The 281,283-nt window shown below is 53.4% G+C and overlaps 4 protein-coding genes across 7 annotated transcripts; 3 read left to right on the top strand and 1 right to left on the bottom strand.

The window, feature by feature from the left end:
* The first annotated feature begins 58,552 nt into the window (after positions 1-58,552).
* Positions 58,553-204,746, top strand: SSBP3 (single stranded DNA binding protein 3). Of its 2 annotated transcripts, XM_079776659.1 has the most exons (18): positions 58,553-58,772; positions 59,761-59,833; positions 60,055-60,116; positions 62,768-62,852; positions 170,601-170,690; positions 187,109-187,189; positions 188,063-188,122; positions 191,633-191,699; positions 191,799-191,875; positions 196,137-196,201; positions 196,871-196,919; positions 197,469-197,504; positions 198,054-198,108; positions 199,372-199,442; positions 203,120-203,198; positions 203,404-203,432; positions 203,553-203,654; positions 204,519-204,746. In XM_079776659.1, the coding sequence occupies exons 1-18, from the start codon at positions 58,717-58,719 to the stop codon at positions 204,546-204,548; spliced, it is 1,167 nt and encodes a 388-aa protein (XP_079632785.1). In that variant the 5' UTR covers positions 58,553-58,716; the 3' UTR covers positions 204,549-204,746. The 2 variants fall into 2 exon arrangements, with proteins under 2 accessions (XP_079632785.1, XP_079632786.1); XM_079776660.1 differs by lacking the exon at positions 187,109-187,189 and having other exon boundaries at positions 58,579-58,772.
* A 9,640-nt stretch (positions 204,747-214,386) lies between these two features.
* MRPL37 (mitochondrial ribosomal protein L37) lies at positions 214,387-228,782 on the bottom strand. The gene is made up of 7 exons (XM_079776658.1): positions 228,375-228,782; positions 227,341-227,524; positions 227,131-227,246; positions 222,334-222,519; positions 220,008-220,165; positions 216,329-216,532; positions 214,387-214,571 (listed from the first exon to the last, which is right to left on the bottom strand). Exons 1-7 carry the CDS (start codon positions 228,718-228,720, stop codon positions 214,494-214,496), a joined length of 1,272 nt encoding a protein of 423 aa, XP_079632784.1. The 5' UTR covers positions 228,721-228,782; the 3' UTR covers positions 214,387-214,493.
* Positions 228,783-228,879: 97 nt separating this feature from the next.
* Positions 228,880-252,046, top strand: CYB5RL (cytochrome b5 reductase like). Of its 3 annotated transcripts, none has more exons than XM_079776646.1 (7): positions 228,880-228,938; positions 232,337-232,752; positions 232,903-233,051; positions 236,286-236,373; positions 241,152-241,256; positions 244,290-244,493; positions 248,075-252,046. In XM_079776646.1, exons 2-7 carry the CDS (start codon positions 232,558-232,560, stop codon positions 248,276-248,278), a joined length of 945 nt encoding a protein of 314 aa, XP_079632772.1. In that variant the 5' UTR covers positions 228,880-228,938; positions 232,337-232,557; the 3' UTR covers positions 248,279-252,046. The 3 variants fall into 3 exon arrangements, with proteins under 3 accessions (XP_079632772.1, XP_079632774.1, XP_079632773.1); XM_079776647.1 differs by having other exon boundaries at positions 228,905-228,938; positions 232,469-232,752; XM_079776648.1 differs by lacking the exon at positions 236,286-236,373 and having other exon boundaries at positions 232,903-233,061.
* Positions 252,047-260,185: 8,139 nt separating this feature from the next.
* Positions 260,186-279,585, top strand: CDCP2 (CUB domain containing protein 2; the record flags this gene model as incomplete). Its single annotated transcript, XM_079776644.1, has 7 exons — positions 260,186-260,264; positions 267,956-268,303; positions 270,934-271,269; positions 272,274-272,627; positions 275,765-275,943; positions 278,803-279,138; positions 279,551-279,585. 6 exons carry the CDS (start codon positions 260,186-260,188, stop codon positions 279,127-279,129), a joined length of 1,623 nt encoding a protein of 540 aa, XP_079632770.1. The 3' UTR covers positions 279,130-279,138; positions 279,551-279,585.
* Between the last annotated feature and the right edge of the window lie 1,698 nt (positions 279,586-281,283).

Genomic DNA, 281,283 nt, shown 5'->3' with positions numbered 1-281,283 from the left:
CCTGCCTTATCATCACTCATCTCTATGGTGGCATCAGCTTCCTAGCTGGTCTCCCTGCCTCCTCACTAGTCCCACACAAATTATCCTCCATGATGCCTACCAGAGGGCTCTTTCTTTCTTTACATATACGTTTTGGGTTTTTTCAGAGAAGGAGAGAGAGAAGCATCTACACTAATAAAAAAGCAACATGCTAATTGACCATACCTTCATGACGCCCACCAGCCAATCAGGAGTGAGTATGCAAATTAACCCAACAAAGATGGCGGGTTAATTTGCATACATAGGCTCCAAGCGGCCGGGGGCGGGGCGGAATGCAGGTGTTCTGCACCACCCCAGCCGCTCCGGGCCTCTGGGCAGCGTGGGAAGGCAGAAAGGCAGCTCCGGTCAGAGCGAAGGTGGTGCCGGCAGCCAGGGGGAGGAAGGCCCATTCTTGCACGAATCTTTGTGCATTGGGCCTCTAGTCAATGATAAGAGAGAGAATCATTGATCGGCTGCCTTCTGCATGCCTCCTACTGAGGATCGAGCCCACAACCCAGGCATGTGCCCTGACCGGGAATCAAACCATAACCTCCTGGTTCATGGGTCGATGCTCAACCACTGAGCCACACCAGCTGAGCTACCAGAGGGCTCTTTCTAAAGCTTAACCTGAATGTGGCATTCCTCTGCTTATAAATAAATGATGACCTGAGTTGCTCACATAATCAAAATCCAAATTCCTTAGCATGTTCTTCGAGTCCTTTTGCTCTGGCTGCATTCCCACTGCCCACCTCCCAGCTGATGGGTCTTACACTACAGCCATGTCACCTGGCTGGCTCTTCCCTGAACACACGTTTGTTCTCCATGCCTGTGACTTTGTGCATGCTGAGCCCTCTACTTAGGACACCCCTCTTGGCCCTGAAGTAAGGGGTGAACAGGACAGGGTCTCTGCCCTAGAGGAATCTAGACCTACACTAGCCACTATGCTAACTGCCCATCACACAGACTGACTATGCCTTCGAAATGTACTAATCCAAATCAAGGTGTTCTGTGAGTGCCAAATACAGGCCAGCCTTTAAAGATGTAGTAAAAAAGAAAAAAGTAATAGCTTGTTAATAATTTGTTTATACCATTTACATGTGTATAATATTTGGGCTATGTTGGGTTTAATGAAATGTCCTGTTAAAAGTAGTTCCCTCTGTGTCTTTTTACTTGATGTGCCTCACCTTTGTGATTTACATGATATGTCTACAAATGATAATGTGGAGGGAGCGAGCAATGATGGAGGGAAACACAGGGTGCTTGGGGCACAAGTTAGGGGGAGATCCCCATCTGACAGTGGTCAAGTTAGGCTTCCCAGCATCACCACACACCTCAGTTAGCACCTGGGTGCAGCTGGCATGCAGTGGCCAGTGCTGGTTAAATAAGTGCAATAAGGAAGGCGAGGCATCCAATGAGACCCCAGCTCAGCCCTCACCCAGTCCCCTTCCCTGGGAAGCCATCTCTGCCCAGCCTCCCCCCCCCCCCCATCCCCCTCGCCTGGGTTAGGTCCTCCTGAGGGCTCCTCAGCCCCCTAGGCTTCCTGTCACAGCACTGAGCGCTCTGCCTTGTCATCGCCTCTAATGGCTGTGACCATCTGCCCACCCCTCCCCTGACTCCGAGCCTGAGGGCAGTGCCTGCTTCCTCAGAGTGGGGTGTCCCAGGGCACACACATTGTGTCCCAGGAGAGAAGCTCTGTGAATGTTGAAAGTTGAGTGAATTCCTTCGTTCAACAAACATTCACTGACCCTGAGCAACCTTTCCAAGTACATCCTTCCAGCAAGCCTAAGCACCCACAGAACTGCTGTCACAGTAACCGAGGCGGGGTTTCACTGAGCCCCAACCATCGGCCAGGTACTTATGTAGGTTAACTCATTCCATTTTCTCCGTGAGCCCGTGAGATAGGTGTTACAATCCGCATATTTGTACAGATGAGGAGCGGAAGAGGTGAAGTGACTTGCCAAGGCCCAAGTCACAAGGTATGTCTGAAAGGAGCTGACTTTCACAAACCTAGCCTCCAATTCACAGGCCTGTGGCTCATCCAGGGTGTTCCTGGGACTCTCGCAGCTGACCCCTCGCCGCCTTTCTCTCCCCTTCACTTACTTCCTTGTCTTCTCCTATCATCTCCAGCCTGTGAGACAGCTGAGTGAAACTAGGGCCCCAGCAGCAGGAAGGACCTCCTACCCCACACCCTGTGCAGGGGAGGTGCCTCCCCCATAGCTGCCTAGGGCAGAGCACCCCGCCCCCAGCTGGGGAAGGGAGGAGGGAGGGAAAGAGAAACCCACCGGGGGCCTCTGGGGCACAGCCCTCGAGGAGCCCCGGTGTTTGGTTTCAATTAGGAGGACAAATTCCAGGAAGCCAGGCCAGTGCTGGGGGATGGGGGTGCGCAGAGCAGGGCTCAGAACCAGGAGGCTCCTGAAATCTGGCCTCGCGAAGAGGCTCCCGAAGGGCGCGCAGGGCTGAGGGGCCTGCCGGGAAAGAAGCCGGGCCTGGAGGTTTGAGTCCCAGTTCACAGTTACCAATTTCCAGTGTGCCGTCCGGGTGGTGGGCAACGGGCATCAGGTGCCTGGCACGCAGTAAGCTCTCGTGGGCTCAGGAAATGGTGACCCACGTGGCTTCTGTTCAAGCCCACATTGTTCTATAAATTCCAGCTCTGGGGGTGGGGAGGGGTGCCTGGTGGTTGACAATGCAACCTACTGTGTTTCAGGCTGAGGGCTGGGCCCCGGGAGCCCACAGCGATGGATGCTGAGAGCTCCTGCGCAGCCCAGGAGCTCAGGTACAGACGGAGGACTGCTATGCCTGTGGCCAATGTGTGAGCAGCACCACGAGCTGGGCTCCGGGAGGCTCAGAGGAGAATGGAAGGTCCAAGAGGGGAAGGAACCTCATCTGTCCTGTTCATTCTGTTCTTCTTAGCCCCTCGCATCATGCCTGACACACAGGAAGCACTCGATAGGTCTCTGTTCATGGAATGAGGGATGAACTCTTCTGGGAAATTTCAGGGAGAGCTTCTTAGAAGAGAGGTGCCTCTACGCAGGACTCTAAGGTAGGAAGCCAAGCCTGGAGACCAAGAAAGGAAGGAAGGGCATTCGCAGCAAACGGCTGACGCGGGGATGCGGCAGCGCGGAGCACGTGGTGAAGTGTTCATTGATTCACTCATTCAACAAACACGATGGCGTGCCCGTGACGGTGCAGGCACTGTGCTTAGCAGATGGCTGTGGCTGGATGGGAAGGGGATGAGCTGGAGGAGGCAGGGGCCAGACCATGGGGGTGGAGTGTGTGTCTTGTCAGGGAGCCAGGACTCTGCTCTGCAAGCTAGGGGGTGGCCCTACGGGTTTATATCTTCTGGGACACAATCCTGGTGACAGGACTGGAGCGTGGGAGTGGAGGGGTCCGGCCACACAGTGAGGAACCCGAGGCTCTGGGCGATGTTGGCACGTGCTCAGGGACAGCTAGGTAGGTAACGATAGAGCTGGGCCTCTTGTGTTCTACCCACAGCCCAGGGACCCCCACCCTCAGCCCAAATCCTGGGTCCCTGCCTCCCGCTGGCTACTACCTTGCTGAATGGCCTTAGCTACATCTCCTCCTCTCTCTGGGCCAAAGGGCTTGAACTGAGAGAGAGTCTTCCCCATCGTGGGTCAGGTAGACCCGGCGGAAGGGATGACGCCAGGGAGCGCATAGACCACACAGAACATCCAACCCCAAGCTCACCTCAGGGAAATTATTCCTTTTCAGTTCTTGCTTCTGATTAAGTCAAGGAGAAGGAGAATGGCCCAGTCTGTGGCTGATCGTTGTGAGAGAGAAACATTGATTGGTTGCTTCCCGCACGCGCCTTGACCGGGGATCAAACCCGCAACCTAGGTATGTGCCCTGACCGGGAATCGAACCTGCAACCTTCTGGTGCAGTACAGGACAGCGCTGCCACCCACTGAGCCACCTGGCCAGGGCAAGGCTGGTATGTCGTTTACGCCTCTCTGCCACATGCTCATCGCCCTTTATAGCAAAGAGAGAGGCCTCCTAGCAAGCAAGACTACCTGAGCTAGAATTGTTTTGTTTTCATGGAATTTATTTTTATATTTACCTTCTGCTTTTAGAAAGCCAAAATATTGAGAGTACAGATACAGTTTCCTTGTTACTTTTTTGTAAAAGTGAGCTCGTTTAAAGAAAACACTGAGCAGAAGAGGTACGACGATCCGATCCGGCCAACATTGTGAAGGAGGTAAGGACAGGACTGGAGGGAGCTCCCCGGTGGGCATCTCTGCCTTCAGTTCTAACACCCGCCCCTTTCCCAGGGAACTGGTGAGTCTAGGTGCTGCTGTTCTTTTTTTTTAAAAGAGGGAGAAGGTTGGCATTTCATCAGGTATTTTATGAATCTACTCTCTTTACCAAGGAATTTCCCTCAGCAAACTTCAATGTCAGCTGCATCACCTTGGCCGTGACCTCTGTGAAGGTGGGGTGGCTGGTCCTGAGTCACAGTCAAGCTCTTTCTCCTGATTCTGGAGGTGACCTTGGGAGGGACCTTGGGACTCCCACACCCCCAGGGTCAAGAGCAGCTGTCTGGGGGGCCCTCAGAGGGATGTCTGACCTTGCAGCCATTTGGGGAGTAGGGCCAGTGACGGCAAACACTTGTGACAGGACCCCCTCCGCCCTGGGATAAAGGTGAAGCTCCTTCACCTTTCTTTCAGGATCCTTCAGTGTCATCCCCAGGGGCTTTGCATATGCCTCATCCACATAGTTGATTCTTCCCCTTCAAGCTCCCCCGTCACCATTTCTGGGAGCTCTTTCTCCATCGCTCCCGTCCCCCGGCCTCAGTCTGAGCCAGGGCCTCCTGTGGGGCCACAGCTTCCTTCACATCCCAGGTCCAGGCACTGTAGGTCATTGCTGTCTATTGGTGTGCCTACTGTCCCCACCCATGGGAAGACAGTGCCTGTGTTGTCTCCATATCCCAGCACCCAGCACAGGGTCTGCAGCAAGGAGGTACACAAGAAAGCTTTGCTGAACTGAAGATGGTACTTTTACTATATTTTCTTTTTTTAATTTTTGTTTATTGATATCGGAGTGGAAGGGAGAGGGAGAGAGAGAAACGATGAGCGAGAATCATTGATTGGCTGCCTCCTGCACGCCCCCTACTGGGGATCAAGCCCGCAACTGGGCATGTGCCCTTGACTGGAATCAAACCTGGGACCCTTCAGTCCTCAGGCCAACGCTCTACCCACTGAGCCAACCGGCTAGGGCTGAAGATGGTACCTGTTATGCACAGAGTGGTGACATCAGTTCCAACCCCTTCTAGGAGCTTTCACGGGCTGCCTCTTCCTCTGCTGAGTCTCCTGTAGGGAAAGGTGCCTGTGAAGAGTAGCGAGAGGCAAGGGAAAGGCCAAGATATACCACCAGGGAGGCGTGGGTTCAAATCCTGTGTAGCTGTTCAACTGATTTCGCTTAGTCAGAGTATTCTCATGAGTTAAGGGGGATCCCCACCGGAGGCAGCTAGGGTGTGGCGAATAAATGAGAGAATTCGAGAAAAGCAGCATCCACAGGTCAGGTACACATTTGCTTATTAAATCATGGACGTGTTAGAACTGTAGAAAGTGCAGAAAGCCCAGATGCCTAGGGAAACAGGAACTCATTCCGCCCAAGGGACTGAGGCAGGGGAAGTCTCTACCTGAGGGGACTTTTGCATGGGGCTTTGAAGGATAAATAAAAGTTCCCTGTAAGTCATCAGGAAATTGAGATAAGAAGGCTGAGGGTCCATAGGGAGTACACGCTGAGCCTCTACAAGGACCTACAGGAAGGAGAATTTTGGGTTAAGAAAGAAGGACTTCTCATCCCAGAGCTTTGGGCATAATGCTAGTCCAAGATTTGACTAAAGGTATAAAATGGCCCAAGAAATAGCAAGGGCCCCTTCGCCATAAATCAAAGGTCAACTGGTCCATCTCTCCATAGCTAAGCCACACAATTCCTTTTGTCCCTAAACCTCGAGTCCCACCTTGAGTGAGTAGGAGAAGGGGGGATCGTCCCCCTGCCCCCCATGCCTGGGTTAGTAGCCAACAGGCTGGGCCCATGGCCAATCAACCCCCTTCCCTCCCTCTCCAAGAGCCTGACCCCCACCCTGCCTGAGTCCTTCATTTGTCCCTGGAGCCTTGACCCAGGGCGGTGACGCCAAATTGTGAAGTAAGCCAGCCTGGGGAGGGTCAGAGGAGGCAGGGTCCACTCCTTAGGTCAGAACTCTGCCTTGCCTTCCCTAGTGGGTTTTTCCAAAACTAGACCTTGGGGAAAAGGAGGAGACAGTGTGGGTGCTTCTGCGTGTGTGTGTGTGTGTGTGTGTGTGTGTGTGTGACAGAGTGTGCGTCTCTGTGTGGGGAGAGGGAGGGAGAGGGTGGGAGGGAGAACAGAGCCTGGGAGCGTGTGTGTATGCAGTGTGTGTGTGTGGCTGTGTGACTGCATGACTATGTGCAAGAGAGACTGTGTGTGTGTGTGTGACTGCATGACTATGTGCAAGAGAGACTGGGGTGTGTGTGTGTGTGTGTGACTGCATGACTATGTGCAAGAGAGATTGGTGTGTGTGTGTGTGTGTGTGACTGCATGACTATGTGCAAGAGAGACTGGTGTGTGTGTGTGTGTGTGTGTGTGTGTGTGTGTGACTGCATGACTATGTGCAAGAGAGACTGGTGTGTGTGTGTGTGTGTGTGTGGCACTTCAGCCAGCAGCAAGCTGTACCTTAAAGGCACAGACCCTGCCTCTGCCCTGCTCCCCTCCACTTCCACCCCTGGCCAGCATCACCTCCCACCACCATCAGCTGGGAACCAGAGCTGGCCTGTCCCTGGTGACTCCTGCCTGAGGGAAGAGAGGCCAGCCCAGCCCTCTCAGATGCACCCCCTCCCCGCCAAGGCAGAGGCTTGAGGGCTCAGAAATGGGTCCTAGCAGAGGAAGGAGAAAGGGGCTTTCTTCCTGAGGAAAGCTGGGCCTCCCTGAGGACTGGGGGCTGGGGAGGGGAGGGGAGGAGGCCCAGCTCTGGGGCAAGGCTGCCTGGTTGGGGTCCCAGCTCTTCACCTACCAGGGGTGGGGCGGGGGAAGGGAGGCCACAACCTCCGCACATTCTGCAGGCAGGCCAGGGGCACCCGCACAGAGCTGTGCAGCAGGCAGGGGTGGAGACCGCGAGGGCGTGGGTGGTGGCAGGACAACCGCGAGGGTCTCTGCGGCAGACAGGAAGCCCCCGTCCCAGGCCTGCGCCCAGGCAGCCTTCCTGCCATCTTGGCAGCTGGGGCTTGCTCAGCAGCACGCGGGGGTGTTTGTTTTCTTCCCACAGCAACCGCCCCTCCCCCTCGCTCACACCCGGTTTTGGCTCCGAGGCGGGAGGTGCTGGGTGGAGCACCGGGAGGCTGAGACCTGGTTTCTCATCGGCCTCTACCTCCTCCTCCCTGTGTGACCCTAGACTGTCCCTCGCCCTCTCTGGGCTGCCGTTACCTGCTCTGCATAGTGAGGCGGGTGGGAAACGCCACCAGCTCTCCTAAGTCTAACCTCCCCAGGTCCCGAGTCCTAGGACGGGCGTCATTGGATGGGAAAACGCCTCCACTTAGGAAAAGAGTGAGGCATCGCCCAGCTCCGCGTCCTCCGACCCTATCCCGGAGCCACAAAAAGTAGTGGCCCTGGAGCGTCCATGAACCCCCCTGCCCGCCCCTCCACTTCACCCTGGAGGAGACGGAGGCAGTGATCTGCCCGAGACGCACAGGGGGTGGCAGCCGGAGCCTGGACGGGAGCGCCGGTCCCCCGGCCTCCGCCTGCAGCTGGGGGCAGGGTCCGGGTCGCCGAGGGCAGAGGCAGCCGAGGGAGCCCGGAGGCTGGGAAGAGGAGGAGGAACCGGGGGCGCGCCCACCGCCCCGGCCCCGCGGGCCCCTTCCGGCCCCTCCCCCCGCCCGCGCACCGTCCCGCCACCTGCTCCCCCGCCCGCTGGGGCGGGGCCGCCGCCCCGTCTCCTTGGCAACGCGCGGCCGGGCGGCTGCCCTGGCCTCCCTGCAGCCGCGCAGCCCATCTGGCCCCAAGCCCGTCCCAGCTGGGCTGCCCGAGGCCCCGGCCACTGGGCCCAACCCCCCCCTCTCCCCCCCGCACAGCCCCGCAGCAAGATCTCCAGGCGTTCGGCTCCTACCGGTGCCAGCTGAGTTCATCCCGATGGGTCAGAAGCCACCCTACCCTTTGGACCTCACATTCTAGAGAGACACTCGCCCCCCCCCCCCCCCCCCCCCAATATCCACCCAGTGGGGCAGGAGGCATCTCGGGAGTAGAGGCCAGCTTTCTGGAGCTAGCCACCTGGGCTCAGATCTCCAAAGAGTGTGACCCTGGGCAATTTTCTTAACCTTTTACCCATCGGAAAAATGGAGGTGATCATAGAACCTGCCTCGTAGGATGGTTGTGAGGATTAAATGAGTCAATAAAGAAAAAGTACATGGAGTTAGCACTCAGCGGATAGCTATTGTTATTACTGCAGATGGCAAGTGCTGTAAGAGAGGTCCTTGGGGGCCCAGAGTAGGGGTTCTAACCCAGCCTGGGGGCAGCAAGGGAAAGCTTCTTAAGAGGAGGCTATGCTGGTTGGCATCTTGGGACGTAGCCGTCAGCCAGGAAGCCAAAGGGAAGAGGAAATAGCAGCAGCAAAGACACAGAGGGAAAAACAGGGGTGCAGGATGGGACAGGGAGGAGAAGAACAGCAGGGCTGCTGGACAGGATGGGGAGACTTGCAAAGCCCTTCAGTGTTGCTGGAGAGAATAGAAGAGTGTGGCTTTCAGATGAGGACCCTGGGACAGGAGCCACGGGAGGGCTTTGAACAGAGGCATGGCGTGTCCCTTGTTTTCCTGGAGATTACGCCAGCTGCCATACCTGCAATGGCTTGGGGGGCCAGCGGTCCTTTTGAGAACTGATGGGGCCTGAACTGGGGGACATGCAAGGTCAGTGGAAGGCGGGAAGGATGGATTCGTAGCTAATACGGAAGCAGACCTGGCAGGATGGTGACCTATGGATTGGATGCGACTGGAGAGGACGGAGTGAAGAATGGATATGGACACTTAGGTGGTTAGCTTGGGTACTGGGAGGGGGGCAGGGCCAGAAAGAGAGGTAGGTCTGGGGGTGGGAGGAAGAGGATGAGCTGTGAGGGTGTAGCAAGGGGGTGGGAGCTGATGCCCAGCTTGACAACATTTGCGTTTGGAGTGGACCAGCGTGGGAGACCTCAGTGCCTGCATGGTCACAAACCCTGCCTGGCCTGAGAGTCAGCAGCGGTGGGGGCCCTCGCCTGGCCGCTTCCTCCCGCGCTGAGAAGAGGACTTCGGCTTCAGGCCTTTAAGAAGGATTCTAAAAATTAATTCTAAGTTTCGTTTCCCTGGGTCCAAATATAATTTGTTCAAAAGAAACTCAGGAATTCTGACCCAAGTTCTATGTGTGTCATTATCTCTTTCTGAGTTTTGGGTGGTTTGGAGGGTGGTTTGGGGTGAGGGAGAGACAGAAGAGTACAGAGAGAGAGCATGTTGTGCCAGTCTGTCCCAGCTCTGTTTGCCAGCGGTGAGGTCCTGGGCCGCTCTTCCCACCCAGCCTCAGCGTCCTCCTAGCTATCGGCCCACCATGCAGGGTTATTGTATGAAGTAAGTGGGATGCTGGACACAGAGCTCCAGCATGGCCTCTGGCCATCTTGTTAAACATGCAAATTCCAGGGTCTTCTCCAAGACACGAAAATATGAATTTCCGTGGGTAGGCCTGGGAATCTATAGGTAAAACTGGCCCATCTTTGGGTCAGAGTCTCCAAGGACCATCCTGGGACTCCTCTGGTACCGGCTCACCCCTAACATTTGCAGCCTGAGTTCAAATGGCAGCCCCCCAGCCAGGTCCTTCCTTCTCGTCCCACCTGCTTCATTCCTACGGCAGGAGTCCTTGTGTGCAGGACTCAGGCTTCATGTCTAAACTCCCAGGCACACCTGTCCCCACCCTACACAGCTTCCTTGGTCACCCCTCAGGCCTAGGATTGCACATACCGACTGCACAGTCCACTGGGAGGACAGACTCAGGGATTCCAAATCCCAGATCCTAGAGCATGATCAAGAATGAGAAGCGTGGGCTCCAGATGGGCGTGTCCCCTTGGCCCCATGTACACCTCACCGGGCAGGGAGAAGAGGGGCTGGAGGGAGGCATGGGGAAATCCTGTATAACAGAAGTCAGAGCAGAGGCCCAGCTTCTCTGCCTCTGCTCCTGTCAGCCTTTCCCACCAAGGCCCTCTGGCCGGCCCGCTGGTTCCCAGCAGCCATCTCATGGAGGCTGCAGCCTTGGTCCATTTGCGGGGTCCCTGCCCAGCTGAGATCACCTCAGACGTCGCCTCCAGCCTCTGCTGGCCCTGAGAAAGGCAGGGGTCCAAGGCCTCCCACGCAGCCGCCTCGTGGCCATCACGGCCCATATGCGCCCAGGCCCTGGCTGGTCACCGAAGGTTAGATTATTATTCTCCTTTAAAAAAGAGGAAACCGAGGCTCAGCGAAGGCCAAGGAGGCGTTATATGATAGAGCACCTACTGAATGCCAAGGGCTGAGGCTGATATTTTTTGAAGACATGTCCACACAATACCCCTATTAGTATTATCCCCAGCGTACAGGTGAGAACACCGTGGCTCAGGAAGGAAAGGCGACTGGCCCAAGGATCACCTGGTTGGTAGAAGGCAGAGCCAGAAGTCAGACCGGTCAGACTGCCCAGCTCAGACCCCCCGGGAAACATAGTAGGCCTTCAGTCAAGTCTGGCAAGAGGAGCTGAAGTTGGTTGGAAACCTGGGCCTGCCGTTTCCTGTGAGGGCCATGGAATGTGAGGAATGTTCACCCCCAGGGCAGCTCTGTGGGCAAGGTGACCTTTGGGGAGATAAAGTCAAATTCCAGTTCTCGGAAGGAGACTAGCTGAGGTGGGCCCGGGGTGGTACCGCCAGGGACCGGGACCAGCTGCAGCCAGGCCCTGCCCCCCACGCCCCTCCGGAGCCAGGAGTTACAACTGCTACACACCTCCGCCCCTGCTGTTCCCTCAGCTGGAATTTCCTTTCCCCCACTCTGCCAAGAACACCTCCGTGGCTAAGCCTCTAACCCTGTCCCCAACTGTCGCCTGAACATTTCCACAGGGAGAGCCCTGGGACCCTCAGCCGTGGCTGTCCATAGCCAAACTCACCTCACCGTGCTCCCTGACACCCTCCCAGCCCTCCCTGGAGTGCCACCTTGAGTGCTCAGACGTTGGGGTGGCAGCCTTACCCCTTCCTTCTCCCTCTCATGCCCTTCAGACTCTACCTCTCCTTGCTGCCTCCGGTCTGAGACCCTCCAACCTTGCCTCCCGATGGCGGCCAAGGCAGAGTTGCCAGATAGAGCAAATGAAAATACAGGTGAGGATTGAAAAAGATTAAAAAAAAACATAGGACTCCCGGTTAAACTTGAATTTCAGGTAAACAATGAGTTATTGTTTAGGATACTGCATTGGACATGCTTACCCTAAAAAACAGTATTGGTTGTTTTCCTGAAACCTTACTGGGCTTCTTGTATTTTACCGGGCAATCCTAACACGGAGTGTACTTCACCGCTCTCCAGTGTGCCCTGGGACAGAGGATGGGGAAGACGCCCATGCTTGGAGCACACTCGCCCCCCTCATCCTCCTCTGCCTGCCTCCAGCTGCCTTTCTAGTCTCAGAAATCACCTCCTCTAGGAAACCTTGGGGACAGCCATGAACTGGGTGAGGGGCTCTCTGTGCAATTAGAGGCCACCATACTGCCCTTATGAGAACCTTACGTGCCCTGCGGGTCCCCCATCACTAAGAACTCATGCAACCAGCATCTTTTGTGTCCACTATGTTCACTCCCCAGCCGCTAGCACCTCACATGGCATTTACAATAACTTGCTATGGAACCCATTGCCTTCTCTGGGTCTCAGTCTCTCCATGTGAGAAAGGGTCATCTAAGATGGTCTGTGAGCCCTAGCCGGTTTGGCTCAGTGGATAGAGCGTCGGCCTGTGGACTGAAGGGTCCCAGGTTCGATTCTGGTCAAAGGCATATGCCCGGGTTGGCCGCCGATCAATGATTCTCGAAATTGATGGTTCTATCTCTCTCCCTTCCTCTCTGAAATCAATTAAAAATATATTTTAAAAATAAATAAATAAATAATAAAATGGTCTGCGAGGCCCCTTCCAGCTCTGGTGCCTGCCCATTTCTGCCTGACCATGCGCTTTGACCCTGGAGGTCCTGGGTGGGGGCGGCATAGGAGAGAACTCTGAACTCAGCTTGGAGGACCCCAGGCCAAGCCCCAGCTCTGCCTGTATGTGGCCTCGGCACGTTCCCACCCTCTCTCAGCTTGACTTTCCTCCTCTGCCAGGTGCTGTGCTTGTGGGGATCACACCACCCCCCCGGAAGAACCTGGTCAGGTTGTTGGGAGGCTGATATTAGAGGTAAGGTGTGCAGCACAGCGCAGGGCGCCTTGGAGGCGTTCCAAGAACAGAGGTGGCTGCCTGCTCTTCCCCTCGGCTGGGAGGCCTGAGTACCCAGGAGGGGCCCTGAGAAGCTGCAAGAGCTCCAGGGGGAGGAGGGAGGGTGGGGAGGGAGGGAGAAAGGAGCTGGGCTGGGAGCATTCAGGCAAGACTTTAAATCTGGTCTTAGATATATTTATTTATTTATTTTTAAAGGGCCTAAGCATTTTCTGTGAGACACCCAGGAATCAATCCAGCCGACAGACACAACCTGAAGTCCACTCCCCACTCATTTGTGGGGGGTAATTTTCTGCCTACATGGGGGGGCAGGGAAGATGTGGGTCGAGGGGGAGCAGCCTGAGACACCTGGATCCAAGGAGACACCCAGAGGGGGCTTTGTCCAGACTTATTGCACCCATAATCTCTGGACTCCCCAGGCCACCCCAAGTAAACATGCTTGAGTGAGAACAGGGTGCTCACTGGCTTCAAGACAAGCTTTTCCAGCACCCCTATTCCAGCCCCTTCCAACCAGTGGGCCCATGAGGGGGGAAGTCCTGGCAGGCCCCTGGGGGCGGCCCTACTCTGTGACCCTGCTCCCCCAGTGCTTGGACGGGGCCTTCCCACAGTCCAGGTTTGTCTTTTTTTAATTGATTGATTGATTTGTTTTTTAGAGAGAGGGGAAGGGAGAGGGCTAGAGAGATAGAAACATTGATGAGAGAAGCATTGATCAGCTGCCTCCTGCATGGCCCCTACTGGGGATCGAGCCCAGAAGCAACCCGGGCATGTGCCCTAACTGGGAGTTGAACCAGTAACCTCTTGGTTCATGGGTTGACAATCAACCACTGAGCCACACCTGCTGGGCTACTTTTATCTTCCCATCTGGACAATTTGGGGCAAGAATGGGAGATGCTGGCTTCCAGGTCACATAGTCCAGGGTTCTGGAGGGTGAGACTACAGTGAATCACTCAAGTGCTATGAGCCCCCCGGAAATGAATTCTTGAACCTGAACAGGAATCTTCACACAAGGCTCTCTTCCTGCCCTTCCCTGCCTCCTTTCTCTTCCTGCTCCCCGGCCTGTCTCTCCCGACCAGCCCCTGCAGACCTAGCTTCCTGTAGCCCATTAATCAGGCCTGGTCTAACCTCTAGGCCAAAGAGGGGGAGGGAGGAGGCAGGAAAGGAGACCTGGTCAGCTCTGCTCACCTTGGCCTCCATTGTCCCCTGGAGCCCCCAACCACCCGACAAGGCAGAACCTATTGACAGGGGAGCAAACTCAGCCTTCAAGACCTAGGTGTTAGCCTGACAGGCATCACACAGCGGGGAGGGAGCCAGCTTCCATGCTTCCCCTCCTCATCCAGGGCTCTCAGGTGAGATCCAGGAACTTAAACTGACCCCGAGGAAGAGGACAGTCTCTCACATCCTGAGGCTGTGAGTCCTGGAAAAGGTCATTTCGTGGAGCCAGCCAGAGCAGGTGGGAGGACTGGGCTGGCCAGTTCCAGAGGCTGCGTGACCTGAGGCAAGTCACTTCACCTTTTTTTTCCCCCCCTTTGGGCCTCGGGCTCCCCTTCGCCTTTCTGAGGATCCCTTTGTCCAGTTAAAATCTGCACTGGAGTAACCTTTGCCTTCAAGGGAAAAGTGATAAAGGCCTGGGCTTTGGAGCAGATGATTCAAATCCTGGTTCTGCGCTTCCTTAGTGGAGGGGCTAGACGAGTCACTGGTCTCTCACCATCACTTTCTATCGCTGGGAAACGGGGGTGATAGGCCACCCGCATGGGGTTTTCTGAGGATTGGGAAAGATAAGGTACACAGAAAGGACAGCGCCCCTCGGCCCCATGGACGGCTCCACAGTTGGTGGGAGAGAAACCCGACGAGAAAGCCTGTGACTGTGACTGTGACTGTGGGACACAGGCCTACAAGGTTCCCACCGGCTCGCTATGGGACCAGGCAAGTGGCTTCCCCCACTGAGAGGCCAAAGCACGTAGACTCCTAAGCGTGACCTTTCAGCCTCTTGGACCCTCAGAGAGTGGACCCTCACCCATTCGACCTTGTCCTGGCCCCACACATCCATCCTGCTCGTTCTTCTGCCTCCACCCCACCCCCAGGACAAAAGGGCCATGTGACATTCTTGGTTGGTGCAAACTCATTCTGTGAGTGTAGGCCCACCAGGCCTTGCAGATGGGACCTGCCACCTACCCCCAGCGTTCCCCCCCCTCTCCAGAGAGCGCTGCCCTCAGTCTAAGAGAACAGAGGGAGGGATGGGCTTTCACGGACAGAGCCCTCTCTCAGAAAGTGTTCCCCACCCCCATCATTCGAATCGGCAGGAAGGAAACCAGGTGGGGGAGGGGCACTGGAGGACTGTCCAAGGCGATTGCCCTTTGTGACAAGTTAGAGATTGGGGCAGGGCCTAAACCTCGCCTTCTTCTGGCTCCCAGGGAAGGGTTCTTTTCATTAATGGTTTCTTCGTATATTTTAAAGAAACTGGTCCCAGCCTTGCCCTGGTTTGCTGTGTGACCTTGGGTGAGTTCCTTTCACTCTCTGGGCTTTGGTCGCCCTTGAACAAAATGAAGAGAAAGAACGGAAAGATCTGGCAGGAGAGATGTCCTGAGCCAGACCCTGGCCAGAGCCTGGGATACCAAAGACGAGCAATACTCCCAGAATCTCGTTCTAGAATCCCATCAGAAAAGAGCACAAATGACTCTTGAGGTGAGAGTAATGCTTCCATGACAGTGGGACCCCCTCCCCCCAAATGGTGGAGAGCTAGCCTCCTTCCCTCAGTCCTGTACAACCTCCGACGCCCTCTGCCCTCTTCATCTATTCACAGGCGTGTGAGACAAACGAAACGGAATCGTGCTCGCTTTTCACAGAACACATGGCTGCAGGCGCACAGAGGACAGGCCCTGACCTGCCCTGAGAGTGGGGGGTCTGGAAAGTGCGCAAGGCATCTGTGTGAGCAAGGGAGCGGGCAGTGACGCACATCCCGTGGCTGGTTTGGCTGGAGCTCAGGGTGTGCCAGGGGAGTGGGGAGAGGAGCTAAGGATCGGGGCTGCCCTGGCTAAGGAGTCTGTCCTATGGGTGCTGAGGAGCCGCCGGGGGCGGGGGGGGGGGGGGGGGGCGGGGAAGGGGTTATGCCAGCCAGTGGTCATTCTCTCCCATTGTAATAAAGCGAATGAATGCAGGGGCCCTGACAGAGACCAAGGGAGTCCCGGCGGCAGCTGTACACACAGGTACCTCCTGACAAAGGGGCCATGGAGCCTTCGTGGGGGAGGGGAGCAGAGCAAGTCCTCCCGGGAAAGAGGGGAAGTGAGAGGGGAGATGAAGCAGGGGAGAGGAAATGAAAGATTAAGTGCATAAAGGCCATAAAGCCCAGGAACGTCCAGGCCGGATGGATTCCAGTTTATAGATACATTTACGTCCAAGAATGCCCAGCCCGGCCTGACATCCCAGCACGAGGAGCCACCCAGGGAGGCAGAGAGGACACTAGGCTGGAAGGGATCCCTCTTGCCCCTGTGCTCCTCTCTTGCACTGCCCCACCCCCTTACCTACCCCCAACTCCTCGGGCTGGCTGACAGCCCAGCTGGAAGCAATTGTGGGAGCCTCCAGCCTGGAGAGCTGCATCCCACAAAGGGCCCTGGTAAATAGCAGCCCACACCCCAGACAGCCTGCAGCTCCCCCTCCTGCAGCCCCCTGCCCGGAAATTTAAAACAACTGCTCGACACAGTCTTAAATCCTCCAGGAAGGAGCTGGGGTTGGCAGGCAGGAAGCATGAGGCTGGCCAGGGCCCTGCCTGGAATCCCTCTCTCCCCAGCTCCCACCCTGAACTCCCCTGGAATACCACCTGCCCCCCCCCCCCTCTCCCAAGTCTTGCCATGGGCTTCCCAGCCCCCAGGCTCCCCATGCTGGCGTTCCCTGCAGGGCACTCAGCTGCAGCTTGTAGGAATTGCCAGGTAGACTGTGAACATCCACAGGGCGGTCTTGTCCTGGTCTTGTCCCCTGTGTGTACCCAGCACTGGGTCTGCCATGGAGTAAATACATAGTGTATCTATGAAGAACGAATAAATGAAGCCACCGTGGGACCCTGAGCCATCACTCTGCTTTTGGGGTTTCAGATTTCTCGTCTATCAAATGGGCATGATAACTTTTACCCAGTCTCAGTCTACTGCCCAGCGTTGTGAGGGTTAAGGAAGAACCTTTGGGCAAGCATTTTGTTAACTGCATGGCTGATGAGTCACAATGATTTCATTCTTGCCTTCCTGGCCTCAGTTTGCTTGTTTGTAAATCGAGGGCCAGCATTGTGCTAGCTAGGGTCCCTCACCGCTTTGATAGTGGTCTGGGGGTGCCTAGACTCTCCTAGGCTCTGTGAATGCCAGCTGGCGCTTGGGGGAGGGCAGAGGGTATGGTGTCAGGGAACGAGCCCAGCCTCGGGTTCAGGACGCCACTCTGTTAGCTCCAGCATGAGCCCTGACTCACTGTAGGATCTTCTCTGGGCCTCGGTTTCCTTTCCTGTGAAATGGGAGTGGGTGGACACAGGATGCCTGAGGTGACCCCTGGTCTTCCAGTTCTGTGACGACAGGACGTGACCCAGAGGGCAGCGAGGAGCCAAGCTGGGCTCGGAGCAGGTCAGTCCTGTCTCAGAGCTCACTCCCGCAGCAGCGTGGGTGAGAGACAGCAGGCTGGGGAGTCTGGAGTCTGCAGACCTGGGAGGGGGCTGTTGCCTTTGCCCAGGGGGCAGAAGGTAGCCGCCCCCAGATCTTTCCTCATTCTGTGCCCCTGCCCGGCTGCCCTGCCTCTTCCCAGTATCTCCAGCCGTTTTTACCCCCTCCCTCGCCCTTCCCTACCTCCAGCTGTTTAAAACTCACCCATCTTGAACACACAGTTCAGGGACCACCTCCTCCTCCTCCTCCTCCTCTGTAAGGTCTTCCCAGATTACCTCTGATGCAGTTAATCTTCTCTGCCACTCACTTTCCCAGCTCTGGGTACCTTCATCACGGGGCCAGTGGGAACGACTGTTGTGTGTATGTAATACATATGTGTGCGTGAGTGCTCTCTCCGGGGCTGGGAGCTCCTGAGGTCAGGGTGGGTGTGCGGCCCATCCCCATAGCACCTCCAGCCCCCGTCACCTGGCCTGGCCCAGAGGGGTACTCAGTGCCTGCAGGCAGAGTTCACCGCAGCGTGGGAGGCTGGGCTCCAGCCCCAGCGTAACTGCTAAGAGCCGTGTGACCTGGACCAAGGTCCCTCTCGGCCACGTAGCACTTACCTCTATTATTCATTCTCAAGTCAGGACTCTGAAGGGAGGGCCCATCCCGGGCCTCTTCCGTGGCGCCTCCCCTCAGCATTCCCTTTCCTGTGCCCTGGATCACAGGATCTGCGCCCGTGTGGTTCCCAGCAGAACCTGAGCTCACTGAGAACCTCGCCTCCGGGACCTCACGGTGCCCCCTCCGCACCCGGGCCCTCACAGGCCTGCATAAAGAGGCGCTTGTCCACTCCTCAGCCCCCAGAGAGGGAGCAGTGGGATCTCCGTAAGCGGGGATGGGCCGTCAAGTGTGTGGCCTTGCAAGAGTCCAACTGCAGCCTTGCCTCTGTGTCCCCACCCTCCTGCCCAGCCATCCTCCAGGGGCTAGGCCGGCCTCCCCTGAGAGGTGTGGGAAAGGGGTGCTGTCAACCCCTAAAAGCAGATGGATCCGGAGCCAGCACGGCTCTGCCCCAGGCAAGCCCCGCACGAATCTCAGCCAGAATCCCCCTCCCGCTCCCTCACCCCCACCCCCACAGGCTGGGACAGACCTCAGCCAGCAGGCCTCCCAGCTTTGATCAATACAGGGCAAGCAGCCAAGGCGGCTGCAGGCTCCATCCTCCCAGGAGGCCCCAGCTCAGCCAGGGTCACAGGGGGGAGGGGCTGCAGCCTGGCTCAGGGGCTCTGGTGGGGGGGTGGGGGGGCAGGGCAGAGGAGAGCAGGAAAGGCAGGCATCACTCACAGAGTCATTTATTCCTTCACCCACTCATCTTCCGCTCACACTGGTTCCGTGCACAGATATTTAGTGAGCACCAACTATGCATGCACCAGGCCTGTCATCGGCTCTGGGCACAGTAAGAACAGCTCCTGTGGAATTGATGTTGGGGGGGGGGGGGGGGAGAGAGATAACACAAATAAACAAATAAAAATAGGAGGCAGTTTCAGAAAGTGATAAAGATAAAATAGGGTAGGGTGACAGAGAGTTGGGGCCACATTCCACATGGTGGCAGGGATCCCAAGGATACCCACCATGCTGACTTGGATCAAACTCCGGGAAGCAGATGTGAAGATGGAGGCTTGCCTGCCGGAAGCTGGTTGGGGCACACTCCTGGGCTGGGTGCCCTATGGGGAGGGAGAGAGGCATAGGGTGGAGTAAAGGGAGAAGTTAGTCAGCGGACCCCCAGGGAGCTCGGGAGCAAATAGCCTTTCACAGTTGTCCCAGCTGGAGGCAGCAGGGCCAGGCCTTGGTACTGGTGACACCAGGAACCAGCCATTGGGTAGCTGCCTCCGGGAAGCAGCCAGACTTTGGGCAAGCCGGCTATCCTCAGCGGAGTCATTCCCACAGGTCTCCACTGACAGCTGCTGCCACCAGCACCCTCTGCAGCTGAGAGATGAGGACCTCAGAGGAGGTCCCCTGGGTGGCACCCCTCAGCATCTCCTAGATGTGCTAAGATCAGGAGGGAGAACATTCCAGACAGAGGAAACAGCAAGCACAGAATCCTGGAGGCGGACATGATCTTAGCCTGCCTGAGGCACAGAAAGAAGGCCCGTATGACCAGAGTGCGCAGAGAAGGGAGAGGCACCGGACGGCAGGCAGAGAGACAGGCCAGGGCCCACCCAGGGGGCCTTGGGAACCAGGGACGTTAAGTGTGAAGGGCACCCCGGGAGGGCAGCAAGAAGAGGGGGATCTGGTAATCGCTTATTACTCTGGCTTCTGGGTGGGGAAGGGGATGAGAGGGGAGGGGGTACTGGGAAAGAGTTGCGAAGTGGTGGGAGGGGTCTAGGTGACAGTCGCTGGCGTTTAACTAGGGCAAGGACCATCCTGTCTTGGATGAGGAAGAATTGAGGGAGGCGCGGATGCTGCAGGGCCTCGCGGAGAGGGCTCCAGGTAACTCTTGGCTGTCATGGGAGGTTGTAGAGATGCTTCTAGCATCCCGAGGGGTGTTAAGCCACATGACTTTGATTTTCCCAACCTCAAGGTCCTGAAATTTGTGGACTGGGGAAGGAAGCTCAGAGACTCCTGGGCAGGAATCCCCTTTCCACAATGGTTGGCTAGTGCTGATGCCGGCCCCGCTGTGCCTGCTGGGGACGAGACGCTCACCCTCCCCATGGAACTCTGACCTCTGCTCCTTCTGTCCCCAAAACCCCCCAAAGGTGAGGACATGGCTCCTGTCTCCACTTCTACCCCATGTCTCCTTACCTTATGAGTTATCCATGGGCAAGCCTGGTTCCTTGCCTGCCCATGAATTCATTGCTGTGAAATGCATCTGATTCCAGACAGGCATGGAGAGAGGTCATTTTGTAGAATTTGTAGCAGTACATTTTCATCCGAGGCCTGATGCTTGTGCAGGCATAACCAGGCTGGGAGTTAGGAAAGCTGGGCTCTAACCTGCCTATGTGACCTGGGACCAGTCACTTCTACCTTCTGGACTTCATTTGCTCTTTCGTAAATGAGGCTGGCCAACTGGCCTCCTGAGCTGAACCAACATATCGTGAGTCCATGTATAGATTTGCCCTGTTCGTTCTTCAAAGCCTGAGCCAAGGAATTTTCTGTTGCTTGTTCCTCTGACTCCTGGAGTCAGAGAATCCCAAAATGTTGGGGCTAGAAAGGCCTTGAAAAGTCTAACCCACTTCTCCTGCTCCATGCCACATGCTCTGCTGAACTTTGCTTCAGTTGATTCTCTACCTTCAGAGCTTGTACACCTCTAGACACGGGGAGCTCACTACCTTAGTTAGGACAGTTCTATTGGAACGTTCTTCAGCTAAACACAAAGCTTTTATGACTCTATCATTCAACAATATGTATTGAGCCTCCATCAAATGGAACAAGGCACTCACAGCCGAGTGATGGAGCAAAATCGTCATTATAAAGGTAGATTATGTGCCCCGAGCACTTACCCTGCCAGCACTATACTGAGCATTGCACATACACCATCTCATTTAATCATCACAGTTGCCTCCCGGTTTACAAATGAGCAAATGAGGATTAAAGAGTATGTGAGACTAGGTCCCAGTAGGAAAAAGATGGCAACTAAATGTTGTTTTCTTAAAAAATATATTTTATTGATTTTTTACAGGGAGGAAGGAAGAGGGATAGAGAGTTAGAAACATCGATGAGAGAAACATCAATCAGCTGCCTCCTGCACACCCCCCACTGGGGATGTGCCCGCAACCAAGGCACATCCCTCCCCCCACTACAGGAACCGAACCTGGGACCCTTCAGTCCGCAGGCTGACGCTCTATCTACTGAGCCAAACCGGTTAGGGCCTGAATGGATTTTTGAAGAGAGTTTAATACGGGACTACTTACAGAGGTGAGGGAAGAGTTAAAGAAACCTACAAGGGAGCGTGGAGACCCCCAAGGTTAGCGACAGTGGGGAGCTGGTACCAGCTTTCAGTCTGAAGGGGAAGGGTGGTCGCTAGCACCCAGAGAAGCTGGGGCTGTAGCCAGGGGGTGGGAGGTGAGGAATCCAGACCCTCTTCTCCAGTTCCTGCTGGCAGTTCCCATGGTTGATCCACAGGAAACCAGAGGCAAGGTTTCCTAGGTGATGTAGCCCACAGAGGTCAGCCTTCTGGGGCACACAAACGGAAGAGAAAGATAAAGACTAGATCTTGGGGAGGGGGTGCGGGCAAACGGAGAATAACCAGCCCGGAGAGTGAGGCAATTTGTCTGAGATCTCCAAGTCAGGAAGGGGCGGAGCCATAGAAATAAAGACATAATGATCAGCATGCTGTTTTCAAGTTTTAAAAACACGAAGAAGCAGTTGTGGGAGGGGTTGGGAGGGCCTGGAGGATAGGCCGAAGCGGGACAGCAAAAGGGAAAGTCATTCCAGAGCCTCTTAGGCAGAGGCTAGACGCGTGCAAGAGCATGGCCTCCCCTGCTGGGCGGCGTAAGGCACCCTGCAGGGCTAGAGAGTGCTAGGAAGGTTCCAGAAACCTCTGAGCGGCTGGAGAGGGAGCTCAGAAGTGTTGCTATTGGAACAAGATAAAGCCATTATTCATTAATTTATTTAAAAGATATATTGATTGCACATCTTCTCTTTGCCAGGACTGTGCTAGGAGTTGGGATCACCGTGGTGAAAAGTGCAGTCGTGGTCCTGACCTCACGCAGCTTACAGTCTAGTGGGGGAATGGGTAGAAGCCAAACCATGAGTTAATGACGACGGGGATCAGCGCTCTGAAGAAAAAGCTGATTTTCTCCTGTAAGCAATGTAGAGACATTGAGGAATACTGGTGGTTTAAACTCTTTAATGGTTGTTGTTTTTAATTGAGGCACAGCTTACAAACAGTAGACTGTCCAATCTTAAGTGCACCTTCTAATGAATTATAACCACGCTCAGATCAAGATTCAGAAGGCTCTTTCAGGTGCCGTCCCGGCCATCCCCTCTATGGAGTAACCACCATTTTGATCTCTATTATCGTGTATTCATTTTGTCTGTTTCTGAACTCCATATAAATGGCAATGTATAGTATGTATTTGTTTGTGCCTGGCCTTTTTTTTTTTTTTTTTTAATATTTTTTTACTGATCTCAGAGAGGAAGGGGAAGGGAGAGAGAGATAGAAACATCAACGATGAGAGAGAATCATTAATCAGCTGCCTCCTACATGCCCCACACTGGGGATCGAGCCTGCAACCTGGGCATGTGCCCTGACTGGGAATTGAACCATGACCTCCAGGTCCATAGGTCGACGCTTAACCATTGAGCCATGCCAGCTGGGCATGTGCCTAGCTTTTTTTGTCCAACATTATGCCCAAGAGATTAAATTGTATTGCCTCATATAGCAATTGTCTACTCTTGCTACGGGCTATACAATATTCCACTGCATACATATGTACTGTATTTTATTTATCCATTTTACTATTAATGAACATTTGGGTTGTCTCCAATTTTTTACTATTATAAATAATGCTGCTGTGAACATTCTTGTACATTTCTTCTGTTGAACATATGCACACTAATTTTGGTGGGTATATATTTAGGAGTGGAATTCCTGAGACATAGAATATACACTTATGTTTTGCTTTGATAAATACTGCCAGTTTTCCAAAGCATTGTATCAATTTACATTCCTACCAGCAATGTATGAGAGTTCCAGTTGCTCCACATCTTTGTAAACACTTGAAAATGTCAGTCCTTTTCATTTTAGCCATTCTGATAGGTGTATAACAGTATCTCATTGTGGTTTAGATGTACAGTTCACTAATGACTAGTAACGTGGAAAACCTTTTTGTATGCTTATTAGCGATTTGTGAGGTGTCTGTTCAAGTCTCTTGCCTATTTTTAAATATTTATTGAGAGAGAGAGATTTGTTGCTTCACTTATTTATGCATTCACTGGCTGCTTCTTATATGTTCCCTGATGGGAGATCAAACTTGAAAACTTGGCATAAGAGGGATGATAATCTAATCCAGTGGTCGGCAAACTGCGGCTCGCGAGTCTCGGTTTGCTGCTCTGTTGACTAATGAGTTTGCTGACCACTGCCTTAGGGAAAAACACTTAAAAAACATTTTAATAATGTACTAATGTCTTTAACCTGAAGTCAAAACTTCTGGGTAAGGGTAATGCCTTACGCAGTGGTCGGCAAACTCATTAGTCAACAGAGCGGCAAACCGCGGCTTGCGAGCCGCATGTGGCTTGAGAGCCGCAGTTTGCCGACCACTGCCCTAACCATCTGAGCTATCTGGCTGGGCTCTTTGTTTTTTTAAAAGAGAGGTTGTCTGCTTTTGCATTCTTGATGTATAAAAGTTCTTCAGATATTCTAGGTATGAATTTTTTGTTGGATATATGTATTGCAAGTATATTTTCCCGATCTGTGGCTTACCTTTTCATTCTCTTAGTGGTATCTTTTGATGAACAGAAATTCTTAATTTTAACAACATTCATTTTCTTTATCTTTTCAACCCTTTCCTTCATGGTTGATTTTGTTGCTTGTATGTGATGTGTTTAAACAACCTCTTCCCACCCCAAGGCCAAAAGAAATCTTCTTATGTTTTTGTCTAGAAACTTTGTTTTATCTTTCACCCTTGAGATTCTAATCCATGTTGAGTTAACATTCGTATATAGTCTGAGGTAGGAGTCAAGGTTCATCCCCCCACCTTCTCCCATCCAAATTTCCAGCACCAGATTTTTGAAAATACCCTTTTCCTTCCACTGTATTGTAGTGTCCCTTTCCTCATAAATCAAGCGACCATATATGTCCGAGTCTATTTCTGGGTTCTCTGTTCTGTATCATTGGTCTACTTGTCTAATCTGTGCCAATACTATGTTGTCTTACTTATTAAAATTTTATGATTGGTTTTTATACATGGTAGGGTAAGTTCTCAAGTTTTGTCCTCCAACATTCCACTATCTGCTTAGATTCCTGGCATTTTTCTTTCTTTTTTTTTTTTTAAATATATTTTATTGATTTTTCACAGAGAGGAAGGGAGAGGGATAGAGAGCTAGAAACATCGATGAGAGACATCGACCAGCTGCCTCCTGCACACCCCCCACCGGGGGATGTGCCCGCAACCAATGTACATGCCCTTGACCGGAATCGAACCTGGGACCCTCCAGTCCGCAGACCGACGCTCCATCCACTGAGCCAAACTGGTTTCAGCAGCATTTTTCATATAAGTTTTAGAATCAGAGTGTTAACTTTAAGAAAGCTGTTGTGTAAGGAGCTGGGCAGAGGGCTTAGCAGCACTCAGGCCTCCGAGGGACGTTCACACCATCCACGTGCGAAGCTCCTGGCAGGCGTGCAGGTGCTCCCCTTTCCCAGGGACCTCTGAAGGGAAGAGTAACTCATTCAGTAAATGGATATTCTACTGAAGCAGGAGGGCAGGGTGGTGGCCACCTATCTCACTCTGCCTGTTCAACACTCATTCCCCTTCCTTGGTGACTAAGCCCACCTTTCTGCCGGAAACAAATCAGTTTCACTAAAAGAGAGATGTTGACAGGAAGCCAGGAAGGCTGGTCAACAACCTTAATTGCTCTAACCACTCACCCTTTAGTTGAGACATTGTTAGCTGAAGCAGCCTCCACCTTTGTTTTTCCCATGTAAATTTCTGTTTATCCTGGCTAAGACGTTTTCCCCAAAGCCTCAATGAAAGGGATGGCAGGGCCAGAGCAGGGAGTAGTTCTCCCACTAGAGTTGGACTACCGCCTGGCCCCCCCCATTTCGCCAAATTGAATTTCTTCAAGTCTCCTTTCATTTGTGTGCGGCCCTTCTCCAGAACTCGAACCCTGAACCGGAACCCTGGACCACGCGGGACGTGGAAAGGGATTCCTACACCTTTCCTTTCAGAAACTCATTCTGTCTTACTCTTGGTTTCATTGAGGCTGACTGCAGGCTGCCTGGCTGATCAGAGCATTCGGTGGCACAGTGATTGGCCCTCAGGTGGTCATGTGATCCATAGCAGGCCAATCAGAGGAAAACCTGGGCCTCCTGGGAGAGGTCCCAGGAGAGAACTGCGGCTTCTTTATGGTGATCACCCAGCTAGCAGGACATAAGGCTGGACCTGTCAGTGGCTCTCTTTAAGGCCTTCCAGGGAGAGAGCCTGTCTGAGAATGAAGTCAACACCAAAGAAGGCAGGGCCAATACTTAGAAACACATGTCTAAGGTGCTGTGTGAGGGCCTGGACCTAGTCAAGCCTGAAGCCAGCACTACCCTGGGCTTTTCAGGACATAAGCCAAAAAGTTCCCTGATTTCCGTAAGCCACTTTGATTTAAGTTTCTGTCCGTTCCAGATTAAGTCACCAGGTGTGGAAATCTTTTTCTATCTCAAAAATCACCGCAGGAAAAAGCAGCTTCACAAGCTGGTGATAGTGAGGGTCACCACAGAGAGTCCTTGGGTGCTTTTGGGAACAGGGCTGGGCAGGAGACTCACTTTGTCCATACGTCTTAAATTTTCTGACTATTAGAATGTATTTCCTGCTTAAAAATACAATCATTTACATACAAACCATGTAACTTATTTAAAGAACAACAGAAACAGTTTGCTTACATACCTAAACAGATTTATTTATTTTCTAATTATATTATGTCATTTTAAAGAACTTGAAAAATACCAAAATATTGTAAAGAAGAAAAGCTAAAGCGTTTGTGACTCCACCGTGGTTGGCGTTTTAAGATATTCCTTTTTTGGCCCTGGCCGGTGTGGCTCGATTGGTTGAGCAATGTTCCATGCAATGAGAGGTGGCAGGTTTGGTTTCTGGTCGGGGCACATGCCTGGGTTGCAGGCTCGATCCCCAGTGGTGGGGTGTGCAGGAGGCAGCAGATCAATGTTTCTCTTTCATCATTGATGTTTCTATGTCCCTCTCCCTCTCCCTCTCTCTTTCTCTCTGAAATCAATAAAAATATTTTTCAAAAGAATATTTCTTTTGTCTTTAATTACTTTTCATGTTTTTTTGTTGTTCAGTCTGATTTAATCCCTATAGCAACCCTCTGATGTGAGTATCAGCAGTCTCCCATTTTACAGAGGATAAAAACTGACTCTTATAAAGGAACAGTGACTTGCTCAAATTTAGAGCTACTAACAAATGTATACATAACACACACACACACACACACGTTATACACACAGACTTTGAAAAAATTGTCTCGTAGTCTATAAGTAGTTTGCATTCTTATCTTTTTCACTTAAAATTACACCTTAAACATTCCCCATGACATTAACTATTTCTTTAAATCATAACTGTTGATTGCTGTAAAATAGTCTCTGATATGACTGAAGCTTTATTAAGTTATCTAATCATAACCTATGTGAAAGATGAGACAGAGGGCCGAAAACCAGGACTACAGGCTTTATTAGAGGAGAAGGACCCTGCCGGGCTGTCTCGAAAGGGGGAGTAGCAACACATGCAGAAGGGAACATGCCTTTTGAGGGGAGGAAAGGGAAGGGATGGGGCTTAGGGTACTCGGCACACGCTGATTGGTGGTTTCATATAAGGCACATGATTAGGCACTTAGGTACTTAGGAACAAGGGCTTAGGATATTTGGCAGGTGCTGATTGGTGGTTCAATGTACAGTCCATATAAAGTGCCTGGTTAGGTGCTTGGGAATGTCTAGGCCGTAAGTGCAGGTTACATCATACTCCATCCATCAGTTGGGGGAAGGGAGAATCTATCATTCCAGGCTTTTGGTAATATTAAAAAAAAAAATTGAGAGTCCAGGCAAGGTCATGGGATGAAGTCCGTCTTCCTTAGCTACTTCCTGCTGAGAGGGGGCATCGTCAGGGGCATCTACCCGGGGTCTCAAGGATTCTGGTGCTAGGTTCTGAATTCAAGGCCAGATAGATCTCTCCCACCTTCTGGTTGGCAAACGCCTGCATTCTGTTCTGCAAGAAACTAGTGAAACAGCGCATGAGACAGGGGCCAAAGAGCAAAATTAAAAGAATATCAGTGGGCCTAATAATGGAAGGAGACATGGGGTAAGTGAGCGAAAAACAGGGAGTGTTTTCCGTGCTGAACAAGGGGTGCAGCAGCATGATTTCCCCAAGAGACTGGTTGGTGAAGTCTTGAGAGCGAGGGAGGTAAAAGCTGGTCCTGAGGCTGCCACAGCGTCACTTGTCTGGTTTTGCTGCTTTTCTGGGCCTGGAGCTGAAATACAACTGAGACCTAGATGTTATTTTTAGGGGGAAAAGAGTAGGGGTCTCAGTTGCCTCACTAGAGATATGAAAGGGGAGAATAGGTTACCCTGGGGGTAAGGTTCTTGTTTTCCCAGTTTTTCCCCTTGCTTGGCATCCACGTGTTTCTTGTAGGTCCTGAGACAGGGTTTCAAAATAGGATAAGCAGTGGTTAAGCTCCCTATGGCAGTTCCAACCCCTGCTGTGATGCCGAGGGTTAGGAGGAGAGGGATGATCTGGACTGCCCTTTTGTGTCAGATATGGTGGATTACGGGGACAGGTAAAGACTGATTATTGGGGCTGCATCTACACTGGGTGAGAGATAGGTGAGAGTACATGTTCCTGTCCAGCTGATGGGGAGACAGATGTATGTGTTTTCCCTAAGAGGAAGAAAAATCCCTGATCATGAAGACAAGCTGATAGGTGTAGGGAGAAGAGGTGGACTAAAGGGTATGAGATTCCTTTTTCTAGTTCCGCACTCCAAGCTGAGAGGGTAGTCGCCATGGCGCTACCAATAAGGGGTGACAGATGAGTGATTGAGATTGTGTTGCAGTGAAAGTGGGAAGGAATATTAGAATGGGCTGCTATCCAAGGGAAAAGAGAAAGGGAAGGAAAGGAGCAGTGGAAGATGAGGCTGGAGAAAAGGCAGGGGGAGGAGGCCTATTCCCAGGCCTTAGCCGCTTGAATCCCAAACCGCCGCATTTTCCCTGGAGATAATGATCATAAAGGAGATAAGGAGATAAGGCCTTTACAGTCCCAGGAATGGTTCGGTCTTGCGGGTGGAGAGAGTGAAACTGAGGTAGGTGACTGTGGTTTGGGACAACTGGGTTTTATGAGGGATGCATGGTAGCCCTGGCCGGGCACCGAGGTAGAATGAGAAAAGAGTGAATGGGGGAATTTAGTAAGATGCAGTGTAGACGTGAGGTGGCTAATGGCTGTGAGACTGATCCGTCAACCCCCATAATAGAGACTGAGGAGTGGACAAGAGTCCCATCGAATTCGGAGGGCAGAATAAGTGGCCCTCGTATCAATTAAAAAGGAGATCGGCTTACCTGCCACCACAGTCGTTACCCGAGGCTCTGTCCTGGTGATGTAAGTCTGTGGGGCCCTGTCGGGGCCTGGGCAGCTTCTTCTCCCAGGAGGTCTGGGAGCTCCAAACCGGATCCAGAGGGCGGCCATGCTGGACTGGCTGAGGCCAGACCCGGAGGAGCCAGACTACAGTCTGATTTCCAGTGGCCTTCCTTCCGCACCTTGGGCAGGGCCCAGGCGGGGGTCTCGGGTTTGGGCAGGACTTGGCTCAATGTCATTTGAAGCATGGGCCCGGAGGAGGCTTAGCCCCTGACTTACCCACGGTTGGAGGAGCGGCACTTCGTTTGGGGTTCGTGAGAGCGGTGGCTAGGAGCTGGAAGGCCTCCTACTGGGCCTCAGCCTTGGCCTGATCTCGCTTTGATGTTGGATTTGGGTCTCCTCGTCTCTATTATTAAAGACCTTACAGGTCAGGTTAACGAGGTGTTTTTGAGGGTTTGTGGACCTGTATTTGTTTTTTGAAGTTTGCGGCGTATGTCGGGGAGTAAAGGTGGTCAGGTCAGTGGAAAAAGAAACCTGAGATGCCTCTCAGTCTGTGAGGCTGGACATAGAGAATGGGACGTGGACTCAGACTACGCCCTCAGTTCCTGCTGCCTCCCTCAGGGGTAGAGTGGACTCAGGAATAGAAGAGGCTGTTGTGGAAGGCAGTCTTTGGGTGGCCTGAGAATGAGTGTTAGAGGGAAAGGCTGTTTTGGAGCTCACGTTCTCAGGATTTGGGCTCTCAGGAAGATCAGAAAGTGAGAAGGGAATGGCCAGCCACCTGTGAATTCGGTTGCTGGCGGTCACGGGGGCAGAGATTCGGCGGAGAGCACAGGGGAAGGCGGGCAGTTAGAATTCTCAGAGGTAGAGTGTGGGGTGCAGTTTTCGTGGCAGGATTGTAAGGAGGTGGCGGGAGTGAGACACGTGGAAAGGAATGATCCGCTGGGTCGAAAGAGTCAGAAGACAGAGAAAGGGGCTGAGGACCGATCTGAGAGAGCAAAGAGGACTTTGCGAGGAGTATCTGATGGGTGGAACATGAAGAGTAAAGCAAGGGGCGAGAGCGGGAGGGGGAAGGTGATGGGAGGAAAGCCTGTTCATAGGGATCTCTGAGGCCTCCCTGTCCGGTGGCAAAATTATCTAGGTCTTGGAGGATATTGGAATCAAAAGTGCCGTTTTCGGGCCAAAGAGAGACATTGTCGAGTTTATTGTGGCCAGGTAGAGCTTTGGTTTGATGTAGCCAGAAAGACCAAGGGTAGAGATTGGCGAGGAGACATCATCCTAAGGGTGTGTAGAGGGGGTTTGGACTGAGAGGTCCCCATGACCGGAGGGAAGGGCCACCGGGAAGTTGGGGAGGAAAGAAGAAGCATCCTCCTTTTTCCTCAGCCAACCTGTAGAGAGAGAGACACACACATGAGAGAAGGTTCCAAGGTCGTCACCCCGAGACCTTTCCTGTGGACTAGAGCAGAGTTTTCCCGGCCAGGCACCTGGGTTTTCGTAGAACGTAGAACGTACAGCCGAGTAGACGGGAAAACTCTGAGGCCCTTCCAGGTCAAGGGAACAATGGGGGGCGGGAGGGGGGTTGGGAAAGTCCCTGAAGCCTACGGTGAGAAAGCGACGAGATCCCCACATGTCCTAGTACGGCAGGGTTCGAGAGGTGTCCAGAGCGGGCCAATCAACTCAGAAGCATGCCACCGAGCAGAGCCAGATCAGGAGTCAGAAGCTCGGGGCTAGGTTACCACCAAGCAGAGCCAGATCAGGAGTCAGAAGCTCGGGGCTAGGTTTGAGGATCGTCCATGCTCCCGTGAACCTCTCCCGGGTTTTGGCACCAAATGAAAGATGAGACAGAGGGCCGAAAACCAGGACTACAGGCTTTATTAGAGGAGCTGCCCCCGCAATGGGGAGTAGCAACACATGCAGAGGGGAACACGCCTTTTGAGGGGAGGAATGGGAAGGGATGGGGCTTAGGGTACTTGGCACGCACTGATTGGTGGTTTCATATAAGGCACATGATTAGGCACTTAGGTACTTAGGAACAAGGGTTTAGGGTGTTTGGCAGGTGCTGATTGGTGGTTCAATGTATAGTCCATATAAGGTGCCTGGTTAGGTGCTCGGGAATGTCTAGGCCATAGGTACAGGTTACATTATACTCTGTCCATCCGTTGGGGGAAGGGAGGATTTATCACTATGGCTCTTACATCTATTTCTTATTAATTTTGTTGTGATAAACTCGCTTGTATGTGAATGGTCGCTTCTCTGGTTATTTGTTCAGGTTAAGCCACAGAAGCAGATTTACTGGGTCAAAAAGCTGGAACCCTCCCGGCACAGGTTGCCACCCTGTCCTCCAGGAGAGCTGTTCCCAGGTACAGTCCCCGCAGCATCCGGGAGTGTGCCCTGGCCACACATCCTCACCAGCTCTGCTCACTATTTTTTCCACTCTCCTGCCCACATAGCCCCCCTTTCCATAACATAATGAGTGTCCACATTTGACCTTACCCTTCTTGAATAGAATATGAAAGGTCTCAGATACAGACAGGCCAACAGGCTTCAGAATTCTTTGTTATTTTTGTCTTTATCACTTGCAATTTGGTCATGAGGCTTTATTATAAGTTGGAAATGGAAGACTCTTTCTTGGTAAAGAAAATCCAAACATGATTAAACAAGTGGAAGAAGTAATTGGGAATATAGGGGGCAATGAAGAGAGTGAGGTACTAGCAAAGTGTGTGCACAAGGACGTACAAAACTAAGTTAAATTCCAAGATTTTAACATAAATGATGAAATCATAAAATTGCTGGAGGAGAGCATTAATGAATTATTTTATAACCTAGAAATGGGCAAAGATTTTCAGGCATAACATTAACCTAGAAGCTGTTAAAAAAAAAAAAAAGATATATTCAGGAACATAAAAAACTTTAGGGGGCAAGGGGTTGAGGGGAGGATGAACAGGGTAAAGGGGGTCAAACCTGGTGATGGAATGAGAGAGGCTTTGAGTAGTAAGCACACAATGCAACACACAGATGATATATTATTGAATTATACACCTGAAATTTATATAATATTATTAACCAACATTACCCCCAATAAATTTAATTTAAAAAAATGAATTAAGACCAAAAAGGAAAGAAAAATGAAATATGTTTAGGATATGGGAAGATATAAAACAAAGGAATTAGCATAGGTTTCCTAGATTATATAAAAATAGTTAAATTTTCATATGTCAAAAACACTGTAAACAAAGTCAAAAGATAATATCATTAAGATATACAGTAAGCCCTCACTTAACATTGTTGATAGGTTCTTGGAAAAGGTGCCTTCAAGAGAAATGACGCGTGGCTCAGTGGTTAAGTGTTGACCTATGAAGCAGGAGGTAATGGTTTGATTCCTGGTCAAGGCAATGCCCGGGTTGCAGGCTCAATCCCCAGTGTGGGGTGTGCAGGAGGCAGCTGATCAATGATTCTCTTTCATCATTGATGTTTCTAACTCTCTCCCTTTCCCTTCCTCTCTGATATCAATAAAAAATTTTGTTTTAAAAAAAGAGAAGCGACACATAAGAAAACCAATTTTACCATAAGCTAATTGAAATAAATAAGAGTTAAGTTCCTACGGCATATTTCTAGTCACAAAACATCCACAAACATCTAAACAATGACCCAAAGCGTTTCTAATGTTAAGCATTGAAATAAATGTGAGCCATGCAAGCATTTACTAGTAAGAAAGAAGAATGAAAAGAAGTAGGATGATTTTCCAACCAGCTTATTGCAGTTCAGGGTCACAGGTGGCCAGTGCCTGTAGGGGCAGCCCAGGGTGCAAGGCAGGAACTCACCCTGGACAGGATGCCCTTCCATCACAGGTCACTCACACCTGCCCACACTCACTCAGGCTGGGATAACTGAGACACACTAATTCATCCAACATGCTCGTCTTCGGGATGTGGGAGAAAACTGCAGTACCTGGAGAAAACCATGCAGAAGTGAGAATGTGCCAACTTCACCCAGATAGTGGCCCTGGCTGGGAATCCATATTTTTTTCTTCTCATCAATGTTATAACAAAACAAGTGAAACAATGTTATTTGAGGACCAGCTGTATATACATTTATATACATACTAGAGGCCCGGTGCACGAATTCGTGCATGGATGGGGTCCCTTGGCCTGGCCAGCAATCGGGCCCATCGGGGCTGTCTCGCCCAGTCCCAATTGGGGCTGATTGGGGCTGGTGGGCCAGAGGGTTGGGGAGAAAGGACTGTGGGAGGTTAGCTGTGCAAGCACACTGACCACCAGGGGGCAGCTCCTGCATTGAGTGTCTGCCCCTGGTGGTCAGTGTGAACCATAGCAACTGGTCAACCAGTTGTTCAGTCATTTGGTTGTTTGGTTGATAAGGCTTTTATATATAGATAGATATACTATCTATCTATATATAAAAGCCTAAGCGACCTTTAGGACCAGTCGACCAAACGACTGGTTGACTGGTGGCTATGACCCGCACTGACCACCAGGGGGCAGATGCTCAACACAGGAGCTGTCCCCTGGTGGTCAGTCTGCTTCCACAGCCAACCTCCTGAGGTCCCTCTCCCCAGCCAGCCAGGTGTTCAGTGAGCTCCCACAGCCAACCTCCTGCAGCTGGCCAACCTCCCCCAGTTCCTCCCCTAGCCGGCCAGCTCCGATGGGCCCCGATTGCTGGCCAGGCCGAGGGACCCCACCCATGCACGAATTTGTGCACTGGGCCTCTAGTTATATTATAATTATGTATACTATTATAACATATAATAGTATATAAATTATATATACTATATATAGTATATATTATAATTTATTAAAAAGTCTAATTTCATTAAAATATAAATAATTTTTATAAATTAACTAGAGGCTCAATGCATGAAATTCATGCAAGAGTAGGCCCTTGCAGGCCCAGCTTTATCCGGAAGGTCGTCCAGAAGGTCTTCTGGACCATCGTTCCACAGTTTGGCTGTTTGGTCAATTTGAATATTACACTTTTATTATTATAGATAAGACTAACAGACATAAAAGTGGATAAAGGATATGAACAAGCTGTTTGCATAAAAACAAATACAAATGGTCAATAAACACAATAAAGATAAGCAACCTTTCCCAGCCACCGTGTCTCAGTGGTTGAGCATCGACCTATGAACCAGGAGGTCATAGTTCAGTCACGGTTTGATACTGGTCATGGCACATGCCCAGGTTGTGGGCTCGATCTGCAGTGTGGGGTGTGTAGGAGGCAGCCTATCAATGATTCTCATCACTGATGTTTCTATCTCTCCCTCTCCTTTCCTCTCTGAAATCAATAAAAATATATTTTAAAAAAAGATAAGCAACCTTACTTATAATTAAACTAATTAATGCAAATTAAAATAATGAAATACCTGATTGTCAAGATTGCCAGTGAGATATCATACTATCAAGATTAAAAGGATTGCGAGAAGGTTGACAAGGAGGAAAGCTAACTGGAACATTTACACACGCATAGTGACTATATAAATGGGCACAACAATTTTGGAGGCTACCCTGTTCACCCATGCTCTGCAATAGTACGAAGCTATTAAAAGAATGGGGTGTGCCTTCATGTAATATGAACGATGTCCAGGATACATTGTTAAGAGAACAAAAAGTGAGCTCCAGGATAGTATATAGAACACGAATTCATTTGTAAGAAAAGGAAATACACATACATGTGTTGAGAGGTATATAGAAAGCATTTGGAGGAATACACAAGAAACTGATACCTGTAAGCTATTAAGGTTTAGGTGGGAGGAAAGGATAGTGGGGGGCGATTACTTCTCACTTTTTCTGTACTATTTGAGCTTTTTAAAAAAACATCACATGTGTTTTATTTAAAATATATAAAACATGCATACATGAGTGCTATTTCCCAAATGAAATCTCCTTTTCCTGTAGGATCAAGTACAAACGCCCTAGCTACCTCCCACCACTACCTTTCACTGTGTCCCCTCATGCACCCCGCTGTTTCCCACCTCTGATTTCCCTGCGCTCACTCCTTGCTTCTTGTTCTCTATTTCCCCATCGTCTGCCTGGAAACTCCTCCTGGTCCTTCAAGACCCTCTGGAGCCCTTCCTCCTCTGGGCAGTCTTTCCCGATTTCCCACGACAAAATGCTCACTCCCTTGCGATACATTGCATATCCCTCTAGCTTAGCTCCTATGCGTGGCTATTAAACTTTACATCTGTGTCTGTCAGCTTTGTTAGACTTGGGGGGCACAGGTACCCAATATCTAAGCGTAGTTAATGCTGATAGGTCACCAGTGTATTTTTAGTTGCCATTCTCTCCCTGCCTTTCCTTCATGGTTCCCTAAAAGTGATAGTTGGTCCATGACCATCAGTACTCTGTCTACTGAGGAAAGCTGGCCCAATAGGCATGCATGTAAGCATGCGTGTGCCGCCCCACCCCCACACGCACACATTCATACGTTTCACTTATCGTGTGATTCCATCCTGTGCCCATAAATTCATGAAGCCTACCCAGGGTCAAGACCTTGGTCTAAGCCAGTATTTTCAACCTTTTTCATCTCACAGCACACATAAACTAACTAATTACTAAAACATCTTTTTTTTTTTTTGCTGATCTGAAAAAAAAAAAGTATAATTTCAATTCATTCACACCAGATTGCTATTGTTGTGTTGGCTGTTGTCTTTTTTTTTTTACAATCTAAGGCAAAAGAGGTCAGTGCCCCTGACTAAATAGCCAGGTATTGCATGTCTTAAAACTTCTTGTGGCGCACTGGTTGAAAATTGCTGATCTAAGCTGACCCACTTTCAGATGCTCTACCTTGACGACCCCGCTCTTTTAGCCCAAGAGCCCGACCATCCAGGGATGTGGATGAGATACAGGTATGTCCTGCTGTTCCTGGTCACGGATGAATGATAAAGTAGTGGACCCTCTTCCCTTAAGTGTGCAGTGGTTCTCTAAGATTCAGGGAGGACCATGTGTAGGGAGGCCACACCCTCAGAAGCCGTGCCTCAGCTATTCATCTTACCAAAGGACCTTTAGGACAAACTGCAGGAAAATATCCCATTGGCTCCACAACTGGGAGGGAGCCCCATCCCCTCTCTTCTCCACCACAGCCAGCTGACACACAGCCTGACAACTCTGCCTCCTTAATATTTCTTGACTTTCTCCTGCTCTACACCTCAATACGATTGCCCAGGCATCTCTGCCCTTATGCATCAACCTTCCAACTGATCTCCCTGAGCATGCTCTCTCTCTTTCTCCCATATTGTTCTTAGCAACTGGACGGCTTTTCGTAAGATGCAGATTTGAATAAATCCCTTTGCTGCTTAAAACTCTTGACCAGCTCCCCACTGCCCTCAGGATGAAACGTTTGATGACATAATCTCGTCATGACCTGGCCCTACTGGCCTGTCCACGGTCAGCCCTTGCACACCGCTTCCCTGGCCGCCAGGCTGAACGAAGGCCGCTCTCTCTCCCCTGGTTTGGGGGCCTGGAATGCTCTCCTGCAATCGTTAGCATGCTTTCAGCGGCAAGGAACACAACACCCTGACTCAAACCTGCTTGCACAGTCAGGAAATACATGATCTCACCTGAGGTGGAGGCAAGATGGACCCCAGGCATTACATAATCAACACTCAAAAATGCCGGGGAACCAGCTTTTTCCCTCTTTCCTCTGCCATCCTTGGGATCAGCTTCACTGTAAAGCTGAATCCTCTCCAGGTGGAAGAAGATGGCAGTAGACTCAAACTTCATTCCTAGACACAAACACATCCAGAGCAATAAGGAGAGACCGTGTCTAGTGTCTTTATGAGGCACTCAAAGACTTCTCTCTGAAGCCCCCAACAGGCTTCCCCTCCCCTCGCATTGGCCAGAACTGGCCACATGCCCATCCCTGACCCAGTCACCAGCAACAAAAATGGGATTATGATTGGTCTTGTCATGACTACAACACCTGCTCTCTTCATTTTTCTGGCTAATTGATTTCAAAACTCAACTCAAGTGTTATCTCCTCTGGAAAGTTACCAGAGAAACAACCCTCCTCGCCCTAGCTGCTTTGGATCAGTGGATAGAGCATTGGCCTGTGGACTGAAGGGTCCCAAGTTCGATTCCGGTCAAGGGCACATGCCCAGGTTGCAGGCTCGATCCCCAGTGGGGGGCATGCAGGAGGCAGCTGATCAATGATTCTCTCTCATCATTGATGAAGTTTCATCTCTCTCTCTACCTCTCCCTTCCTCTCTGAAATCAATAAAAAAAATTTTTTTAAAAAGAAACAACCCTCCTCTTATGTGTCTGTCTGCCCCCACCACCTCCACCACCACCACCCCTGCCCCTGGAATGTAAGTTCTCTACATCAAGACGCTTGTTCTTATTTACTCTGTGTCCTCAGTGCTTAGCTCAGAGCTGGCACAGGAGAAACTCAATTAACTTATCAAATATTTCTGATTTATTTTTTTAAAAAAAACACCCTCTATTCTTTTTTTAAAAGGAAATACTCTTTTTTTAATCTTTATTGTTGATAGTATTACATATGTCCCTCTTTCTTCCCCCCATTACCCTCCTCCAACCTGATCCTTCCCCACCCCAGGCCTTCACTACCCTATGGTATGTGTCTATAGGTAATGCATATATGCATATAAGATCTTTGGTTAATCTCTTCCCATCCTCCCCCCCACCCCCTTCCCTCTGAGATTCATCAATCTGTTCCATGTTTCCATGCCTCTGATTCTATTTTATTCATCAGTTTATTTTATTCATTAGATTTTTTGTTTGTTTATTTTGATTTTTAGATTCCATTTTTGATAGATGTGTATTTGTTGCCATTTTATTGTCTCTACTAGTAGCCCGTTTGCACGAAGATTCGTGCAATAGACCTTCATTCACCTGGCTGCCTGCACCAGTTTTCTGCCAGCACCAGGGACCCAGGCCTTGGCTGTGGCCACCGCCTTCTGCCTTTTTCAGGGTCGGGGCTTGGCCCCGGGCGGTGGCCTTGGGCTAGGCGGCACCCAACATCCTTGCTAAGGATCGCAGGAGCCGACCCCCAGTGGTTTCCTGCTATCCGTGCAGGCTGCCCACTGGTGCCCAAGGCCGGGAAAGCCTCCGCCCCAGGCTTTCCTGGCCTTGGGCTCGCCGCACCCAGCGTCCCTGCTACCGATCACAGGAGCCGACCCCCAGTGGTTTCCTGCCATCTGTGCAGGCTCCCCGCTGGTGCCCAAGGCCCGGAAAGCCTCGGCCCCTGGGACCCCCGGGAGCGGCGGGAGGGGCGGGATGGGCACGGCCAAGCCCCCCCAGGTAGCCGATTGACCCCCGGGACCCCCGTGAGCGGCGGGAGCGGCGGCATGGGCCTGGCCACACCCCCCCGGGGTGCCGATCGCCCCAGGCACCCCGGGGAGCGGCGGCATGGGCCCGGCCACGCCCCCCCGGGGTGCCGATCGCCCCAGGCACCCCCGGGAGCTGCGGCATGGGCCCGGCCACTGGGCACCGCCATCTTGATCTTCTCAACGGCGGATATGCCACCCGGAGTCCTGCCCCCAGCCTCCTGCCGGCCCAATCTTGGGCATAGCAGAGGTGCGGTCAATTTGCATGTTTCTCTATTATAAGGTAAGATTATCTTTTCTCCTCCTCCCCCTCCTCCTTCTCCTCCTCTTCCTCCTCCTCCTCCTGCTTCTTCTTCTTCTTTTTTATTTATTTATTTATTTTAATTTCTTTATTGATTAAGGTATCACGTATTTGTCCTCATCCCTCCATTCCCATCCCACACCCCTCCCCACACATGCCCCCACCCCCCTGTTGTCCTTAACCGCTGGTTAGGCTCATATGCTTGCACACAAGTCCTTTGGTTGATCTCTCCCCTTTACCCCCACCCTCCCCTACCCTCCCTCTGAGGCCCGACAGTCTGATTCATGCCTTCTTGTTTCTGGGTCTGTTCTTGTTCATCCATCTATGTTGTTCATTATTTCCCCTAGATGAGTGAGATCATGTGCTATTAGAAATACACTTATAAGAACCGAAAATGAGACAAGCAATAATGGTTATGGTGACAGGCAAATGAATCAGTCTGTAGTGAGTTTCTTTCTGGGCCAACAGTCCTTTTGAGACCCAATTTCAATGTCCAACAGTTCCTTATGTGTACATGTCAGCACTGACATTACAGTTCTGGATGGTGGACAAATGGTGGTAATGCAGGTCCGACTCTCTCTGGTTTGGTCCTGGGCAACCTGCAGTGATGCACAGCTGCTAACTGCTAGTATGGCAAGGCGACGTCGGCGTCTTCCATCTCTGGACTGCTTCTCTTCTGTCTTCATGGCTGGAGTAGTCCTGTCGATTCCTCTCTGTTGCAGGAATCCACATGGTCTCGGAGTTGTTTTCTGAAAATATACAAACATATTCTCGACCAAAAGTTAGTAAAGGAATATTTTCTATAAATTTGACTTGGGATCCTATTTCATTTTTTGCCCAAATGATTTTCCTCTGGCTTGTTTTGACACCTTGTGTGTTTTTCATGGGTGTCTTGCTTTTAGCCTTACAATTAATTTTTTAAAGTATTAATTTTCTAAATGTAATTTACTTACAGGATATTTTTCCTTACATGATATTCTTCTACTATCCCCTCCTTTTTTGATTTAAATGTTAGGAGGCTTTTTAAAAAAATATATATTTTATTGATTTTTTACAGAGAGGAAGAGAGAGGGATAGAGAGTCAGAAACATCCATGAGAGAGAAACATCGATCAGCTGCCTCTTGCACACCCTCTACTGGGGATGTGCCCACAACCAAGGCACATGCCCTTGACCAGAATCGAACCTGGGACCCTTGAGTCCGCAGGCTGACGCTCTATCCACTGAGCCAAACCGGTTTCGGCTGTTAGGAGGCTTTTGAAAATTTTATAATGTAGTCTTGATGGCTTTTAAATTTTAATTTTTTGCACTCTAATATTACTGTTTTAGGTTCATTACATGGTGCACAATTTTATCATGAGATGAAGTACCAATAAAAATTTTAGTTAACACTTTAGGAACACCTTTTTGTCCAGTACAATTAAATTTTCTAGAATATTCACTTGTTTCAACTAGCCAATTTAAATTTGCCTGAAAACTTGACTACTATTTTACTGTCAAATTTATTACTTTAACAACAATCTTATTTTACCCTGTAAATATTAGTGGAAGGGATTATTTGCCTTCTTGAGTAGGTCCTGAGCATTCCTGGTGGTAGGCTGGATTTAGATATCGTAAACCCACTTCCCCACACCATGGGTACAAGACAACTCAAACAATTCTTGTTGGAGTGAGAGGGCAGCTGCTGTCGGCCAAGTCTCTGTCGGTCACCTGGGCGGCGGCGGCGGCGGCTTCTTCTTCTTCTTCTTCTTCTTCTTCTTCTTCCTTTCTTAAAGAATATCTTTCAGCATTTCATATAATACTAGTTTGGTGGTGATGAATTCCTTTAGCTTTTTCTTATCTGTGAAGCTCTTTATCTGACCTTCAATTCTAAATGATAGCTTTGCTAGGTAGAGTAATCTTGGTTGTAGGTCCTTGCTATTCATCACTTTGAATATTTCTTGTCACTCCCGTCTGGCCTGCAAAGTTTCTGTTGAGAAATCAGTGACAATCGTATGGGCACTCCCTTGTAGGTAACTAACTGTTTTTCTCTTGCTGCTTTTAATATTCTCTCTTTGTCTTTTGCCCTTGGCATTTTAATTATGATGTGTCTTGGTGTGGGCCTCTTTGGGTTCCTCTTGTTTGGGGCTCTCTGTGCTTCCTGTACTTGTAAGTCTATTTCTTTCACCAGGTAGAGAAAGTTTTCTTTCATTATTTCTTCAAATAAGTTTTCAATATCTTGCTCTCTCTCATATCCTTCTGGCACCCCCATAATGCAAATGTTGGTTTGCTTAAAGTTGTCCCAGAAGCTTCTTATACTGTCTTCAAATTTTTGGATTATTTTTTATTTTTGCTCTTCTGATTGGGTATTTTTTGCTTCCTCATATAACGAATTGTTGATTTGATTTTCAGAATTCTCTACTCTACTGTTGAATCCCTATAAGTTATTCTTTATTTCAGTTAGTGCAGGATTAATTTCTGACTGGTCCTTTTTTATGTCTTTGACATTCTCACTAAGATTCTTGAAAGTCTCACTAAGTCCCTTGAAGTTCTCATTAAGATACTTGAGTAACCTTAAAATCATAGTTTTGAACACTGTATCCATTAGCTTGCTTGCTTCCATTTGTAACATGTTTCTTTGTCTCCGCATTTTGGCTGCTTCCCTGTGTTTCTATGTATTAGGTAGAGCTGTTATGTTTCCTAGGATTGGTAGAGTGGCCTTGTGTAATAGGTGTCCTGTGGGGCCTCCCCACTCACCTGAGCTGGGCACTCTAGGTTCACCCCTGTGTGGGCTGTGTGCACAGTCTTGTTGTAGTTGAACCTTAATTGGCATCACTGGGAGGAATTAGCTTCCAGGCAAATGGGCTGTGAGGACCAGCTGCATCTACACTGGAAGAGCTGCTGTGCAGGAGACACCCCTATGGAGCAGGATTTGCTTCAGTGGGGCTTTGGTGCTCACTGAGTCTGCCCCTTGAGTGTCGCGTGTGGATGTGTAGGGTTGTAATCTGGCATGGGTTGAAGCTGTACACTGGGTGCACTGGCTCTGGGGCCTCCCAGGAGGTGCAAAGTCAGCCACTGTCTGGGGCCACCCAGCAGGAACTACAGAGAGATCTGCAGATGGCTGCTATTTGTATTGGGTTAGAAAGTGCCCAAGTGATGCCCAAAGTGAGGCAAGGCAGGCTGGTGCTAGTGGGCCTTTTATTGATAGGTTTGGAGCACACTGACTCCAGCCGTTGCTTGTCTAAGAGATTTTAGCAAAGCCTGAAGCCCGAGCCAGGACAGGCCATTCCTATGGAAAAGCAGCTGCAAACTGCTTGGGTGGGGCTGCAACTTGAATGGGGCAGGGTCTCAGGGAATCACCAGGGTAAAGCGAGCAGTGTTGGCCACACTGATAGAAACTCAGCTATGGCTGCCAGTCAGCTCTGCAATGGAGGAGGTCCCAGCATAGGAACAATGAGCCCTATGAGCACCCTTGTCTGAGAGGAAGCCGCTCCCGAGTTCCTGCCCTGATGCCAGACAGTCCAGTTCCTCCCCACATGTCCCTGGATTCCCCCAAAGCTGCTTCCCAGTGCTGACACTCAGAGGAATCAGGACAGTGTAAGTTTTTGTGTGGGCCCTTTAAGAGGAACACCTGGGACTCTAGCAGCCTCCATCTTACTCAGCCACAATCCCTGCTGGTTTTTACAGCCCAAATTTATGGGGACTTCTCCTCCCAGCTTTAGAATCCTAGGCTGGGGGTCTGGTGTGGGGCTGGACCCCCCTGATTCTCACTGGAGCCTTGGACATATCCCTCCCGATTAAAGAAATGCCACATGTGGATGTCGGACTAGCCTATTCCGCACCTCCACCCCTCCTACCAGTCTTAATGCGCTTTCTTCTTTAATCCTCTAGTTGTTGGACTTCCATTCAGCCAGATTTCAGGTGGTTCTGAATTATGGTTGTTCAGTATTTTAGTTGTAATTTTGATGTGGCTGTGGGAGGCGCTGAGTACTGGCGTTTACCTATACCGCCATTTTGGTTCTCTCAAAACCCTCTATTCTTTACATAAAAATGTATCTTATTATATGATCTGTCTGCAACCAACTTTTCCCACTTAACTATAGAGTATAAAAATGTTTCCATCATATTATACCATCTTTTTAAATAGCTACATAGTATTTCATAGTATTGACACACTGTACCGCAAATTAGTTAGCCAACCCCTACGGGTGGTTGGTCATTTCGATGGTTTCCAGGTTTTCAGCATTACGAACAATGTTGAGAGGTCAATTTCCTTTTGCATAGATCTTAGACACTTGTATTACTTCCTTATGATAAATCCCTACAAGTGGTATGTGGTTTAAAAAAACACAAATGGTTGCAAATTCTTTGATACTCTTCCCATAGAGAGGCGTGGTCTACATTCCCTCCCCGGAAAGCGGGGTGGACTTGTGCAGCGGGGACCCTGAGAGTACAGCAGAGGTGGCGGTGCCCGGCTTCCGAGGCACAGTCAGGAAGATTCACGCGGCTTCCACCTTGGATTTTTGGAATGCTTCCCACAGGACTCTCCCTTTGGGAACCCAGGCGACAGGCAAGGAAATGCCCAAGCCACGGGGAGAGGCCATCATAGTCCCAGCTGAACCCAACGTTTGCGTCATCCTAGCCGAGGCACCAGATGTGTAAGAGAAGAAGCCTCTAGAAGATTCCAGCCCCCCACAGCTGGAGTCTTGCTAGCTGAGTCCCCAGACACCACAGAATTGCCATCCCTTCTGAGCCCTGTCCAAGGTCCACAGAAACCCCCACGCATGACAAAACAGCTGCTGTTCGCACGGGCAAGTTTGGGGGAGGTGGGTATATACCCATAGTATCTCAGAAACTTTATGAAGAATATACACTTTTTAAACCTTTTAATTCTCTATTAGATACTTAACTCAAATTTTATTGCTCAGTGCAAGAACATTGTCGTCACCTTGAGAAACTGTCTCCGAGACATGGTGGGGCAGGTGGACATCTGGGCTGTTGCCGTGAGCAGTTTTACCAACATGCCTGCTTAGGTGGGGCTCTCTAGAAACCAACCCCGACTTGAGAGTTTTGGCCGGAGGTTTATTGGGAAGTGCTCTTGGCAGATGTGCCTGTAAGGAAGGTAGGAAGGCGAGATTGGTCAGAGGCAAAAACTGACCTGCACTATGGCTGTGATGGAGGCCTCCGCTGATCCTCCTGGGCGCCCGGGCGCTGGGATGGCCCTTCAGACGTGTTCCAAAGCACAGCTGGGTAGATGGGCCTGCGGCTCCACCTCAGCCACTCCTGGACGGGAGCCCAACGTCGGCGAGGAGCCCTACAGCAGTACTCCGTGCAGCTCAGCGTGGGTGGGCCGCCTAGAAGATGAGGCCTAGGTGGAGGACCAGAGTGTCCCGGCAGTCTACCCATTGCACTGTCCCAATCCACTTGCTTCTGTGAAGTTGGACCCCTTCGGGAATCACTTCTCCAGGATTCTGGTTAGGTTTGCTTCCTGGGAAACTCGAAAGAGGTTAGTGGGGTGGGCGCCAGCACCAGCTGTAGAAGCTGATCTCAAGGCCATACTTGATCCTGGGGATCACCCTTTGCCACCTGATCTAGATTTCCCTCCCTTCTGCTCGCATTTCTTCTGGTCTAGATAGCGTTCCTGGTGGAGACGCAGAACTCAACCGTGAAAGGTCTGAGCTGGGTTACCATGCTCTGCTTGACGTGTCCATGTACCATTAAAGCTGGGCATGGGAGACACAAAGGATGCCCCAGTGGGTCATGGGAGCATGACACGCGTTTTCCTCTGCTCCTGTTCCTTAGCTACGCAGCCGTACCTTCTTCTGATGACCAGGGTCAATGACCTCTGCCAGTGTGGGGATTCCTCTCTGTGCTGATGGTCTCTTAGCTCCAGGAGTTCAAAATAATCAGGCAGCAGCCACAGGGTCAAGTTCACTGGAAGCCTGTAGCCCCTCATGGAAACATTACCCCTTTGGGACCTCTAGACCTTCAGAGCAGGCATAGAAAGCCCCCCTTGAATGGGGTGTATCGTTGCGAGAGGTAGTTCCCTGCAGCCAAAGGCAATTCCTAGGGAGGAAGGCCACTTGGAGCTGTCGGCAGCCCAAATTCGCAGAAGCTGAGGGATGAGCGTGTTGGTTCTGGAGAGAGAATCGCTGGGAAGCCGCCACAGTATCCACTGCCCCCGAGATGCACGTTCCTTCCCGGAAAATGAGAATAACAATAGCTTATTGGCAGGGGTGTTGGGGAGGAAATGAGATCATTTATGTTAAAACACCCCAGGCTGCACTCAACCAACGTTCACTTCTACCCCCTTTACGTCAAGCGCTCCGTGAATGACCATGTTTCCCCTTTTGCTTTACATACTGAACCCCCTTACATACTGCCCCCCTTACACACTGAACCCCCTTACATACTGAACCCCCTTACACACTGAACCCCCTTACATACTGAACCCCCTTACATACTGCCCCCCCTTACACACTGAACCCCCTTACACACTGAACCCCCTTACATACTGAACCCCCTTACACACTGAACCCCCTTACATACTGAACCCCCTTACATACTGAACCCCCTTACATACTGCCCCCCCTTACACACTGAACCCCCTTACACACTGAACCCCCTTACATACTGAACCCCCTTACACACTGAACCCCCTTATATACTGAACCCCCTTATGTACTGCCCCCCTTACACAATGAACCCCCTTACATACTGAACCCCCTTACACACTGAACCCCCTTACACACTGAACCCCCTTACATACTGAACCCCCTTATGTACTGCCCCTCATGCTCCCATAGCTTCATCTGGGGTTCAGTCACAGCAGATGTATTGCTCATTTTCGTTCTCTTCTTGCATCCTTGGTCCTGCGTGTTTTTGTTTTCCTCTCTAACTACCCTTGAATGCATTTCCTCTGAACTGGAATCACGCTTGCGGAGCGGCAGAGGGTAAATAACTGCCTCGTCGAGAAACGTGCTTCTCTGAAGACGCTCGTTTTCCAAGAGTGACAGTGCCTCACCTACAACACCGCCCCGGGCACCCTGCTCACACCTAGCCGAGCAGTTTGCCACTGGGTCTCTGTTTGGTTTTGGCATCTGCCAACCAACCGGCACCTCGGCGTGGGAATCCCTTCACGTAGAGGGGGACTCACAGCGCTGACAAGTTGGGAAAATACAAAAATGGGGGGATTCGTATTTGGCTCTCAGGCGCTCCATCAGCCAAGGACACTGGTCCCACCTTCTTTCCAGAAGGGCCCCTCTACTCCCCCCCACACGGCCCAGCTAGTAGTCCCATCCTGCTATCGGAACTGAGCCATGTCGGGGGCAGAATGGGGCCTCTGTGGCCCAGGTGCTGTGCCTGAGCTGGGTCCTCCCACTCCCGCGACCCATCAGATGGGCACCTCCCCTCAAGGCATTCGGGGGATCCAGTCATGGAGTCAGGAGGCTCCCGCTGTGCCCGGCTGGGTTTCCCGCCTTGGGATCCCTTCATCACCTCCAGGGTGACTCTTGTGAGCAGACGCCGCCTTCTCTCCCTCCCTCCCTCCAGAGAAGACCTCTGAGTGCCATGGGGTGCCACCCCCGCTGTTCTCGGGTCTGTGTCCGTGTCTGAGACCAACCACTCCCCTGGAATTCTTATCAGCAGACGCTTTTGCTGAGGACTGCCACCGTCCCGTTGCTCCTGGCTCCTGGTGCCCCCACCCCTGGTCCCACCATTTGTGGTTCCATGGCAAGTTCAAGAGCCTCGGGTGCCCTGGATGCGCCTGGGCACTTAGCCTCCCCGGGCAAATGTCTTGCTCCCCCAGCTTGCTTCCTCTTGCAATCCCATCATTGCCAGGCAAGAGTGAGAACCTGAAGGAAGACTTGTGGGCTAGGACTCAGCTTCTGAGTTTTGGGGGGATCTGGGAGGGAGAGAAAAGGCTAAAATAGTGAGAGAGAGAGAGGCTGGAGTCAGGATGCCCAGTTTTTGCCCTGCCTGCCACCTGCTAGCGAGGTGACCTAGGAAATCACCTCCAAGCCTCAACTTCCACCGTTGGAAAATGGGACAAATAGCATCTGTTTTTTTTAGGATTGTGTGACAGTCAATGAGTGATCATTTGGAAAACTAGTACCACCTAATATTTCCTGATCACACACCAGGCCAGGCATTTGGCCCAGCACTTTGTAGCAATGTTCTCATTGAACCCTCTGACGAACCTAAAGGTGGTGTAATGGCTCCCATTTTACAGATGTGCAAACTGAGGCTTACAGAAGGCCAATGACACAGCTGTAGTGGCAGAACCAGGCCTCACACTGAGGCCGCCCTGACCCCAGTTAGACCTCTTCACCACCGCCCAAGACCAGCCTCCGGGCCCAGCACAGGGATTGGCACGGTACAGACATTTAATACATCTTTACTGAATTTTTTTCTTAGCCAATCTATGCCCTGAGAGAAATTGAAGTGATCCTTCACGGAGCATGTCCTGTGTGTGAAGTGCTTCACACAGTTTGCTCTCGATCTCACTCCAAAAGGATGGCAACATGCCTCCCCTTTTCCAAATGAGGAAACAGAGGTTCAGAGAGGTCAAACCGCTGTCCTCAGGCCACACAGCAAACAAGGGGTAGAGCAGAGGCTGAACCAGGTCTTCCTTGGCCTCCCTTCCCATGTTCCCACTGTCTCTCTATTAGAGGTGGCCAACGAGGCTGGTGTCTGGGGTATACAACCTCTTTTTCTGAACCCCCTTACCTACTGCCCCTCATGCTCCTCGGCGCCTAGAACTTCACTTTTGAGGCAAAACCTCCCTCACCCCCCTGGCGCCCCAGAGAAGAAGCGTTGGGACAGGCCCCTGAAGAAGTCTGACGGTGACGAGGGTCACACCAGGACAGTGAGTAGCTGGCTGGTCTCAGGACCTTTCCCCAGGGCAGATCGTTGGAAGGGGCAGTCTTTTGGTCCTGCTGTTGTGGGGGGGGGGGGGGGGGGCCTGGGCAGAGGAAAACAGTGACTCAGGAGCCAGCTGAAGGCATTAGCAACAAATTGCTGACTTCCCAGTTTTGCTGTGGCTGCCCAGTGCCTGGCCCTGTTTATCATGGTAATTTGGGAGGGGAGGGAATGTGTGTAGGCGGCTCGCTGAGGGTTGGAGCCGAAGGCTTGAAGTTAGGTTTCCTAAACCCACATCGACCTAGGAAACAGTTACAGGAAAGGACGCCGCGGATGGTTTTCTGTGTGTGTGAGTATGCATGTAAGAGAGAGGCCGGCAGCAACTGAGGGGCATTCCAGCAAGAGAGACAAAGAGAGAAGAGAGAGAAGCAGAAGTCAAAAGATACACAACAGCAGAGGCGGCCAAGAGGGGACAGAGAGGAGACAAAGATATGCAGGAAGGGAGACAGAAAGATAGGGAAACAAACAGCTATAGGAAAAGATAGCCCAGCTGGCGTGGCTCAGTGGTTGAGCGTCGACCTATGAACCAGGAGGTCAAGGTTCGACGTCGACCTATGAACCAGGAGGTCAAGGTTCAACGTCGACCTATGAACCAGGAGGTCAAGGTTCGATTCCCGGTCAGGGCACATAGCGGGGTTTCCGGCTTGATCCCCAGTGGGAGGTGGTGTACAGGAGGCAGCCGATCAATGATCCTCTCTCATCATTGACGTTTCTATCTCTCTCCCTCTCCCTTCCTCTCTGAAATCAATAAAAATACATTAAAAAAAATAAAAAGATAACACATTCAACAAATGCTCGTGGAGCACCTACTATGTGCCAGGTGCTGGACAAAGCAGACAGAATCTCTGCCCTATGGGTCTCTCTAGTGGGAGACGAGAGAATCCCAGAAAGACAGGTAAAAATCCAGAGAAGCCCAAAGAAAGAGGGAGCTGTGTGAGGAGACCCAGAGACGGGTCAGGCCAAGGAGACAGAAGAGCCAGAGCCAGACAGGGAGGCAGAGACAAAGAGAGCAATGGACCGCAAGACAGAGAAGGAGCAGAGTGGCAAGAAGCACAAGCAGACGAGCAGCATTGCAGAGGCAGAGAGGGGCCGAGCCCAGTGGCCCTTTTCCTGCGAGCCTGTGGGGTGCCCTCTCATTCAACCCCCTCCTCCCCCCCAGTGTCCTCTGAGGCAAGGTCCCAGCCCTCGGTGACCAGTGACCAGGGAGCGGGTCTTGTGTTCCAGTGCCATTGGCCTTAGAGACTCTGGGCTGTGCTGGGGTCAAGCTCCCAGGCGCACCATCCCTGCACCCAGTGCTCTGGGCTCCCCTGCACTGAGCTGGCAGGATCTGAGATGCTCAGCAGGCATGTGCTGACTTCAGGTGCTTTCTCCTCATGATGTGGATGGACGGGCCAGGGAGGCCCAGGCTCAGGGGCAGGATGGCTGCTGGGCCTGCTGGGTGCGGGGCGGCAGGGGGTGAGCGCTGACCTGGGAGCCAGGATGACAGGATGGAGGCGGGCTCCCTCCTCACCGCGGGAGGGCGGGACACTCTCTAAGACTCCTGGAGTCTGTGTATCAGGGAGAGCAAGTTTTGGAAGAGAACTGTGTTTGAAAGCTGGGACTTTGACGGTTGCCGATGCCTGTTTCCGTGGAAACGGGCCTCAGAATCAGAGGCTGAGCCTGTGAGCTCTGCTCTGGGTGGCCCAGATAGCGGGGGAGATGGTCGCTCTGTACCTCCCTCATTGCCGGTCCCTGGAGGCCCCTCAGCCTCGCCATGGGCTGATCCCCGGGGGAGAGAGAGGTGGCTGTGAGCTCAGGACTCCCAGGGACATAACTCACAGGTACTGAGCGCTCCCTGGGTACCCCGCCCCCCCCCCACCCCGCCCCCTCCCAGCACGGTGTCCTGCTCAAGGAAGGAAGAGAATGGATGGCTCCGATGAAGAAGCCTGTGGTCTCCATGACACTCGTCCTCAACATGGACTTATTCTATCCCAACATGGATCCTTCTTTCACTCAACATGCATGTAAGCCCGAGACGAACAGGAAACAGTCCTTGGCCTCCCTCCATGAGCGCTGAAGCTGGGCCCCGAGCGCACAGGCGCTCAGCCAGTCTGCGTGGAAGGGTCCTCCTCGGCCCTGAACCCGCCGTGGTGCTCTCCCCTGTTGGCTGTTCCATGCGTCACGCTGCAACCTTGCTCGGGTCCCTTTACGACCGCTGGTGGGAGGACACACTCCTACTCAACCTTCACCGCGTACCGCCTCTGCCAAGCCCCCTCCCGAGGCGGGAGCGCCTCCAGCGCACGGGCTGAGCCTCCTCTCTGCGCTCCCAGACGGAGGGACGGGCATCTCTCCACCTGTGTGGAGTCCCTTCCCGTCCCACCTTCTAGTCCAGTGGTCGGCAAACGGCGGCTCGCGAGCCACGTGCGGCTCTTTGGCCCCTTGAGGGTGGCTCATCCACAAAATACCACGGCCTGGGCGAGTCTGTTTTGAAGAAGTGGCGTTAGAAGAAGTTTAAGTTTAAAAAATTTGTCTCTCAAAAGAAATTTCCATCGTTGTGCTGTTGATACTTGGCTCTGTTGACTAATGAGTTTGCCGACCGCTGGTCTAGGTGTTGGCGTGGTGTACACAGGTGGAGGGGATGGGGACTCGATGGGGAGACATAGTGAGTCCAGTTCTGGACACGTGGACTTCGAGGCGCCCGAAGGACGTCCAGGTGGGAAGGCCTTGTAACCTCACCGAGCGGGGACTGACGCTGAGAAAAAGGCCTGAGCCAGTGGCACGGAGTCAGGAGCCATGGTGGCGGTTCGGGTGTGGTCCATGCCACGTGCGCGGTCGCTCTGCCCAAAGGGAGAGCGAAGGTCAAAGACAGAGCCGACCTGAGCAAAGCCACCCAGCGGGCCACAGACCCGTGAGGGAGAAATAAACTACTTGGATGATGAGCCACTGCGATGTGGGGCTGCTTGTTAGCGACCTGGCATCAACAGTAGCTTGACTAATAAAATTGCAACAGGAGGCGGGAGAAACAAGGTTCCTTTAGAGGGTGACAGAGGGGAGGGAAGGACGGGGCAGAGTCCCTGAGACAGCGACGGAGAGGGTGTTAGGAGCATCCGGCCCTCTGCAGCACCCACATGTCTTCTTTCTCACAGGTGATGCTGGGGCCACCTTGCTCCCACCAGGGCTGGGATCCAATTCTAGATGCTGATGCCCCCCAGGCTGTACCGTCAGGCCAGACCTCTCTGGAGCTCCTGCCTGTCTCCTGGACATGGAATGGGCTTTCCAAACTCAACGCGCCCAAGACCGGCCCCCGCACTCTCTGCATCCACAGGCTTGCTTCCTTCCTGGGCTCCCTGACGGGCAGCCCCCCCACCCGGCCCGGGAGCCTGGGAGTCCTCTGTGCCCTCACACACTGTCAGCGACCAGGCCCAGGACGTCCTCAGCCACCGGCTTCTTCCCATCCGCCCTCGCAGTACCTCCCCTCCCTGCTGCGGGCCCTGCCTGCCTCCAGGCCTGCTCCTTCCGCGGCGGCTCCCAGAGCGCTTTCTGAAGCACAAACAGGCCGCCCCTGGTGAAAGCCCCTGCCCATAGGACAAAGACCGCGCTTCCTGGGATGACACTCAAGGCCCTGAACGGTCCAGTCTCAGCTGAATAAAGTAATTAATGCCGCCCCTTCTGTCTGAAACATATTGCACCCCTAACCCCCTCTCCCCTGGCTCCCACTCAGATCTGTTTAGATGTGGCCTCCTCCAGACAGCTTTCCCTGCCCCCCTCCCACTTCATCCCACTCCACCCACCTGGGCTAGTTTAGATCTCTCTCCTTTTAGATGCCCCCCACCCCGCCCCCCACACTTTTTTTTTTTTAATTGATTTCAGAGAGGAAGGAAGAGGGAGAGAGAGATAGAAACATCAATGATGAGAGAGAATTACTGATCGGCTGCCTCCTGCACGCCGCCGGCTGAGGGTGGAGCCCGCTACCCAGGCATGTGCCCTGACCAGGAATCCAATAGTGACCCCTGGTTCATAGGTCAAGGCTAACCACTGAGCAACCAGCCGAGCTAAGCACCCCTTTTGAAGCCCCATTACAACCCTCTTGCGCCTTGTCTCATAGCTCTCAGCCCCGGATTTTTTCCTTTCTTTTTTTTTTAAATTGTGGTAAAATATATGTAACATAAATTTTATCATTTTAAATACAGTTTAGTGGCATTAAGTATATTCACATTGCTGTGCAACCATCATCAACATCCATCTCCAGGACTTTTTCATCTTCCCCAACTGCAACTTTGTATCCATTAACCAATAACTCCCCACCCCCACCCCCGCCCTGCCCCAGCCCAGCCCAAGGCAACCACCATCCAAGTTTGTAGCTCTATGAATTTGATGACTTTAGATGCCTCATAGGAGTGGACTCATACAATAGTTGTATTTTTTTGTCTGTTTATTTCATTTAGCATAATATCTTCAGGGTTCACCCATGTTGTAGTATGCATCAGAACTGCATACTTTTTTTTTTTTTTAAAGACTTTTGGTAGTTTTGCTATTTTTTTAATTGGTTGATTGATCAGCTGCGGGGATCAAACCTGAAACCTCGGTGTGTGCCCTGACCAGGAATGGAAGCTGCCACCTTTTGATGTATGGGATGATGCGCCAACCAATTGAGCCACCGGTCAGGGCTGCATGCCTTTTTCAAGGCCAAATAATATTCCACTGTCCAGATTGTACTGCATTTTGTTTTCCATTCATCTGTCAATGAACATGTGGGTTGTTTCTATCTTTTGGCTCCTGTGAATAATGCTGCTGCAGTCAGTGGTGTACAAATATGTTTGAGTGCCTGCTTTCCGTGATTTGTTTATATATTCCACCTCGAGGTGGAGCTGGTGAATCATATCATAATCCTACGTTTAATTTTTTGAGATATTGTCATATGTTTTCCATATTGGCTGCCCATTTTACATTCCCACCAACAGTGCACAAGGGTTCCAGTTTCTCCATATGCTCACCAACACTTCTTTCTCTCTTTCCCCACCCCCACACTCTCTTTTTTTTTTTTAATATATATTTTATTGATTTTTGACAGAGAGGAAGGGAGAGGGATAGAGAGTTAGAAACATCAATGAGAGAGAAACATCAATCAGCTGCCTCCTGCACACCTCCTACTGGGGATGTGCCCGCAACCATGGTACATGCCCTTGACCGGAATCGAACCTGGGACCTTTCAGTCCCCAGGCTGATGCTCTATCCACTGAGCCAAACCGGTTAGGGCCCCCACACTCTCCCTTTCTTTTTTGTAACAGCCATCACAATGGGTGTGAAGATGGCCAGCCCGTTTGACTCCAGTCACCTGATTCCCATCGTGGTGCCCAATGGCACCTCCCCTCGGCTATGCCAAGGAGCTCTTGTGGTCTGCTCTGGCGTTTCTCTGAGACCAGGGCAAGGGTCAGCTGCAGGCCACGGGGCACTGCGCTCCGGCCACAGGGACTGCCTGTCCACACCTCCAGTGGGCAGGGCTCCTCCCTGCTGCAGCGCTTCCTTCCCGGGCCGGGCAGCTCGTTGGTTCGAGCGCTGTCCTGCTACCCCAAGGTCACTAGTTCGATGTTGAACTCTGTCACATCCTTTAGAACACAAACGTCACCTCCACAGAGACGTCATCCCTGACCATCAACCCTTCCCCCGCGGGATCCTCTCCTCATCGTGTGCCTATGGAAGTAAGGAACCCCGTTGTCTTCCCCACTGGGGTGGAGGCTCCACGTGGGAGGAGCCTGCCACCATCTTGTGCATCCTGGCATTCTCAGTACCGACCACGATGCCCAGGCCGTCCCAGGAAGCCTTTGTGAAATGAATTCTTTGTTCGACATTTAACACACTTTCCTTGAATACCTGTTCTAGACGTGGGGAGAAAGCTCCCACCGAGCTTACATCCTAATGAGGGAAGGAGGGAAGGAAAAAACACGCAAACATAACATGTCAGGTGGTGGTGATTGTTGCTATGGAGAAAAACAGAGCAGGCTGAGGGGCAGATGCCATTCCTCGGAGGGTCGTTAGGGGAGGGCCTCCGCTCATGTTGGATCGGGGACCTGGAGGAAGTGAGGCAATGAGTGGGGCTGGGAGCAAGTGTTCCAGGCAGAGAGAACAGCGTGAGCAAACGTGTGGCAGGTGAGTGAAACGCTAGGAGGAACTGTACCCCTGCACCGAGGCCGGGAGGGGGTAACGGCAAGGCCAGTACACGCTGGAGAGGCGGTGGGGGAGGGGCAACAGGAACCTGGGAAGGAGGACAGCGTCAGCGTCCTTCCGCTGGGTACCTCTGGCAGGACCTGGCCACGTCTTTCCTTCTCCTTCCCAGCATCCCCGGCCCCGGGCTCGGGATGTAGTAGGTGCTTTCTAGCTAGAGCTAAACCTGGTTCAAGAAAATGCCTGAAGCCATTTTGCTATGACAGGTTGGCTCAGGACAGGCAGGAGATGTTAAAAAACACACTTGATTTTATTTTTCATTTTAATTTTTAATGTAATTTTTATTGATTTCAGAGAGGAAGGGAGAGGGAGAGAGGGAGAGAGAGAGAAACATCAATGATGAGAAAGGCTCCTGGATCGGCTGCCTCCAACACGCACCCCCACTGGGGATCGAGCCCACAACCTGGGCATGTGCCCGGACGGGGAATCGAACCGTGACCTTCTGGTTAATAGGTCGACACTCAACCCCTGAGCCACACCAGCCGGGCAACACATTTGATTTTAAACGTAAACCCACTACCTTCTTCCTTAGCACCTCTTTGTTTGCTGGCTCTGCTATGCTAATAACATCAGGAATAAGAACTTTTTTCAATTTACCAAATGTTTCCCCAATTGCTATCTCCGCGGAGCCTCTGAACAGCCTTCAAAGCAGCGACGCTCCATTGTCCAGAGGCTGTGGGCCTGGGGCGGGCCAGCACTACCCACAGCCCAGCAGGCTCCCTATCAGTTCCTGCTCTTCATCTTCCCACCTGCCTCTGACCTAACCCTCTCCTTTCACTAACACGGAGAGGGACGTCCCCTGCCCCAAGCCCACCAGCCAGCCTCTCAGCCGGGTTGAAGCCAGGTTTCCGGGTGCTGGATTTCGCATTCTCCCCCACGGAGGCCCCATCCCCTTGGGGGAACGTCTGCTAAAACCAGGCTGACCAGCGGGGCCCAGGCCGCCCTGGGCAGAGCAGCCCAAGGTTTGACCAGAGTTGTCTCCGTGGAAATTCCAGGGTCCAGGGTGCTGCGGACTGGAGGGGGATGGGCTGCGTGCTCAGTGTCCATTTCAATAGCCCCCAGGGGCCCCCACCCTCCCAGCAGCCATGAGGAATACTGACCTGCAGCTGCTACCCCCAGAGGAGACAGACGGGATCCTCTGGCCTCCTTGGCAGGCACCACTTCCGGGGTGAGCCTATGGGCTTGACGCCCCTTTAACGGAGACCTTCTGCAGGCCTGGCCCCTGCCAACCTGACCCCAGAGCCCAGGATTTGTGCCCCCCCCCCCCACGCCCTCCGTTTCAGGCAGCTGAGAGAAGGCGTGGCCTAAGCTTAGGATTCACCTCTCCTCCTTCTCTCCCACCTCACCCGCCTGCCTCTTCACATTCTGGTCACTGTTATTCATTCACTTCTGTTGCTGGGGACGGGAGGGCCACCGGTGAGTGACCGTCATCCCCGGGCCAGGAGGAGCTCGGTGTTGTGTTGTGGGGGAAACGCACACATAACCACACCCATGCCGTGTGGCCCACAGCAGCCCGCTGCGGCCAGGGCGGCACAGGGGCACCGGTGGGTGGACGCCTGGCCCAGGCTGGTAGCTCAGAGAGGACCGCCTGCCCAGGAGGATTTTAGAAGAATCAGGAGGAGTCTGTTACAGGAAGAGGCTTTTGTGCAGAGGGTTTCACAACAGTGTGAGCGCCACGGGGTAAGGAATTTTGTTTTATTACCCCAGTGCCTAGAATAGTGTTCGATACATAGTAGATGCTCAATAAACATAGCTTAAAAGAAAGAGAGACAGCAAAGGAAGGAGGAGGGAGAGAAGGAGGGAGGGAGGGAGTGGGGGGCGGGGAGGAGAGAGGGTGGGGAAGAGAGAGATATCTCAAGAGAGAATGAATGGGTCTGGGTTGGATGTGTGAAGTCCCTGGTGCATTCTGGGAAAGGGAAAGTTCAGTAGTTCTAGGTGCCAGCAGCTTAGGGGGGTGGGGCTGGGGGCAGTGGCCTTATCCTATCCTGTTACTGGTGGGGTCCGTTTCTTATACCCCCGGGGCCCAGGGCTACTGTGAGGATCGGGACCCTGTTTCCTCTTACGGTCCCTATAGCTCCCCACGCCTCGCCGCCGCTGGATGTTAACATGCACACAGGTATTAAACTGGTGCTGGAGACGCACAGATGACTCAGAATTAGTTCCTCCCCCCTCCCCCCAGTCTGGCGGGTTGAGACAGACAGTAAACAAGTGGCTACAACAATAGGCAGAATGAACTCGGAGCTACCATGTAGCTTCCAACAAAATGAGACCAAGCAGAGGGACAGTGGGATGGCTATTGGTCTAGAAGTGAAAAGCAGGGAGGGAAAGGGGTGTTCCTGGGGCTGCGGAGGAGATGCCCTGGGGGGGATGTCAGCCTACAGGAATGGAATGGTAAAGAAGGGGGTTGAGCCTGGCTGGTGTGGCTCAGTGGTTGAGCACCGACCTATGAACCAGGAGGTCACGGTTCAATTCCTGGTCAGGACGCATGCCCAGGCGGCAGGAGGCAGCCGATCAGTGATTTTCTTTCATCATTGATGCTTCCATCTCGCTCTCCCTCCCCCTTCCTCTCTGAAATCACTAAAAATATTTAAAAAAAAATAAAGGAAAAATAGAAAAGAAAGGGGTTGAGGTGGGAGGCATTCCAAGGGGAGAAACCAGGCCCAAGGCTGTGGTCCAGGGAGGTGGGGGCCGGGGGCAGAGTGGGGGAAGGTAGGGTGGAGGTTTGAATACGGTGCCTGGCGTTTGGGCTTGCTTCTTATGTGACTGCACTTTGGGTCCCAGTGCCAGCGGCTGCACCCATCAGCTCCCTTCTCTCCAGCAGCTGAGGCTCCCTGGTCTCCCTCTCGGCCAGGGCCCTCCCACTGTCTGTTAGCTCCACCGGGAACCTACTGACCTGGGGCCTCAGCAAAGGGACAGAGTGCCTGGCACAGGTTCCCCAAAAGTCATCCCTCTCTTCCTGCCACACAAGCTCTGGAAGGAGGTGTTGGTCCCTTTTTCCCCAGGTGGGGTGGGGAAAGAAAACTATAGAAGGGAAATCAGCATCAGAGAACATTAGAGTCTCAAGAGATAGTCAAGATCTCTTACCCTGACTCCCTCCCTTCCCCATTTGACAGATGAGGAAAATGATGCACAGATATGCCTGACATGGACAGGGCATGGCCAATTGGGTGGTGTCCACGATTAGAAAGGCCAGAGAAGGGCCCTGTTTTCCTTTAGCCAGGACCTAGCCAATACTACTTTGTGGGCCTTGCAGACCCAAGATGAGTCAGGCTTCTTGTGAGTCAAGTCTGTTGACAAGCATCCCTGGCCATTCCTAGCCCATCAAAAATAGAAGTCCAGGGGAAAGGTTTGAGCAGGCCAATTTAATTAGCGTGGGCTCTAAGGCACCTTAAGTTAGTCCTATTAAATTAAACTGCCTCGGGGAAAAAATAACTGTAATTATTTCCTTCTCTCCCCTATCCTTGTATTTCACTTCCCTCCCGAACTCCAGGCCTCGCCCATTCACAAAACCACCTTTAAACTAGGGGCTAAGCACAGTCAACCATAGGCTAAGGTTCAGCGTTTCCCTTTTTCTGTCCTCTCCTCCTGAGAGCTCCAGGTTCGGCAGAGAACAGAGTGCCTCCAGAGGCGTCCCTAGGGCTTGGCTGTATTCTAATTTAGGGAGGCTGTTCCATTGAGTAGAACATTATTCCAAAAATGCACCCAGCGTCTCCTTCTTGAACCAATGCAGATCAGTTTGCTGCGGGGCATTTCTTTTAAAAGCCCCTTTTCTCCCTTCTACAGATCAAAATAAGCAAACTTTAATGGTAGGGAATTATTCTTTATTTTGTTGAAATCTACTTCTGAGTTTTTCCACTCCAAACGTGTTTTCCCCAGGACACTGACCTATCCTTTAATTGTTTGGAGCTAGGCATGTTAGGGGGAGGGGCGTTACTTGTTTATTGGAACAGCGCAGTTAAAAAAAAAAAAATCAACCTAGGCTAACAGTTTCAAGGCTCCCCTAAAGATGTATCCAAACAGGCAGCCAATCAGCGCTTACACAGCTTTTTCTGCTTGACTCTTTTAAAGAGACAGTGCCGACAGTGTTTTATCACATTTAAAGAGAACCGCGCTCTAAAAAACATTCTGAAAATGGGGGAGTCCTCCCTATTGCGCTGGTTTTTGGTCTTAAGAGTCTCTAATGGGGGACCTACTGTGTCCTCGGGGTTCTCGGCCTGGGTAAAAAGGAGTCGGCAGCAAATAGCTGGGTCACTCTGCCAGCCTCCCCTCAATTTCCCATTGTACACCTGGGTCACTGACAATGGAAGCTTCCCTTCCCCCCACGCCTGACTCTCGTCGCCCACTCCCCAATTTAGCTCCGTTTATTTGAAGTTCGCAGATTTCTGTGGCGCGCATTCCGCGTCGCTGGGCGCCCAGGAGACGCCCCCCTGCCCGGGAATGCGACTGTCTCCCCAAGGCCAGGGGCTAACTTGCCCGTGCGGGCCGATCTTAGAAATTAGGGGGCAATCACTCTCCCTTATCTTAGCCCAAGCCCCCGTTCCTCCCCCAAGCTCCCCAAAGCAAGCCAAGGGCCATTCCCCCGCGGCTCCGCTTTGGGGCTTTCCAAAGTATTTTAATGATCTAGTAAAGGAGAAGCCGCGCGCCCCGGCGCCGGCTCCCGCCGCCCAGCTCGCAGCGTGGAGCCCGGGCCGGGCGCTCGGAAACCAGACTGGGCGAGAGGGTGGCCGGGGGCGGGGCTGCCGGGGCGGGGGTGGGGGCGCGGATTGTAGTCTAGAGGTGGCCGGGGTCGGAGCCCAGGGGAAGCCGGGCGCAGGGGAGGGGGCGGTAAAGGGAGGGCTGCCGCGGGCCCAGCTCGGGGAGGTGAGGGGCAGATAAGAGACGTGGCGCGGGGGGGAGCCGAGCAGAGGGGTCCGCGCCCCCTCCCCTCCGCCGCTGCCGCAAACCCGCTCCCGCCCCCAGTGGTCCACGCCGCGGAGAGCGCTGGCCAAACCCCCTCCTCGCTGGGGTCGGCAGACCAGGGCGCCCCCATCTTGACTCGGGTCCCCTCCCCACATCTACAGAAAAGGGAGGCTCGCGCCCCCCGTCCGCCCGCGGGAGCAGGGGCAGCGGCTCCTCGGCGGCGGCCGCAGCGGGGACTGCCGCGGCTGGGCGCTGACAGGGCGTCCCCCCGGCCGCCCCGGGCCCGCCCCCACGCGCCGATTGGCCGGCGCGGCTATCAATCGCGGGACGTTGACGCCCGCCCGCTCCCTCGCCGGGGTAGCCACGTTCGGTTGAGCTCCAAGTAGACCAGCGGCAGCGGCGGCAGCAGCGGTGCCGGAGGCGCAGAGGGCGGCGCAGGCGGAGCCGGGCGGGCGGGCGCGCGAGCGAGCCAGCGGGCAGCCGGGCCGGCGGGCGAGCGGCGGCGGCGGCACCGGCACCCCAGGCCGAGCCGGCGCGGGAGGAGTTCCAGGGCGATGGGGCCGCGGCCGGGGCTGACGCTTTGACAGCTGGAAAGAGCGCGGAGCCAGCGCCTGGGGGGGCGGGAGGGGAGCGCGGCGAGGAGAGCGCGAGCGAGCGAGCGAGCGGGCGCCGGGGAGGGGGCCGGGAGCGAGGGGCAGCTCGGGAGCAGCCGGAGCGGTAGCGGCAGCGGCGGCGGCGAGGCTCGGCGCCCTCTTCTCTGCAAACCATGTTTGCCAAAGGCAAAGGCTCGGCGGTGCCCTCGGACGGGCAGGCTCGGGAAAAGTAAGCCCTATGTTCCAAGTGGCCGCCGGGCTGCGGGCGGGCGGGCGGTGGGAAGCAGGTGGGCGGTGGGGGCGCTGCGCCCCGGGCCCCGGCGCCGCCTGCCTGGCCCCGTCCCCGAGGCCGCGGCGGGCGGCGTGGGAGAGAGCCCATTGTTGGGAGCCGGCTGAGGTTGGGGCGTCGGGGAAGGGGCGGCGGGAGGCGCCGCCGGGGGAGGGGGCACTTGGTGGCCGCGGGGCGTGCCGGGCCTGGGGGTGGGCGAGGTCCCGCGAGCGAGCCGGGGCGGCCGCCCCACTCGGGGCGCTCGCCGCGGTGGCCGCACTTTGCCCACCGGGTGCGGGCAGGGGGCGCGTGGCTTCTGCAGCCCCGAAGGCTCCTTTTGTCCGCCCGCGGCGTGAGGAGTGCGTACCGGGGGCTTTGTTCGGCCGGGAGCGCTCTCCCTTCCCTGCCCCCGGCCTCGCCGCTGCTCCCGTGCCCTCCCGGGCGCCGGGCTGGGCAGGGACGGCGGCGCCGTCTTGGCCCTGGGCTTGGGGGACAGTTGTTTTGCGGGGGGAGGTAGTGAGGGCGGCGCTTCGCTGCCCACTCGAGAGCTCATCTAGACCCTGGAGTCCAGCACCGAGTCCCCGGACCCTCGGCGCTGGGCAGAGGGTCGCAAGGAAGTGCATCGTGACTAGTAGGGAAGCTATGGGGTCCGGGTGGTTTTCGAGTTTGCGAGACTTCAGTGGGTTTGGCCCCCGACGCCACTTGGGAAGTTCAAGTTTGGGGGCTCCTCTCCAGGTCCCCACGGGTTGAGGTAACGCGTCCCCGGACACCCAGCCCCCTGACTGCTTCCACCCGCGGCTCCAGGCAGGGCCGAGCGAGCCGCTCCCCTCTGGCCGGGGCCACAATGGGACAGCGCAGGCAGGGCTGGGAGCCGGCTGGCAAGTCCGGGAGCGACTGCCCCGTGTGATCTGACACCTTCCCCTCTCTCTGCCCCCTGCCCCCTCTCCAGGTTAGCTTTGTACGTCTACGAATACTTACTGCACGTAGGAGCACAGAAGTCCGCACAGACCTTCTTGTCAGAGGTGAGTGGCACTCCCCCGTCGGCCAATTTCCAGACACCCCTTCCTCCCCACCGTTCTTGGAGCCTTTGTTTTCAGGAGCAGCCACTGTGGCCACCATTTTGAATTTTTATCACCTTTTGGCATTTATTGTTAGTTGGTCTCACAGCCTTTTGGCTCCGGGAAGCCCCCCGCGCACCCCTTCCCTCTGCTCCTCTAAGCTGTCTCTGCTCTCTCCTTTCTAGATTCGATGGGAAAAAAACATCACGTTGGGCGAACCACCTGGGTTTTTGCATTCGTGGTGGTGGTAAGTTTGTGTGGTAGTTTTGTGTGTGTGTGTTTTTGTCTTGAGTCTCTGGTCCAAGTGAACAAAGGCGGGAGCCAGGAGCAGACCCCACCAAGCCTTTCCCCCTCCGCCTTGCACAGAGCAGGGCACTCAGACCGGGGCCCTGTGAACAGGGCAGAGGAGGCTGGTGCCTAAAGTTTTTGCCTCCTCTCTCCCCTCCTGTTGAGAGCCTACTAAATCATGCCTGGTGTTTGGATAGAAACTCCTTACTTTTCCATCTCACTCCCGGCCACTAGGCAGGCTCGAAAAAAATCCTTGAAGGATTTTTGTCAATTCTGCATGCTGCTTTAATTAGAGGGAGTGGGGGTGGGGCGGGGTGGAGGGGGATACCAGGTCTGTTTTACAACTGGCCTATCCTTTCTTTTACTATGAACTCAAAACTGAGAGAAAGAGAGAGAGAGAGAGAGAGAGAGAGAGAGAGACACTATTGCGGCCTTTCCAGGCACCCTGAGAAAAAGCAAGAAGGGGCTGCAACTTCCTTTAAAGATACTGATTCAGACTGACTGGACCTTCCTCTGCTCTGTGGGCTGCCCCCCTCCCAGCATCCCTAAAACCACAAAGTTTCATTTTACTGAAAACCTTCACTTGTCGCTGTTGACCTCACAGAGCACCGTTAGTAGGTCGTGAGGGGCTCTCTTATCTGTGACCCTCCCCCAGGCCCCTGGGTCCTGCTGGTGTGGGACCACCTCAGTCTGGTCTTGGTTTGCCTGCAGGCTGCAGGGAGGCTTAAGGTCAGGGGGAGCCAATGGGGAGCCAGTTGCTGTGGAGGAAGACCTGGACGTGTGGTGTGACTGATCGGTGCGGCGTCTTTGACATCCTTTTGAAAAGGAAAAGAGAGCAGAGCGGCTTTGATATTTTGGTGGAGTTCGGGAGAATGGAGTGCCATGTCTTGGGATCTTAGCGCGTTTACCTGACCGCCAGCTCAGGTTACTGTTTCAGGTCTCTTTGAAATGCAGGGGGGTGACGTGTCTGTTCTGCCTTGTGCAGGGAAAATGAGTTTTTAATTACTTCAGCCAACCTCGGAGCGGCCCAGTGTTGGAGGCATTTGGTGTGGCGGGAGGATTCGACCTGTTGGGGTGGGTGATGGGTTTTCTGGGGTTGTGTTTGGAGAGGAGTGTGGATTGGTTTGACAGGTCTGAGCATCAGAAACTTCGGTTGCAGAAACGTAGCTTTGTGAGTAAAAGTTACTTCGAAGGGGCTGGGGAGTTTGTAACGTTAGAAATCTTTGGTGTGTGGAGGAGTTGATCGAATACGTGCAGCTTTATAGGACAGAAAGCTTGAGCTTTCTACCAGCTTGAGCCCCCCTCTGCAGCTGGTAGAAGTCCCCGATTTTCCTGTTCTATCCATCATCTTCCTGAAACGTCTCCAGCCTTGTCTGTGGTTCTGGGCTCCGGTCGTGGTCTTGTTAGAAAGTGCCTCATGATTTGACACTGAGCAAATGACCCCGGCCTTTGGGGTGGGTGGAGACGGTGGGGCTGACCCAAAGAGGGCCAAGCGGTGTTCTTCATACACCTTGAGTGAGATGCCCGGGTGATGACTGGCAGAGCTGCGGCTGAGATGCTTTCTTCTGTGCTGGCTGTTGGCAGCAGGGGCAGGAGCACTGTGGCAGGAATCAGATTTCTGCTCTGGTGCCCATTGTACCCTTCAGTCAGCTTCCATCCCTGGGCCTTGGAGAGGGTTTCTAAGGCCTCATGTTAGTGCAGTGACTACCCCGTGTTTTGCATAGGGTTTTACTGGTCGATAAAGGACTTGTATGGATGCTCTCATTTAATGCGAAGTGTCGGAGTGACCGTATAAATCATGGAGGGGGATGAGGCAGGGATAGCTACCGCCCCACCCCCTCCAAATCCCTCCTTTGCCGTACCGGTGGGTAGGTGCCTCTCTGAGGAGGGCTCTCTATTTCAATATGAAAGGACAAGATACGTGGTTGACCTTTGGCTAAACTGATACTTGTTCTTTGGTTGGATGGGGTGGGGTGGTTCTTGCATAAGAATAACTTGGGGGAGGGGCCTGGCTGGGAGTGGGGGTGAGGTCCAGAAGAGTTGGGGGTATGGGTTCCTGGAATAAGAACCTATAAGTTTCCTTTATTGGCAGAGCCACCCAGTTGGCTGTGCTTATGAGTCATAGTCCTGACTTTGGCAATTTAACCTTTTGACTGAACGCAAGCAGCCATTTGGGGTTCGGGGGTGCGACAAAAGGAGCACAGATGAGACGCCTGGATTCTCATACAGATTCCTACCAGTCCTGCCTGGGCAGCCATGGGTGGGTTGTACTAACCTGTCTGAGCTTCAGTGCTCCCTGTATAAAGTGGGGGTACGTCTCCTGTCTTAAAGCACCGTGGTAGTCGCAAGCAGAGCCTTAAGTGTAAGGCATTTAGCACACAGTAGGTGCCTGATAAATAAGAACTATTCCTCTTATTACAAATAGCTGGCTTGCTGCAAGAGGTTAGGTCCATTTTGTTTCCTAGGCCAACTTTGCCCAACGAAGGCTGGGAAAGAGGGGGTTGAGCCTCGGGGAGACGGGGTGCTGTTCACACTGAGCATTGTGCACTTGCCGTTGTGTACACAAGTCATAATTAGTAACCTGATCTTATTTTATTTTTCAACTTGCAGCGTATTTTGGGACCTTTACTGTGCAGCTCCTGAAAGGCGAGACACTTGTGAACATTCAAGTGAAGCAAAAGCCTTTCATGATTACGTGAGTAACAAAATTTTAATCCTGGCAATAATTACAGGGTTGGATAGCTCTAACTTCTTTAGGACCAAAAGCAAGCACACAGCCAGTTGGCAATGGCTTTTGTTTTCTCCTTGCCTTTCTTCTCTGCCCACCTCCTTGCTGCCCTCGCCCCGTACCCTCCTCCAGCACCGTTCCAACTTGGTGAATGGTATTTCATAATGTGGTAATTATGCAAACGCGTGTGTAGATACCTATCTGCAGAATTAAATGGCGTTGAGCAGGGCTCAAGTGCGGTTTGTGTTCAGAGTGGACAGTTAACTGGGAGGGGACTGAGTTTGGTGTTGGTTTAAGAAAAAATGACCACAGCCAAAAAGCAAAAAAAAAAAAAAAAAAAAAAAAAAAAAGAAGCAAATAGGAAATGTGTGTTTTGGAGTAGAAGGGGTGTTGAGTGAGAATTTGGTGAAATGGACTTTCGCCTTACTCTGCAGGAAGTGATCTTTCAAATTACGTTTTGGGTGTTTGTTTTATGTTTGGTTTGGTGGGGGGCTCATGTTGTGTCTACTGAGAGGAAGGATACGTTGAAGTCCTTGGCTCGTCCATAATCCTGTGTTCAAAATATTCTTATAAACATGTTTAATGTCATCACGTTGTAATGCTTTCTGTTCTATCATTCACCCTCTACCTGGATGAGTTTCTTGAGATGTATGAAATGCTTATAGGAGAGATGCCTGCCCCGTGTCCATCTTATATGGCAGTCCCCCTCAAAAAAGAAAACAAGGGGGGGGGAGGCTCCAAACCTGGGTTGGTGTCAGACATTCTGATGAGATGAAACAGGTTAGGATCTTCTGGGGGGAGCTGGAAGTGTCTGGAGGTCTTCCCAGCCTCCTCTCAGTCTGCTCCCGTTGGCCTCACACGCCTGCACCGAAGAGGCGGTCTGTTTTTGTCTTTGAAGTGGAAAGGAATAGTCCCCTAACTCTGGGGCATGGAAGTTGGCTTTCTGAACGTCACCGGGGCCCACCCCCTTGGCCAGGCCATTGCGTCCCCTGCATGCAGAGTTTGAAACTGGCCTAGGAGACCAGAACCCATCTGGTTGAGTTTCACAAGTGGTCAAATCCCATTACCATGAATATCTTTATGGTGAAAATTTCCCGTAACACGAGGAGTCAGAGGCTCAGCTGGAGGCGGTCTGGATTTGAGAATATTCAATGTGATGAAATTCTGCCGTGACTGAAAAGTTAATGCCCTTGGAGTGGAGTGCCGAGGAAATTCACCAGTTCTCATGCCCTCTCCAGGGTGGAGGATGAGAAGCTGGCGAAGGGTACTTGGGGCCGAGTAAACTTTCAGTAGTGAAAGGTGAGGTGACTCGTTCCCTTGTGATGTGGCTCTGGGAACATCCAGGAGCTGGAGGTTGGAGGAGGAGGAAGAGGCTAAGAGGTGTATTAGTCATAGAAAAATAGTTGGCGAATTTGACCTTTCTACCTAGTAAAAAGTCTTGTGCTTTAAACAAAAAACTATGGACAGCCAGTTCCTGTGTGGCCAGCCTTCTATGGCTATGCAAATGGTTTTATTTTAGAGTGGGGGGATGGGTAGGTGTGCCTATTTCAAGCCCGTATCTTGATATAGGTGTCTGTGCCACCTTTTGAAGCTGCCTTTCAGAGAGGCTAATGATTTTTAACTACGTTCAGTGCTCTAGCAAGTAATGTGAGACCCTCTTTGGCAGTTTGTGGTTCCGCCTGCCACCTTGAAACAGCATGGTGGTTGGGAAACCTGGCTTTCAGTAATTTGTTAAGAAATGGCAGCAGAATTGTGGTAGTGATTTCTGAAGTTGCCGTAGGCATTGAGAAGACGCTATCAAGAGATGAGGCCCGGGATTCGCAGATTTTAGGGTCCAAACCCCTTTTCCTGGATTGGCATCCACCTGCTGCTGCTCTGTGGCCCGAGAGAGAGTCAGATTGAGTGGGAGGAGGGATGGAGTGATGAGTGGGGACAGAAGGAATGTCTCTTTTGTGAAGGAGTTGAAGAGGTAGCCTTGAGTTGCTGGGAAGACGAAGAAGCAACTGGAAGATTAAGAACTATTTAAGAAAAGGGACTCTTACCGTCCTGCTCAAATCTTCATGTGTTCTCTGCGTTCCCATGGCTACCATCTAGTTAGTGCATGTTTGCTGTTGCTAGAATTATTACTGCCGGAGTCTCTTTTCTGGACCCTTGTCTGGAATGCATGCTTCTCGTACACGTTCACACTCTGTCCGTCTTTTACGTTCTCTGTCGTGGAGGATTTTCAGGATAGTTTTTTGTGCACTCTGATCGCTCCTTAATCTCGGTGTCTATAAAAACCACCTATACAAAGCCTCTGTTGGCGGCTTCCCCTGTGCTGGGCCCTGTGCTGAGTGCTGTAGGTTCGGTGACCCTGGGAGGGAAGGCATGTTAACTCTGTTTTGCAGATGGAGAAACTGAGGCACAGAGAGGTTAATTCACAGCTGGTAGGTGGTAGAATGAGGATCTAAGCACAGGTCATCACTGACTCCAGAATCGGTTCTCTTACCCGCACAGCAGCTCGGCCTCACAGGTCCAGGGCAACACCTGTCCTGACTATCTTCTCCTTCAGGGTTGTCTTTCCAACCACGGCTTGTTAATCTTTTCCATGCCAGAGACCATTCGTCCACAGAGCTATTCATCTCTGTAGCTCACAATACCTTGTACATAGTAGGCACGCGTGCTAATTAAATGAAGGAGTGAGGAACTACATAGGAAAGGAAAAGTAGGTAATTTGGGGTCGGTAAGTAACCTGGTCTGGAACAGCCAATGGAATACTGGAGGGGTGTTGTTTCTTTCGGTGACTTCATTTTCACTGGGTGGTCTTGAGCCAGGTAATTGAATGTGGGTTAACGCGTTACCTTAAATCTTTGTAGAAGATGAAGTGCAGCATAAATACGAGTGCAGTAACTGGCCTTTCGTTTTCGATCAAGGAGATTCAGAGATTCTCATGGTTTGTGGGGGCGTCGGTGTGGCCCGGGTACCAGGTTGGGACCTTGATGAGTCGTGAGTAGTAAGTGCTGGACGAGGAGTGCGTGCCCGATTCCCGCAGAGCCGGGAAGGGCCTCTGTCCGTCGGAAGGTCCTGGTCTCGGCTCTCTGACGGAAGTAAGTGGTTTTGTGTTCTGGCAGGTTGCTGATGGATCAGGGTGATCTCAAAGGCTCTTCTCAGGCCAAGGCCAGGCCATCGGGCCCGGAATGAGCCGGATGACTCAGCGGGGAGGGGGTTTGAATTTTCTTTGAATTGGTGAGTTTGTATTTGAGTCACAGTCTATTTTCTCCCACACATCTGGCCACTTCAGGTTGCTTGGCTCATTGTTCATAAGCCCGAGTGCCCTGATGCTGACCACGGGTGACGTGGAACATGGGGGGACGTGGAGCCCCGGGTGGACTTTCCTGAGAAATGGATTTGTCTGTAGTCAGGAGAGCCCCGAGGCCGTGGAGGAGGCTCCCAGGGCCCCTGCCTGTGGCTTCCTGGCTGCTCCCCTCTGGCCGGAGCAGTGGTTCTGAGAGTGTGGGTGAAAGCCTGTGCGGTCCCATCGGGCTTTCTTAGACGTTCGTCTGGGTTCCGGCCTCTGTGGCGCAGACGTTTCCACATGGCATCGGTGGGGTTGGTGGACGTGTCTTTGGTGTCTTCTCAACCACCAGCAGTCCTTCCCCTTCTGGTGGCAGCTAATATTGTGTTTTCCTTTCGGAGGCCAGAAATGAGTGGAGCAGATAAGGCCCTGAAGCGGAAGGTGCTGAAGGGCAGTGATGGGTTCACGCACAGCTCCTGCTGCTGTCCTCCTCACAGTGCTTTTTCAATACGTGGCTGTGGTTTGGCCTCACCGCTGCCTGTCGGTCAGGTTTTATGCAGGTCTCGTCCCCATTTTACAGATGAAGAAACTGAGACTTGGGGTTTCGATGCTTTGTCGAAGGGCATGTAGCCAGGCAGTGGGAGGGAGGATGCTTGCTTTGGACTCAGAGTGTGCCCATACACGTTCGCTGAAGAACTGAATTTAGCAGAGAATTGAACTGAAGTTCCTGAGGGGTGAATTGCAGAGTCCCCGGCGGAGGTGGGACCCGAGCTCTGAGAAGGGAGTTTGTTATGGTGCGCTGGGAAATGTGCTAAAAGCGATGGCCTTTCCTTCCAGATAATGTGTGTTTCTCCACCAAGGAGACTCTTTGTACATGACTTCAGGAGGTTCACGGGCTGCTGCCCCACATTCCAAACCCCCCTGTGGTCCCCAGTGAGGAACTGGGGTGTGTAGTGGACAGGGAGTCCCATGACCTTGGCTGGTCTTACGCCTTTGTTTCCCTACTCTGAAGACCTCTGTCATCGGGAGCCCCTGAGTCCGCCTCTCTCCGTGGACTGGCTCCCTCACCCCTGTGCTCCCGCCCAGCTGTTCCCCCTCTTGACCCCCTCCACCCTCTTCTGTGAACCTGTCTCTCCCGGCGGGTTGGTTAAGCGTCCTGGGCGTGCATGGGAGTGGAGGTATTTGTGGCTCCGTGGCAGGGGTCCAGCGTCCTTGGTGGGTTTGAAATAGCAAAGTGATATTTGAGAGGGCTCTCCTTGGATGTGCTGAGCTGAGGTTCCTGCCAGGCAGGGAGTGTCCACGCCTGCCAGAGCCTTTGGGAGCTGGGGCACGAGAGGGTGGCCGGGGGGCAGCGATGGGAGGAGAAGGCCGCAGCTGGGCTCTGGGTAGCTGGGGGAGCGCTCTCCCCGTGATAAGCCAGGGTAGCTATCTGCCCAGAGGTCCCGACGAGTTCACGGTGTTGCCTTTGGCTCTGACCCTTGGCACCCTTGTGTGGCAGATTATGAAAGCAAAACGTACACAGTCGTTTCTTCCCCCGCTCCCTTTGGAGCTTAGACTTCGTGTCGCATCCTTTCTTCGGGCTCCCCCGCCCCCCGCCCCCCGTTTGCTGCAAGTCCTCTTCACCCCCCAGAGGCTGCCAGACTCCTCCATCGGTAGCTAATTAAACACTAAATGAGTAACTGGAATTGCATTTTGCCAGAACCCAGGCAATGCAGCCACTTTAATGGGTTTCAAGTGGCAGCAAGACCCCAAATTGCAAATCTTTGCCCTTTATTTCAAGGCAGGAGTGGGGCGGGGGGAGTGGCGGGGACCCAAACAAAGTTTTTGGCAGTGGTCACTTCATTTGAACTCCAAGACCAGCCGTGCGCACCAGTCTTTGCATAATGCCATCTTTGTTAGCTAAGCATTTGCAAACTTGGACCGAGAGCCAGCTCTGTGCCAGCCCCCGCTCTGAGGGAGCCGGGAGACACCCGGCTCTCCCTGCAGCGTCCCTTAGGCTGTCTGAATTTTCCAAGGGAGGCCGGTTCTCTAATGGGGACTTGAGGCCAGAGCCGCCTTGCCCCCTTTCCTCGACCTTCCCACCTCCGTGTGTGAGTGTGTGTGTGCGTGTGTGTGTGTGTGTGTGTGTGTGTGTGTGTGCGCGCGCGCGCGCTTAAGTCTTAAGAGGGAGAAGTGGAAGGGAGGTGTGTGTGCTGGAGGGCCTGTCAGCCAAGATAACAGAAATGTTACACTAGCTGTAGCCTCTACTATAGTGTCTAGAGTTTAGAGTATTTAGAAAAATTAATCTTTTTTAGTTTGGTAATAATTCTGACCACGGCACAAGTACTTTAGACGATTCACATAAACTTCGTTAATACATGTTGCTGGGAGCTTACGGCAAACGGACAGTAATGACTGTTTGTTTTTGATTCGCCACGGTAATGGGGTTTTCGGTAGCCTCGGTGAGATGCGTTTTAGGAATGTTTCTTTCTGTGCTATGCTTTTATTTTCCTGAGCCTTGAATCCTCTGGATTTGAAGGGTTTGGGCTCTGACTGGCAGCTGGGATGCATGCACACCTGAGCTCCAATTCTCACTCTCGTTTCCTGGCAGGGCAGACTTTCAAATACTCAGTTTTCCCATCTGTAGAATGGGAAAATGGTGATCCCCTGCTATGGTGGTTATTGTGAGAGTTAAGTAGATACATGTATATTATGGTTGTTTCTCTGTGGCTAGTACTTGGTGATTTTGTTCCCTTTCTCTTTACAGCCTTAAAGCCCCCCCTTCTCCCCCCAAATTTTAATATCATGGAGAAATTAGCATATTTTCTGGGAGAGCACGTTGACCATAGGGAACTGGACACTTGAATTTCTCAGTGATGCTCTCGGATGCCCGGGCTCCCCTGACATCTCGTGGAGTCCTCCCTCCGTCCCAACTGTCTTGTCTCACCTCCACACCCCTGCATGGGGGCAGAGCAGGCTCGTGCCACAGGCTGGCACTGATAAATGCTCCCCTGAGGTGTCAGCGCGCCTTATCTGTGTTGGACAGAGGGGTCCTGTCCCACTCCCACATGTCGCTGCCACAGAGCTGGATGGTGAGACCCAGAGAGCTGGCGACTTGGCCTCAGCAGAAATCTGAATTAAAGTTTCTGCCTCATACCACTTGTTAGCCGGGGTCGGGGTGGAGGTGGGGGGGAGGGGGCTTCACTTCTTGAGGTCCATCCTCTCGACTGTGGAACAGGCGCAAAGGGTTGTCCTTGCTCAGCCCGCGTGGGAGTTGCTGGGAGGAAGGCACGCGCTGTTGTGCTGTGAAGTGCTATGTCAGTGTTTATGGGGATGAACAGGTTCGAAGCCCCTGAGCTGGGATCTTGTCATTGTCTTCTCTGTGGGAATGCTGCCCTGGCCGGCCTTCGGCCTCCCCTGACTTCTGATTGAGGGCGGAGTTCCGAAGAAGGGCCTAAAGGGGAAGGTGGGCCTGAGAAAGGTGCATGGGAGACTGGCCCTGGGTGCGTTGGTTACTTTCTCTTTCCCCTTCCTAGGGTGAGCTTTAGGCCTTGGTCAGCTGGCCCCAGACAAGGAGCAGAAGACACCGCCGAATTTCAGGGTGTTGATTTAGTTCCATCGTTGAGTGCCTGCTCTGCTCACTGCCCAGTTGAAGAGACAGATGTAGCTCAGGATGTGATAAGTGCTTAAAAACACTTGTGCAGAGCGATCTTGTTCTTTGGAGGGATGGACGCAGAGTCAGGACAGGTGACAGGAGTCGGTAAACAGTCCCACCCTGGGAAATATATTCAGTGCAGGTGATGGAACCAGAGGTCACCTAGTCATCTCACACGTAGGCAAACTGAGGCTCAGAGAGGAAAGACGCCCCAGGTCACCAGTAGGATTCAAACCTGCAAACCCCATCAGGGTCCAGGACTCTTTCCTTTGCCCTGTGCTGCCTTGCTGCACTTAACAAGCTGTGCCAAGTGGGCACCTTAATTAACCTTTCTGTGCCTCAGTTTCCTTAAGCCAAATGGGGTTAATAAAGTATACCTGCCTCATAAGGTTGTCACGAGGATTAAATGAGTTTATGCGTGTGGGCATACACACACACACATACACACACACACACACTACATGTAGCCCCGGACACAGCGTAAGTGCTAAATAAATGTGCTATCATTCTTAGTATCTCACTTGTGTGAATCCTGACTCTCTGATGGCCAAAAAGGGGACAGGAGCAGGGGTTTCGGGGTGAGAAGTGTGAAACATGAACCACTGTTGGCTTGCTCACAGGTTGGTTAGCTCTCTGGGTCCCGGGGTTTGCGTCCACCTTCTTCAAGCACACGCGTGCTTGTGAGGCCGAGATGAGACCACGTGTGGCTGCTCCTGGCCAGCACCTGGCCCGTGCTATTCAGTCACTGCCCGTTTTCTCCTCTTCCAGCCACTGCTCTTGCTCCAGGAGTCCGGAACTGTGCCCAGCCCCCTCTGGCCCTTCCCTTCGGTCCCTACTTGGTACTGCACCACCTGAGTGGGTTTTCTGCACCTTTGCCAGTCAGCCCTCTGTAAAGCGGGCAGTGTGGCTGCCTCCACCAGGCCTGCCAGCACCACCCTCTTGGGAACATGCCCTTTTTTCCTTTATCCCCCCCAAGCACTTTATGTCTTCCTTACTCACTTGCTACTTGCTGCCCGGAAGGAGAGTGATTGGGGGTCCAGGTTGTATCTCTTCCCTTCCTCCTTCCCGATGGGAAGTTCTGAGGACAGGAGCCCTGACCTTCATCCCTGTCTGTCTCCCCCGTTCCTGGGGCCTCTGGCAGAGTCTTGAATAAGCCCCCAGGTTGGGGAGCTACACTCTGGGCCTTGAGAAATGAGAAGGGTTTGATCCCTGCCCAAGGATCAGGCGTGTTAAATACGCATTTTAATGGAGATGGACAAGTGGCTCACGGTAACTTACTGTTTTGCAAACTGAGTTGTGACCCATTAGTGCCTTGTGAAATCAACTTAGTGGGTCAGATGGGCAATTACAGAAAATGAAACAACTGTATCACAGAAAGTAAACATAAGTATTAATTTGGGAAACTTGTTTTCAGGGATTTATGTGCGCCTATACACGAACGAACGTGTGCGCTGGGTTGTGATGTGAAATTTGCCTTCTTGCGGGTCTCAGTCTAAACTTGGAAAGCCACTGGCCTGGAGAGGCTGAGGTCGAATCTTGGGACCCACAGGTTGGGTGACTGAGGCGACGGGACGAGCGATTGCTGACCTCAGTTCCCTGATCTGTAATAAGGAGGGAATCAGCCCCACCTCCTGGGGTTCTTGAGAGGGTTGTCCCCCCATCTTGCTTCCTGAGTGGTGCCTGGGGGGCGCTCCACACCTCTGCCTCTGGTGTTCAGTGCCCCGTGTTGCTGGGGCATTGAACACGCGTGGACGGTGCTCAGCAGATGCTTGCCAGATAAGCAGGAGCTCCCACTTGAAGTCTGCAGCTTGTCCCTGCTGGCTGGCCTTGGGCAGCTACTCCTGCCTGCCTGCCCTTGAGGCAGGGGGCTTCCCCGGCCCCCTGTGGGGGGTGTTGTCTGAACATCTGCAGGGCTCAGGCTCTGGCCACAGCAAGAATCTTGAGAATAGGTCTCAGGGCCTCCTGCCTGACCCAGGTTGGCCCAGCCTCCCAGACCCCCTTTCCCCTCTGGGGGACAGCTGTTTGCATAGCTCGCAGGCAGGCTTTGTATCTCCTGCTCTTTGTGTGTTTGGGGGAAGCGCCTGACATTTCACTTCTGTCTCCCAGTCCTCTGACCTTAAGAAGCACGGCTGCTCCCTGCGGCCTCCGTCTGAGGTTTTCTTCTGATCCTTCTCTCCCCGTCACAAAAGGCTGTTTGAGAGAGCAGGCTCTGGGGCGGCAGACCTCCCCCGCGCCTGGGGTGTTCGCTGCAGCCTTGCCAGCTCTCTTGGGACGGACAGAGTGTGGCTTTGCAGACTGGCCTGGAGCAGCGGCCTGTTGCTGGGCCGTGAGTCCTGCTTGCTTGCTGTGTGAGCTGGTCAGTGATGGGGGGACTAAAGCTGTGTCGTGGACAGTACACAGGGTTTGGACTTTCAGACGGCCTCGGGTAAGTCATTTGGCCTCTCGGAGCCTTAGTTTGTCCGCGATAATGAAAATACGTAAAATAAGGCCCGACTTTTTTTTTGCCTCAAGCTTTTTTTTTTTGAAGTCGGGTGAGAGCAGTTGAAAATCGTTGGCAAATTGTGGTCCCCATTTGAGAAGGCTGTTTTAAATGTGAACAGGCCATCACCTCATAGAAACGTGCATGAAAAAGGAGCCTGTCTATTTATAGACGGGGAAACTGAGGCCCGGAGCCAGGTGGTAACACAGCAAGTCTGTGGCCAGATGGGCCCTTGATTCCCTGGGCAGCCACTGACGTTCGCAAACCTCCACTTAAGAGGTTGGCGCCTGCGTCTGTGTCTGTGCCATCCGTTCGGAATTTTGCAGCTTTCTTTGGGAGATGCCCTGGGCTTCCCGTGGCTTTGGCCACCCGGCCTGTGCCGAGGGGGCAGACGGCCCAGTGGGCAGGCCTGGTGTCGGGCGTGTGCACACTGCCCTTCTTTTCTTGCTGTCTTTTAGAAGGCTTCCAGTAGAAAATGTTATCCTCTCTCTGGAGGCCCTTGCTCTTGGCAGCGCTGCCCGCCAGATCCCGCTCGGCGAGCCCACTTGTGTTACATGAGGCAGCGCCGGGCCCACAGCTGCGGGTCTCCGGGCCGGTGAGCGGCTTCAGAAGGGGATTTTACAGCATGACAGGGAATTTCAGCCACCGCGTTATCTCCGAATTGGCCAATTGATGGTTTCAGCAGAGCCTTTCAGCATCGGGGAAGTCAATACAATTTGAGTTAGTTGTGATGGCTGCCACTTTAAATACCTCAGTGAATTTCTGTCAGCGAGCGAATGCGTGGAATAGGGAATTGCAGAAAACTTGATCACCAGCGTGCTTCAGTCGATTCTGACCCCAAGCTACAGAAAATGAACTTAAACCGAGTTGACTGTCGCCGCGTACTTTCTCTGGCATTGTTTTGCTCGCCGCACCTTCGTCAAAGCAGCTTGAAGAGATGAGACGAGGTAAACTTCACTGTGTTTGAGCCTGGCCCCCGCGGTTAGGGAGCGATGGTCTTCCATGGGGTGTTGAGCCATTGGGAGTCAGGGTGGCGGTTTCTTGCTGAGGGATAAATTACTAAACGACGGCGTTGTGGCTTAATGAACCCTTTATTTAATTAAGGAAACGGTTGTTTATTGAGCATTTACTGTGTGCCAAGACCTTTAAAAGTGTTCTTATTCCCTTCTTACCCCATTTGGGCAGCGTCGTGAACAGGATTTTCTTCCCATTTCATGAAGGAAGAACTGATAACAACAGCAAACAATTACTGAGTGCCAGCTGTATGCCAGGCACTGTTCTAAGTGCTTTAGGTTTTATCTCAGGTCATACTCAAAACAGCCCTGTGGGTTAAGTCCCATTTTTCTATTTTGCAGTGAAGGAAACTGAGGCACTGGAGGGATTCAGCACTGTTGAAGGTGGACTTAAACTAAAGTGCTCTTCACTGCCTATCACGTTGCCTCCCTAAGAATTATTACCAGATTTGACATCTTTGCTCCCTCATTAACTGATGACCCACTGCCCAGCCTGGGGTGGTTTGGTACTGGGACAAGGAGGACTAGGGTGGGAAGTGAGTCCTGAGGAGGATGGGCAAGCCCACGCCCTGCCTGTGGGTCGTATGGTACCCGCCTGGTGCTGTGCCTCTCCGCGGGCAGAAGGACTGGGCTGGTTTTCTGTGACCTCACCCAGGAAGAAGACATCAGGCTTTGGACCCCGTACACCTTAAAGAAGAGTTTCCCCATTTCTTCACTCCCAAGGCCTTCTTGTATTAACCCCCTGCCACCCACTATGGACTCCAAACAGATTGCATGCATTGAGTCACCACTCATTTTGATGAAGAAATAGGAACAACAAGAACTAGTATATCGTTGCTGATAATAGAGCTTCTTCTTAGCTCAGGGGAACCAACGTGAGCACACCAGTTAGGTGGAATTCCAGTTCAGAAAAAACATTGGGAATTTGGATTCCAATTCAGTTGAGGCAGACCTGATTCTTGCTGAGCTCAGAAAAATACCAGCAATTCTCCAGGGGCCCTAAAAGTTTCAGGAGACCCGAGTCCACAGGCTGGGGACCTCTGGCTCAGTGCCGTGCTTCTCACACCCATCTAGCAATGTGTGTGTAGGGGGTTCCTTTTGGCTCTGTTCTGGGATGGCCAGGGGTGGGCTCTGTGGAGGGAAGTCCCTCATGATTTCCTGTGGGAGCCTGGAGGGTTGGAGGGCAGAGTTCACACGAGGTCATCCCCTGCAGAGCAGGCAGTGCAGGCAACGCTTTTAGATGCAGGATGGGTGGCCCAGGGCGTGAGACTGAGTAGAAAGCTCCCATCTCCAGAGGATGCTCAGAGTCCCCATCCCTACAGACTTGCGAAGGCACACGTGTTCACTGCTCATCTTTCTCAACCAAATTTCCCCGCTCACTGGCTGTGCGGCCTTTTTACTGGCCATTGTCTTCCTTCGGGGCCTCAATTTCCAAATGTGGCCCTTGGAGACAGTGAGGGATACAGACGAGATTTCCGAAACAGCAGTGACCAGCATTTATTGCACATGTGCCCGGGGCACGGCTGTGCGTGCGTATGACATTTAACCCCCCACACTCCACAGGGTGAGTCTGCTTTTTACCCTGTTCCTTGAATGCAGAAACGGAGGCTCAGAGAAGTGACCTCGTTAGCCCATGGCTACAAATTCATCAAATAATGGAGTCAGGACTTGAACCCAGGGCCCCCTATTCCTTGAACCACACTGTTACTTTAAGAAACTTTTGGATGACTTTGCGAGATGGGGACTTTAGGGGGGAGATGCACCTCGTAAGTATTGGATCATTTTAGGAGAAATCTATAAACGTGTGTCTAAAAAAAAAAAAGATGTGACAGTTTGCCTCCTAGTGAGATGAATGCAGATAAACCTATTTTGACTGTTAACTTACTTTGTTGCTTAAAAGCCAGTGACATGTAGCATTGAATTTATTTCCCTTCACAATGTTTAAGTGTTTGCCACTTCTTGAGTGACGTGTGTGAATTTGGGAATTGCCTGCACTTTGGGGATGGAGGCCGCCGTGTGCACGCAAGGATTTTGCCTTGAGAGGGAGCTGAGGCAGGTTCGTGTGGCGCAGGCCGCAGCCGAGAAGTGGCTGGAGAGCCGCGCGCTCGCACCTGTGTCTGAGGATGTCGATGGAGCCACAGTTGCTCTGAAGTTGGGGTCACAGTGGAGAGCCGATCGCAGGAGTCTTTGTGACTGGAAGCCTAAATATTTATTCTGTTCTGTCCCTAATGAAAACAAATTGTCAACAGTTGTTCAGTAACTGACTAAATTAAAATCTGTAATTAGTCAATTAGATTAAAGAGTTGGCACAACCTGATTGTATCATGCTGGTTAGGTTATTAAGAGAAAGGGTGTGATTTTTAATTACTGAATGCTAATTTTGACAGTTTCAAATAGAAACAGACGTGTTTTTTCCCCCCTTTCCCTAATTCTGAATGGCTTGGAAAGTAAAGACACTCAATGTGCAAATTATGTTTTTTTGAAGGAAAAGAATCCGAGAAGGCCCTTCTGCAGAGTAGTGGGGGGTTTTAGTTAAGAGGCCACACTGGGTTTCGGTGAAAGGGCCTCCCTTTTTTGAAGGAAGGATGGCCTGGCGTTTGGCAGCTTTGCTTTTGCTTTAAAGGAGAAGTTGATTTTGGAGTCACTGAGTTAGAGTTCTTTCTAGAGTCCCCCTTAGTCTGTCACCTAAGGGGATTGAGATCGGGCGCGTTCAGGGTGGTATGGCCGTAGACCTAAGGGGATTTTCTGACCAACACCTAGTAAGTTTAGGCAATAGGAGACGGACTCAGTGAGGAAATAAACCACTGTGTCTATATATTAAGTGTGGTGGGATCTCAGACACTAGTGCAGGCGAATAACAATATCCAACTTTTTATAAAATATGGTCTTACTCTCTCTGGGCAATCCAGCGAGAAGGACGGACGGGATGTGAATGTTCTTCTGGCCTCTGCTTTAGGGCTGAGCAAGGTGAAGAAGAGCTGGGGCATGGGGAAGGGATGTCTGAGGTTTGGGGTGTTGGGGATGGAGGGAAGCAGATAGGCCACAGGAAGAAGGGAATTTCTGTAGGTCTAGTGGAGGGTGGACAGAGAGGAGAGGGGCGTCTAGCTTGGGAGGATAATGGGATCAAGTAGTAGGGGCCAGTTTGTGGATTTAGAGGTATAGAAAGCCAGGCAGAGAATTGAGGATGAATGGGGCAGGCCCGTTTTGAATTTCAGCGAGTGCTCTTTCCATTTTGTGTTTCTGCCGGATGCCATGGTGTGGTGCCTCCCCTGAAAACATTGAAATATGGGTTATCCGTATCCTTGGCGCTAGGGATAAGGAAATCTGAGCTGCTTCCAGCCCCTGACCCCATAATACAGCCGGGGTCCCCTCATCTGCCAGAAGGGGCCTCCAGTCCCCTCACCCTCTTCCCAGCTCCTGGGAGTTCATGATGGGGTCAGCTCTTAGCTGGAGGGCACGAGATATTTTATTTGGAGGGCCTTAGAAGAGGCCCAGGGGCCTCTACAGGGAGGCCACCCAGCCCTCACTTCTCCTTGCCCAGAGTCCTGTGGGCAGCAAGAGGTTGAGACTCTTCCCTCCAGGCCCTTGACTGCTGGGCTGTGGGCTCTTGACAACCCATTGGGCAGCCTCCCTGTCTTGGGGAAAACTGCCCCAAACCTTGTGCCTCCAGGAGCCACTCCCAATGGCTTCGTTGGTTCAAAGCACAGCCTCTACCTTCTTTCTGCTGGCTGTGTTTTCCAGGACACTTTTGGGAAGGAGCAGTTAAAATAGCCTCTAGCTTTCAAGATTTAACATCATAGTGGCTGGTGAGCCCTAGTTTTGTGTGTGTGTTTTTTTTAAGAAAGCAGCTTTGCTTTTTGGGTCTGGGTCCTAATCCCCTCTAGGCCTTGACTCCTAGTGTACTCATCGTTAGGCCTTTGCTTAACTTCTGTGCCTCAGTGTCCTCACCTGTTAAATGGAGATTGCATTCAACTGGCAGTACTGTTTTGAGGTAATGATGCAGAGCATCCTAGAAGATGCCCCGTAAATATTTCGGCATGACGGCGTGATAGGCTGAAAGGTAGCCAGTGTTCTTGGGGAGGGGGTCTCTGCCTAGGGAGCTATACTGGAGTATGTTCAGGCACATGAGTAACAGGAGCAGAATAAAAAGCAGGAAGTATTTGTAAGTGGTGGATTGGTATATATTCTGAATTTGGAATTCCTCTTTCGGACTCAGGATCCACAGCCAAGGTTAAAAAAAAACGCATGAGAGGTGGAGGAGGTGGTGGTGTGTGCGTGTGTGCGTGCATATATGTGTGTGTGTGTGTGTGTGTGTGTGTGTGTGTGTGTCATGGCAAATAGAAGAAAGGAAGTGACAGCACTAGGAGAGAGTTTATTTTAAAAGCTTCCCCACTGATAGATTTGTAGCTCTGGGTAAATAGGGAAGCTTGTAAAACTTGATTCATTTTCTTCCTGATGTCTGTTTTTGGTGGGGAGTCGAGGTGAGGACAGAGCCAGCCATGGGAACCCAGTGCTTTGAGGTTAGAAGTGTTTGTCCCCAGTGCACCCACATACAGGGCAGAGCAGTCAGTGTTCTCGCCCTGCTCCCTGCCCCCAGAGGATCCTTCCCTTCCTGGGACGGAGGAGGGCCTGTTGCTGGGGGTCTCATTTAGGGATGAGCAAGGACTTACCGCACTCAGGACGACTTCCTACTTCCTTCCTGGCCTGCGCGGCCCAGAGCAGATCGGGTTTGCTCTTTTCTTTGGCGTAGGAGACAGGTCCTCCCCCGTCCCTGTCCAGGCCTGCTCTGGAGACGTGGACAGGCAGCTGGGACATCCTTTGGGCTGCAGCAGCTAGGGTGTGTCCTCAACTGGAGGCCCAAGTGAGCTGTTCAGGAATTAGAAGCTACTGCTGCTGGGAAACCACTGCAGAAATGGAAAGGTGGTCAGCCGGGAAAGGTGAGGAGGTGGCGGACTTGGTACATTAGAAAAAAATGTTTCAGGGAATTTTGGAATATTTCTGTTTTGTTTTGTTTTTCTTTAATTTTTGAATTTTTTATTGATTTCGGAGAGGAAGGGAGAGGGAGTGTGAACCTTGGGACTTTGATACCAGCCAATTGCCGGGCTGTAGCTAAGGAAAGAAAGGGCCAACCTCCCCACCTCAGGGCCTTTGCACGGCCGCTCTCCTTACTTGGCGCGCTTCCCTCGGTAAAGTCAGGGCCTGACACCTGATGGATACCAGCTCATATCTGTGGACTGAAAGAGAGATCAGGAAGTACAGGAGACTGCCCACCTACCAGGGCCCGTCTGGACATTTGAATGGCTCCCTAACGTCTTCATGCCCTCAGAGCAAGGCCAAGTTTGGCTGCTTGGTTTGAGCTCTGGCATTGGCATTTGCCTTTCTTTTCTTTGTCTTTTTTTTTTTTTTTAATGGGAATGGTGCACAACTCAGGACACCAGTTCCTTGATTTTATTTATTTATTTAAAAATGTTTTGACTTCAGAGAGGAAGGCAGAGGGAGAGAGGATAGAAACATCAGCGATGACAGAGAATCATTGATCAGCTGCTTCCTGCATGCCCCCGACTGGGGATTGAGCCTGCAACCAAGGCATGTGCCCCTGACCGGAATCGAACCCGGGACCCTTTAGTCTGCAGGCCGACGCTCTATCCACTGAGCCAAACCGGCTAGGGCTGCCTTTCCTTTCTGAAATAGGTCTTTGACATACCGATGGAGCTCCAGATTGAAGGGTCCTCGGAGATGTGTGGGAAAACGCTCAGTTAGCCCAACCTTTTGCCAACTGACGGGCCTCTCAGGCTGCCAGCCCCGTGACTGCTGTCTTGCCTAGTTTTTGCCTCTTGTAAAGGGGGTTGGGGAGTGGGTGGGCCGGCGTGGGGTCTGGAATCCTGAGTGCCGCACTCGGCTGGTGTCGGAGTGGAGTGCTAACCTCGGATTACGGGAAATAGCCCGCTTCTGATTCCTCTAACTCTCCTGCGTATCTGGGAAGGAACATTTTACCGTTTGACGCCCGTATTTCATGGATGGTGGCGATATCCGGCCACGCAAGCCTATAGTTGACCTTTGTATTACCCGAGAAGACTCCTGTTTGCTTGGCTGAGGGGGATAAACAAGATTCCAGGGGGTTGCCGAGGGTGTTGGTGCGGGAGGTGGCTTCTCATTGTGAGTAGGTCTTATCTGCTCCTCAGGCGGGGAGGATCCAGCCACACCCTGGCCCAGGCGCTTCTTTAGTTCTAAGCCGGCCAGTCCGGCTTTTCCTAGGGCTTGGAATAAATGCTCACTTCCTGTAAACCCCCACTTCCCTATTCGAATGGATCCCAATGGGAGAACAGTTTTATCCAGAACCCACCTGGGGGGGTCCGAGCAGGTACTTGTTTATCTCAGATATTCATCCCGTCACTCATCACATTAGTTGATGCCTCTGAAGGGTGGCTACAGAGAGGAGATGGCAGAGTCTTTGCCCTTACAGAGCTCGAAGATTCCTTCCCTTTGTCTGGGGTTTATGTGTTTTAAGATGCTAACGGTGCATCTTTAAATGGAAGATACATCCTGCCGGGTCAGATGAGCATGTCCCCCAGGAAGGGGACATGCATTGTGGTCTCCCCTCAGGGGACGGCTGCTGTGGCAAAACCGGTGAGGTTACTCTTGCCGTGGCCAGCCCTGGCCTCCTGGACACCGTGCTCTGGTTCAGTGATTTTTGGACTGGTTGCTCTGAGTTAACTGAGGATTCACTTCCTTCTCTGTAAAGTGGGGGTAAAGAATACCTGGTGGTCCTGGTGTTGGTGTGCGGCTACGTTTGGAGAAAGCAATGACTACACCCTGAAGACAGAAACGTTGGACCGAAAATGTTCTTGTCCAGCTTGTTCTAGTAGACATTTAAAAAAGGTAGTCATTGGGAACATAGATCCATTTTAAAAACTTGGTTACTGGGAACATAGACCTGTAAGAACATAAACTGAAGGAGTGAAGGATATGCTAGTTTTAAGGAAGCTTTCAGAAGCCTACGTTCCCTCAGCCCCGAGTTGATGTTTGTAGGCTTTACCAAAAACCCAAATCTCCCTCCTCATGGTTGGGGGTTTGGCGGTGCAGCCAGGCCCCGGATACCTCCTGGCCAGTCTCGGCCCCCTTGTCCCGGCCCCCTCAGAGGCACAGGTGCCTGCCATAGCGCCACCCTTCCCGGTGAGTCGGCGCCAGTGCGTTTGTCCTGGAATATCCCTTCCCAGGTGAGGGCTGGGGTCACAGCTTCTCAGGAAGCTGGTGTTGGCCCCGGCCGGAGCTGCCTTGCAGACTTGAGATACAGCTGGCTTCCCCCCTCCCTTTTTTCTTTCTGAAAATGTGTTTAGCGCTGAGCGTGTGTCACCCCAGCATTTCTCAGGACAGAGGACAGGAGCTGCCGCTGCCCGCAGCGGAGAGACTGCTGCCCACGCAGAGCCGACTGTGGCCTGATGCTTGGTCTAGAGATCTGGCAGGCCAGTTGCGTGGGGCCCTGTCCAGGGTGTAATCTGGACTCCAGCCTTTGGTATGGGGGTGAGGAGGAACCATAGGGAGGGGCCGCTTTTGTAGGGAAAGGAAGAGGAGAGGAGGGGGGGGAAGGTGTGACTTGGCCTGTCCAGGCCACAGAAGGGGTCACCCCCCTCTGAACAGCAGCATTTGCTGCTCTGACTTGATGCAGGGGCCATGGCCACCACCAGCTTGGCCGCCCAGCCCAGACTCCACAGGAGGGAGGCGCCCAGACCCCACAGGAGGGAGGAGCCGGGAGCAGCCTTCCCAGCCTCTGTGGCTTGATTGGCCCAGTTCCACTTTTCTTCCTCTGGATATAGGCTCTTTACCACTCCCCAGGCCCCCATGGACCCCACTGAGAGACCAGACTCTCTCTCCCGGGGCCCCAACGATTGAGGGAGCCCCAGGACCTGACACACGGTTGGTGCTCAATAAAAGTCTTGCCTTTTTAAAACAGTGGGAGTGAGGGACTTGGCGCAATATGAGCAAAGCTCTTGTGGGGAGGGCAGGGGCCATATTACCCCGTGCTGTGCCTGGCGCACTGCAGGTGCTCAGCTACGTGGGTGAATGAAGCGGTGACCAGAGGACGGGACCCAGGCATGGGCAGTGGCACGGCATGGGGGGCGGGGGCGGGGGCGGGGGGGGGCAGCACGGGGGGGGAGGAGCCAAGCTTTTTATGCGCAGGAGGGTTGTGGCTCCTGCCTTTCTCCTGCTGTCCCTGTGGGTGGTGACAGCCAGCCTCCTGGCCTCACCCTTAAACTGCCCCTTTGTTGGCTTGGGCCTAGGCATGGATGCCAGATTGGCTTTGTTAATGTAAGACGCCTTTCCCTTACCGAGATCAAAATAAGACAACTCAGAATCTGCCATGAAGACAGCACTGCGGTCTCCCTGACCGTGGGCTGGAGGCCCCACACGGGGAGCCAGACGTTCAAGGTCTTCCTGGTCTGACCTCGCCCACATTTCAGATTTTGCCATCTTTATTGCAGACCTCGTCCTGCGCTGGGCACTCGCACCTTCAGTGTAGATCGATCATCACAACCACCGGTGAGGTAGACAGTGGTCTTAAGGGGGACAAAGCCAAAGGCCAAGCAGGTAGGGTTTTAGAGAGCAGCGGAGGCCCTGTTGTGTGTGTGTGTTGCTGGTGACAGCCCCTCCCTCCTGCCCCCAAACCCGGCACCTCGCTTCTTACTCCTTTGTAGAAAGTGTCATGTCTGTCACTGGCTGACACTTGGAGGGTTTTTCTTCTCTCCCAATAAATAATTCTTTGTCTCTCTTCAGGGTGCAGATCGGGTTAGAGAGAGGCAGCCAATCAAACAAGTGGGCTGCGGAGGGGGCCTGGACAGGCTGGAGGGGGGGTGAGGAGAACCAACGTGCAGAGGTGCCGCCGAGGTGGCAGGGGGTCCTGGGGACACCTGAGCCGCCTCCTGAACCGTGTAGTCGCGGCTTTCTTGCCCAGGGATGGGAGTGAAATATTCGGCTAAATGGAGAGTTCCTTCTCAGAGGAGAAAGCGGCTCCCTTTTCCTGTCCCTTTGTCTCTTGTCCCCTTTGTCCCAGCCCTCCAGCTCTGCGGCCTCCCCTCCCCCAGCGGTTCCTTCCTTTGTGCCCCCGCCACTCACCAGCGAAACTTAACTCGAGCCTCCAGCGTCCCTGCCTTCTCTCTGCTCCCCGTGAAACAAAAGTAGCTCGTAGGTCCTGGCCTGGCTGTCAGCACACGGACTGAAAGGAGCCAGACAGGGCCCCCGTCCCCCAAAGGTGGTGGGTAGTTTTGAAGTTTGGCACTGGCTGTTGGCAGCCCCTTCAGAGGGAGCAGCATTGTGGGGGGGGCCTGCTGCTCTTGTGTGAGGGGCCGGCAGGGGGAAGGACGGACCCCTTCCTTGGTGAAGGGCCCCGGGATCTCCATCCGAGCTGCTCTTTCTCCTGCTCCGAGGGATTCTGGCGCCTTTCGGTCACGAGTTCTGGAGTTCTGTGTGCGGCACCTAGAAAAAAGGATCTGCTAAACCACAAAAGAGGCAAACCCACCCGCCTGGGGACTGAAGCACACACTTTGGTTGTAAGATTGTCTTAATCATCTTGAAACAAGCGTTAGCAACCACGTGGGGGTGAAGTAAAAATTGGGGGAGCCTGGCCGGCGTGGCTTAGTGGCTGAGTGTCGACCTAGGAACCAGGAGGTCACGGTTCAATTCCCGGTCAGGGCATATTCCCCAGGTTGCGGCCTCGATCCCAGTATGGGGCGTCCAGAAGGCAGTCAATCAATGATTTTCTCTCATCATTGATGTTTCTCTCTCTCCCTCTCCCTTCCTGTCAGAAATCAATAAAAATATCTTTAAAAAAATAATTGGGGGAGGAAAATGGAATGTTGGGGAAGAATCTATTCATTAACTTACTTTGCTGAGAAATATGGAAAGGATCGTCTTGATTTCGTTTTTCATGATGAAAACGGGCCCACCAGTATCTGGTCTCTATCTTAATGGCCAGGGTTCCGAGGGTGTGTGCTTCCTGGGGTTGGGTGACAGGCACTTCACTCAGCACCGAGGGGACCGAGACCAGCAGAGGGTCCTGCAAGCGGGTGTGGAGCTGCTGAGGCAGAGCAGAACGGTGGTCAGTCGGTGTAGCTTCACCGTTGCCCGAGTATCTTAACTTAAAATATGTGCGTTAATGAATTTCATTATACATGCTTAAAATCATATGTTATTGGAGATAACATGTACCTTTAGAAATAGTATGTTCTGCTTTCAACTTAGATAAGACATTTTATTCTAGGTCTTTATAAGCGTTTTTGGCATCAGTGTCTTCAGTGCTGTTCTCAAAGCCACTTTCTGTTTCCTGACCTGCCTTTTGGCACATGTCACCAACACTCTAAGTTGTTCGAGATACAGTATTCAAATTTATGTATGATTCTGTGTCTAGGACTTCCATCTGAAGCCATCAGGGACCCACTGTAATATTAAGACAGTGGGCTTGTAAAACTTGTCTCATAGGTGTTTATTGCCAGAAATGCTCCAGCAGCTTCGAGACCCTGTTTTCATATGGGGAACAGCACTGCCCCCGCCCTTTAAAATATATCTTTATTGATTTCAGAGGGAGAGGGAGATAGAAACATCCATGATGAGAGAGAATCATTGATCAGCTGCTTCCTGCACGCCCCCCACTGGGGATCGAGCCCTCGACCTGGGCATGTGCCCTGACTGGGAATCGAACCATGACCTCCTGGTTCATAGGTTGACACTCAACTGGCCAGCCACACAGGCTGGGCTGGCACTGCCCTTTTTGAGTGTCCCTGTGTGACCCTGATATTTCTCTGAGCCTTAGTTTCTTTATCTGTAAAAAACCATGACAGCAGTGCCGAAGGCTCACTGCTCAGGACTAAGTGGGAAGCACGCAGGGCAGTGCCCCCGTATGCAGTAAGCACTCGGCGGATGCACTGTTGAGGTTGGACGGGTTGGAGCACTCTGGGCCTTCTGGTTTTGCAGAGTGACTTTGAGGGCTTATCAGGCGAGCCCTGGAGCAGCCCTTGTGGGAAAAAGCCAGGACCACGGTGGTTTTAGGTTTTGGAGTGGGGGAGCCAGTCCAGGGGAAAGAGGGTTCACTTTCAGCTGACGAGAACCCAGTAATGGGGCCCAGTGAGGCCTGTGGCCCGTGACCATTTACTGATTGTCTTCTTTAAAAGTAGTCCCTGTGGCCGCCACTCTGGCATTCCCAGAGTGTCATGTTTTCAGTGTCTTTGCTTTGGGGCCTGTGTACCCAGGGAGGTGAGAGTAGACTACCGGTCTGCCGATAGCTTTGTCTTTTAACAATCTTCATCACAAGCTGGCAGAAACGTAAATGGAGATGCAACAGGCGCCAGGTTCTGCGTGTGCCCGTGGGTGTTGATCATCGTCGTCACGGTCATTGTTGGCCATCTCTGGGCTTTGGGTGACGGACGACACACCCCTGGTTCTCGGTGGGGATGGAAACTCCCAGGATGGACACTGGCCACCGTGTGTGTTGCCTGCCAGTGTCCAGGTTTACAGGGCGGATTTGCATCTCCGTTTGTAAATAAGGGCTGCTTTGAATACCCACCTCTGATGGGCCTGTGGTGGAGGCCCTGGGATCCCCAATTTAGATGGCTGACGGTAATTTGAAACTGAAACAATCAGAAGTATCTATCAAATGAAAAAAGAAGAGTGTGTGTGTGGAGGAAGGGGGGAGGGAGGACAAGACCCGCCCATCCTGGAAGTTGTCACCTGCCTGAGACTTGCCGTGTGGATGACAGGGGTCCAACTTGCCACATGTTGAGGGCGCTGCCTTGAAGCCAGTTTGTCCTCAGATCCTTGTTTCATTGGGAGACTTAGTGAAATGAAATGGATGCGGGCGGTGTGTTCAGGTATTTTGTGAAGCTTTAAGCGATGCATGCCTCCTTCCAGCGTGAACTCCCTTCTTAAGAAGCTGGCATTGCTAAAATTGGGGTAAAATTAGTTTCAAAGCCTACAGACCTTGAAGGGGAGGGGTTGGTGGCCAGGAGCGGGTTCCTTCTGAATGGGCAAGGCCTCGGGCCCCTTGTGCCTGTGCGTGAGTGTGTGTGTGTGTGTGGGGGGGGGGGGGGTGGTGAGGAGAGAAAGAAAAGAGGGAGCACACCCGGGACAGACCTAGAGACCCAGAGGGAGGGGGAGGGGGCCTGGAGTGGAGGATGGCTCAGGCTGGGGGAGGGGTCACTATTTGCATAACTGATTGTTGTTGCTCCTGGGGATTGTGGTGGGGGAAGGGAGGCCAGCACAAAGGCTCTTTCCGCCCCGCTCCCCTCCCCTCCCCCTTCCCCTGCCAGGGCCCTGAGCCTGGTCAGCTCCACCTGTGTCCCCTCTGATGGCACAGGGCTGGCCTTGCTCTTGTCCAGGGGACAGGGTTTTACTGCCTGGGCTCCAATTGCAGGCAGGCCACCGCAGCCGCCTGTCGAGTCGAGATAAAGTCCAAAGGAAGGCCTCTGGCCGGGCGCCTCTTTAGAAGCCAGTGCTTTATAGAAACGGTTTCTCGTGTGAGCTCTGAAGCCTCGAGACTGGAGGTTCCTGGAGGGAGGCTATGGCTGGAGTCTCCTCATAAGGTGGTTTCCTGGGGCCCACAGCCTGACACGTGGAGTTTCATTCGAGTTGAGGGCAGCTCTGGAAACGAAGGGGGGCTGGTGGCTGGGTGTCCTGTAGCAACATCAGATGGGAGTCCCACCTGGAGTGAGTGGAGATGCCGGTGTGAGCTCCGTGTTTCTCACCACTGCAGACCCAGAGCATGACTATCGGCTGGGCCCATCGTGGGCACACCTCTGCTAAACCCATAAGTGGATGCATGACTTTGGTGTGACCCCAAGCAGGAACATGTACTACCAAGTGGTTAGTCATCTACTTCTAGACTTTTCTGTTGATCCAGTCAGTGTCATCAAATGCCCTTGGGGGGAGGCTCCTTCCCTGCCTGAGCCTCAGTTTCCCCAACAGTAAAATGGTGGTGACTCACATTCCTTGGTCAAGGGTGTCTGACTCAAGTCAGATGCTCCATGGTGATTATTGCTATAATGCTGAGTACGTTGAGCCCTCCAGGCTCTGACCAGAGGGTGCCCAACATCTGGGGACACGGGGTCAGAAGCAGGACCTGGATTCATCTGCTGATGGTAGAGAACCCCTGGCTGAAAGCTAGCCGGCAGTACTGGTTGCTGATTTGAAAGGACAGATCTTTCAGGTGCCTCCTCTCCAGCCATCACCCTGTTTGTTCTGCCCCAGGACAAGATTCTCTGTTGAGAGGTGAAACTCCTACGGTAGTTTCTCCCAGGAGGTGGGGGGCAGGGCGGGCTTTCCAGCTTCCCAGGGGGTGCCCTTCTCTCCTCCCCCATACCAGAGTTTGATCTTTGTGTTTAGGCTTAGATCATGGTCCTCTCACAAAATGAGCACTGAAAACATTTTAAAGCAAGTTCAGGCCCTAGTAGCCAGTTAGTTCCCTGGTACCCCAAGTTGGATTGGGTGGGGTTGGTATTTTAGAGACCAGCTGCAAGTCCACTGGGCTCCTGGGGGCAGGGCTGGCTGCTGCTTATTCCTGGCAGGTTGCCTGGGGGGGATTGTGGGTTTGCTTCACACCCTACACTGCCAGGTGGGGTGGGGGGCTGAGGGGGAGGGGAGGGGATGGCTTGTTCCAGGTGGTACAAGCTTCACTAAGGGCTTTGTTTCTCTGAGCCACAGCTTCTTCATCCGGGAAAGAGGGAGAATGTAAGCATCCATCACGGGATGGTTGACGGTGGTTTGTGAGCAAATTTCATTCTGGAAAGTAGATATTTGGTATTGATAATCCCAGAAAGATGTGGACAGGTCAAGAACTTGCAGGTGGGAGGAGGCAGGCCAGTGGTGCCTGAAGGAATCGATGACTCTGCCCTTCTCGAGCTCGCTGAGGGATTAATAACTAAGGTCGTATGGGGAGACAGCTTTCCCAGGATATTTCCTTCGGGGGACTAGCTTCCCAGAGCTTGTGCCTCCTCAGCCGTAGGAGCCAGGTCTCAGTCTTGCCAGCCTCCCAGTCGCTCTGGCCACTGACCCAAGACCCCCTGTGTGCTGCCCACCACCTGGCCCCGCACACGTTCCTGCCTCAGCATCTGTGTGAGTGCTCACTGCTCCCAGGCAGCTGCTGGGACTGCTTAGCACTCCTCAGAGACAGGCTTCCAGCCCTTCGCCCATGGGCTCTGTGAGCCTTTCCGGCAACTGTGAACTTCCTGGGTGCTGGTTCTACTTCAATAGTAGGCTGTACTTCCTGCCCGAGGGGGCTCACAGTCTGGTAGGGATGATGGGAGCTAGAGCGCCCGTGGTTCCACGTCACACAGCCCGGAACAGGTGCAGCCCGGGGCCTCAGCCCCGACACCAGTGTGTGTGGCTCTGGTGGACTTAGGTGGATGGAGGGGGGTCTGCTGGGTGTGGGGTGCTGAGAGAGACATTCCTAGTTTTCAAAAGCAATACTTGAGCTGACATCTAAGTCCACCCAGGGCACCCTCCAGAGGCCTTTTGGCTGAATTCCCTTAACCCTTCTCAGCTTTGTAACCAGAACCAGGGAGAGGGCAGTGCTTGCTATTTATAGAAGAGGAAACTGAGGCCCAGGCAGGGAAGAGGCCGCCTTGATTGACAGGAAAGGGGCCCCAGAGGCTGTTGAAAATTTCCCTCCAGCCCCCACCAGTGGGCTGATAGGTCTCACCTTGCTCCCAAGGCCGTTGCCATTAGCAACCAACTTCCCCTGTTGGTTCTGGGGGCCCTCCAGGGGAAGAGGGAAGAATGTGGAAGCCAGGCTGTCAGTCAATCAAGTGGCATTTCAGTGTCTGTGTCTGTGGGTTAGTGCTGGTGACACGGAGCAGGGCCTGGGCACACCAGAGCCATCCCGTGCATAGGCCCATTGGTTTGCTATTCATTGTCTCAGTAATGGGAAATTGTATGCAGGGTCACCTTGCTTTGTGCAAAAAGATGCCTACCCTTTACCCCACACACAAAAGAATATAGAAGGAAGGAAAGCACAGACAAAGTAGAGGATTATTAGGCAGTATGATCTGCTGGGGTCTTCAGGTAGACCTTGCTCTTGACCTGGCTCAGCTGTTCTCCAGCTCTGTGGCCTTGAGTTAAGCACTTGGCCCCCTCTGAGCCTCAGTTTACCCATCCATAAAATGGGCTAGGTACCAGTGTACATCAGCAGTGCACGTGTACAATGCTCAGCACCTTGTCCGACATCCCTGAGTTCTCAGTGAAACATTGCTGGTGTCAGAAGAATTGGAACCTGCAGATGGGTGGGCTGCCTGTGACTTGGTTACCGTTTATGGAATGTCATTCAGGACCTGCCAGAGGCAGGGCACCAAGGGGATACAAAGCTGGGTGAGGATCAAGTTGGTGGTCATTCATAAGGTCGGACAGACCAGTTAACAATTGAGAGGCAGGTCATGATTCATGCTGGGAGGGGGACACAGGAGGGAGCCCAGAGAGGGGTGTTGATGGCTTCTTTGCGGGCTGGGAGGGCTTCCTGAAGGGGGTGTTGCTCCTGCACCTGGAAGAAGACAGAGAAAGTTGAGGGAAGGCCATGCAGATCTTTGTCTTTGAGGCTTGTGGACAGAGGACCCTGATAGCAGCTGACATTTCTTGGGCTCTTAGTCTGTGTCAGGCCCTGGTCTAAGTGGTTGACATATATGAAGTAATCTAATTCCCATAACCAACCCTGTGAGTAACCAACCCTGTGAGGCAGGTATTACCCCGTTTTGCAGTTGAAAAATGGGGCCACGGAGAAATAAAGGAACGTTCCCAGGCTCACACAGTATGGAAGATCCAGCATTCAAACCCCACCAGTCTCCAGAGACACCACACACACACACACACACACACACACACACACACACACACACACACACGGCCATGTGAGCCACTACCTTGCTTGATAGGACGCAGGTCTGGCTTTTGGGAGATAGATGCTCATTCACTAGTGGTATGACTCACTAGTTGAGCAAATTGGAGAGTCTCCCCACTCCCACCATTGTTTCTTTATCTGTAAAATGAGAATAACCCATGTCCACGAACCAAGGTGAGGTTCTTGGATGAGTTTGCTCTTTGGGGTCTGTTCAGACAGTGCTTTGTGGGTGGGGAGCTGTCCTCCCCAGCAGCCTTACCAGGCTTGCAAGGTAGAAGGTATTCAGTCTTAAGGCAGGCTTCCCCGCCCCGCCTTCCCCAACTGTCCTTGTTTGAGAGGCCAGGAGCTGTGGGACTTAGGCAGGATTAGATAAAACATGGGCAGAGTGCCCAGCATAGCACTGGCACGCGCATCGCCCCTGTAAACAGTAGTCATTTTCATTATTGTGTCTTATCTCTTGATATTAGTAATTATTATTGATGGTTCTCTCATCAGTCCTGTGGGGTGATTTCAGTCTCACTTTATAGAAGAGGAAACACTTGGAGAGTGGAAAATGCATCCAGAGTCACAACAATTGGCAGACAAACGCTGAGTTGGGTGTGTCCCGCTCTTGTCCCCGTGCTCCTGTGTTACATCACAGGCGGCTCCAGCAGGCTCTCCCGTGTGTCCTAAAGCAAGGCTTACGATTGCCCAGGCTTCGTCAGAGACGCTTTCTGAAGTGTGCTCATGGACATGACTCACACGGGCTCTTTCTCCCACTTGAGCACTGGAGCTCACGACTGTGTCTCTACCCCACCAGCAAGGCATTTCTCCTCGGTGCCGGCATGTGCACGCACACATCCTAAGCCTAACTCAGTCTTGTAAGAACACACAGCTTCTCTCCAGAGATGCAGTGTTTGCCTGCTGGGTTATAAAAACAATGCAGTGGAAGAAGTGTCCATAGCTTTGGGCTTCCCAGCAGACCCTTGACCTCAGCCTTTGGTGCACCCGCCTTGGGTGGCGGTCTTGCAGTGAATACCATTGTTCTTTTCCCACCCCACCAACACTGGGAAAAGGTGGGTGGCTCTGTCGCTTTGCACACTGGGTCCTGTGGCTTTGAGCAGATTTCCAGGCACTGTGCCACGCAACATTGGGAAAAACCAGTGAAGACACGGGGATCCCGGGATCCCTTTTATCTCGTGTGATGGGGACAGAGAACCAGGCCCTGAGCCGGTCCCAAGTTTAGAATTGAGCCTCACCTCACTCCGTGGTGCCACTACTTGCATCCACCATGTTGGTGCTAATTCTTTGTGGATTTAGAAGCCTCTTCAGGATCGTGTGGTGCCTCAGGGCCACTCTTGTGGAGAGGAGCTAGAATCCCTTCGATGTGATAATCCCTGCACTGGACACTTTGTAGAGCTGTCTCCTGTACATGAGCTCGCTGGCTCCCTCCAGCAGTCCTGGGGGAGCAAACGGGTTCATGCGCTGACGTTCCTGCTTGGCTCATGTCAGACATTGAACGTTGATCACAGTAACTCTTTTCCTTCCGACCCAAGTGCCGTATTCTAGTCGGCTATTGTCAGCCGAGTGACATCAGCGTGCCGGATGAGTTCCTTGTTGTTGGTGTCACACTCCCGGCTGGAAAGTGGACGGCGATGTGTGAGTTTGCTGGTTGTTTGGATTTCCAGATTAGCAGAGGTGGGTGGATACAGACCATAACTGAATTCCAGTTGGAAGCCCCATACCTGTCTGCCAGCCAGCTCCCAGCTTTCAGGAAGGCCCTGGGGAATCTCAGTAAGGTGTGTGGTGTTTGGCTGAGGAAGGGCTGCTTGGATTGGAGTGCCCAATGGTAATCCAGCCAGGCATGGAAGGCGGGACAAGCTCATTGCCAAAAAGTGAGTGGACCCTCCCGGTTGAAAGAAGCATAGAGAAGGAAGGACGAACGCCTTTCTCTCTTAGACAGTCAGACTGAGTTCCACTCCGAGTTTTGATTTCTCCTGGGATATCCCAGGATGATCTCTGATACCACACCAGAACCCTCAGAAGACTTGGGGATTCTGCGTGGTGGAAGGGTGTGTATGCCTGGGATGTTGGGGGTACCATCCTTGGGAATCCCTCTTGGCCGAAAGGGCAGATCGAGTTCTCAGACTGGTTGGCGAGTCTGAATGTTGAATCCTGTTCTGGGCATCTTCACATACCAGGGTTGAGCTGGAGGCTGAGTTTGAAGCTCTCATTCAAGTTGAACCTTGAGTTCTGCCTGTGCCCTTGTGTAGCCAGACATGAGCACAGGTAACTGGCACTTCACCTCAGCCTTTCCTCCCTGCTGAGCCACAGAAACCGTCTGCCAAGGTCGCCTAACTGGTGGCTCTCTTGTTTTGATCATATAACTCTTCAAATACCAGCTGCTTTCTTGCTGTCAGCCTCCACGTGGATATTCTTGACCTTGGTTTTCAAGATGCCTTTTTATCTGTCCACTTTCTTGCACAGTCCCTCTCATCTCCCCCAGCAGTGCTCACTGCCTGGTTCACCCCAACCCTAAACCCACGGAGCCGCCTTTGGAGTGAGTTCAGCTTGAACCCTTGCCTTTTCCAGGAAGCCTGGCTATGCCCCTCCACTGGGAGGATTTCTTCCTGCAGGAAATACAGATTTAAAGAAAGTCAACAATAGTGGTTAGAAGGGACCTTATGGGACACAAGCTTTGGTGGTTTTTAACTTACTTTTTTTTTTTTTTTTTCCTTCTTAGCAGGAAAACCCTTTCTTTAAATGAAGTCTTATGTGGAAGCCCAAATAATAAAACGGAAAAACCAGAGCTGTCTACTAGTTCAAGGGGAGTGGGGTACTGAGAATCCTGCCGCTGAGTTTCCCACCTTTACGCGTGGCCCACAAGGGTTTCGCCCTCTAATTTAATCCGGTCCAGGAATAGGACAGGACGTGGCTGAAGATTCCCCAGTAAACAAGAGGCACAGGGTTCCCCAGGCCTCCCGGCCACATCAGGGTGCTTTCTAGACCGTCAGCATTCCCAGCTCTTCAGTGAGATGGTCAGACATGTTTCAGTAAAAGGCTGCAGCAGATGCTTGCAGGAAGTGCAGGATGGGGCAGTTTCGTTAATGTAGGGCTTTCAAGAATTTGTAGTGCATTAGGGTGCATTGCAGATCTCAGAAGCGGGGCAGGGTAAGGTATAGGATGGATAAACAGTGTAACATACAATGATTCTCACACTTAAACTTTGACCACAGGACCTCATCTGGTTAAGGAATCCTAAAACCGTTTGAGAAACATTACAGGCAGGGAGGTGACTGGGTTGTGAGCTGGTGCTTGATCTTTTTTAAGATGTGGGCCGCTGTGGACCCAGTTGGCAGTCTAAGAACAAGTCCCTTTTCCTGGGCGATAGCCTCGCATCTCCATCCTCTAGAGCGGTCTTCCTTCATGGAGCACCTGTTTTGTTTGGTGTTGGGGGAAGGGCTCCCATAAACCTCTGCCCTTCATGCCGTTAGGTATCCGTGATCACCAAGGATTCTGCTTCTTGGATGTGACATAACTTCCCAGTCCTTTGCTGTGGAACATTGGGATTTTTTTTTTTTTTCAGTTTTCTCACATTGTAAACAACACTGTTATGAACATCCTGGTGGCTAAATGTTCGTGCACTTAGATGTGTTAGTATTCTTACATGTGGAATGCTTGGGGCATATGGCATACACAGCATGCTTTAAAAACAAAAGTCCATCAGAACTGTCAGCACATGGCTTTCACAGAAGAGCTGAGTTTTGCTCCCTGGCAAAGGTACTAATGATGCAAAGTGTTGGAAGGCGGCAGCTGCAGAGGCAGCCAGTGCCTGGGAGGTCAAAGCAGGGCCTCCTGGCATTGGCTGTGCTGCCTCCTCGGCCCACCTGGCACTGGAGGGCTGGGACTCAGCCCCTCATTCTGTGTCCGTGCACCCTTCAGTGCTTGGTTCCATGGCGGGCCCCGTGGGGACTTTGCACATACTGATTGATTTAGATTTGGGTGTTTCTCTCTGTAAGATCGCGGTAGTGGAGACCCATTTATCTGAATGCTTTTTACGTCCCTGAAACCTTGCGTGAGAGGCACAGATTGGACTACAGAGACAATGGGGCATCAGGGACCTCGTTCGCAAGAAGGTTTCTGTCGCCGCTTTTATTGCCTGGATCCTGTCTGACTCCTAAACGGCTGGTGTCTTAGAAGGGGAGTCTCAGGGGCGGGGGTTTATGGGCTGGAGTGGTTGATGACATCCTTTTTTTTTTTTTTTTTTTATCCCCTTTCTTTTTGCCCAAGTAGATCATTTCAGAGAACGACTGACTCATGGATATAGATTAGAATTAACCCTTCAAAACCAGGGGGAGGCGGCCATACTCTGGCCTGTGTGCAGAGCCTGTGAGAATTTTGCATGCCGCTTCAAGTCAGCCTCATGAAAACTCGGCCATAAATAAATAAGATCATATTCCCTTCCTGCACAAGGAATTCAAGGTTCTGAGAGGTTTAGTGACTTCAGCAGTGTCACTCACTGTCTGACTCCACAGCTGGTTCTTACCATGTTGTTTGTCCAGAAAGATTGAATACCTCTAAAGTTTTATTAGAATGAAATCTGAATGGTTTCAAGATCTTTTGTAGGAGGTGAGTTTAACAAAATCGTATTATTTTTTACTAGAGGGCCAGTGCATGAATTCGTGCACGGGTGGGGTCTGACCTGCCCAGCCCCAATGGGGTCAGATCAAGGCCGGGCTGGCTGCGGGGAGGGGCCACGGGTGATTGGCCAGTGGGCTCCGCCCCTGATGGGGGTGGGGGGGCGGTGGGTGGGGTCGGCCGTAGGGGGGGCAATTGAGGGTCAGTACTGGGGGAGGAGCCAAGGGAGGTTGGCCGGCCAGCCCCACCCCCAATTGGTGTGGGGGGGCCATCAGGGGCAGAGCTGGCTTGGGGGAGGGGCCGCAGGCTGATTGGGGTGGTGGGGGCTGATTGGGGGTGGGGCCGGCCGTGGGGAGGGGCTGCGGGTGGTGAGCCAGCCGGCCCTGCCCCTGATTGGCTTGGGGCCAGGGGTGGGGTGGGGCTCTAGGAGGTTGGCTGGCCGCCCACCCTGCCCTCGATTGGGGTGGGAGAGGCCCATCAGGGGTGGGGCCTGCTAGGGGGAGGGGCCGTGGGAGGTTGGCCGGCTGGCCCCACCCCCAGGTTGGCCATTTCGCTGGCTGCAGTGGGCGTCATAGCGACCAGTCATTCTGGTCATTATGGCGTTCTGGTCACTGGCTTTTTATATATATAGATTGTATAAGTAATACCTAAGTACTTTTGTGTGCTAAATATTGCTAAAATACAGAGGTGTATAAAGTACACCCCTCTGCACCATCCTCCCCCCTACCCCCGTGTCTTCTTCCTTCTGGTAACCAGATTTGACCAGATGGAGGGCATCCTTCTAGTCCTTTTTCTGTGCATTTACATGCATTAATATCTGTCTTGATTGAGCCCTGAAAGCTATTTCAGTTCTGACCGGAAGCCCTATCATTTACCAACTCTATTTCTTTAATTTCAACAAACCTGAATTAACTAGCAATACTAACTCTGTAACTTCGGGGAAATCACCCGTCCTAGAGACATTAAGGGTCAGATTCCTCATCTGTCTTCTTGGGGTAACAGTCTGGAGTTTCCCAGGGTTGTTGAGAGGATTGTGAGATAACCATGTATGGGCCCAGTATAGGGCACAAATCAAAGTTCTGAAAAGTTACCTTAGATTGTGCCCCTATATAGTCTACTCTGCCTGACTGTCATGTAGACAAAAACTATGTAAATAGCCATGAATATAAAATAAGCTGTAAATAAACTGTAAATGCCCTCAGAGAGTTAGCTGCAGTGAACCCACAGAGGGAATGAGGGACAGCTTTCGGGAGGAAGCCCCTCCAAGAAGGAGTAGTGGGTGCCTTAGTAATCCTCCCTTCTTTAGCCCTGTCTCTGTGCCAGGCAGTGTTCTCAGTGCTCTATGTAAACGAACTCACTTAATCCACACCATTAACCGTAAAGCCAGAACTGGTGTAATTAGTTTCCTAGTTGAGGAAACTGAGGCAGAGAAGAGGTTAAGTCACCTGCCCAAGGTCACACCTAGCAAAATGTCGGAGCCAGTATTTGAGCATAGGCATTCAGTGCTTTTAAAGTTGTTTTTAAAATATATATATATATATTTATTTCAGAGAGGGAGAGAGAGAGAGAGAGAGAGAGAGAGAGAGAGAGATCAGTGATGAGAGGGAATCATTGATTGGCTGCCTCCTGCATACCCCTCACTGGGGATCCAGCCCACAACCCGGGCATGTGCCCTGACTGGGAATCTAACTGTGACCTTTTGGTTCATAGGTCAATGCTCAAACACAGAGCAACACTGGCTGGGCTGCATTCAGTGCGTTTAACGCCTGGGTCGCACAGCCCACTGGGTTTCAAGGAGAGTCTGGGTCGGGGGGAGTGTAGGAACTGGTGTGAGCAAAGTGGGGTGGGGGTGGGGTGAGGCAGCTGTTGGCAGATCTGGGAAATCGCAGTATGTGCAGGCAATTGGGAGTGGTAGTTCCTGACATGGCTGGATAGGGTGATTGCAAGCAGATAAGGGGACACCTAGAGTCCCTCTAGTGGGAGAGCATCTGCCCTCCCTGGCATCCACCCTCGTTAGGGCCCCCTCCCGGGCCTCCTGCCTGCCTCTCACTGGCCACTCAGTAGTTTAGAGAGAGGCGAGCTTTGTGCCGCTCAGTTCCTCAGCTGTTGTCTTTCATTGTAGGCTCTCAAATAGTAGTTATTATTGGTATGTTGGTGATTGCTTTTTTGAAATGAATTTAAATCTAATTCCAGACTTGTCTCACTGCGAGCATCACACACACACACACATCCCTTCTTTTAGGGAACCATGCTGGTGACATGACAGGGCACGTCCTCACCTCTTGTACCTGTGGCTGCCAAGGGCCTTGCGACATTGTGTGTGATGCCCTTGCACTACGATTGCTTCACCGCGTGGCACAATGGAGCCTCTGTCAACATGCCAGCTAATTAATTTTAACTTTGTAATATTGCTTCATCTCCATGCACCGTTCACGTTGTCCAGTGTTTCCCCCAGTGCGGGTTCGAGGGAAGCTCTGGAAATGGAGGGTGTGGATTCTGACTCTCCCTCCTGCGCCTTCCGTCTGCATTTCCTCCTCAGCCTGATTTTTCACAGCTGTTTCAGGGGAAGTACTGGGCATTCCTTTTGGGAGAGGTCTTAATTATTAGACTGTTGAAAGTGAGCACAAGCCTCCCTAATTTAGTCTCCTTCACGGCAGAGTTGTGTGAGGACCAGGAAAAGCTGAAATTGCAGGCAACCGGTAAAGAAAGGCTGTTTGGGTTTGGTATTGCCAAGTCCACTATCTCTGCAGAGGGGAGGCGTGGCCATCTGCCTGGGCAGGGAGCGGGGGCAGGCTTTGTAATTGGCACATGTGCTTTTGGGTATGTGGAAGGGGTATTTCTAAAGGGCTTAAAATAGCCTGTCCTTTTAGACATGAATTTGTGTAGACCATCCCAGGTCCTCCTCCTTCCCTGCCCATTTTTTCACATTTATGTTAAAACGTGGGCCACGCATTACTATTTGTTTGTAGGGTTTAATTTTCCATTTATGTTTTTCTCTTCTGCTGGTGCTGTGTTGGGAGAAGCCTCTCCTTTACTTTGTGGTGTACGGAGTGCTGTTGGGACCCCAGTTTTCCTAGTGGTCTGACCCTGGCCGGCCACTTCCTCCTCTGGAGGCCTCAGTTTCTCCATTTGTGAAAGTGGACGTGCTGGCCTAGCTGTCCTGGCTCTTTGTCACCCATCTGGTACCACACCCTTTATAATGGAATGCGTTTGACGCTGGAGTGGGGTTCAGGGAACTTTTTCTCTAAAGGGCTTTGTGAGTTGTGTGGTCTCTGTCGCAACTACTCAGCTCTGCCATTGGAGCACAAACAGGCATAGGCAGTACAGAAATGAATGGGTGTGGCTGTGCCAATAAAACTTTATTTACAAAGACAGGTGGTGGGCTGGATTTGGCTCCTGGACGTTAGTGTACCAAACCCAGCTCCAGAGTGTTCTCTTTGGATGCTGTCTGTCATGTCTTCTCATGCACCAGGCTGGTCTCAGGGAAGAACTTCTTACTTTGAATAGAGACCAGCACTTGAGTCCTGAGCCAGCCTTGCTGGGAGCCTGGTCCGTCACCCTGTGCTTCCCCTCTGGTAACACCTCTGGGGTGCTGTCCCTTCCAGAAGTCTCTGGAGAGCAGGTGTGCCGAGCTCTATGCAAAGCACCCTGTTCCTGAAGAATTGGAAGATTTGGTAAATCCCCGGTTAAGTCTGATTAAGGAAACTCTGCCACAAATAATATACCTTTCCCTGCACATTTTCCTTGTGACATACCTTTCTAATGGGAGAAAGAAAAATCAAATCCTCTTTGCTTTTGTCAGCGTAGGGGTTTTATTTGAACATTTAAAAAGAATTGGTGGTATACAGGGTGGTTTCAGGGATAACAGCATTGTGCTCCCTGCCCCCTCACACATAACTTCTTGTTTTTTTTTAAGAGATTGTTACTTTGAGGGCCAGAGAAGACTGTTTACTGGGGGGAAAGGAGTGATAAGTAAAGGTGACCCCTCTCCTTTGTAACTGTCCAGTGTGGCATCAGATGGTTGATTTGGTAGCAAGATTGTCTCTCATTTCTTTGAGTTGTGCTAAGTAATTTTCCCAGTGAAAAATGCTCATTATTCACATTGTTGCTGAGGGCTGTGTATGTCCTCTTTTGAGCTGGAGAGAAGGGAACACTTGTCCCCACTTCCCAGATTAGCAAAACAAGGCAGTATGCAGTTGAGAGGTTTGCCGTTCTGGGCTGGAAATCTCATCTGGCTGCGCAAGCAAAGTGTCTTTATCATTTTCCCTTGGAGACGGGGATGTGACTGAGCAAACAGTCTCTGGGTGTTTGCTGGGCTGGAGTGGGCTTCCTGCGGCCTGGTGCCTCCCGCCCCAGGAATGCCCTGCAGAGAGGGGTGCCTCCGACCCTGGTGGCTGGAGGATTATGTTACCCCCTTGCTGTCCAAGACTCTCCATTTAAATATGTAACCTACAGAAAACAGCAGTGTGCTACACAGACCTGCTTCAAGACAATTTGCTAGACTAGCCAACCACCCCCTGCCAATCAGATTACCTCCCCTTCGGAGCATGTAGCGAGGCATTGGTGTTATCTGGGGGAGAAAATGGTGGGGGCGCGCGCGGGGGGGGGGGGGGGGGGATCCACTAAAAGCAGAACTAACCTCCAGGCAGCCTAGCCTGTGGCGTAGGTGCTCAGACAAATGTTTGGACAGCTTAAGAAGATAAACCTAGAACCTAAATAAAGAAAACCAACTACCTGGTCTGAAAAAACTTAGATTTGGGGCCTGCTATTCCCTGAAGTGCTCTCTGGGCCAGGAGCTTATGAGGTGGGAAATACACCGTAAGGTGTACCTTCCTGGTGGAATAACCTCTCCCCTGGGTGGCAGGAGGCTGTGCCTATGTAGGGGCCACCTAGAGGAGCTGGGGTGAGGGGCTCACTGTTTGTGGTCCTGATGGGGACCTGGGCACAGATGCCCTTTCCCCCCAATGTTAGGGAAGTCAGTCTTTCCACAAAGCAGCACCTGGTGCCCCCCCCCCCCCCCCTCCGGCCGCTCTTTGCCAGGCCTGTTTTGAAATGCTGTGCAGGGTGGAGAGTCTGCTCTGAAGACGAGCACCACTTGGTGGGCATGAGGAAGCTCTTAGCGGAGTGCCTACTGGGTGCCTGGGTCTGTCCAGGGTTACAGTTCTGGCAGGAACCACCCGGCGCACCCTGGGGACCTCCTCATAGTCCAGTGAGGAAAGGGAGGGGTGTTCTTGCTTGGTTGGGTATTTGCGTGGATGTGTTTCTTTGCGGTCGCCTCTGCTGTCCTTAACACAGAGGTGAGGGGCTGGACCCAGATCATCACTAGTAAATAAGATGCCAGACTGGGAACGAGAAGTTGTGAATTCTAAGTTTTGCCTGAAGCCGCCCAAGGAACCTTTGTCAGGCCTTGAACCCCTCTTTTTCTTGAGCTTTTAATTATGCCCCTCCATCTCTCTCCAGGAGGCCTTCTGGTTGTACCCTATTGTAGTGAGGAAGGGAGGACTGAACCTATGAGGTTGGAACAGGGATGCACTGCCCGCCAGTCAGAGACTTAAAAGTGAGGCCTTTTACCCTTTTAGTGATAACACACATTGCCCGGCAGTATCATTATTGGGGGAGGGCGGGGGGGGGGATGGTGTCCAGAAAGGTCACTTATCTTGATTTTGGCCGTCACTTCTGCTGCTTATAGATGCTGTGCTGATATACACCACTGATTCCGCCTTGTTTGTTTTGCTGGCTGTGGGGAGAAGGGAGGCTTCATACCGCCCCTCTGGAGGCCATGCTCTGGCCCAAAGCCGCCCCACCTGGGAGGGCCTGCTCTGTTGGGGGCAGCATTTCTCTGCTGATCCCACGCTGGCATCAGGGTGGGGTGGCGTTGCAGCTTTGGAAGGGCTCCTGTTCTCTTTTTGGAGGCATTCAGTTGTCCCAATATTTCCCCTTCTCTGCTTTAAACCTCTGTCTGTTCAGTCTCCCGAGAAAGGGGCAAAAAGCTCCATTTCTTTCTTTTTTTTTTTAAATATTTTATTGATTTTTTACAGAGAGGAAGGGAGAGGGAGAGAGAGTTAGAAACATCGATCAGCTGCCTCCTGCACACCCCCTACTGGGGATGTGCCCGCAACCAAGGTACATGCCCTTGGCCGGAATCGAACCCGGGACCTTTCAGTCCGCAGGCTGGTGCTCTATCCACTGAGCCAAACCGGTTAGGGCCAAAAAGCTCCATTTCAACCAAGTTGCAGATTGTGAATCTTTGTGTAATGTGATTTTGTGATTTTTGTCTTGACGCTATCGTTTGTCTCGAATTGTCATCACCCATTGAGGGTAGAAATAATGGTAAGGTTTAGTGGTGGAAGGACGTGTGATGCTCTGTGAGTGAGGGTGTGTGGAGCCTTGCTCTAACCCTAACCTACAGCTAACCTGCAGTGTGCTTGTAAATGCATTATCACATAATCCAGGCTGCAGCCTGGGGGGAGAGCTAGGCATGGTGCCCCATTTTGCAGATGAGGAAATGGAGGCTCAGGAGGTTCAGACATCCTCCAAGTCCTGTGTCCTAAGCTGAGCCGAGACTTAAACATTGGTGCTCTGAAGCCTGTGTACTTTTTCTGTGGTACCACACTGCCTCCTAGCTTCCTTGTGGAAACACCTGGGGGGACCCGGGCTGATTTTCTCTGATCAAAGCCATTTCTAGGCCTGCTTACCTGGATCACAGACTTGCAAACACATTAGGACTGGCTGGGGACCCTGAGCCTCTCCAGCACTGTCATTTTACAGTGAGAAAAGGCGGCCTGGAAAGAGAAGTGACTTAACACGATCGTACAGTGAATGCGTTTACGGATTCTTTAGGTATTTGTTGAGTGCATGCTGTGTCCCTATATTACACCACATTGTTGGGGATAAAGCAGCGAACAAAACAGATGAAAATTCCTACCCTTGTGGCACTCAAGCTGACGGTTTCATATTCCCATAGCTTTTCTCCCTACGCGTGTAGACAGCTCCTTTATCCTGCCATGGACTCAGGAAATGCAAAATAATTTTAGTGTAATATTTTGAGCTCAATGCAAGGAGATGGGTGAGTCAGTGGGGGGAAAGAAGTTACGTAACTGATTCCAAATCTAAGAGAAAAAGTAGTTGGTGTGCTCAATTGTTTTAAATATCCATTCTTTTCTGCAAGTACTTCTTGAGCACATGTTCCATGCCAGGCACTGTTCTAGGTCCTGAGAATTCAGCAGGGTCTGAAGGATTTGGAATTATAATGCATTTGATTCTTACTGAAACCCACTAGAGGCGGGAGGTCCTGGTTTGTCTCCGTGGTGATCACTGATTTGTGATCTGAACATTTTCCCAAGGTAGGTGTTTACTAATCACTGTGGTCTGCCATCCGTCCCCAGCATGCCAGGCTGGGTGACACGGGTGCAGGGTGCCAAGAGGGCAGCTCAGCCTCCTCAAATGATGAATGCTGTCCTGCTCTATTTCTTACACAGGGTCTGCTTCTCGAGCTTGTTTTCGGATTCTCTGCTCCACAGAAGCACCTTAAATATTTGCATTTTTACATGATGGAGCTTTTCTTACTTATCCAGCAGCTCAGTCACCACCTGCAGCTTTTGCCACAAAAACACAGTGACCTCTGCAGCCTGCAGGAAGGGTGGGTGGAGTTTGACCAAGGAAGATGGGAAACCTTCTGTTTACAAAAAGCCCTTGCAGGTTAGTTAGGGGCAGGCAGAGCATTTCCATGTCCCCGTAGGAGCCTCTCTGTAAAGAACAGCTGCTTTGAAACACGAAGGGCCTGAATACTCCCCCTTGTGTGTTTCTCCCATCAGCATTTTATCAGTTGATAATCTCTCAAGTCCCACGAGAGTCTCCTTGGCCCAAGTTCCCTCTACAGCCTCTGTTTCACCTCTTACGATGGGGAACTCACTACCCAGCAGGGCAGCACCTTTCAGTTTTAGACAGAATGGTTAGAAGTCTGTGTTCTTGGTATTACCACCACCAAGTGGAAAGACTTCCTCTTCTTATGACAGCTTTTTTCGGGGGGGGGGGTGTTAATTATAGCAACTCATTCATGTTCTCTGTTCTTCCCTTAAAACTCCTCCGCCTCCACCAAGGGGTTTCCATTTAAAATAACGCCTGTTCTGTTTTGGAAGGCATCTTGCCTGGCTTCTGGTTTGCCAATGTTCTTCTGAAAGTGTGGCTTCTAAAACTGACCCTCAGCCCCCGCTCTTTGGCCTGGCACCATCGACATGTCTGGAGTTGGCAAGAGGGAGAAGTGTGGCAGCAGCCGAAGATGCTCTTGAGTCAGGAGCTGGCCGTGATCCGCTTTGCTCTGCGGTAGGTATTAAGTACGTTCCCAGGCCCGTTTCCTGCTCCCAAATGCCAACATCCCTGCCTCTTAAGTGAGGTTTAGCTTAATCCCCAACCCTACCTAAATGTTACTTCTGTCATTATTCAGAGCTGTGGGTAGACTGTCTCTGTGTCGTGGAGAGCGTGGGTGGAGACGCGGCAGCGGGTTGCCCACTCTGCCTGGAATCCGCGTCGCGGTATCCTTTGTTCCCGAAGCCCTGTCCAGCTAGGACGGTGCTGCTCTCTTTATGTTGTGTATTGGTGTCTTTAGAGCTCATACTGGACAACCCCCTTCGTGAACCAGCAGGGGAAACTGAGGCCCAGAGAGTAGAAGTCAGCTTGTCCCCACTCTGCTCTCACACAGCAGGTTGTTAGTCTTTGGCTGGAAGCCAGGCTTCTTGTCTCTTGTTCTGGGGTTCCCTCTGCGCGGGAGCAAGGCACCAGCTGCAGCCCCTGAAAAACGGTCTTTCCTTTAGCAGTTACAGAATTGCTTATGGAGGTTCTGGTTGGTCAGCCTGGTCAACAGGTACTGCAGTTTGCACAGAAGCCCTGAGACTCTGCCCTGGCTTTGCTCTCCACGTGCACTGGGTGCACCTTAGGGGCACACCTCCTGGGAATCCAAGAGTCCCGTGTGTCCATCACATGCTGAGGGCCAGCTGTGCGCCCGGCAGGAATGGAGCGCCGTGAGAATGCAGCTCAGTTGCCAGATGAGGGGTGCTCCTTGAGGTCACACAGGCGTGTTAGTCTTCATTTTTGTTTGCACAGGGCTTTGCACATAGTAAGTGCCCTATAAGCATTTGTTGAAAGAAGGTTTGGGACAAATGACACCAAGCAATTGGAAGAGCTTGGTGGCAGCCTGCCCATCTGGGGGGTTAAAGTCCTTTTTATCTTGCACGTGCAGAGGGATGGTGTAAAGGTATGGTCGCAGCCCTGCCCTCGAGTAGGTTAGGGAAGTAGGCCCTAATATCAGGACACCCTCGGGCCTGGACGGTGTAAGTGCTGGTTGCTCACCCACCTTGGCTATGGAGGAGGGCCCCGTTCCAGCCTCCTCCATCAGAGCCCCACACATTGGAACACAGTGCCCAGGTGCCCGTTAAGTGTGCTGCCCAATGATGAGACTCCAGGCGAAGCCGCCCCTCCCTCTCCCAGGGACAGAGCCTGTTCTCAGCTTCACCCCACCCCATGACCTCTCCTAAGCTCCTTTGTAACCCGACTGACCCATCCATGTGCAGAAGGGCCGGGTGACGGGTGAACGTGCTTGTAAAAATCATCACTCCTCGGCCAGGCCGATGGTTGTTGGTCTCGTTAATTACTTGGCAAAGAGAACATAAGGACTTTAATTCACTGCACTGGATTCCCTCCCAGGTGTCCCCGGTGAGGGGTGGAGATGGCCAGGCTGACTGGGCAGCGGGAGGATGAGGTGGTGGGGGGCGTGCAGGGTTGACTTCTTTCCTTTGTCTCTACTAATAATTCTAGTACACTGGCAGGGCACCTTCTCGCTCCCCTGCCCTGCCCACTCCATGTTGCACATTCTGCCCTCCCCCTCCCCCCCCCCCCCCCCCCGACTCTACAAGTCCATCTGGAGCTTCTGTCTCAGTGGAGCTGTGTGTGTGCAGCACAGCAACTTGGTTGACCCAGCGCCTGTGGGGGGCACTGTGCTAGGCACTCTGGGGAGACTGGGGCAGCTCCCCCTGCTGCCACCTGCCACCAGGCCTTTTATTAGCAGCGTTCAGGGTTGCCCTGCAGCCTTCCTCGCTCCCTCACTGCTTTTTCCTTTCCTCCCTTCATCCTGCCCCCTTTGTCTTCCTCTTTCCTCTTGGTGGGCTCCCTTCTTTCCTTCCCAGGGACCTGCTCCTGGCCCTCTGGGGAAACCGCCCAGGCCTCCTCCTGGCTGGTCAGTCAGTCTGCCAGCTGGTCATTCAGGAGCCTCTGCTGCTTGTGGTGCGCCCCACTCCCTCCCCCCCTGACTCCCCCTCAGAAATGGGGTGAGGTGAGAGGCCTTCACCCCCAGTGGCAAAGCCATCGAGGGCATTTTTCTGCCTCTGTGGTTTTATTAAGTCTCTCCTGTCAAACCTGAGAGGCCTAGGAAAGTCGTTTTAAAGATTTATTCTTGAAGGACCCCATGAACTCAGGTTGCTGAGCACAAAGAGGGTTGATTGGTTGGGGGTGGGTGGGGGAGACTTAGGCTCTGGGAGGGAGGGAGGGAGGGGCCTGGGCAGCTCAGGGAGTGGACGCCGTGCCTGCATCTCCCATGACTTGCAGGTGTGGGGGAGTGGGAGGTGGGAGAAGCCGTCTTTCCCTGCGCGCCAGCATTTGGCATGGCATCGCCTGTCCCTTTAGAGCCAGCACCATGGTTTCCAGGAGCTGTGTGTGTGGGGTTGGGGGGGGGGTGCTGCAGGGAGGTGGGGACTTGTTTGGCAGCAGGCGCCCATCAGACAACTGGAAAGTGCCAGTGCTTTCCTGGCCATCTGTCCCCCTCCGCCTGGCTCCCGTCCTCCTTCTGCTTACCACAGAAGGGCCTGCAATAGTCTGCGGCGTGAGGGCGCGGAGCCTGGCCGGGAGGGCAGGCGGAGCCCCATCTTGCCTTTGTTTATCCCCATCTCATCCTCAGCTCCTGCGCAGGGGACGAGTTGCTAGGTGCATGAAAAGTTTGCTGTGTGGCCACCGAGTGCGGTTGTTTGTGGTGTGGTGGTGGGAAGGAAAGGTGGATGTGTGCAGTTTCCTTTCCGCTGCTCGTCTGTTTGCTTAACTGGGGACCTTCGCCCCCACCCCCCTTCCTGCCCCAGCCACTATTTTCCTTGCTTTAATTTGTAAAAGTACACCCAGAGCGGGACAACTCTCCTGCTATTTGGGTTCGTTTGCACATCACCCTCCCCCAGCTAGTTAAAGGGTTAAAAATTATGGGGAAGTTCAGCCGGCACTTGCAAGATATGGTTGCCTTAGCAACAGGCCTTCTAATCTGGTAGGTGACCTGAGAGACTGGAGAAGATGTAGGGGTTGGTTTGGCATTTCATTATTTCATGAGGCTGCCTCTCCAGCTGGTTTCTCTGCCGCGCTTAAAGCTTGCTGTTCCTGCCACTAGAGTTACTGGCACATTCCAAAACAACAGTGTTGATGGCACGAGCAGGGCGTTCATGGGGCCTGGCCAGGCAGGGTGGGCGGAGGAGAGGGAGCTGGGTTCCAGGAGCCCCATGTGGTGCTGTGTCCCTCACACAAAGAGGAGGGTGTGGATAGACGGGTGTTCGCCCAGGTTCACTCTCCTGCATACAATAGCTGCCTTCTTGAGACACCCATCATGGAAACGGAATCCTGGTTTTGAGTGTCTGAGAGAGGGACTGCCTTCTTGGGAGATCTTAGACCGGATTTTAGGAGAACTTCTTTAGTTTGCCAAGAATTCTCAAATTTGCAGGGCTTGTGTCAAGTGTGGGGAGACCCCCACTGCAGCGCCTACACTTGGTGCCGCCTCTTTTATTCATGTCCAGAGAGATATTGTCCAGAACTTTGGTTCAGTTCAGCACATTAGCTGTGTGTCCGCTGCGTGCCCAGCCCCGTGCCCAGAGCAGAGGGGAGCAGGACAGAATCCTAGTTTTGTTCATTTACTCAGCAAACGTTCATTGGAGGCCGCGTGTGCCGGGCACTGTTGAGAAGGGGCAGGTCACAGCACTGTCCTGGCCTGAGAGCCTCCCTGTGTGTGAGGGGCCTGCTACCTAACTCCTCGTCTTTAGAGGGACCTTGTAATGAGGGCAGGAGTGGCTTTCAGCTCAGGAAGGCACCGGACATTCACATCTCTCACCCCACCTTTCTCAGGGGTCTGCTTCATTTCTGCCCGTTACCCCTTGGCTGTAGTTACTCGGAAATCCGAGGGCCCCAGGAATGACATGTGTAGATGGCATGTTCAAAAGTCCATGCCTCCTTAAGCACCAGGTCCTATGCAGAGTTCTGTGTTAGCCCCGACCCAGGTTCAAAGGCACTTCCGATTGGTTGGCTTCCTGGGTTTCTGGCTGTTGAGTCTTCCCTCTGAAGAGGTTGAGCGTTCCTGGGAGGGAATTTTATATGGTGCATTCCTTCTCCCCATCACAACTATGAGCTCTCTGAAGAGGTCTCTGTGTTAAAGGTTCATAGCTCCCATTTCATAGATGCAGATATAAGGACCAGAAGGGCAAGGGCATGTGCACTCCTGGGGCTGTGGGATCCCAAGCAGGGGCTTGCCTCACGCCCTTGTTGGGCTGCCCATCCTGCCGAGTGGTGGCAGGTGCGTGGGGAAGGCTGGGCTGGAATGTGGGTCTTGATGGGTGGGAGTACGCCTGCATGCAGAAGGCCAAGGGTCGTGCACCCCCCCGCAAGACCAGGAGAGCCCATAGACAGTAGGGTAACCAGGTCAGAGGATCGGGTTGGTGGCAGTGGAGTGGGAGCCTCTCCCCTGGCCAGCCTGGCCCGGCGATGCCATGCGGGTGGTCTCGGGAGGGGACAAGTCTGCCACCTGCAGCCCAGGGTCTGAGTCCAGCTCAGCTTCTGCTTCTGTGTGGTTGGGGAGTTAGCCCCCTCTGTGCTGTTGTCTTCTGTCTGTAAAACAGAGGAATTGACCTCATCATCCTTAGTCCCTCTCAGATCTCTCAGTCCATGTCGGTGGTTGGAAGAAGCATGTTGGCAAAGTCTCTTTGCACTGCTGGGCCTCAGGCTGGCTTCTCAATATAGAGGGTGGCTTTAGAGTTTTCCGGTTTTTATCTGGCTTGGGTATAATTTTGCTCAATTCAGTTCATTTCAGTGAAGGTGGTTGGGTGTGTGCCCCCTCCTTTGCCTTGGGCTGCAGCATTGGGGAGGCGGGGGGGGGGGGGCGGTCAGGCCACACATGGGGAACCTGCCCACTTTTGTCTGACTTCTGTGGAGCTGGGGTTCTGACTCTGTGTGTGGTTCACTCGGATATTCCAAACTCTAATTTCCCTGTAGAAAGAGCTTCCTAGCGTGGGATGGAGTGAGTGTACTGGGTACCCAGGGCCTTTATAAGTGGAAGCATCTCAGAACAGCTAAAGGGGAAAATCTTCAAGGCAAAGCTGCTGGGGTTGGACTGGCTGTGTGTGTGTGTGTGTGTGTGTGTGTGTGTGTGTGTGTGTGTGTAAGTCACCAGGTGGAATGGGGGGCCGGTTGAGCTGAAGATTTCTGGGGCCTCTAGGATATAAAAGTAGAGGTGACCTTGGTCTTTCCCACTTTGGCTTAGATTTTGGTCCAAAGTTCTTCCTCTGACAATGGGCCTGATTTCTTTGGGAAGAATGGATCTGCCCGCACTTATTAGAGAGCAGAGCAGAGGCCTCATTAGATTCAAACTAAATTTAAACTATGTATTCAGCTCCAAAGTTGGCCAAAGCCCTTGGAGAACTGCCCTCTCCATGACGGGGTCTGTGGGGAAACTTAGTGTTTACCTTACGGATGAGAACACTTAGGGTCGCACGGGATAGAATGACTGCCCGAGGATGCATTACTGGCAGGGCCAGCTCCTCCCTTTGACCAACTCTCCAAGTTTCTCGATTTGCCATTTAGAGTCTGCTGAGGGACTTGTGTGCTGTGAGGTTGGTGGGTTTTTGTGCTCTCTTCTGGGATCGTGGTTGAGCCTCATGGATCTTGTTGATGTGTTTCTGTTATTAATCATTCTTTGTTACAGAGTAGGTAATAATGACAAAGAATTTACCCCCTGCGTTGAAATCTCAGGGCAGTGGATTGAGATTGTGCTTCTCAAATTTTGCATTGTCTGCATGTTTCTCCGAACGTAATAATAATAGTGAGTACAATGCTGATCGTGGTAGATGCTCAGATAGTCAAAAAGATGAGTGGAACACAGCTGCTTCCTGCTGTGGATCCTAGGGAGGTGAGACTCATATGATGATAGCCACCTAGTGTATGTTTGCCTTGTTGTGTTCGAGTTGCCATAGTAAGACACGAAGTGGACGGCTTTCCTCCCTGGAGAGTGGGAGGTGAGGGGCGGGAGGAAGCGCTTTGGAGAGGAGATGAAGCCTCATAGGAAGTGGGGGCGAGAAACCCAGTGGGGACAGTTTTGACAAAGGTCCCCGAGGAATATTCTGTGAGGAAGTTTGACTTGGTGATGTCCCTTGAAGAAATTGGGACCCATTTGGCTTTTCTGGAGAATGCCACTTCCTGGGGTAACAAGGGAATCCCTTGTCGGATGAAGTAGGATTTGCATCCTTTTCCTTCAGGCTTCCTAAGGTGTCCTGTGGTAGTTCTGAAATTTTGGGATTTGATGAGCAAACTAGTGTGTCTAGGCCTTTGGTCCTTGCATGCACCTTGAGCCCAGGGCTGTGCGGACTGAGGATGCTTGACGTTTTGTCTCTCGTATCAAGGAAGCCTGCTAGTTTGCTGAGCATTCCCACTGCCTTTTGGCTCCTCAGGAGTTCCTTATGGGGATATACTTAAGAGATGTTGGGCTGGATGGATGGGTGGATGAGTGGCTGGGTAGGTGGATGGATCGGTAGAGGAGAATGCTGATCCAGGCTGGGTTGAGTTACGAGTCCTTCCAAAATGCCATGTTACATTTGAGGACTTCTCTACAGCTGAGTGTACAGGCAGTAAACAGGTCCCAGATCTCACAAAGGCCCAACAAAGTTTCTGATCCCACCCTCTGAGGATCTGCTGGAGGTTCCTTCCTATCGGCTTGGTCCATTGAGGAACCTTGTCTCCTATGAATATCCCACACACTAAGGGGATATGGAATGATGAAGATTATTTTTAAAGTTTAATTTATATTTAAGTGATCACAGCATTACTCTTGGGATCTGTGAGTTTTCACATTTGTGGCTTTGGCATTTCACAGGTGACACAGGAGTCATTTATAACCTCCCGGAGCATAACTTTGATTCTTGGTCCGAATGGCAGGTGGGCCCACGAACCGCTGAGCTGGTGGGTAAGCCTAGCACTCTGTCCGGTGCCCACAGCTCTCGGGCTCTGCTCGTTCCATACGTAATCTCATTTCATCCTCACAGTAACCCTGGGAGTTGGGGGTGATCGCTGTGGCTTTACACTTGAGAAAACGGAAGAAATATATGGAGCACCTACTATGGGCTTATCTTGAGATATACATGCTTACCTTGAGAAGTAGAAGGAAGAAAAATCTGCCCATCATTCCACCACCAAATCTAACCTTGTGCTAACTTTTTTGGGTCAGCTTTTCCTTTCAGGCTGTTTTTCCCCTCCATTTTTGTTTAACATTTTTGCATAATTGTGTTCCAGTCAGAAAATTCTTGTCACAAAAAAAAACGTTTAAGGAGCCATGGAGACTGCTTCTGTTTTCAGACTGCGGATCCTTCCTGTGTCGTGGGGCTTTTGGAGGGTCTCCTTGTGGGCCTCCTGGGCCCGCCCCTGGGCTGTGCTAAACCGGGAGCAGGAGTGGTCCATTCAGCTCAGCATCCTGGGCTCAGGCATTCAGACCCAAGCAGGGCCCTTTGTGTCTAAAGTACTAGTTGATTGGAGTGCTAATGAATCAATTAGAAAATTACTCGCTGCTGAGATCCTCAGCCAAAGGAGGGTTGTGCACAGCCTTAGAAAACCATCCGAAGGCCATACGCCTGTAAATCTTGGCTGTGGCCCTCGTCAGTGGCACCACAGCCTTTCTTGGACCTGTTAATCACTTGAGAAAACGGACGACTTCTGCTTTGCAGGGCTGCCTTGTGCTTGGCATGGTTTTCCAACTGGTACTTGGATCCACTCTCCCACTGGTGAGAAAGAGAGGAGTGGAATTCCGAGGAACAGAACTTGTGCGCTTTAAAAAAAGAGCCCGGTCTCCTGTTCTTTCCCGGAGTCCCCTACAGCAGTCCCGATGAGAGGGGTGATTTTTCTCATTTTTGTGGGTGGCGGAAACGGGGGCTCAGAGAGGTAAGCAGCCTGCCCTCTAGGTACGTACCTCAGGGAGGCAGTGCTTCAGCCTTCAGCTTTTCAGGTCTTCAGACTCCCATCTGCTGTAATGCCCTCCCGCCTGGATGCCTCCTAATCATATATCTTAGTGGATTTTAATAGGCCTGCACTAGGACTCACTGGCGGGGCTCAGCCTATAGGGATGGGAATGATAAAGGCATTTCTGGTTATATACCCAGGGTTGGGGTTTGGTGAGGTTTAATCTGGGGCAGAGGAGTTGGAGTGACAGCTAACAGCTGGGGCTGAAAGGACCCTGGGTGGGAGATGTACCAGGGGGCTCCAGATGGCCAGCGATTTGTGTTACGCATTTCGGGACACTCTCCAGGTGTGCTCGAACCTGAATTGGAGATGGGTTGAGGAGAGGGCAGTTAAAGAAGATGATGACTTGCTGTGAATCCCGACCGAAGTGGGAGCCGTCTCTTGAAGAAAACATCTGCAAACTAGTCCTGACGTGTTTTCCTGGCTCTTTCCCACCCGTTTCCTCATTGGATACCCATCCTGGGTGACCTCCAGACCTCGTTTTATGATTACGACTGAGGCGGCACGCGTCCCTCACCTGTTTCCTCCAAGAGGAGCCTCCGGTGCGCTCTGAGGCTGAGCCTGTGCCGTCTCCTGTTTCCATTTGGCTTCGTGGGGAACCAGTGGGTGCCCGGCCCTTTTGTCCCTTGACCCCGGGGGCAGGACTGCTTGTTTGTAAATACAGAGTCTGCCTTTTCCCCCACAAGGTATTCAGTGTGTTGCGGTGGTTTGGCTATTTCTCCATTCAACATTGGTGCCTTGGCTACCCCCGGTTCTGTTTGTGTAACAAACATTGGAGTGCCTCCACGTGCCAGGCCCCCGTTGTAGGTGCTGGGAGTGCAGTAGGGAGCAGCACAGATGATATCCCTGTCTGTCCTCACTGAGCTGACACCTGGTCCAGTGGATGGTGTGGAAATCTGGTGTAGACCTTGGGCCTCAAGCTCTGATATGGAAGATAGGACCATAACAATTCTAATCTCTCTCTTTCATAATGGCCTTTTTAATGAGCCACCATGGTGCTGGGCATTTTATTTATTTATTTACTTATCCATTCATCCATCCATCCTCACCCGAGGATATTTTCCCATTGATTTTTAGAGAGTGGAAGAGGGTAGGAAAGACGGAGAGAAATATCAGTGTGAGAGAAACACATCGATTGGTTGTCTCCTGCACACATCCTGACCAGAGCTTGGGCCAGGGAGGAGCCTGCAACTGAGTTATGTGCCCTTGACCAGAATCGAACCCGGGACCCTTCAGTTTGTAAGCCAACACTCTATCCACTGAGCCAAATTGGTGAGGGCTGTGCTGGGCATTTTATATTTAACATGTTCCATCCTCAGGAGAGCTTTGTTAAGGCAGATGAGGCCACTGAGAGCCCATAGTCGGTGGTCAGTAAATTTTCGTTGGCTAGATGAAGGGTATACAGCTCACATGCAGTGGAGCTGAGTTTCCAACCCAGCCTCTCAGCACGACTTCAGGCTGCCCCTGCAGCACTGTACCTGCCACTTGGGGCTGGCTTCGTTTGTGGACTTGCTTTGAGTGTGCATGAGTGCCAGAGCCTAGGAAGATTCTGGTACTAGGCCCATTGTGGTCTGTAACCAACTAGGTCTGTATTATCCACCATCCCTGCTACTGCTGGAGGGTTGCTTTATTTCTGGTTTTGTAGGAATGGGGGTGAGACTTAGAGGTTACTCACCTCCCTGGCCCTGTTAGTCTCCTGGTCTCGCTGCTCGAGGCACAATGGCTGTGAGTGTGGTAGAGGAGTGAGACTGGGTAGGACACACCTTCCCCAGGACCCCAGGTGACTGCTTCTTAAGCTGGCACAGGTGAGGTGATGTGTCCAACCCCCCAGCCCCGTCTATCTTCCTGGGCCATTTGATGTTGACTTGGCCCCACCAAGTTCCAGGTATTGAAAATCCAAAACAAATAAAGCCCAGCTCCAGGAGGGAAGCAGGTTGCTTTCTCTTTGTGGAAGCTCAAAGTGCAACAGCTGTGTGGGTAGACAGCTCGCTGGGTGTTAACCTGTTTGGCAGGCTGTTGGAGTAAAGTTCCAGGCAGGTGTCTGGCAGGTGGGGGAGGGAGGGAGAGGCATGTAGCTGGCCATGGGGACAGGGGAGAGGGGGTCTGCTTTCTTTGCCCCTTGTCTGTGCCATTGACCTTCATGCTCCCTTTTTAACTGTCTTTTTTCCCCTCCCCCTTTCTGCGCGCAGTCTCCTAATTTCCACTCACCTTCCACCCCCTTCCCCACATCTCTGTATTTCCCAACACCTTGTGCATTGCTTCAGACTCTCCTTGGCTGTTCGCAGTTGGCAGGCCAAGGGGCAGAGTCTGCCACCCAGTAACGATGACCTTGTGTTACTGTGACTCAGATGGGGATGGGGACTCTGACTTGTCCCAGATGGTGGTGGTGGGAGGTCAAGGGTGGTTGCAAGATGTCAAAAGTGCAGCTATGCTGTTTCAAGTCACATAACCCTGAATGGTACGGAGGAAGAGGAAAGGAGTGGGTGGGTGAGTGGGAGAGGGCCCAGTTGGAGGGTGGGAAAGGATTCAGGTGTGTTCGTTTCCTAGGCTGCAGTATCACCAATAGTAAGGTAGCTTTCGACAACACAGATCTATTCTCTCGGGGTTCTGGAGGCTAGAAGTCGGAAATCAAGGCGTCGGCCGGGAACATGCTCCTCCGAGGGTCCTGGGGGAGAGTCCGTTCCAGGCCCTTCTCGTTCAGTGTTGCAGTTCCTAATGCTCCTTGGCTTACATCAGTCCCACCTCTGCCTTTGTCATCGCATGGTTTCTCCTTGTGTGTCGAGTGCCCAAACTTCCCTTATTTTGTAAGGACACCAGTCATTGGATTAGGGCCCACCCCACCCTACTGTAGTGGGACCTCATTTTAACTTTATTACATCTGTAGGGATCTGTTTCTAACCAGGGTCACATTCACAGGTACTGGGGGTTAAGACTCTAGAGCATATCGTGTAGGGGCAGGGAGGGGGGGAGTCCACAGTACAGGTTGACCGTGCCAGGCCCCAAATCTAGATGGCATATTTCGATTCCTGTTTTCAGGGATCTTAAAGGTCCTGATCTACTCGGTCATTTCAGTCAATCCGGTAAGTTTAGGTTCGGGATTTTCTGGGTGCCAGGTTCTGGGCTTGGCCCTATAAGCAGGTGAGACACCACCTGGTTTTACAGTGAGAAACTACTTCGATGGAAAACCAGGGTTTTTAGAAGAAAGTTGAAAGGAAATGTTCATGCAAGTACTTCAGGGATGTCCTTAGGAATACAGACAGGCTTTTCCTTCCTGCCCTCTGCATTTTGAGGCCAGCCCCGTCAAGCCGTGATTTACTACCGCCACTGTTCCCTGGAAGAAGGTAGCTGGGACCTCTGGATTTGGAGGTTCTTTCAGTGCCTCAGTTTCCTCTCTGCCAGTCAGGGTGGGACTTAGATGGTTATTCAAATGTGCTTCTTGTTGTCTGTTCCAGGCCGAGTTGGTGGCTAGGAACTGTTTTATTGGAAGAGCAAATACTGTGCAGTGTCAATAAGGATGCTTTGTGTAGGGGCTTCTGTGTTTTCGCTGTGGATAAACAAGAAGCAGCCAAGTGTGGGTTAGTGGCTCCTGGCTTGGGCCGCCCCCTCTTCTTCCCACACAGGAGTTTCCTGTGCCAGCAGGAAGAAGGGGGACCGAGCCCTCTCGCCACTCCCGAGAATTCTTCCCATGACTTTACAGTCTTCCTGCGCCTGAGAAGGATTTCCATGCAGATGACAGGAGTGGAGTAGAAAGCATTTGTAGCTATTGTGTTGGTGAAAACCAATGTAATGTAAATAGGAAGTCTGGATTATATGTATCCTCAAAACACTGAGGCTGAAAACCACACACACCAAATGAAATTCACAGCTGTGCGCGTGCAGGGTTCAGAGCGCTGTCTGCAGGCGGCGAGGGCTCAGGCAGGGGGGACCGCGTTCTGTTCTCCATCCTTCCGCTCCTCTTGTTCCCCACCCCACCCCAAAAAAATTAGGCATTTTGTCCAGTTCTTCAGTCTCTTTACAAGGCCTTCACCAGTCTACAGAACACGTGGGTTCCGCTGGATTTGACACCCTTCCCGTCGGTTGTTCCAGGGAGACGGAGCACTTGTGTGTGTCCCTGAAAGACCACGCCCCGGAGGATCCAGGGAAGTGTGTTGAACATACTAATCTCCCCACTCTGTCCCCAGAATGGTGCGACTCCTGGGCGTGGTGTGGATCACCCATTCCCAGGCAGGGCCTTCAGGAGCCTCTTGTGGGCAGAAGCGTAAGTGCTTATGCCAAGACTGATCGTGCGCTCAACAGGGGCAGCTTTGTAAGTAGATTAGTTTCATGTCTTATTTCCAGAGTAGTACATGGGTGTATGTTCATTGCGAAGGAAATTAGATAATAAATATAAAAGTCTGGCTCTTCCATTATCCAAAGATTAATAGTGTTAATACCCTTATTTAAATCTTGTCAAGATGACTTACTTTCTAAACATGTGCCTGTTCTTAAGAGACCAGGTCCAGTGGGGTGATGTCAGTCACGTGACTGTCTGAACCCAGGCTGTCGTGCCCCTCCCCCATGGGCTTCCTCAGTTGCCAGGTGTCTGGCTTCCTGCCTCCATCTCCCTTCTGCCCCTTCAGGTCTTCTGATAGCCTTTGGAAGAGCAGGCTACCTTCCTGTTTGCCGAGTTGAATCTTCTGCGATTCCAGAACCTGTGTAACACATGGCTTCCCTTCCAGGAGGTTTGCCCACACACTTAACTGCCTGTGGCTCTCCGGGCTCCTTCCTTCATTCGGAGCTCTTTTAACTGACGTTGCCAAGAACAGATTTCTTTCCTTTGAAGAAGAAAATGGGGTGTAATTCTTTTAAAAAATATATAATTTTATTGATTTCAGAGAGGAAGGGAGGAGGGAGACATAGAAACATCAGTGTGAGAGAGAATCATTGATTGGCCACCTCCTGCACACCCCCCTACTGGGGATCGAGCCCACAACCCAGGCATGTGCCATGACTGGGCATCCAGATCAACCTCCTGGTTCATAGGTCGACGCTCAACCACTGAGCCACGCTGGCCCGGCTGGGGTGTAATTCTTGCTCCAAACCCTAGAGTCCAGGACTGCTCTTCCAGGGGGACCTTGTGTGTGTTGAGCAGACAGGGTTGTAGGGAGCTGTGGTTTTTAACCTTCATGGGACCCTGGATCGCTGTGGGACGGCTACATTCTGGAATCCCTCTGCAAACACTGCATATTCACACCCACAAATCCCTGTGCGTAAGAAGTCCAGGGGGTGGCAGACGCTTTGAAGCCCATCCCCGAGGCCCTTCGGAGACAGACATGGCCCCTGCCACTGGGTTGCCCTGATAGCGGGCATGGCCTCTTAGTGTCTATTTTGCCTTCTGTAGGATAGTGGCAGTGATGGTTACCCAACAGTTATGCTGTGGTGACAATGGCAGCGGTTGTTAAAGCAGCTCACATTGGGTCAGTCACCTCATCCTCACCCTGACCCAGTGAGGGAAGGTACTCCCAGCCCCATTTCACAGATGAAAAACGGAAGCCCGGAGAGATGAAGTAGCATGCCATACACACACACACACACACACACACACACACACACACACACACACAGGATTGGAACCCAGGCAGTGTGACTTGAGAGTATGTGCCCAACACCTGATTTGCAGCAAAGAAAACCATGGTAGGTGCTTAGTAAATGGTTATGACAATATTCAAAGCATCAGAGGGCTGTGGCATAGCCAACCTGTTAGTTGTGGGACTTCCCTCCCGCACATGCCCCCATCTGTCCTGAGTCTTCTCCTGGTGCAGGATCCAGGCTCCGGAGCTTGTGGGTGGAGGGGTGCACAGATCCGCCAATCCTGGGAAATGTGTAAAATCCTGTTCCTGAAAACCGGCCGGGTTCTCAGAGTGTCCCGGCTGGCATGTTTTGCTAGTCACGAAACATGATCCATACGCTGTATTTTAGGACTCCGCATCTGTCGGCATCGGGCATTGGGAGAGGGTTTTCACTTGAGGGAGTTCAGAGCGTGCCAGCTCACTGGGGGGAGGGCCCCCAGGGAGGGGGGCAAGGAGGATCTGTGACAGCGGGTGGATCTGCTTCTCCACGGGGGGCCCGGTCTGCCAAGGTGGGGGCCTTGGAGCCTGGGAGATGGGGTGTGCTGGCCGGCAGCATCCCAGATCTCCTTTTCCATTACTTCACTCAATTTTTAGACAGGTCCCATTTTTAGTTAAGTAAACTGAGGTACAGAGAGGTTAATTCTGTCTTAAGGTTTCGAGACTGAAGAAGCTAAGCTGAGATTTGAACTTAAGTCTTTAGACTCTGTTCAGTGTTCTCTCCCTTACTCCAAGTCTGCCCTCCTGTTGGGTGGTTCAGAGTAGGATGTGGGAGAGGTTGCCTGAGAGTGGAAGGGAGTCAGCTGAGGGAGGGGTGAGGTTGAGCCCTGCTCTTAGGCCCACTTTGCAGGGAGCACAGGGCCTGCCCTGGAGCCCACCTCTCTGGCCTGCTGGTGGTGGAGGAGGAATGCTAAGAGGGCTATTGATCCACCCATCTCCTCTGAGGGAGGGCTGCAGCGCAAGCAAGCCTTTCTTTTTAAAAATGCATTAACTTGACCGTAAGCGGGCCCCAGTTTAAAAATAAATAAATAAAAACAAGAAGCAAAACAAGTAGGAGTGGGATGGAGGCAGGGATGGAGCAAAACCTTAGAAAAAAACTAAAAGGCACCCTAGCTAGTGGCTTGGTTGAAGCGTCATCCTGTACTGCAAAAGGTTGCGGGTCTGATCCCCAGTCAGGGTGTGTACAGGAGGCAACCAATCGATGTTCCTCATATCACTGTTTCTCTTTCTCTCTCTCCTTCCCCCTCTCTCTAAAGATTAATAAAAACATATCCTCGGGTGAGGATTAAAAAGAAACCCAGAAAACTGCAAGGTTATCCGAGGAGGCTTCTTTTCCATGCCTGTGCCAGTTCCAGGCGAGGGTGCCTTGCCTGAATTCTGGAGCCTGGGTCGGCCCTGCTCTGCTGTGACCTGGGTCATCCCTACCTCTCCTGCTTAGTCTATGCAGGGAAACGTGACCCAAATCCAGAGGTTTCAAGCCCCACACAGGGTGTAATGGCAGTCCATATTGAAAGCCTGCCTTACAAGTCCTGACTTGGGCAATTTCCGTCTCCTTTTTGCCCTCAAGCTACACGGGCCTTTTCTTGGTTTCTCAAAAGTGCCTTTGCCTGTGCTATTCCCCTGCCTGGAAGGTGTGTGCCCTTTTCCCTGGTCTCCAGGTTGGGACCGGCTCATCTTGTAGATCAGCCTGAAGGGCACTTCCTGACCCTCAGTGGGTCAGGCACCTTGTATGCCTCAAGGTTCCCAGCACTTCTTTTTTTGTAGCTCTTAACACCAGCACAATAAAATAACTCACTTACATTTTACAGCATTTAGCAGTTAAGCTTGGGGAAGGCAGGACCAGTCTGTCCTGTTTGCTATTGCCCAGCCATGCACACTAGAGAGGGGTAGCAAATCCTTGTGGAATGGGTGGATAAATAGCCCATGGATACCGTTTGGGGGAGGGTGGAGGGAATAAACATTGTAATCAGAATTTGGCCCATATTGAGGTCAGGGTATGGTTTCAGAGTGGAGCCCCCAACACTAGAAAGGGGGGGACTTGCCAATAGTCCAGTAGGCCGTGGTGTAGCATGCTGTATGGCCAGCCTGTTCCCTTAGTGGGTGGAAAGATGTGGAGCCCAGAGAACAGAAAGGATTTCATCAAGGTTATACAACAGCCCGGCCGGTGTGGCTCAGTGGTTGAGCATTGACCCATGAACCAGGAGGTCACAGTTCGATTCCTGGTCAGGGCAGGCTTGATCCCCAGAAGGGGGGTGTGCAGGAGGTAGCCAATCATTAATTCTCTCATCATTGATGTTTCTCTCTCCCTCTCCCTTCCTGTTTCTGAAATCAATAAATATATTTAAAATGAAAGATCACACAACAGAGCTTTTGAGGATCTTTGTTTGGTCTCTGGTTTAATTGTTGAAAGGTAATTAATACATGGCAGGCACCACTTCATTCGCTTCTTATTGTGGCGGCTCAGTTGTGGTAGCACCAGTTTGTGGAGGAGGAAATGGAGGCTCAGTGCACTTGGTCCCTTGCTTCAGAACACAGCAAAGGTAACATCGATCAGATCTCGGCTTTCTGATTCCATAGCCTGGTGCCTCCCTAGCCAATGGAGCTATAGCCACTTGCAGGAGCCTTGGGTGCTACCAGCCCTCTGGGTTGCAGGGGGACTAGTGGTTCCCTGAGACCACCTTCTCTTCCCCACCCACCTTCACCCCCTTTTTCTGTCTTCCCTCTCCTCTGAGAGAACCTCAGAAATTGCTCTCTCCCTTTTCAATCGCCCTGGGAAGCCACTGTGGATCCTGGAAAGGTACTAAAGGCGATAAAGCAGAATTTGCACTATTCTGGGATAACTGTCCATCATTTGTAGGTAAAAATAAAGTGTGTACTTGCTTCTTGCTACATGTAGGCTTCCTTTTGGGATTACAGTGGGAGCCACTTACCTGCCCCCCCCCCCCCCCCCCGCCCCCGTCCCTTGGCCGATATGGGGATTCCTACAATTTGGGCACATGGGTGGGCTTCATGCTGCTCACTCCCCCCAGAACAGGGCCCATGGGCCTCCTTCCAGGCGGAAGCGCCTCTGCTTCTCTGCGGCGCCAACAGCTCAGGCGCTCTGGCACGCACAGGTGCCGACTCCTTTTGCAAATATTGCTGCAGCTGAAAAGCAACAAGCCACCTTTACAGGACTTTGTGTAGCCTGCTTCTTTTTGCTACCTGGAATGCACAGAGGCAAGAGAGAGAAATTAATTGGTTCAATTAATTTTGTAAATATTGACCGAGCAGAAGTTTCATGCAGGTCACATGTTAGGGACCCAAGGGTTACCGAAAAGCAACATGACCCAGTCCCTTCCTTGAAGGCGCTCATCCTCTAGATGGGGGACAAAAGATGTGTTAAGACAGAATCAGAGCAGGAGAGCCACGGAGTCCTGATCCCCATCCACCCCTCCTTCCAGAATTCCCTTACGATGTCTGAATTTTTATTTTTTAAGTGCTTACTATGTACTAGGGCTGGGCACCCTGGTAGTGCTTTACTTGTATTTATTTCTTTGGACTCAACGTGACCCAGTGAAGTAATTACTAACTATCATCCTCATTTTCCAGTTGATGAAACTGAGGTCCAGAAAGGTTAATTAACTTGCCCATGATCCCACAGCTACACTGCTCCAGAGCCTGGATTCGAATGTAAGCAGATGAATTCCAGAGCTCACTTTCTTAACCTGCTGGCTGTGTAGACACATCCCACACTGAGACTCTGTGTCTGTTACGCATCCACTATCTGCCCAGCATGAATTATCCTAAATAGATACTTTTTTCTCTTAAACGTCACTGTGCTTTCCATGTCATCGTTAAATGTACTTAGTAACCCTCTGGGATACGAATTGCACCACAGCCCCCAATTTCCTTTTTTTAAGTCCATGTTCTCTGTAGAGGGCACTCTACTTCAGAGACTGGAGTGGAGCCAGAGCCCGTGGGAGAGAAGGCCGCTGGGAAGCATTCTGCAAACTGTAAAGTGCCCGTGAAAGGAAGGGCACGCGGGAAAGGGTGTGCACGGAGAAGACTGGCTTGTAGCGTGGTCCTCATGCATCATACTTGGGGATTTCTTTGCACCATTGTCACGGTCTGGTTTCAGGTACCTGTGAAAAATTATGGTAATTAAAATGTAATTTGGAATCCCCTGTTGGCTCACAGCAGCTGGTCCAGATGTAGGAGGCTGGGGCTGTCTGTGCGGGAACAAGCTGAGGCTTGTTAGGGGTGTCACTTTGTTCTGCCCTTCGTGTTGCTGGGGAGAAGGGAGGGGTCAAGAGATACAGGAGCTATTTTTACATTGTTCGCGTCATGTTCAGCATTACTGGATGTTTGTGGTCGGGTCCCTGTTTAGCCTCAGCCGGGAAGAGAGAACTCCCTTTGCTGCCTGGGCCTGTATGGAAACTCAGGCTCATACTCCTTGGGCATATACGTATATTTCCCTAAAGGCGGAGAGACCCAAAGTGACCATGGGGTCACCCCGATAGTTCGAAGTTGTCTTAGTCGGTCTTAGATTTTCCAAGACTCCAGAATCCTTTCTGAGGCTGTGTGCTTATCCACTCCTTATTTATTCAACAGATGGTTTTTTTGGTGTGAGATACATGCTAGATCTATTTCCTGGTACTTGCGAAGTGAAGTCGAATAAAGTGTTGCCCCTCAAAGATGTTATAGTCTAATTGGGGAAATGGAGAGTAAACATTTGGTTTAGCATATGCAAAGCAAGCATATGTGTTTGTTGGAAGAACTGAGAATCCAGTGCTGTCATAGTAGGGGGGTACAGAGAAGAGGGGTGGGAACACAGAAGAGGGATGCCCAGATCACACAGAGTGGTCAGAGGGCTTCCTGGAGGCGGCAGTGGCTTAGGGGGACAGGAGGTTTCAAGTGTGCACTTGGATTTATTTGCTGTTGAGCTTTATTCGTATATATACTTGATGTCATGGCTATAGTCATTACGTCTTCTTTTATTACTCAGTTGAAGTCTTGGGATTTTATTTTTATACCCAAAGGGCTCACTGTCTTTGAAAAGTTTGAGAAAAAATGCTTTGTGTCAGCCAAGCCCTTGTTGCTTCAGAGGTTGGAGATTGGAGGTCAGCCTCGGCCACAGAAAGTCGGCCCTGAAGTCCCTGCCTCCCTTGTCACTCTCTGCACCACTTCCTCTTAATATGGCAGGCCAGCGTGGGTGACTGCATAGCAGGGGTTAAGGTACCCTCCCCCTAACCCCCCAACCCTGGATCCTGCCTGACCTGGCTTGTGCACTGGGCCTGGAGTGTATGTGACAGGGTCAAATAGAAGTGGTCCCGCCTGCCTGTCCTGCTGATGAGGTGTGTGGCCTGGAGGTAGGCGGAGGGGTTGCTGGAGCATCCCACTGTCAGGACCAGCTGTGGGTTCGGGGACTGTTGCAAAGTGGAAGTGCCAGCAAGCAGAGCACTTCACCTGAGGCAGCGCCGTGTGCCATGGCTGCTGCGGACAGGGGCTGGCCTCTAGAGTTTGCAGCATGCTGGTTCATTTCACTTCCCACTTCCGCTGTTTGTAGGCATTCATTCATCCCAACATTGCATCTCCCCTGGACGTGGTGCTGCGAAGTCCAGTGAATTAGGTGCAGCCCTGCCCTTGGGGTAGCTGTCAGGTCCCCCACGCAGTGTGCCTTCTGGGACCCTCTGCAGACAACTGGAATGTCCCCCACCTTCCTTGTGAGCCACATGCTGACACTGCAGCAGCAGGCCTGTCCTTGGTGTGGATTATTTGCTGTTAGTATTCCAAATGTCAAGTTCCCCTTGACTTGAGCTGAGCAGACGAAGCAAAATGGCAGACAGATTAGAAGGGGCTTGAGAATCCTTTTAGGATTTGAAAAAACTTACACTGTTGACTTTGAAAAGCTGCTGAACCAGGCCAATCTGCAGAGGTGGGGGCATCTACTGGATGCCATTGGCTCCCTGGGTTTGAGGGGCTCTGGCCAGTGCTGGCTCTTTCCTCCCCCGTCCAGGTGCATGGGAGCCAGGGGTGCTCACTGAGCTTGGGCAGGAACTGAGTCCAGTTCCTTCTCATTAATGTTGTGAGAGCAGGACGGGAGGAGGGATGGAGGGGAGGAGCTGGGGCCTCCAAGGGTTTTAGGAAGGGTTTGGGTGGGTCCACCAAGGTGGGGGACCATGTCACTCAGTATCTGTTTAATCTCATGTTTGCCTACTGCAAAGACCTAATAGGTAAAAGGGAACTAGATGGCTTATATAGTCCCTCTGAATGGATGGTGAGGGGATTAACAAAGGCGCAGAAGTTTCTGGCTAGAACCTGCAGTGTCATTGCTAGAAGAACCTCAGAGATGGTCCATTCATGCCCTTCTTTCTGTAGATGTAGCTGAAACTCAGAGAGGTTAAGTCATCTGTGCAAAGCCACACAGGAAGTGGTGAAGCTGGAATGTGATCCATCTTTCTGGCTCCAGTACCCGTACTTGTCCCATGACATCACGTTGGCTCCTGCTCTGAGACCTCCCTTTTTGGGAAACTCATTTCTCCTGCCCTCCCCCCAAGGGCTTCCTTTTCCTGCCTGGATTCCCCAGGAATCCCTCTGGGGGTGCTGCCTCCGCCAGCCTGGGAAAGTACAAAGAGCTGAAGGTGTGAGTGAGAACCCAGCCCCCAGCTGCTTCTCAGCCGCCTTCCAGGGGACAGACGCTTGTCATACAGGAGCATGCATACCTGTCTCCTGAGGACAGACCAAGATGAGTCTCACGCCCTGCTGGGCTGCGCAGAGCTCCAGGAAGGGTTTGTTGAACTGATGTGTCTGGGCTCAGGGGAGATAGACTCTAAATGGCATGAAGCTCTGCAGTCTGTAGCGGACAAGTTTTCAGTCTGGCCCGACACAGGATCTTAAACCCAAACCTTAATCTAGCTCTCTCTCTCCTGCAGCCACTGCAGGGCAGAGTGCACAAAGGTTCTTGATGTGGCTCACAGTCCAGGCGGTTTTTGCCTTTCCTCCCTTTTTCTTTGCACAAGTGCCTTTTGTTCCCAGGAAACGCAGCTTTCTCCGTCTCCGTCCTGGAAGTATTGCCGGAATGTAATAAATCTGATTGTGTTTATGTTGAAGAAATGAAACACATTACTGTGTGGGGAGGAATGCAGTAGAGGCCTTGAAAGGGGGCTGTGTTTATGACAACAGTGTGCACATGTGGCTTTATTTTTGAAAGCAGTACTTTCCCTCCTCTGGGTAGGACTCTGTTAATAGGAGCCATCTCTCATGTCCGGGTGTTGGCAAACAGGGGGCAGAGCTGGCCAAGGCCCTCCCAGTTGTGGCTGTCACCTTCTTGGCTCTGAGAGTCCGGCTTCTCTAGACCCTGTCATTTCTCGGGGATTGCCGCTCTTCAGGGACACCGCCCACCGCCTCTGTGCCGGCGAGACAGAGCTGATGAGTGAGTTCTCCCGCTCCCGTTCCAGGTTGAAAACAACGGGATGGAATTTAATAGGCATAAATGTAAAGTCCTGTATATGGGTTCAAAAAAAAAAATCAACTTCACAGGCACAGGATGAGGAGGCTTCATCTGAACCGCGAGCGAGAGAGTGACCCTCGAATTTACCTGGCGGTCGTCCTGTGTGCCAGCAGTTGGCCGGCACTGAAAGAAGGGAACGCAGGCTCGCTGACAAGGACCGTGTCTGAAAGGGGAAGGATGATGTTGTTACTGTTAATAATTCATAACCATAGCGAGGTGCTTTACATGCATTATCATTTTATCCTTAAAGCCGCCCTCGGAGGTCGGTCAGAGGATCCTCTTTTTCGGAAAAGGAAACCCAGGCCCCAGAGGTTAGGTTGCTTGCCCGGTGTTACACTGCCAGGAAGTGCCAGAAGCAGGTGGAACCCAGAGCCTGTGCGGTCATCAGTGAGCCAGAGTGTCAGGCGGTGGAGATTCTGAATGAAGAAATGCTGAAGGCAGTTGTAATAATGTCTGACTTCGATATGGTCTACCAGGCCCCATTCTAAACAGTTTGTATATGTCAGCTCCATTATTATCTCCGTTTTAATGATGAAGAAACTGAGGCACCGAGAGATTTAAAGATAAGTTGCCGAAGATGACACATCTTGTTAAGTGACAGATCTGGGATCCAAACCAGATAGTATGGCTTAGAGTTCTTCATTTCTAGGCCATGCACATGCTTTGGAGAGAAGACTGTGTGGGGTGTGAGAGAGCCTACTGTGCTCTTTGTTCTTTGAGGCAGCCTGTCTGCAGGATAATGGTTTGGTTTGGGTCGGAGGCAGAACCACGACCCGCGTGTGGGTGTGTATGTGGGAGAGGCTTCTGCCCTCCTGAATCTGGACGCCAGGTGGCCTTGGAGTAGGCCCCTGGAGGGAGGATGTGAGTTCCCTGCTGCCAGTGACTGCCCACCTGTTGGGGATGCTGCAGAGGCGGGAGGGTGGAGGGGACCACCTGTATGGGTCATGGTAGGCCCCCAGGGCCCATCCGAGTAGCTGGCTGGCTCCCAGTCCTTTGTTGAGGACAAGCCCAGCTTTCCTGGCACATCCCCCACCCCCGGGCAGTGGTATGTCCCCATGGACCACTGGAGGGGAAGTAACCGTGTCTGCTGGGTCAGCCTGCCCTATTAGGAAGCCCCGGCTGTCAAGCCCGGCAGAAGTGCTGACAAAGGCACTGTGAACAATGCTGCGTGGGAGGAGGCATGTGCATGTGTTTGCTCGCCTCCTGACCTGGGTGCCAGCCGTGACATACTTTATTTGTCCCCTCTGGTTCCCTGCGGGCACTCAGCCTGACTCTGATGCGTTTGACTCCCATTCAGGTCCCTTGTTCAGCTGCAACTTTGGCTGCAGGGCCTGGGAGCCGGTCAGCTGGCTCTGGCCCCTCCTGATGCCAAGGGCAGTTGGTTTACAAGGCTTCCTGGGAGTTCTTACCAAGGAGCCCTGGGAGCCTGTCAGCTCCTTGTCTCAGGTCAGGGAATGGAGGCACAGAGAAGTAAAGTGACTTTTGGAGGCCACCTAACCAGCAAGTCTGGCTGAAGCGTTAATCCGGCCCTGGTGACTTGAAATGGGGAAGAGAGGGCTTTCCAGATCATCTTGTGCAGGCCTTTCATTTTACAGATGAGGAAACGAGGCCCAGATTTGCAGCTTGACCTGGCCAGGGTATCTCGGGTTGTCAGTGGCAGAGCCAGGACTAGAACCCAGATCTCCTGGCTCCAAATTCTGTGTCCTGCCCGCTCTGCAGGCCCCTCCTCCACGTTTGGTTTCCTTGCATCTCATTTCTGCGGCTGCTTCTGCAGGGCTGATGTAGTGATTGCGACTGCCATGCTGCCTTCCTTGGCCTCCCAGGACCAGTGCGGCAGCTGGTTTACAGGACTTAGCTGAGCGGAAGGAGCATGGGCTTAGCTAGGCAGCTTTTCTACTTGTGAGCAATGTGACCTTGGGCAAGTCACCTAACCTTTCTGAGCTCTGGCTCCTCGTCAAGAGGATTTGGACGAGATAACCACCAGTGACCTTCCAGCTCTGCAGATTTGTGGCAAGTGATTTTCATGAAAGTGAGTGAGACCCACATGGGCCTGTGGCTGGAGGCTCTCGGGAAGGGCCGGTGGCCTGGCAGTGTGAAAAGACCTGTGTGGGGAGTCACAGGGCCTGTGTGCCTTTACAAACACTGTTGCCTTCACTTTGACACCGGCAGGTGATTGGGGCAAGGGATCCCATCATTCTCGGCCCCATCCTCTGCCACTTCTTCTTCTGCACCCATGCTGTGTGCACAGACACTGCTCGGCCCTGGTGGTGACCACCCAGGGTAGAGGGGTGGAGGGTTGGCAGCTGATGGGCATGGCTTTGGAGGAAGAAATGACAGCCAGGCCTAGGCAGGCAGCAAATCCTGTGAGATCTCCCCTGAATTGGATGCCACTGGATTTTGTCATGGGACGAACTCAAGCCCTGCTATCAGGCCTCAGAAACCCTCATTTCCCATTAGGCCACAGGTGTGGGGCAGAGGAAGGCGCGTCGGAGCAAAATCAGAAGTCTGGCCTTTGGTCACTGTGCTCAGTTGTGCAATTGCGTTGGCTGTTTACATGGTTTTCATTCTTTGGTTTTCTCTTTGGCTGTGAAGTTGTACTATTTTCTGAACTAATCCTGTTTCGTGTAACCTGAACCCAAGTATCTGGACGTGAAGGGTAAGCTTTTTTTTTTTTTCCCCCTCCTCTTCCTTAACAAAGGCTGTCCTGCAATGTAGCATCTGGAAATGATCCGGCATCTGGTTTAAGTATGTGTGCGTGTGTATGTGTGCGTGTGTGCACACACTTCTGTAATATAACATACCCCTACCCAGATAGCATGCCTTTGTCTCTCCAACCAGGCATGGACCTGTGTTTCTTTCTGGATAGATGAGATGACTTTACACATGGTGTGATTCCATTGGGATATGTGCTTATGTGCATATATACACACATGTATAAACCTTTATTTCTACTTGGAATGAGGACAAGTTCAAGGGCTTGATATGTATAGAAAAGCTTTTTTACTGATGGATGTGGATGTGTTTTTCTTTGCCAAGTTTAATAAACCATTTAACAGTGCCTTCAGTGACTGTAATTAGCTGTTTCCTCATTATTCCCAGGCTCTGCTTTAACAGGATCCCGGGATCCCAGTTCCCACCACGAGTGTGGCGGTTCCCTACCCGGAGTTGGTGCTCTGGAGAGGCTGCACGCTTGGAGGTGGCCCGCGTTCGCCATCTGTTAATGGTGTCTCTTTGATGCCTGGGGTTGACGTGGGTGGGAGCCTGTCCTGGGGCACTTCCAGGTCAGTTCTCCAGATTTAGGCTCAGGATAGACTCTTTTGACTGCCCAGGGTTGGAGCTCTTGGTGGTATTGAGTTGTGGACTGTGCCAGCCGCTAGAACCGTGGGGGTGACGGGCAGGGAGCGCCTCTGTTGGATCTGGTGGGGAATGGCCCAGGGGGAGGTGAGTGAGATGACTGATGGTGGCGGAGAAGGACCCCGGTGAACACGGGGTTGCCCTTGCTACCCTTTGCACCTGGGGCTCCTCTGAGCACTGCAGGGTGAGGTGGGGGGTTGGTAACACTTCCCTTGTCATCACGATCCTTCTTTGCCTGGCACCAGTGCTCCTTCAGGAGCCCTCCCTCTTGGAGGTGGTGGTTAGGTTTATTGATTTCTGCTTTTTTTTTCTGTTGACAATGGACTTAGGCCCAGGTCTCCCTCTGGCTCGGGTGTGATGGAGAGGCCGGTGATGAGAGCCCTTGAGAGCAGTTTCCTGTAGGTTTCAGGCCTGCCCTCTGTGCTTTGGGGGCTGCCAATGGAGGATCCGTGCAGCAGGTCCTTCTTTCTTTGGCTCGGGGGGCGGGGGGGGGGGGGGGAGAAAATTAGGGACCTGGTATAATATTTAAACCAGATAACTTTATAACCAGGCCACGTGATGCATCGGTATGTGGACCGCAGGTGTAGACCTGGATTGTTTGGGGAGTATACTCCCCTAGGGTATGTTGAAGGCTTCCACCTAGCTTATGGAACATTTGGCCAAATCAACCCGAAAAGCCATTCAGGGTTTCTCTCCCCTCCTGCCGGCCCAGCCCTAGCAGCCGGACTTGCACTGTGAGGTGAGGAGGACAGCCCGCCAGGGCCACCCCTCCCCCAGGCCCAGCTGTTTTGTGTAGAGCATTTGCTGCCATGGCATCCGGATTCCTAAGAAGCTGGGGGCTCCCGTTTGGGATGGTGCCTTGGAACGCTTGATGGGGAGCTAGATCCCCAAATCCCTAGGTCTGGAAAGTGTCCATTCCTGTTGACCCCTTGCAGCCTGTGGTCTCCTTAGGGCTTGTTCAGCTCCCCTGTAGCATGGGGCCCTGACAAGGGGCTGCATGTATTTGCCAGCCCCCACCCGGCCCTCTTTCCTGCCGCCTCCAAAACAGAGCTCACTGTCAATTGTGCAGGAGGCCCAGACTCTGTCATGTGCGTGATCCTTGTCCCACAGCAGGCATGCTCCTTGAAGGGAGAAAGGAACCGGTTTTGTCCCTGGTATAAGAGGCTTTAAAAATGCACCTTGATTTAAGATTCAGCTTTTTGCAGCATATTTTAAAATGTCAGAAAGATAAATGGTGCAGCCTTCTTAATGTGTCTGCCTTGAACAGCCTTAAAAAAATAAGTCTATCATTCATCCTCAGGGTCACGGCGTGTTCACACCCACCCCTACGCTCCCGCCTTCGGTGGTGTGTATGCCCATCTCTCTTCTTTGAGCAGAAGTTTGGTGGGGATCGGGGTCTAGACTTTTACAGTCCCTTTCTTTAAGGAAGTCCAGGAGGTACATTCGTTTCTGCAGTATTGAGACCGATAAAGCCGTACAGAGTGTTTCCAAAATAATTTTGGGAATTTTTTACTGTTGGATCTGCCAAACAGGCACTAGCTTCTGGCTGCTTCTCTCAGGGACCTTTCTCAGTTCCCATGAAAACCCACCACCAGCCAGAGGGTCAGAGGAGGGAGCACGAATTCTCCAGCCCCTGCCTCTGAGACAGGCAGGCCCCTGCTCCCTGCTCAGTATAACGTGGGCGAAGTTGGGCCTGGTGTGAGGGGAGCCCATGTGCTTGTGTGGTGCCTTTGGCTAGCACTTTGTTTCCAAGGTTGGGGGGGATAGAGAGGCCATGGGCCACAGGGAGGGAGATGCCTCTGGAGGGTGAATCGGTCCATGGGGTCTGTATCCTGTTGTCATGGTGCTGTGTAGCTTTTACAAACGTACCCTGGCAACTCAGCTGTTTGTTTTTCTCCCAGAAGGAATTGGAGGAACCCCAGGGTTTTTCAAGGGGTAAGTGAGGGTGCCAAAACGTCGTTACGCTGATTAAGGAGCATTGGGCAGAGCGGCCTTCTGCCACGGGAGAGCTACCAGGGGAGCTTCTGGTGTGACGCTTGTTGTGCCAGTTAGTCCTGGGACGAACCTGCAGGATTCTCTCCACTCTCTGGGCTAGCCGCCTCCATTATACCAACGAAGAAATGGAGGCCCAGAGAGGTCACACAGAAGTTGAGCAGCCGAGCCAGAACCAGAGCCCCCCAGGCACCCTGACCTCTAGTCAGCAGCTTTTAGTGACTTCGATCTGCTGTCTCAGGTGGACCTCACTGGTGATCCAAAGGTCCTGATGGGAGCACGTGAACAGAGCTCTCCCAGACACCCGGCTTGTGCAGGGCCATCTGCCCTGTTCTGGACCCATGACTTCTATCTCTCGGGACCATCCCTTTGGCTTGTGGTCCTTGTGTGGGCTTCTTATTCCCCTGCTGGGTGCGTGGCTCAGAGTCCAGGGAGAGAGGATGGGAGGCTGGAGGCATCTCCCCGCATGGGATCTGCCTGGGTGTGAGGGTAAGATGGCTGTGGGGCAGCGGGGGAGACTCGGGGTAAAGGCCCCCATTCTCCCTCCCAGTCCCTCTAGCCACTCGTTCTCATCCTCTAAAAATCATTTTAAGGATCGTAACATTTATCATGAGCTGTATTATGGGAGACTCTTCTTCATGTTTAAAAATAAACGCTGGCTTAGTGGACTATATTTGGTATATGGAAGTCGTTTACATGTAAATGTGCTTATAGGACATCTGCTTTATTTAAGATGCAGAGTGAGCCCCAGCTAGAGAGGGCGCGTGGGGGTGGGGTGCAGAAGGGACCTCCAGTCTGCTTTGCTCAGGACAGTTGGGTTGTAGTCTTTGGTCCTGTTGAATCTGTCATCCCTTTCCTGGGGGACAATGGCAAAACAGGGTGACTGGTACTTAAAAATTCATAGAAAATGTTTCTTATCACAACGTCATAATTGTTATGACTCAGAAAAGAATTGCCATTCCACTCTGCCTGCCTGCTCTCACTTTTGTTGCCTACTGAGTCCGCAGCAGCAGCTGCAGAGCTGAGAGAGAGAGAGAGAGAGAGAGAGAGAGAGAGAGAGAGAGAGAGAGGAGAGAAATCCAGGGCAATGCTTTATTTATGTTAACGGCTACATTTGACTTGAAAATTCCGTCCCCTGAGCCTTGAGGTCAGCACATTACAGAGTGATTGATGGCTGTCAGGAGCAGGCAGGGCGGCAGATTGCAGAGGGGGAAGTGGACAGATGATGCCTTGGCTTTGGGGGGCTTAGCAGAGCCCAGGCCTCGAAAGGAACACCATGGAAAACAAAAGCAGATGGAGCACTCCGCTCTGGCCCCTGCCTGTCTTCTCCTTTCTTTCCTTTCCTTTTCCCTTCCCTTTCTGTTAAACATTAGGATGTGGGGGGACACCCCATTCCAGCACACCCCAGAATGTATCGCTTTTGGATGTGATGCTGGGGTAAAAGAGACTGGGCCCCCGCCTCTGAGCATCTGAGTCGTTTTTAGAAACCACGAGGCTCTTCCTTGTGTTGTCTGTTGGTGAAAGCCCCATGGACACCCCGGTCGGTCGGGCATCCCCTGCCTTCTCAGCCCATCTCCTAGGTCTGAAAACCAAACAGGGAGGACCGACTCTTCTGGCGCATCATCCCACCTGACCATCCAGGCTCCTGTGGATTACGTTTCCAGAGGGCTTTCTGGCTAATCCTTGTGTGTTTTCGCTGGTGAAAACAAATGCTATTGGGCCCACAGGCCTGTTTACAGGTGGGGAGGCCTGGGAATGAGGGAGGCGCTTTGAATCTGAAACATTAGCTAATGAAATTGCAGGCGGGGGCACTGGGTGGAAGGGTCTGGGTATTTCCGTGAAGCGCTTCTCAGTCAGTTGTGAGGGAGGAACAGGCCGGCCTCGTTCACGTGTGTGCTCCAACATTGAGCCCCTTCCAGTATCAAGTAGGAGTTCTGAGTCCCACCCGGGGTCCCCACCTGGTTAGAGAGTAGACACCCAACTATGAGGGGCTGGGATTGGGTGTCAGGGAGCAGAGAAACAGCCTGGCTGCCAGAAAATCTGCAGGCTGTGTGTGTGTGTGTGTGTGTGTGTGTGTGTGTGTGTGTGTCTGCCTGCCTGCCTGCCTGCCTGCCTGCCTGCCTGTCTCACATACCTCACTGAAAAGCAGGAAAAGGAGACTGACCTCCTGGCTAAACTGGGGAAGGCACTGGGGAGGGCATTCCTGGCAGATGCTGGTGGGCGGGGTGTGGGAGGAACGGGAGGTGAGTGAGGCTGGAGCAGGGGGTCCCCTGCGTTAGGAATAGAAGGCCCGTCCCTTGGCGCAGGCAGGATGGCCGGTGGCTGGAATTTGTCATTTCCCCTGCCTCTGCCTCCCCCAGTCATTGCTGCTCCTGTGCAGTTGTGTCAGAGACGGGACTGGCTGTTCATTCATCCGCTAATTGTTTTGATAAGAGACTAATTATCCGCTGCGATCATCAGATTACCCTGAGCTCCAGGAGGGAGATTTGAGAGTTGGAGCTGCTGCAGCACCATCTCCCCTGAAAAGGACCCAGCGTTACGTCTCCTGCTTCCCACCCCTGCCCACCACGCCACGGGACGGTGCCACAGACGGCTGGGGTGGGGCCTGGAAGTCCACCCCAAGCACAACCCTGATGTCGAGCAGGACTTCCCCGTGGATTATCTTTGCCGCGGTGTTGAGTCCACAGATAAGAGGTTTGGTCCTAGGGGTTTCAGAGTAAGGTGAGGAGTGTGTGGAGAAAACTGAGAAGCCCCAGGAATGCCTCTCATGAATTGACATCAGCAGTCAGGACGTTCGGATGCCTTCTGGACTGTTGTTACGTTTTACTTACATGTGATTTTGGTATAGAGAGAGCAGTAAGTAAAAAACAACCAGGAAGGGAGATTATACATTAATCCACTAATTGAATCCCCAGCAAAGGTAATGGGGAATGATGGTGTTGTAATTGATCTGACACTGACTTTCACATCAGTGGGAGCTGCAAAATCAGGGAGGGAGCTTCTCATCTTTGGAGGAGAGGTGGTGATCGTATGTATGTTGCGTCCCTCAAGCCTGGGCCCACGTGTGTGTGGCCTCTCTCCACGGGGCTTGTCAGAAGGAGGGTTCCACCTTCAGCCCCTCTGTCTTCCTTCATTCAGGTAATGTCTGTAGATCCCAGAAGAGCCCGTGAGCCCGGTGATGCTTGAGCTAGAGAATGAGGACTCCATCCTGCTGTTTTCCCTGTGAGATCAGAGGCTCATAGAAGAATCGGCAGCCGGGGCTGTGGGAGCTGGCTGGGTTCTGGAGGGTCTGGCAGAGCTGCCCGTGTAAAGTTAGGTTCTGGTCTGAGACACCGCTAGTGTCTGAGGTTCTGTCTTCCCCTGGATAAACTGGAACTGCAGTAGGTGATATCTAAATCCCCTTTTGGCTCTACTCTGTGGTTGCTTTGTTCTTGAACCCCTTCTCCGAGCAGAGCAGAGAGCCAGAGAACTTAAGTTCAGCCCTCGTGCTTGCCCGGTGCCACTGCTTCCACGTACTTTTTGGGGCTGACTTGCTGCCTGGCTCCCTCCCATTGTCTTCATATTTGGGGCTCAGCTATCTGAGAAGTTTGGCAACATGTCAGGCTGTAGATCTTGAAAACCGCCCTCTAGAAACGACCTCGTTTAGCAGATTTACTGGCGTAGTGGGCCGCCGTACTAAATCACGCAGGTCCGCTGGACTTGGACGGCTCGACACAGAACTTTTCAAAAAATCTCAGGCAGGATATATCACTGCCCCATTAACTCCCTGCCATTAATCTACTTCTAAAAACCTGGAGTTTTCCCAAACAGACTGGAAAGTGGTGAAAAACGGGCCCATTTGGTAAATTCTGTAAATCAGGCTGGTTTTCTCCCCTCCTTGCTCTCCAGCGGGTCGGCCCTGTTTGCTTCGGTGATGGAGTGCCATGGGCGGTGGGGTGGTGAGAGCTACAGCCTTGCAGGGTTCGGGGCATGTCCTAGGGATGGACATGGGTCTGGAGGGGTTGCTGCTCTTTATCCTTCCCTGACCTGTGGGATCACTGAGGGAAAGGAGTTCTCAGGGGTGGGGATTGGGCCGTCTTCAGGAGGGGTTACAGAAAATGCGACAGACCCCTTGATACACTGAGGTTGAGCTGCACTCGGTCCCAGCAAGGGAATAGGGCCATGCTAAGGACTGTCTGGAAGGGGCAGGCTCCTTGCCTGATTCTTCCTTGATTGCCGAAGGGGGATTTTGTCGGCCCTGAAGACTGTTGAGAGTCCGACCACACTTCTGGTTTCTCCTTTTGGAAGAAGATGGGACCCATGAGCTGGGGTTTTGGAGTCCACAGACCTAGAGGTATGAATGCCAGCTTTCTCAGTCACTAACCTTAGCAATTCAGAGGCATTTGAAAAAGAAAAGATGTGACTTGGAAGAGTGGGGGCCTAGGATAAGCTAAAGGAAGAACAAGAACGAGCTACCGACTTCAAGAAATAAGGCTGCTGTCTCCCTACCTTCCTTCCAGCTCCTCTCTTCTGCATCTGTAAAATGGGACAGCACAGCCTGCAAGCGTGCGGGAGGATTAAGCGAGTTAATTCATATAAAATGGGTAGGATAATTCCTGGTGCAATGCTGGCTTTCTGTAAATAATAGTAAGGCTTATGGTGGGGGATACGTGGGCATGTCTGCTGTACCCCACTTGTTCATCCTGCTGAGGTGGGCCCATGCTAGCCTCATGACGAAGACCCTCTTGTTTGCTTGTCCTCCCCCGCCTCCTGCCTGGGTTTTGCATCCTCACTCTATGGATAGACTCAGAGTTGGACCCCTTGTTGGAAAGTCTCCAGAGGCCAGGGCCCTCCTCTGCCCCTTCTGGTGTCAGTCCTTGTCACCTCGAGAACTGGTGTGAATTCCCTGAATTCAGCGCACGGCTCAGCTGTCACTGGGCTCCAGGCTTCTGGAATCCAAGATGGAGCTTTTCCCCACCCCCAAGCACCCACGCCTCCCTCCGCAGGCCTTCTCCCCACCCTCTGCTTGCCCGAGGCAGATAGCACTGGCAGGTGAGGCCAGGAGCAGCCCTCCCTGCCTGTTGGGACAGGGTCAGGCAAGCAGGCCGGGGCAGGAGGCTGAGCACCTCCTCCTCCAGGGAGGATGGGAGCCTCATTCCAGGAGGACACCTTGGCATCCTGCCCTGCTGGAGGAACTGGTTTCAGGGGCCTGGCTCCCTGCTCCGCCTGCTGGAGGGGTCCTGGGGGCTGAGGGGCATTGATCTTGTCTGTGTTTCCTGGAGTTCACTTTTTTTCTGGTCTTGGTAAAAGTACCTGCTATCTTTGCATCTCCTGTCCTTTCACAAAGCTAATTAAGCCCTTGGGACTTAGATTTTTTTTTCCCCTTTCTTAACTAAAGAGTAGTTTTAGGTGCGTTGGGAGCATAATTGACTTGCTCAGGGGGTGACCATTGGTTCCCAGAACTGGGAGGGGGAAGGAGGAGGACCCTGTACCTTTCTCCTCTGTACCCCCTACCCCTACCCCCATTATTATTAATAATGTCCCAGAAGGTAGCAACCCTGTCTGTTTTTCTTCCTAGTGCCCCTGTAGGGTACCTGGTAGTTTTGGAGGAAACCAGTGATTAAATGGTATGTCTGCCCCATGATATTGGACTTTCAAAGGCTCCGGGTCATGCCGGTTGACATAACACTGGAGGCCTACGTATGTTGTTGGTTTTGCCTGAACCTGGCTTAGTTGATTGGGGTGCTAAGTTGGGGGAGGGGAAGACAGCTGACTTGTTCTTGGAGACCATAGCTGTTCCTTCTTCTTCCTTCCGCCCATCCTAGGAGGAAAGGCCTCGTCTACCACATCTCCTTTAGGGCACACCCTGTGATCCCGCTGGACTTGGCCTGGCCATTATCTTCTGGCATTTGAAAGGTGTCATCTTGAATTTGGTGCCAGATGCATTACTAGGTGGTGGTGATAAGAACATGGTTCATTGTGCATCCTTGAGGGGCTTGTCTGCTGGCCCAGGGGCAGCAGCTTAGTGTGGGCACCGATCCGAGAAGCCTGGCCACTGTTCAAGCAGTAGGTCCTGGCCACAGCTGCTCATACACATACACCTCAGCTCACCGAAGCGCTCTGCTTCCTCACGCCACAAAACTTCACAGGTGGGGCTGTGGTGGATTTTTTAAGACCTCAGATCCACGAGATTCTAGAGTCTCATCAACGCCGTCTCTCCATACTCACCCCTGACTGCTCGAAACTACCATCCACCTGTTCCATCAGCCAGCCAGGGATGGGGGACAGCAGAGACTTGTGACCAGACCAGAACCTTCATGTACAGTGACCTCATCAACAGTGACCTTGGGAAAGCTGGACCCGGGGCCATAGCTGTGCCTGCCCTCCTTCCCCACCCGGGATGTCAGGTCGGCCTACTAAATTTCTAGTCCCGGAGCGTTGGAAGGGGCAGGGTAGAGCATTTTGCATTCCATTTTCCAGCATCTTCCCCAACCAGCATTCTGTGTTTATCTCCAAGCAACCAAGCAGTGCATAACACATTACGGCTTTACGACTCTCTTCCTTGCTTACCCAGCCCCCCTCTCTATATAGGCCTACCCTCCACTATCGGGGACATTCTGTCCATTTTACTACCCTGGTGGGCTTTTGCTCCCTTTACCTCCTCCTGCCCCCGTGGACACTCAAGTATGTTTGAATGAGTGACTGATGCTAACCTGCCATCCTTAGAAGGCTTACCCTCGTGCAAGTCAGCATGCTGAACGTGTACAAGTCTCCTTCATTTGATTTGCACAGCGGCGCTCTGGGTGCTCAGCATCGATCCCCCGTCTTTCCCAAGAGGAGGACGCTGGAGTGCAGGCAGGTCAGGCCTTCCCAGGCCCCTGGCCCGAGAGCTGCATGCATGTTGGTGCAGGTGCATCCTGAAGAGCCTCTGCAGCGTGGGTGGAGTATTCAGGTAACGCAGTGACAGCGCTCAGGACGGTAGCAGGTGTAGATGAAAGGAGCCCTGGACCATAGCCGGGCATCGACTCCGTTCAGCCAACCGCAGGCAGGTGATGGCCCTGCTTGAGTCCTTGGTTTCCTCATCTGGAAACGGGACATTGGGATGAGTGGAAACTGCTGCCAGGGTTCTCTCCCTGAAACGCCAGTCTGGCCCTGCGGTGCCAGGGTCTGTACACTTGAGGTATTGCTTTTCTTCTGGATGAAGCCCAACATCCCCAGCGGGGCCTCCAAGGCCCTGTAGGCTTGTTGCTGTTACCCATGTCATCCCTTGCCTCAGCATGAACAGAAGGACTCTTTGGAGCTCCTTGGAGATGCCACATTCTCTCGCACCACTGTGCCTTTGCACGCGCAGCCCCCTCCGCCAGGGTGCCCAATGCTCCTCTTGCATGCTTGGAGGGCATGTGTCCCCTTAGGCCTGGGCTCCAGGCTTTCCCCCCAGCAAATCTTTCCTGCCCCCTTAAGGTAGAATGAACTGCTCCCTTTTGTTCTTCATTCATTCATTCATTCATTCATTCATTCATTCATTCATGCATTAGTTGCATGCCTCCTGTATGCCAGGCATGGTGCGAATTGCTAGAGTTATTGAGACAGCCTCTGGAGCTTACCTCCGCTGATTGAAGTTGTTTATGCATCTCCCCTGCCCAGTTTCCTTGAAGTCAGAGCCCGTCTCTGTGTCTCTGTCCCAGGTTCCTAGCACCTGGGTGGTGCTCAAGATCCTGAGTGACTGCCCAGCAACTCGGATATTAACCTAAAACCTGTTTGTGTAACCTTTGTTCTCTCTGAAATCTGGCCTCTCCCCTACTTGGTTCTTTTTCTTCTTTCTTTGCAGGCATCCAGCATTTCTCATCTCAGAATTTTGTTTTTTTCCCCTCATAACATTTATTTGGTGCTTTTAAGTCACTGGTATTCCCCCCCCCCCCCCCCCCCCCCACACACACACACACACACTGGAAGTCTGTGAAGCTGGTGCCCCAGGTATGTAGTATGAGTGTGTTGGCAGGAGGCAGCCTCCTGTTGGTGCACTTCAGAGGGACCTGGGAGCTGAGGGAGCCCCCTTTTTCCTGTCAGAACCTGAAAGCTTGTGAAGTCTGTCTAGCAAGGAGTTTGAAACAAGTCTCCTCCGCTCTAGTCTTAGGGTTGCTCATTCCTTAGACCAGGGAATGAGCAACCCTCATTGGGGTCCTCAAACTTTTTAAACGGGGGGCCAGTTCACTGTCCCTCAGACCGTTGGAGGGCCGGACTATAGTTTAAAAAAAACTATGAACAAATTCCTATGCACACTGCACATATCTTATTTTGAAGTAAAAAAACGAAACGGCAAAAACACGCGCATGTGGCCCGCGGGCCGTAGTTTGAGGACGCCTGCCTTAGACCTTGCAGACCACCTGCCTCCTTCAGAGAGAAAGGGGTCAACAAAAGAACAGCAAAACACCGGAAACACCGTGTCTTAGCTGCTTTTCCTCCTCCCTCCCTCCCTCCCTCCCTCCCTCCCTCCCTCCCTCCCTCCCTCCCTCCCTCCCTCTCTTTTACAACCTAATAAATTGACACAGAACCTGCTTTTGGCCATGTTTCCTGGAGGTGGTCATTGTCCCTTTGGGAAGCTGGCGCCTGCCTGGAGGGTTGGTCATTAACACGTTCAGGGAGGTTCTGGGTGGTGAAGGTAGGGACACCCAGAGGAGTCTTGCACTGGGGCAGCGGGGGCGGGGGGGGGGGGGGGGGCTTGTCAAGGAACTTCCCAATTATTGGACTAAAGTTGCTACTAAGTTAAGGTCCATCAAGATGCTGAGCCAGAGGCAGCGCTGCCTCCTGGGAGAACCCCTGTTGGTACTGGTGCTGCTGCTTGTGTGTTTGGAAGTTGGCCCCATTACAGGAAAATCCTCAGGGGGTACCCCTTACCCTGTTTCGCCTGCCTTCTCCCCAACAAAAGCACATGTCTGAGCACCTACAGAGAGTGCCAGGCATAGACCTGTCTGGGAGCTACTATGAAGTTTGCAGTCCTGTTCCTACAGGAGCTTTTGACGATGGGACCGTTGCCACGTGGACAGGCATGGGCCTTAGATCAAGTTCTGTGCCTTGGGCCCAAGTCTAGCTCATCACTTAAGGTCAGTGTGAGAAGGAAGTCGGCTCATCTCTGAGTCTCAGATTCCCGCCTGGAGGTTGGGGATGAGGATGCAGTCCCGGCTTCTCTGGGTTGTTACAAGGATTAGAAAGAGTGTGTGTACAGTGTAGAAGCACTTGGCACATACTCATGCTCAATAGTTGCTGGTTCCCTCTCTCCCCTTCTCCGTTGAGTGTGGTCTGCAGCAGCCACTGGTGTAGAGAGCCTCAAACACTAAGGATTCAGCCACAGAATTGCAGCATTTCCAAGCCTCAATTTGCTCATCTGTAGAAGAGGGTTGCTGAGGGGAGAAAATGAAACCATAGGGAGGACGGTGCCTGGCATATCCTGGGACAGGACAACCTTCTCCCTCCCATCACTCCCTCACTATGTTTTAAGGATATTTTAACTGATGTAGGTCAGGCTAGTGTAGTCTAGAAAAGAGTTGCAGTGACAAAGCAGAGGAGGGGAGAAGATGCCTGTCTTGGGGGAAGGGATCTGGAGGGCTTCTGGGAGGCGGTGCCACCTTCTCAATCTGAAGGAGACGTGGGAGGAGGCTGGAGCCCGGTCCTTTCCCAGCAGCCCTGTTCCTTTAAGCCTGTGCTTCCAGCCTCTGCACCAGGAGGTGAGACTGCAGAGAGCTGCTTGGAAAGCTGTACCCTCCCCTCCCCCAAACTCTGGGGGTGTGAAGATGCACTGGTGTAACTATAGCTTGATGTTTTGGTGTCAGTGAGAAAAGCAGAATTGGCTCAAGCTGCTTTCTCAGTTAAGGGGATTTAAGAAGAAAAAAAAATTTAATCCAACCCTGGTGATCAATCTGACACCTTCCCTTTGAGCCCCAGATGGCTGATTGGGGCGGAAAGTTGGCCACTGCTGCTGTTGGAGAATGGAATGGTGTATCTATCTCTCTACATCGAAAATTTTGGCTCTGCGTACATGCGCACACACTATATATAAAGCCTGCCTGCCTGGTTTGGTTTTTTTGGAGGATATTTAAATATTCCCAGAAGGTTCCTGTTGGTTAAATGTCATTCTTGGAGGTGTCATGTTAACAGGGCTTGAAACCAGGTTCGTCTGCCATGGTTCAGTCTTCCTCCACCTCTTCTCCCCTTGCTTAAGCCTCAGGCCTGGAGAGGAGGTGGGTGAGTGGCTCAGAGGAGGATGGCGGTGCCGCTCCTCCTGTCTGAGTGTAGCAACCCTTGTCTCTTCAGGATAAACTTGGGGAAAGTTTGGGAAGTGAAAGGAAAACATTCACTCTACCATATTCTATCACAACTTCTAGACTTGGGCAGAACGCAGCCTGGGTCTGCACATGTGTTTGTGGTCTGCTGCTTTTTCTTGTGATAAGCATATGTCCAAATACTTGTAGTTGTCCTTACTAACTTAGGCGTTAGTAGTATTTAACCATTCTCTATTACTGGGTCTTCCTTCCTGTCCTCCCCGTCCCGGCCCCGCCACTGTACACAACACGGCAGTGAACATCTTTGCATTTCATTTTGGATGATTTCCTTAGACATTCCCAGAAGTGAAATTACCAGGCCAGAAAGTATGGACCTCTCCTTTCACCATTCTTGAGTCATTTTGCCAAAGTATCTTCAAAAGGATCGTCTTGATTTACACTGATGTTAGAATAGATAAATGGGTATTCTATACTTGCACTGGGGATTATAAAGAAACAAGTTTTTAAAGGAAGCTCTCTTTGCTGTAGATGGAAAATGTTATAACCCTGACTTTTCTACTTTGGGTACAAACTACCAAATCCAACTGCTGTGTGCTGCTTGGAGTGCCAAGTGGGGGTGGTGAGTCCTTTCTGTCCTCTGACTGCTGGGGACTCACAGCCCAAGAGAGGGGAGAAAGGGGCGGCCGGTGGCAACCAAGTAGACGAGGTATGATCTTGTGTTGCTGTGAGCTACGTGTGCTCTCAGAGGGTAAGGAAAGGAAGTGTGTGGCCTAGAGGATGAACAAGAAGGCTCTGATATTACCCTGGTTCATCATTTTGTTCCACAATGTTTATGGGGCCTCCTGGGCCCCGGGCTCACTGGGGATAGGTAGCTAGATAAGCCAGCCGTCTCTCCAGGCAGACAGAATCACACGCAGGGAATTTCTACACGATGTGACAGATGGTTGGAGAGGGTGCCATGGGTGATCAAGGCCGGAGTGACAGGCTCTGCTGTTCTTTTGTTCTTAAGGTTTTGGACTTCTCTCTCCCTTTCTTGTTCATCAGGGGCTTCCCTTTACCACCAAGGCTGGGCACGTCAACAGGTATCCCCTCCTTGTCCCGGGCTCGTTCCAAGGTGGCTTTCAACCTCATGGAATTTCCACGCTGGAAGGTACATTGGAAGCCCGCACCCCAGTCCTGTTGGGGTACAGCCAGTGACTGGGTGCTTACTGCTTAAGTAGGCAGCTCACTGTGGAGTGAGCCCTTTGAGGTCCTTTTAAGAAAGGATCTAAGGAAATATGTGACGTCATTGTCCTGGGAAGCAGTGTTGGAGTTGTCAGACCCAACGTACCTCCATTTAACAATCTACTTAACAAACCTTTGGCTCGGGGTAGGGGGGTGCTTACTGCATGTGCGAGGAGGGGAGAGCCTGCTGCCTCCCCAGCCAGGTCTGGGTACAGCTTCGGGCCCACTGCTCCTGGTCACGTTGCGTCATGTAGAAGAATGCTCGTGCTCTTCTCCTTGAAAGCCTGTGAAGCAAGGGTGTCCTTCATTCTTCCTGCTTCTCCCAGGAGTTTGTACTGTGTGGTAGGTCCTCCAACGTGCTTTTTGGGATGTGTCGCACACACTTGGTTGGTGTGGTTTGTTATTGTGTGGTCACCCTCCCCCACCCCTGGCAGAGAACCAAGTAATCCTGTCTTCCCCTGGGGACTGGGTCTAGGGTTACAAGTCGGGGGCAGGTGCCCTTCGTGAGCATGGGATGAGCCCTAGAATAGGATGGAAACCCGGTGCTGGTCCCAACTCGGCTCCTTGATTACTGGCCGGCTGGGCCCCTCCAGGCTCCAATTTTCCATCTCTACACTCTGATACCGGGTAGGCCCGGAAAGTGAAAATGCCAGGGTTTATGCTTTCTGACTGATGTGAGGTTTGGGAAAGCTGGTTTAGGGAAAGCCCACCCACCTGGATCCTAAGTAGCACCTGCTGAAGACCTGTGCACAGAGGCGATGGGCAACCTGCAGCCAGGAGTGGAGTGGGGGCACTTCAGGCCCCAGCACCTGTGCTGACCGCAGGGGGCTCGACTATTGATGCTACGAAACACAGGCACACGGCTGGCTGTGGTTGGTCACCTTCCCTTTACCCCCAAGTTCTTGGCTGGAAAGCAGAGAAGCCCCGAGACAGAAGAGAAAGCAGAAACCCCAGACTGTGCCTGGGAGGAGGGTGGATCATAGGCCTGTGCTGCCAGCTGCCTTCCATTGTCTGGTGTGCAGCCACTGTAGACCCCTCCCCCAGGTCTTCCTTTTGAGAATAAACATACCAACAGGATTGATTACCTGATTGGTCCCTGGGCAGCAGGCTCTGGCCTGCATCTGGAGCCGATTTCTCCACTGTCACACACCCATTGTCTTGGATTGTTCACTTCCACAAATCAGAGGTTGGCTTCACTGCCCTAACCCTACCACGACCCCTAGATGCTTGTTTGTCGGTCCAATGAACACTTCCTGTCCAATGAAAAAAAAAAGGCCAAAGCCACGTGGGCAGCCTCTCCAGTCCCCCGCCTCCTCCAAAGCAGACAGGATGTTCCCATTGCAGCCCCTCCCCATGCCCCAGCCCTGGGCCCCGCCCTGGGCCTGCCTTTCTAAAGTGGATTCAAAGTGGAGGAGACATTTCCAGGAAGCTGGACCGATTATCCCCTGGAGAGCCGTGGCTCGGCAGGGAGGAGACACCCAAGAGCTTCCACTGGGCACTGTCCAGTGGCCTCTGCCTCCTGAGCCTGGCATGCCCCTGGCATGGGCATCGGTCCGGTCTGAACACAGGCTCAGGACCTGTAAGAGGATGAGACAGCCTTAAGAGCATGAGAGGGTGTGCTTTTCCTTTGGGCTCAGAGTGGGGGCTGTGAGGAGTGAGTGGGAGCATGTTCTCCATCCTCTATGAAAACCCGCTCTTTTTCCAGACTCATCGTGAGCTACACCCTGCTTGTGAAAGGAAGCCCGCTCTGATCACTTGCCCTAAACCATCTCCCTCTCCTGTGAAATACTACAAAGCTGAGGGCTGGTGCTGTGTGCCGGAGCCCTTTTTCCTGTGGGCTGCCACTTGGTTGCACAAGAATGAGAAAGGCCAATCGGTCAGTGAGTGCTGCAGAGAGGCGTTGGATTTAGGCTAAGACAGATGTGGATGAGAGCCTCCATCAGCCATGGGGCGCCCTGGGGCGGGGTGGCTGCGGTGGACCAGGGGACACTTCACAGCTTACTTGGGGTGGAGTAAAGGCAAGGACGGTTTCACTGGGCCACCTTCATGCTTTTTCTGGTGATGACAGTTTGGCTCTTCAGCTGAAGACCTTCGAAGTTGGGTCCTCTGCTAGGCACATGCACGGAGCGGCAGACGGGCCGCGTGTTCAGTGTAGTTTGCTGCTTTCTGAGTTGGCGGCTCCTCCTCTGAGCAGTGGCAGTGGCTCTGGTGGTAACATGGCCATGGTTGTCTTACCCTTGTGGGCCACATGTCTGGCTCATTTGCTCCTGATGAGGTAGGCTCAGTTTGAGGATTTTCGTTGGAATGGCCCTTCAGAGTTTTCCAAGCCCTTTCAGCTCCACTGTCCTTGGTGAGCCCGCACCAGTCCTGAGAACCAGGCAGGGTGCCCGTCTTCACTGCGCCCAGGGCCTGGGGACCTGGAGGGGGTTGTGCCCAGCTTTCACATCCAGGCTCTCCACACCGCCTCGCTGCTTTCCGGCTTTTGTTCAGAAGCAGCGTGTTCACCTGTCAGCCCTTCCCGTGGGCATTTCAGCTGCTGGCCCTAAGGCTATGAGGACAGTGTCCTCAGTCCCAGCCGGTGGTGGGTTTCTCCCCCATGCCCATGGTCAGGCTGTAGCTCTGCTGCCCCCTTCTGGGGTGGCTCTACGTTGTCTCCCCGTGCCTGTCCCCACCTTGCTTTCCCATCAGAGATTCGGCCGTGGCAGGAGCAGAGGAAGAAGTCTGCCCCTGGAGGGTGTCCGTGAAATAGATGCAGGCCTGTGTGGCTAGGAAGGCATCAGACTGCACATTGCTTATTGCTCATGATCCCTGAGAGAGGAGGGTGGGGACCTGTGCTCCTGCCAGGTGTCATTAACAGTGCAGACAGCGTTGGATCTGACCCCACAGCGGCCCAGACTCACAGGCAGGCCAGCACACCGTCACCCTCAGTCTGCTTTGGTCCTGGGAAGTGGAGTCCCCCTCCTGTCACACAGGTAGGCATTTTGTTCCACAGACAGCCAGGGAACTCCTCTAAGGGGGAACGCCTCTCTTCGCAGGAGCAGCAGAAGTAGAGCCGGAACCCTGGGCCGTGGGCTCCACCCCAGTATTCTGCCCGCTTTCCCACTTAGCTCTTGCTCTCCCCCTGGTCTGGACGAGTACTTTGTAGATTGCATCAGGGAACCACTTACCCCAATTAAAATAGCCAGGGTGGGGTGGGAGGAAATGGGCTGGGTGTGCTGGGAATGTTTTAGCTAATGCAGGGAGTGCTTTTAAAAGGCAGGTAGGAAAGAAACTTCTTCTCTTTGTAGTCAATTAAAGACCCTTCTTAAAATTAACCCTGGAAGGTGTGCCCGTGGGGCTCTGTTTTCTGTGTGTAGCCACCTCTGTGCACCACCACCCACCGCCCCACCCCTAGAAAAGACAATACTCTCAATGCCTTTAGAAATTTCTCTGAAAGGTGACCAAGTGTTTTTCAAAAGAGCTCCCCCTCTGTGATAAATGCCAGGTAGCGACTGAGCCTGCTTTCCCCGGGGAGAGAGAAGAAAGCCCGGCTGAGCCTTGAAGAGCCATCCCAAAGAGGTTGGGAGGCTGGCTGTGCCTCCCTAAGGCCCACACTGCCTGCTGGCAGCAGCAGGCACGGAGACGGGCATCTTGTCAGAGCCGGGCAGATGGCGTTCACCTGCTCGGGACACGCTCCCCGGTGCTGGGGCCCTTGGAGTTGTTGGGATAATAACGGACAGCTGCCAGCCCTGGGACCGAGGTCTGCGGGCTTTCAAAGGCTTGGAGTGTGCGGGGAGCAGGAGCCGGCCTGGGGCCTCCCTACCCAGCAGCTCGCCTTTTGTTTTGAGATTTGTGCCCCCCTCCCTCCCTGCATCAACATCTGAGCAACAAGAGCGGTTTAATAGAGGACAGTTCTGTTTTGGAAACGACAAGAAAGCGCCTTGTCGAGTGTGACCTGGCCTCTCCTTTGTCCGGCCTTCCCCGGCTTTGTGTGCGCCTGCAATGGTTTTGTTCTAAGGGGCAAAGGAGTTGGACATGGATTTGTTGTGTTCCTGGGGTTTTCTTTCTTCTTCCTTTTTTGGCAGAGGCTAAAGCTCTTGGTTGTTTCTGAGTACCAGGCATTGGGGGAGTGAGGGATTTTCGGAGCCACTCCAGGGTCTTTGAGTGACCGCGTGGTGTCAGGAACAGTGAGTGGCGATGAAGCCAGCTTTCCAAAGCCTGGCGTTTCTCAGCTCATTGTAGACGTGTGTAAGGGACAAATAATTTCTCACAGTGCAGTTGGCCTTGAATCCTAATAGGAGCGTTCCCCCAAATGTCAATCGCATGCAAGGCTGCTTTGAGAACCAGCTTCGTTTCTCTTCTCTTGCTGTTTGCAGAAGGGATGCTGGTGTCTCCTAGTTATCTGGTTACATCGTGGCTGAAGTCTACACCGGCCAGTGTTGACTTGATCGAGCTTGTTGCAGCAGCGTTGGCTCTCATTAGGCTACTTGCAAACTTGCATATTTGGGGGGTGGCTCAGTTGGATGGGGTCTGATAGAAATCTTATAACCTCCCTCACGGCAGAGCTCATGCCTCACTCCTTTGGGCCAAGACTGGAAGGCAGGTTTGCCAAGCAAATAAGTGGTGTTAATAAAAGGCGGGAAGATCAGGAAACCTGCTGGATAATCCTACCACTGGAAATCTGTGTGTTTGCTTACACGCACTGGGCGCACTGTTGACAAATGGGCCCTGTTCAGTCACTAAAGCTGTATTCTGTGTATGTCTCATACAATTGGTCCAGAGTGCAGTATAACTTTGTTAAAAGTGCTAAAGCAGACCAGCTTTTCATCTCCTGTCCCCAAATATTCCAAATCAGTGAGATTTTTCTTTTATTAGCCACCAACAGAGATTTTCTTTTCCTTAAGTATTTTTTTTTCAAATGGGGCTGTTTTAAAAATATATTTTTTTTATTGATTTCAGAGAGGAAGGGAGAGGGAGAGAGAGAAACATAAATGATGAGAGAGAATCATTGACTGGCCACCTCCTGTATACCCCCTACTGGGGACTAAGCCCGAAACCCAGGCATGTGCCCTGATTGGGAATCGAACCATGACTTCTGGTTCATAAATCAACATTCAACTACTGAGCTACACCAGCCGGGCTTTCTTAGGTAGCCTTAATTTTCAGAGCGACCTAGGAAGAGTCCTTGCCCTTCTGAATAGTGGCCTGTCCTGCTCTTCTTTGTTAATTTAATTATTGACGAGCAGTTCTGGTTGTGGGTGTGTGTACTTTAAAACATCACTTAATTTGTTTACAAATACTAAGGATTCAAAGATAAATTAAGATAGGATTGCCCTCAAGGAGCCCACTCTTGAGTAAAGACAAACAAAGCATTGGGCACAGGACAGTGGTAGGTTTCTTGCAGGGCCCATGCCTGGGTGAGTCAGGCACAGGGGAGAAGGAAGAGTTGGTTCTCCAGGGCCAGGGGACATGTGGGGTGGGTATAAAAATTGGTAGAGAAGGTGATGCTGGAGTTGATTTTGAGAGTGGAGATGGGGTATTTGCCGCGCAGCCAGGATGGTAGGAAAGCTGTTTTCTTCCAAGGAAGGCTGTGTGCCCTCAGCGTCTAGGACCAGAAGAGCAGAAAGAAGAGACTATGATGCGAATGTAGACTGTCCCAAAGTGACGGTCTGGGGAATGGCCTGAATCCTACTTGAGCCTTCATTCTTTCCCCATTAGAGTCCAGAGGTTGAGTCAAGGTGAGTGTGGTGGTGTGGACTCCAGTGGAAAAGGCTGCAGTTGTCGAAAGAGCCTGGTGTCAGGCAGGTGTCAGCTCTGCCACCTACCACTGCATGACCCTCGGTAATCTAAGCCTCAGTTTCCTGCTCTGTGAAATGGATCTTATAAAGTATTTACGTCTTGGGGTTGGTGTGAAGGTAGATAAAGAGAAGTGATCGCAATGCTCAGCCCACAGAAGCACCAAGTAATGGGCTATTTTTATCATCTTTATAATGACACTACCAGTAACAGCTCCTAAGAAATGTCAGGGTGCTGGCCCCCCTCTGCCAGCCAGCATCTTTCCCATTCATCCCAGGGATAACCCAGGTAAGGGGTGAGCGTGGCGTCAGGTGAGGCCGCGGTGGCCGTGGCTTTTTACCTCTCTGTCACATAGTCTGGTTTCGAATAACCTGATGTTTGCCGATAATGAGCCTGGTGTCCTGGCCTGAAACTCTATGCCTGCTTGGACCTGTAGCTTTCCCCCTGTCCTCTAGGGGATATGTTCTGTGGCACATGGCTGACACCAGCCTGGGGCTTATCGCTCCTAGGTGTGCATAGCTGCATTCCTCCCAGGTGTGTGATCCCGCTCCCTCCTTGGGAAGGCCCCCTGGGTTCTGTGCAAGATGTGGTTCTGTTCTGGGGTTGCTGACAGTCCAGGAAGCGGGATATAAAGGAACCCAGGAGCTGCCAGTCCAGATAGAAGGGTGCCAGGAGTGGGGGACAGGGTGGGAGTGGGGAACACATTCAAGTAGGGGAGTCTGGGAAGGGCTGCTGAAGAAGGTGGCATTTCCAGGGGACCTTGAAGTTAGAGTATTTGCACAAACAGGAGAGGGGGGGATATCTCTCTGGAAGATAGGACATAAGAAACAGTAGGTGAGAGTGACTGGGCTTGGAACAACATTGGGAGAGGGGAGAAAAGTCTGTTGGATGGAGAACCAGATAGCGATGGAGTTTCTTTCTGCCTGTGGTGCATCTTTTATAAGAATATCCAAACTTGAGTGTCCTTACTCTGGCTCCCAACTGCCCGGCCTGGCAAAGGAAGCCAGTGGCCTCCGGCTTGAAGCTTTCTTCCCTTATTGAGAACGTTCCATGGCTTTGTGATTGCTCACTAAAGTAACTTTCTGCTCTCCTCACCAGAACTAATTTACCGTTCCTCAGCCATGACATCTGATAATAGAACATTTACTATTTATTAAATGTCTACCATGTGCTGTCCACTGTGCTAGGCAGGTGCTATGCTCCCATTGAGTAGGTAAGGGAGGCATTTGGGGGACTAGTGACATTGGGAAGGGAAGGGCCTGGGTCCATGCTGGGTTATTCACATTTACTGAATCTCTTGATTCTTGATAAGGACCCTGGGAAGTAAGATAGTGGTTCCCCTCTTAGTTAACAAGCCGCTTAAAGTCTCTCCGCTTGCAAAAGTCAAAGCTGGGATTTGTTAGCTCAGCCATGGCCCTCGTACCACTCCTCCCATCATGCACATGTGGCCCTGGTCTTTGCAGCCTTTCTCTTGTCCTGGTAAATCCCAGCGGGTGTGCTAGAGTGAGAGAGCTCCGATAAGAGCAGCATCAGGTCCCATGCATGCATCCTTGCCCCCCACAGTGCTGCTGCTGCTGCTGCTGGTGGTGGTGGTGTGGGTTTTCTCTGCTCTCCTCCTCAGCAGACCAAAGTTCCTCTCAGCAGACGACAGCCTTTGGACCAGGCCCAGGGGTTGTTTGCAAGGGTGAAGACCAGGTTCTGAGAGCGTCCTCAGATGCATCCTCCAGCCTCGCACCAACAGTATTTCCTTTCACAGAGTATCCGGGGTCTGGCTCCAGCAACCTCTCTGTTCTTCCACCTCTTCCTGTGGCGGCCCTCTCGCCACCTGCCCTTGTACATGCAGCCTTTGCACGCACTGGACCTTCTGCCTAGAATGCTCTTCTAGAGCCCTACCTGCTGTGTCCTCCCCCCACCTCTACTTCCCAAACCCCATTCAGCCTCAGCAGCCAGCCCCTCTGCCTCTGAAAGGCCTCTTCACCCCCATGTGAGACCGGCCCTGTGCCCACTGAATATCTGGAACAGGTGTTTTCTGGTGCTTGGGGAGACCCACTCCGGAGCTCTTCACAGGAAATCAAGGCGTTGCTGCTGTGTCTGGAAGACAGCTGGGTGGGTATCTACTCCGAGGCCACTGGAATCCCATGGAGCCATGGTCCCCGGCTCCCTTCTCTATGTGGGAAACAGCTTTTGTGCCTGTTCTTATCAGAACTCCCAGGTTGGAACCCTCCCCTGCTTTCTATGTCTGTGTCATTTGGCACCAAGCCTTCCCCCAGTTATATTCAGGTTCACCCCTACCCAACCCGTTTTGCACTGGCTCAGGCCTGCCTCCCACCTTAACCTTGGCTCCAAGCTTTCCCTTCTTTACCTTGCAATGCTGTCTTCTCCATTCTCCTGCCCTGGTGGTGTTTTAGGTTTCTCTACATCCTGCCCATCATTCTTCGGGCAGATACCATAGAGGTAACGCTGTCCAATAGAAATAGGATGCGAGCCACACGTGTCATCTTTAATTTTCTGGTAGCCACATAAAAGCACAGAGGAACAGGTGAAATTAACTTTTATAATATACTTTATTCATAAATGAATATGGCCAAATTACTATTTTAGATGTAATCAATATGGAAATTATTGAGTTATTTTCCATACTTACTTTTCATGCTAAGCCTTCGAGATCTAGTCCATAGTTCACGCATCTCAGTTTGAACTGCCCACGTTTCTGGTCTTCAGTAGCCTCTTGGGGCCGGGGCTTCCATGTTGGACCATGCGGGTGTGGAGATTTGTAGAGTGTGGACCTATTGTATGTTGTCTCTCGACTGCCAATTATTGACATTATAGCCTTAGGGGGGTGACTTCCCCTCTCTGAGCTTATTATCTGCATAACTGCGCCCTTACCTCATGGGGCTGCTGTAAGGATTGGACGAGATGATGTATGTGAAGGCTCCGCATCGTGCCAGGCCCATAGTATTGGTGATTATTAATGTTGAAATGGTGGATCTTGCGCACCTACCAGGGGCTGGCTTGATGCCAAGACCTGCCTCCTGGCCCCTGAGCTGACCATCCAGGTAGTCCATATCGAACTGACCAGGGACCAGGAGTGACAGGAATCATCAGGCTCCGGGCAGGAGCTAGCAGGACTACCAAGGAGGGAGTGGCAACTCAGGAGGGGCTTCCTGGTGGAGGCGACCCCAGCCTGAGCTTGCACGGGTCCTTTGGCCTCCGGAGCACTCTGCGACAGCACTGGCGCCCTGCAGCTCCCGTTTGCTAACTCTTTGTCCTGTGTAATTAGTGCGGTGTGCCTCACTCTTGTCTCTAATTGTGTTGTACAGCATGTACTTTATTATATCAGGGTATAATACCATGAGCCTGGCAGTTATCTTGTTCACTAATTGTTTCATGTGTTTGTCTTGTCTGCCCCGCCAGATTACCGCTCCTCCTGAGCAGCAAGCACATCCTCAGTGCCTTTTGTCTCCCCTACTGGGTTGGGCTGGGCATCCAGGCCCAGGTTTGAGTCCTGCATCTGCCACCCTGACCTGGTCTGTGATTGCAAACAGGTCACTCTCCCTCCTTAAGCCCCATTCAGCCCTGACATTCTCTGGTTTAGTGGTTAGCTGCCCATTGGTTGATCTTCAGTGTTTTGAAAGTGGTGAGTGGTTGCCCTGGCCGGTGTTTCCCAGTGGTTAGAGTGTCCGCTCACATATGGAAGGCTCACAGGTTCGATTCCCAGTCAAGGGCATTTACCTGGGTTGCAGGTTCAATCCCTGCCCCCGGATGGGTCAGGGCTCGTGTGGGAGGCAACCAATCAATGTGTGTCTCTCTCACATAGATGTTTCTCTCTCTCTCTCTCTCTCTCTCTCTCTCTCTCTCTCTCTCTCTCTCTCTCTCCTCCCCTCTTTCTTCCTCCCCCCCTTCCTCCCTCTCTCTCTCCCTCCCTTCCACTCTCTCTAAAAATTAATGGAAAAAATATCCTTGGGTGAAAATTAACAAAAAAGTGATGAATGGTCATTCCTTTGTTCAACAAACATTGGGGAGATAATGAAGAATTTCTGCCCTCGGGGTGCTTAAGGTTTAGAAAAGGGAACAGATACAAAGGAATACAAGTATTAATACCGCACCTGGAGTCGTCGTCTCCATTCATTCAGCAGATCTTTGAGTGCGTTTTGTACGGCCTTGCCCTGTGCCAAGCAGTGGGAGTGCCACAGGCTGTCTCCATCCTCATGCTTACTGGCCGGAAGGGTAAGACACACAGACACATGAGGGACGCTGTCATCACGCGCATGGGGAGGTGCTCTGAGGGACAGTGGGGGCACCAGGCTGGGAAGAACAGGCGTGGGGTCCCTTCTGGGGGTGTTCCACCCCTCCGACAGAATCCGGAGGGGGGCCCTCAGAGTTGGCACCTCCCTCTTTCCCGTGGCAGCACGTCCTGAGACTGGGTGCTTATGATTTCAGGGAGGCTCAGGGAGGAGGGCTCTAAACACAAACCAGATGAAGGCGGTGCCTGCGGGTGCCTGGGAGCAGGGGGTGGCCCCGAGAGCATGTGGCTGGGTCACCCTTTATAATTACAACACTGTGGTGAAGGCCTCGGAACCCAGGTGGTGGCGGGCGGGGGATGCCGGCTTCCCATCTGCTCAGCCTTTTTCGGCTCTGAATGGATTAGTTCTGTTTGGGTTGGAGCTTACTGTTGTGTGTGTTTTTCAAACACTGCCCCCCCGCCCCCATTTGTTCTCTCTCCCTGGCCTGAGTGCCTGCTCAAGGAGCAGCGAGGGTCCCAGCTTGGGAGGGAGAATGGTGAAGTGGCCATTATCCAAACAAGAAAGGGAATAACTGGAGTTTGCGTTCTTCTGGGCCCCTGTGGAAACTAGGATGTGTCTGGGGGGCAGGTGGGATGTCAAGGCCTTGGCAATGTGAGAAGGTGGGGTGCAGCTGTAGAAACTGGGGTGCAGTCTGGTCTATGTGAGCGATCCCATCTGGTGCACTGTGCCCTTCAGGTGAGTTGTTGCTGTGGAACCAGCGTGGGTGTGCGGGTGGTGGTGTTTCTTACAGGTGGGACGTCCGAGTGGGCGCTAATCCATTCCACCAGACAGCCCTGGGGATGCTTCCGGGGCAGGAAACCGTGGGCAGAGAATTAATATTCGGGCAGTGTGCTGTGGTCCAAGACTCCACGTGGGCCTGCACTGGCTTCGCCACGTGGCCTCGCCTGTCCAGTGGGGATATTGGTTCCTGTCTTGCAGGGTTGTTGAGGGGGAGTAGGTAAGGAGTATAAGAGAGCATGTCACCCATGGGAGACAGGAAGTGTTCAGCAGAGCCTAAGGGTGCTCATCTCTGAAGGCCACACCCGGAGCACCAGACACTTAGGGTATTGGGGGTGCCGTGGACACTGCTGCACTTTAAAAAATATATATATTTTTTAATTGATTTCACAGAGGAAGGGAGAGGGGGAGAGAGAAAGAAAAGAGAAACATCAACGGTGAGAGAGAATCATTGATTGGCTGCCTCCTGCACATCCCTACTGGGGATCAAGCCTGCAACTCAGGCCTGTGCCCTTGACTGGAATCGAGCCAGGGACCCTTCCTTCAGCCCACAGGCTGACACTCTATCCACTGAGCCAAATCAGCTAGGGCTCGCTGCTGCACTTCCCGATGGGGTTCAGGGAGCTGCTGCAGGTAAGGAAGACCACGGGAAACCAGCGCTGCTCTTACCTCCTCTTGGAAATAAAGGGCATGGTTTAGCACTCCTGTTGGCGTCCCCTCACTCTCCCCCGAAGCCTGCCGTGGAATGGACCTTTCGGGGAGAGGGGGTGGGAAAGGCAGGGGAAGCAGCCGCAGTCTCGAGCTGTCAGAGTCCACGTTTTAGCTTAGAATCAAAATTTCACACATGTGGAACAATTAGAGAAAAATAACAGATGGTGTCTGATCAGATGTCACCACTCTGTGAAGCCGTCCCAGACTGCTCCCCCCTTCCTCCCCCTGCAGAAGTAATCTTGCCTTTCTCCAGGGGCCTGGGGCTGGGTGCAGGCCTGGGCGCCACTGTGCATGGCACTGGTTGGTATTTGGTCGTTTGTGCCATGAACTGTGCAACATCGAGTGTTTGTTGAGTGCCTCCCCATGCCAGGCCTCCTCAGCATCTACTCAGGTCTCCTCTCAGGACCTCCAGGCTGGTGCTTTCTCTTCCGCTGGGCTCCTGAACCCCAAGCCAGCTCTTCGTGTGCAGCTTCTAGACCTTTCTTGGGCCCCTCTTTCTTGGATGTTTGGTCCCGGTAGCCCTCTCCTGAGTGTGGCCTTGTTGGTAGGGGCTTTTGGCCGACCTGCAGGAGCCCATGAAGACTTGGGCCAGCCACCAGTCCGGTGCTGTGAACTAGTTAGGTGATGTCCACACTCCCTACTCCTCCCTGGGCCTTGGTACTCTTGACTTTAAGAAAACTAGGATTGCACTGAACAATGTCTCTGGTATTGAAGACTTGAAGTTTCTTTTGGAAATTGTGTTGGCCTAGAAATGCCTTTGGTGTGCTGCACCCTGACCTGGGCCCTGGAGATGCCTGTGAGGCCCTCTGCCTCCTGGGGTCTCGTGGTCTCAGACTAAGCAGAAGCTGATGGTGCTTCAAGGGACCCAGTCACTGGGCATCCCGAGAGACGGCCCGGCTGTCTCTACCGGAGGGCTTCCTTCCCTGTGCGGTCCAAAAGAAAGAAGAAACCGCAGTTGGTGACTGAAGGAAAGAGTGTGATAGAGCATTCCAGGGCAAGGAGAGAGTCTGGTGTAAACACTCGGAAGCATGAAGAGACATGTCGTGTTCAGGAAGGAGGGCTGTGTGGGTGGAGCTGGACCTGCGAAGGGCAGGAAAGCCAAGCGCAGCCCGAGCAGAGTCCACCGAGGTTGTGGGCCTGCACCATCGGTGGCCTGGGTGGGTCTATTCGGAGAAAGGAGCAGGGACCAGGGGAGGACTGGGGCATGTGCACCGATGAGGAGGCAGATGCAGTGGTCCCCCGGTGGAGAGGGGGGAAGACGGGCACTGGGTGTTGTATGGGAGTCAGACGGGCCATCGAGAGCTGGCGTGACTGGGAGGATTGCCCACACCCCCTTGACCCTCAAACATTTTCTTAAAAATTTGGTGCCCTTGGGCCAAAGAGGGTGGGCTTAGGCGGTGATTATAAACAGCTTAGATTTGCTGAGGGCATTTTTTTAAAAAGCTGCCTCTATCTGAATGATCCAGTGGACGAAAGCATGGTGGAGTCAGGGACAGGTTGGCCAGTTCTGGGCAGTCTGTCTCCTCCTGCGGGCCTTCGGTTCCCCTCTGGTGAAATGGTAGGGGGTGGGGGAGACATGGGGCCAATGCCTGAGGGGTGTTGTCCCGCCCCCATGACTGCCGCCTTTGTTTCCTGGGGTTTGAGGATCACACAGGGCAGGGTGGCTCCATTCTTGGCAAGTGGAGTGGAAAATGCCAGTGTCTTCAAGCGTCCCAGAGGGGGTGGGGATGGGTGTGTGTGTGTGTGTGTGTGTGTACTCGGCTGGGCGTGCCCCCAAACATCTCCCGTGGACAGGGCATCTGTGCTAGCCCAGCTTGGAAGCTGCATGGAATCCCTTCCCTTCTAAAATACTGTTTTCCCTATTAAGTATTGATAATAATAACCACCAGCCCTCAGCGGGACTGAACCCCAGCACACACTGGATGGTTGTCGCCTGTGCATGTTTGTGTCTCCACGCCTGTCCTTGGCCCAGTGTGGCACCTTGCACAGAGCTGTGTGTGTCGGTGTGTGTGTTTTGTTTTGTTTTTGCTACTTTGGAGCCACTGCAGAATTTCTCACCACTGCCAAGTTATTTCCTTGGGATATATTTAGATGGAGGGAGATGATCGAGAAGTGGGCGATGTGTCCATGCACAGGGATGTTTGCACATGTTGACCGCGGTGTTTCAGAGCCGGTGTCCAGGAGCCGGCTCCTTTCTCGGCCCTCCTCACACACTGGTCAGGGAAGGGCTGCAGGGCACCTCCTCTCAGAGACGGTGGAAGGATGGGGGGTGGGTGGGGGGGGATGGGTGGCAGGACAAGTCTTCTCTCACAAAGACGAAGAGCAGCCATTTGGACCCCAGCACAGGCCTCTGCCGTCTCCTTCCCATTGTGAATGAGGAGAGACTGAGAACTGCAGAAAGAATGTGGGGGGGGGGGGCAGCTGTGTTGCACTCCGCCCGGGGGCAGCCGTCTCCTGGTGTGGGGTGGACTCTCTCGGAGGGCACCCTGATAAGAGGTGGAATGAAATCACTTGGCAGTTTGTGTTTATAATGAAAGTCCTAGGGACAGCCCCCGCTCCGCGGGGTGGTTAGGCAGGTGGGCCCTGCAGCCCTGCTCTACACTCTTCCTCCCACTTCCTTCCTTCCTGCCCCCTTTGCAGTGTGCCCTCTCCTTTCTGTCTAAGTTGGTGCCATTCACATGGCAGCATGGCTTGGTATGGCAGAGGAGGGGTCTGACGGGCCAGGGGCCTCGGTCCAGGGCTGTCCTCTCAGTCCTCCCCAGACCTAATCAGCTTACAGTGGGACAGGGCAGTGCTCTTGTGTTATTAAATTCAGAGCCTCGGTCTGCATGATGGAGGCAGCTTTAATGAGATTAGAAAGCTTAACCGAGATGCCAATTAAATCTGGGCCCGTACCTGTTTGGGCGGCTGTCTAAGCCCCGACCTGCATCTGGAGGCTTCCCGCAGGCCTCCTGGAAGCCTGGCTGGGGAGGGGGAGGACAGATGAGGCCTGCCCATCTGGCCAGCCATTCCTGGACCTGGGGTCAGTTTCCCCTGGTCTGGGCAGGGGCGGTACTCAGGAGGATCTGCAGGAACATTGATCCAGGAACTCCCCAGAGCCAGATCCTTGCAGCCTCCCTGCAGCCTGGGGAGGGCGGGCAGCTGGGTTGTTGCAGAACCCCCAGGTGAATTGGATGTGCAGCCAGGTTTGGGGACCAGGAATCAAATCTACCCCTTTGTTTTAAAGATAAAGGGCATCATGGGGACAGCCAGCAGCCCTGATTCTGTAACTGTAACATCCTCCTTTCTTCTCAGCCCCTTTGATTGTCTGTAGGCAGGGGATGCTGTTGCCTTTCCAGTCACACCCAGCCTTGTGTTTGTTTCTGCATTTGTACTTCACACCCCTGTGTGAGGTAAGCCAGCAGGGAAGGCTGGTTTCCTGTTTTACACATGGGAAGTCACCACTGTCCAGACTTCACCAGTTTGAGACCTGCCCCAAACCGGTGTCAGGGCAGAGGGCCTGTTCAAGTCTTTTCTTTCCATGACTGAAGTCTTCCTTCCGGTCCCCCCTGGAGGGCGTGGGGTATGTGGATTTGTGATGACTGGACCCAGCCAGGAAGAATTGTGACCTTGTGAAGATGCTTAACCATCAGGATCTTCGCCGGCAAGATAGGTCCCATGTGAAACAAAGGAGCAGAGGGTGTTGGGGGATTGAGATCAGCTTTCCTTGGTGCCCACTAGAGTGGTGCCTTATTTCCATTCCTGGGACACAGGGATGGGATGCTCCAAGGCCGTACCGGGGAGCACTGCCTGGCTTGTCCCCACTGGGCACAAGTCTTTCTCAGTGGAGAAAAGGCAGAGAGGAGGGGTTAGGAGGATGTCCATTCAACAAGTATTTATTGAGCACCTGGTGGACATAGGCTAGACACTGGTCTAGGGGAGGAAGCAGAACCTTCACTTTTACAAACTCTGTGAAGCAGGGCTTTTAATCCCAGTTTGCCAGGTGAGACCACCAAGCCCCAGACATGTTGGGAGACCCAAGTCCCCAGATCTTTCCTGCCGACGGCCAGGTCTGTGAGCCTGAGGCTGCCTCTGTGCCAGAGGAACTGTGGGACTCCTTCCTGTTCAGAGGTTCTAGTTTCAAAGTCCCTAAAGGCCTGTGGACTCCCCAAATCTAATTAAAAACTCCTTTCTTCAGTGGAGAAGACTCAGGCCATAGCCTCAAATGGAATTAGAAAGAGAAGAACAGACTGCTGTGGACCGGATTTGCAGTAGAGAGGGAGCTTGGTCATCCATCAAGGATGGTCCTGCCATGTCTATGTGACTTACAAATGTCCATCAAGAGCAGAACCAAGTTTCAAATTCAGGTTTTCCCCCCAAGGTTCTCATGTTTCGAACCTTCATTCAGTGATTGTATGAGGAGAGAAGCATGGAGATCTTTGCAAAATAAGGCCCCTCTACCCCTTAACATTTAGGTTTATGAAAGTATGTTCGGTTTTTTTAAAGTTACATCTTTACAAAAGGGAAAAATAAGGAAGACATTTCCCGGAAGAGCCAGGCCTAGCTTTGTCCAAAAAGCGCTTTCATAATCCTCCGCCTGTTATCAGTGGTTATTGATTATTAGACATAGTAAATATTTGGATTCTACTTTTTGGAACCAACAGTCCTATAGGGAGATATTCTTAGTCCATATAAAGGCAAAGTAGAACATGTTGGAAGAGTCACAGGTAGTGTTTCATGTGGACTTGGAAGATGAAGAAATCCTGCCCAGTGCCCAAAGGTGGCCTGAGGGATGGACACAGGGATTGGAATGGCAAAAACCAGCAAGGAGTGGGCATTCAGGTAGAGGGGATGGCATGTTGCTAAGGCTGGGACCAGCGAGTGCTCCCTGTGGCTGAAGCTGGAGGCCCAAGAAAAGAGGGAGGTTGGCGTGGGAGGGAGAGAGAGGCTGAGAGGAGGTCATAGTCCTTCCATCATCTCCTTGTTTGTTTTAACTCATGCCAACCCCAGTAGAGGTATAGTATTGGAGGGGGGCACATTTTGAGTCATGGGTGAATTGCTTCCCTCTCTGAATTAGCCGGGGAGCCGAAGCTCTTGTTCTTGGTTCAGTGCTCTGTCCATGTCCATGGCAACCTTTGGCTAAGAGTTTGTTGGTATTGAATGTTTCATTGGGTGCCCTGGGAGATGGTTGGTTGCAGGTAGAAATAGGCACCTTCTAACAGTGAGATATACTCATGAACCTACTCAGGGACTCTAGTGCTTGCTGTGGGCTGGGAAGCAGGGATATTTGAGCTGGGCATCGATGGGTGACTAGATGTTCTGTAGGTAGATCAGTGGAAGGTGATGGGGGAGCTTCTTGAGCAGAGAAAATAAAAGCAGCACAGTGTCCCCCAGGTGAGGGGCTGCAGCTGTTCCAGGACATGGTAAGCACAGGGACTGGATGCAGCAGGGGGGTGCAGCCAGAGGGCCCTGTGGGCTCCGAGAGCCCCATCTCTGCCCTCCCCTTCTCTCTGCCTCTTGTCCCTCCCTTTTGTCTGCCTCACAAGTTCTCATTTTATGTGAAGTGAGGGACTGAACCAGCAGGGAGGAGGAGGAGGACACATTTCTCCTGAGTGAGCTCAGGGCTTGCTCTGTGTCTTGTCTATGATCCCAAGTACCACGTCTTTTATAAATCTGTGGGTTTTGGAGGGTCTAGCTGTGATTGGCAGGAGATTCCTCTGTCTGGGGGGCACATCTTCTGGAACAGAAAAAGGCGTCTTGGGGTGGGACGTCTGCCTTGCTGTCTCCGTCAGCGTCACTCCGGTCCAGGAGTGGTCCCTCCACCTCGGCCTGTTCCCAAGCCCGGACGGTAGTAGGCAGGTTTCTCAGTGCCTTTAAGAGGCCGATGGAAAAAGTGGCTCTTTGGCTAGTGGAGCAGACATCTCTCCTCGGAGGCCAAGAACTAGGACATCAACCTGTCTGAGGATAAGGCTATGCTTTGGGGATGGAAAGGAGGCTTGGCTGAGGCTGGGAGAGGCAGCTAGAGCGTAGCAACTCACAAAGCCACTTGGACCCCCTCACTGCACCCAGCCCACTGGCCCAGTCTCGACTTCCTTCCAAAGTGGGGGCGATAGTGGGAACTTGAGCTCCTCGGGCCTACCCACTCCCGCTCATTGCCTTGGTTCTCCTTTGGAACTACAGATGCTTTGCCCAGCGTTAGCTTAAGTAGTCTTCATAGCTGTGTTGGGAGGGGAGTCATAGCCATGATCTCATTTTACCAGGTGACCAGTGGCTCTAGGAGAAGTGTCCTGGCCAACTCCTATGCCAGCAAAGGCTGAGCAGCACCAGCACCAGGTTTTCTGAATTTCCTAAGCTTGGGTTTTACAGGCAGAGGGAGCAGTGTGTCCTGAGACATGCATTGGCATGTAAGGGTGTGTGCAGAAGAGTGTGTGTGTGTGTGTGTGTGTGTGTGTGTGTGTGTGTGTGGTGGTTGGAGGGGAGAGTGTCGTTGTATGGATGTAGCCAAATGGTAAATCAGTAGTTGACTGAGTTAGCTCTGGTCTTGGAATTTGACCTTGTAGATGTGGTGACTATTCTTGAAAAGCAGGATTTTTGTAGGACTTGATTCATCCAAAAGATATTTACTGAGCCAGCATCTTCTCTGTGCTGTGCACACCATTCCTGCCCCCATCCCTGGGAAGACAGCTGGCTAATTTAATAAGGAATTAACAGTCAGATGTGACAAGTGCTGTGATGGGGAACACACATAGGACGAAGTTAGCACCCAGGGGGAGAGTGGAGGAGAGTTTCAGAGGTTGGCTGGGCATATTCATCAAGTAAGAATGGGTGAGAGAGAGGCCTTTGTACGTTAGCTAAGAGTACTAAATATACGTAAGTAATAATAGGTCTTTTTTTTTTTTCTTTTCTAATGATACTTAAATAATCTAAATTGAGACCTGGATGAAGGTCTGTAAAGCTTCCTTTGTACTTTCAATACCATATGAATTGATGGGGGCGGGGGGGCACCTCTGTGGGGAATCCGTGTCTGTTTCAGGAGCCAAGTTTGGGCCTGATTCTTAGAAGATGAACTGCCTGCCCCCTCAGAAACCTTTCATCAGGCAGGTCATCTCCAGTCCTTTCAGGCCAGGCTCCTGTTAGCAGGTTTCTCACCAGGACCCTGAAGGATGTGTGTGTGTTCTAGCATGCTCTGGGCCCATTCTTGGGGGATGCTAACAAGAAAGGCCTGCCTTGTGTGCCTGGTAGACACCCAGCAAATACCTGGTGGACTGCTTGGTGGACCTCTTGGTGGGAAGCTGCCTTGCCCTGCCACTCCCCCGGCTGCAGACAGAGCTCGGTGGGGCCGGGCTGCGTCAAGCCCTGAAGCAGACCAGCTCTGGTGTACGCTTGGCTTACCGCTTCAGCCCCCCTGCACTGGGCCTGGGCCCTGTTCTAGATGCCACCCGGCTAGTTGAGGGTGTGATGTGTCTTTCAGGGGCTGATACCTGTGATCACAGAATTTGAGTCAACCAGACCAGCTGTTTGGTTCCTTAGGGCTACTAGGTACCAGAGCTATTAATTTTCCTACCTGAGATAGAGACAGACACGTGCACACACAAATACACGTGCATGTGTGTACACACACACACACACACACACACACACACACACACACACTATCCATGACCAGTTAGTCCTCTTGTTGGGGGTGTTCACATTTCTGTAAAAAGACCATTCTAGTCTGCAACCCCCTAACCCCCCCTCCACACACACATCAACACCACTCCCTCTGTTTGCTCAGAACCCAGGGACTGGGAGCAGGGGTGTTGAGAGTTACTTCTCCTCTCTGGCCTGATCCAGTGCAGCAAACCTTCATTGTGCCACTTACTGGGTGCCTGGCCTGCCTAATCCTGAAGACTTCCTGGACCTGCTGTCTTTTGGCTGGGCTGGAAGGGCAGGTAGAACAGCAGGGGAAACCATGGGAGGAAGGGGCACGAGGCAGCATGATTGACTGCTTGGCCAACCCATCAGCATCGCAGTGGCCAGGGCAGCTGGGGACTTACGAGTTGTGCGTTCTCACTCCTCCTCGTAGTCTCACGGCCCACCCACCTTCACCCTGCCATTTGATAAATGAGGGACATGGGGCTCCCAGAAGGAGGGGGTTGACCTGCTCTTGTTCACCTGCTGGTTTTTGTGGAGGCTGAGCTGTTGCACTCTTTTGTGTCAGCTACAGAGTTTGGTAGAGGGGAAGAAATGTGGACTTTGCAGTCAGATAGGCCTAGGTTCAAATCCCAGGACTGCTACTTTCTGGCTTGATTAGAACCATGGGCAGGGCAGCTCCCAGGGCTTCATTCTCTTCCCTCTGACGTGGGGGCGGTAATGCCACCTACACCCTGGGACTGTTGAGAGGATCAGGGATGAGGCACTGGGAGGCACCTGTTAACCACCAGCTATTGCTTCTCCTGTCCCTCCTGTGGACAGTGCAGGTGAGAGAGGGGCTGTGGCCAGAGCCCATCATCTCTGGAGGAGGAGAGCCCTCGATGGGGAGGGGAGGGAGGGACTCTCTCTGGCTTCCCTGAGGCTCTGGAGGGCTGAGACACAGGCTCGGCCATTGCAACCGAGCACCTACCTGGTGGACAGGTGTAGGTTTCTCTCTTCCTCGTACGTACTCAGTTGCTAGTGACCGGGCCTGGCAGGTGCTTGGGAGCCGGCTGCCAGAGGCCTCCAAACAAGGTTCTCTGCCTTCTACATCTTTGGCAACACTGGCGCCTTGAGTGGGAGGCGGGCTGGCACCCGGATTTCAGGCAGAGAGCAGTGATACTGTCTCTCCCCCATCCAATGGCTGGGTGTGGAGGGCCGCCCCGGTGGACAGCGGCCGACTCTTAAGTGCCCAGCTCCTCGTGGCGTTGTTGGGTCCAATTTCCTTTGCATTGTGACCTACATCATTCTTTATTTGCTAAACCCTCTGAGCAGGCAGCAGTAATAAATCAATTAATGACTCCGATGAATCGTTTAATGGCTGACAAAATAACACTAAAGCCAACAGCTTGCATCTCTCCAGCAGTACCAAAGGACGCTGGTTGACTGGGGTGGGGGACAAAACAGAGACTGTTAGCTAAATTAGCTCAATTAGTGCATGCTTTAAAGGCTTAGGTGGCATCTGCTCAGCTCCGAGCCTGTGTGCCCGACCCTGCAAACCACGGCGGCAGGCTGCTCGCTGGCTTCCTGGCCCGTCGCGAGAGCTCTGGGATTCCCGGCCCCTTCGTCTGTCTGCACAGCCCTCCCCAGCCGAGTGTGAACTTCCCTGCGCTGGTATCAGGGGACGCTGGCGAACTTTCAGACTGGGCACGTGGGTCCTGCACGGCAGAGGACCCGCCGAGGGAAAGTGACTGCCCCCGCTCACCTGGGTGTCCGCTGAGCCAAGTGTGCCCTCCCATTCCCGAAAGCTGTTCTGAGGGCTGTGCCTTTAACGGTCTCTTTGAAACTCGGCGAAAAGAAAGTTTCTAGAAGCGGCAGGTTTTTTGTTCTCTGCACACCTCCGTCCTGGCAGGATTAAGTTGTCATTGGAACTAAGCGTGCGTGCGGGCCCACGCCAGGGAATTTCCCACTTTCCAGAAGCAACTGCCAGTGCTCTTGTGCAGGGGCTGTCACTGGCCTAGTGCGACATGTTTGCAGTTGTAGGTAGCACCTTTAAGACAGTGAGGAGGGGTGTGTGTGTGTGTGTGTGTGTGTGTGTGTGTGTGTTGCTAGTGGTGTAAACCAGAGCCTGAAGCTCATCTCTCTTTGAGAAGAAAACCAGCGTTGTACGGATAGCGTGCTGTTGATCCACTCTGCACTGTTCCTTTGCGGGGGCACCTCCAGCCCTTAATCTCCTTGTCTTGCGTGTACATGCCTAGGACCGGCGTCCTGTGCCGTGTAGCCCAGCTGGGAGGTGTTTGCACACGGGGGAGGGCGCCCTGGCTGGTGCCCAGGGTATCACCAGGTATTAATTACACGGGACTCCACCTCTTACACAAACGGTGCCCTTTGATCCAATTCCCAGAAGAAGCCGGATGCTTCCTGGGACATGGCCTTCTCAGCACAGGGAGGCGAGTTCCGCTTTCGTTTGGAAGTGTTGATTGGAGTGTGCCCCTTTTTTTTCATTTCTTAAAAAATGCAGAGGTCTTTTCCGGGGAGCTGCGGGGGCTGGGTGGAGGTGGGCAAAGGGAGGGAATGGGGGACATCTGTGACAGTGTTAACAATAAAAAAGGAAAGAATTGGGATTTTCCTAACGTGGGGCAGAGAGAGGCCACTCCTCGGAAGGGTGGCTTCTGTCTAGCAGAGGGTGGTGTCTTCCAACAGCCCTGGCCCCTCCCTCCCCTCCCTCCTCTGTTCTTGGAGTCGCCCGCCGGTGCTGTGTCGCTGGCTCAGAGGCGTCCGTTTGCTGAGCGCCTATCACGCCTGAGCCTCCATAGCTCCTGAGCCCCTTACCTGAGAGTCATATTTAAGTTCCCTACACCCCCGCAGAAGGTAGAGGGTTCCCCGCCTTTATAGATGACAATGAAGGACTCAGAAAGGTAAAGTGAGGTGCCCGAGAACCCCAGCTCCTGGAGCACGGAAGGGCTGGGCCTCGAATCTAGACTTCTTCCCAGCGGCCTCCTGTAAGTGTTATTTCAAAACGTAGACCAGCGCGGCTGGGCACAGCAGAGAGCCAGGCTGTGGTTTTAGCAGACCTGGACTTGGCTTCCATTCTGCCCGCTCCAAGCCATGTGACCGGGGACAGGTCCCTGGACACCCCCGAGCCTCCGTTTTCTCATCTGTAGTCCCAGCCGGGCTGTTGGGTGGATGGGGGACAGAAACTGGGCCAGCGGGGTCAGCAGTAGCAGCCTCTCAGACCGGGTGGGCGGCTCCCCTTTGGCAGAGCCCCCTCTTGTTGGGGTGGGGGCTGAGTAAGCCCAGAGCCCACCCTGTAAACCACAGGTGGGATTTGTGCTCCGAAGGCGAGGCTGTCAGAAGGCCTGCTTTTTTCAGGGAGGGCTAAGATGACAGCAGTAATCTCTCCCTCCTATCACCTCCCGCATCTTCGAGTCCTGTCGTCCTTTTAGGCCCTGGCTTGAGTGCTACCTCTTCTATAAAGCCTCCTTGATCCCCCTAATCCCTGCCTCGCAGCGCCCGCCCAGAGCGCCTCCCCACATCCCTCAGTTCTCTGTCACTGAGACTCATTCATCCCCCAGACCTTGAGGGCAGAGCCTGCCTCTGTCTTCCCATCCCAGTAGGCACAGCGCATCCCGGGCAGCCCCAGGAGCCAGTGTTTGCTGAATGCATCTAACGCGTCTGAAGCCCTCACAACCGGTGTAAGCTCCCACCTTCCTTGTTTCTCCTCTTTCCAGGGTAATTTGCCAATTAGACCCAGCAGACTCCTCAGTGGGATCTTGCATTCTTACACACACACACACACACACACACACACACACACACACACCCTCACCTGACCTCCCTTCCTTAGTGAAGGCCAACTTGGTGAAATATTTGCCAAAGGAACCAGAGTTAGGATGAGGTCAGTCTCCTTGGGGAAGAGCAAGACATAGATGATGCCAAACGTAGAGAATGCGCTGTGCTTACCTTATGTTCGTAGTGACCTGTGTAGTGTTTCTTTTCATCATGTCAGAAAGCACACAGACCTCTTGGGAACTGCAGGGTTGGTGGTGGGTGTGGGCACACCATTTTTGGGGTTTCTTGAACCCAAGGTCGGGGGTGAAGGGGCAGAGAGACTAAGTGAGAGTCGCTTAGGAGAATGCACTCCTCTGTGCCTGTGTCCTTACCGGTAAACAAAGTGACATCTTCCCAGGGGTGCTGAGGAGTAAGTAGCACCCCTCCCCTCTCCGGGTCTCTGGGATCAGTTGCTTCTCTTTCCATTCCATCTGCGTTCTGCATTCATCCCCTCACCCCAGGAGACAGAAGTGAGATCGGACTTTCGGGAAGAAGCTCTGGTGTCAGGACAACCTCCCTTGGGCCCAGTGGCCTTGCTCTGGCTGATTGGGCCGTCTTTCACCTGCATGTGGCCCCTCTTCAGGTGGCTTGGCTAAGAGCGCAGTGTGATGCCCACTGTTTCCTTGGAACAGCAGGGTCTCAGCTGCCTGGTGTAGAGCTGAGCCGAGGCCCAGGGGCAGGAAGGTTTGTCCAAGTCACATGGTAGGTGGTGGGTTCCAGCCGGAGTGCTACCCCGACCCTCACTCAGTCCAGGACTCCTCTCTCGTGTAATCCCCAGGAGACCCCAGGCAGCACTAGGTATCGTGACTCCCTTTAGCAGAGAGGAAACTGAGGCTGAGACCGTCAGCATGGCTCTGAGAGGGCAGAGTAGAGACCAAGCCACGTATTTTGTTCTGTCCGTGTTGCGGTGTTGCCGCGTCCTGACTGAGCCACCCCAAGTTGACATGGCCAACCCCCCACTTCCCCAGGCCGCTCACCCTCCTGCTCTGACCTGGAGCAGCTTTTGGTGGGCCAAGCACCGCCCGCTGGACCAGGTGCCCCTGGGCTCTGGGTGGGCACGTCCTCCCTCCACGTGACAGCCCCTGGCTCTTTGGAGGCAGGGATCCTGTGTCAGTCACTCCTGTGTGTCATCTGGACCTATTTTTAACGCCAGCTGGCTCTGGCTCTTCGCATAGCAACCGCTCTGCCTTCTCCACACTGCAGAATTAGAGCCCCCGTTCTCCAAAACCGAGTCTCCGGTGGTCTGTGCATAAAACCCAGAGGCCTCTCCTTGTACCTTTCCCTCTTCTGACCCCACTCTCTCGGTCTTGGCCTTTGCACCTGGAGGATGCCGTTTCCTCCATTCCCTCAGCGACATCTTCAGCCGGTCAATGGGGCTAAAATGCCCTCCAGGAAGCGTGGCCCAGAGGGACCCAGGTCACTCCAGTGTTGTGCACCGAATGGTCTCGGTGACACCAGTGCAAGCGTTCCTCCCTCTCCCGGACACGAGCATCACTCAGCGGCCTTCGTTCCTCCCTTGTCCTCCTCCTGTGGTCAGTGCGGCGTGTCCTCACTCCCCTCCGAGACCCATTGGCACATAGCCAACTCCCGTACCCCAGCATCCCGGGTGCTTGGCCGTGTGTGTTGGGTTCCAGTCAGAGAAGGCTGCCCTTGGTGGTTTCGCATGTTGGCCCCATGCTACATGCCAAGGCCTGCGTATTGGGGTGGGGCGAGGAGGGAGGGGATTTGCAGAACGAAGTTCTATTTTGTAGCCTTGTAAATCAGTCAGGAGGGAGGCCGACCTGGCAGGAGTCCCGAGGTTCTCTCCAAGCATTTGCTACTCAGTTTCCCAGGGGCTTCATGTGCATAGAACCATTTTTAAAGACAGAGTAAAAAATGGGGCGAGGGGGGGTTGGTTCTCATGCTGGTTGGTGAGTGAGGATAACGGGGGTTCTCGGGGTGAGGCTGGTATATAATACTGTATAGGGAGTGTCCCCTGAACCCTCACTTCTTGGCGGATGCACGAATGCTTGTCGCCTCCCACGAGATGCTACAGCACTAGCTGGGAGGCTGCTAGGAGCTGTCTTGGTTCCTCTGCAGGGGACTTCCTGCAGGGAGTGAGCGAAGGGCCCGGCCCCACAGCAGGGCTTGCCAAGTCTGTTCATTCTTGGAGCCTTGGGTTCTCCGGGTGTTGGAAGGTTTGTCGGGGATGCCTTGGGATGCTTGGTACCGGGTAAGGCGGGGTTCTCAGCGGCCGCTCTTCTGCTCAGAATTCTTCCCTGGTGCCTGGAGCAGAAAGTCCCGACCCCTTTGCACAGCTTTCAGGGCTCCTCACCGCCGCTCAGGTTCCAAGGCCGGTGTGGAGCCTGCTTTTCCTCCAGGGAGGGTGAGAGGATACACTGGCTCTGGGGCAGGGGAGGGGCTCAGGTTCCCCTCACCACTGAAAGACGGATTTGGGTAGGGGGGATGCCTGTGGTTGGAGTGGCCCTGTGCAACCATCCGGCTGTGAACAAAACTGAAATTCTTTCAGCGCTTCAGGCAGTTGTCTGAAGGCACCTGGGACTTTCCCAGTTGACTCTACCCGAGAGGCTCCGAGGAGGCAGCTGACTGGAGTGGGCCACACCACCCTGCAAGGCCTGTTTTCTATTTAGAAAGAATTTTAAGTTAGTTTTGTAAAAATGCGTGAGTTACCAAACTGCATGCCTGATTGGATTCTGCCTTTTTAGTCCACATATATGTGCACATGTGGGTAAATGCTGGCGAGGAGGGCCTGGGGTGGGGGGAGCCCAGATGTCATCGGCTGTTAGCTCAGGCTCCGATAACTAGTGGGTTTGTGGGTGGTTTTTCATCTCGGATCTCTGCGTGTTCTATAATGCACGGAGGAGAGTTAACATGCAGGGTCCTCCGGAACGAAGAGCGCCCGCCTGTTCACGTGTGAGCTGCTGTTTCAGTCCCTGCCCCCTGGGTGTGTGGACTGGGCTGGGGAGAGCAGCTCGGAAGAAGGGCCCTTGAAGTCATCTTCTCTGACTCCTCCACCTGACACGTGAGGACACTGAGGCCAGGAGTGAGAAAGGACCTGTCCGTGGGGTCCCAGCTAGGACTGAGTCATTGTGTGTGGTGGGGGGTGTGGGGGGAGGAGGGGGTTTCATCTCTGGCTTCTGAGTCCAGCCTCCTTTCCTCTCCTGCTCCAGTGGTGACTTCCATCCTCTGCAGCTACCGCAGCCCCAGCCAGCTGTAGGCCTCGGTGCGCATCAGGGGGGTTTCGGTTTGGGTTTTGTGTTTTTAGAGAAAACTCACATGAGACGCTTTGCTGAGTGCCTTAATGGGAACTCTAAGTCAGAGTTGGAAACCGCAGGGAGAGGCCGATTCCTAGCAATCTGGAAAGGCCTGGCTCCAGATGGCCAGGTTTGAGCAGGTCTTTGAATAATAAAAGTCATAATCATTTATTGAACACCTGCTGTATGCCCACACTGAGATGGGCAAAGCCCTTGCTGTTGAAGTGTAGGGGGGCCGTGTCATGTTAATAGATGTGTGTGAGTGCGTGTGTGTGTGTGTGTGTGTGTGCGCGCGCGCGCGCGCATGGGGGGGGTCCCTTGGATTGGATTTTGTGAGAAATGATTATTTCTTAAACCTTTATTCACCCTGTAACTCCGGTTGCTGCTGTTCTTTTTTTCTTCTTCTTCTTCATGATGTTCTGCCCTTTGGAAAGTTTTCATTATTCACGTATTTTTCACTTCATAATCAAAGAATAGCAATAACTGTCATAATTCAGGATACAGACTTAAGCACTGAAGGCTACTTAATGCTGCTGCTGGAGGAGGCTTTAAATGACAAGTCATCTCCTCGGCTTCCTGCCACCTTAGTCACTGCTAACATGGCCTGCCTCTCACTGACGGCGAGCAGAAGTCCTTGCTCCACCCAGATGTCAGCGAATCACACCATCCACTTACTAGAACCACGGCCACCCAGCCCTGGCATTCCAAGGGCTGTGGCCCACCCACCCACCCCCAGTTTCTGGAACCACTGACCCCTTCCTGATTTCGTGGGAAATGAGATCTTGGAGTGAGCCAGGCTTCCAGGCTCAAGTTTTCATTTAAAAGGTGTTTTTTTTTAAGTTATAAGATACATATCACTAAGGAAAACAGTCACATACCCAGATAGCAAAGGGCATGAATGTTTTACCGTAAAAGTAGATCCACAGATGGCCAGTGTAAACCATTTCAAAAGGAAGTGGTCCAAAGATAAGTCAGATGCCAGTTTGTAATTAGTAGGTTAGCAAATACCGATATAATGCCGGCTATTTTAATTGATTAAATAATGATACATCTATATTTAATAATAGTTTCAGTTAAAAAATCATGTTTTCTTTGGCCACTTAATCAGGGGCGTTGGGGGGGGGGGTGAGTGCTCATGACATTATTTAACAAATTACAGTGACTAATTTTTTTCACCAGTACTTTGCTGTGTTCTAAAATAGGGAAGTGTTTTAAATTAAATGGTATATGCTAATTTAAAGAACCGAATGGGTGAAGCTTTCCAGATCTTTCTTTGTACACACAGCCTTGTTCCTGAAGGCTGAGGAAGGGTAGGTCTGGACTCTCTGAAGAAGGCACATGGACACCGATGTTTGTTTCCTCGCCTGTAAAGTGGGGTGTTTGTGTCTGCCTCAGAGGACCATTTTGAGCAGGCGTCCTCAAACTACGGCCCTCGGGCCACATGCGGGTGTTTTTGCCATTTTGTTTTTTTACTTCAAAATAAGATATGTGCAGTGTGCATAGGAATTTGTTCATAGTTTTTTTTTTTAAACTATAGTCTGGCCCTCCAACGGTCTGAGGGACAGTGAACTGGCCCCCTGTTTAAAAAGTTTGAGGACCCCTGATTTTGAGGGTTCAGGGAGAGATGGTGTGAAAGCACCAGCGTTTTCTGACCCTCAGGCCAGATGGTTTCCACCATCCACACCACAGGGCTGGGCCTCCACCATCCCCGCACCCCTCCGTGGGAGCCACACCCTTCCCATCCTCATCCCAAGAACAAGTCAGCTTCGCAATAGAGGGTTTGGCTTTCCTAAATTGATAGCCACTCCCACCCACTTTCTAATCATTGTTGGGGGACTTGAACAAAGATGGACCTATATAGCAAAGACCATATCTTAGGAGGGTGCCTCTGTTTTGGAAAGATGTCAGTTCTCCTTTAAATTTTTATATATAGGAGTGGGCAAAAGCAGGTTTAAGTGTCCACTTTCGTTGGTGGTTGGTTAAATTATCAGCCATCATTAATGAAAAGATAAATCATAAGGATACGAAATAATAACAATAATGATGGTAAGAAGACAAATAATACAATAATAAATAAATAATGAGAGCAAACCCTGTGTTTCATTTGTTCACCCCTATCTAGAATAACTTTTTTCTCTTGGGAGGGAGGTGACTTTTATAAATGATCTGAAGTTTGGAGGGATAAATAGATAAAAATAAACAAGAAAACTTGTATGGAAGAATTAAAGGAGATAATAAGACACATTGTAAAACCCATCATTTGAATGGAGTCTTAGAGACATAGGAGAGAATTTAAATGCTCAGAAACAGCCCTTTGTAAGAATTTTGTCTCTGGTCTAAAATGACTGGGGCAATTGCAATTGACTATTTGAGGAGTAAAATCATATTCTTTACCGAAGTGATATCCTGAAGGATCAAAGAGTTAAATGTAAAACCAGTCTTTGAAAGAACTGGAAGAAACTACAGGTGGGTGTTTACCTTGCCCCACTGTGTTTTAAACTTTTCTGCTCCTGCTGCGGAGGCGTCATTGTTGGCTGCACATCACGAAAAGTTGCATTTTCACCCTTTTCACAGAATCGACAACCACAGACAAGCGGTGTAGCTATTGGATAACCTGGCATATTCCCCCAGGTGGCCTTCACCCAGATAACAGGACTGGGTGGCTGCTGCGTCTTGTGGGTGGGACTGTGGCCTCAAACCTAGGCAGGTGGGAAAACCTAATCTGTAATGTTTGGGATGTTTACAACACATTACGGCAGCCAATGGCTGCAAGCATTTTTTAAATATGCAATACCTGACTATTTATTCAGGGCACTGACTTCTTTTCCCTTCTATTGTCAAGTGAAAAAATGACAACAGCCAGCACAACAATAGCCATCCAGTGTGAATGAATCAAAATTAGAACTTTTCTTTTCTCAGCCGCAGAATTTTGGTAATAGTGTCGTGAGATGAAAAAGGTGCAAATCGCTGCATTATAGGATGGTTGTCAGGACCTCTTTAATGACAGAGAAGGAAGGGTTGCTTTTCTGTTGGCCGAATCATTTTAAAACATTGGGCCAGTGTGGTCAGCCCAACCCCACCCCATTCTCTTTACTTAGGGTCTGTTAAAAGACCTACTGTGCGCCCATACTGAGTCCTCCTTGCTTCCAGATTGCTGAGCTTTCCCGGTTTACAAAACACAGCTCACTTAATCCTCTCCACCCCCCACTCTTTATAGGAAACTCCTGCAAAAAGGCCAGCTGGCTTGCCCACGCCACCCCTGCTGTGCAGGCCCCAGCACTTGGACCTGGGTGGATTGGTTCCTGGGGGATCTGTTCGCTTTGCTGCATGGAGTGTGTGTGTGGAATCCACACATTGCCTCATCCTCCCCTCAGAGTGGGAGGGAAGTCAGGAGTTGTCTGATGCCTGTTTTCTGGCTGAGGAAAGGGAAGAAGTGACTTCTTCCAGGTGGTGGCAGGCGGCATTGATGAGAGAAAAAGAGGCATTCCTGACCCCAGTGGCTCACTCAGACCCCTGGGAGATGATGAGTGATTCCGTTTCAGATTCTCGGTCCTGGTGGGGTTTGGGGACCCCTGAGGCCCCGGGTGGGCTTCCTGCAGGAGGAGCACCTGGGAGCTTCAGGCTGGGTGGGGAGGAGCAGGGCACGGGCCCAGGCAGGGCGGGCAGGCCTGTGTGGTCCTGAGCAGCCCGCCCTGGCCTGTGCCAGCACGCGGCCAGGCACAGACATGCTGACCACATGAACAGGTGGGACACAGATTGCCTGGAAGGAGGCCAGGCTGAGGCGAGCAGCGTCTGTTCACCCCTGGGAGGCATTTGTTGAGGCAGATGTACCAGGTAAATGCCAGAATAGCAGCCTTCAAAAGGAAAAGTAATGATGACCCCCCCCCCCCACACACACACACACACTGTGCACCTCCTGTCCTACAGCACCAGGACCCTGACAGGACCAAAAACACACCTGCCCTCCCTCAGCCCCTCCAGGGGCCTTTCCCAGCTGGGCTGTCTGCTTACTCATTAAGTTGTGGGTATTTATTAGGCTTCTCCTGTGCAACATGCCAGCCTCTTAGAGAGGGACAGACACTGAGGAAGCACTCGCCTGCCCTGAGGAGCTTGGTGAAGCAGCCGGGTGGCTAAGGCAGGGCCTCCTTGCATTCACAGCAGCTGCAGCGTGCTGGCCACCCACGGCAGCTCTGCAGTGTTCGTGCAACAGGGTGGGCGTTCTCCCATTTTAGAGGCGAGGAAGTGGAGGCTCAGAGGTCATCACTTGCCTAGGAAGGGCAGTATTGAGGAGGGTCTGTGGAGGATGAAGGCAGACAAGGAGATGGGAGGGTGGGGGTTGCAACCCTGTCTCTCAGGAGGTGGGGGCAGGGGGTCAGAATTCTCTCGTCATGGGCGCAGCCGCTCTAACGCCTCGCTTTCCTGTCTCCACAGAGTGCAGCAGCAGCCCCAAGCCCGGTGCTTGGCAACATTCCCCCCAATGATGGGATGCCTGGAGGCCCCATCCCGCCGGGTTTCTTTCAGGTACGTGCTGGGCCCCGGGTTGGTCCTGTGCTCCTTTCACTCCAAGCCAGTCTCCAGCGGGAGGGAGGGAGGGAGAGAGAGAGCAGTAAGTAGTAGCTCAGTTTGCCATGGTCTAAATACCGTTGTTTTATGCTGGTTCGAGCCCTTCCCTTCCCATCCCTTTCTCCACCCCTTCCAAAAACCGAGGAGGGGAGAAACGGGATGGAGCGCAGACTCCTCCTGCCTGTGCTGGCGTTTGTTTTCTTCACGCCCGCGTCACAGTCAGACACGGCCGCCCCTGGTCAGGCAGGCGGTGGGGCCGCTTCCAAGTCCGCGTGGAGCTGTCTTTGAACAAAGGCGCTCTTCTCCTTAAACGAGTAAACCCTTCTTTGTTTCTGTTTTGTTCCTGCTGTCGTCGTCATTGTTTACTTTGCCTGTCCAAACTACAAACCTTAGGCGTAATCTAAAAAAAAACCAAAAACCCACCATGCTGGCAGGTCTCAGAGTCCTTTCCCTCTGGTTAACCACTTGATTTTTTCCGAGTGTGATCACAGACGGCGCCCCACGAGCATCTGTGCCCGCACTCTGCCTGCCAGAGGCAGGAGCAGATCCCACGTTGGTCGAGAGAGCCTGGCCTTTTCCAAAAGACACCTTGTTGGGCGCTCAGGGGCTGTATGTTGTCAGGGTTGGGTGTGGCTGCCACCTCCTTTGTGCCTCCTCCTCCTCCCCCCTCTTTGCACCTCCTCTTCCTCCTCCTCCTCCTGTGCCGTCCCCTTTGAGGGGCTCATTCCATTTAAACCAGAGACCGGGAAGTACCGTCTTGGAGAGGTGTCGGCATGCAGGGCTGGAAGGAACTTTTATGATGAAGCTCTTGAGTGGAGCATCCCATTCTTTCAGACCTGTCTGTGGCTGGGCTTGAGAATCTGCCCGAGTTCCCCGGGCCTTTTGCAAGCGTAGCGCTTCCAGATAAGAATACGAAAAGAGCACTTGTGTGGAAAAGAAGGCAAAGATTTTTCTGTGAAGCCCATGAATTGTAAACTGTGACCAGTGAGGCAGAGTCCAAGGACACTGGTGCTCAGTGGAAGCCAGAATTTCACACCATGTGCCCAGCAGTGAGTCACGGGCTGCAGGGTGCAGGAGCTCCCTGGCACTGGAGTATCGGAGCGAACATGGGATGGATGCCTCTTAGGGAGGTAAAGGATAGGAGACGACCTAGAAGACACTTTTGCTTTGCAAGATTTCACGTTTTGATTGATGTTAACTCCCAGGAGAGGGGGGTTAGGACACACTGCTCACCAGACAAGAAGGGAGGCACTGAAATAGGGATGTTACCTGCAAACAGATAGCATGTGGCCCACCAAGGTGGTGGTCAGGGGAGTGAGAGGGAATAGGGGTGGTGGTTCAAGGCACTGGGTGGCCACCCATGGTGTATGCATTCCTAGCATGCTGCCCAAACTGGGATCTTGTCCCAGGGGTAGAAGTGGGCACAGCCTCAGCAATCGGTGTGTAGGCTCCAGGTTGGACTCGACCGGGCATGGCCTGAGGCTCAGCTTGTGGTAAGGCCACAGGCATTGGGAAGAGGGGCCAGACTTCAAAGAGAGTGAAACGTTAAAAATCCTTGGAAACCGGTGGGTCCGAGGAAGACAGGAGCCAGGTAGGCGCTACCTTTCTCCCAGAGGGAAATCCAAGGGCTGCAACCTGAGATGGTCATCCATACCACGGGACAGCCATCTTCTGGCCCCTGCATCCAGGGCGTCCTGCATCCAGCTGGTGGCCTTTCTCACAGGTGTTCTGTCTGGGGCTTCTTTCTCAGGATGCCATGATGCCCTTGATCGAATGCAGATGTGGCTTTCCTGCCTGGTGGGCCGAGCCCACCCAGGGACCGGGCTCCACCTGTGGGCATCCATGTTGAGGCTGGCTGTCATTTGGGTGCCAGTGCAGATGGTGGGAAGAGGTGGGCAAAGGCTGTATTTTTAAAAATAGGCCATTAACTTCTATTTTGGCCCGAGTCTGGGGCAAAGCGAGGTCTGCCTGATATGTGGGTAGCTCCCTGCTTCCTGCTTTGGTATAATTGTCCATGGTTAAGGCTTAATTCCAGACATACTTCTTGGGCCCTCCCCTGTGACGTCCAGGGGTGTGTGGTCAGAAAGTCCAGACTGATTCCTGTCCTTATTTAGCTGCCACCAGCCGCCATCACACAGGGGTGGCTTTTGGACCCTCTTGACTTGAGGTATTGTCTGATCCCCTGTCAGGCTAAACTGTCAAGAGCTGGCTGAAGCATTGGGCAGAGCTGGGTGCCCTGGCCCCTCTGCTTCCTGGGGAACTTTGACCAACACCCCACCCATCCCAGGGCATCATTTCCCCATCAGTCAGATGAAGGTGGATGGGGTCCTTCCTGGCCATGATGCTGAACCCCTCGGGCTGGGTCACTGCTAAGGCGAAAGGGTATCATTCTGGCAGGAGTTAGCGGCTTCCCATTTCCGGAGCAGGCCAGCTCACAACAGGAATATTAGTTATTGATTGCCGGCCCTGCCCCTCACTCATCCTGCAGGCGGCCACTCTGATATTAGAAGGGAAGGAGAGATGGTATCCAGGGTTTTATCTGCTGCCAACAATTGCACTTCTTCCCCCGCTTGGCCACTGCCTGGGCAGGCAGCTCTGCTGTGGGAGGGTCTTTGCACTGAGGAGCAGCCGGGGTTGGCTAATGCAGCTTTGGCCAGACCCTGTCCCAAAGTGGGCAGCCCAGTTTTCAGGTCAGCACTCCACCCCCAGTTGGTGCTAAATTTAGAAGCCAGCCGGGCTGCCAGGGTGGGTGGGAGGGAGCAGCTGTCCCTGTCCCCCCCCTCCCCTCCCTTCTGGCTCCTCAGGAAGCAACAAATGGGACTGACTCCCTTCCTCGGGCCTCTGACTGCCAGGCTGTGAGGCTGCTGCTGAGGTCAGAAGGTCTGGCCTTCTATCTGTTGACTCTTTCTGACTTGATGTTCGGTTTCCGAGGTGGACAGTGCCTGCCTGGTCCTGTGGCATGAGGTTGTGTCTAGTAGCAGCAGGTTGAGGGCTGAGAGGGAAGTGGTTTGGGACCCAGCCATATTCACTGTTGGGGAATATTGTGGGGCTCTCGGGGTTATGGTAGAACTTAGCAAGGCTATTCTAATCCTATGTATTTGGTGTAAAAAGATTGCCTTAATCTTGGCATCCCGGCACCTGGTGTCCACTAGGGCCCCAGGAAATGTTTGAGCTGAGTTTATTTGTGTTGCTCACATTACCAGGAGTGGAGCCAAAACAGCCCCAAAGCTGTAGATCTGGCATTCTGACCAGGCTTGGAGGTCAAGGGTGGGGTTCCGGAGTGGGGAGGGGAACCGACAGCAGGAGCCTGAGGCGCCTGTGTTAGTGCCCCACCTCCTCTCGCACACTTGCTGAGTGACTTTAGGCAAGTCGCTCCCCATCTCTGGGCGCAGCTTCCTCACCAGTAGGTGAAGCCAGGTAGACCAGATGGTCTCTGAGGGCCCTTCCAACTTGGATTTTCTGCTTTGGATCCAGATGGATGTTACATAATCAAGCAGCAACATTTTTTTTTTTTCATGCAGCTTAAGTCAGTTGGGCTGCACATCTGGCAAGCTCGGCTTGGTTTTGTCCAGGCCCACTGGTCTGGGTGGGTCCCCGGCGCCCTTGGCCCTACGGTGGCTCTCAGAGAGGCGCTGCCCAATGAGGATGTCTAGGTCCAGAGCTGGGGAGTTACAGGAGGGCAGGGGTCATGGAAAAGGGAGTACTGGGTACAGGCTGTTTTGTTCTTGTTTTGTTTTAAATTCCAATAATTGTTTTCAGTTATGTAGTGTTTTTAGACATGCGACTTACTTTCATTTTGATCACAGTTGTTTTTACACGAGGCATGGCTGACTGGGAAAGTGAGACTCAGGAAGGTGACTGCCCAAAGTCACCAGGCCAGGGCTGTAACGAGAGTCCAAACCCAGGCCTCCTGGGTCCCGCTCCTAGTGCTCCAAGTGTGGATATCTGCAAGTATCTCCAAGTCTAGAGGAAGAAGAGAGACTAGAGAAAAAGATGGAAAGGATGGAAGGAGACGGAATCTCTAGCCATCTTCTCTTAAAAGTAGCCAGTGCTGCCATTCCGATGCCCGCTGTGATTGGTTAGTGGTGGCTGCTGCTGAGAACATTGTGTGGAGAATGATTCTGAAGCTGTGTCCGGGCCTAATGGATACCCCCTGGCCAGGTTTACCATGAGCAGGGGCACATGCACGGTACTTCATGTCCTGCGTATTGGCCATGCCCAATTTACTCCAGAATTCTCATTTGTAGACGTGGAATGAAGGCCCAAAGGCAGGTGGGACTGTGTTTGTGACAGTCATGGGACTGAGGTGAAGGCATAGGGCTTGGCTCTAGGCCAGAACTGGGTTAACTGTAGTCTGCCCACATGAGCACTCAGCCTACAGAGAGACTTGACAGGTAAGCCCATGCCCTGTAGCAGGAAGTGAGAGACTTGCCTGCCCAGATAAGAGATTAGGGAGGGTTTCCTGGAGGCAGCACAGCCCCGGCTGGGACAGTGTCCAGAATGAGGTGCTGCCCAGTGGAAGACGGAGCTGGAGAGGTTGCCGGCTTTTGTTGATCTTGCTGGAGGGTGCAGGCTCTGTCCGGTGCGCACTGGGGAGCCACTGGAGTACCAGGTCTGGATAATGCCCCGGCCAGGTCTGCATGCCAGACGGTTACTCTGCAACGGCTCCGTTGGCTCTGAGGAGGCAAGGGCCTGGGCGCTGAACACATTGACGGACGTCAGCATTGCAGAGACCCAGCCGAGGTCATAGGGCTAACAACTGGGCCTTCTCTGGAAAAATAGCCCCAGCTCCCTTTGCCAAAAGCTAAGCCCATCCTGCTCTGAACATATTTTCTGCTGTGATGGGGGCAGGAGGGGTTGACACATTCCCCATTCCTGAGCCCTCATTCCTGCCACCTTGGAAAGACAATGAGGTCTGCCTCCAGAGAACCCTGCTGTCAGTTATGGGGTGAGGAGAAGGAGCAGGTGATGTGTACAGTCCAGGAACCAAATAAATGACTCAGAAAACAAAAGGGAGAGAGAGGCACACGCGACCTTGGACCTTTCCTATTGCGATTGTAGGGAGCACTTGTCCCCTCCCACAGAAGTGGCTGGGGTTTTCTGGGAGAGCAGCAGCCTCAGGGGCGCTGATGACGAACCGAGTATCTAGCTTCCGCATGTAGAAGGTACTCGGCCTCTGCGAGGCTCAGCCCTTAGATTCAGGTCCTGGCGAGAAAAGAAGAGGGAGGCCAGTTTGAGTCTTCACAGGGAAGACATTTCTACCACTTGCCAATTGACAGTGAAGCAGTGAGCTCTTTGGCCGCTGGTGGTAACCGAGCAGAGAGCCTTGGGGACGGTGAGCCTTGGAGTGGGGGGCAGTGTTTCCAGGGAGGGTCGAAGCCCCATAAGTGAGAACATGCCCGTGCAGCGGCTCGGGCAGGTCCTGAGAGCCCGGCCGAGGACTGTTCCTTTCCTGCCTTCCCCTCTGGCGGAAGCAGGCAGCCAAGTGCACTGACATTCCTTCTGCCAGAAAGCCAGCAACAGGAAGGACTTCTCTGTGCTGGCCAGGGCCCGTCTGGGACTCGGGAGCCCTGGGGAGAATTAAACCACCTTGTTTTTGTGGTTTTCAAAGCCTGCTGCTAGGGAGGATTTGATGATTGGGGGCCCAGATCCCCATTTGATAGATGGTGAGTCTGAGGCTGGAGCCTAAACTGTGTGAGACTGGCCAGGCTGGTTGATTAGCCCTTAGCCCAGGTGTGGTCTCTAAGGACACAGTGACCTCCTGGTCACCCAGCCCTGGGGACTAAGGAAGCAGACACAGATCTAAGGAAGACTGAGGAAGCAGACACAGATCTCACCGTCTGGTGGAGGAGACAGGCAGAAACGCCATGGAGGGTCCGTGCCATGGGGCAGGCAAAAGGAGCAGCCAGCCTGGCCTGGGGCTGTCTGGGAAGGCTGCCCCCAGGGGCTGATATTGGAGCTGAGGCCCTAGCAGGAGGCAGTTGGGGGTAGGCAGCCGGACGCCAGGATGGGATGTAAAAGGGAGAGCTTGGGGTGGCAGGAGGCCTGGGTGGCTGGGCTGGGTGTGGGAGGGCAGATCCCAGAGAGCCCTGAACTAGACTCACAAAGGACTTGAACCTGAAGACAGGGGCGCCGTGGTTTCTAAAATGCAGGTGACATGATCCCAAGAACAGCAGTGGCAGGAGGGCTGGGGTCTCAGCAGGCTGGCCGACGTGGAGTCCAGGCTGCGGCCCCTCGGAGGTGGCCAGGCCTGAGCTGGCGTGGTGACCGGGTGTAGTGGCCGGTGCTTCCCTTCCAGATCCTGATGGCCCCTCCATGGAAGTTGGAGCTGGGGAGGAAGCAGAGCCCAGAGGAGGCCCGGGGTTCTGGCCGGCATGGGACCGGGCTGGGGAGGTCTTCGAGGTAGGGGTTGTGGTGGGGATTGGCTGAGTCTGCCGCCTTCTCCCCTGCTGGGCCCCCATGTGGTCCTGTGGCTGTCCAGCCCAGCCCTCTCTGGCAGCCCCAGAGTGGAAGCGTCAGACCCCTTCTTAAAGTTGCTGGTGGAACACTGTCCAGGTTAGAAAAGGCGTCCCCTTCTGTGGTTTCATCTGACCCTGTAAGGTGGGTTGAGAGCTAACAGCATGCCCACTATACGGATGAGGAAACCGAGGCTCAGATTGGCCAGAGTTGCTCAGAGAAAATAGGCCTGGACGGGGCTGTGAGATCCAGAGCTTATGAACCTCTGTCTCTTTGGGGAGCACATCCCCTCCCCTTTCTGGGCCCCACTCTCTGACCACAGCCCCTCGTCCTGTGCGCTTCCCTGTGGGCAAGGCGTCTGATGGATACGTTGGCCGGTGTGTGAGGTGCTGTGTCTTGGGTGAGTGGGGACAGAAGCACCCCCTCCTCGCAGCCCCTGGCCCTGCTGTCTGGCTCCAGACTGACAGAAGGCAGGGTCGCCCCTGCTGAGAAGGATTAAGGAGGAGGCGGGGTGCCCCAACTGCTGTTCTCCACCCCCCCGCCCCCCCCCCCCCCGTTCCCAGCTGACTTGGCTCCTGAGGGGGAAGCCCTCCTGGTTGTTGTGATGAAGCCCCCACCTGGGAGTTGGGTGCCTGGTTCGAGGCAAGGCAAGCCACCCTCCCCTCTGGGCCTTCGTTTGCACGTGTGTCCTGTGAGGTTGCTCCGGAGGGCTTCATAAACCCCTGGCCCCTCTGAAGCATTGTGGCCTGGGCTGGGCTGGTCACATACCCCCACCCCCACCCACTGGGCCCCCCCCCGCCCCACCATCGCCTGGCCCGTGTGGAAAGGCCAGGAGAGGCGGGGGGAGCCTTTTTCTTTCTTGCCAACACCACCTCCACAAAGGTCAGGCTGTGCTCCCGCCCTGCCTGGCAGCCAGCCTGGTGCCTAACGTCTGCCCAGGAGGCAGATGACCGGCACCGGGCTCCTAGCAACAGTGGACAAAAGGTTACTCCTATCGTGCCAGGCTCCCTCAGCCCCTCGTCCTCCTTCCTCAAAGGGGGGTTCGGGGGGGAGGGGGACTGGCGGCCTTGACTGGCGTGTGTGCACGCATGCGGGCCTGTTTGTGTCTGCACACTCAAGATCTCCCCCTCCCCCCGGAAAAACGTGAACTCCACATGTCGTGCCGTAACTCTCACTGATGAAATGGAAAGTTGAACATAAATCAATGTCTGCCGCCCTGTTAGCTATGCATCAGCAGTCCCTGCCTGGGAGATTTGCTCGGTAACAAAGCACCCAGCGGCTGCGTGGGCCTCGGCTGCCCCCTAATGCGGAGCCAGCCCCACACCAAGGAGCCCAGTGGGGCTGGAGCCAGCTCCTGGCCGCCTGCTTCCACCCACCCCTCCCCCTGCCCTCAGTCTTCGCTCCCTTTTGGTGAGAGGAGAGGGAGCATCTTGGACCTAGGAGGCCTGGGCTGTGCTCCGGCGCCCCGAGACCCCAGCAGCCGGGCCCCTCTCCCTGGCCTCTCTCCTGAGCTTTAAGCCGATTCCGGGCCTCCGACTCTTAGGGATCTGGTACTCAGGGATTGGTGTCAGCAGCTGCCTTCACCTCTCGTTTATTAAGAGCTTGGGCTGGTTTATCCTTTTCCCCTTTGGACCTGGGTTTTTACTTTGGGTTTCTCTTAGAATTGAATTTCCCCCTGTGCCTGAGAGCTGTTCTGTGGGTTGTCAGTTCACCCGCACAGTGGCTGTGTCTGATCCCCCATAAGATTCTCCCGCCTCTTGGGGGGGGGGGGCGTGTGTTTTTGTTTTGCCTCTTCATAGTTGGCTAAGGGGGTAGACCCTCTTTTGTTTCTGTCCCCACCTTTCTTCTCTGCGAATCATGCTGAGGTTTTTCTCCTTTAAAAAAAAAAAAAAAAAGGTCAAATTCCTCAGCCCTTGTAGCAAAAGAGGGTTGAGGAAGAAAATTCCAGAGGAATCCTGTAATAACACGCCTTGGCATCATGTGGATCAGGATGGACCCCTGAATGAGATCACGCCACCCCAAAAGGAAACTGCTCTGCGGGGGGCCGGGCCAGAGGGCTGCACGGGGGGTCGGGAGCTTTCCTGGCTGGGTGCTCCCTGGGGCTCTGTCCTAGGAGCTGGGGACACAGCAGGAGACCACAGTGGGGTCCGGGTCCGGGTCCTGTTTCTGCCTCCGGTAGCTCCCCAGCTGACCTTTCCCGACAGGCTCCTCTTCCAAGTGAAGGCCTCGGGATGAAGGGAGCCCTGGCCAGGCCCGCCGGTGGCTCTGGGGACGTGTCTTCAGGAAGCCCTGCCTCTCTCCGAGTCCAAACTGGTGGGGAAAGACTTGGTGAGAGCATGGACGGGGCCCGGCCTCTGAAGTGCAGGCTCCAGGCCCGGTGCTGGGATCCCCAAGGGCTCCCGGACTGGGGGCAGCCCATCGGCTCTGTGAGCTTCACCAGACAGGCGTTCGGGAGCGTGGGGGGAATAAAGGCAGATCAGCAGTCTCCCTCCCAGGGCTGGCGTTCATGGGCGGACTCTAGCCCGGGCCAGCTGCGGGTCAGTGGGGTAGCTGGTTCCCCTCCATCGAGCGCTCTTCCTGTCAGTGGTGTCCCTTCCTTAAAAAAGTAAATTCCAGGCTTTTGGTAAGACAGCTTTTCCTGTGAAGGGCCAGATAGTAAATATTTTAGGCTTTGTGCGCCATCTGGTCCCTGTTGAAACTACTCAACTCTGCCTTTATGCCCTGAAACCAGCCGTTAAGTACATGAGTGAGTGGCTGTGTTTCAATAAAACTTTATTAACAAAAACAGCTGGCAGGCCAGATTTGGCCGAGCGCCACCGTTGGCGAGCTCCACACGTGGTGTGTGCTCCTGGGGTCCTCCTGCTGCGGCCAACCCCTGCCTCCACTCTGGGTGTGCAGTGTGGCGCGGGGAACCGAGCCGAGCCTGGACCTGGGACGGTGAGTCCAGGTCTCCGGGTTCCGTCTCTCCACCTGTGCACAAGGCCGGGGGGGGGGGGGGGGGGGGGGTGGGAGGCGGCTAAGGAGCGTGTGTGGAGCGCACGTCAGGTCTTGGACGCTGCCTGTACTTTCATTTGCTGTGCTTCCTCCCTTTGTTTTGCAAACCACCGCCTGCGGATTCTGTGTCTTTGTCACTGTGGCACAGCATGCCTCATACCTCCTGAGCACAGCGTTTGCCGAGCGCCTCCTGCGGGTGTGCAGGGGCCCATCCCGGGAAGCGGATTCACAGGTGTGCGGGACTCTCCCTCGCCCTCGCTGGCTGCCCACTGCCGTCCCGTCTCCTCGGAGAGGCACAGGGAAAGGGGCCAGCTGGGGTCTGTGCTCAGAGGAGACAGGGTCTTTTGGTGACCTTTGCTCCGATCACCTCGGTGCCTGTGAGGATTCCTGATGTGGCACAGAGGTAACCCCAGGGGGGTAGACATTGTGCAGTCCTGCCCCCTCTAATTGGTGACTTCCCACCATCCCAGGAAGGTGGGCCACCCCCCCTTGTCCAGTGCCCAGAGAGGGTCATGACTGTTGTGGGCTCACCTCCTAGGAACCAGGAGCCCCCTCCTCGGGTGGTTGCTTCCCAGTTGGGTGTGGCCTAGCCCGGCCCCCTGAGGACCCACTGTGCGTGTGTCAGGCTTGCGTTGGGTGGGCGTGAATATGGCTCGGGCTCCCTCTGCCCTCAGGTCGGTAATCTCAGCTCTAGATCTGGCCTGTTCCCCCACATACACGCAGAAAAGACTCTTCCCCCGAGGGAACAGGTAGAAGCAGACTAGGAAGGCAGCTGTCCAAGCCACCACTGAGGTGTTCCCATGGGTCGAAGTGAGGAATTAACTTTTCCTCAGGTGAGCTGTGAGTTAAAGGGAGGGAGAATTTAAAGCTCTGCCTCCCTCACCCCCCAGGTGGTCAGCCTGCCGTTCCAGGGAGGCCATCGGTGGAGCAGAGCGAGGTTTGGGGTGTCAGCAGCACTCGGGCACACCTCAGCCCTCTCCCCAGAATGGGTAGATAGCATTTTCTGTCACCGTTCACGTCCAAGGAGCACATTGGATTGTCACATGCCTTTTACTTCTACCATGTGTATAATTAATGTAATTTTATATTCACTCAATTAAAGTGACACGCCCAACAGGCAGATCATAGAGGCCACCAGTAGTGCAAGTCGTCCGTCTCCCGCTGCCAGTCAATAAAACCCACCCCACAGCCTTGCCAGGCCAGTGGCCAGTGTCCCCAGGAGTCGGGAGGGCCAGGGATGTGTGGAGTGTTCCGTCTTTTAGCAACCTAAAACTTCGAGTCCCCGTTCCCCAAAGGCCTTGTGCTTGGGTGTAAGTCCTCCGTGGCTTTCCTGCGGAGAAAGTATCACCTGGACTCCTGGCCTGCCTTCCAGAGGTGAAGCTGAGGCCCAGGGTGACAAGACAGGGTTCCCACCCTGGGGTTTGGGCTCTCCAGGCCAGAGCTCACCACGAGCCACAGCCTGTCCTCTTCCGCCCTCTCTTCCGGGCTCGCCTCGGCACCCAGAAAGCCTGGAGATGAGTCTCGGTTCTGCGACCCCATGATTTCCAGGCAGGTGAAGGCTGCTACGGGAGTGGGGGTGACATTTGTTGAAGGAGCAGCGAGTTTCGGAAATATTAAACGTAGCACGTAGCTTTTATGTTCTCCTTTAAAATAAAAGTCAGTGTGGAGTGGGTCTTTTGTGTGTGTTTTTTTTAATCTGATTTTTTATTTTAAGGAGCTGTCCTCCCTCACCTGAGTCTAGCTCAGGGGACCAATGTGGCCACCCTGTTGGTAGCGACTTTTTCTGGTTCTTTGAACACAAAAATGTACCTGTGGCTGCGGGGGGGGGGGGGGGGGGGGAGGGTCTGCCTGCTGGCCAAGCCTTGCTGCCCTGTTTGGGCCCTGCCCTGGGTGTTCACGTGGGGTACGAGGCAGTGTCCTGCCCTTGAGGAGCCACGGGGTACCCACAGATAAGGCAGAATGACTGAAGCGGACGCCTCGCATCAACAGCACCTGGGTGGGAAGCATCCAGGCTTTCCCGGAGGACGAATGGGCTTTGAGCAAGTCCAGCTCCCGCCCTTCCTGGAAAACAGGCAGTGAGTGGGTCCTGGAGCAGGAGGCATGGGGACTGTGGGAGACGGGACCTTCTCTCTGCCTACCACTGTCGCTGTGCCGTGGCCCTGGCGACCCTGTGGTGTTTGTAGAAGGTCCCTGTAGACTCTCAGTACGCCCTGAGGAGCTGGGCTTGGAAGCCACGTCTGTGTAACTGGGAAGCCATAAGCCCGTCTCTCGAGGATGGATGGCTTCAGGTGGAATCCAGGGACTTAGCCAAGACGTGGCCGGGAGGCACGGGGTGCTGCTGAGAGTTCTGGGTGCTTTTCCAGACCTCAGACCCCTTGTGCTGGGGCATGCTCGCTCCCCTCCAGCCAGTGCTGGGCAAAGGCTCTTTCACTTCCCTGTGTCCTGGCTCTGGAGTTTTAGTGAAATGGCCTGGCGTTTGCCTCCGTCACACCCACCCAGAGCCTCCCTGGGCCCCTGCTAATGACTCTCAGAAGCTGCTAGATGTAACACTACCCAGTGTTGAAATTACAGGAAAAGGAATTGAAAGGAAATGTGGGAATTATGTATCTCCGGTCAGAGATCTTGGGAACGTCTGAGGCAGAATGGCAAGTCCATTAACAGGTCTGGGGCAGGGTGAAGGCCCAGGCAGGAAGTGGGCACAGCTCCTGCTTCCTTTTCCCAGGCTCAGTAGAGGGATTTCAGAGTTGCCCCTCTCCCCCTGGTGAGGGGGCCTTATTACGCAGGAGCTCTGACCGGCTGTTCTCATCCCGGCCCCCGTTGCCTGTGTCTGTGGCCACGTGGCCTCAGTTTACGTGTCACTGTGTCCTCCTCCTCCCCCCTGGCCTGGGAGCTTTCAGAGCCGTGGGATGTATGTGGTGAGTGACTAGTGCCCCCACAGTCCTTCAGTGTCCCCTGGTCCTTCCTCTGCTGCTCACGGCTTGTAGGATGGTGGACCAGCTACGATCCCCGGGCTCCAGCGTCAGACTGGGATCTAGCTCTACCCTTTACTAGCCCTGCAGCCCTGGGCACGTGGCTGCCCTTCCCAGCCTCAGCTCCAGGGCTGTAACGTGGAGCGATGGAGAGCCCTTACTGCGAGGGGCGGAGGAATCGTGAGCGAATGCAGGCCGAGGCCACATTCGCCCCCTGGCACGTGTGGATCCGTTACTGTTACTGTAATTGTACCCATTTCACTGATGAGAGAACCCACATCCAGTCGGTGGCAGAGTCAAGACTGAAACCCCGTTTCCTCATCTGCAATGAGTGGGGATGAGAGGTCATGAAGAGAGCCCTGGGCTCGAGTGAGGAGATGTGGCTGTGCCACCACTTGTCCCCCGTGGCTTGGGTGCCGCAGCGCTGGGCCGGGCCTCTCTTCCTCCTTGTCAGTGGAGGAGAAGGGCGTTGGGTGGCAGGACGGCTCAGGGCCAGCCGGCCAGCCAGGGAACGGACTGCCAGTCAGGTGTGGTTCTCTGAGCTGCTAGTAAGGACCCCCAACCTGGTCTAGCCCAGTGTTCCATGCCCCTTGGATGTCTGCCCACCCCCACCTCCCCTGCCATGCCAAGGGCGTTGAGGAGGCAGCACCTGAGGCAGAAAGCCCCCGAGGTCCATGGAGGAGACCGTCCAAATGGAGCGGGACTCAGAGGCAAGCCCTGGCCAAGCAGGCTTCCAAACACACTTACTTTGTCCAGCTTTCAGTAAGTAGAAGCCAGGGGGCACCCCACAGGATAGATGTCCATTTGGGGGGAAATCATCAGCATTGTCAGCTTCAAGACTCCCTCCTCTCCCCTTCCACCTCCATGCTGTCCACCTGCCTGCTGAATCTGTTCAGATTTGGGGGAAGAGAGAAGCCTCCATCCCTACAAAGGTCCGAATCCTCCACCGAGCCCCTCTTTTGTCTGCCTCCTATCTAGCCTTTGGCCTGAGCGGGTAGCAAGTTGAGACTATAAATCTACGTTGATCTCTTGTTGAGAGTGGAGGCTTTGGGGAGGAGACCACTTCTTACTACAGCCTTTCCCCAACACGGGGCCCTGCTCTCTGCTCCTGAGAATGTGCCGAGGGTGCCGGGTCCCTCCCTCTGCTGTGCCGTCTGAGGGACAGCCCTGGCCCAGGTGCAGTGAGGGGAAAGCTCCAGGTGAGTGGAGGTGGCAGAGGCCGAGGACAGAGCTCTGGGTGGTGGGGGCGACCCACTGTAAATGGGAGGAGCTGCCTGGCGCACAGAGCCCCGTGGTGCTGGGGCCGCGCTGGGAGGAGAGAAGCAGAGCCTGGCAGTCAGGGTGCCTGACCGGGGTGCAGAGGGGCTCCCCCCAGGGAGGTGAGCTATGTGGAGATCATGGTGGGGTTTTCTCTCTGCATGACCGTTCTGAACCCCAGCTCCCGTCAGAGGGGAGACTTCTGAGCTGCTGCTCCTCCCCAAACTTAGCCTACTCCCTATTGCTCCCCACAGGCGGGGCTGGGGCCTCCCTATTCACCAGGCCTTTGTCCTGAGCAGACTTGTGTGGAGGCAGACTCGTGCCACGTCCATTCACACTCAGGGAGCCCTGAGGGAGACGCAGAGCCGCCTCGGAACCTTAGGGCATCCACGAGACAGCCGAGCCCTCGAGACTCAGGTTTAAGTACTGACCCTTCGTAAGCACTGCCATCTATCTACGGAGGCCCCCGTTGAGTTAGACACTTTTGGGCGCTTTATTTATGTTTTCTATCATCAGTCATGGAGTCCGCCACGACTAAGCTCGCCTGGCTAACGGACGCCCAGGTGCGAGGGACCTGGTCAAAGGCAGGCTGCTCCCGGGAAGACTGGCTGTCGCCGGAGGGGCGGTGAAGGGTTAGAGGGAGGAGGTGCGCTCTTCTTGCCAAGAGCTGAGGAACCCACAGAAGGCCTTTATGCCCCCTCTTGGCAACTGGACCTCACCCTTGAACCCTCCTCCTCTGTTCATTTTCTTTTTCCTTTTTTAGGGGTTGGCTTCAAATTATCTTATTTGTTTACATTGCACCCAAGTTTTATGGTACAAAAGACTTGCAGGTGCAAATATGTCCCGCCTTCATTAACTTCCCCTTCCTTTTTAATTTATGTGATTTCAATTTTCCTTCCCTGTACTGTTAATTAGGGGACCCTCTAATCAGTGCCATTATCACAGTGGTATTCATGTTTAGGAAAGCCGCTAAACAAATGCTTGCAAAATTGCTAAATGGCTAATTAATGTCTGTTAATTAAGAAAATTGCTCATGGTAACAAACCATGCCGTTGCTGGCAGCCGCTAGAAAGACACACACTTGTTGAAATTAGTAGCATGGCAGGTAGGGGAACATCTGCTCCGCGGAGCTTTCCAGAAGTGAGCAGCCCTTGGCTTGGGCACGAAAATCCAGGCCTGTCCTTGGTGGCACCCCGGGGTTCCTGCACGGCCCCTCCGTCTTTCTCTGCTCACCTCTTCTCTGGCTCTCCACACCCACCAGCTCGGGCAGGTGAGAGGCCGGGCAGCCTGGCTCTGAGCGAGAAGACGAGGGAGAAAAACCTGTGTCTCTCAAAGATTCTTTCTCCCTGTCTCCATGGAACCACACCCATTCCCATGCATGTTTTAAATTTTTCTCAAAGGCAACTTCCAAGGGTAACAGCAGCCGTGGGGGGTGGGGGGGGGTAAGAGTGAGCTGGGAAGGGCTCCTCAGCACCAGCGTCCGGCTCGAGTGCCCCAGTGGGCCGGAAGGCGGGCTTTTCATGCTCGCTGACGGTGACTTGCAGTAGGAAATACGCTTGACGTTGTGACCCAGTACGTACACACATATTTACAAATGAAATAGAAGTTAATGAAATATTTGCCTTAGAACACACAAATATCTTTTGTTCTATATTTTTATTCAGTTCCCAGCTTTTTAAAAAAACAATGGTTGCAACCCACTAAATGGCTTTCACCGCCCACTAACAGGTTGCAGCCCACAGTTTGACCAACCCCATGGTTTAAGTGAATTCATCTGCCTGGTTCTCCTGGGAGGAGTCGAGGCCAGCATTGCCCAGGACTGTGTGTGTGTGTGGGGGGGGGGGGGGGGGTGTCAGCTTGGAACCGGGGATGGCTCACCCCCACTGAAGTGGAAAGCCCCACCCCCGCCCATGCAGCAGGCAGGGGCCTGCAGCCCTGTCTCCCTATTCTGCACATGCCTGCTCCAGCTCGGGGCTGCAGGGGTTGGGGTGGGCCTTGGACCCACCAGGCTTCTCGTCCGGGCTCTGCCGTGTACCAGCTGTGTGGTGGTGGCCAAGGCCCTTCATCCCTTGAGACACAGTTTCCTCATCGGTAAAGTAGAAATGAGAAACTCCACCTCACGGGGCCCCTTCCCAGTGAAGGTAAATTAGGGCCGGGTGCTCCGTAGCCATCTCTTCCTCTCGTTTCCCCGATTGTTCAGTCTGGGCTCCACCCCGCTCCTTCTGTCCGTTTTCCTTCAGCATCAGTAGCCGGGCCTCTAGGGCCCCGGGACCTGCACCTGTCCTCCCAGACGGGGCGCTCCTCGAGGGCAGGGTCTCTCATGCCTGGCAGGCTGGGTCACTTTCTGTGCACACTGCTCGCTGCGCCCACGTCGACCAACGTATTTAACATGGCAAACTCCACTCCCACCCCAGTCGGTGCCGGGCCCTGCTCCTGTGTGCTTTGAGCAAGGAGCGTGCTTGATTGATTCTTCCCTCCTGTCAACCCCTAGGCAGGTGTTGATCAGCTTCTCTCCCTCCCGCTCCACCGATGAGCTGGCGACCCAGGCTAGCCGCTCGCACCTCCCCGCCAACCAGAGCCCGCCCCCCGCACGCCCGCCGCCCACCCTTCGTTTTGGTTTAATTTTTGTTCTTTTAAGCTTCTCTTGCGCTTCTCCATGTGCTGTGATCTATAACCTGCCTCTACTGTCTGGCCTCACAGGGTCCTCCGGGGTCACAGCCCTCGCCGCACGCACAGCCTCCACCCCACAATCCCAGCAGCATGATGGGACCCCACAGTCAGGTAACGCACTTGGCTCGCCCGCCCGGCCGGGGGGCACGGGGCACCAGGAGGACAGAGCCAGCAGAGGAAAAACAAAAATCACAACGTGCTCTTGCCATTGCCTTCGAGTCTTGATTGACAAATGAAGTGTTTTTGGAAAAAAATAATAATAATATTATTTTCTAAAGAGAGTTTTCATTCCTTGGACATCACGCCCAGCTTGGATACGAAACCAAAAGAAAAGAAAACCCGTTTCTGTGACCTTGTCAGCGGCCTTTGCGTTTTTGTTTTTTCCTCTCTCACTTTTGGTTTGGTTTTTGAGTTTGGTTCACCATTCGTTTGTGATCGAAGCTGCATCCGAGCCTTTCCTTTGTGCACTCGCTGCTGAGAGCTTTCCTGCTCATTCCCCGCACTGAGTTAGGGAGCCCGCTGTCCCGACCGTTGTCCTTGTGTGTCCCCTCCGCCCTCGCTCCCCCTCCCCTCCCTCTGTCAGCGGTCTCCGTGTGCGCGCGTCCAGCTCTGCGCACCCCGGAACGTGTGTGTCTGGGTTCCTTTCCTGATTCTCGGGTTTGCCCTTCCCACGAGCAGAGGTTCCCCTCCCTTGCCCACGTGGATGTCGCTGTTCTCCCGCGTCCTGTGCCACGTCCCCGCTGCCGCCCCATCGCCCAGCGTCGATCTCCGTGAACGGAGGCGGAGGCAGGGTCCCCTGTGCGGTGGCACCTCCTGTTCCCTCTGCCCAAAGGGAGTTTTGCCCAGAGGGAAGAGGCCCCTGGGAGAAAGGATTTAGAAGATGGCTAGCTGTAACCAAACTGGACGTTGTGGAGTGGAGCGCATTTGTGTGTGTCACTGTGCGGGAGCGCAGGCCGTCACTGAACTGATTCCCTGTAATTGCAGCCTTTTATGTCACCGCGATACGCAGGCGGCCCCAGGCCCCCGATCAGAATGGGAAACCAGGTACGGTACCTCTTCATGTTCTCTCTCTCCCCCCTCACGCGGCCACCCTTGACCCCAGCTGGACTTTGACGCCCACCCAAATGTGAGGGAAGGATGGGGAGGTGGGGGGACAGGTTTCAACAAGGTTGCTTTGCAAGCAGGTCCCCGGGAGGGCCCTGAGTCCACCCTGTGCCCGGGTGCAGCCCCGGCCAGCATTCGCCTGCCCCTCTTGGGCGGCACGGGCAGCAGTGCCGGAGCTCGGAGGGCACAGCAGCAGCAGCCGGGGTGGGAATGCAGGGTTTCAGGCTCTGCCAGGGAAGGTGGTAACACCCTCCCCGCCTCCCAGCCCCTTCTTGGAAAAGGGTCTTCCTCCTTAATGAAGTTAATTGACAACGTGCATTTTTTCCTGGAAGCTTTAGTGAATTGCCAAGGCTGGTAAATGGAATCCTGCTATTAAGGGGAGAAATGGCCCGTAGGAATGCTTAGATCAGGAGCCCGGGAGGCAGCAGAGCAGGACGCTCGGGAGTTTTCAGTTGCGCTGGGTCTGCCTGCTTCCCAGACCCAGCTCAGCACAAGGAAGGATTTGTTCCTGTAATTGGAAAAGCGGTCTGCTGACGGGGAGGCGGACTCGGCCTGGTGGCGCGCCTCGTGCTGGCCCCGTGCTGGCAGTTCTAGGTGGTCTGGAGAATTGGCCCCGGCCCCTCCCCAGTTCTGCCCATCCAGGGGCGGGAGCGGAGCTGGTGACGGACAGATGAATATCCTCTTTTGAAGATGGACGAAACCTTAAAGAAACTTCAGGGAAATTTTTTTAATGCCAAAATGTTTTTTATGTATAACTTTTTGAGTGACCTTGCAAAAGCCTTAAAAAAACCGGACAGCCACACCAGTGCCTCCAGCCCTTGTGGAGCCGGGAGTTGGGTTGCCAGCTGGCGGAGTGTTCTCTGGTGGGATCACTTCCGTTCTCAGGGCTCCGCAAGAAAGCCCTGCGTGAGCCGGTGGGCAGGGACCACGGAGCGATGCTTCTAACCAGGAGCCCCTGGGGTTTTGAAGTTAAATTGTCTATCAGGTCCCCCCCCCCTTTTTTTTTTTCTTTAGAAGTCGTTTGTTTCCTATTTTCTCTTGACACGAAGGAGACAAATGTAGAAAAGGAGAATTAGAGCCTTGGCTTTTTGAGCAGGGAGGGCCCCCCGATACCTCACAGATGAGGAAACAGGTCAGGGTGGTGGGGGCGTGACGTCCGAAGTCTCCCCGGGAGCTGGGCTCCAGTCCAGCTCCCGCTCCGGAGCCCGAGCTGTCCGCACCCCCCCTGTTGGTTCAGCTCTCGTGGTTGTGGAGGTGCGGCCCCTGCCTTGGCTGTAACCAGTCGGCGAGCGGGCCGCCTCTGCCGTGGCACACCCGGCCCCAGCTGCGACTCTCCCTCTGCCCGTGCAGAGGCCTCCTGGCCGAACCGGCTCTGCCCCAGGGATGCTTTCTGGTCATCGTTGTGGCCCTTCCTCCAGCCATGAAGGGACACGAGAGGAAACGTGTGTTTCTGTTTGTCAGTGAATCATGAGCAAGTGCCCAAGAGCAAATGGAGAATGAATCCTTACCTTTACCTGGTAATACAGGCCGGTCTTCCCAACCTCCCGCCACCCCTGTCAGAACGCGACACCGGTTTTCTCGCTTCCTGGGAACTCGAGAACATTTTTGTCCTCCAAGCGGGGGAGGATGTGCCCCTGGGAGTTCCTTGGAGAGGGACTCAGGGCTGCCAGTCCCACAGAAGCCTCCCGCCACCCCACCCAGCACAGGTGGGGGAAGCAGAGGCGGCAGGACTGGCTCGGGCTCACGTGGCCTCTTGGCTTAGGGCGATGAGAGGGCCCGTAGAGGGACAGGAACCTAAGGGTCCTTGGCTGGCCACAAAGTCTTGCAAGAACCAGCCTCTTACCTGCTTCCAGACATTGCCCAGCCCCACAGCTGCTCCATCTGCCTCAGCATCCTGGGATCCCCCAAACCAAACCGCCTCAGGTGTAACCGGGCTCAAGAAATATCCCAGTCCCCCAAGTGGGCAGACACACACCAGCCAAGTGACTCGGAGCTTGGGAACTTGGAGAGGAAGAGGGCTGAGAGGAAGCAGGAGGTCAGAGCAGGCTAAACCCTGACTGGAGAGAGAGACTGAAGACTGGTCCCTTCCCTTCCCACCACCTTGTACCAAAACCGGTTTGGGCCAGAGGCAGACCAGTGTCCCTCTCAGCCCTCCCGCAGCAGTGAGCAGATTGGGGGGCCCCATCACAGGTGCCACCTCGGAAGCACTGGCACCTGCAGGTGGGAAAGCGTGACCTGCTTTCCCAAAGGCCTTTCCTCTCAAAGGCAGGGCCCACGTTTAGTCCTCGGGCATGGGGTTCTAGAGTGAACTTTAGTCCTCGGGCATGGGGTTCTAGAGTGAACTTTAGTCCTCGGGCATGGGGTTCTAGAGTAAACTTGTCCTTGGGCATGGGGTTCTAGAGTAAACTTTCACCCCAGCGCTCTCTTTTCCAATGGCAGCTGAAATAACTTGAGTCCCAAGTAAATCACTTTAAAAGTATTTTTTTTTATTATTGATTTCAGAGAGGAAGGGAAAGGGAGAGAGAGATAGAAGCAGCAATGATGGGAGAGAATCACTGATCAGCTGCCTCCAGCATGCTCCCTACTGGGGATCGATCCTGCAACCTGGGCATTGAACCATGTGTCTTGACCGGGAATCGAACTGTGACCTCCTGGCTCGTAGGTCAACGCTCAACCACTGAGCCACGCCAGCCGGGCCCCAGTAAATCATTTTAATAGGTGTGCCAAGAAAGCCCATGGGCCCTGGTCCTCACCTTCCTAACAGTAACATCCCTGCATCAGGCTTGGGGGAGCAGGCTCTCACTCAGCATCCTGCTCACCCCGCTTCCGAGGCCTCTGCACCCCCGGCGTGGGAAGGTGGCATTTTACGTGCGGGACTCGGAGGCCCGGGTATTCGTTCTGGCTCTGCCAGTAGGTTCCTGGGGCCTCTGGGCCTCATTCCCCGCTGTCTCCATCTCAAACCCACCCCTTCCCCTGTTGCCCGTTGAAAAGGACCGCCCACGGTTACAGGATTTTAGCTGGTGGGTCTCTGGATCCCCACAGTTTAGAGACAAGGACAAAATGAGTTACACCTCCATGAGGCAAAGGAGAGACAGGGCAGGGGGTTGGTAGTGAGGGAGGGGGCTGTTGCTGCTGAGGCGCGGTGGCAGGCCGCATGGCCAGAGCGGGGCCCGGCTCCGGCGGGAGACAGGCCCACAGAGCAGCAAGGCGGAGCGGTGGTTCCTCGCCCGGAGACGCAGCCCGACCCACACGTGCCACAGTTTGCGCTAAGACCCCCGGGCTGACTGCCACTCCCAGGGGACCTCCCCCGGCTGGCAGGCGGCAGGAATGGTCTTGGGGAGACCAGGAGTGGCCCTAGCTGGTCAGGTGGGGAGCTGGGGCAGGCAGGCGTGTCCCCCTCTGCCCTCCAGCCTGGGGAGCAGCCCTCAGCCCCTGTCTCATCTCTTCCAGCCTCCGGGAGGAGTTCCTGGGACACAGCCACTGCTGCCCAATTCCATGGACCCCACACGACAACAAGGTAGAGGGATGGGTGGGCCCTGGGGTGTGGGGAGTCGGAGGGGCTCCTCCCTCTACTGCCTGCCTCTGCCACTCACCACCCCCCTACTCTCTCATGCAGGGCACCCCAACATGGGAGGATCAATGCAGAGAATGAACCCTCCCCGAGGCATGGGACCTATGGGTCCCGGCCCACAGGTAACGGCCTGTGTCCATCCATTCCCCTGACCATCTGTGTGCCCCCGCCTTCTCTCCTCTCTCACAGTCTGTCCGTCTTTCCACCTCGCTGGCTTGCAGGGATGAGAGCAGAGGGCATGGCCAGGTCCCAGCTCCTCTCTGCCCCGGGCTCGCTGGCCCCGCGCATAGCCAGGAGCAGCCCCTCGGCAGGCAGAGGGGAGGGACCCCAGGGAGGGTCCTAGGTGGCTGGCCCTCCTGGGGACGGGTGTGCTAGCCTGTGGTTTGAGGGGTCGGGAAGGCAGAGGGGCTGTACCCAGGCCGTGGTTGGTCCTCCAGGAATCCCAGAGCCTCCTCCCGTCCTGGGTGGGTGGACTTGAGCTGATGCAAGGGTCACCGCTTGGCATGACCCAAAGGCGGGACAGACGAGCGGCTGTCCTAGCTCTGTTTCCGGCTCACCATGGACAGATCAGTTTCTCCTCTGTGGGCCCCCAAAGCCTCTGCTCCCCGCTGTCCAGCAGGAGGGCGTCTGTGTTCACCCTCCTCTGCAGAGCCACCAGGTGGGAGGAGGCCAGGCTGCCCAGGCCCAGCTCACTTCAGCCCAGAGCTTTTGCCTGTGTCGTAAACCCAAGTGCCCTGTCTGCCTCTCCCAGTTAGAACGCAGTGCTCGCTCCCTGTGACCCAGCTCCGCGCCCTGCTCAGGGACGGTCCCCCGGCCAGCAGGCAGGGTCGGCAGAGCCGTTTCAGAGCCTTCTCGTGGTTGGCTCCCACTCTCCGTGTTGGAAGGTGGCAGGTGCTCTGTCCTCCCCTGGGGAAGACGGCCTGAAAGAAGCGGGAAATTGGGAAAGGGGCGGAGTTCCCTGTAGTGAGGGCACAGGGTTTTGTTGTGGGCGGTCCTTCCCTCTCTGCCCTGCCCAGGAGCCTGCTTCTCCTCCCCACCTGCTTGTAGATGTTTGGGTTCTCTGGGCCCCTCCCAGATGTTTGGTTTCTGGTTCCCTGGGGCTGGAGTAGCATCCCCCCCCCACACACACACACACCCCTCTCTTTTGTAGGAAGAGGGTCTCGGCGCCCCAAGCCCCCTGTCCCGCCCCGCATTGTGCTGGCAGCAGGCCAGCCCCTGCCTTCTCGGGGTGCTGCATCGGTGGTGGGGACACCTCAGGGAGGCCTTGTCTTCTCTGGCCCTAATCCTAAAAGGCAAGCCCACTCCCGGCAACCTGTTCCAGTGTTTTCCTCTTCCCCCAAACCTGACTTTTGGCCCTACTTTCCCTGTGACTGACCGCGTGGCCTTGGTACTTACCTCCAGCTGTCGTCTGTGAAATGGGAGGTGTGCGTGGCCCTCCAGGGTCCCTGCTTCCCCAGGAGAGAGGACCTGGTGGGCACGGTCCCGCAGGAAGCAGCCCAGCTGGCTGGCTGGCGGGGCCGGGGCAGGAGCCACAGGTGGTGCCCGGACCCTCCCTGAGGGGGTGCACGCTTCAGGCGTCTTTCGGGAGTGAGCACCCTACTTGTCATCTCCTCGCACTGGGTGGCGGTGTCCTGGGCTTCCGCCCGCCCCAGGCCTCCCTCCCCGCTTTTGCTCCAAGTGCAGGTCACTCTCCTGGTGGGAGGGCAGCACGACGCAGCAGCTTTGGCCCCTGGAAGACCTCTCTCTCTCTCTCTCTCTCTCTCTCTCTCTCTCTCTCTCTCTCTCTCAGTGGGCTGCCTGGGCAGGCGGTGAGCTTCCTGTTCTGTTCTGGAGGAGCCCAGATGAGGCTGAGATTTGTGGAGGGGATTTCGTAGCTGCACGAGGGGCTTAGAAGGGTCCTTTATGGGAGCCAAGGTTCTGTGATGCTTAAGGCAGGATTAGGGGCTTCGGCATTGGTTCTGCTGCCCACCTCCCGCGTCCGTGCACACCACTGAGGACTGACAGCACTTCAGAGCCAGCATTTCGTCTGCTGCTCACGGGCCCTGTTGGGTTGGCCGTTCTTTGTCTCCAGTCTGTGGACGAGGCAGCCCAGTCCCAGCTCTGCTGCTGGCGTAGCTGCGAGAGGCACTGTCACTCTGCTTCTGTGCCTCAGTTTTTTCACCTTTAGAATGGGAATAGTGATGGGGTTGTGAGTGATTGCATATAAGTGATAAGAAGTACATAGCACAGCCTGGCACAGATAAGCATTATTGTTATTTGTGTAGTTTGCCCAGAGTAGCCAGCAAGTGGCTGGACCCGGGTGCTAACCTCCCCTGTGTTCTGACCCCAAATCCATGGCTCTTCTCACTGCCCCCTGACATCTCTGTAAAGGGCCCGGCCCCTGCATGTCCCTGGAGCCTCCACTGTGTGCTCGAGGGCCGGTGCACACCTTCTCAGCCCTGATCAGGCGTGTGGGAGGCGGACTTTACGAGTGCTGGCTGGCCCTGGCTGGTGGGCTCAGTGGCCATAGTGTTGCCCACACACTGAAGTGCTGTGGGTTCTGTTCCTGGCTCCTGTTGGGAGGTAACCAATCAATGCGTCTCTTTCCCACCAATGTTTCCCTCCCTCCCTCCACCCCTCCTCCTTCCTCCTGCCCTTCCACTCTCTAAAAATCAATGGACAGACTATCCTTGGGTGAGGATTAAGAAATGAAACTTTTAAAGCAGAGTGCTGGCTGTCCTGCCCTGCCTCCCCCGACGCCAGGCCCTGCTCATTGCCAGCCAGCCTGGGCTGCTCCTGTCCTTGCCCACACCCTCTCGGGGCATTCTTCTGGCCTCCACGCCCGCTGTGGGTGACCAGGCAGAGGAGGTGGCCCCGCGGCAGTGCGGTTTGGGGAGGGCGCCTGGCTGAAGAACTGAGCAGCAGCCTGGGCTTGGCTCTGGTTGGTAGCTCTGGCTCAGACTTCCCCTTCACCCTTCCCCCCGGCCCCTCCGATGTGTGGCACAGAGGGTGACTCCGGAGGCTGCGGATCCAGGTTGAAACCCCAGCTGTGTCATTTGCTACCTGACTTTGGGCAGATCTTTCTTCCCTGAGACCTCAGCTCCTCTTCTGTGGAACAGGGATAATCCCAGCCTTGTTATAAGGACCAAGCCAGAGGCTATGTGTGAAGCGTGCTGTGTGCTCAGTAGAGAACAGCTCATCTTGGCTGTTCCTGTGCCACCAATTCTACCAACCTGCTTCTTTCAGATTCTCCTACAGGACAGAGCTGAGCCACAGCCAGGCTCGTCTTACTTCCCTTCACTCCTTCACTGATCGATTCAGCACCTGGTGTGTGCCCCCTGCTGCCGGGAGTGAGGGGCTGGGCAGGTCATTAAGACGCAGCTCCCATCTTCCAAAGGCACTTGGAGTTCAGCAGGAGATGGGCATGTGGTCGCGATCATAACCCAGAGTGCTGTGGGCAGTGGAGGAGGGGAGTGCAAGGCATTATGGGAGTAGGACGGAGCCGTTAACCCCAGGGGGTGGGGCAGGGAAGGCTTCCCAGCAGAGGTGCGGTCCGAGCTGGGTTTTGCAGGGTGTGTAGGAGCCCACCCAGTGGAGACGGGAGGCAGGCATGCATTCCTGCCACGAAAAGAGCACTGGGAAGGGGAGGCAGGGCTGTCTGACAGGACGTGAGCCAGGTGGAAGTTCCGGGTGCCGAGTCAGGTGCTCTTGTGGGCCGTCCCACCTGCTCTGGGCTGGACTGAGCTGGGCTGGGACTCCTGGGGGTTTCCAGGTTCTGTCTGGACTCTTCTCTCAAACAGAACCTGGATTCCTTCTGAGGTAGAAACCTGCTCCGGGCACTGCGCCTGGTGAGGCCCCACGTGCCGGCGCCTGGATGAGGCCACTTGGTCTGGGGGCGGGGGCACACCCAGGCCGGGGCAGGCCTTGGGGACAGCGGCAGGTCAGGCTTTTCGGGAGCGTTTCTTCCCTCCACGTTCAGCCCCGGCCCCGGCCTGCCAGCAGCCCCTCCCTCGTTGTGTCCGAGGTGCTGGCACTTCCCAGTCAGACCTCTTAAGTCCATTCTCCTTTCCCCGCCTGGACCTGAGCGGGAGGGGCCCATCGGCGCCCGGAGCCCAGAGATGTGAGGGGCTTGCTTGGCGTCCGTCCGTCCGTGTGCTTTTGAGAGAACCCCCTGGAAGCCCCGAAGCTGCGTGTGAAGCTGTGCCTGTCCCTCTGTGCTGGCTTGTCATCGTGATCCCATCACTCGGTTCCCACCCTCCCTCCGCCTTTCTAAAACAAATGTGTGATTTGTTCTCATCAGGCTCTCTTCACGGACTAACCCTCTCGCCTGTATTCTGTCTGTTTTCCCTCCCTCTCTCCGGCCCCGTCTCCTTCTCATAGACTGACCCTTGGTTATCGTTGCAGAATTACGGCAGCGGCATGAGACCACCGCCCAACTCCCTCGGCCCCGCCATGCCCGGGATTAACATGTAAGGCAAAGGGACCCGCCGGCGGCTCCGAGCCCACGGCTGTCCCACCCTCTGCTGCCCTCCCGGGACACTTGTGACTCGAGTCGTCACTGGCCCCTCTCTGGGCCTCAGTCTCCTCCTCAGTGCGGCGAGAATGCTGCGGCCCGTCCTGGTGACGCGGCCCCACCCCAGAGGGTGCTTTACGTGCTCAGCACGGTTCTCGGCACGGTGCACGGCTTAGCTCGCCTGCTCTTCACAGTAGCCTGCGAGGAGGTTATGTTAGCTACCGTTCACAGGTGAGGGAACTGAGGCACAGAGAGGCGAAGCCACTTGCCCAGGCTCACACAGCACCAAGTGGAAGGGTCCAGATTTGAACCCCTGTACGGCCGTTCTAGTGCTTCCGTGTTTCTTACCCGCTCTGCGGTGATGGGTCCCTAGGCAAGCGCACATGCAGAGGAGGTTTTATGTACTTCACAGGTTTTCCTGTAACTTTTAAGGAGTTTGTAGATTTCTACCCATGGAACTAACTACCCATTACAGCCCCAGAACCCGATGGTACCTCAGGCCCGGGGCTGGTAGGCAGGACTTCCTGTTAGTCACTTCAGCCCTCTCACTCTGCCCCTGCTGGCACCTCCCCTTGGCGTTGACGGCACCTTTTTCATCGTCTCCATCTCTCTCTCCCTCCGTCAGGGGCCCGGGAGCTGGCAGACCCTGGCCCAATCCTAACAGTGCTAACTCAGTGAGTACCAGGTCACGTGGGCGTGTTTGCCAGGGAGGGGATTCTGGGGTGCAGGGTGGTTCCTCTCCCAGGTTGGAGGGGATACAGCAGGTCTCTACCTGATGCCTCTAGGAGAAGCCCACCTGTAGGCGGAAGCTTGGGAGTAACGTGCGGGGCCATCCTGGGCTCGGCCCTGTTTCTGCAGAAACGGGTGTGAACTGAGAGCTGGGCTCCGAGCACCGTTCACATAGAGGCTCCTGCAGGACCAGCACTCAGAGGAGAGGGCCGGGGAGGGGCACGCACGGGTGGTCCAGGGCGAAGCATAGAGGTGTGGGGCAGCGTCCCTGCTGTCCTGCCTCTGGAGCTGGAGGCCCCCTGGCTCCCTGGGAGGTTCCAGGATCAGCTCGGTGCAGGAGCTGGGCTCGGCTCACACCCCCGCCCCTGGTTCAGTGGGTGACACAGCCGGTCCCTTCAAGAACGAGTCGTGTCCCCAAGTGGGTTTAGAAGCCACAAAGTGCTGCCTGTTGGCGCAAGTGCCTCTGACACTTGCTCCCTGCCTCTTACTTCTAGATTCCATACTCCTCCTCATCACCCGGTACCTACGTGGTAAGTGTGTGTGAGTCTGGGGTGCTGCATGTCGAGCCACTTGTTACTGAGCGTGCAAGAGAACTCAGGGAGCCCTGTCTTTTCACTTTCAAACACATCGGAGCACAGGTTCCAGCTGAGCTGGACCTTCCTGTCATTCTGCCGGAGTTTGTACCTTCTGCTGGTCCCAGAGTTCCCAGCAAGCCCTGGAATTGGCATCCCCCTCTGGGGGCTGACTAGTGGTGGGTGGCTTCCAGCACAGGCTTCTGGTTTCACTGATGAGCATGCGTAGGAGTACACGTACGCACACACATGCACACACACGCACACACGTACACACACAGACGCACACACGCACACACACGCCTCGGTTTAAAGAAAGAAAGGGGAGGATTCAAGTCCAGTCCCCTGGGGCTCAAACAGGCGGGCTCCGCGTGCGTGAGGGAGGGTGAGCGAGAGCTGAGTGCCGGCTGGCCCGGCGAGCGCTTGCTGCTGTCCCGGCCAGAGCTCGGTGGCCTCTCCCCTGTTGCCACCCTGGGTTTCTGATGTCGATTTTTGTCTCATCTCCAGGGACCTCCTGGCGGTGGTGGCCCCCCAGGAACACCCATCATGCCTAGTCCTGCAGGTGAGGGCTTGGGGAGGGTGCCTTTGGGGGGGTGGGAGTCCTGGGGGGGCACAGGTGCAGAGCCAGAACTTGCCAGCCACTCATCCTCCGCAGATCATCTTGGCGTCCGGGATCGGGGGGCGTGAGGTCCCTGGTGCCTGAAACCACTGTGTGGCCTCAGCCAGATCACGGCTCCTCTCAGGTTAAGGGACGAGCAGAGCAGGGCGGTCTGGGACAAGGGTCTCACTGGCCCGGCTCCCTTGGTCTGAGGGACCCCTATCCGATTGTACGTTTCTCCAGGTGACTGAGAAGGGGCTTTTGGATTCTGGCAGCCGGAGCCCAGGACTCTGTGCCTGGTCCTCTCTGTAGGAGGCCCCTCCTCCCTTTTCCTTTAACCAGAGGAGGGCATACAGCACACGCACAGCATCGTGTGTCTCTCCCAGCTAAGAATAGCACGCCACCAGCGAGGAGTTCAACACGCAGCCCTTACCCACCCAAAAATAAAAAGTGGGAGGTGGTTGGATTTCTGCCTGAGGAATATGGGGCCTGCTCCTGATATAAAGATGTTCGCTGGTTTCCTAAGGAGACCTTTCTGGCTAATTGGGGAGACCGAGGGGTCCCTCTCTCCCACCCTCCCCTCTCGGCTCCCCATAGCCAGAAGCTCTCGGCTGCAGGGGTGGAGCTGGCGGGCGCAGGCGTGATGTTCCGGCTCCCACTCCGACTCCTTTCTGCTGCTGCATTTTTATGAGCTGCATGACCTACATTCAGACTGGGTCACGTTAAACCACTCCATATGCTAATGTGGCTCCTGCCCGGCCCTGCCTCTCCCCCCTGCCCCACCAGCCTGGCAGGGCGGCCCCTGGGTGATGTGTGGTGTTTCTCTTTCCCCGATTTGATTAAAACTGCTGGGCAGGGTCAGGGAGAGCACAGGTGGCGATCTGGCTGCCCCCGCATTGTCCCAGCCAGGGAGCAGATGTGGGGTGGGGTGGGGTGCGGAGACAAGAACTGGGACCTGTAATCCCCCTTTGCCTTGTCCACACTGCGGTCCAGATGTCCAGACACCCCGAAAGTCTTCATTTCAGGGTTGAGTGGTTTACACAGTTGAATTTTCTGTGATTAAAAACTTTGTGAATCTTCATTAAATACAAATTAGCCAGAAAATGGCGGTACTTAAAAGAAATTTTAGGTGATAAAATACAAAAGAATGAGTTCAAGTGCCACGAGTTTGTTTTAATTAAGAAATGAATTAATCACCCCGACTTGCGGGTTTCCACTATTCTACAGATTCAACGAATTCCAGTGACAACATCTACACAATGATTAATCCGGTGCCGCCTGGAGGCAGCCGGTCCAACGTAAGTCTGCTTTCTAACAATTTACATATCAGATACCATAACAAATCATAATTAACTTCCTCAGCTGAGGGGAAAGCAAGTTTAATTGATTTCAGCCATTTGTTTCCAAAGATGAATAAAATAAACCGTCAGAAAAGTGATTAACTCTTGGGCGCCTCCGTTCCCACCTCAGCTGCCAGTGGCCAGGAGAGAAGGGGATGAAGTGATCCCCCCTCGTCTGGTCAGAGCGGGGTGCCCACTGGGGGCTCTGCTGCCCTGTGTGGGGTGTTGGTGCCGGAAAGCACCGGCTGCAGGTGGGGTTTGGGCCGTGCCACACCCTCCCGCGTCTGTTTCCTTGGCCACGCAGCGAAGAGTGGAGGCCGCGCAGGAGCCCGTGCCTGCTCGGGGACCTGCCGCCTGTGCCTCCGTCTCCTTGGGGAGCCCTGTGACCCTCGCACCTTGCACCTCTCTGCCTCTCTCCAGGCCATCCCCCGGCCAGAAGCCCCCCTCCCCCTCTCGGCCTCAGAGTTCCAACCTTCAGTGATATTGCAGCTCCAATCCTACCTTTTCTCATCACCCTCTCCCTGCCCCTCAGTCCCGTGTCCCGTGGGACTTGATGCAGCTGGAGCGTGTCCTGCTCCCAGCTGGGAGCGCCCCGAGGACAGTGCCGGTCTGTCTCCTCCAGGCAGCCCTCCCACGCCAGCCTGGAAGGCGAACCCCGCCAGCCTTGCTCCCTGGGGCTCAGGGTGTGGGAAGGAGGCTGCCTGTGACATCAAGTCTGTGGACTGCAGAGCCAGAGGGTGGGCTTGGGGTCCCCAAATTGTCTGTGGCTTTTGGGGTGATGTATTTGGTTTTGTTGGCTCGGTTCTTAATGTGACGTCTAAACCACCCCACGTGCTGAACTCTGGCGTGAGCGGCCCCACGCTGGTCACGGCAGGTGTTCAAGCTCTGCAGCCTCTGTGGTGAGGGTCCGTGGCCCGCCTCCTCCGGTGCCAAGAGGGGCCGTAACCAGGGTCAGCAGATGGGAACCTCGCATCACACCTGATGCCCCTCACCCCTCCCTCCCCTCAGCACCTCCCACCACCCCGCCTCATCACGAGGGTGACCGGCCATCGGGTTTTCGCTCTAAAAGCCTCATGTCCCAGGACGACATCCCAGGACACGGAAGGCCCTGGTTTATGGCAGTGGCTGCAGACACTTGGGCGGGAAAGTGTGGGACCTATACAGCGGCCAGGACGGGGACTAGCACCCTGTTCGGCGTCCCACGGAAATGGCGTCCGTTCCCTCCTCCCATGGTCGCCGTGTTCCTCCTGACCACGGTCTGTCCCTGGCGACCTGTGGCTCCCAGGGGTGCGACTCAGGGCCGCAGTCACGCGCCCCGACGGCGCCCCTTGTGGCTCTGCCTGCAGGGAGCTGCCGTGCTGTGGAGACGGCAGGTTTCGTTCTCATGCTGTGAGGGTTGGGACCGTGTTTTCCAAGGGTCCAGATGAAAACGAGAAGGCTGCCCGTGCCAATGGGAAAGACAAAACGGCCGCGTTATTTTAACGACAGGTGGGAGGACACCCACCGCTGGACTAGGGAGGTGGACAACCAAGATAGAAGGTGGTGCGCGCGTCCCGCGGAGGAGGGGGGGACTGCGCGGGGCTGGGCAGCGCATTGGAGACTGGAGACAGGCACAGCCTTCTAAATCAGTCAGAGGTGTTTTGCATCCTGCAAGAAGACACCAAGGCTCAGTCCAGAAGAGCGGCAGCTGTGCGCAGTCGGACGCAGCCCTGAGGGCCCTCGCCTCCCAGCCCCTGAACGGAGCCGGCGACGCGGCGGAGGCGGAGGCCGCCGCTCGGTCCTCCGGGTGAGCAGAGCAGGGTGTTGATGACGGTGGTCCTTTCTGTGTAGTGTCGATTCCGTCGGATCTTGCCAGCACACAGGCGAGCTCCCCGCAGGAGGTCACGAGGTGCAGCACGTCCTGGCCATGGAAGCGGGTCCGACCGCAGGCCTGGGACACTTTGACTCGAAAACCGGAGCTTTAAATCGTCCTCCCGATTCCTGTGAAGAAAATGCAAATCAAAGATCGTTGTTCTCTTATCCAAATACAAACTTGGGCTGTGCTCACTGGTCTGCGTACTTGGCAGACGGCATGCAGTTGATTTGGCAGCTTCCGTTGCGTCTGTGAACCGCGTTCCTGCTCCGTGTCCCGGTGCCTGGCCCCCACGCGGCTCCGGGGACTGATAGCTCACCTGTGAGGTGAGGCTTTCGGAAGTACCGGGAGTGTTTGCTCTCTTGTCCGTTTCCTCAAAACGGGCAGGTGCGATTAATGCAGGTTTTGACTTTATGGAAATCGAGAGCCTCAGACACCTGCCCGCAGGATGGCCATCTTTGTTGCTGGCCGTAGGGAAGGTGTTAAAATGTTGGCCTGCTGCGCTGTCCTTCTCAGATTAGGAAACGCATTGAGATGAGAACGGAGAAAGGAGATACACCGAAAAAGAAACACATGCTTCGTCCCCAGAACCGTTGGGGGGTCTGTGCAGAGGCCATGAGGAACCTAGAAGTTTGGGGTCGGGTAGGGAGGCAGAGGGGCTGCACAGAGCCTCCTGCGGCCACGGCGGTGGCTCGACTTGGAGAAGTGAGACTGCTTGAGGACTCAACAAATGTCCCAGGGAGGGCAGCCCCCTTAAACAGGACTTGCTCGGTTTCTTTATCAGAACTGTAACTTAATTGGAACCCGACGGGGGTCTCACACGCTCACATTGCCTTTCTGCTTTGAAACCGTTTTCCCTGAGAAGGAGACGTGTGCTTGCCGATGACGGTGCTGCGCGTGTTGAGAAGTGACGGACCTCGGAGCTGGTAGCTCCTCTGGCGAGTGTACAGATGCCAGGACTCCCCGGGCGAAGGACTGCTCCTTACACCAACACCCAAAGTTAACTGGAGGCAGACCCGAGGCTGAATGGCAGAGCTGGCGCCGTCCGGCGGGAGAAAGCCCCGGCGCCGGCCTCGTGGCCTGGGCTGCGCAACGCCGCTTCGCTGCGACCCCCGAGGCACAGGCGACGAGCGAACCAGCTGCACTGGACCCGTCAACGCGAACGTGGGCGCTTCCGAGGACTCGTCAGCCGCAGCGGGGAAAACACTTGTAAATCACACAGCTGGTGAGGGGCTTGAAGCTAAAATGTGTAAAGAACTCTTAAAACTCGGTAATTTTTTAAAAACCCAATTAAAAAACGGACCACGGGTCTGAAGAGACATTTCTTCAGAGAAGAACAAATAAACAATGAAATGGCGCTCAGCATTACTCAGTGCAAATGAAAACGACAAGAGGTACCGCTCCCACCCAGGAGGGTGGCCGTCGTTGGAAATAATAACCAGTGTCGGCCAGGACCGGAAGAGACGGCGCCCTGCCCCCCCTGGTGGGCGTGTCCAGTGCCGCGGCTGCTCGGGCGGCCGTCCGGCCGTCCTGCGGAAGGTCCAGCCGTCACCAGCGACCCTGCCGGTCCATGCCTAGGTCTCTGCCCAGAGAGAGGGAAACGTGTGTCCCCACAGTAATTGTACACAAATGTTCATAGCGTTCTTCATAATAGCCGACAAGGAGGAGCCCCCTGCGTGTCCGGTGTCCTGCCTTGAGTGTGTGAGGGAGGAGCCCCCAGAGTGGGAGCTCCCTGAGGCCGGGCCGAGGGGCCGCTCAGCCGCCATCTCTGTGCTTCTTTCAGTTCCCGATGGGTCCGGGCTCCGACGGCCCGATGGGAGGCATGGGCGGCATGGAGCCACACCACATGAACGGATCCTTAGGTGAGCCCGCTGCCCCGCAGCCTCTCTCTGCCTCCGCTCCGGCTCAGCGAGGCCTGGCCCACAGCCCGGCCTCACCTGCCCACAGGAGGGTCTGGGAGAGTCCTCGGCACAGCAATAGCGTGGGGCTCGGGCGGGAGGGAGGGTGTGGAGGCCCCTCCACGGAAGAGTGGGTGGGAGACTGAACGGGATTCTTTCTTGCTTCCAGGGTCAGGTGACATAGATGGACTTCCAAAAGTGAGTGTGTGTGCTGTCTCCTCCCTGGACACGCCGCCCTGTACCCCCACCCCCGCCCCTTCCCCCAGAAAACCTTGCTCCCCGTCGGCTGGCAGGTCACCTCCTCTCCTCTCCCTGCAGAATTCTCCTAACAACATAAGTGGCATTAGCAATCCTCCAGGCACCCCGCGAGACGACGGCGAGCTGGGAGGGAACTTCCTCCACTCCTTCCAGAACGACAATGTAAGTGTACCCGCCGCCCCTCGGTCATCCCTGGACCGTCACCCGGTCCCCGGGGTTGGGGACTTCACAGTTTCAGAGCCTCCTTCCTGCCGAGACCTACCCATGGGCCCGGGGCCTAGCAGCCTTGTTGTGGGTCTCGCCTTCCTCCCTCCCTCCTGTGTGCCCTGACCCCTGCAGGCCCCCTGAGTGTGACCCCCAGCAGGTCCTCCTGGAGGCGCTGTGTGCAGGCGCTGTGCCTGGAGTGCTGTGCCTCGGGCACTGGTTGAGCCGATGGTTGGAAAGGGCGGGGCGGGCAGCCTGGCCTCTGGCCCGCTGGGTCGTAATCCACTGGGTCCGTTTCCATCTGTCCTGGGGAGGAAGGTTCATGCAGACGGTGACTTCCTGAGGTCTCGCTGCAGAGGGGCTGGCCAGCTCTTCCACGTCGGGCTTCTGTCCACGGTCTTATTTGAAGGAACAGCCTCGGGGTTGAGCAGTTTTTGAGAACCCCAGACAGGCTCCCACCCCGGGGCACCCTGGCTCACCTCCCTGTCCTCTGCTGCCCTGTGCCTGCCCGACTGCAGGAAAGCCAGCTGCAGCCTGTGGCGGGTAGGCGGTGGGGGGAGGGGGGGCGGGGAAGGGCGCCTGCCTCTTCAGCTGGAAAGGGGTGATTTGAGGGAAAGCGGGGGGAGTCTGCCTCCAGAGTTCCTGACAGGCACAGGCTGCCGCCGAGAGGCGCCTCCTGGCCCTGCCAGCCCCCGGCCCACCCAGTGTCCCCCAGTCGCAGCCCAGCCAGGCCTCCAGCTGGTCGCGTCCGCCTCTGCGGTCAGACCTCCACACGTCTCCCGCTCCCGGCCCTCACGCCCCTCCTCTGCTTCTCCCGTGCAGTATTCTCCAAGCATGACGATGAGTGTGTGACCCCTCCTCTTCTCCAAGATGCTGAGAGAGCCGGCATGGCAGGCGGGAAGATGCCAGAAATTATGCAAGAAGAAGTGAGGTGTCAGTTGCCCAGGAGCTGGGGGAGGGGCGCCTCCGCTCCCCCTCCGCCCTGCCCTCTCCACTCCCCCACCTTTCCCAATTTTAGTTTCATGCAATAAAAAGGCCGAACTTTTTATTCCATAAAACATGAAGGACAAAACTCAAAATAAAAATATATTTCAAGTCATTGACCAGAAAAATCCCACCCCTTGCCCTTTCCCAAGAGGATCTTTTATGTACATGACACTTTTTTGTTGTCTTTTGTTTGGGTTTTACCATTGTTGGGATTTTTTATTTGTTTTCCGGGGGTGGGGTTGGGGGGGCAATTTTTAAAAAAGGAAGCTTCTAGCAAACCCCCACCCCATTTCACCCCAACCAACCTCTTTGCTTTCTTTAAAAAAAAAAAAGGAAAAAGGACAAAAACCCCCACCAAGCCCTGCTGCCTGTACCCAAGCCCCTCCACCGGAGAGCTAGTCTCAGTGTGCGATCTCACGCTGTCTTTGTAGCCACCTAAAAATAATAATAATGATAATGATAATAATAAACTGGGCCGTTTACAATCATGGTTTCTTTCAAAGGGCCTTTTTTGGAAAGCAAAAGGAAGTCACCCTTTTCCATGAGAGGTTGTTGGCTTGTGCAGATGGGCAAGGGAGGGGCGGGGACTATTTTGTTTTGTTTTTTTGCTTAGTTTCTCCTGGGCAAGGTGGCAACAGCAGCTGCACAACTTGGACCCCAGAATGTCCCCCGCCCCACTGTGTGGCCGGAGGGCCCGGCCACCTGATTCAGGCTTTCAGGACTCCACCAGGCGGAGACTCACTCGCTGCAGCCCCCTCCTCAGCCCCACCCCGGTCTCCCCAGCGAGAAGCCTGCCGCCGGGTGGTGGTCTGCAGAGACTGGGGAGCCCACCCCCGACAGGATGGCTGTGACTGGGACATGGAAACTGTGACCTCCGTCCTCGTCCCCTGGCCCTCGCGTCCTCGGTGTGTGCTGGCAGCGTAGCGCTGGAGTTTGGGGTGTTTTTTTTTCTTGTGTTTTTTTTTTTCTGTTGATTCTTCCTCCTTTTTCAAAAACGGGATATTGACCAGAACTGCTCTGCACATGCTTGGAACTGAATGGAGGACAGACTTTGGAATAGCTGCGGGGGTGGGGGACACCAGCCACCAAACCGACGCGCTGTTTCCGGTCCTGTTTTTATTTTCAAAAACCGACACGCGACAGTGGGGCCTGTCCCCTCCCAGGAGGGTGACTCGGCCTCCCTCACCTCAGCACCCCCACGGAAACCTCTGTGTCTTGCCCCGGAGACACCCGGATTCTTTGTACATTTACTCCCCGCCCCCTCCCCGTAGCTGGTCTTTGTTTCTCCCCTTTCTGATCCATGTATATCATATTATGTGAGATATCATCTGCCTGAAAAGAGACCTTGTGCGGATTATTGGGACATTGTAGCTGTTTCTGTGTTTTTCTTACTTTGTAGTCTGGTTCTGAATTAAGAGAGGAAAAAAAAAAGTAATTATGATACATTGTAGTTTGTGTACGATATATGTTGATAACGTTTTATTAAAGGGACATCTTTTTTCCGCAGCCCTTCCTGACCTGTTTGGGGGGAACGTGGGTGGGAGTTCATTACACTGATTACAAGAGGCAAGACGCCGGGTGGGCACAGGTTTTTCCCGTGTGTGTGTGTTCCGGCCGCCGCCTTGCCCCGCACGCTCACTGCGCTTTCTTGGTGAGTGGCCGCGGCCTTTGGTGAAGGGGTTGGGAGGGAGGACGTCGGTCTCACTTCAGGTACTTGGGGGCGTTATTCAAGCCAGTTTCGGTTTCCTGTCTTGCAAACACAATTTGGCTTGCCAGCGTGGATGTTTCTGGAAGTAGAGAGGTTCCTGTGGCCTGTGTTTTCCGTGGAGTCAGTACCAGCCAGGATGGCCCTCTGGGCGGCCGCCGCACCTGCTCCTCCCTTCGGTGGGATTCGCTTCACGGGCCCTGGGTGCGGGGCTCCCGGTTTGGTTTGGTTTTAATAAGGAAGGGAAGCTCTTGAAGGACTTTGAGTAGCAGTTTGGTGTGAATTTAGGAAACGGGAATGAATAAGCGCATCCGGAAGGTGGCCGGGTGGGCTGGGAAGATGTGGGGACCCAGTCCCAGCCGTCACCTGGGCGTGACATACTGAGCGGGGTCGGTGAGCTGCGGTGGGTGCCGATTTGAATTTAGAAGTTCCTGTCTCCTGGAGCTCTGGGGACCCTGGTCCAGGCCAGCGGCGGGAGGGGAGGGGGAGTGTCTGAGCGTGTGGCTGTCACCTTCACGAGATCCCAGCCAGCAGACGATGGATTGCCAGTTGGGTGGCCCGCCTTTGCACGGCCGTGTGGCCACGGGCAAGTAGGTTCCCACCTCTGCTCAGTTTCCTCACCTGTAAAATGGGATCATGGTTGGCCTACCTCCTGGGTTGTGAGGGGAAGGTAACGGGGAGTGTTCAGAACGGCCTCGCACGAAGCGAGAGCGGTGGTGCTCGCTGTTGGCCGCAGCATCTCACCTGGGGAGAGCCCACGTCGGTGCGATGGGGAGTAGTTGGGGGGGGGGGTCCCGAAGACCCCTCTTGCACCTTCCCTCATCTTAGACAAGGTTTTGTAGGCTCTTGCCCAGCACAGACACCTTTGAACTATTGGGAAAACATCACTGTGAGACGAGGCGCACACCGTGGCTGAGCTGCACTCAGGAGAAGGTGGAGATGGTGGGCGAACATCCCTCTGTACCCTTGCTGCTCCCCGTGTGCCCAGGGCAGGACTCGGGACAGGAGCCATGGGGGGCGCGGGGGTTGGTGCGCCGAGGGGAACCCAGGTCATGGGGGAGAGGACAGTCTGTAGTGAGAGCCTGCTGTGTGCCTCTCTCCTGCCTCTGCTGGGGGGGTGAGGACACCCCGTGCCCTATCACCATCCCTCCGCCTCCAGCAACCCCTACAATTGCCTTAGCAACATTCATGGCCCTGGTGAGGGCTGTTCAGGCCCAGAATGTTTTCACTGCCTCCCAGACCTGAGTGAGATGCGCGGGCCGGGTCAGATCCAGGCCCAGCAGCCTGAAGGGTCCCTGAGTGAGAGATGGGGGGTGGGGGGGTCCTTCCTGTGCTCTCAGAGGGGCTGCAGCCCATCCTGCCAGCATCACTGTCCATACAAGTCCCACTTCGAGGGGACAGCCACCCTGGGGTCCAGAGTGAGGGCCGGGCCGAGTCAGAAAAAGCTGGGCTGGCTAGAGACAGCCTCCCTCCTGGCTGGGCACCCCTCCCTGGAGGCAAACCAGCTGACGCCAGCAAGGGGGCGGGGTGGGTAGCTGCCAAGGTGCAGGGCCAGAGCAGGACTCCAGGCTGGGCTCAGCTGGGCTGGTGCTGTTCAGCCGGAAGCCCAGGTGACCCTGGGGAGCCCTGTCCCTGGCTCTGCTGCCTGAGCAGTTCCACAGGCTCCGGGGGCTGAACCTGGAGCTCAGCCTGGCTTCTGTGAGCATTCTGCCCTGAATTGAATGGAGCTGGGTCTCCCCTGGGCTGAGCGGAGAAGATGGGGTGATGGTTGGATGTGCCCTACCTCTGCTCTGCCCTGGGCTCCTGGGCATTGTCACTAGGGGTACTAGATACAAAAGACCAGACCCAAGGTGAGGGTGCTGGAAGTGAGAGGGTCCAGCCCTGGTGCAGAAATCTCTGTTCCCAGATGCCCATGGAGGCCCAGTCCTTGGCGTCCGCTACCTGGACATTCAGCCACTGCCTTGGTATCCTGCCCCCCATCTCAGCCCTCCACTGCCTCAAGGATTCTCACTCGCTTCTGAGCAGCCTTACACTCCATCCACTCGTCTTCATTGGGCACCTATGTGCCAGGGACTGTCCTGGCCCCGGGGATATGGTCATGAGTAGAACAGGGAAGGCCTGGCCAGTGTGGCTCCGCTGGTTGGGCCTCATCCCCTGCACCGAAGGGGTGGAGGGCTCCATCCCCAGTGCGGGGTGTGCAGGAGGCAGCTAATCTGTGTTTCCTTCTCACATTGATGTTTCTCTCTTTCTCTCTAAAAAAATCAATTCTTAAAAATCTTAAAAAAGCACACCCACTCATGGAAGGATGGAGCTGCCCCTCGCTGAGGTGGGGCAGGCAGCAGGATGAGCAGGGTGAGGTGACGCTCCGTCTTGACAAGTTCGATTTGAGATGCTGTGCGGAAGCCATCGGGCGAAGATGTCCAGGAGGCAGCCTGGGCTGGAGACGCACTCGGGGAGTTGTTGGCGTTTGGGAAGTCTTTGAAGCCACGAGCCTGGCTGAGATCCTCTGGAGAGCGAGTGGACAAGGGCCCAAGGACTCTCAGGAATGAGAGCTGGGAAATAGAAACCAGCAAAGGAGGCAGAGAAACGAGTGAGACAGCAAGGTGCCGGGGGGCCACGTGGAGGAACCGGGGAGCAGAGTGCCGAGTGCTGCTGCGGCCAGGACGCAGGCCCGTGCCCTTCGCTCAGACCCGCCTGACCGCCCTCCGCACTCAGGCCCCGCCAAGAACAGCCAGTGATTGTCTCCCACGAGGGGCCGTTCTCTTGCTGTTTTCTCTCCGCAGGCCTCTCCTGCCTGCCCTTCAGAATCAGCTCAAGTGGCCCCTCTCCGGAGTCCTGGCTGCGATAGAGGCTTTCTCTGGGCCCGCATGGCCCCTTGGCTGTGTTGGCTCAATGTCTGCTCCCCAGCAGGCTGGGAGCTCCTCGGAGCCAGGAAATGGGTGTTCCCGCCCCAGATCAGCCAGCACGTGCTGAGTGTTCACGGAGTAGCTCGGGGTTTGCGTAGTCAGCCTGCTCAGAGGTGGGGAGAGGTGGCCGAAGGCTGCTCTATGAGTGTCCGTCAGCCAACTGGGTGCTCCCTGAGGGCTGGGACCATGTCTCTCGTCCTGAATCTATGACTCCCACCAGGTTTGCACACAGTAGGTGCTTATAAAATGGGCTGAAATTGTTGGACTGCCCCTAGAAGAGGTCTGTAGTGGGAAACCCCTGGTCCTGACCTTGAGTTCTATCAGGGTGGGCCCAGCTGGGTATGAGGAGACCCATGGTGTGTGTGTGTGTGTGTGTGTGTGTGTGTGTGTGTGTGTGTGTCGGGAGGTGACAGGAAGCAGGGAGAGGCCACTGATGCTCTTGACAGGCTGACTCTTGCCCTGGGCAGCAAGCCCACGCCCTGGATGCCAGCTTTGGGTGTGGGAGATGTGGCCAGGGTGTCAGGATTGCAGGTGATGACCAAAGCAGTGTCCATACAGGAGGGGCTGGCCTCGCTCCACCCTGCCGTCCTCGGCCCTGCCGAGGATTTGGGTCCCTGCGCCCTGCTCTGTGACACGGCCTGACGCAGGTAGTGGGTTGAGAAGTGGGATAGAAGTTGAGTGGGAGGCACACACCGGGCTTTTGGCTTTGAAGCATTTAACTTCTAGCCTCAGGTCCCTGCAGGTGAGTGTCCTGGCTGAGAGGACACGGGGTACAGGGCCCCAGAAGGCACAGCAGGGAGCCTGAGTTTAAGCTGCAGGACGACAAAGAGTGAAAGAGGCTGAACCGAGAGCAAGTTGCTGGCGGAGGGGTGGGTGGGGTGTTGGTCCTTGGGATCCCAGGGGCAGAGGGGAAGGTGAGCCCCTTCTCAGGGCCAGAGCTGGGGTGAGAGCCAACTCGCTCTGACCTCTAAGTCTCCCCCGCTCTCTGGCCGTTTGTACGACCTCTGAGAGAGGGCCCCACAGCCTCCTAGGAACTATGACTGAATTCCTTCCTTTGCAGCGAAGGGAAGGCTGGTGGTTGTAGCCCAGGGCATGCGGGGTGGGCTCTGGTGAGGGAGCCTCACACTGTCCTGCAAACACGCCAATCCCCTCCCCATTCCAGCCATCACCTCAGCCTGCTCCCACTTCATTCAGGGTCTGCTCTGAGGCCTCCCTGGCCTGTTCCCTCCGCCTCACCAGATGCAGATGGCTCGGCACTGTGTCCCTCCCTGGGCATCGCCCTGGGCCCATGGAAATGCCTCATCCGTTTCGCCTTCTCCCAGGTGGTGGCCAGTGATCTGTGGCTGATGTGGGACCTCAGGGTCCCACCACTTTGCCTCAATTTAGGAAACCCTGGAGGACCATTCCGCTCCAAGTTCCCTGTAGGATCAGCCAAGCCTCAGCTCCTCCTCTGCACAGTGGCAGCCTCCAGGTGAAAAGCCACCTTTTCCGGGGCTTCTGTAAAGCTCCAGACCCAGCTCCTTGAAACCCCCTGGTCAAGTGCAGCTTATTAACCTCCTCGCTTGCTTACAGGCTGCTGGCGAGTGCTCCCCAATACCCCTGCCACACCCTCCCTCTCAGTCTGTTCCAGGGAGCCCTGAAAAGACAGCCTGCTACCCCCCCCCCCCCCCCCCGCCGTCTTCCCGAAGGTGAGAAGGTAAATGTGGTGAGGGCAAGGCCCTTATATTGTTCACTGCTCTATACGCAGGCCTGTGGCAGGCTTGCCACATACGAGATGCTCACGGACCCTCATGGGATGAATGAACCAAGTGCCTGAGAGCTTACCTGAGGTGAGGGTGGGCCCCAGGACCGCTCTGTAGCAAGCACCCATCTCTGGAGGCTCCCAGACACCTGGGGAGAGAGTCCCTATAAGAGGCTGGTCTTCCAGCAGCCAAGCAGGGGGGCCCACGTGCCCTTGTGGTTTGTGTATTCATGCCAAAGGGAAGATCATCTGCCCTCAGGTCACAGGCTAGCTGTAGGGGACTTTGTCCTGCCAGAGCAGGAAGCAGGGAGATCCTGTGCAAAGCCGGAGGGGCCCCGGCCTGCTCCTTTGCCAGCACTGCACTTGCAGCTGAGGGACAGAGCCCAGCAAGTGACAGCCTCTGGCAAGCCTCCCTAGGTCCAGCCTGCCTCGGGCAGAGCGCAGCCCACAGGTGAAAAGCCATCTTTGCACGGGTTCTGAAAACCTCCAGATCCAGTTCCTGAAACCTCCTGAACTGCAGCTTATTAATCTAAGGGGGAAACCTGAAACAGGTGCTTCATCCCACTTTGCAGATGAGGAAACGGAGGCTCTGAGAGGGAAGCTGGAATATAGGAGGCTCTTAGAAATGGCTTCCCCCAGCCCCTTGCACTGCTGAAAATGAATCGAGGAAACTTTTAACAATCAACAAGACACAAATCTGACCTGATGAGAATATATTCACAAAGGCAGTGTCAAAATTTTTGTTCCAAAAGTCTGTTGCTTAGAAGCTCAAGTCCCTGTAAGTGGGTTTTTATTATTTTATTTTTAAAATATTTTTATTGATTTTAGAGCGAGAGGGAGAGATAGAAACATCAATGATGAGAACCATTGATTGGCTGCCTCTTGCATGCCCCCTACTGGGGATCAAGCCTGCAACCTGGCTATGTGGCCTGACCAGGAATTGAATCATGACCTCCTGGTTCACAGGTCAATGTTCAACCACTGAGCCACACTGGCTGGGCTGTAAGTGGGTTTGTATGCCTATAGTGTGACCTCCCATTCCCCCCACAGTACTTCTACTGCCTCCCCAGACTCACTGACTAGGTAAGTCGTCTGTTCTCAGGCCTGATGCCAAACGGGCCTTAAAAAACCATCCTGTATTTCTTCCCTCCCTGTGTTTAAGGGGGAAAGGAATGGAGGAGGTGGTGAGGATGAGGTAGGTGGACACAGCTCTGTGGAGGGGTAGCTGTCATCACTACACCATGTAATGAGCCTCAGTTTCCTCATCTGTGGGGAGGACAAAAGCCACCATCCCGCTGGCCTCACCTTGCAGGTGCGCTGCACGGGGCTTGAAGTCAGAGGGCAGCGGGTACCAGGCTCCAAGGCTGAGCTCCAAGGTCCAAGGAGGACACACCAAGTCCAGCCACAGGGCTGTCCTCACTCAGGGGGGCTGAAGGAGGGCGGTCCCATCTGCTTCCCCACAGCCTCAACACTCAGGCTTACTTCGCTCACTGCCCACTCCTCCCCCAGCTCCCAGGGCCTGCAGCCTGGCTTCAGGCCACCACCATCACTCACCCAAGAATTACCGCAATGGCTTCCAGCTGGGCTCCGTGCAGTCACCCTGCCAACTCGTCCTCCACAATCGCCAGAGTTTAAAATCCCTTTGACTCAGCAATTCCACTAGGAATTTATCCGAGGGCTCTGCTGGCAAAAGTACTCCAAGATACATGAGCAAGGATGCTCAGTGCAGCATTATTTGCAATAACTAACAACTGAAAATAACCTGTCCATCGATAGATATTCATGCAGCCGCTCAAAAGAACAAGGTAGCTCACATGTGCTGATGTGGCAAGATCCTGCACTCCAAGGCACTGGGTGAGAAAGGAAGGTGCATAAGTCTATAAATAGGACGACACTAGTAACATACATGTTATTCCACTACATACTAACGGTACCATGTATGAAACCTTGAAGCTGTGGTTACTCCTAGGGAAAAGGACTAAGGATTGCCTCGGTGGGGTGACTTCCACTTTTATAGTACACTTCTAAGTTCTTTCAATTTTCACCATTTATACGTAATAATTGTATTTACTTTTAAAATATGGAACGCTCCATGAATTTGGGCGTCACCCCTGCACGGGGCCGTGCTAATCTCTGTATTGTCCCACTTTCAGTATATGTGCTGCCGAAGTGAGCACCTAGTTATCTTTAAAATACAATGGGCGCCAGGCTCAGTGATTCCGCTGGCCCCACCAGATCACTTGCCATGGGAAGACTGGGGTGCTAGGCATTCAAGGCCCCTTGTGGGTCGGCCACGCCAACCTCACCCCAACCTCCCGGACTCGGCAGAATCCTGACTCCCCGCTTTTTCATACCATGTTGTGTCCCCAGTGACCCCTTCACACCACCAGTGTCATCTGTCCTTTTCCCGATAATCCCTTCTGCCACCCCACCCGCCCCTGCCGAGCCAAAAGGTGTTCTAGTGGCAGGAACGCCAGCCCAGGTCGCTCCCTCTTCAGAGCAGGAAGTATCCACGCCCCGCTGCTCTCAGCAGTCCCTCTGAGAATTGCACTCAACCCAACAAGCCACCCAACCCAAGGTCCCCCCAGTTCTGGGGAGCGGTGCACAAAGGTTTGTTGAAAGGCTCGGCACCTCACCTCTGGTGGGACCCAAAGAATCAGAAATGGCCAAGGCCTCAGGTGCACACCCACCAGCTCAGTCTCTCCTCCACCCCATGCTGCCACCCTCTCTCCCCGCAGGGGCTGATGAAGGCTCTCCCCACACTTTCACCTGCCCATCTCCATCTGTTTCCTGGGGAAGCTGACCTGAAACATCAGCTGTGTAACCTTGGACTTACTCCTTACACTGTGTCTCCTCATCTTCAGGGCCCAGCACAGTGCCTAACACATAATAGGCACTCAACATTTTTCTTGAATATGGAAACGACACTGACCTCGCAAGGGCTGTGCGAGGATTACAGAGGCTGTGCACGGGCCTGGCCAGAGCAGGCCTTGATGCTCTGAACAAAGAGATGAGCTGCGCAGGGATGTGCTGATCCATTAACCAGGACAGGGTGGGAATCTACAAAAATACTCAGCTGTTCTGCAGCCACTGTGGGAAGTGTCCACAATTTAAATAATCCCGTCAGACACCCATGATGTGGTTTTGAAGCTAGTCCTCAAAACAAGGTAGATCCTATTAGCCCAAGTTTCAGATGAAGAAACAAACTCAGAGAGGAAGACTGCGTGGGCAGAGCTGGGGCAGGTCACACTGCGGGGCCTGCACTCGTGTGGAGGCAGGTGCACTGCATGGCCCACATGCAACTACGGCGCCCCTGCGGACAGCACCCTCACACCAGCACAGGCTCCAGCGCACGGGAAGCACTCTTTATTGTCAGCGGGACCCCAGGCTCGGCCCGGGATGCACGATCTTCAGTGGGGGAGGGAGAGAGGACTTCGGGCCTCAGAAAGGGCCTTGGCTCACACAGCGCCGTGCAGATACAGAGCTAAAAACTTCTTGAACGTCTCTGGCTGGAAGTCAACTGGCCCAACAGGTTCCTGAAAAGAACACAGCCCATTAGGATCCTCTAAGTTTGATGGCAGCAATTAAACCAAAGGTTGATTTCACGTAAATCCTAAGTGCCTGGACAGTAATTGTTTCTCTCTCTCATGGACCAAGGAAGGGCCTGGGGCATTGGCACCAGAGGGGTACCCAAGAGTCAAGAGGACATGAAGCACTCCCAGCTGCTTCTCCAAATCTTAACCCGACCTGACCTAATCCCTCTGACTTCACCCACTACAAACCAATGGTCTGTTGCTCCTTTTCATCCCAGGAACAATAAACAAGCCCTCGCACGCTCCACACATTTATCAGGCACCTTCTCTCTGTACGGGGATGTGCTGGAAACCCGCAGTGACGTGAATGGGCCCCTGCCCTCACAGAGCTTACAGCCAGGTGGTCAAATGGGACAATAAAAGATGATACGCCTCATAGCAGAAGCAGGAAAAAGATGGGGGGGGGGGGGGGGAACACAGGAGAAAATGACTAACTCATTGACTTCCATACACAGAAGAGATCATGTATTAATTAGTCTTTTTTTGGGGGGACGGGGGGTGAATCTTAAAGGGCAAGTGGAATGGGGCAGAAAGAAAAAGAAAAGGAGGGAGACTTCAGAGAGACCAGTACATGTGCTGTACAGAGGGCCACACAACGGCAGGAAGAGCAAGGGCGAGGAGGCTGATGCTGTGGGGCTGGAGGGGGTGGGGGAAGAGGCAGGTGGGAGCAGGAGCTGAACTGGAGAGGGAAAGAGGAGCCACTGACCACACCAGGACGGCCTGGCACTCAGTGTTCTGGAAGGAAGAGGAGAGGCATGCAGGAGGAGGGGGAGCAGAACTGAGGGCGGAGAGGCACGGAGGAGGTGGGTGAGGCTGTGCAGGTGAGACACGCTATGTCTGGGGCAAAGAGAAGGGCCCAGGCCCGGGAGGAATTTCAAGGGTAGAAACAACACTGTGCTGGAGATCTAACTATACAACGACATGCTGACAATGTTCAGAGGCTGAACAAGGCCCTGTGTGGGACATGGGACACAGCCAGTCAGATCCAGCAGCGCCCTGCTCTGTTCTCTCACCCCGATCCCACTTTATGGCTCTTCAGTGCTTTTCACTGCCTGAATTTACATTATGAATTTAGATGCTGTGCCGCCCACCCCACAGGAAGCAGGCCTGCCTCAGCTGACACTGGGAGGGCAGTGGTCATGGGGGGAACTCCCTCCCTGTGGAATGAAATGAATGAATGCATCGCTCACGGGCCCTGCCTTCAAGGAGCTTGGAGCTGGGTGTGAGGGAGAAAAACATGTAAACAGGTGATGCAGAATGTGATCGTGTATGATGGAATACAGGAGCTGTGGGAGTGGGCTGGTGGGTCCTTACGCTAAACCTGGAAGGACAAGTGGAGGGTGGCCAATGGGAGGAAAATGGGGATGGGGTGGGGTTGGGGGGTGGGGAGAGGCCTCCTTTGCAGCATCCACCAGGATCCTGAGCTGCTTAAGGGCAGGGCACCCTGGGGAGCTGAGGTGCTGGGCGTGGTGGTGCAGAAGGAAGCGGGAGGGAGGGGAGGAGCTGGGCAGGGCTCAGGGTGGAAGATGTTGTTTTAGGGGATGGGCATGGCTGAAGGAGCCCTCCAGTCAGAGGTCCTGAGCACCAAGCTCCTAAAGCCAGGGCCCCACACATGAGTACCCCCTCAACCCCATTCCTGCTCACCCTGGGGAGGGAGAGTCACGGCCCTGCTCCATCACAGGCTGAGAGGCTGGACTTACCACCACCACCTTCTTTTTGATCACCGGGAGGCACCAAAAATGCTGATAGAGGAGCTGGTCTGAGTCCACCCAGACCAGATTCTTGATGCCCTCGCCAGAGGCCAGATCTGTGGTGTTCAGCTGTAAGACCAGGAAGTGGAAGACACGGCCATCGGTGCCCACACTCTGCACGACTACTGGCTGCTCCAAAACCTTCGTGTCGCTCTGAGAGGAAAAGGGGACAAGTAATCCAATGGGAATTGTGGAGTGCAAGTAAGAGCACAAACAAGGCAGCTTCTCTCCTGGCCTTTAAGACAATGTCCACTCCCCTCACTGGTTTCACCACAAGACAATGAAAACGGAATAAGGAGTTCAGGGCACTGACCAGGGCCAGGCCGCCCCCCCTCGCCCAGCCTGGCTTTGCCTGGCCTGATCCTTGTGGCCCCAGGGTGCCTGGTCGTCAAGTTGAGCACACTGAAGTAATAATTCCTACCACTGAGAGGGGATAACTGGCAAGCGGCACAGGACAGGAAATCCTCCAACTCCTGGTGACATCAGCTCTATCAAATGTGGGCCTGGAGGGTCATTGGATTAATGCAGTCTCACTCCATTCTCATTCCATGACAGATGAGGAAACTGAGATTCAGCGAGGCAAGTGGCTTGTCTAAAGGCATAAAGGTGTGTGACAGCAGACCCCTCTGAACCCAGACTGGCTAGGCCTGGCCATGCTCATCTCCACACCCGCCGGCTCCCCAAGCCTGGCATCCTGGAACGCAGGCAGTCGTCCTGCCTGGGCTTCATGCAGCTCTGAATATGCCAGATTCCTGGGTGACCACTCAGCCATGTCAGCTTCGGGGTTTCACCAGTCAACCTATTTGCTAATTCTCTTTCAATTAGTGCCACTTGCTAATAACAACAACACTAGCAACATTTGCTGAAGACCTCTCATGTGCCAGGCATTGTGCCACACATTGTGCCAGGTTTTACATAAAGTCACTTCTAATCTCATAAATCTTGCAATATATTCAAGAGATATTCCTTAACAGATGAGGAAACCGAGGTTCAAAGAGGTGGTATAATTTGCTCGAGGTTACCACTGAGGTGTGAGCCAAACCCCATGCTATTAAATCACTTAAAACCCTACTGTTCTGGCCCTAGCCAGTTTGGCTCAGTAGCTAGAGCATTGGCCTGTAGACCGGGCTTGATTCCGGTTAAGGGAACATACCTCGGTTGCAGGCTTCTCCCCAGCGCAGGCCCTGGTCAGGGCGTGTGCAGGAGACAACCAACTGATGTGTTTCTCTCACATCGATGTTTCTCTTTGTCTTTCCCTCTCTCTTCCACTCTAAAAATAAAAAAAATCAATGGAAAAATATCCTCGGGTGAGGATTAACAAAAACAAAACAAAACAGTCCCTACTGTTCTGGTCTATACCCAGTGTCCCCTGTGTCCACTAGCAGCATCCCTTCTCTCTCTCAGCAGGGTCCCAGCTTGGATGACAATCATGTTTACCCACGGAGACTCGGCAGCAATCAGTTTCATGACTGCTACCCACCAGACAGAGATCCGCTGGCAGCCCCTTGAAGCACAGCATCCTTGATTCGAAAATGCTACCTACATTCACCCCTTCGGGGACTCTAACGTTAGGAATAGCTAATGTCAGAACTCAGTATGGGCCACACTGGGACTGCTGGCCTTAGAAATACCTGTTCTCAACTGCATGAGAAATAAATAAAAAGAAAAGTGCCTCTAAGTGTTAGCTGAGAATTCTGTATTGACTCTTATCTCCCTCTACAGATCAATAAAGCTGCAGGTAGTACATAAATTTCTCAGCAATTTTACCTTTTACACAGAGGCTCTTCCTATAATTGCTCACCTTCACATCCCCAGGAATAATTTGTACCTGGAGGGGCTGGGGGGGGCCTCCTTTCTACCCAACTGGGTGGCAATTAGTGACAGCGTTGCTACCCGCGCTTTGCTGGCAATAGCTGGCACAGAAGCTACAATGAGCCTGCAGGCCTGGAACCCAGCCCGGGATGATCTCTGACTCCTTCCCCTGCCCTAGAGATGGGAGGCAGCACGTCCTTGGAAGGATCAGGGCTCCAGTGCTTGCCGACCTACTCATTAGCTGTGGGCTCTTGGGCACGTTACCTAACCTTCCAGAGTCTTTGGGAAATACATAGAGAATAGAAATGAAGATAACCTTACAAGGACTGGAAAGACACAAGAAGGTCACATAAAGACGTGACAGCTGCTAAACTCACGGCTGTGTCACCGTGGGCAGTTACTTAGCCTCCCTGAGCCTCAGTTTCATCATCTGTAAAATGAAGCTAATAGTCTCTGCCACAGGGGGTTGCTACACGGACTAAACAGTGCAGTGGTTGCAAACTTGAGCTTGTACCAGCATCACCCAGAGGGCTTGTCCAGCACAGACTGCCAGGCCCACCCCCCCAGTTTCTATACAGTAGGTGTGAGGAGGGTCTGAAAATCTGCACTTGCAACAAGTTCTCAAATGATGCTACTGTTGCTAATCCAGCACATTTTGAGAACCACTGACATAAAGAACCCTAATTAAATGACTGCATGTAGCAGATGCTCAAACCAGGCAAAGTCTATGCCACTCTCCATCTCATGTGGCTAATCACTTCCCCAACCCCACCTAGTTCCCAGATGGAGTGTGATGGACAATAGAACATTCTGAATTTCCTCACTCCTCCAGGAGGGCCTCAGGCTCTAACCAAGATCCAGAAGTCAGCAGCAGCTCCCAGAAATGCTTTACCCCAACCTTGAGATAGCTCCATGTGGCAGCCACTCAGCCTGCATTCTACACCATATAGGTCCCTGAGTGTAGGAAGCAGTTATAGGGTTAAGCCTCTGACTGACCTGCTGGCAAAGTCGCAAACAAGTCCCAGAGAACTGTGCCCTCTTAGCATAATTAAGCTTGATCTTGTGACTGCTCCCTAGATCTTTCCTGGGTAGCTAATGGGCTGTGGGAGGGGCAGCAAGTACTGCCAAAACAAGTGAAACTTACAAGAACATTGTAAATTACCTTGTTTGCCCCTGACTATAAATAAAGCATCAGCTTTGCAGTCTGGATCTTTCTGTGGCCTCAGCCAGGCACAGAAGATCCACCTAGACCCAGCTTAATCTCTTTGTCTGTCTTTTTCTTCATCCTTCACCACCCTCCCTCAGGCTCCCGAACCCTTGGCTGTGCTGGCGCAGCCCACCTGAGCCCTCTTCCTAGAATCAAGGGGATACTACCAAGGGTATCTCGGGTCCCCAGCACCTGTCCAGACTTGGCAGGCAGGTCCAGGCCACTCTCCTGCCTGCCCAATGGAGCCTGGAGCTCCGGTTCTGATACTGTGCACAGAGGCGGTACACTGCAGACACACAACAGAAGCTGTAGGAACTGGGGACACCAGGTTCCCATCCTTTCTCCACCACTTACTGCTGTGTAACCCTGGAGAAGCCCCTGAGCCTCCCTGCGATTCAGTGGCATAATTTTAACACTGGGGTCCCAGTGAGACCATGTGGACTGTCATCAACAAACAAGGCAGCTTATGTAAAAGGCAGGCACAAAGCAGGCCCCAGCAGATGTCAGTTCATCTCTGCAGGGTGAGTGGAAGTGCCTGAAGTTCCTCTGTCGAGCAAGGATTCCTTCCCTGCACCCCTTTTTTCTGAGCAGTCTTCCCCCGATACGTACCCCATAGAGAAGCCGGGCCTGGGCCAGGGCATTGCCAAAGGCAAACAGGATCATCTTGGCCCTCAGCTGATCTGGTTGAAGGCGGTACGGTCGGATATTGGCTGACTCCAGCAAATACAGGGTGTGGGGATAGGGGTAAGGATAACCCTCCTGGAAACCTGCAAGACACACAACCGTGGAGAGGGCAGATTAATCGGCCTTCCCACACCTCAGGAAAGGCAGATACTACCACCCTCGCTCAGGGGCTGGCAAGCTTCTGCATGCCAGCCAAATCTGGCCCCCTACCTGTTTTTTAAAATGAAGGTTTTTTACTATAGCACCACCCTGTCCACTCACTCATTTACATAAGGTCTACTGAGTAGCTGTGACAGAGACCATATGTGGCCTGCAAAACCTTGACTATTTACTATTTGGCTCTTTACAGAAAATGTGTGCCAACTGTTACAGGTGGTTCTTGCGTGAATCTAACTCTACCCCTTTTTCATTCGAGCACACGGTTGATGGTGCTATCAGCAGAAGGGAAACCTGAAACCTATGGTAATTTTTTTTTTTAAGCACATCATTTGGCCCTGGCCGTTGTGGCTCAGTTGATTGGGATGTTCACCAAGGGTTGTGGGTTTGACTCCTGGTCAAGGCACATGCCCAGGTTGTGGGTTTGAGCTCTGGCCCCAGTTGGGGCACGTGTGGGAGGCAACTGATCCATGTTTCTCTCTCACATCAAGTGTCTATCTGTCTGCCTCTCCCCCCATCTCCTTTCCTCTCTCTCTAAAATCAATTTTTTTAAAAAGCAAATCATTTGCAAAATTCAATACTTTATTATTAGTAATACATGACTTGCCTCATACCTCACAACTATCTATACAACACTGGTGCTGAGAATCCAAGTTTAGTGTGTGCTCATCTCAGCCATGACCCTGTCAGTCATCATTCTCCTCTCCTGCAGGCTCTGGCAAACCCTTAGTAGGCTGGGGGCTTCTAGAATGAGTAACCTGCATTAGTGAAAGTAGGTGAAAAGGGGGAAGAAAGAGGCTGGGAATATGTAGGCTCTGAAAATCCCAAAGAGCGCTACTTAAGAGAGACTTGGCTTTCCCATCCACTTCAATTCTTGCTTCGGTCCCTCAGCACATGTAAACACCCAGCACTCAGCACTCCCTCTGTGCCAAGCTCTAAGACAGGCACCAGGAACAGGCCACGCGGAGCCTGCCACTGCCTTTGAGGAACTCACAGTTCAGAGGGGCAGACGGACAGGAAAACTGATCCTAGAGGGACATGTCAAGATGCAAGGTGAGTCAGGGGCTATGGGAGGAAAGATAACAGGTCCTTGAAGAGACCGGAGCATTTCTGGGAAGAAGTGATTCCTGAGATGAATTATGAAAGGTGAGGAATTATCAAGCTGAAGACAAAATGAGGCAAATCGTCAAAAGCTCCAGGTAGAGGGAAGAGAGTGTCAAAGCATGAAAGTGAGAAAGGGCACGATGTGTTAAGGATAGCAGGAATAACAGGAGCTTACAGGGCAGCAAAGATGAGGCTGGTGAGAGAGGCAGAGGCCAGACCTGAAGGCCTTCACGTGATAAGCTAAGGAATTCAAACTTTGTCCAACAGACAGTGGGAAGTGGGCCTGGAGAGAGATGGGATTACTTTTGTTTTGGAAAGGCCAAACTGTGAACTAGACGGACGGGAAGGAAAACAGCCGGGTCACACTGACCAGCTGGGAGACTATGTCTGTCATGAGGCTGGGTGAGACAGCAGGGACTGGCCGAGGCCGCAGTTGTGGAAATGAAGAGAGGTTCAGGAGACAGTACGGCTCATAAAGACTGAGCGGACAGCAGGAGTTGTGGGCCTGCCTGGCCTGACACCCCCCCCCCCCCCCCCCCCCGTCTCTGTCTGGGCTGACTGGGTAGACGGTGGTGCCTTGGATGAACAGCACTGCTCCAGGCCTGTGGGGCTTCCTCAGTCCTACCAGGAGGCTGGCCAGAGTCTACAGAGAAAGAGGGTCTTTCAAAGGACCCATGACTACAGGAAACATTTGGCCCCTGATCAAAGCCCCTCAAGCTGCCCATTAAAACTCTAATGTCACAGTGTTGCTCTTCAAGTGTCAAAAGCAAACTCAGCCTTTGAGCAAATTATTTATCCTCCCTGAACCTCAGCTGCTTGGCCTCTAAAGGGAGATGACAGTACCTGTCTCACAGGGCTGCTCCATGGATCTTAGAAGAACATGCATGTGAGGTGCCTCGGACAGAGTAAGTACTCAGCAGATCTTTCCCCTTTGGAAAAGGCATGTCTCTCATCTGCACACTGCCTGGAAGTCAAAGGCTCTGATGCTTACCCGTGTCGTCTTTCTCATCATAAACATTGGATTCCTGAAGACCAATAGTGGGAGATATGGGATAGAACGTCTCGAGAACATGATCCTTAGTAGCTTCAACTTCCTCTCTGGAGGCGATGGGGGGCAGAGGATCCTTGGCATTCAGCCGGGCTCCGCTAGTACCATCGACCTGAAGGAGAATAGACTCTAAAGGGAAGAAAGACGATTAGTCTAATCTGGTCTAAAGCCTTATATCAGCTTCGTCCTGCCATGCTCATCTTTTATAGCTTTCTGAGTGATCACCCTAATCACAGAAAACAAAACTTTGGTTAAGATATTAATCCTGGGACCAACTAATGGATTTTTCTTTTTATTAAAAAAAATATATATTATTGCCCTAGCCGGCATGGATTAGTGGTTAGACTGTCAGCCTGCGCATCAAAAAGTCATGGGTTCCATTCCTGGACAAGGGTACATACCTGCCTCTGGTTGGGGCGCGTGGGAGAGGCAACCAATCAATGCTTCTCTCTCTCTCTTTTTTCCTCTCTCCCTCCCTCCCTCTCTCTCTGAAAAAGCAATGGGGAAAATATCCTCAGGTGAGGATTAACAAAAAATTAAAAATATATTGTTATTGATTTTTAGAGAGAGAGGTAGGGAGGGAGGGAGGGAAGGAGGAAGAGAGAAAGAGAAAGAAAGAGAAAGAGAAAGAGAAAAAGAGAAAGAGAAAAAGAGAGAAATATCGATTGCCTACCTCCGCACACCCCCACCAGGGATTGAGCCTGCAACTTGGGCATGTGCCCTGACTGGGAACCAACCAGCACCCTTTTGGTGCACTGGAGGACACCAACCAATTGTGCCACACCAGTCAGGGCACATTCTTCTTCCTGTGTTCCCTTTCCAGTGACCCCCTAAGACCTGGTGGTTTCTGTAGGTTCGAGTCTGCTCCACACAGATCATCCCTGCTCGAAGCTGGAGACCCAGAAATAAGTGAGAGTTACTCTCTGCTCTCAAGAAGCTCAAGGTAGTAAGTGCTACAACAAAAGCATGAACCACACTCAGAGATCGTAGAGGTGGGAAAACGGGAAGCTTCCTGAAAGAGGCATTGCCTTCAAACCAGCTTTTGAAGGATCGCCAAGGGCAGAGTTTCTCGACTTTAGTACTATTCACATTTTGGACCAGATAATTCTTTGGTGAGGGAGGCTGTCCTGTAGATGTCTGACAGCATCCCTGACCTCTACCCCCTGGATGCCAGAACTCCCTCCCCACACCCACAGCCCAAAGTCATGTCACAATAAAAACTGTATCCAGACATTGGCAAATCTCCCCTCGAGGGCCACACTGCCCTTGATTGAAAACCGCTGGGTATGAGTTTGCCAGGCAAAGGAAGGGGCGAAAAGCATTCTAGTTAAGGAGTGACATGTGCAAAGGCACAGAAGTGTGCTACTCCATGGCAGAGTTTAGGGAAATGAATCCAGATGACCAGAGTATGGTATGGTGGGAGGGAGAGCAGAGAGAAAGAAGTACTGAGATTAGAAGCTCAGGAAAAGGCTATTAAACCCAGGATGTCCTCAGTAACCGAGAGTGAAAGAAACCAGGCCAGAAAGACTCTTAAGTTGGACCAGCATATTTGCTACAAAGAGACATGGGTGTACAGGAGAAAACTCACATCTGACTAATTACTGCCACTCTGAATGTGAATGACCTTTACAGAGGTCCCCACAGGTGGCCACATGCCACCACCAGGCAAAATGGAAGAACTTGAGAATGGTTTCATGAGAATTCTCCATGGATGCAAATGTTCCTCTAAAGATGTGTGGTTTTGCCGAAACCGGTTTGGCTCAGTGGATAGAGCGTCGGCCTGCGGACTGAAAGGTCCCGGGTTCGATTCCGGTCAAGGGCATGTACCTTGGTTGCGGGCACATCCCCAGTAGGGGTTGTGCAGGAGGCAGCTGATCGATATTTCTCTATCATCAATGTTTCTAGCTCTCTATCCCTCTCTCTTCCTCTCTGTGAAAAATCAATAAAATATATTTAAAAAAAAAAAAAAGATGTGTGGTTTTTTAGAAATAGTCAAATAGCTGTGCAATAGTAACAGATCAAGAATGAGGAGCTTGCCCAATTGGCGTGGCTCCATGGTTGAATGTCGACCTATGAACCAGGTCACAGTTCGATTCCCAGTCAGGGTACATGCCCGGGTTGTGGGCTCGATCCCCAGTGAGGGACATGCAGGAGGCAGCCGATCACTGACTCTAACCATTTATGCTTCTATCTCTCTCTTCCTCTCTGAAATCAATAAAAATATATTAAGGAAAAAAAAAGAACAAGCTTATGTGTTGTGTGGCCATTAAAAACTGCCATTTAATTAGCATGCAGCCTCCTTTATTGGGTATGTAAAAAGGGGATACTACATCTGTGAATAAATTCTGATCTACTTGTTAAAATAAATCATACCTATACCTCAAGAACAGTTTTCTAAAGTATTTCCTGTTTCCTCACATTTAATCTGCAAGGAAGATAAATGTGCCTGGACCTCTCCTAACCTTGGGTTTTAGCTTCTCCCCACAGACCACTCTAGTGTGGTTTCCAATTCACTTCCCTCCATATCCCTCCTCCAGTGACAGCTCCAAATGGGGCAGTTTAATTAGAGGTAATACTTGATGATGGGCCAACAAGTGCTCCTCTATTAATGAGGTTCACTAATTTCCTTAGTGGTGCCATTACCTCTGCAAAGCTGACTCCTTGCCAGGAAGTCCAGACTCAAAGGGGCAAGCTGGAGAAATGTGACCAAGCAGATGTCCTGAAAATCCCAAATTATTCCCTAGCCGGTCTCCCTGCTTCAGGTTTCCATTCATCAGAACACCTGTGTACTCTGAACATCCATGCCTGAGACACTTGAAATTTGGTATTCATTCACCCATCCCTTCAGTCAGCACCTATCATGTACCATGAACTTTTAAGACGCTATGGACAGAAGTTCACAGTGCAGTAGAGCAGACAGAAAAGATCCATAATAATAAAAGCGTAATATGCTAATTAGACCGGATGTCCTTCTGGATGAAGCCGGAGCTGCAAGGGAAGCCCGGGTCTCAGGTGCCTGCTGGGGGCCAGAGGGAAGCCCAGGTCCCGGGTGCCAGAGGGAAGCCAGTGTCGGCAGCTGGGGGAAGGAAGGACTACTCTTGCATGAATTTCGTGCATCGGGCCTCTAGTATTAGATTACAATACAGTATACTATGTACTATGAAAAAAGTATGCATAATGGGCATAAGGATCAGAGGAGGAATAGTTAACTTGTGGCTACTCACAGGAAGGGGGCATGATTTGAATCTTACAGGTAAGAATCCTAATATATAAAAAGAAAGGGGCCGTCACAACCAAAACAACGGGACAGACAACAGAACAGGCTGCATGGGGCGACAAGGCTGGCAGGGGGTTTAGTGAGGGATGACCAAACAACTGAACAGCAGGCTGCATGGGGTGACCAGGCCAGCAGGGGGGTTAGTGAGGGACAACCAAACGACTGAACAGCAGGCTGTGTGGGGTGACCAGGCTGGCAGGGGGGGCAGTTGGGGGTGACCAGGCCAGTGGGGGAGGTGGCAGTTAGAGGTGACCAGGCCGGCAGAGGGGGGCAGTTGGGGGTGACCAGGCCAGCAGGGGGGGCAGTTAGGGGCAATCAAGCCAGCAAGCAGAGGCGGTTAGGGTGATCAGGCTGGCAGGAGGGGCAGTTAGGGGTGATCAGGCAGGCAGGTAGGCAGATGAGCAGTTAGGAGCCAGTGGTCCCAGACTGTGAGAGGGATGTCCAACTGCCGGTTTAGGCCCAATTCCTGGGATTGGGCCTAAACCGGCAGTCGGACATCCCCTGAGGGGTCCCGGATTGGAGAGGGCGCAGGCTGGGCTGAGGGGACCCCCACCCCCCATTCACAAATATCATGCACTGGGCCTCTAATTTAAATAAAGAAAGTAGGAAAGAGCATTCCAGATAGAATGCACAGCATGTGCAAAGGTGTAAAACCTTGATGCCAAAAAGCTGCAAGTGGCTAAAGTGTAAATTTGGGCATGAGGAGTGATAGGCTGTAGAACAAGAGACAAGGCTAGAAAGACTAGCTGGTGGCCAAACCACAGAGGGCCTTGGGTACCATGATAAATGGTTTAAGCTACTGGGAGACAGTGAAGGATTTGGTATAAGAGGGACATAAGACATGCACTTTAGAAAGATCACTCTAGCAGCTACGTGGAAAATGGGTTGGAAAAGGAGAAAAGCATGCATGAGATACAAAGGCTTTTGCAATAGAATCTGAGCTTTGTGAGGGCAGAGACTCTGTGTGCTTTATTACCTCCTTACGTTGTCAACATTTAGGCACTTGCAGGCACTCAATAGATATGGCTGAATTAATAGTCTTGGAAAAAAGTGATTAAAAACAAAACGAACAGCCCTAGCTGGTTTGGCTCAGTGGATACACCGTCAGCCTGTGGACTGAACGGTCCCGGGTTCGATTCTGGTCAAGGGCACATGCCCAGGTTTCAGGCTTGATCGTCAGTGCGGGGGGGGGGGGGGGTGTGGTGGTGGTGGGGGGGGGGTAGGGGGGACTGCAGGAGGCAGCCGATCAATAAAAAATATATTTTAAAAAAACAAACAAAAAAGCTGAACTATGGCTAATGAAACTGAGGATGTGCCTAAGCCTACAAAATTGGACCATGAAGGATGGAAGTGAGGATATATATTGGGGGGCGGGGGGGACCTGATCATGTGAGCTGGTGGTAAGGCTAAGAGTAGAAAGATACAAAACAGACTAAAGCTTTCTGGCATACAAGATGACCAACCTCGGTTCCAGGTGGTGGATATCCTGGAGTTTTTGGCGCAGATCCGCCTGGCCAGAGCAGGATGCTTTAAAATCTGGGACTTACACAGCTGTATCAGACTGTCCACAATGACTGGGCTTGGGAAAAAGAAGAAACATTTGGAGACATAAAACAACATGTTGACCCCCAAATCCATCAACTGGAAATCTTACTGACTTGGGGGAAACTTACCAATAGGTCTGTCTCTTGGGGACATCTTCAGTGGAGTGCCAGAGACGGGCATGAGAGATCACGTTCAGTACACGTTCATCTTGGTTCTCTATGTGGTTCCGTGGGTCGTCAACAAGGCTAAGCACTTTGTCGGGAAGACCTTCAATTAACTTGGTCTTGGTAAGCCAGAGGGCCTGCTTTACACCTTTGGGATAGTCAGTCACCAAAAAAACAAACAAACAAAAAAGACAGTTTAGAATGAGATACTTAAGCCCACCTGGTAGCATCTTGGGGAAAAGGCTGGAGAGAGAGAGAGAGAGAGAGAGAGAGAGAGAGAGAGAGAGAGAGAGAGAGAGAGAGGCCAAGCCAGCCATCTGAGGGGTCAGAACTAACAATAAGGAGCAGAAACTAGAACAGCCAGATTTCAACTCAACTGCAGGAATGACTGTCTACTGATGAGTGGTTAATGACTGAGACAGTGTGAGCCGGCACCAGAGCAATTAAAAAGGGGCTGAGATGGCTGAGAGCATAAGGGTCTGTCTGTTGCATTCAGATCGACCCTCGGGGCAATTAGATCAATGGATGCCAACCTTTCAAAACCCAGATCTCTTCTATTAACTCACCCCCCAGTTCCTGACAGGAAAAGCCCCTATCTACCAAATGTACCTCATGTATTAGGATTAAACCCATGCAAACATTTAGAAATGGAATTTCTGGATTTTGCAGTGGAGCATAAAAAACCCTGGAGTGGGAGTGGAGTTTTAGTCCCGACACTGCCATTGTTCCTTAAACTTGAAAATGTTCTGGAAAGTCTGTAACAAAACTCTGTAAGACACAGAGCTAGAGAGACAGATGGGGGTAATGAAGAGATCAGGAACTTGACAACAAACTTAATCCAAACGCCTCTCAGAAAACAGGAATTACTACTGGCCCCATTTCGCACACGAAGAAACCGAGACCCTCAGAATTTCAGTGTCTTGCCCGACGCTACAGAGGGCAGGGGTCCGCGCTGGGAAGAAGAGCGAGGTCCCCTCCCGCCCGGCCTGGGGCCTCACCCTCCAGGAGGCGGCAGCGCTTGTGGAAGACGTGGCAGGTCCGGTCCTTGTACAGCGGATGCTCGTGATCTGGGAGCGGCCGGCGGTGCCTTGGATGCGTCCAGCCAGGATCCCAGGGCGGGAAGACCGGCCGCGCCAGGCCGGGCATGAAGTGCATCTTCCCCGCGTAGGTGATGGGCTCCAGTCCAGGGATTTCGTACACCCTGTCCAGGGGAGGAGGCTCGGGCTTCCGCGTGGAGCGGACGCCCCACTCGTACGCCTCGCGTCTCGGGGCCCCACAGCCCCCAAGGCCGAGCCCTCCGTGGCGAGCCAGCGCCAGCCTTGCGGGCCCCGACGCCAACGCCATGCCTGCCGACTTCGTCTCCTCAAGACCTCCACCTGGGCGCCGCCATCTTCCCGTGCGCAAGGCCTGCTGGGAACGAAAGGGGCTGGGCGCCAAGCCTCGTCCTGTGAGTGGCAGCCACTCGAACCAATCAAGGCCAGGGCGTCCTTGTCTTGCCCCACCCTCAGGGGGAGGGAGGGAACAGGAAGGATCCTCAGGTGCAGGGAAGCCCCGCTGTGTAGGTGAGTGGTCGTGCTGGGGCAGGGACGGGACTAGAACACCTGGACCTCAAACCCGAACTCGGAGGAACCTGGGCCGCTAACAAGCAGCTGGAGCTTGGGCAGGGCACTTCCCTCTGGGCCCAGGGTTCTTTGCTGTCAAAACAGAATAGAAACGCCGAAGCTAGCGCACCTGTACGGCGCCCGCACCTAGTGGGTGCTGTGAGTGTCCTCTCCTCTCCACCCACTTGTCTCAGCTGCGGGCACTGTTACCGAGTCCCTCTCCTACGCCTGAGAGCGGCCCTGCCCTGCACACCAGCGCCAAGGCTCGGTTCGTAGGGCAGGCCTCTTCCCAGCGCCGAGAGGGACTGACTTGCCTCCCTTTCCCTCGGGATTTCCCTTTCCGCCCCCTCGAAGCAAGCCAGAGCGATGGAGGCGGCCTTTGCTCCTTGAGCAACACCTAGTTATCACAGGCCCACTGTGATAGTTTAGTGGGAGAAACAGCAAGCAAACAAATAAGCAGTTGGAAAACACACACACACACACACACACACACACACACACACACACACACACTGTCCCTTTCCCCAGTTTTCTCCTCTTTAGCATTTAACACAAACATACTATGTTTTCCGTTCTGATCTTATTTAATGGCTATCTCTCACTAGAATGTGAACTCCAGAGATTTCTGTTACTTCTCTGATATACCCACCCCCAGAACAGGGCCTGGCACATAGTAAATGCATGTTTAACGAATGACTACTAATAGAAGCAAATAGTGTGCATGATAGAGAATGAGAAGGGGCGGTCCAAGGAGGGCCTCGGAGGGGAGGTGACCTTTAAGCAAGGCCTGAAGGGTGAGGAGAGTCATCCAGGTAGAGGCAACATGTGTCAAGGCATGGCTTAAAGGTGGTGCCTCTTAGACTGAAAAGGTAGAGACGGAAAGGAGGCATGAACCAGGTCTTGATTCGTGACTGACATGGCCAACTTCTCTACCAATTTCCAAAATAGCAGAGAAAGTGGGATTACTAAAACATGGAAAAGGTAAATTTAAGGCAAAGACTGATAGGAATAACCCTCACAATGTATAGCTGCTTACAATAAATGGAGTTCTTTCCCTTATCTCACTTTATCTTTCTTTTAAATTTATCTTTATTGTTGAAAGTATTACAGATGTTTCCGTTGCTTTTGTGTGTGTTTTTCCCATTGACCCCCTCCTCCATCCACCTGCCACTCCCAAGCTTTCACCACACTATTGTCTGTGTCCGTGGGCTATACATATAAGTTCCCCAGTTAATCTCTCTCCCTCCCCACTCCCACCTTCCCTCTGAAATTCATCAGTCTGTTCATGATTCTATTGCAGAGAGTAAGAAATTGGCATAGCCCGGCTGTCATGGCCCAGTGGTTGAGCATCGACCTATGAACCAGAAGGTCACAGTTCGATTCCCAGTCAGGGCACATGCCCAGGTTGTGGGCTCGATCCCCAGTGTGGGGCATGCAGGAAGCAGCCAATCAATGATTCTCTCTCATCATTAATGTTTCCCTCTCTCGCTCTCTCCCTCTCCCTTTCTCTCTGAAATCAATTAAAATAAAAAATAAAAAAAGAAATTGATATAAAGAAGGGACCAGACCTCATTCTCTCATATACATACCTGGTACATCACATGCAATAAAAATGGGTCAAATTGATATAACACCATGCTAGGCTGCCAGCTCTGTGAAGATGGAGCCCATGTCCCCTTTACCTCTGCTGCAGCCCAGCACCTAGCACGGTGCCTGGCTCCCAGACTTTATTTGTAAACGGAATGAGCACTCACCACTCACCGGAGCCTTCCAAATGCCAGGCCTGAGCTTGGTGGTAGAATACAGAAAAAAAATAAGACACCACCCTTGCCCTCAAGGAGGTCCCAGCCTGCTAAGCCTTCCTGAAATAGCTCCAGTAGTAGAACCAGGTTTTCTGAAGCCAAATCCTTTCCTCTATAAGAGATAGGTTTATTGCACACAGGGGGACTGCCCTTCTAAAACCAATGAGAGTAAGTGATAAGAAAATTTGGACAAACTCTCATCAGGAAGAGCCTTGGGCATCGGGCAAGAAGATTGGATTCAATCCAGTAGGCGATGGGGAGCTGTTAAAAGTTGCTAAGCAGGGGACTGGTGTCATCAGCTGGTGACAGGTGCACTGATGGATGGTGTAGAGAGACTAGAAGCACATCCTTTGGGCTTGTGGGAAGCTCCAATATAAATGAATGTGGGAAGCAGGAAAAGGCCCTGTCCCACTAGCTCAGTTGATTAGAGTGTCGTTCCCTATACGACAAGGTTGTGGGTTTGATCCCTGGTCAGGGCACATATAAGAATGAACCAATGAATGCATGCATAGGTGGCACAATGAATCAATGTCTCTCCAATCTCTCTCTCTCTCTCTCTCTCTCTCTCTCTCTCTCTCTCTCTCTCTCTCTCTCTCTCTCCCCCCTCCCTCTTTCCCTTCCACTCTCTCTCAAAAAAAAAAAAAATTCCTGGGAAGTGATTGGTAACCAAGAAACAGGACTTCCAGGTCCTCTGGCCAGCTTAGTGGTTTAGCCCTCTGCCCTTCCACAGACTTGCCCCACACCTTGATCCTAGCACTTTATGCACAAATGAAATTAGCGCCATTGGGAGGCTCTGGGGTGCCCATAAAACTCAGTGACAGTTTGGCAAGTTGGACCCCTGTTCTGTGACACCAGGCACTGAGAATTGGATGAAGACCGCCCCCACTCTTACCCCATTCTGTCCCATCCTCCAGAAGCATGAAATCTAGTGAGAAAGAGCACTAGCCTGGAGACATAAGAGACCCAGGTGTGCATAGCAACCTGCTAACCTTACCACTCCTGGCTTCCTGACCTGGGCCTCAGTTTTCTGTGAGATGAGGAAGAGCATGGATTGAGTGAGGCAGTGCAAAGTGCTTGGCATAGACTCTGGCTCAGTTGGTGGCATCTGTTCTTTAGTGGTTATTATCCCTTTAGTGGATGACTCTCCCACAAGGCCAGGAGCTCCTCCAGAGCACAGACTAGGCTCACTCACCTCTGCATCCCAGCACCTCATTTAGCAGCCCCTATTCGTGTCTACGGCAGAAATGAATGAGAGGAAGTCAAAAGCTGGAGCTCTTAGAGGTCGTTGCATTTTAGAGGAATGATATTTATATCAAATAATGTTCTATGACATGAGATTTACCCTCCGTTCTATTCTCAGGCAAGAGGGAGAGAACATCCGTCCTCTTTTACTTCAATTTGCCTGTGGAATTTTAAAATATTTTAAAAATTCAGTAAGATTTTCTATGTAAAGTGCTTAATCCAGCACTCAGAGCACAGGAAAAGGTCAGGAAACTTTGATGCCAGGTTTGATTTGTTCTTGTTTGCCTGCCTCCCCCTCCAGGCACCAGACTCCAGGGTGGTTCGTCCCTGTCCTCAGTGCTCACACAGCTCATGCACGCACGCAAGGCATCTGCAAGCCTCAGGAGGATGGGAGGAGTCCGGTGACCAGAGTGTAACCACGTGTTTTCTCTCTCCCGGACCTTCCAGGGAATGGGGCCTGGGCCCGTGACTCTCACAGAGCCAGGCCTGCTCTGGGAAGAGCACCTGCTGTCCCCCCAGGCTGCCCGAGCCCTCTGATGATGGGTGAGAGGGAGGAGGAGGAGGAGGAGGAAGCCTGGCTGCAGCTTCGGCCTGTGGAGCCCTCGCCCTCCCAGTGCTGCGGCGGTGGCTGTTCACCCTGTGTGTTCGACCTCTATGAGCGAGACCTGGCGAGGTGGGAGGCAGCCCGAGCCAGCAAGGACAGAAGCCTGCTAAGAGGGAAGGAGTCACCGGTAAGGGACCCCTCAGACAAGAGGGCGAGGGCGGCCGCATCTCTCTGGCCTCAGGTCTGCCAGGATAGCCTCTCCCTGGGGGAAGTGGGACAGATGCTGGCATGTCTCTTGAGTCCCACTTTCTAACTGCGGGATATTTTCCTGTTGCAGAACTTCCCCTCCAGACTGAGCCCAGAGGCGTTCCTGGCCTTCCGCATCAGTGCCATGGACAAACTCACTCAGGACACCTACCGTGTGCGGTTTGCACTGCCTGGGAGCAGCCAGCTCGGCCTGCGGCCTGGCCAGCACCTCATCCTACGGTACACTCAGGTAGTGGGAGGATCAAAGCTTTGCAGCCCTGCTTTGCCAGTTGCTAGCTGTGTGGCCTAGGGCGACTGCTTAACCCCCCACTAGTCATCTTCAAAGTAGACATAGTAATACATGATTCAGAGGGTTCTTGGGATTGAACAAGAATGCATTTTCATAATAATAAAAATAGCAAACACTAATAGCACATACTATCCAAGGGACAATTCTGTGTGCTTATGAGCTCGTTTAATTCTCACAAAACCCCGAGTGGTAGGTACCGTTAGCATACCCGAGAAGAAACGGAAGTCACAGAGGTCTAGTAGCTTGCCCAAGGTCACACAGTCAGGAAATGGTGGAGCCAGGATTGGAAGGCAGGCAGTGTGGCTCTGGCGCCTGTGGTATTAACCCGTGTGATTTGCACCAGTCGATAGAGAGGACACTGTCTTTGAGAACGGGGGACTTGCCCAGTATCACATAGCTAATAAGTTGTGGAGCCAGCATTCAAACTCAGACAGCCCAGCTCCTGAGTTACCCTCTTAACCACTCCTCTGAAGTTTCTTCTTCCTCCCAGCCTACCTGTGTACTCTCCTCCCGCCTTTGTCCCCACCTCCACCTGCCCAGCACAAAGAACCTTTGGGACCTCCAGATGGAGGCCTCTGCCGGCAGTTAACTCTGTGGATGTGAGGCTCAGCAGAGAGATCTGAGCTGCAGACATGGACATGGGAATCATTGGCATCTACCTGGACAGCATTTGGGAGCATGTGGCGTGGAAAGAGGGAAGGGCGGGAAACCCAACCCTGGCTACTCTAGCATTTACGGTATTGGCAAGAGGAGGAAGAGCCAGCAAAGGAGACAGAAGGTGAAGAAGCCAGAGGATGAGGAAAACCAAGAGAGTGCATATTACCGATCACACTCTGGCCACTCACCTTGCACTGACCCCTGGTGTTTGTGCCCAGCTTGTTCTGGCCTGTGGCCTGGCTGTCAGTCCTTAAAGCTCACCATTCCCATGGATGGGAGAGGCCAGAGGGCAGGTCACAGCTCCATGCAACCGACCATAAATCAGGAACTCCCTCCCTCTCCACCACCCACTCCAGTGACCTTCCTAACACATGCAGCTGACCATGTCACTCGCTGTTCCAACACCTGTGCTCATGATGCCTACATAATGGCATCCTAACCCAGACTCCCAGCTTCCTTTCCCAACAAGTCTTCTCCCTCCCCCTGCTGCATATGTGCCCCTTGTTCCAGGCTCATGATCCACTCACCAATTCCTGCCCTACATCATCCTACCTCTAAGCTTTTGCCCAGCATTCCTCTGCCTGGAATTACTTCCCATCCTCACCTGTCAGTGGCCTGCTGGTCCTCTAAGCCCCAGCTCCAGGAGGCCCCCTGAGGTTCCCAGTGCTCCCATGAGTCGCTGCTCCCTCCGTAGCATGTCCGTTTTGCCTGTGGTAGCAAATGTCACCGAGCTCTTTGCATCCAAGCCCAGCTCCTGAGTCACACTCTTAACCACTCCTCTGATTTCCGAGAGAGGAAGGGAGGGAGGGAGGGATAGAAACATCAGTGATGAAAGAGAATCATTGATTGGCTGCCTCCTGCAGGCCCCCTACTGGGGATCGAGCCAGCAACCTGGGATATGCCTAACCGGGAATTGAACCCTAGCCTCCTGGTCAGCACTCACTCACTGAGCTACACCGGCTGGGCAGGACAGGGCCTTTTACTAAAACCTTTGCGTACATCGCAGGGCTGGAGAGAAGAGTGCTTGGGTGCTTCTGGGAAGCTCTGAGGAGTGGCGGTGAGGAACATGGCTCGGCAGTCAGAGCTGGGGGTGACCTTGGGCAAGTGGCTTTCCTTCTCTGAGCCTTGGGTTTTTCACTTGGGTTATTATGTGAATTAAATAAGATAATGCATATACTAGTGATATGCTTGGTGTGCAGTAGGCATGTAAGACAACAAGGGTGCTATTACCATGACAATCATCTTGCACCTTTGTTGACAACGTTGTGCGGAGGATTTATACCTGGGGTTGGGCTTTGGACTAGGGCAGCGGTCGCCAACCTTTCGGACCTCACGGACCACCAGTGGTCCACGGGCCACCAGTTGGCGACCGCTAGACTAGGGCACCTTTGAGGGTCCTTCCCAATCTAATGAACCTAGCACATGGTAGTAAGTATTTAATAAACAACTTGTTAAAAACAGTTGTTTTTTATCTTTATCATTCTATGGTTGAGAAGAAGTCAGGAAAAAAACACATTGATGTCCTAAAGACAGCTCACATCATCAATGTACCCTTTTTAAAAAACATATGTTTTTATTGATTTTAGTGAGAAAGGGAGAGAGAGAAACATTGATCAGCCGCCTCTTGCATGCCCCGACCAGGGACTGAGCCCACAACCCTGGCATGCGCCTTGACCAAGAATCGTACTGGTGACCTCTTGGTGCATGGGTCAATCAATACTCAACCACTGAGCAACACTGGCCGGGTATCAATGTACTCTTTTTTTTTTTTTTACAAGCAGTTTTTGTTGTACATATTTATTAGGTTCCTCAATGTACTCTTGAAGCACTTTCCCACCTGTAACCCCAGTGGAGCTACACCACAGGGACAAAGATGGTTGGCCCATTTTATTAAAGGGGCAGTTTCATATGGATCATAATTTATAGATGAACTAGAGTCCCGGTGCACAAAATTCATGTACTGGCGGGAGTGGGGGGGCTCAGCCTGGCCTGCACCCTCTGTCAGTCCAGGAACCCTCGCTCCTTACCGCCCACCCGCTCGCTGCTCCTTACTGCTCAGCTTGCTGCTCCTTAGTGCTTCCCCGGAGGCAGGAGAAGCCCCTGCCACCGCTGCTCTGCTCGCCAGCCTGTGAGCCCAGCTTCTGAGTGAGCCGCGCTCCCTCTGTGGGAGCGCACTGACCACCAGGGGCAGCTCCTGCATTGAGCATCTGCCCCCTGGTGGTCAGTGCACATCATAGTGACCAGTCGTTCTGTTGTTCGGCTGTAAAGGTCGCTTAGGCTTTTATATATAGGTGACCTGCGGGGGAGCAGGGGGGTGCGGGGGCGGGATGCAGCCAGCTTGGGGCAGCAGGGACCCAGTGCTCTTTTCCCCTGCTCGCCCCTCAGTGAGGACCACTGGGGATGACCAGGCCCACCTTTGCTTTCACCAGCCTGGTGGAGTGGATCCTAGGCGGGTTTGTTGAATGCCTGCCTGCCTGCCTGACTGACTGAGTGCTTCTCTCTCCCAGAGGGATAGTAGATGGCTTAGAAATCCAGAGAGCCTACACACCCATCAGCCCTGCCAATGCAGAAGGCTACTTTGAAGTTTTAATCAAGGTGAGCTGACTCACACGATACTCTGAGCTGTGGATGGAAGCCCCCATTTGCTGGTTTGGGTGGGATGGGGCAGTTCCCACGGATGTGGAAGAGCCGGTGCTCACATGAAAGGAGCTGGCCCGAGGGGAGAGAGGGGACAGTGAAGAAGGGCTTCTCCCATCTCCTTCCTGGTGAAGGGGTCTGCTCGACCCCCAACAGAGGGCTTATTCCTGACAGATTTTATGAAAAGGAGCCTCAGACTGAGCAAGTGAAAGCTGCTCCTCATTTTTGTGCCTGTCGATGGAGAGAGCATGAGCCTTGGGGAGGGTGGGACCCATTGTGTGCTGGGCATGGGGGTCCTCAGACAGAGGAGCAGCCAGAACAGGACAGTGTGTTAGACACATTGCCAGGAGACCCCAGTACAGCACAGGGTGGCAGGAGCTATGGAAAGCAGGCTGCAGAAGATGCGGTATGTTTAAGTAAAGGAGTGGGAACCAGAGGGAAAGGTGGGCGGAAGCTCTAAGTGCTGGGAACTGCATGTGCCATGGAGAAGGAGGCCTGATGGGGGAACTGCTTATCATTTGTCCTGGAGCGGAAGGGGGCATGCAAGGAAAAGTGGGATGTGGAGCACCTTGTGGACCACACTAACCTGAGATTACTTCTCGGGAAGGTGGGCAGGGGCTGGGGCATTTGAGTTGGGTCTTAAAGGAGGCATAGAAATGGGCAGTGGCAGGGGATGGCATCGAGGCCAAGGGGATGGATAAGCAAAGGCAGGGAGAGGTGAAACAGAGCAGGGTCTTGTGGGAACTATTCCCAGTGTGAATGGCAGGAGGAAAGGTGCTTGTGGGGCAGCCAAGGTGGTGAGGGGGTTGGCAGAGACGAGATGAACCAAGTGGGTTGGATACAAAATACCCCAGAGGCCCACAGAATAGGCACCTAATATATAAGAAGTCATGAAGGTCCAATTATGTGGAAAAAAATAATTAGGTGGAACTACATGAAATTGCTGATACTCTAATATTTTTGACTTACAGAAACAGCAGTTTCATATGGGTCAGCCTAATACATAGCTCTAGATCATCATTTCCCAAATGCAGTCCTAGGGAACACCAGCGTTTAAGAATAGCTTTCCCATCCTTTTATCTCCCTCATAGGACAGGGATTATCCCCATTTCATTGATAAGCAGACTAAGGCCCCAGGAGAACCTGAGGCTCCACAGCTAGTAAGTGTGGCAGATGGTGAGCCCTGGCCTCCTGACTCCAAGACCCCAGCACTGTCTCTGGCTCCCGCCTCCCCTGCCTGCCCTCAGAGCCCGAGTGTTTACTCCCTCACACATAAGCTTGGATGGGATCTCTTCTCCGCACAACTGTTTGTCTGGAAGATTCCACAAATCCTCTCCAAATGGCCTGCTTCCCCAAGCTGCTTGTCTGGGTGTGTTTCTGTTGAAAGGATAAGCCTAGAGACAGCTCCCTCCCAGCTGCAAGGCTGCTTTTCTCCTTTGTTTCCCAGAAAGCTCTCTGTAGAGGGATGCTTAATTACCCCTAAGCCGCTGGCTAGGAAGAGCTGGCAATGTCTTTGCAAATTGGGAAGGCAGACGGTGTTAGGTTAACCCTCCCTGGTAGATGAGAAGGAGGAATTCCCAATTCTCAGGCACCTCCTGGGCACCAGGCACTGCTTCTGGCTCTTCATTGTTTCGTTTCAACCTCATAACCACCCTACAGAGTAGATCATGTCCCCATTTTACAGAGGGAGAAGCTGATACTCAAGAGGGGTGATGTCATTCTCCCCAGGCCCCTTGGGGAATACAATTCCAAGTGGAAGAACAAAAGTTCGGTGTCCGTCTGGTTAACTAGTGTGTATTGAGCCAGGCTCTGTGTGGCTGTGCCTCCCCTGAGACAGGGGCCAGAAAACAACGTGTGCTCGGAGACAGCCTCCAGCAAGGTAGGGGAACTGTAGCTTCCCTCCAGACCTCTTCCAGGTGAGCCAAGCAAGGACTTCCCTGGCTTTAGGCACACGGTGTCTAAGGAAGTCAGGGGTGGTACTAGAGGTGGCTGTGGGTGCTTAAAAGCATGTCTGGTGACCAAAGCCCAGTCTGGTTATCTGGTTATAATCTCATATCAAACACTCGCCCAGTCCTGTGGTTCAGTGCTTCCCTCCTACCCCCACCCTACTGTGTCCACTTGCTGTTCCCAGCACATGACCTGGGCAGTCCTACCCCTGCCCATACCGTACTTGATGCCCAGAATCCTCTCTTCCTCTCCCTCCCATTCCCAGAGAATTCCATCTTACCCAGTTTTCAAGATCTAACTCTAACGCTTCCTCTTCCAGGAAGCTATTCTTTTTAAAAATCCTCTCTAATAAAATGGTAATATGCAAATCAACCATCACTCCGCTACATAAGCCACGCCCACCAGCCAAGCCACGCCCACCAGCCAATCAGGGCGAGTATGCAAATTAACCCCAATCCAAGATGGCTACAGCCACAGAGAGCAAGGTTTCCCAGGTAACAGAGCAAGCCAAGCTTTCCATAGCCGTTGCAGGCCTAAGCCTCCACTCAAGCTACAAAGTTTCAATTATAGAAGGTAAACAAATTCAAACAAATGGCGGCAGAATGGAGCTTGAGAGAGCAGGCCAGGGTTGCCGGCGGCAACAGGGGAAGCAAAGCTTTCTGCACACCCTGGCCGGGCTCACCCGCTTAAGGCTACAAAGTTTCAATTGTAGAAGGTGAATTAACTGCCACAGAAATGGCTGCCGCCCCAGGCTACAAAGTTTCAATTGTAGAAGGAAAATAAATTCCAGATACCAGGGCCTCCCCTTAGGTTGCCAGGGGGCGTGGCCGGCCTGCAAACCACCACAGGCCCCTCGCTCAGGCCGCCCTACACCCCAAGGGACCCCCAACCCTTATCTGTGACACCCTTCAGGGCAAACCAGCTGGCCCCCACCCGTGCACCAGGCCTCTATCCTATCTAATAAAAGAGTAATATACAGATTGATCATCACTGCCACACACAATATAGCTGCCCCCATGTGATCAAAGATCCTGCCCCCATGTGGACACAAGATGGCCACTACAAGATGGCCAGCAGGAGAGGGCAGTTGGGAGGCACCCGGCCTGCAAGGGAGGGCAGTTGAGAGGGACCAGGCCTGCAAGGGAGGGCAGTTGAGAGGGACCAGGCTTGCAAGGGAGGGCAGTTGGAGGTGATCAACCCTGCAGGAGAGGGCAGTTAGGAGTGACCAGGCTGGCAGAGGTGGGAAGTTGGGGGCAAACAGGCTGGCAGGGGAGCAGTTAAGCATCAACCAGGCTGGCAGCGGAGTGGTTAGGGGGTGATCAGGCTGGCAGGCAGAAGCGGTTAGGGGCAATCAGGAAGGCAGGCAGGCAAGCAGTTGGGAGCCAGCAGTCCTGGATTGTGAGAGGGATGTCCGACTGCCCGTTTAGGCCCGATCCCACCAGGATCGGGCCTAAACGGGCAGTCGGACATCCCTCCAGGAGTCCCAGATTGGAGAGGGTACAGGCTGGGCTGAGGGACAACCCCCTGCCATGCACGAATTTCGTGCACCGGGCTTCTAGTATATATATATATATATTTTTTTTATTATTATTAATTTCAGAGAGGAAAAGAGAGGGAGAGAGAGAGAAAAACATCAATGATGAGAGAGAATCATTGGTCAGCTGCCTCCTGCACGCCCCCTACTGGGGATCAAGCCCACAACCAGGGTATGTGCCCTTGACCAGAATCGAACCTGGGACCCTTCAGTCCACAGGCTGATGCTCTGTCCACTGAGCCAAACCATCTAGGGCCAGGAAGCTATTCTTGATCCTGCTCCATTGGAAGTGACTGCACCTCTTCAGTGTTCTCCCAGCACTTTATCCTTCTCATGCAGTATTAGGTAGTCTCTACCGTGTGTATGTCTGAGACAGGTTCCTCCTGGATTGTGAGCTCCTTAAAGGGAGGGCCTGAATCTGAATAACTGAGTGATTGATCGATTGACTCATTCACTCATTTGTTCATTCATATATTTATGGCTGCCTTCATGGAGCTTCAGGTCCAGCTGTCTTCCCTGCAGCCTCAGCATGGTGCCTGGCACAGCGTGAGCAGGCCCTCAGAAAATGTAGACTGCCTCCCGTGGAGGAATCTCCACATCCTTCATTTTTTCATCCAGTGTAGGGTAATGCAGAGATTTCAAATGAGTGGTCTACACACTGATTCCAGCCCGTAATTGCATTTGGTTTTGGCCTGTAGAGTGTTTTTAAAAAATTTGACTTAATTGCTGACGTTTCAAAAGTGGGAGATTTAACATAAAAATATGGATGTTTTGCTCCTGTGGGAAATCAGGTCTGGCATCATCAGCCCCACGACCTGTACTGGAATCTACAAAGTGGCTTCTTCCTTTAGAAGGAGCATTCACTCCCCAATTTACCACAGTCCCTACCGTTCCCTGCTGCCCTCTGGTACTGCGACTGAGTGTTAGTTGTCACTGACCATTTCGTACCCAGCTCTTCACTCAGTTATGTTACCTGTATGGGCCCTGAGTTATGTGGGTTGAGACCTCTGCAGTTAAAGCTGAAGGCCCTATGGATTCTCATCCCAGCCTCGCCATGTCCCTTCTGTGTAAGCTTCGGGGCCTCCTCTGAAAATTGGGAACGACAGTACCAATTCTGTGGGAGGAGGAGGAGGATTAAATGAGACGCCACTTGTAACGTATTTAGCACTGCAGAAAGGGCTCCGAGGAGTGGCTGGTGTGGTTTGGATTGGCAGCGTTGCCCATCCCGATGAGGTCTCCCTGTGTTTGCTCCCAGTGCTACCAGACGGGGCTCATGTCCCGGTATGTTGAGTCCTTGAGAGCAGGAGACACGGCTTTCTGGCGAGGACCTTTCGGGAACTTCTTCTATAAACCAAACCAGGTCAGTGCCAGCACACTGGATCTTCAGGAGACCCCCCTCCCTTCCTCCCTCTCCCCTCCGCACCCCAGCTTAGCCTCCAGGACTGCAGCTTCCAGTTTGGGGTTTCTGCGTCTCACTGTACCATTCTTCCTGAGCCCAAACCCAAGCCCGAGAGTGTCCTTGGGGCTGGACATGGGAGGCGATGGAATAGGCACTAAGAAATAAAATTGCCTGCCCGTGCTCCAGAACTGTCCACGACTGCCCATCTCGTAGAAAACTCAGACTCACGTACTTGGTATTTAAGACCCCGATTCCATCTCACCCTCACATATCTTTCCAGATGCACATTCCTGTTTCAAGACCACAGAGACTGCCCCCTAATTCTGTCTCATGGCTCGCTGCCTGGGAGGCCACTGCTTCCCAGCCGGGAAGGCTCTTCTCCTTATCTCCATGCTACGCTCAGAGCCTTCCCTCGTGTTCCCAGGAGGAATCAGTAATTTTGCATCAGTTGGTGCATATCTGGAAGGCAGTTTGGCAGTAGGAAGAGTCTTAAAAATCTCTGACCCAGTAATTCCACTTCTGGAAGTCTGTCTGTGGAAGGAATCCCAAGTGCTGACTCTTGCACATGTTCATTGCAGCTTTATTGATGATAACAAGGAATTGGAGATAGCTGAGTATTCAACCACAGGGGAACATTTAAGTACACTGGGTTACAGGTACTTAAAAGAATTATCCTGGATTTTAAAATTATGTTTATAATTGATATTGTATGTTTATGTTATAAGATCAAGTGACAAACACTGGGCACAAAACTGAATAGACACCAGCCTGGGAAACTAAGTTAAAATGCACAGAAAAAAAAAATATGGGAAGAAAATGCAATTAAATGATAGCATTATTTCAGCTCTGGGTGATGAAATAAGGGGTGATTTTTATTTTCTTCATTATACTTTCCAAATGCTCCGTGATGAACACCTATTACCTTTCTAATTAGGAAAACAAAGTAAAACAAAAAACAAGGAAGAGAATGAGTCATTCCTCTCCATTCTTTTTGTTTAAGTTAAAAATAGCTTTTATTGTTTGTTTTTCCTTATTATAAATGCAATACATGTTCATTACAAAAAAAATCAGCAGATACGGTATATAGAGAGGCAATAAGAAGGAAATAAAGACACCTGCAGGCCATCTACCCAGACATATCAGTCTTACTGCCTTGGCATGTATCCTTCTAGATCAGTGGTCGGCAAACTGCGGTTTGCCACTCTGTTGACTAATGAGTTTGCCAGCCACTGTTCTAGATAGATCCTCTTCCGTGCATCAGTGTATGTACAAGTGCACACACCTTTGTGCGTATAGTGACATCACGCATATAGGTGCCAGGCTCTGATGTGAATCCTCACAACAGCTCCTAGTTCTGCTACCCTCATTTTACAGATAAGGGCTGTGCATATATATATATATATATATATATATATATATATATATATATATATATATATATTGATTTCAGAGAGGAAGGAAGAGGGAAAGAGAGAGATAGAAACATCAATGATGAGAGAGAATCATTGATTTCCTGCCTCCTGTATGCCGCCACTGGGGATTGAGCCTGCAACCCGGGCATGTGCCCTGACCAGGAATCGAACCGTGACTTCTTGGTTCATAGGTGAACGCTCAACCACTGAGCCATGCTGGCCAGGCAGGGTGTGCATATGTTAATACTCTTCTACAATATTCTCCTAATGTTAACCATTTTCAGCCTTGCATTTTAGTTGAGGATGTCCCTGTGTCCCCCAGACCTAAGAGCAGGCACTGAGGATCTCCCGTTTTCTCCCAACCTTGAGGTGCGCCTGATGAAGGTTATCTTCACCACCTTTTCTGGGTGGAACCTCTCCATGCCTCGTGGCCGCTCCTCTGCATCCACAGAACACGATGGAAAGCCCCTGCACTTCCTGTCTAGGGAGGATGTAGGGCCCCGCAGTGAGGAAGAAGAGATGGGGTCCCACACATTGACACTGGCCCCTGAGGAGGCTGGGGTGCTCAGCCCTCTTCCCGGCCCTGTCTTGCTGCTCTGCAGTTGTCTTCATTGCAGATGGACATCAAGTCGGCCTGGAGGACTGACACGTTAGCATGGATCTATGTGTTCCTCCACACACATTCCCCTGTCTTCATCCAGGGCCGGGCCCTTGCTGAACCCTGGGGCCCAAAATGGGTCAGACAAGACCCCTGTACTCCAGAAGCTCATGGTCTAACGGGGAGACTGACACCCCCACAGATGACAACAGCACAGCATGGCCATGTTGTGAGGCAGGTCCATAGGGGGCTGTGGGGAAACCAGGAAGGACCCCTCACCTGTCCCTGGCTCAGGGAAGGCTTCCCAGGGGAGCCCCTGAGCAGCAGTGGGAGGAGGAGGACCAGGGTAGGCTAAAGACTGGAAGACTGGCAGGCAGGGATTCGGGGCTGGATGGCGTGGCCGCAGTAGGGGCTCAGAAAGGGGAAGGGATCTATGGAAAGGATCTTTGTAGTCTGGAGAGGAGCAGGCTCAGGTTTCCAAACCAGTGCCCCGAGACCTCTGCAGGGCTGCCCTGGCACAGAGGAAACAGCCCGAGTGCAGGGCCGGCATGGCGGCCGTGGGCAAGGCTGAGCTGAGAGCAGGTTTTAGCTCCATGTGAGGTGGGAAGACCTCCCTGGCAAAGGGAGTCAGTCCGTAATAGAGCAAACTGACTTGCAAGGTAATGGGCTACCTGTCAGCAGAAGCAGGTAAGAGTCCTGTGGGGATGCTTTAGCAGGAAAACCACTGTAGGATGGGCTACACCCTCATGCTCCCTTTCAGCACCAGATTCCTTGATTTCTGTTAACACGGACCTTCCAAGAAGTAGACTAACAAGCAAGGTGGTATCCGAGAGGAGGCAGAGGGGGTCACTCAGAGGGATGAGCACTAGGAAGGGCAGGGCCCTCCGGTTCAGGCAAGCCCAAGAACAGCCCCGAAGTGGGTGGGTGCGGTGAGACACCCCCCCCCCCCCAACCCTTCCTGTCTATACCCCTCCTGTTCCCCAGTATGGTGAGCTTCTCATGCTGGCTTCGGGCACCGGCCTGGCCCCCATGGTGCCCCTCCTGCACAGCATCACGGACAATGCGGAGGACGAGACCTTTGTCACCCTGGTCGGCTGCTTCAAGACCTTTGAGGGCATCTACTTGAAAACCTTCCTGCAAGAGCAGGCCCGCTTCTGGAACGTCCGCACCTTCTTTGTTCTCAGCCAGGTAAGCCCAGGGCGGTGACTTCCTTTCCCGATTGAGACTGCACTCTGCACCTGTCCCGAGGCTGCAATGATCCCGCCCCTGGTGGAATCCCCACCCTGCGCCTGGCAGGGAGCTCATTATGCAGATGAGGAAACATGCTCAGGAGGGCGGAGGTGCTGCTGGACGGGGAAGGCCAGGATTTGAGCCTGGGACTCTCTGACTCCAGAGCTCCAGCTCTCACCCATCATGCTTCGCTGCCTGTCATCCGCCCTCTGGCATCAGCAGTTGTGTGATTTGGGGGTCTGGTTGTGGAGTGAGTGGCCAGACCACAGAACTCCTTGAGGCAGGGTCCACCTGTCTGGATCACCACACTCCTCAGTGCTTAGCACAGAGCAGGCACTCCCTCCGTCCGAGCCCACTGCGCTTCTTAGGGTCCCTGCCACATCACTTTGCCCCTGCCTGGGAGGAAAGCTGCTTTCCAACTCTCCTGGCTGCAAACACTCTAGCTGGAAGCGATTCTGCCTCCTGACCCCCCCTGCCTCTGGCTCCCCATCCCCTCATTCACTCAGGCCTTCCCAGCCCCGCCCCTGTGGGCCCTAATAGCATGGGGGCCCATCATGCCCCTTATGTCAAGCCCAGCCCTTAGCTCTCTCTGTTCACCTGCCTCCCCCTGTCAGGAGCTTTATTTCTCCTTCCTGGAGCCCTGGGTTGGGGTGCCCTGCTGGCGCCTCCCTCCATGCTCTGTTGCTCAGGGTCAGCCTCATTGCCCTGTACTTTGGACCCCCCTTCTCATCAGTTTCCTCTTTGAGTCAGCTTTAGAGTGTCCCTAAAGACGTCTGTGATCCTTGACTTGTGGCTGGGTGGGCGTGTCAGGAAACTGGGTTTCCCGTCCCAATGCCAGAGGTCCGGGGATCCCCAGGGGCCGGGGTCTGCTGGCCTGTCCATGGGACAGAGTTGTCGAGAGGGTCGTGCTTGGTGAACGTGAGCAGCAGCGGCAGTGCCCAGGGGAACGAAGCAGAAGGCCGATGCAGCCTGAGGGAGGGGGGAGGGAAAGGCCACTGCTGCCCGGCAGCACCCTCCCCCCAGCCCGAGGGCCTGGTCATGGAGGGTGGCAGCTGGGGCAGGAAGCTGGCACCTGGCAGAATCGCCCCGGCTTCCTTTTTCCAAACCACATGCTAGGTGCATGATGAAAAATGAGGATGACCTGCTCCCTTCCATCCAGGCATCACCTGTTTATGGGAGACAGCCACAGGGATGGCTGACAATGGCTTCCCCTCCTTGAGCTCTTTCTCTGTGGCTGGCACTATTCTAAGCATTTTATGTGTGTTAACTCATGTAAACCCCCACCACAATCTTAGGAGTTTTGTGCCGCCATCACGCCCATTGTACAGATGTGAAAACTGAGGCTCAGGAGATTTCAGAACCTTGCCCAAGGTAACAGCAAGTTGGTGGAAAGCTGGATGTGAATCCTGGTGGTCGTACTCCAGAGGCCCTGCCCTTACTGCTCATCAGTGTAAGACAGCATAGGGCTGGGTGCTGCTGAGGGTGTTCAGGATGCTGCAGCAAGCAGGGAGGGTTTCACAGAGGAGGTGGCACCCGAACCTGGGCTTGTGGGTAGAGTTCAAGTTCACCAGCAGTAGAGGGCCTTCAGCCTTGAGCTGGGGCTTGGATGATGCCGGGGGCCTGGGATGGGTCAGGCGAGTGGGCTGGCCATCAGTGGCAGGGATGATGGAGTGAGAGGCACCTCCTGCTCGTCCGCACTCCCTCCACTCAGGATGCTCCCTCTCCTGCCTGGTTGCAGCGACAGCTTGAATCTTCAAGCGTCTCCCTGCTCCAGACACCCCCTGTTGATTTGTCCTTCATCCTGCAGCTGGGAGGGCAACTCTGACACACCTCCGCCGCTTCCAGCCCTTCCTTGGCTCCCACTGCTCTCAGCCCGCATGGCTGTGCCCGTCCTCTGCCGCCTTGTCCCCAGGCACGCCCTCCCTGCGTGCTGCAATCTGGTGGCACTGGTCTGCTGAGCTTGCAGGTGTCTGCTCTTCTGGCTGCTGGGCCTGTGCTCACCATCGTTCCCATTGCCAGGAGTACTCCTCCCCACTTCTTCACCCAACACCTACTCATTCCTCATCTCCGCTGAGGTCATGCCATGCGGGAAGCGGGAAGCGAGAAGCGCTCCCTGAGCCCCGGGCTGGATAGATGTTTCACCTGTCACACTGCCTGGGCTCTCCTCCTTCGCAGCACATTGTTTACCGTCCCCTCCCCACATGAGCAGTAACCAGACCCTGTGCATCTCGGGGTGTGCAGCTGAGGAGGGCTGAGCCAGCCTAACTGGTCTGAGGGAATCGGGCAGTGGGAAGGAGAGGGGAGGCCTATGGTTCCTGCCATCAAGGGCCCAGAGGGTGTGTGAGAGCATGGAGGGAGCCGGGAAGATCCAGGTCCTCCGAGGACGCCCTGTCAGCACCACATTGCCGTCCTCAGAGGGCCCCAGGGTCAGAGGAGCTCTGGGAGGTGGGCTCCCAGGCCCTGGCCTGCACCTGAGATTAGAGGCTGCCCTCTCAGAGCCTCTGCCAGGTTTCTCATCACTCCACTCTCACCACACTGGCTCAGAGAGGTCACTGTCAGCCAGGCGTGGCAGCAAAGTCAGATCCCAACCCGAACCCCAACTGGAGCCCCTCTCTCCTCCTGCCTCTGCTTAGCCAGGAACTAGAAGCTCAGAGGTCTGAGTAGTCCCATTCTGTTGGTTTTTGTTTGTTTGTTTTGGGTACTGGTTATGAGTTCTTCATTCAAGTTCTTCAAACTGTATATACTCAATGATGCCTACCGTTTTCTATCCGTATGTTATACTTCAGTAAAACGTTTACCTAAAGAAATGCCTCCAAGTCAGCAGCAGCGGAGCTTTCCTTTAGTGGCCCTGAGGCTGAAAGCCACAGCCCAGGCCCGAAGCACAGGAGGAGCCGGCCCTGGTCCCTCGGCTCTGTGCAGCCCGGATCACCTCCTGCCTTTCCCGTGAGAGAAACAGACCCCTCTCCTGGGCAAGGCGCTGCTGCTGGGAGCTCTGATCCGCACGGGCAGCACGAGGCCAGGAACCGTGCCTGTTCAGAGCAGCTGCCCTGTCCCCAGGCCTAGCACAGTGCTAGGCACAGAGTGACCACCCAGTCAATACTGGTAAACCAGCAAGTTAACTGACGCCTTAAAACAGATGAACGCCAGTTATGCTCCCAGGGTGATGGTGTGGACAACCTTGGAGAGATGCTGGGAGACCCACAGTAATGGGGAGAAAACACTCCCCCCAGGGTGACCCCCAAGAGGCAGTGAGAAACAATGAGGCCTGAGTTCTCCTGCCTCTGCTCCTACCTCACTGTGTGGCCCCCCAGAATGTCCCTCCTCCCTGTGCCTCCCCTGTTGTAGGAGGGTAACTACCTACCTACAGGCTGGCGGTGGGGGTGCTGTGTCCAGCGTGAGCAAGTGCCTGACTTGTGGTAGGGCTAGGTGAAGGTTACCTTCCCATCCCCTCTGCCTCAGTTTCCTCATTGGGCAAGGATAGCTGTGTGTGAACTCTAAGGACCCCCAGTAGTCACCCCCACTGTTTCTCATCATCCCAGGAGAACTCCCCGGAGCAGCTTCCCTGGAGTTACCGGGAGAAGACCCGCTTTGGCCACCTGGGCCAGGACCTGATTGAAGAGCTGGTTGGCTCCTGCCGGAGAAAGCCGTTTGCGTTGGTCTGTGGCTCGGCTGAGTTTACCAAGGACATGGCCAGGTGCCTGCTGCGTGCGGGCCTGGCCGAGGACTCCTACTTCCTCTTCTAGGCCTGGCCCCCCTTAAAGCCCAGGCCAGGGGCCTGCCAGTGAGACCCAGGGAGGAACACAGGCCGGAATCAGAAAACGCGACAGAAGACCACAGCTGACTTGCCACGTGATCTCCGCGGCTCTCTGTACCTCCGTGCACCTGTATCTCATCTGCTGCCTCCCTCAGCAGGCATCCTGCAGTGTGGAGGGAGGTGGGGGTGGCAGGATCCTGGGGAGGAGTAGCCAGCTGGGAGTCAGGAAGGACTTCCTGGAGGAGTCCTGGTCCAGGCTGAGCGGCAGGAGGAGGAGGGGTTGGTGGGAGGAGGGGCCAGAAGCGCTCCCTGGTTCCTCAGGTTAGAGGGCTGTGCGGGCTCCCGTTAGACCATGCCCTGTGCTTCCCCTGGGGACGGACTCCCTGGGAGGCCTCAGGGCTGGCTCAGTGACTGTCCGTTACCGTGCAGGGAATGACCACAGCGGCGAAAGCTCTTTGGAGGAGGAACTTGCCTTCTGTGCCTCCAGGGCCAGGGGCCTGACACAAGGACGGTCTTGGGTTCTGTGACCTGACCCCATTCCCGGAGCAGCGAGGTGGGGCTTTGGGTTACCTTTGTTTTGTATTGGCCCTGGGCCTTCCCTGCCGCGAAGGGCTTCGCTCAGTCTCCCTTCCCTAGAGCCCAGCCCAGAGTCCTTTTTCCAGCCAAAGAGCCACACACACAAATGCCCCTCCTCCTGCAGGCAGCCAGCTCAGCCCTCCCTTCAGCTCTGGTGCCCTGGCGACGGTTGCTATGGAGATCTAAAGATAGAGCAGGAGTCAGGAGACCTGGGTCCTTCTCCCTGCTCTGCCCACTGAGTGGATGCTGATTCTGATCCACCCTCCCCTCCCGTCCACCCCCGCCCCCTCCATCCTGCGTGGGGCGTGCCCTCCCCGGGGAAGCGGGCGCCCCTGGGCAGCGCACTGCAGCTAATGAATTCTGCCTTTCGCAGCCAGGCTCCAGTGCCTGCACCAGCTCAAGCTGGCTACAGGCAGTCCCAGAATCAGAATGTTGTCACGGAGCCTCAGGATGAGAGAACCAGAGAATCATCTAGTTAGAATTTTACCGTCAGACAACCCCAGTCCTCCTCTTGTCAGAGGTTAAAGTTCAGGACTCCGGAGAGCACCTAGTCGGCCAGGCTCGTTGCGTCAGTGGGGAAACTGAGGGCCGATGAGGCTGAGTGACCAGACCAAGGAAAACCGTTCACGGCGGGGCCGGCACCGGAAGCCAGGTCTCCGAGTGGCAGCCTGTGCTCAGTGGTTTTAAAACTGGGCTCCGCAGGACACGAGGGTTCCTGCTGCGGCAGCAGTGACGGGATGGCCAGACGGGGTCTCAGGCCCCCCTTCAGTCAGAGCAGCCTTATTTTTATTCTGTTTATGTTTGGGAGCTGGGATTAATTTTCACTTATGAAAAAAGGGCTTCCTTGCACCGCCCCAAAAGTTGCAACAAATCTGTGTTCGGTGCCACGTTCAGTAACTAATCATGACAAGCAGCTGGGGGTGTTGCCAAGGGTTTCAAAGGCACAATTCCGTGGTCAGATATGTGGGGGATACTGACTGTGACCTTCACGGAGAATCACATGTACACGAGGGCAGAAAGGCTCTGAAAGCCCAATGGTAAAGAAACTTCTTCACTGCGTTTAACCGTGTTTCGCTGTGGACCGTTGTCCACTGGAGTCTGTGAGCTGGCGCTCCTTGGGGAAAGCGGGGCTGTCCAGCACCTCCTTTTAGCGCCGTGCCGTGTGGGCAGGCTGCGCTGCGTCAGGCCCAGCAGGAACTGTGCTCTCCTCTGGCCTCGCCTGTCACGTGGACAAGACACATTTCCTCTCTCGGGGCCTCGGAAATCTGGGCGTCTTCCCCTCGCTTTCCTCTCCCTCAGCTCATCTCGCTGGCTCTCCTCACAGGGACTCCTGGGGGTCCTGTTATGGGCCAGGCTCCGTTGTAGGCACCGAGGAAGCGACAGGAAAAGGCAGGTGAGTTCTGGGAAGCTCCTCCCGGGAGCTGACAGCCCGAAAGGAGAGCAGGCGTGAACCTGTGATGCCAGGGCCGCGTGTTCTGGGCAGGGACGTGGGGAGTGCTGGTAGAGTGGACGGCGAGGGAGAGGGCCGGGGCCTCCCTGCACTGAGTGGAGAGGCCCCAAAGGTAATCCCCTCACCCATAAGGCTGGTGGGGGTCCCTGCTTGAGGGGTGGGAGTCTGGGGCAGTTCTTGTGTCTGTTTTGTCCCCTTTAGATCCTAGACGTGTAGATATCACAAGGCCACCGTGATACCCAGCAGCCCCTCTCGTCCTATAATGTCACCCTCTCCTCCCCCTCGCTCCACGCGGACCTGTGCCGCCTGGATACGGTGGGGTCTCTCCCCAGGGGCCGTGTAAGGCCCCAGCCGTGGTGCCAAGGTGCCAACAGCGGATGTCGCCTGGAAACGAGGGCTTGTGGCCTTGCTGTGCCTCGCAGGATGCTACGTGAGCCCAGGAAGAGGACTGGCTGGGAGATGTGGGGATGCACCTCTGAATCAGGGGCGAGGTTCCCCGTCAGCGGCCCACTGCCGCCGCCGTGGGAGGTGTGCCGTCTGGGTGGCGGCAGCACAGTGACAGCGGCCTCAGCCCAGCCTTCACCATGTCGTGCTGCACCCACCGCTCGAGCGACCTCACGGGTCTCCCGGCCTCCAGCCTCTCCCCACGCCCCTCTCACACTGCAGCCAGACCATTCTTTTTCACTGTGGTGAGGACACTTAACATGAGATCAGCCCTCGTAACACGTTTTCAAGTGGACAGTGCGTTGTTGACTGTGGGCACAGACCTCCAGCGCTCATTCAGACCCCTGTTCCTCACACATCTGAGCCTGTCACTACCGTGCGTAAGATCCTCCGGTGGCTCCCTGCCACCCTCGGGATACGGCCTCTCAGCTGTTCACCTTTGCAGACTTCCTTTATACTGACCCCTGGCCCCCCGACCCCCAGCTCGTGTGTTCCAGCTTGTTCTCTTGCATCAGTCATTCCCTTCCCATTGGCTGCTTCCGCTGCCCGGGCCACCCTGCCGTCCTGTCGCCACGCGCCTTGGCCGCCTTGTTTTCTGAGGGCTCAGCTCAGTGTCACTCCCTCTCGAAGCCTTTCCTCCTCTGCCCTCCAGGCCAGATGAGTGGGCAGGCTCACGTGTTCCGTGTGGCACCTCTCAGACTGTCTCGTTTGCATGCGAGCACACCAGCGGCCCCTCCAAGGCCTATTTGGTGAGACCCCAGTGTGGGGGGTGCTCCGTATATCCTGCATGTCTACCACCTCAATAATAAACAGCTAATACTCACGGAGTACTTTACAGGTTGCAAAATGCGTTTACAGCTACACTGAAGCATGTAATTGTTGCCAAAATGCATTTTAGTACCCCATTTTACTGATGAGGAAACTAAGCTTATGAGACAGTAAGGCCATTCTCCAAGGTCATGTGGGGGTACACGCATTTCAGCATGCTGTCATTGTTATAATGATCATATGTGACACACGAGTGCACCGGGAGATGTGTGTAAAGATGGTCATGGCCACCCTGTTTGAAATAGCAAAGAATAAAAAGTACCTGTCTGTGCACCAGTAAGAGAATGCAGAAATGAGCTGAACTGTTCTACAGAGGCCTGCACCGGAATACCACACAGCGGTAAGGTGAGGAACCAGGCCTGCGTGTGCCAGCACAGACTAAATCCTGAAACGTAATGACTGAGGGAAAAGGAGAGGCACAGTGAGATAACCATATTCAGAAAATTTAAAAACACAAAATGGCGCCAAATACTCAGGTAGGAGACCCACCAACTTCAAGGAGAGTGGTGCCTCTGGGGACAGGGAAGGGGGCGGGTGGGGGGGGGGCGTGGAGGGTTCTTACCTGTGTCACTGTGTTATAAGAATAGTTGAAGTGAGTAGGACCAGATATGAGCCTCTGGTGAAGCTGGGTGATGGGTTCACTGATTCTGCTTTATTACGTTCTACCTTTTTTTCTGTTTGAAATAGTTCCATAATCAAAGATTTTTTAAAATAAGATTAAGCCCTGGCTGGTTTGGCTCAGTGGATAGAGCATCGACTTGTGGACTGAAGGGTCCCAGGTTCAATTCCTGCCAAGGGCACATGCCTGGGTTGTAAGCTCAATCCCCAGTAGGGGGTGTGCAGGAGGCAGCTGATCAATGATTCTCATCATTGATGTTTCTATCTCTCCTCCCTTCCTCTCTGAAATCAATAAAAATATATAAAATAAAATAAAAAGATTAAAAACACCTGCTCAAAGTGCTTCCGAAACTAGAGGCTTAAAAATACTCATTCCGCCCGGCCAGTGTTGCTCAGTGGTTGAGAGTTGACCTGTGAACCAGGAGGTCAAGATTTGATTCCCAGTGAGGGCACATACCCGGATTACAGGCTCCATACTCAGTGTGGGGTGCACAGGAGGCAGCCGATCAATGATTCTCTCTCATCATTGATATTTCTATCTCTCCCTCTCCCTTCCTCTCTGAAATCAATAAGAATATATTTAAAAGCAAACAAACAAAACAACAAAACATTCATTCCCTCTCCCCCACCTCAGGATTTGCTATGTACCTATATGCCTCCAAACTTTTCAGTCTCTCGTTTGTGAGCACCTACTGTGTGCCGGCCTCTCAGCAGATATTTACTGAGCTCTTAGTCTGCACCATGGGCCGAAATACAGCAATGATAAAATACAGATTTTTGCTCTTTGGCTGATCATGTGCTGGTGGGGAGACAGGCAGATACAGCAGCAATGGTATAATGCCCAGCACTCGCAACTTCCATGCTGTTCCTTCTTTCTGCTTGTCCCCCTTCTTTTCCTCGGAAACTCAAACCAGAGTGACTTTCCAGACACCACAGGTGGGGTTCTTTTTTCCTTCTTTTTATTTGTTTGTTTGTTGATTTATTTTCAATCCCCACCGAGAATATTTTTCCATTGATTTTTAGAGAGAGTGGAAGAGAGAGGGAAAGATAGAGAGAAATATTGATGTGAGAGAAACACATCGGTTGGTTGCCTCCTGCACACGCCCTGTGGGCCGGGGAGGAGCTTGCAACAAAGGGACATGCCCTTGACCGGAATAGAAACCGGGACCCTTTGGTCCGCAGGCCGATGCTCTATCCACTGAGCAAAACTACTAGGGCCTTTTTCCTTCTTTTAAAGAAATGTTGTTCCTTTGTATGTGAGGCTAAACTAGGTTCAGATCTCTTACTGAGTCAAAGCGAGTGACTTGGCCTCTCTGAGCCTCGGTTGACTTCTCTACGCAGTGGGGGTGGTAGCACACTCCCAGGGTGTGTGAGGGTGAAGGGAGCCCGTGGGAGGCCCAAGCACAGTGCCTGGCACACAGTGGGTGTGAGAACTCGGTGCCCTGCTGGCCTCTCCCGGTGGCCCTTCTCAGCAGTGCCCGGCGCAGGGCCGGCCTCTGGCTTTTCCCTCTCAGGAACTCCCCTCTTTGTTATTTTCCCCACGCTTTGGAAGATTTTGATCCCAAATTGCATGTATTAAGTCATTATTAATTTATCTCCCATTTTTTATTAATCAAAGACATAGATAGCTGCCCCTCCGAGCGTCTGATCTGCACAGCCAGCTGGGAGCCGTGCGAGGCTGACATGGTTCCAGCCAGAGGCAAAGGCATCAGCAGTGTGTGGTCCGGCTTCCCGAGGAGGCCGGTGTGGATGCTCCTCCTCGTTTTCTTTTCACTGACCAGGAGGTGCTGCTGGCCCGCCCGGGTGGCACTGCTCTGACAGGTCACCGACGGATGGGCTTGGGGCTGAGTTTTGGGGGCCAGGCTCTAGCATGGGGCCCCACGAGGGCCCTAGACCCCTCATCCCATAGAGTTCTCTCCGAATAGATGGCGTGCATCAGCGCCTTGCAGAAGAGTGAGGGGCTCACGTCGTGGGAGGTGGCCAAGATGTCGCGTGCGGCTCCCACAGGCTTGGCTGGGCGCCATCACATTGCCGTGCCCCTTGCTCCCGATGCGGGAAGAGCACACGAGTTTGTAGCAGGGGCGGGGGGCTGGGGGGCAGGCGGTGGCAGGGTGACAGCCTTGACCAGGTCCCAGATCTTGGCACTCCCTGAGCCAGGTGGGCGCGCACACTGGGCCAGAGGGCAGGCCACACGGCCAGCTTGGAGGGCAGGTGAGCCTGCATCAGCTCCTTAGCCCGGAGGGACGTGGGGGGCAGGGCTGACACAGGGAACCTGCAGGGCGGAGAGGAGGCGGGTGATGTGTGCAGCAAGGGCCAGAGGACTTGGGCTTGAAGCCTAATATGTTGAACGTAGAACCCATAGTTGGAGCACACGATTTGGGACGTTGGGATGGAAAATGGATGCAGAACCTGGGACACAAGACAGTAACTTCACAACTGCAGTGCTGTGTGGAGATTAACCCGGCCTCCAGGCGGCTGGGCCTGTGTCAGCGCCCGAGGGCTCCCCCTCCCGCTCCTGCACCTCCGCCAGGTGCTGACTGCTCTCCACCAAGTCCAGTTCTGCAGAAATGAAAGTGAGCTGGGAGGAGAACAAGTCGCTGAATGCCCACTGGGCGCCAGGCTCTCATCCTCTGTGCCAGGCTGGGCTTGCCCCATAGCTGACGCTGAGCACCGAAGTTCATGTGGGAGGTGATTCAGGGAAGCAGTAAGTGTGGGGGCGGGAAGCCAACGAAGGGTGTGCTGATGGGCAGGTGACCCAGGGCAGCCAGAGCTCACTGCTGGGGTCCTGAGAATGCCCCTCAGACCCTCCCGCCAAGGCGCATTTATCCGCCAACGTCCATCCCTCCGGGGCCGAGGCTCGCTCCAGCACACCAGCTCCCGCTTCGGGGCCTCCCAGCAGCGGCTCAGTGCCTGGCAGCCAGCGAAGCCCACGGACAGAGTCACAGGAAGCCGGGTGCACGTAGGAACGTCCTGCAGGTTCTGCCAGAGCCAGGTGAGCAGGGGGACAGGTGGCACATGAACAGTGCCCCCTAAGCTAGCGCACTCAATTCTCACAACCCGCAGAGAGCAGCAGCTTCCCCACTTTGTAGGCAGAGAAGCGAATGCTCACGAGGTTCTTGCATGAGGCAGGGCCCCGGGGCGCGTCCACGCCCCCTCCCGCCCATCCAGAGCAGCGTCTGGGCAGTGAGTGCTGAAGCCGCATGGATGAATGGCCTGGTGGAACACACCAGCCGTGGAATAGCTACTGCTTTGAGGACTCGAGGGGAGTGTGGACGTGAAGTGCCTGGTGCTGTGCTTGGCCCACCGTGGGGTCTCCGTGTGTGTTAATTTTCTTCCTCCGACCCCTCTAAGCGCAGCAGGGGTCTCACCAGAAGTGAACCTTCGTGCCCAGCTCAATGGCCACCTTCAGGGAGCTGGCCCTGAGCCTCCAGATAAAGGGCCCCCGGGCCTCTCCAGCATGTCTCCGCCGGCTCCATCCAACCAGCCCGGAAGCCTGTCCAAGGTTCCCCGTGTTAACAGAGCACAGCAATGCCTGCCCTGCTTCCATGTTATTCCAGAGCAGAAGGCACGCTCTCAGTCTGTCTCTGTGTCTGTCTGTCTCATGTGTTCAGCCCCTCCTTGAAGAGCTGCCTGCCACTTTCTCAGCCCCTTCACTCCTCCACCCACGGCCATCTGGTGCCCAGAGATCACTTGTTGGCAGCATTTGCTGCTGTTGTCAATCCCTCCTTTCTGAGCCTGTTCCCTCAATATCGTAATAGTTCCTACCTCCCCAGCTTATTCTGAGGACTGGATAACCCCTTCACTCGGGTGCTCAGCAGCATTTCAGAACACCTCTGTGCAGGCTTCCGCTGGCTCTCGCGGACCCTGACTGCGGAGGCACCCACCATCTGGGCGCACGGATGCTGTTATAACAAATGTGAGAGAGCCACACTCTGCCTGCCCCTCGCGGACACGCGGCGGAGGTGGGGCTCTGTGTCCGTCCGGCCATCTCCGGGTCCCTGAGAATCGGTAGTGAGAAGGGGGTCGGATTTGCTCTCTGAAATGCCCTCTCACTGTGATGGTCCCAGGCCCTGGCCCACCCTCCTCGGGCTTCTCGGCCCCTCCTCCACAATGAGCCCCCTCTCACTTTGAGCCCCCACGTGAGCCTGCGTGCAGCCAGGAGGCCCCAGAAGCTGAGCACGGCAGTTTCTGTGTCTGGACTTTTTGAAGCTTGGCTGCCCCGCTTCTTGATGGGGTATGAGGTGCCGCTTTCCTGGCCAGAATGTCCAGTAGCCTGAGGGGCAAGTCGGAGGCAGGAGGGACCAGGGCTCTCAATGAATAAGGCTACAGGGGTCTTGGCCCCAGGTCTGCCATTCCAGGCATCTGCAACCCTCTCCCCGAGTCTGCATCGAGCTGAAGGGCCTCCATGTGGGGAGAGCCAGTGTCATGGTAAGAACAGGGGCTTTCGAGTGGTCAGATGTAAACAAGTTTCAGCTCTGCTGCTAAGCAGCTGTGGGGCTTGGGCAAATCATTCATCTCTCTGAACTTCAGTTTCCTCACTTGTAAATGAGGAATACTTTTTATTTTTATTTTAATTTTTTTATTGATTTCAGAGAGAAAGGGAGAGATAGAAACATCAATGATGAGGGAGAATCATTGATTGGCTGCTTTCTGCATGCCCCCTATGGGAATCAAGCCTGCAACCCAGGCATGTGCCCTTAACCGGAATCGAACCTGGGACCCTTCAGTCCACAGGCCGACACTCTATCCACTGAGCCAAACCAGCTAGGGCTAGGGAGACTTTTACTAGTATTCCACCTTTCAGCAGATATTTACCGAGCACTTAGTCTGGCCAGGGCTGAAATACAGCAATGATAAAATACAGATTTTTGCTCTTTGGCTGATCACGTGCTGGTGGGGAGACAGACAGTAATCAGCCAGGAGTCTCAGCCAGGGTGGTACTGCCCCCAGGGGGTATTTGGAAATGTTGGGGGACACGAACACCCCTCACAGAGCTGTGAGGGTTAAGTGGGATAATGTGCACAAGTAGCGAGGAGCATCGGCCTGGCACTTAGTAGGTGCTCAATAAATACCTGGTGATGAATGAGCTAGTAAAAGCAATTCTCTCTGAGCCCTGATTACCAAACAGTGAAACAGAGCTGGTAATTCTTTCCTGCAAAGTTGTTATAAAGGGGAGGAGGGTGCTCCCTCCTTCTGGCCTCTGCCTCCAGGACCACACTCATGGGAAGCTCCCCAAGTCCCCAGGGCTCTAGTTAATGGAGAGATGTGGCTCCTTAGGGCCCAACCAGAACCCCCCAGGATGGAAGCTTCCCTGCTCCTGTCCTCTGCCTCACCCTTTCCACCACACAGACCTTTGTGGGAGAGGGCGGCGCCAGGCAGCCCCTGCAGCCGGAGGGAAGACCAGTGTGGGGAGCTTGCACGAGGGTGCGGGAAGTGGTTCCGGGGGTGGAACACACATTTCAGAAGTGAGCGATTCCAGAGACAGCCATGGATGGCTCCGTGGATGCTGTCACGGCCCTGCCCGCATCCTGTGACATTCCCATTCCCAGGCAGGCAGACAGCTGTGCCTGCCTCCGCTGGACCACAGCCCCGTTCCCAGGCAGGCTGGAAATGCCAGGGTGATGCCCGCAGCAGCCTCACCCAGGGACAGTGTCCGCTGGGGGACAAACACTCCACTTCGTCGCCCCTCAGGGGAACAACTTGGGGGCGTAGTCTACACTGTCTCTGGATGCCGGGGTTCTTTTCCCAGCCTTACAAAGGGCTCAGCATTCTGGAGAAAGGGGCTGCGCGTAGATGATTAAGGAGTCCAAGGACGAAAGATATTTTTGAAAGGCATTGGGGGTCAGAGGAGCTTCAGCTAAAGGGAACTGAAGACTCTCCTCCTTGTCTAGGACCCTGCTTTTATTCACACGGTTTATCCTAAGGCAAGGTGGAAATATACACTTCAAAGGATAAGGTATCAAAGGGTATTGTCAGTTTGGGGAATAGCCTACAGCTGTTCAGGTGTTTGGCCAACAGGAGGCAATAAAATGCCCTGAGCTGGTCAAAACCAGTTTGGCTCAGTGGATAGAGCGTTAGCCTGCGGACTGAGGGGTCCCGGGTTCGATTCCGGTCAAGGGCATGTACCTTGGTTGCGGGCACATCCCCAGTGGGGGGTGTGCAGAGGAGGCAGCTGATCGATGTTTCTAACTCTCTATCCCTCTCCCTTCCTCTCTGTAAAAAGTCAATAAAATATATTAAAAAATAAAATAAGATAAATAAATAAATAAAATGCCCTGAGCTGTCTGGCAGCTAACAATAATCCTATTCAGATTTTGGGGAAGTGCCTTAGCCCGTTCCAACAGGTAAATTAGATATGTGGTTCACCCTTGTTGAGCCCCCCAAGCTTCACCAACCTTTTGGTAAAACTCTTGTAATTATTACATGCTGGAATTGGTTCTCGGCATCTGGAGGAGCCCATGGGGGCCGAGTCTCGTTTGCCCACAATGAATGGCAAGCTGCTCATCAACACCCTGAACTGGCTTCTCATCCTGAACCTTTCCACCTGCCAATCAAGCCCACAGGTAAGCAGATCCCTCAGGCCTGGTGATTCCTGATGCTCTTTGCTGAGCACCTTCCAGGTGGCCTCCCACGCTGGGCTCCCTGGGGACCTCCTGACGAAGGACGGGCCAGGGGCAACATGTGGTCTGGCAGGTGGACATCTGAGTTCCTGTGAGGAATAAAATCATACTTGCTCCTAAGCACGGAGCCAGGCCTGGCGAAGACTTCCCACACACAAGCTCATCTAAGGCTACCAGCAGCCTGCAGCTACTGCTTTCCTCCTGCTGCGCAGTCGGAGGCCGGGCCTGGGGAGCTCAGGTGACTTCCCTGGCTCCCACCGCCTGGCAGTGGGTGGGAGAGCCAGGACTCAGCCCTGTCTGTCTAACAGGGGCCCAGGCTCCTCACTGGGAGGCGGGAATGTGCCCCCTTTACCCCAGATGCCCCATGCCTGGTGCAGGCTCTGAGCAGAGGAATTTAGGAAATGTGTGTTGGGCTGAACGGAACCAAATAGGGCTCCTGGAGGAAATAGCAAGGTCCCGGTTCCTGTTGGACACCGAGCCGTGGAGGGCATTTCTGCAGCCGAGCTCCGAGCACAGGGTCTGGCACATAGGGATGTTCCGGCAAGGTCTGTGGATCAATAAAGGAGTGAACACTTAATATTCTTGGCCAGAATTTACACTGTGGTCCCGACTGCGTTAGGAGCGGCACAATATGATTATCCCCGTGTGTTCTTCCTGCTGCGTTCCTCCGTGAAGACGTTTTCCTCGTCATCTGTCCACTCTCACCTCCTTCGCTCTCCCTCTGAGATCTGAGCTCAGAGGGAGATCTGAGCTCAGAGGGAGAGCGAAGGAGGTGAGAGTGGACAGATGACGAGGAAAGGTGCTTGTCCCGTCGTCCCACTAATTAGAGATGCCCTTCAGTTCCCCTGTGAAGGGGAGATAGGGAAAACCTGTAGCAAGCACCCGCTATGTGCTTCCACTTACGTTGTCACGTTTCATTTCCACAACCAGCCTATTGGCAGGGCTGAATGGTCCCATTGGACAGATGAGTAAGACTGAGGCCTAGAGGAATTAGATGATTTGTCCCATTCACCCAGCACGTTAGAGGCTGATCTGGGATGGATAGGAGCCTGTCTAGCCCCAGACTCATGCCCCTTCTCCACCACCAAATTCCCTTCCAGCCCCAGCCGGCTTCCCTGCCCCATGCAGGCGGCCAGTGCAGATCTCAGAACGTGTAAACCGGGCGACACTAGATCCGTCACCTTAGGGTGGAGTGAAGGAAGCACCTGGGGATCAGGTGACTAATTCGAGGCGCCGATGAATTATTCACACCACCATTAACTCGAAGGCCCTTTCAGTCTCACCTCACTTTCCCCGGCTCCAGACCCTCTGCTCCTGGCCCGCCCGGCCTGCAGACTCGCGGGGGGTCCCAGGTGGGGAGATGCTGGCTGAGCTGGGGTCCTGTCTGCTGCTGGCAGTGGCTCTGCTGGGCCCAGGCCCCAGGGCCCGAGCCATGAAAGGTAGGAGCTCCTGGCGACAGGCAGGGATGGGGAGGAGGGGAGAGGCGTGGGCAGGCAGCAGCGGGGGACCCGGGAGGTTTCTGTGTGGGAGGCCAGAAAGCAGGAGGACCCGTTGGGAAGTTGGCTGAGTTGGGGGTGTATTCGCTTCTGCGATGGGGGAAGAGAGGATTTACTGAGCGCCTGCTCTATGCTGGGTGCTTTACATTTATGATTGCATTTAATCTTCACAACAGACTTCAAGGTGGGTATTAGTCCCCCGTTTTACAGGCGAAAAAACCTGAGGGTGAGAGAGGTTACGTAGCCTGCCCAAGGCCGCACGCTGCCAAGGCAAAGGGAATGGCTCGGAGAATGCAGGTTTGTTGCTGGAAGGAGTCTTCGTTCCGCCCCCGAGAGCCTGCTGTCCTTCCCCTGCCGACCAAGCGAAATCAAAGTTCCTATGGCAGCCGGCTCCCTGCAGCTTGGCTCCGGTTTCCACATAATTTCCAGCCCCGGTGCCTGCGGCCCAGGGTCACACCCCTTTCTCACCCTCGGCTCCTCTGCCGGAGGGTCCCTTTGTCTCTTCCACCCTGGAACATCTGGCTCCTCCATCAGACCAAGGTCCAACGCCAACTCCTCCAGGAGCCTTCCCAGGTCCCTTCCTCCTCCTCAGACGCTCCCTCCTTCGAGCTCCCAGAGCCCTCGGCCAGCACCCCGGCCCCAGGCCGCGTGGCGCTGCCGTAGCCCTTTGAGTGCTGTGTGGGTGTCTGGGAAGTGAAGGTGATATCATTTCAAGGGGTAGGCATGCAGTTGGGGCTCAGCAAACCACCGTTGGAGCCTCCTTTTCCTGCAGGCTCACAGGGGTGGGGAGGGGTGGGATGGGGAGGGGTGGGGGGACGCAGGAAGGAAACATAACTTCCCGGTCACCTAGTTGGTGGCACAGAGGGGCTGGGCACCAGGTGTCTCACCTCATGCCTGGGCAGCGGGAGGAGCTAGCTGTCCCCATTTTCCAGTACCCAGGCTTTGGTGGCCTTGGGTGACCTTGAGGGTCAGGGTGCCTGGCTGAGTCACTCGCGGTGGTGCCAGGGCCTCCTGGCCATAGAAGTCCTGCTTCGACTCTGTCACGGCTTTTCCTGTCCTGTGGGGTGGCTGGGGAAGGACAGGACAGCTACTGGCCAGACTGCCTCTGTCCCCCGCCGTAAAGGCAGGAAGCAGACACCGTTCCCGCCCTGGCCTGACCCCGCGGCCAGGCAGGGAGCTGGTGATGTGAGTGGTGTACACACTGCAGCCCTGCGTGGCTTTATGCCATCACTGCTTGCAGCAGCCCAGCAAGGGAGGTGTCGTTCTCCCCATTTTACAGACACACAACTGAGGCTCAGAAGTGATGGTGGGTCTGAGCATTTGCTCATGCCATTCCCTCTCTCCAAACCTTCCCAACAAACATACCGTCTCGTTTTTCCTAGTCCAACTCAAATACCGCCTCCTCTGTGTATCTTGTCCCTCCTCTAATAGTGCTGGCCCCAGCAAGGCTGGCCTCGCTGCCCCTGGACCCCAGAGCCCCGGTGTGGCCAGAGCACAATCACGCTGCAGGACTTTGTCTCATTTGCTTGGCTTTCCCCCCTCCCATTCCCCACCTCCCCACTGTGAGCTCCCAGGGAGGGGCCCATTCTGAATCAGCACAGTCCTGGGACAGGGCACATGCTCCGTGAGGGTGTCTTCTCTTACAGGAACTTTGCTTAAGGGTATTCCTTTTTATTAAAAAAAAGTCTTATTGATTTGAGAGAGAGAGAGAGAGAGGAAGAGAGAGGGAAAGAGAAACATCTTAAACTGATCAGCTGCCTCCTGCATGCCCCCTATCAGGGAATGAGCCCACAACCTGAGCATGTGCCCTGACTGGGAATCGAACTGGTGACCTCTTGGTGCAGTGGTCGGCAAACTCATTAGTCAACAGAGCCAAATATCAATAGTACAAGGATTGAAATTTCTTTTGAGAGCCAAATTTTTTAAACTTAAACTTCTTCTAACGCCACTTCTTCAAAATAGACTCGCCCAGGCCGTGGTATTTTGTGGAAGAGCCACACTCAAGGGGCCAAAGAGCCACATGTGGCTCGCGAGCCGCAGTTTGCCAACCACGGTCTTGGTGCATGGGACCGATGCTCAACCAACTGAGCCACACTGGCTGGGCTTAAGGGAATTATTCACGATGGTTTTGATGGCAAGTGACAAACCCAACCTGAATGAGTTGAAGCAAAAAGAGGAATGCACTGGCTCTGTAATGAGGGAGGCAGGAGTGTAACTTAGCTGGACTCAGGGATGCCTTCAGCCAGGACATCTTGGCTTCAAGGTCATTTCCACTTTTCACATGGTTCTCGCCACCTGCTGACAAGCTTTCTCAATGGGCCCTGCGCATGGTCCCGCCCAGGGCTCTCACTCTCAGCCCAGGGGCCAGGGAGGACAGGTTCTCCTCCAGGTGTTTTGCAGCAGGACTCTGGCCTGACCTAGACCACAGGTACCTTGCAGCCAGTCACTGCGGTGGTGGTGGGAGCCCCAGGATTGCCCGGCTGGCTCATGTGTTAACCCTTATGGCAGGAGTGTTACCACATGGAGGCAGGGGAGCCAGTGTCTAAAAGAGGGGGAGTGCTGTTGCAAGAGATGGAGAAATGGGCTTTGGGCAGACCAAAGCAATAGATGACAGCTACAGCAAGTAACTTCCCTTTCTGGGCCTCAGTTTTCGCATCTGTAAAATGGAGTCAATAACACCTGCTTTGTCTACTTTATGGGGCTATTGTGAGGATGCTATAAGATCATTCACTCATTCTTTCAGCAAATATGTATCGGGCCTCTGCTTTATGCCAGGTACTATTCTAGGTGCTTGGGATACAGCAGAGAACAAAACACAAAAAAATTCCTGCTCTCAGAGAGCTTACCTTTTTGTGGAGAGAGACTAGCAATGAATCAAACAAGTCAAATAGACAGTGTGCACTGGATGGTGGCGAGAGCTATGGAGAAAGATGTAGCAGGAAAGGTAGAGAAAGAGTATAGGGACGGGAGGGTTACATTGGTTGGGGAAAGCCTCACTGAGAAGGTGACCAAGAATGTGCTGGTTATTTTTTTTTTTACCTTTAATTACAAAAAATTTCAAACGTACACAAAGTAGAGAAAATAACATAATGCATCTCTGTGTCTCCAACAACCATCTTCAACAATTACCAACATTGTTTCTTGTCTTGTTTCTTTATCCTACCCCACCTCCATTTTTTTTTGGGGGGGGGGGTTTGGACAAATTTAAGGCCAATCTCAGATATATTATTTCACCATAAATATTTCAGAATATATCTTAACAGAGAAAGATATATATACTGACCTCTCCCCGGGATTGACTTTTTAAAAATTTTTTATTATTATTTTTAAAAATACTAGTATATTTTTATTGAGTTCAGAGAGGAAAGGAAAGGGAGAGATAGAAACATCAATGATGAGAGAGAATCATTGGTTGGCTGCCTCCTGCACGCCCCCTACTGGGGATCAAGCCTGCAACCTGGGCATGTTCCCTTGGGCGGAATCGAACCTGGGACCCTTCAGTCCGCAGGTTGACACTCTATCCACTGAGCCAAACTGGCTGGGGCTGACTTTTTTTTTTTTTTAGATTCCACATATAAGTGATATGCAATATTTGTCTTTGTCTTATTTAATTTAGTAGAATGTCCTCAAGGTCCATCCATGTCGCAAATGAAAGAATGGCCTTTTATTTTTTTAAAATATTGATTTCAGAGAGGAAGAGAGAAGGAGAGAAAGATAGAAACATTAATGATGAGAGAGAATCATTGATCGGTTGCCTCCTGCACGCCCCACACTGTGCATGTGCCCTGACTGGGAATCAAACCGTGACCTCCTGGTTCATAGGTCAATGCTCAATCACTGAGCCACACGGGCCAGGCTAAAATGGCCTTCTTTTAATTCCACTGTTTGTATATATATTTACATATTACATCTTCTTCATCCATTCATCTATTGATGGACACTTACGGTGTTTCCATATCTTGGTTATCATAAATGCTGGAATGAATCTAGGAGTGCAGACAACTCTTCAATACCCCGTTTTTATTTCCTTTGGACATATACCCAGAGTGGATTGGTGGGTCATAGGGTGGTTCTAATTTTAACTTTCTGAGGAACCTCCATACTGTTTCCATGATGGCTGCACCATTTACATTTCCAACCACGGGGCACGGGGTTCCCTTCTCTCCACATCCTTGCCGTCACTTGCTACCTCTTGTCTTTTTGATGATGTCCATTTTGATAGGTGTGAGGTGATATCTCACTGTGGTTTGATTTGCATTTCCCTGAAGGTTTGTGTTTTGGAGTACCTTTCCATGTACCTGTTGGCCATTTGTATGTCTTCTTTCGAAATGTCTGTTCAGTTTCTCCGCCTATTTTTAAAATCAGATTATGTGTTTTGTTTGTTTTTGCTATTGGGTTGTATGAATCCTTTATATATTTTGGATATTCAACCCTTATCAGATGTATGATTTACAAATATTTTCACTGATTCCATAGGTTGCCTTTTCATCTTATTGCCAATAAAAGTAACTTTTTTGATTATAAAAATTTTCAAATATATAGCAAAGTTGAAAGAATTTTACGGGGAATACCTATTTACCCATCCTCATTTACCTTTTTAGTCAGGGATTAGAACAAACATCGAAGATGATTATTTCATTAAGGGTTACAAAATCACATTTTCCTATTGTGGTTATTCTTTCTGCAGTCAACTATAAATAACAGTGTCCCTTCATCAGCTGTTTGGTTATCCCAAAACACAGTCCACAACAGGAAAGGCAAAGTAGATGCTTATTTCTTTCTCTAAATATTAATTTTCAAAAAAATGAGTTTATGCCCCAGCAACCACTAAAGGAAATCAGTGAGTTTCTTTTTTATTTCTTTAGAGTTGCATTGTGAATTCATGAATGTTTATGTATTTAATGTGTTTCAATCCACTGCAATCATTATTCTCTTTTGATGTTCAAATTGTACCCTGTTCAGCCAGTGGAGCCCTGCAGGTAGGCATCTCTTGACACAATCCCAGCAGTCTTCGGAAGCTTCTTTGCTTTCTGGTGTGACAAGATGTCCCAAGTGTATTTTGTATATTTCCTGTCCTGGAGCCATTGGTTCTCTAAGGAGCCCTGGTTCATTCTAGTTGAACATAATAACCCTAATCTATGGCAGAGAGTGCAAAATATTATTGTAACATTGTTTCTTTTAGGCCTTTTTAGTGAACAGAACTTGAAAATGATTTTTTAGAAATAAAAAAATCTAAAAAGAAGTAAAAAAATCTTAAATTCATACTTATGTTTTCAATTCAAATGAAGGATCACAGGGTTTTACTTAATTTTTATATTTGTACCACTATCACACTGAAACCTTCATTGCTATCGACATCAGCATACTTGCTCTATTTCAATATATAAAATACAGTGTCAGTATTTACTATTATTCCAAATAGTCAGTCTGCTAAATATACTTTATGATTTCTTTGTGGTTTTGTTCTTGGATCTATTCCACCAGGAATGTACAGTCAAAATAGTCTTTCAAAGTCATGTGGAAATCATTTTTCTCCATGTGACTGTGCCTTCAACTAGATATATAGTTAAGTTTTTCGGTTTGGGATATTTAAGGGTTACTTAAATATTTTTTTATAATTTAAAAATTATATGAACATTATTCATAATTATATAGTCAAAATGATAGAACAACTTGCATGTAAAGAGTTCCAGCAGTCATGCCTGTTTCCTCCTTCCCCTGATAGAGAATAATTCATTTCCTTCCATTGTTTTCTTTTTAAAACTATAAGCAAATATCCTATCTAATAAAAGAGTAATATGCAAATTAACCATCACTCCACTACACCCACAAAGCCACGCCCATCAGCCAATCAGGAGCAAGTATGCAAATTAACCCAACCAAGATGGCTGCGGCCACGGAGAGAGTAGGAGGTAGGCTTGGGTTTCCCCAGCAATGGAGGAAGCCAAGCTTTCCGCACACCCTGGCCGGCCCAGGCCTCCGCTTAAGGCTACAAAGTTTCAATTATAGAAGATAAATAAATCCCAACAAAAATGGCGGCAGCCACAGAGCTGGAGAGAGCAGGAGGCTAGGGTTGCCCCTGGCGATGGAGGAAGCCAAGTTTCTGCAGCCCTGGCCTGCTTTGGCCTCTGCTTAAGGCTACAAAGTTTCAGTTGTAGAAGATAAATAAATCCCAGATACCAGGGCCTCTGCTTGGGTTGCGGGGGGGGGGGGGGGGGGAAGGGGCGTGGCCAGCCTGAAAACCACCACAGGCCCCTCGCCCAGGCCGCCCCATGCCCCAAGGGAACCCCCACCCTGATCCGGGATACCCTTCAGGGCAAACCAGCTGGCCCCCACCCGTGCACCAGGCCTCTATCCTATCTAATAAAAGAGTAATATGCAGATTGACCATCACTCCAACACACAACATGGCTGCCCCCATGTGGTCAAAGGTCCTGCCCCCATGTGGACACAAGATGGCCAGCAGGAGAGGGCAGTTGGGAGGGACCAGGCCTGCAAGGGAGGGCAGTTGGGGGTGATAAAGCCTGCAGGGGAGGGCAGTTAGAGGTGACCAGGCCAGCAGAGGAGGGAAGTTGGGGGCAAACAGGCTGGCAGGGGAGTAGTTAGGCATTAATCAGGCTGGCAGGGGAGTGGTTAGGGGGTGATCAAGCTGGCAGGCAGAAGCGGTTAGGGGCAATCAGGAAGGCAGGCAGGCGAGCAGTTGGGAGCCAACAGTCCCAGACTGGAGAGGGTGCAGGCTGGGCTGAGGGACACCGCCCCCCATGCACGAATTTCATGCACCCAGCCTCTAGTGTACATATAAGAATATGCTTTTGCTCAGACCAGGGTGCTCAGTGGTTAGAGCGTGGGCCTGTGCACCAGATTGTCTCAGGGTCAATTCCTGGTCAAAGGCATGTACCTGGGTTGCAGGTCTAATCCCCGTCCCAGGTCAGGGCCTGTGTGTGAGACAACCAATCGATAACCAATCGATGTGTCTCTGTCACATCAATGTTTCTCTCTCTCTCTCTCTCTCTCTCTCTCTCCCCATCCCCCTTCCACTCTCTCTAAAAATCAGTGGAAAAAATATCCTCACTCCTTGGGTGAGGATTTTAAAAAAAGAATATACTTTATAACATTATAATAGGCTGTGCACATTTTCATATAGGGTGAGGGTGAGGGATTATTATTTCTTTAAATTTTTAAATTCCCTCCTGCACATGTCCAGGGCTTGGCATATGGCCCTATTTTATCTAAAATTATTGGCTCACCCTGACACTGTCTCCTTTCCCTGCCTTTTCTCCATAGCACTTACTGGTGTAACTATTTAATATACTCTATGTTTTACTTATTATGTTTGTTGTCTGTCTTCCCCACCAAATGTAAACTCCATGAAGGCAGGAATTTCATCTGTTTTGTTCTTGCTATAACCCCAGCAACTAGAACAACGCCTAGCACTCAAATAATATTTCTTGAATGAATAAAATAATGCTTTATACATACTTGAATAAGTAAATAAATGAACAACTACATGAATAAATGAATTAACTTAGGGCCATGCCCTCGTGCTCCTTCATCCCACCCCGATAACCCAGCAGCTGGGCCCACCATCCGAGACCCCAGTGCTGACTCTGAGCCATTCTCCCCTCTTGCCCCAGGTGTCAAATGTGGGGGGGTGCTCTCAGCCCCTTCTGGAAACTTCTCCAGCCCCAACTTCCCCGGACTCTACCCCTACAACACGGAGTGCAGCTGGCTGATCGTGGTGGCCGAGGGCTCCTCCGTACTTCTCACCTTCCACGCCTTCGACCTGGAATTCCACGACACCTGCGGCTTCGACTTCCTGGAGATCTACAACGGGGCCGCGGGAGAGCAGGGCAACCTGCTGGGGCGGTTCTGCGGCCAGGTGCCCCCGCCACCCTTCACCTCCTCCTGGCACATCATGTCTGTCATCTTCCACTCAGACAAGCACGTGGCCAGCCGCGGCTTCTCCGCAGGCTACCAGAAAGGCAAGGGGGCCTTGGCAGTGCAGAGGGAGGGCCTGGGGTGGGGTTCGGGGAAGGCTTGCAGGGGGCTCCGCATCTGGGCGGGAGGCTGCTCCGGAACCCGGATGACCCGGCTCTCGTGGCTCATGGGGCAAAGGCAGCCTCCTTTTGCCGTCTTGGTAGCTGCGGGTTCCCATCTTCATGTTCCTGGGAGCTCGGAGGTCTCACTGTGCTCGGGACGAGGCCTCGCGTGCTCGTCCGTTCTTATCCTTCTTATCCCTGCCCTGGCATCCGGGCACAGGAGGGCGCCGTGCCGTCACTGCTGCGGGCCCCTCTGTGGCATCCCATTGCTTCACGTGCACGTGACCCACCCACCCCCAAGGTCCTCCGACGGGGGCGCACAGGGTCTGTGTGGACCTGGCGCGCTCTCCCTCCCAAAGCCTTTCCCAACTCGCCTCTCCTACTAGTACCTGGGGTCCCGACCCCTCCCTCCTTCCACCAGGATGGCAGCTGCCCCCAGTCCCCGAGGGAGGCAGAGGCCTGGCTCTCCTTGCCGCTCCCCTTGACTCATTGGCCCTGCCCTAGGCTCCTCTGCACAAACTCACCCCTGCCTCCTCCCAAGGCCAAAGCCAAGGCCTTCTTCGTGGGAGCTGGAGCGCTAGGCCGCCGACGGCAGTGGGGGCGGGGCTCAGGGGGGCCCCAGCTCTCTCTGGCTTCAGAGGCAGAGATCTGCAGGTGCTAAAACACACTGATTTAATAGCCGGTTTGGGCACCTTAGACCCTTAGATTTTTAGAATGTTTAGCTATCAAAGTCATAGTACCATGGGCAGTGTGCTCCAGCCTTCTTTAAAGCAGCAGCCCCCTCTTATCAGATGGAATCTTCTGTTAATCCCTGATAGAGGCGAGATAAAGGCGGCATTTTAGTGAGTGCATTTATTTTGTAAGCTCTTGTTTTTAACATTTACTTACTATAAGCCAATCACCGAAGACGTAAGTCAATATGTGTGGCCTCCAATGAGTTACATTTTTACATGTAAGACGTAACTGTGGACTCTGCCTTCCACAGCATTAAAACATGGTTTGAATACAGCATAAGGATGAAATTCGCACCAGATGCCTGCAGATAGATGCTCCCTATCGGGGCCACTGGGGAGCCCCGGAGCACAAGTTCAAAGAGTCTCCTAGGGTGTTAGCCTTGGAAGGGATCCGAGATTGTCAGACCTGCCCACTCATTTCACAAACGATACATCTGAGACCAGAGAGACTTCCCAAGGTCACACAGCTCAGAAGTGAAGTCCTTAGCTGCCCAGCACAGAACTCGGTCCACACAGCCCTGGGGCAAGATTCTGGAGTCCCAGGAAATACATCCGAGTGTGCCTTCCCAGCTGGTGGCCCCCAGCTAGTCCCAGCATTCATCATCAACCACCTCCTGGTTGTATTGGTCACAATACATCTTCTCAGGCTCTGCATGAATCTGAGCCCAGTAGATCAGGCTGGGCAGGTCTTATGATTTCTAATATTCCCTTGAGGCTCAGAGAGGCTGAGTGACTTGCCCAGGGTTACACAGCTAATATGAGGCAGAGTTGGGAGGACACCTGTCTTCAGACTTCAAGCCTCTCTCTACTTCATCAGATCCTCTCTCTAAGCCTCCGTTTCCTCACCTGTTAGGGAGGTTTAATAGCATTTCTGAACTCAGGCACCTCAGCCTCTGTACCCCACTGGCCTGGCCGGAGGGGACAGTGAACATCACAAGGTCATGTGCACAGGCTCTGCCGTTAGTCAGACCCCGTTGTCCACGTTACCAGACCGGTGACCTGCTGTCAGGGCCCTGCCCACGTCCCTTGGGCCTCGCCACTTTAACGACTCCTGCCAACCTCCTCATCTCTTTGCTTGAGGGCTTTTTCTGAAGCTCCGCTGGTCACCTCTACCCCAGCAGCCCTCGCCTGGATCCCTGGGAGTGGGTGTATGAATGCCCCACTTCCCTAATCTTAGGTGACATCACTCTGGGCTGTGTGCTTTGCACGGTTCCCCACAGGGCCCCGCAGCTGGCTTGGCAACGCCCTTCAGTGGCCGCCTCCCCTTCCCTTCCCTTTAGTGTCCCTCACCCTCACCCCCCACCCAGGGACGCCGCGTTCCCCACATAAACTCACTGTGCTCAAACCCTGTCTCAGAGCCCAGGTGAACCCAAACTCACACAGGTAAGTTACTTAACTTCCTGGGGCTCCATCTTCTTCTTTTTTATTTTTATTATAAATTTCTTTATTGATTAAGGTGTTACATATGTGTCCTTATTCCCCCATTACCCCCCATCCCCCCCACTCATGCCCTCACCCCCTGTTGTCTGTGCCCATTGGTCAGGCTTACATGCATGCGTACAAGTCCTTTGGTTGATCTTCCACCTTCTTGACTGTAAGATGGGAAACTAACCCTAACCCCCGCCCCCCCCCCCCCGCCCCATAGCATAAGGTTATGGTGACGTTTACAAAGGTGGTGCGGGCGCTAAGGCCCGGCCTGTGCCTGCCACTTGGCAAGTGCCCAGTGGATGGTGACGAGGTGCCCGGGCCTGTGGGAGTGGCATGTTGGGGGTGTTGGGTCCCCTTGGGAGGGGATCCACGGGGAAGGAGAACGGTTGGTTCAACCGGGCTCGCTTACAGATGCGTGTGGTGGCGTCCTGACGGGCCTGTCGGGGGTCCTCACCAGCCCCGAGTACCCCAACAACTACCCCAACAACGTGGAGTGCCGCTGGGTGATCCGGGCCGCCGGCCCCGCCACCGTCAAGCTGGTGTTCGTGGACTTCCAGGTGGAGGGCAGTGCGGAGTGCACCTATGACTACGTGGCTGTGCTGGGGGCGCCCGGCCCCGCCCGTGGGCACCACTACTGTGGCGGCTCCAGGCCCCCCACCCTGGTGTCGCGGGGCTACGAGCTGCAGGTGGTCTTCAAGTCCGACTTCAACATCGGCGGCCGGGGCTTCAAGGCCTACTACTTCTCAGGTAGGAGGCCTGGCGGCACAGCCCAGACTCCTGGCGTGCTGGGCCCCCGCCTCCCCGCATGCGTGTGGGGGGAGAGGGCACACGTCCCTGCCTCTGGGCTTTGTGCTTTCTGCCCTCTCGCTGCCTGGAATGCTCTCGCACACCCTTTCCTGCCTGGCCAACACCGAGGCATGAACATGTCACCTCCTCTGTGAGGCCTTCCTGATTCTCCCAGAATCAGCCCCCTCCTTCAGCTCCTTGCAAGTGTTAGCCCTGCTCTAACATACCACTTCTGTGTGTGGTTTGCCTGTCGATCTCCCCTGCCTGACTGGGAGTTCCTATGGGCTTATCTTTGCACCTGCCATGTGGTAGGTATTCAATTAATTGTTGGGACAAGTGAATGAATGAACCCTTGGCTGTGCATCATCTATAGGAGGAGATGGAAAAGAAAACAGACCGTGACAGACAGCTCACTGTGACCTATGCTATGTAACAGTAAGAATCATGGAGGGCAGCCTGGAAGAGGAGAGAATTAGGCAGTGCTCTGAAGGAGTTAGCCAGAGGCAGAAGGAAGGGAAGGGTGTTCCAAGCAGAGGGATCTGCATGTGCAAAGGCTTGGAGAACAGAGAGGGCTCACTGTGCTTGCAGTACTAGCTGTTTGTGAGGCTGGAAGGTGGGGTGAGTGAGGGGCAGTGAGAAAAGGGGCAAGGTCCGGTCATGAACCACATTGTCACGTCCAAGTTTGGACTCCACGCTGAGGACAGGTATTAGGGCCTGTTTTTGAATTCCTAACAGAGCCAACACTCATGAAGGGGGGCATCAATAGGAATGAGAGTCCTGGCTTTCAGCTAGCCTCAGGCTAACACAGGCTTTGGGACCGACTGCCTGGTTTCCTGGCCATGGTGCCCACAATCTGCCAGGGTGCTGCTGTGACCACTATAAGTGACTGTTGCTCACACTGTGGCTGCAGAAAGCGACAGTCTCCATCCTTCTCACCATTGCTCCTTCCACCCCCACCTCCCCAGGGGAATGCCAGGAGGTGTACACGGCCGTGCGGGGCAACTTCTCCAGCCCACAGTACCCCAGCTCCTACCCCAACAACGTCCGGTGCCACTGGACCATCCGCCTGCCTCCTGGCTACCGGGTCAAGGTGTTCTTCTTGGACTTGGAATTGGAAGAGCCCAACAGCCTGACCAAGACCTGTGACTTCGACCATCTGGCAGCCTTCGATGGGGCCAGCGAGGAGGCACCCCTGCTGGGGAGCTGGTGCGGCCGCCACCTGCCACCGCCAGTCACCTCGAGCCACAACCAGCTCCTGCTTCTGCTCCACGCAGACCGCAGCACCTCCCGCAGGGGCTTCTCTGTGGCCTACATTGGAGGTCAGTGGGGGTGCAGGGGGCGGGGGTGCTGGAGGGGAAGGCGAGGCTGGGGTCCCAGGTCTTCGCAGCCTCCTCCCTCCAGCCCACGAACTGGCTTCCCTGTCCTCTTCCCGGGCCCCCCACCGCCAACGCCCCCTCCGGGACCTTTGAGCCTGCACCAGTGTGGCCCGTGCTGATTCCCACCATTGCAGGGACCTACTCTTCCAGCTTCCAGCTCTGCAATCCCTCCTCCCTTCTCATCCGGCTCTTCCCTCCACGGGCCTCTGGCCTCTCTTGATCTTGATCCTCTAGCCCAGTGGTCGGCAAACTCATTAGTCAACAGAGCCAAATATCAACAGTACAACGATTGAAATTTCTTTGGAGAGCCAAATTTTTTCAACTTAAACTATATAGGTAGGTCCATTGTTATTAACTTAATTAGGGTACTCCTAAGCTGGCCTTTGCTAAAAACTCCAGGGGCCAAAGAGCCGCATGTGGCTCGCGAGCCGCAGTTTGCCGACCACGGCTCTATCCAGAGGTAATATAAAATATGGTAATATTATTTATGGTAAACAATTGGTGTAACCACATAGAAGCCGACGAGCCTTGCTTGTGTCAGAAGTCCTAAGTGACCGTGGCTTGAACAAATGGCTTTTGTTTTCATCACATAACAAGTCTGGAGTTAGGCAGCTTCTGTGTTGGTTCAGGGACTCAACCTGTCCCAGCTTCTCTGGAGCCTCTTGGCCTCATTTCTGCAAAATGGCTGCCACAGCTCCAGGCATCACATCCATGTTCAAGGCTGCAAGAGGGTAGGAGAGGTGCCGGCCACAAATGTCCTTTTATCAGGAAAGCAAAATCATTCTCAGAAGCCGCCAAAAGATTTCTTCTTGGTCTCATTGGTTTGAACTTGGTCAGGTGGCCATGCCTAACGGCAGAGGAGGCTGGGAAAGTTGCTACTCAGCTTTTCCAAGTTCCAAAGTGCCCGTGAGATTTGCCAGCTGACAGTGTTCACCATTCCGCCCCTCTTCTCAGCAGGCTTCCCTGGGCCATGGGTCAGAAATGCCTGTGTTCCGGACCCACTTTGCCCTCTGCCGGACCAGGCGGGAGCGCTTTGCTGTGCAGGTGTGGACACGAAGGTGCAGAGAGAGGACAGGACTTCACTGCGGCCGCATGGGCAGAGAGCGGCACAGCCAAGACTAGAACTCGCTCCCCTGCCTCCCTGTGTGGCTGAGCCGGGCCCTGGGGAGGGGGCCCACAGCTGGGCTCAGGCAGACCAGGGTCAACATCCAAATGCTGCCACTCACTGACCATCCGTCTGCATCTGGGCTCCTCTGTAAAAGGGGCTGAGGAATGCCCCAGACAGGCAGCCATTAAGATGAAATGCGGTGACACGGGTCATAGAGCCTGGCTCTGAGGGCATCCTTGCTGAAGGTGGATTTCTTTCTCTCGTGTGCCTCAGGCCTGCTCTTCATTAGAAAGATCTTTCCACTCTCCTCACCTCAGGTGCGAGAGGGGTTGGCGGAAGGAAACAGCCGAGCTGCAGCCGCTAGTGGCGGGGAAGTGAGCTGGGCAGACCCACCCTCTCTGGGCCTCAGTCAGCTCCACCCCTAACCTGGGAGAAGGGAACTGTCCCTTCTGGTTAAACTGGTTAGAGGGATCCCCTTCTCAGATTGTACTCTGGAGAGCCAGGTGCCACGGGCTTTGCCACAGCTAGCTGGCAAGTCTCTCTCTCTCTGGGGGCGCCGGGGGTGAGGGTCTCAGTTTTCCCACCTGTAAAATGAGGACATTGGCTGAAGGACCTTTAAAGTCCCTTTCGGCTCTGGCCTGGGTCCTCTCCTAGCTCTGTGAGATCTCGGACAAGCCCCTTCTCCTTCGGGTGCCTCTAGAGACTGAGGGTGGGACAGCTGTAATCCTGGCTCCCCCATCTCCCACCCCACCCCACCCCACCTCCCTCCCGGGTCTGGTGGGAGCCCAGGGTCAGACAGGGGCACTCGTGCTGGGCAAGGCGCCAGATGTGGCCCAGGCTGCCGGCGGCCTCCGGGCTAGAGGACAGCCCAGCATCAATCAGAGGTGACACACAGTTCAGCGCCACCGAGATCATCGTGGGAGACGGCGGGCCCATAAATCCCCGACTGCCCAGACACCAGAGGCTGAAATATGTCTGAGGCATTTCCCGAAGAGGCGTTGAGAGCTCCAGGCCTCTCCTGCCAGCTCCTTCCCTTTCCTCCCACCAGTCACCCCCTTGCTTTCCCCTACACTCGCCCCAGCAGGCACTGCCACACACACACACACACACACACACACACACACACACACACACACGTGCTTGCACAGACCCAGCACTTGAGCCGCACCGTCCTGGCCGGGAGGGAGCAGGGGCCCAGGGAGGGTGAAGACTCGGGGCCTCTGAACCCTGCAGGCTGGATGGTTAAGATCCCAACTGACCACAGCAAACAGCTTCACCTCTCAGCCTCGCCTCCCAGAACTGTAGGGAGGGGGCTTAGTCACATTCACCTCCTGGGGTCGTCAGTCCTCGTGAGGGAGAGTGAGGCTTCTTCACCACCATTTCCAGCCCCCACACTCTGCTCTGTCATTATTCTTGGCCTGGTTTGCCCTCAGACCACTCAGACACTTAGTGTATTTTACGTATTTATTGTCCCCTTGCAGGGCCACAGTGTAAGCGCCAAGCGGGGAGGGATATTTGGCTGGGTTTTCCCCTCCATTTCTGTATCTGTCGTGCTTAGAATAGTGCCTGCACATAGTAGGCCCTCAATAAATATTTGTTAACCGATGAATGAATTGCCTGGCACATGGCGAAGTGATCAGCAAACAGTAGCTTTTGTTATGATTAAGAATATGCATTAGTTCATTCAATCAATCAATCAATCATTCATTCAGCATCCACTGCACTTGCCAAGCCTTGTGGGAGGCTCAGAGGACGCCGAGATGCAGGCATGGTGTCTGATGGGCAGCTCATTGTCTGATGGAGTTACATGGAGTGATGCATCTAGAACTTCCCCATAGGACTGCCTAGAACTTCCCCCTGAGGGCTTTACCTCACAGTTTTCCCATTCACCACCCTGGGTGGGAGCTTGGGGGGCGGGTGGGAGTCAGACTGCCTGCCCCTAAGGCCTCCAGCTCCTTCCTCCTGTCCCCAGTTGTGCCCATGAACGTGAGCTGCTCCCGCATGGACTTCCAGATCCTGATCTCCACGCAGGCGCTGGCCCCTCTGGGGCGGACCCAGGTCTACCTGGGCAGCCGGCGCTGTGCCGCCCAGGAAGTCGGCGGCACCTTCCGGATCCAGGCCCGCTTCGACACCTGCGGCACTGAATCTCAGGTAGGGGCTGGAGAGGGGCGGGCAGGCGTGACCGAGGTGCTGTGACGGCCGCTGAAAGGCACCTGCCATTCCTGAGAATGCAGCTTCTCTTCCGGGCTCTGGTGACTGCACAAGTCTGGGTACAAAATCCAGCCCCTCTTGGCTTTACCTCAGCAAACTTGCTCAGTGTAGACACAACAAAGAGCTCAAATAAGGGAGACAGAGAAGGGGGGCTCATCGCACAACCCGCCCCAACCAAAAGCCCCTATTGGAGGCTCCTCCCACAGGCCCTAGGGGCTGAGTCTCCGTGGAGGCCTTCCTGCTGTCCAGGGCCACCCAGTCCTCGCCCCTCCACAGGCAGAGCGGTGGGAGCCCGGCCGCCTCCAGCCGCCCCTCCCCCAGCCCCGTGAGCCAATCCTCCCCCGGCTCCACAAAACAAAAGGGCCCTTCAAGTCACAGGATCCACCTCCCTCCAAAGGCAGTGAGGCTTGCAAATGAATTTTTTCTACTATCCTTGTATTTTGGAAACCTTAAACCCAGGCTGAGCAGTGCCCCAAGCACCCTGGGTGTCTGCATTCTCAGGGACAGGTCAGGCGGGGGAAGGAGGAGAAGGAACAGTGGCCTCTCTCAGGGCGACCCCCCAGCCTTGGCATCTGGGGATTTGCCAGATTGGCCTGGCAGAAATCACATGCTTTCCAGCAAACTATACTCCCCACCCCCAACATTAGCCGAATATATGGCTCCAGCCCCTCCAGCCCCTCCGGCCCCTCCAGCCCACCCCTGCTTCCCCTGCCTCCCAGCAGCCACAGCCTTTGATCTGAGAGAAGGAAGGGGGGCGGGTAGTGTTGGCTGCTAAGATAATCTGCCCACACCCCAGTCCGCGACCTAAATCCCCCAGGGCTTTATTTGGGGCAGAACACGTTCCACAGAACCATGAAATGATTAAGACAAGGAATCATAACACAAGGAATCGGGTAATCTAGGAGGAGGACTCACAAACAGAGTCTCTGAGTCATGGAACCAGCACCAGAACTTGGGACTTCGGAATCATAGAACCTTGGAGTCGATATCATGGAAACGGAAGCAGAGAAGCTGGGTCGCGCGGATTCTCAGTGTCATGCTTTTAGGGCTTAGACCAGGAGAAGCAGTCTCCGCACTGAGCGGCGTCAGGTGCATGGCTCACAGGCCAGGAGCCACGGCAGCCTTTCTGTGCGTCGCAGAAAACACCGCGGACTTGACTTCATAGCTGCCACATCTCCCCTGGTCTTTCCTTCCTCAGCCTCTCGCTCATCAAAAACTTTCCCGCTCCCCATTGTATGATTTTTTTCTCCCTCCCTTATGTAGATTCACCTCGGCCCTTTGACTGGTCCCCTTCCCCTCTCAGGTCCTTTTTCTTGCTCCGCGTCCCGATTCTGTTACAAAAATCCAGGACAACATCCTCTTCAGAGGGTGTGGAGGCTGACAGGCCGAGGGCACAAATGCCCAGGCTCCTTGGGGACATGGACTCGGGGCCTTTGGGAAACCCAGAGTTGGGAGGGACCCTCAAGGGCACCTGGTCTACAAACTCCCTCCTCCGAAGTGTCCGGAGATGGGACTTCTCACACTGCTCGCCCTGTCTGAGGCAGCTTTGGTGCTTAGAAGCCGCGTCTGAGGTGCCACCCCTGCGCAGGGGCAGCTGGGCAACCTGAAAGTGTTCGGCGGCTGCAGGTTTAGGGAGGGGGGGAGGGTCGCCCTGCATCACTGCAGCCCCCACCCAGCCCCCTCCACTGCAGACCACATTGGTCTGCCCGTCTAAATACTGCCCCCAGCCCCGCTCAGTGGCTGAGCTTCGACCTATGAACCAGGAGGCTGAGGTTCGATTCCTGGTGGGGGAGGGGGTGCGCGCAGAGGGGGGCGTGCGGAGGCTGCCGATCAATAATCCTCTCTCATCATAGATGTTTCTCCTTCTCTCTCTCCCTCTCCCTTCCTCTCTGAAATCAATAAAAATATGTTTAAAAATAAATAAATAAGCACTGCCCCCCCAGGCCCCGCCTCAACACCTCACCATCTCAGGGCAGCTTGACTCCTGCCTTCCTCATCCGTGGGGGTGGGGAGGGCAACAGTGTGCCAAACCTCACATCTCACTCCTCAATGGCTCTTCCCAGCCTTAAGGAGGTGCCACCCTGGTGACCAGGGACTCCACAGCAGGGACACATAATTGCTGCAGACATACGTGGGAGAAAGATTCCAGAAGGAAGATCACATAAGAGCAGGGACAGAGCTTCCACCTGGGAGGCAGGAGCCTTGGTTTCCGGACCTAGCTCCGGGCGCTATTGCCTTTGCCAGGCCTCAGTACTCGCCTCTGTAAATCGCCGAGGAAGGGAGATTAACTGTGTGGTCCCATGTTCTGATTAAGGATCGGGCAGATCTGGGTGAGAATATGTTCCCTGTCACTTGTGTGCTGTGCGACTACAGACAAGGGGTTTGACCTCTGGGCCTCAGTTTCCTCATCTGTGAAGTGGGGATATTAATGGTACCAATAAGAGAGGGTTGTGAGAATTAAATGAGAGAATGCCCTTAGGATACAAAGCCTGGAACATGGCAGAATGTCCCCGTGGTTACTGTCACTATCTGTCATAGACCTGCCTCTTTGAAGCCAGAGCAAATATTGGCCCATCCAATCTGATACTGTCCTTCCAGACACCCTCATAGTGAACTTCTACGAGGGGGGTGGGGGGACGACACTGAGGCTCCATGCGGGAAGGGAGTCAGTGACCAAGCTTGGAGTAGAGCCTGGGCTCCTGGGTTCTGCCCCCTTGGTACCGAGTCCCCACATATCTAGGGGCACAGGGTTCGTTCTGGGCCCCTTCAGGTGTGAGTGACCCCTTGTGACCCACACAGAGAAGGAACAACACTTCGGTGATCGTCAGCACACTGTACATCGACTTCTCGGCCAGCGGGCAGGAGGACATCCACCAGTACGAGGTCCTCTGTGAGCCCCGGCGCAAGGAGGCTTCTGTCCACCTGCTGTCCGGCTCCGACTGGCTGGGGCCCTATGCTGCCACGGCCGAGCACCTGCAGGAAGCACCACCCAGGGACGAGGCGGAGCCACTGCCGGGCCCTGTGGCCCTGGTGGCCCAGGACACCAGTGACATTGTCTTCCTGGGCCTTTGTATCCTGGCTGGAGTCCTCATGGTCATGGCCATCGTGGTCCTGATGCTGCTGTGAGCAGGCAAGGTAGGGGCCTGGCACCTGGCCTCCCCGGGGCAGCTGGGGAACGCTACGACAGGGGCGGGACCGGGCCTCACGACTTGTTGGTGACCATGCGCAAGTCACAGCCCCTCTCTGAGCCTGAGTTTCCTAAGGACCACCCCTCTGCCATGCTTATCTCACAGGGCTGGCAGGAGGCTCAGAGAAGAGCCTGAATGGCTAAGAGCTTTGTGAACTGTATAGCATGGCACGCATGTGTATGCAACTGCCGTTGTCAATTTTAAAAATATAAAAGAACTGTGTGTGACTGTCGCTAGAGACACGGTGGATAACGCTGACTGGTCCTGAAACTTGTAAGAGTATTTCACCAACTCGGGGTACAAATAAGGGCATCTCTTATTTTTCCAACTAATCACACATTACAACCCTCCATTAGCAGGAAGTTCAGCACCCGTGCAGGGGCCTTCACTCTCCTGAACTGACCCGAGAACCCTGAGGACTTCATCTAACGCAGCCCAGTCCTGCCTCCAAACTCCACAACACAGAGAGGGAGCGGAAACCCCACCTAGCACTCTCGTTTCGGGCCCTGCCACATGGTGTTCCTGCTGAAGACTGACTGTGTGCCACATGGTGTTCCTGCTGAAGACTGACTGTGTGCATCCTGGGGGATGCCTGCCCACTGAGGTGGCGATGCCCTGCTGGGTCAGACCCCGGTATGAACCTGGGCAGACCCACACTGTGCTCCACAGTGAGGCTGGAGGCCAGGGACTGGTGTGGTGTTGACGTTTTTCCTAAAATAGCTTGTGATCCTTGACTGAAACGCTGATTGAAGTCCTGTGAGTCTCTGTCCTCCTCACCCCTGATGTTGAGCTTAGATCACAAACCATCCTTCCCCTGCAGATGAGTCCTCGTGGAGCCCTCTGGACCTTCTCCTGCCTTCTCCTGCCATTGGACTCCACTCAGAGCTACTCCAGTGTACTCAGAGCTACTCCAGTCCACTCACATTTTTCTAAGTTTCACCACAGGAGCAGGGGCTGGTTCCCTGTGAGAAGACCTGAGGAACTAACACATACCTCCTCAGAGCTCTTCATACCAAGAAGTGGAGTAGTCTTGTTAATGAAAAAGAAATAAAAAATGCATTTATAAGACAACACTTTCCCTTGTTCACCTTTATATTTGCATAATAAACCATTCCATTAAGTCCTTCCACAATAACAGAAATCTCCACGTTTGACCATGCTGACCACTGATCCCAGTTTAAAAAACTGTAGTCCAATTACAATTCCTTCAACAACCCAGCAAACATCCACTGGTTTCCAGCTTTGCGTCTGTTTTGTGACAGGCTCCAGGCACACAATAGTCCACACATCAAGGAAGTCGCTGCTCCAAGGTGCTTATGGTTGGGCAGCAAAATCAGGGATGGGGAGGGCAGGTGCCTGGGTAACAGAGTAAAGAACTAGAGAGAAGAGAGCCATCAACAGAAGAAATGAAGTAAGGGAAAGAGTTGCCTAGACATTAGGAGAACTGGGTTCAAGTTCAAGTTTTTCTTATTAATTGTGTGAGCCTGGGCAAGTCACTCTGATTCTATGAGCCTTGATATCTTCACTCGCAAAATTCAGAGAAGATAGCCTGCTGTGAGGATGCAGCAACAGGATGCACTAGGGAGGTCTGTGGGGGTCATGAAGTGACGGCAGGAGAGAGCCTCGATTGCTACCGGGGTATTGGAGCAGAGGCTCCTCCATCAGTCCCTCCCACCCACCGTCTCACTCTCAGCCCCCTCCAGCCCCTGAGCCAAGCTGCGATCGATCGCCAGCCTGCATCTGTGAGCACTTCACAAACCACCCGGGTCTCAGTTTCCCTGTCTGGGAAGGCCTGGGCACACGCCAGATGCTCCCTGTGGGTGACCCAGCTTCTGCCCTCCAGAACCCATGGGGTACAGCTGGTGGGACCTGAGACTGGTGGGCCCGACTGGCCTTGTCCCTGTCAGCTCATCATGGTGGGGGAGGCAAAAGCTCAGCCTGTGCAGAGCCTCGCTGTCGGAGCTGAGTGTGTGGCTGTGCGGGTGGACATGCACACGTGGGAAAGTTGGGGGCCTCCATCTGTACTCTCAGCCGCCGGTCTTCAAGGGTCACTGCACGGAGGCCAGAGCTCGGGCTCCGCGGCCAGACCTCC

Source organism: Cnephaeus nilssonii (genome assembly GCF_951640355.1).
Source record: "Cnephaeus nilssonii genome assembly, chromosome: 7".
Classification (NCBI taxonomy): domain Eukaryota; kingdom Metazoa; phylum Chordata; class Mammalia; order Chiroptera; family Vespertilionidae; genus Cnephaeus; species Cnephaeus nilssonii.
The sequence above is the reverse complement of the archived record's forward strand: the minus strand, read 5'-3'. Positions and strand labels throughout refer to the sequence as shown.

Bases quoted from the DNA above. Each gene is read 5' to 3' on its own strand.
- CYB5RL (XM_079776646.1), top strand. From the start codon at position 232,558: ATGATGGGTGAGAGGGAGGAGGAGGAGGAGGAGGAAGCCTGGCTGCAG. The intron at 236,374-241,151 runs GTGAGCTGACTC...GTTTGCTCCCAG, and splicing joins ACTTTGAAGTTTTAATCAAG to TGCTACCAGACGGGGCTCAT. The intron at 241,257-244,289 runs GTCAGTGCCAGC...CCTGTTCCCCAG, and splicing joins TCTTCTATAAACCAAACCAG to TATGGTGAGCTTCTCATGCT.
- SSBP3 (XM_079776659.1), top strand. From the start codon at position 58,717: ATGTTTGCCAAAGGCAAAGGCTCGGCGGTGCCCTCGGACGGGCAGGCT. The intron at 170,691-187,108 runs GTACGTGCTGGG...CTGGCCTCACAG, and splicing joins TCCCGCCGGGTTTCTTTCAG to GGTCCTCCGGGGTCACAGCC. The intron at 199,443-203,119 runs GTAAGTCTGCTT...TGCTTCTTTCAG, and splicing joins CTGGAGGCAGCCGGTCCAAC to TTCCCGATGGGTCCGGGCTC.
- MRPL37 (XM_079776658.1), bottom strand. From the start codon at position 228,720: ATGGCGTTGGCGTCGGGGCCCGCAAGGCTGGCGCTGGCTCGCCACGGA. The intron at 227,525-228,374 runs GTGAGGCCCCAG...ACTATCCCAAAG, and splicing joins GCGCTGCCGCCTCCTGGAGG to GTGTAAAGCAGGCCCTCTGG. The intron at 220,166-222,333 runs GTAAGCATCAGA...TGTGTCTTGCAG, and splicing joins TGATGAGAAAGACGACACGG to GTTTCCAGGAGGGTTATCCT.